The sequence below is a fragment of the Haliotis rubra genome, unplaced genomic scaffold (assembly GCF_003918875.1).
Source record: "Haliotis rubra isolate DU_JTF1 unplaced genomic scaffold, ASM391887v1 Scf1315, whole genome shotgun sequence".
In the NCBI taxonomy this organism is placed as follows: domain Eukaryota; kingdom Metazoa; phylum Mollusca; class Gastropoda; order Lepetellida; family Haliotidae; genus Haliotis; species Haliotis rubra.
In genome coordinates this window covers 1-221,279 of record NW_025765243.1, presented here as the reverse complement: position 1 = coordinate 221,279, position 221,279 = coordinate 1, and the positions used below count along the sequence as shown (strand labels likewise).

The following is a 221,279-nucleotide window of genomic DNA, read 5'->3' as shown; positions in this document are numbered from 1 at the left end:
CCTTACTAGAACTACAAACGTATATTACCTGCGTCGCAGTCTCCAATGCATCGCCGTCAGTGACGCTGTACAGCGACGGGACCAGAGTGTCCACCAGCCCAGCAGCAGTAGAGGGACACACTGGCTGGACAGCCACCATCAACTACCAGCTGACAGGCAAGAGGAGGAACTCCCTGTACTATTGTCAGACTTCCAGCACACAGTCTACAGTCAATTCTACTTATTCCTTTCCTGACAGTAAGTAATCTGTATTGATACATCTGTATTACTATAATCATAATATCGGTACTGCCGTGAAATGGTATCATGATTTCTTTGTAGTGATCTGTAATCATATTCTTGGAAAATAACTGTTAATTAAATCACATTCATTTCTGCTCGCACATAAGACTGCTCCCCGAACAGATTTGGGGAAAACCTTGTATTTCAACTTGGGAATCGACTCATAACATGGGTTGCACAACGCCCCGAGTTAAAGAGACACTAGCCGAGGCTTGCAATAGGGTCAGGTCTTGACCCCATCGCGGCTCTTGTCTAAAGAGACAGGAGTTAGGTATCGTGAGTAGAGCTTCTAATAGGCGCGTTCAAAAACTACGATCGTCGGTTGACGTCTAATTCACGATTACCTGTCCATGTTTGCCAGCACGTGTGATTCATCAGAATGGTAAACGTCAAAACTTGCATAGTTCCAGGCTAGCAAGCTGACATGGCGTCATATAACTTAATTCATTTCTTAAAGTCTTTTCATTCGCATTACACTAAACCTGCTTTCATATGACTAACATTTGAGTCAGCTATATTTAGAAACCAGTTAGAAGCGAGTGATATGCAGGCAGACTTACATATTACTTCCGTGTTGATGCACCCGGTTACACACGGGGACTGCAGTGACGGTTTATACCTGACAACCACAAGACTCAGTCAGTATGTACAAAGTATATATTTGTCTTGTTTGCATTGTATTGTCTATGTTTGATTTTTTTTTTTCAGATTCATTTTTATTCAGTATTTCGGGCCTAAAGGCCTATAGTACAAATACACTTGCTACAATTATATGCACGTGTTGGTTGTGGTGGCATTTCTTGCATTAAAGACATGTTTTAAATAAATTGCAATAGATTTGATAATATCAATACTTTTAGAACTTAACAGACTGGACAATGTTTGTTCATCTCTAACAGGTGTTTGTACAAATGATAAATACTTAGTTCCTAAATCTAAATATTTGGTACACACAAATAATACATGAAATTCACTTTCAATATTACCTGTATTACAAGTTTTACAGATGGATTCATTTACATCATAGAAAGCTCTATTGGGTTTGCGTAAATAGTGAATTCTAAAATCATGAAAGCCAATTCTAAATTTACACAACGCCCTTATTAACGATTTGTCTTGTAGGTTCATAATATATAACTCCGGTTCTAACAGAGATTTATGAGAAGAATAGTGTTCTAAGAAACTTGAATTATTTATAAACATAGACCATTCTTGGAAGAAAATGTCCTGAAGACGTTGCTTAAAAACATATAAAAAATTACATTCATTTCCAACCATTTGTGAAATCCACACGTGACAAAATCCAGTCGAAAAAAGTAAATGTCTAACCTCTGATGCCCAATTAAGCTTGCCAATATCATCTTGTAGCTTTAGGAACATATAACTTTGCCTTGGGTACCTATAAGAATCCATTTTTAATAACTTCACCCAAAATTTTATTACTCGTAATCTGGTGAGTACAAATATATTGCAACGCCCAGTTTCCCCTAATACAGCCTTATTTGAAGCATTCTTTCCCAAATTTAGGAAGCATTTAAAATATGATGCATGAACCTTTTCTATACAATGAAAGTATTTAGTTCCCCAGATTTCGGACCCATATAAAAGAATTGGTAAAATCTTACAATCAAAGATGGTACAGGCCGTTTTGAAAGAAATAACAGAATTCTTTTTGAATAACTGATATACAGATTGCATAGCCTTTGATGCTTGAACAGATACATGTTTACAGGCTGTGGACCAATTTAGTCTGGATGAGAATATTAAACCCAAATATTTATAATACGAAACACATTTCAGCCTTGTATTACCATAATACCATACCTCATCCTTTTTTAGCACACCTCCATTTCTAAACACAATAATATTAGTTTTCTCAGTATTAACACTCAAACCCCAAGTAATACAAAATTTATGCAAAACATTAAGTTGTTGCTGTAAACCATTAACTGTATAGGAAAACATATTTACATCATCAGCAAAAAGTAACATCATAATCATCAATGTCTTGAGATATAAACACACCATGTTTACAGGATTTATATATTTCTGCAACAAGTTCATTTATAAAAAAAAAGATGAAAAGAATTGGGCTTAAAATGCAACCTTGACGTACTCCAGAACTTGTTGAGAACATATCAGTTTTACAATTACCAGTCTTTACACAAGATTTTACAGATGAATACATATTATGAAGAAGATTGTATAATTTACCATGGTAACCTGACTTAAGTAACAAATATAGAAGTTTGGCTCTATCAACATAGTCGAAGGCCTTTTAAAATCTATAAAAGTACAGAAGAATCGCCCCTTAGGCTTAGAAATATGTTTGGAACATAAAGTCTGAAGGGTAAATATATTATCTGTATAGTAGCATATCCGGGCCTGTAACCAGCTTGTGCTTCTGTTAAAATATCATTCAAGTCTATCCACAGACGGAGGCGTTTATCTAGTATTGATGTAAATATTTTCCCTGAAACATTTAGGAGTGATATACCCCTGTAGTTGTTTGGGTCGGTTGCACAACCTGACTTAAATAGAGGTATGGTTAGTGCAGAGTTCCAGGCTTGCAGATAAATAAAAACTCCAAGGATAATTTACGGTTGCAGTGCTGGTTTTAACCCTTCCAAATGCTTTAAGACCTTCTTCCTCACTGTATCAGACGTTGCATTTGACGATGAGGTATTGCGTTCCATTCTTCAAGGGGCCTTGTTCCAATACATCAAGATTTTATACTGGATGTTCGCTCTGGCGTATTTTAGGATGTCAGTTTTGTACTCTTGTCCATTCAGATTGTGTCTAATCGTCTTAAGGTTTACAGTCACGTGAGAAGCACCCCCGCACCATCGGTAAACTCCCTCCAAACATTCTGTTGCAGTGCCACACACGAGGACGACCTTTTCCCATGGGAGATTCTGACTATTAGTCTGAATGCCCTTGAAAGCTGATCAGTCCAGTTCTGAAACGTAGCAAGCTGCTGACCTGTTGCAGGTGGTATATATTACGAGCCTTGTACTTATTTGTAACATGCAATGTTAGCCATGCTGCAACAGATTAAATATCAGTTTAGGTTGCACTGGATTATGACGTGTGTTTTGTTTCACCATAATGGACACACCACCTTCCCATTGTTTGATGATTAGCTATGTTAAGTATTATGTGAAAAAGAGTGAGACATCGGACAAAGGTTCTGAACGTTCATGATAGTGCGATGTGGAAGATGGTATTCAGCAATTTAGTAGCGCCAGCTATTTTGTCTTTACGGTTTGCCATAAGAAGGTCTTTTAATCATCATGAAGTGCCAGTAAACTGCTCGATAACTTGGAAAATCAATTGATTTCGTTGTTGATAAGCAAATACCGGACCTCCTCAGTAGACAACCGCTAAAGAATGGCAATGGTATGTCATTGAGGGCTACTGTAGTGAGTGAGTGAGTTTAGTTTTACGCCGCACTCAGCAATATTCCAGCTATATGGCGGCGGTATGTAAATAATCGAGTCTGGACCAGACAATCCAGTGATCAACAGCATGAGCATCGATCTGCGCAATTGGGAACCGATGACATGTGTCAACCAAGTCAGCGAAGCAGACCACCCGATCCCGTTAGTCGCCTCTTACGACAAGATATGGCAAGCACATGGGTTGCTGAAGACCTATTCTACCCCGGATCTTCACGGGTCGAGGGCTACTGTAAGAGATGTTGGTTGTCATTCATCGACTATCAGACGATTGACCAGGAAACATAAACAAAATAATTACTTTAAGTAGTGTCGACGTCAGAGTTCAGACTGACCACGAATGACAACTTCTACTGAAGATACAGCACTTCTCAGAATCAGAAAACTTCATACATGCATTTCATATGGCATGATAAATGCGGAGTGGCTTCCACATTGTCATTTGTTAAACAGAACGGTTTGAGCCACTCGTATTTGACATCATTGAAAAGGATCCACTGGTCGCACGCAAGTCATTTTGTTAGTTCCTGACTCATGGCCGAGTTCGCGTTTGGGTCACAGACACTGAAGTCAAGGCCACCGTCACCTGCCAAAAAGCTGCCCGAAATCTTCGTGGACGAAAATGCTAGATCACATCGTGCACGTGCCTTTGGACACTTCTTCCGTCAAGAGGCGGTAGCAAATCTACCTTGGCCAGCGTGTAGTCCAGATCCAGATCTTAAGCCATAGATAAATGCTTGGGACATTATGGGTCGTGGTTTACGCCACAGAGATCCTCCAGTACAAGGAATAAACATATTGGAACAAGTCCTCCATCAAGAATAGAACACACAACACCGCATCTTCTGATAGTCACTGCTTGGAACTATTGCAATTTTAAGGAGTTGACGGAGGTTACACCAGATATTGACATAGTGGTCGGTTTGTGATTCTTGAGGATTGCACGCCAGAATCTTGAAAATGACCCACGGTTATCAGCACTACTATTTGATTCAATTTTTCACCAGGTTTGGTTTTTGAATAAACTGCAGTGTTTTCGTTCTTTAAGATTTATCCTCCATGGTCAATTTATTCAGATTCTATAGAAATTTGAGGTTTGGATGAGTTCCCTTTGCTATAGTTAATAGTTGCATGTTGATATTATAACAAATAGAGGGTCTTTCGACACTGTTTTCCGTGTGTACATGAACTGAACAAACTATTTCTTATTTTTTTCCAGGTTAAACCGGTAAATAAATGTGAAACGAAATTGTCATCTTGTAATAAATGTGCTATATAAAATGTGGCTTCATGTGGTGTGTATACAGATAGGTGTTGTTCCGGTTAAGATGAAATACGTTCCTACATCAACTGTGCAAACGCTAAAGCAAGACATGCACCTGGCACCCAAGTGTAACCAAATGGTTGCTAGCGTCCTCTCGTCACACTGAAGACCCGGGTTCGATTCCCCACGGGTACAATGTGTGAAGACGGTTTCTGGTGTTCCCCGCCTTGATGTTGCTGAAATGTTGCTAAAAGCGGCGTAAAACGATACTTGTTCACTCTTAGAAATTGGTATGATGAAAGGGAACGAGTATATTCGTGTCTGCACGTTGAATTTATTGCAATATGGAAGTTGTCAATCCATAAAACGTGTCCCTCTTCAAATACAGTCATTTGGCAATTCACAACTGGTTTTCAGTATGTTTCTGGTACGGATCAGTTGTTTTGTAATTAACAAGATATGTGAGTAAATGTATGTTGTTCGTTTATATCGCCATAGTTACGGTATAGCACACCATAACAAACCAACAAGTCATGGCGTCGTGAGATACCTGAGTAGATTGAGGGCATCGTATAAGTGACTGACAAAGACGCATTTTGCACCAATGTCATGTAACACAAAACTTCGTACGCCCTGGTATTACCCTGCTACGTGTTTACAGTTGATAAGACTGACTGACTGAGTTTGTTTTAACGCCGCTTTTAGCATTATTCCAGCAACATCAGAGAGAGACACCAGAAATGGGCTTCACACATTTTACCCATGTGGGGATTCGAACCCGGGTCTTCGGAGTGACGAGTCAACGCTTTAACCACTAGGCTACCCCACCGCCCCACAGTTGATAAGATATTGAGCATGTGTCCAGATCATATATATCACATGTATCCGGATCAGGTAAAGTGTCTCCTTAGTGTTTTCCTTAATCATATTATACATGCTGAGTTCGATTCCCCATATGGGTACGATATATGAAGCCAATTTTTGGTGCCCCCTCCAAGATATTGCTAGAATATTGCTCAAAGCGGCTTAAAACCATACTCACTCACTCACTCACAATACGGTTCAACGTTGGCACAGAATCGAGGCGGCTACAGTAGGTAGCTGAGATTGGGTAGGTACTTGTGCGTGTTCTCTTTAATAATGTGTGTAGACGACCTGGATACCGATGTTCCCTGGAAACACAGGATCGAGACAGCTACAGGACGTAAGACAATGAAAAAATGGAGAATGTGTGTTGCATATAAGCGGTCTATATACCATGGCTACGCAAGCGAGCTTATACGTGTGTGCGTTTGCATTTGTGAGGGCGTTTCTGTATGTGTGAGTTTCTAATACAGTACCAAGACGCTTTACGAACCGTGGTTCATTGTAGGCTCGGAAAGGCTACAATAGGGAACAGAATTTGTAGAAATTCGTTCGATTGTATATATGTGTGTTTGTCTCTGCTTGTTGTGCATGCTTTTCAATATGTTATGAGCGAATATGTTATGTTCCACGACAGACTGTCGTAGAAGGCAAAATCAGGCTACAGTACGTAACACTGACTGGGTGGTTATATGCGCGTCTTTGTATCCGTGTGCGTGCGTGCGTGCGTGCGTGCGTGCGTGGTTTACTATTTCATGAAGACGAACTATACACTTCACTGTGAGTACGGGCTTGAAAAAAGCTTCAGTACTGCCTTTGTGTACATCGAAAGGGATATCATGAGTGAGTGAGTGAGTATAGCTTAACACCACTCTGAACAATTTCACTTATTTCATCATGTTGTAGGAAAGGCAAACATGACATAGCGGCGAATAAAATGCCAAATCAAAAAAGACCGAAAAATAATTGAACACACGATTAAAAGTTTCCACTCAGCGAGACAAATTTATGTTGGGTTGGGTTTAAATTTATGACAGCAATATAAGGCCATTTGTAAGGCCGTTTGTTTATGCTGAATGTCAAGTCCAAAGTCCATTATTACTCCTCGTGAGTTTACAACTCAAACTGAATTTAATGTAGTCGTTCATTCTACCTGGTATTTATCAGCTGTTGGTTGTGAAGTCGTATTTGGAACAACTTCACTTCCCAAAAAGAGCCACCACATGTATGTGCTTCAGTGTAGGGCAGGATCTAAGCAGGCCTCAATACATTCGGGAACCAAGTTGCCGAACACCCATCCAAGGACTCCCTGCGACTAACGTCACATACCTTCACCTGATACGTGGCCTAAATTTTAATGTCGTCTTGAACAATATTTCATGTTTTCACAATCTGTCTGCTTTATGTTGGAGGAAGGCACAAAGTGATGTGTATAGTGCTAGGATTCGAACCCAGGTTCAGAGTTTTCTTATGTATCACAGAGTCGCAGCTCTGCACAGCGAATTGCGCCGTCTAAAATGGCAAGTCCATCATCCGCATCGCCTTGGAAGTTGTAGGAGACCGTCTATTGAATACGACACCAACAAACACACATGAACAAACTTGTCGACCAGCAACCCTCAGTGCCATTGCTACGCAAAAAATATGTTTAGAACTAATGGAGGTAACAAAAGACCACAAGAGGTTTAAAGAGAGGATAGCTATTCCCGAGCATGCGTAGATTCACTTACTACATGTGCGCAATACTAGTAATAGTAATAGTAATATTCCGTTTATATGGTGCTCCTATCCAGGCACATTGCCTGTTTACGGTGTTATGTACATTAGTATCATAGGACACTATCGTACTTTCCGATACTTTTTTCAACTCCCTGGGGATCATACAGCCATGCTGCCTGTTATGTGCAGCGAACTATACACTCACATTGCCAGCACATCTTCATGGGTACCCAATTTACAGCTGTGTGAACTGAGACAATGTGGATCTAGATATCTTGTCCAAGGTTTAGAGGCAACTGTGCCCACCTCGGGACCCAAACCTAGGTGCCTCCACCGGGGATCGAACCTTGGCATTCAGCGTGATAGGCAGACGACTTACCACTGCACTATTAAAAGACAACGATGCGACAGTGTCCCTTCAAGGATTCTCTAATTTAGCACTTTACGGTCGGATTCTCATTTCGATTTTTGTAGAAACCATGTTATTTGAGCTATGTGTGGACGCTGGTAAGTTGACTGCCTGCTTTGTACACTATATAGTATTTCGATCACTTCAAAAGTGTAATCCAGTAATACGTGTCAGTCAATTACCATATACTAAGTTTTTGAGCGTTTATTTTTATGACGTTACTTTTGCCATTGCCTACCAAAGAGCAGCAAACCTCGTGATACAGTAGGGGCGGTGGGGTAGCCTAGTGGTTAAGCATTGGCTCGAAGACCCGGGTGCGATTCCCCACATGGGCACAATGTGTTAAGCCCATTTCTGGTGTCCCCGCCGTGATATTGCTGGAATATTGCTAAAATCGGCGTAAAACTAAACTCTGTCAGTCAGTCGTGATACAGTGATATTAACGCGTAGAAGCTGACAAACACCCTTCACCATGCGGTACAAAGGGCGGGGTAGAGCACGGGTCAAGTATAACATATCATTAATGTCATTTCAATGTGATATGGTGCGTTGGTTCACACTGAAATCATATCAGGGTCATTTGTGCAAGCTGCATTCAGCCTACCACATAGGTGGGTCTTCTCACAATAACCCAGCTGACAAAGACAGTAATCGCCCTGTCGATAGATATCAGTTATCTCCCTTTTAATGCAAAACGCAGAGCATGTTCAGCTTATTTCTCACCCGTATGTTATTCATGCATTCACAACCCGGAAGAAAATGAACGCGTTGTCAGAAGTCCACAAACAAGGAAGAAATATCAAACTTGTTGCCGAACTCTTACCCAAGAAAAGGGTGTGCAAGCACAACATGAATGTTATTGACACCTCGGCATGGAAGTCTGGTTACATCTGCCAAATTCTGAACCACAATTCTGATAGCCTTACGACAGCTTGTTGTATATCTACAGAGGCGCCTGTATATTGTTAGCTGTGTTTTGGCTAAAAGCGGCGTAAAACCAAAACTCAGTCAGTCAGTAGCTATGTTTTGGTATCTCTACTGACACAGTTGTTGTGTGACGCCATAGTCAGGTGAACAACAATGTGTGCCAGAAGTAGAACAAACAATTACTTCCTCCAACGTAAAGTACTGAAGGATCATACAAGACCTTTATAATTTATGGTTAGGGGGCTGATGATGATTTTCATGGAGAAGTATGTACAATGTGAATGACAACCACCTTCACCCCTGAAATATATGTACAAAGTAAATAACACCACCTGCCTGTCACGTTGAAGATTCCTAAACTTCCCCTGGTACATATGTGCAAAATTGATGAAATGATGAGCGATATTCCTGTAGATAACAATTTCATACATGTGTCGCTTTCATGCTCATTAGTTGAGCGCGATTAGAAAATTGTAAATTGAATAAAAAGAAGCATCTGGTGAAAAATAATTACAGATAATTATAGATATGTTATTCATTCATTCAGTTGCCATCATCTATTTACAGGGGCGGCACCCATGAAAGGCCACCTCCTCGTGGTGGGTGCTGGGTCACGCTAAGCGCCTTTCAACCCCCCGTTGTGGACCCGGGGGCATATTTGGTCCACCAACCTGTTGGCCGTGGGTTGCGCCCCTGTGTCGGTGGAGAAAGGGATTCTGGTGGTTGAGGGCACTGGTTCCAGGAACAGTGTTCCTTTGCCCAACACACCACTTTGGCCCTGACTTCACCTAGACGGGTGGTTGAATGGGCCCGGTTCAACCAATCGGCTGGTCATGCCAAGCCCTGTGCATGTATAGTGTGCTGCACAAATTTCGGAAACTATTTAAAAACGTATCATATGTTTTGGCTGCATGGTTATATGTATTTAAATTCCAAATGAGTCACTTCTATTTTGTAAGCTGCCTAGAGTCTTATGCGCAGAAGGCGGTGGCTCATGGGCCAATCCGGTGGAAAAAATATTATTTTAGTTTTTCTGCTTGAGTATATCATCCGAGTATCCTTGGTGCTGCAAGTTGGAGGTTTTTAGCATTGTCCTTTGTGATACTCCGTGGTGGGTGGGGAGCTCGGATGATGAAATTTCAAAACTAAAACATGGCTTATGAAACCCCAACAAAGAAAACCAAACGTCCTCTTGACACTGATCCTATTGACCATGACTTTTGGCCACGTTTTGTAGTGATTGAAACTGTTGACAAGACACCGTTAAAGTTGAACCCTTTCGCCATATCTAAGGGTATTCAGGGTATAGCCGGAGATGTTAAGAACATTAAAAAGTTACGCTCAGGTGCGCTGCTCGTTGAATGTGTTAAACGACATCAATCAGCCAACCTGATGAGCACCGAATCGTTCGTCGGCGTTCCCGTTACTGTCTCTGCTTACAAAACATTAAATACAAGCAAAGGTATCGTCAGAGACCGTGATCGCCTATTTGCTGACATGTCAGAACTTGATATCGTGACTGAAATGAAAGACCAAGGTGTGCTGTACGTCAAACGCTTTTCAACCCGTAAAAACAATGAAACTATTCCAACCAACACTTATCTATTTTCCTTTTCTAATCCGACAGCTCCCAAATCACTGAAGGCAGGTTACTGCAACATCCAGGTTGGCTTGTATATTCCCAATCCGCTCAGATGTTTTAAGTGCCAGAAGTTTGGCCATGGTGTAAAGACTTGTACATTGTCCGTTGTGTGTGCTCACTGTGGTGAGAAGACACACACAACTGAAGATTGTACAAGTACCTTTAAAAAATGCACCAACTGTTCAGGAGAACATTCATCTTTCTCAAAAGAGTGTCCGATTTGGAAAGAACAAATGCAGATCAACAAGATCAAATTCACCCAGAACATCAGTTTTTCTGATGCCAAAAAACTTGTAAAGAGCTCTGAACTTACAGAAAGTTATGCTTCAATAACCACAACACCAACTGAATCAAGCCCTAAAGTATCTACATCATCCACAAGCTGTCAAACAAACTTGACTTTGGTCAAAAGTGACAGTCCACAGTGTTTATATCCTGCTATATCATCTCAAACCACGGAATCACTTACTAGTACATCTGAAAGGCAGGCAGAGTCATCTTCAGATCACAAGTCACTCACTCAGTCACGTTCACAATCTCAATCGTCATCTGATACTCAGCAAACTGCTAAAAGCAAACATAAACAGAAGCTTGATGCTTTCAAAAAACAAAGTGGCAGAGCCCCAAAAGGGTCGGAAAATAGAATTCAGTTATATAACAAATACGGATCACTTGAGGACATGGACGTGTCCGAAAACGTCCATTCTAGGGCACATAGCTTGTCGCCCTCGAAAACAGTGCGGGGTAGATCCCGAATTAATCCGCCTAAAAGATTTATCTACCAATATCGTGCAGTGGAACTGTAGGGGACTCCGGACAAATTTTAATGAAATACAGCTAATTGTCCAAGATTAACACCATCAGCGTTCTGTCTGCAAGAGACATATCTGAAACAAACAGATCATTTTAACTTACGCCAGTTTGAAGACTATAATTGTTTTTCCCCTCCAGGTGATAGAGCTACTGGAGGTTCTACTATCCTTATACGACAGAATGTTATTCACAGCCCTATTACTCTTAACACTAATCTCCAAGCTGTTGCAGTGCGACTTACTCTTGGTGTAGCATTTACGTTGTGCTCTCTGTATGTTCCACCTTCATCGACACTTCAGCTGACTGATCTTCAATCACTCTATGATCAACTCCCGAAACCATGTGTTCTCATGGGTGACCTAAACGGTCACAACCCACTCTGGGGCAGTTCTACCATTAATACTAAAGGTAAAATAATTGAAGACTTCATTTCCAATAATGACCTGTGCATATTTAATGATGATTCAAGCACCTATCTGCATCCCGCAACTGGCACTTATTCTTCTTTGGATTTATCTGTTGCAGATTCTAACCTCTTGAATGAATTTGATTGGTCTGTTCATAATGACCTGTGTGGAAGTGACCACTTCCCAACTATCCTTTCAGAAATAACTCCATCTGATTCTCCATCGTACACAAGATGGAACTTTTCGAAGGCTAACTGGTCTTCATTTCAATATAATTGTAAATCGAAATTGCGACCCGATTTTTTCAGTGATATAACTGATCCCATTCAAACTTTTTCTGACGTTTTAAATGAAATAGCTGATGAGTGTATACCAAAGTCCTCTACGACACCACATGTACGAAAACCATGGTTTAATACTGATTGTAGACAAGCCAGAAAAGCGAGGAAAAAGGCCGAGGGTTATTTCCGACATCATCCAACTGTCCATAACTTAGATAAATTTAAAATACTCAATGCAAAGGCGCGTCGTACCTTGAAACAAAACAAACGACAATCTTGGAGAAATTATGTCTCAAAAATAAATTCGCGCACGCCAATGTCTAAGGTTTGGAACATGGTTCAGCGAATAAAAGGCAAAGGTTCAAAATCAGCTGTACACCATCTTAAAGATGGTGATAACTTGATAACTGATAAATCTGACATTGCAAATAGAATTGGCGAAACCCTTGCCAAAAATTCATCATCGGCAAATTATGTCCCTGAGTTTCAGAGATATCAGAAACAACAGGAAAAGACAAAACTTAATTTCGAATCAAATAACGGTGAAGATTATAATGAAGTGTTTTCATTACATGAGCTACATACTGCTCTTGAGCAAGCTCATGACACTGCAGCGGGTGATGACAATATACATTACCAGCTACTGAAACACTTACCTGAACCATGTCTGATGACACTTTTAGATATATTTGACAAAATATGGACGTCTGGAGAATTTCCTCCTTCATGGCGTAATGCCATTGTAGTCCCAATACCAAAACCTGGCAAGGATCATACAGATCCGTCTAATTACAGACCAATATCTCTAACTAGCTGTGTCTGTAAAACTATGGAACGTATGGTGAATAATAGATTAACTTGGTATCTTGAAACCAACAACCTTATAACCAATATTCAATGTGGTTTTAGGAAAAATCGAAGTACCATTGATCATTTGGTACGATTAGAATCCTTTGTTAAAAATGCAATCGTAAATAAACAACATGCCGTATCGATATTCTTTGATCTCGAGAAAGCTTATGATACGACCTGGAAGCATGGCATTTTGAGGGATTTACATGACTTTGGTTTGAGAGGCAGTTTGCCTCTTTTTATATCACGGTTTTTGAAAGACAGACAATTTCAAGTCCGAGTGGGTTCAACCCTGTCTGATCAGTACAATCAGGATCAGGGTGTCCCTCAAGGCAGTATTTTGTCTGTCACTTTATTTAGTATCAAGACAAACAGTTTATCCAAGGTTTTAAACGATTCCATTGATGGATCACTTTTTGTGGATGATTTTAACATTTCTTGTCGTGGTAAAAATATGCATACTATTGAACGGCAATTGCAGTTGTGTTTAAATAAAATAAATAAATGCTGTCTTGAAAACGGTTTTAAATTTTCCAAATCCAAAACTAATTGTCTACACTTTTGTAGAAAATATAAACCGCATAAAGATCCAGAACTATCTTTAAATGGCACTCCCATCGAAGTTGTGAAGGAGGCCAAATTCTTGGGTCTAATCTTCGACTCCCATTTAACTTTTTTGCCACATATTAAATCACTGAAAGCCAAATGCCTTAAGGCACTCGATTTGTTGAAAGTTGTTTCAAACTCAAAGTGGGAAGGGGATCAAGCTACGCTCCTCCACCTCTATCGATCATTGGTCCGCTCGAAACTCGATTATGGCTCCATCGTATATGGTGGAGCCTGCAAAAGCAACCTAAAACTACTGGATTCTGTCCATCACCAAGGCCTAAGACTTTGTCTTGGGTCTTTTAGAACCTCTCCTGTTGACAGTCTTTACGTCGAGGCAGATGAACCTTCTCTTAACCAACGCCGTATAAAATTATCTTTACAATATATTACGAAATTATATTCTAACGAGACTAATCCTGCATTTCATTGTGTCTTTCATCCCCGTTATGAGGATTTGTATAACAAAAAAACCTTCTCTTGTTCCGCCTCTTGGGCTCAGAATTAAGCCATTTATTGCTGCTTCCGGCATTGAGCTCGAAAATATAGCTCCTTCCCGTCTTCTTTCTTCTCCTCCTTGGCAATTGGTTAGGCCACAAGTTGACCTAACATTAACAGCATTTAAAAAAGCAGAAACTAATGAATTACAATATAAACAAGAATATCATCAATTAAAAAGTAAATATAATACATATAAATCCTTATTTACAGATGGATCCAAGGATGGTGGCGCGGTGGCATGTGCCACTGTCATTGGATCCAGAACCATCTCTTCTCGTTTACCAGATAACAGCTCTATTTTACAGCAGAAGCAAACGCCATATTAACAGCCTTAAAATATATTAAAACACACCCTAAATATCAACAATATATCATCTTTTCTGACTCACTTTCTTGCCTTCAGGCTATTAAAAATATTTCTTGTAAACATCCACTTTTATTAGAAATTATTGAATTGTATAATGAGCTTGCAACAGGCCAATGCGACATCGTCTTTTGTTGGTTACCCAGCCACGTTGGCATTTCTGGGAATACAATAGCCGATCTTGCTGCTAAGGCAGCACTCAACAACTCTGTGACACCACTTCTTATTCCTTACTCTGATTACAAAGCCAGCATTAGAACATACATCCGCGATCTAATGCAGAAGAAGTGGGACACCCAAGTAGGTATTAATAAATTACATGCAATAAAACCCTACATTGGTTACACCTACTTGGGTTGTCAGTCCAGATTTGAAGAGGTCATTATGCGACGATGTCGCATTGGCCATACCAGATATACTCATGAATATTTATTGAAAGGCGAAGATCCTCCGTTTTGTATCCCTTGTGATGAAAGGATCACAGTCAAGCATGTCTTGCTTGACTGCATCGAATATTCCATCACAAGGGATATCTATTTCACATCCAAAACACTGAAGGATCTTTTAAATAATGTCACTTCTCGTTTAATTCTTGCATTTTAAAAAAAACTACATTTGTTGACTGATTTGTAAATAGGTATATATTTTATTATTGGTAGTTTAGATTAGAAACTGAGATTGTTAGTGGCTGTACCCTCAAAGGGGGTTGACGTAGCGTAAAATTATTGTCCTCCTGAGGGGGTACGTAAGTCCCAAAACTTTCAAAGTCAATTTAAGTGTACCTGCTTTTTAATCGTAGAATAAGTGTGTTTTTAATTTATGGCTAGATTTCTCTTCTGTCGCCAATGGCTGAAGGGATGGTGTAAATCCAACTAGGGTCAATGCAGGTAGCAAAGGCACTGTAAGTCCCCATGGTCTTTGGTATGGTGATCTACCTTCAGTTGTTGGCGATCTATAGCCCATTTTTGCATTGTGTTGTCTTCTTTGATTGGTTGATTGGAATGTTTTAGCTTTTTTCGCTAGTTTTATATTGATAGCTGTGATTGTCTAGTGTTTTTATTGTCCGTCGTCGGCAGGTTTTTTATAATATACATATATTTCATTCTAATATCGCATGTTCTCGTCACGATGTGGCTGAAATATTGCCGATGTGACGTTAAATATTAACTCACTCACTCACTATTTACAGGGGCAGGAAGCGTGGAAGAAATGAAGTAACAATGTTTTGTATTTTTCTCACTCAGACCTCAAACTCTCAAAGATCAGCTTCACAAAGAATAAACACCCAAGTAGCGTGCGAATGTCTTAACTCCTGAGCTATCTAATAGCTCCCTCGCTGACTATTCATGCCCTGTGATCTCCCGGTTTTTCTTGGATTATTGTATATGTATACATCATACCTAGTCAAATTGACCTGACAAGTTGTTTCAGTTGGTTAAAATATTGTAAACAATCTGTTTCAGGAAATGTTTAAAGAAATATAAGTGCTGCCCCGAAAAAAAATCAATCTTCAAAGAAATCACTAGGACCCTATGAATAAAACTACAGATGAGGGTAAAAATACACGTTACGTGATTATAGATCCTCATAATAGTCACAATCAGTCGTTTGAATTTCATGTCGACATGGAGTGGTGGGGTAGCCTGGTGGTTAAAGCGTTTGCTCGTGACACGGGTTCGATTCAGCACATAGGTACCATGTAGGGACTCCCTTTTTTTTCCTCGCCGTGATATTTCTGGAATATTGTTAACAGCAGCGTTAAAACTTAGACCACTGCCATGACTAACCGTATCTGTTGACATGAGTCTCCCTCTGCATCTCTGTTGACGACACAAACAGGGAGGTGGTCTTTGACAATGTGCGTACATGGTGTCCACGAGTGGGGAACCTAAGGGAGAGGAAACATGTACCTGTTCGCCAAACCCTGGAATCTTCACTATGTGATACTGATTCATAAACACATGCTCATGATCTAGTTCATATGTTCATGCTCATGAGTGGTTCATATGAATATGGAAATCTAAAATTCATGGTCTGATAAAGACTAATAGATCAATATATTTGGTAAATGTTTGTATATAAACGTTGTAAGTCTGTCGAGATCTTTTCGTATATAATTTGTATCAAGATACTATTTTGCAGTTCATATTATGACATGATGAATCATCCAAAGCCAATCTTCTAAGTCCAATCTGCTGTGTTGAATTGGTCGCAATGAATACGTTCACGGTAGATACGCTACGCATAGTATCTTTGATACTGAGTCATTCTTGAACTTGGTGTTAATGAGACCATACAGTAAAATATTACTTTGTTCTTTTCTCTTTCGGGTGACATGTCCATTCTTATAGACACCACTCTAAACTCCGGAGTCCAAGTGCACTTGAGTATCACGCTACACCCCTCAACTGATCACAGCTGTTCGTGGCATGTTGCATGTACTTCTGTTGCTTTGATTATCTGGATTAGGATTTTCATGAAACCTTAAATAACCTTAAGATGTTTATGACAGACCGGACCGACGGATGGAATCTAACATTATTACACGGTACTGAGATACATATAATTCTATTCTTTAGATCAAAACACGTGTTGAGATGACAAAGGGTTTCACTTTGAACGTGTTTGCTTTACATACAATGGACAATGACATTGTAACAGTTTGTTTATTTGTTGTTTAACGCCTCACTCACCAATCTTCCAGCGATATGGCGGCGGTCTGTAAATAACCGAGTGTAAACCAAGCAATCCAGTGTTCACCGCCATGAGCATTGGTCTACGCAACTGCGATACAATGACATATGTCAACCAAGTCAGCGAACCTGACTTCCGACCTCGTTTCCGCACAAGCATGGGTTGCTGAAGACCAAATCTTACCCGCATCTTTACTTGCAAATCACGACCTTAAAGCGGAGGAGGTAATTTCATGAATGTGTAAAAAGTTATACAGCATTCAATTTCGGAATAAATATTTGTTACTAAACTTTATATGAGGCACAGTTATATTTTTTGTTAGTGTATTATTTGTATAATACAGGACTCAAATAAATAAAACTATCTACTTCATCATACTTCCATTTAGTGAACGTGTATTGAGAATGATTGATTTACAACCTTTTTAAAGCGACGTTTCGGCATCGATTCTAATGTCGTTTTCAGGCAAGTGATGTGATTCTAAAATGCCCATCTTAGATGTTATACGTGTATTGTCAATTATTTCTGAATCATAGTGTCTAGAAATCAAAATGATTACTGTATTCAACAATGTTACAATTATCCGCCTATAATGATATTACTGGCTGTGTACAGATCTATTTGCTGGTGGTTAAGTCTCTAAACTGACATAAAGGTTGACAAAGCTACTCTAAGAGTGACTTAGTCAAGATTTCATTAAACTTGTTTGAAAAGTAGAACTCATATCCAATCCAATCTCCAAAATAAAACAGAAAGATTCGATTACAATAGTCTTTTTTATGATTAAAACGATAGATATGAAGCTCCTTTTCTCTCTGAACAGGTTGGCCTTGCTTGAAAAAAGTATCATAAGAGTCATTAATTGGCACGTATCTATACATGAATGGACTACGATTTGTTATTATCTCACGACCGCTGCAGGTGTATATATGTTTGAGACGGAAGCGATATACTGAACTATATTTAGACACAGCCGAACTAGTTTGACATGGGCGATGTACATGTACACAGGTACTCTACTTCCGTGTTACGTTACCCAGTCAGACAGGACAATAATACCCTGGACACGTCGAAGTCTCAGCTGGTATGTACAAAATATCTATTGTGAACCGTAACACCTTATTGGTTTGAGTGGTCCATATTCTTATATCAGTATGCTGAAATACAACCGTGTCTGTTTGAAACTTGTCTGCATAATATAACAGAACACTGATGGATCGAAACCCCTTAATTACATAACTCTGTAGCTATACATAAGTGTCAATAGCATAATGCATTGCTGACATAGCGTTAATTAAATGCAATATCTTAACGAGTTATGTACAGTTTGTGTACAGTTCGTGTACAACAAAGTCTGTTTACGATTCGTGTGTGAGGCAGCCGCTAAGTAGAGTAGCGTCCCTTGGTCCATACACCGTTTTGTATGAGCTTTGTTGTAAATATGCACATTTCGAACTAGTTATATGAACACAGGACATCTTTGGACTTCTCGTCAGTATGAAATAGGCAATAAAACCCAGTACCATTTGAATAACAATAAACATAAGTCATATACATTTCGCTGCCTAATATGGAGCAACGCACAACATTATATGATAGTTTCTGCATCATCCTGACGCTGCAAAACTGTTTGAAGATTAACAATTGGGGTTGTGTCCTTATTGTCTGAGTTCCTTTATATATGTGACACTATATACTCTGTATGCATGAATGAACGCACGCACATGCATATATACATACATGCAGTGTTAACAGGTATACATGAACCTAAATAATTGACAGTTGCCTGCTACATGTATACAAATAACTACTATACAATGTAGTCATGATAAACGATGAAACTTCTTTCCAGATCTCACTGAGGTGGCAGACAACCGGCATGGTCAAGATATTTTCGGCTGCTATTTTTTGTGTGGCTGCAGGTACGTCTTTCATATCTGTCTTATGTGTTTTTGTTTAACTTATTTATGTTCTTTGTTCGCATTTGAGACCTCATTGACCTGATACACATTGAATATCGTTTTAGTCATTCTACCTTTTTTATGCCACCCCGTAAGTTACTTCTCTATCCAGGTGTTGTATCAGGTGCACCCAGTGCCAGTCCAGTGTTGTCTGCAGTGTCTGACACAGCCAGGTTCAGCTGGGAGATTCCACAGGGAGGTCTGGGGACAGGGAGTAGTTTCTTTGCTCTCAGTCCTGCTGGTGTCGCTGTGTTCACAATGACAGCTTCTGGGATATTCCTCGGCTTTGGCAACTACGGAGATAGACTGGAATACCGGGGGAACATAACAGCCAGGAATGTCACCTTCACCCTCAGCAACATCCAGACATCAGATGCAGGGACATACACGTGTGGGGCTGGAGGGTCTGCTATTGTGATACAGAACTGTGGACAGAAACTTATTGTGCTGGGTGAGTGGCTGCTTTATTAACTGTTGTTTAGTGTAGGATGAACATGGTTCATTCCTGTGTATTAGGGCTTCCATGGGTACTCGAGTACTCGAGGACGAGTCGGGTTTAGCTGGACTCGAGTCCATTTGCTGGGACTCAAGGTCTCGAAAAGGGGAGATAACTCGAATTATTGGGTTACGTTGAGAGATAACCTGTCTGCCATATGCAAAGCATGAGCGGCCGTTAACGTTTGATATTAGATAAGATATAACTGTATTATCCCGAAGGAAATCTTATACATCCAAACTGTCTCAAAATGAATATGTACACAAGTCACAAAAATATACACAATAATTACATGCACAGAACGAAAGCTATTTACACGATTAAACTGACATGACATAATTCAATTAACCATAAAGGTAAAGAGGCTGAATGATTCTAGTTGTAATCACATAATGACAATTCAAAATATTTGTTGCATTCACGAATACTTGATTGTATGAAAGACTGTCGAGCTCTGTTCTGAGGGAAGGTAATCGACAGCAGCGTCCAGAAAGAAGTAGTTCAAAATGCTGAGATAAAATGTGTTAACTATCAAATCTAATTTTAGTTGCGTTTTGACAATCTGGGGCTCATATATAAAGGGAATATACTCGAAAGACACTCAAGCAATTTTGCTGGCAGTATTAACAATTTTGAAAAAAAAAATTGTTGCGATCAGACAGACCCCCATACCAACATAGAAAATTGTAACTCAACACATTTTGAATAAAGATTTGATAATCTATAAACGGTTTTGCCAATGCCTTGACGATAATAATGTTCAGAATGGGAAATTAGGCCAGTGACAGTGGCGTCATCTGCGAATTTCACAGTAAACAAGTCATTCATTGACAAGTAACAATCATTGGTATACAAAACGAAACGTACGGATGAAGGAACACAGCCCTGTGGAGCTCCAGTAGACGTTGAGAGAAAAGTAGATTGATAGCAATTGACACTGACATACTGAGTTCTATGTACCCTGAATTCTTTAACCCAAATGATAATGTTTTTATTAACGCCTAGATTAAATAGTTTACCCCTCATAAGGTGTGGCTGTATGGTATTAGTTGTTACAAGTCTGCAGATGAGAGTAAATATTATGCATCGTGTGAGATTTCACTTCTTAAAATGATTAGGTAACTATCTTAATAGACATGGAGAACGTACGATACAAAATCAAATGTATGGGCGTATCTTGATCTGGACAGTGAAAAGAGAAAAATAACCAAATGCCACATGTGCGGTATATCACTGCGTTATTCAGGCAGTACAACCAGTACGATGAAAAACAACAACATTTGGCACGTAAACATACAAATACTGATTCTGACCAACGGGAAATTTTAGTCACACGACGATATAGTCGGAATGATGTAAGTGTTCACTTTGTGACCGGAACACGTGATGCCGGTTGCGTTATTGTTTGCTTGAAAGGTATGAATTTCGAGTACTCGGGTCCGAGTCGAGTCTCTCCCCTCGAGTACTCGAGACCAAGAAAATTGACTCGTTGAAGCCCTACTTTCCAAGGCGTTCCGACTAGCACCTTTACCTGGCAGGTAGATGGAATTTACCTGTCAGTATCCCGCACCTGGGATGGTGCATCGTTACCTGGACTACGGTATACCCCTGACGATAAGGGATGTGCGAAAGGTACAGTGTCAGTACCCGGGGGCCCTTGGAACTTTACCGTAGTCCATCCAGCAAACACAAGACGATGATCTTCGTTCAATAGTTTTTATTAACACTGTGTAGTTGGTCAACCTACTCTATGGTCACTCTATTAGACTTCAGCCGCAAAGCTTCAGTCTTAAGCCAAATGCTGGTGCTTCAAGATAATTTCTGAGACGATTCCTAGTGACCAACAGCAAGAGAAGGCCCGCACCTGACTCCCGTCTCTGAGCTTTGCTTCCGCTTAAACCTGGGTTCCTACGTCACAACCAACACCCTTTTCCATTTATTCTATTGGTCAATAACCCACAACCTGACCATCTATCACTCTCCCCCACCTCTATTTCGTACCCCTACTACCATATTTGTACGACCGTGAGGTGGATTCCAGGAATCTCAGAGTCTCTCTCCCCTAGCCATATATGGCTCGTAGAGTACCAAGAACTGGCAGCCAGGTCCCCGGCCACGTCGCTCCATCTTGATAATATAGTAGTTTTTACCTATCTAACTATGAGTCACCTCACCCTGCCCTCATCAGCTCCAACGACACCTACTTTCATCTTCATTACCTACGTTACTGACTTCTGCCTTACAACGTTATTAATCACTTCATATCTTGAATATATTATTAAATCCTCTCATAATTTGTATCTTCTCCCCTCTTAATCACCTGTTATTAATAATATTAATGGTATATCTCTTATTGTGGCAAATACCATAATCTCATGCCTATAATACGCCCCCTCTAACGAAGAGTGTGTCCCCACACTCTATAGGACTGTGACGTCGAGACCCAAGCTGCTTGTTTTTGATATCCTTTAAATTTCGTATTCTTCCTTGTTCTTGTTGTGACCATTGGGTTGATTAACTGCAGCCATACAAATACAGATATAGGGTACAACATTGAGCATAAACTATTATTATTATTTTTTTTAACAATGTCACTACAATTGGTACAATGGTGAGTAAATATATATATAAATATGGTTAATACATTCAATACGGTTTAATACAACTCTTCTATATCTAACAATAACAATGTAAAGGAACTGGACGGAGTACATGTGGATGGCTAAAAAGTCAATAATAATATTATAACGTTATGCCTTTTGACTTCCCTTGACGACGCGGTTGGGTAGGTTGTTTTGTTGTTTGTTTGTTTTTTTTGGGGGGGGGGGTTGTTTGTTGGCCCAGCATCCCCACTTGACTCACCCCTGGGTGTCAAAGTTCCTACCCAAGGTCTATCTGTACTCGAATCATCTGCCCCCAGTGATGACCTGTCACCAAGGTCAAGTGTCTTCAAACCCTCTGTCACCCCGATGACCTGTCACCAAAGTCAACTGTACTCCAACCCTCTGTCCCCAGTGATGACCTGTCACCAAGGTCAACTGAACTCCAACCCTCTGTCCCCAGTGATGACCTGTCACCAAAGTCAACTGTACTCCAACCCTCTGTCCCCCCTGATGAACTGTCACCAAGGTCACCTGTACTCCAACCCTCTGTCCCCAGTGATGACCTGTCACCAAGGTCAACTGTACTCCAACCCTCTGTCCCCAGTGATGACCTGTCACCAAGGTCAACTGTACTCCAACCCTCTGTCCCCAGAAATGACCTGTCACCAAGGTCAACTGTACTCCAACCCTCTGTCCCCAGTGATGACCTGTCACCAAGGTCAACTGTACTCCAACCCTCTGTCCCCAGTGATGACCTGTCACCAAGGTCAACTGTACTCCAACCATCTGTCCCCCCTGATGACCTGTCACCAAGCTCAACTGTACTCCAACCATCTGTCCCCAGTGATGACCTGTTACCAAGGACAACTGTACTCCAACCCTCTGTCCCCCCTGATGACCTGTCACCAAGGTCAACTGTACTCCAACCCTCTGTCCCCAGTGATGACCTGTCACCAAGGTTAACTGTACTCCAACCATCTGTCCCCAGTGATGACCTGTCACCAAGGTCAACTGTACTCAACAATCTGTCCCCAGTGATAACCTGTCACCAAGGTCAACTGTACTCAACAATCTGTCCCCAGTGATAACCTGTCACCAAGGTCACATGTACTCCAACGTTCTGTCCCCAGTGATGACCTGTCACCAAGGTCATCTGTACTCCAACCCTCTGTCACCCCTGATGACCTGTCACCAAAGTCAACTGTACTCCAACCCTCTGTCCCCAGTGATGACCTGTCACCAAGGTCATCTGTACTCCAACCCTCTGTCACCCCTGATGACCTGTCACCAAAGTCAACTGTACTCCAACCATCTGTCCCCAGTGATGACCTGTCACCAAGGTCAAGTGTCTTCAAACCCTCTGTCACCCCTGATGACCTGTCATCAAAGTCAACTGTACTCCAACCCTCTGTCCCCAGTGATGACCTGTCACCAAGGTTAACTGTACTCCAACCCTCTGTCCCCAGTGATGACCTGTCACCAAGGTCAACTGTACTCCAACCATCTGTCCCCAGTGATAACCTGTCACCAAGGTCAACTGTACTCCAACCATCTGTCCCCCCTGATGACCTGTCACCAAGATCAACTGTACTCCAACCCTCTGTCCCCAGCGATGACCTGTTACCAAGGACAACTGTACTCCAACCCTCTGTCACCCCTGATGACCTGTCACCAAAGTCAACTGTACTCCAACCCTCTGTCCCCAGTGATGACCTGTCACCAAGGTTAACTGTACTCCAACCCTCTGTCCCCAGTGATGACCTGTCACCAAGGTCAACTGTACTCCAACCCTCTGTCCCCAGTGATGACCTGTCACCAAGGTCAACTGTACTCCAACCCTCTGTCCCCAGCGATGACCTGTTACCAAGGTCAACTGTACTCCAACCATCTGTCCCCAGTGATGACCTGTCACCAAGGTCAACTGTACTCCAACCCTCTGTCCCCAGTGATGACCTGTCACCAAGGTCAACTGTACTCCAACCCTCTGTCCCCAGCGATGACCTCTTACCAAGGTCAACTGTACTCCAACCCTCTGTCCCCAGTGATGACCTGTCACCAAGGTCAACTGTACTCCAACCCTCTGTCCCCAGTGATGACATGTCACCAAGGTCAACTGTACTCCAACCCTCTGCCCCCAGTGATGACCTGTTACCAAGGTCAAGTGTCTTCAAACCCTCTGTCACCCCGGATGACCTGTCTCAAAGGTCAACTGTACTCCAACCCTCTGTCTCCCCGGATGACCTGTCACCAAGGTCAACTGTACTCCAACCATCTGTCCCCAGTGATCACCTGTCACCAAGTCTCATTATATTCAAGCCTGCTGTCACCCATGATGTGATGTCACCAAGGTCAGATGTCCTCAAGCCGTATGTCCCCAGTGATGGTACGCCACCGTGGTCAAATGTACTGAAGCCCTCTGTCACTCCCGAGGGCCTGTCCCCAAGACCAGACGTCACCAAGTCTCCTGTCCCCAAGGACGCCCTGTCACCGCCGGTGTCACCTGCCCCCGGACATCACCCCTCAACACTGGATCGGCTACTACAAGAGGACCTGGCTACACGGGATGGCTATCGTCGCCGGGCTGCAGACTTAGCCATCGATTTAACTCAAGCTAACCTCACGTCCACGGAACAGGACGCACTTGTGTTACTGCTTGGCTGCCATAGGGATGTGTTCGCAAAGGACATCACAGAGCTTGGACGTACTCACCTCTTTGAATGTTTTATTGACACTGGATCACACAAGCCGCTGCGTCAACGGCCCTACCCTGTCGACCCTAATCAAGGTGAAGAACTTAGTAAACATTTACAACAAATGTTGGACAAAGATATCATTGAACCATCCTTCTCTCCGTGGGCTGCCCCAGTGCTACTTGTCAAGAATCGTGACCTTACTACACGCTTTTGCGTGGACTTCCACCGTTTGAATAAGATTTCGACCCTCGAACATTGGCCTCTCGTGAATATTGACCAGTCGTTGATGTCCCTAGGCACCAGTCAAGCATGTTATTACACCAGCCTGGATCTTATTTCTGGATATCACCAAGTTCCCATGGCCGAGGGCAGCAAGGAAAAGACAGCCTTCATCGTCCAGGGTGAAGGAGCATACCAATTTAAGGTCATGCCCTTTGGCCTTGTCAACGCTCACGCTGTTTCTCCTTCATCATATCCTCATTGTTCTCCTCCATGTCCTGGAGATCTGTCCTTAGCTATTTGGATGACCTCCTCATTTACTCAAAAACGTTTGAAGACCACTTGACCCATCTAGAGGCAGTCTTTGCCAAACTCCGCATGGCAAATTTGCGACTGAAACCCTCAAAGTGCCATTTTACCCTTTCCAAGGCGTTCCGACTAGCACCTTTACCTGGCAGGTAGATGGAATTTACCTGTCAGTATCCCGCACCTGGGATGGTGTGTCGTTACCTGGACTACGGTATACCCCCGTACTTCGGTCCTGACGATAACGGATGTGCGAGAGGTACAGTGTCAGTACCCGGGGGCCCTTGGAACTTTACCGTAGTCCATCCAGCAAACACAAGACGATGATCTTCGTTCAATAGTTTTTATTAACACTGTGTAGTTGGTCAACCTACTCTATGGTCACTCTATTAGACTTCAGCCGCAAAGCTTCAGTCTTAAGCCAAATGCTGGTGCTTCAAGATAATTTCTGAGACGATTCCTAGTGACCAACAGCAAGAGAAGGCCCGCACCTGACTCCCGTCTCTGAGCTTTGCTTCCGCTTAAACCTGGGTTCCTACGTCACAACCAACACCCTTTTCCATTTTTTCTATTGGTCAATAACCCACAACCTGACCATCTATCACTCTCCCCCACCTCTATTTCGTACCCCCACTTCCTTCTCCCCTCTCAATCACCTGTTATTAATAATATTAATGGTTTATCTCTTATTGTGGCAAATACCATAATCTCATGCCTATAATACAACTGTGTATATTCCACATACATACTCCCGTGAAAATAGTATTATGTCTCAGCTATGTGTTGTGCATCATTATCACACCTATCAAAGTTTCAAAAAAGTTCATTAAACAGCGAGTGTAATAGGACGTCTGTTGATTTCATTGATTATCTAATCTGTATTGTCCGTATCGCCACTTGTCCATGTTTTAAGATATCCATTAACATGAACGTCTACACTGGCGACAAGGTACATGTGCGAGAGCAAAATAGGTTAGTTTCGTTGAACAGTTTACATTTGCGACCAAATAACATGGGTACTGCATAGAAAATTCCTAAATCCTCTTTTAAATATAAATACAATTATAGCAACCTTACACCACGTGACATTATGCAAAAGCCTGTCCTGATCATGAAAGCATGAACTTCATGTAAAAAAATAACGGTATACTTCCTCTCCTGTGATATGAACCGTTATGAACGTTTGTAACGCGCGTGTGGAAGGCACCAGTGCTTTAACTGATATGGTATTGTTACAACTAGAATATTACGAATTTCGTAATCACAGACGGTACAGAACCCCTGAAATAGAGAAATGGTCACACATCGTTAAGACCAAACAGTAGAGCACCCGATCTCCAACACAGGCTCTCCCGTTGATGGAAACAGATTGTAGTGAGGGAGAGAACACTATAAAGGCGGGGGGAAATGTCAAGGGTTTTACCTTTTAATTGAAAGTCACGAGGACATTGGTGAAGTGCTAACAAACACATAATCCGAATGAGTGAGTGAGTGAGTGAGTATGGTTTTACGCCGCTTTGTGCAATATTCCAACAGTATCACTGCGGGTGACAGACGAAATGGGCTTCACACATAGCACCCATGTGGGAAATCGAACCCGGGTCTTGGGCGTGACGTAATCCTAATGAAGGTTGATCTAACTGCTGCGACTGGACCACCCCTGCCCCATTGAATCTAGTGATTCAGGGGTGATGTGTTATGTTAGGAAACATTGTCTTTCTTGGCAATCTTGTGATTAAAAGGACCTAGTTACTGGACGAAGCCAACGCCAAGTAAAATAATGCTAATCGGTGTGCCATGGAAAAAAATACAGAGAGAAACATACAACAGAATGAATTGAATGTGTCTGTTACTTATGAAGACCATATCAAATACCGTCTCAATATCGTTGTTTTATTTTAATATATAAGCTCATGTCTTATCATCAGTTATCTACTGACAATGTTCCTGTGTGCTGCAGTGTACGATCTACATCATTCCAGCCCTGCTGTTTCGCTTATGACTTTATGAAACCTCCATCTCTTTAAGAACACAGCGCCAACATAGAAAAGAATCAACAGACGCAGTCCTGTCTCATTTTATCATCCTGTACAGTCATCATTTAACCATTATGCATTCTTTAGTGAAATATAATGTGTTTTCAAGAACGCAATAACTCTAGGGAAACAAACAATGCAACGCAAGCCCAAGTTGTCTGGCATGTATTATTTAATAAAAGGTTGAAAATGTGACCAAGGTTTGGCATATAAGACTACAAGAGTGGTCTCCCTTTGACCATTTTACAATTAAAGTCAATGTACTAAGCTTAGAGGGGGTTGTTCCCCTTACATTGCATCAGGCAGTAAGTCTCAGCAACCTGACAATGACTCTCAAACACTTTGCTGGTGACAGGTGAGTGAATGAAGGCAAAATAGCGGGTACTGCTAATTTCCTGGGGATTACATGAGATTACATCAAACAGAAATTAGACTAAAATTATGATGCTGTAAGTTTTGATTATTTTTTTTCTTGTGAGGTTACCGTTTGGCGATCAGAACACGACGGGCGTAGTGTAAAAAAACAACAGACACTCTGTACGTCGCCATCTAGATACGTCACAATTCTTAGCATAAGTTACTCTTGGGATTACGCTTCCTTAGTAAAGTACAGAGAGTACCGATTCTAGTTTTTGTTGGGATTCGTACTCACGCTCCAAGAGTGAGGCCCCGAATCGCCAGCACACTATATCAGCGATAACACCCACTCGTGGTTTAAACAAAAGTCAGAGGAGTACGAGAATTATAGTATTCCCAGAAATTATTGAGAAAGTCGTTTTGGGATATATATGTAATACATTTATATACACTATAGAAGTTTTCCTTAAAGAAATATGTTGAGATATGATTCTCTTATAGTCTAAGTGTCTTTCAGTACTTGGTGAGACATCCTTGTCGTGCAATACACGACTGAATGCGTCTAGGTACACTACCGATCAAAGTTTGTAAGAAATCGAGGGACAGCCTATACCAATATTCGACCCTATTCTTTCCTGATGTATTTAAGTCTTCTTTGGTGTATTCCGTCCGTCATTAGTCCCCACACATTCTCAATAGGGTTAAGATTTGGGCTGTAGCTGGGCCAGTCTTAAACTTGGACATTTTCGTCCGACAACCACTGTCATGTGCCGCCTGCAGTGTGTTTTGGGTCGTCATCATCGTGAAAAATCCAATTATCTTCATATAGTGTTCAGGCCGTTGGAAGGTTATCATTTAAGATGTCAACTTATCGTTTCTTCGTGAAATTTCCAGTGAAAATACATAACGGCGTCACTCCACGTGAAATTTCGGGCTGTATTTTGGAAGTTATCACCCCGCAAATACAACATGGGACGTCAGGGTACAAACTAGCTTAGGTATCAATGACACCCCTCTAACTGTATTGACTGTAAATATACATAACATGTTTTTCAGTATGATTTGGAACCTTTATATTTATTTATATATTCGACACTGAGCATGCAAACAAGTTTCTAAACAATATTTCCGGGATTTGTTTACTACTAAAACAGATGTTTTTGCCAATTTTACTTTACGTTTACGTCAAGTAGGGAGCAGAAGATAAATGTAGTTCGCCAATTACAGACATAAGTCGCACTGAGGACAACAGTTGTCACTACTATGAAGGCTGCACTTGTCTTTCAATGGCTAAATGACTAATAATCTTTATTATGAGACAATGATCATGATCGTGGCTGTGAACTCCGATCTATTGTCACTTTGTAGCATAGCAGGTGCCCCAATGAACAGAATAATATATAACAACTGGTAAGCCACTTCTGTTGCTCGCTCTGACGTTAGAGGTCTGAGTACACAAAACTTAGTGAGATAATCCTGATAATGCATAATCCATTTGAATTGACCTTTAGACATGCATTGTATACCGATCAAGATGAAGATGTATAACACTATGGTGTGTCAGGTGGCCAAAGACATGGCTGTCGCCCCAGTGACATCCATCAACACACTGCTCTGGTCAGCCACATCTGACATGGCCAAAGCCGATAAGCCATGTAAGCCTGACTTATGGCCTAAAGCCAACTGACCACCCCAATAGGTCTTGGCTACCTGTCTGGGGATGACACCTGACATCCTAATTAATTTGAATAGCTTAGAAGTAGGGTCGCCGGTCGGACAGGGCACAGATATATAAGGGTCTGGCCGAGATACCCAAGGCAGACTGGCAGCAGATGTGCAAACGGGACTCATGGAGAGAGAGAGAGCCAAAGGAACCTAGAGTGAAGCCTGTAGCAGCTTGCCCAACCACGCCCAAGCCTGATGAACTGTCTCCTGGACCGACCCAGCCCTGCCCTGCCCTGTCTTTAGAGATGTATACTGATGATACTGCTGTAATAAACTTGACTTGTTGATCCAACCCAGCGAATTGTGTTATACAAGGACGGGAGCTTCTTGCGAATTGGTGCCGTGACCCGATCTTGATCTAAGCCCGTATAAGCAGTTCATTACAAAGTGTAAAGCTAATATTGAGCAAGTCGGCTTCAATATAAAAAGTCTGTTAAATCGTTATCACTCAGAACGACTAACGGGAATTGTGGGAATGTACATTAAACTCCATGATGAAGTTGAAAGTTTAAACACAACCCTAATTAACTTAAGTGATAGCTTTGAGGACTATGGAAGGTTGCAACCTCGACACAAACGTTCCCTTTTGCCTTTTATTGGAAGTGCGCTAAGTTTTCTCTTTGGCACAGTATCTGAAGGTGACCTTCGCTCCATAAGACAAAACATACGTAGTCTAGCCTCGAACCAAGCCGGGTTGATGCATGTAGTGAAGGAAAGTTTATCTCTACTTAATACGTCTCGAGTGCAAATATCTGAAAATAGGCACACGATTAATGGTATTTTAGATGTACTTGATGAAGTAGAACACAAAATAGCCAATGTTACCTCTAGCATTACCAACAGAATAATAAGGCTAGAGTGGTCCACTAAAGTTTATCTTCAGATTAGTTTAGTAATAGAAGAAATCAGGGGCATGCTACAAACATTACTGTCATACATAGAACACCTTCAGTTACAGCTGAATATGTTAGCCCTGGGACGACTATCGCCCAGTACAATCACCCCTCCAAATCTATTTATGCTACTAAAGGAGATTAAGAATCACTTACCCCCGAAGTTTCAATTAGCGGGAGATCCAGACAGAGATCTATGGAAATTCTATAAAACCCTTACCTGTAACACTGTTGTAGAAGGAGGAAAAATCTTAATAATTGTACCTATTCCACTTCTGGATAGTGGGGGGAAAATTAGAAATCTACCGGGCTCATAATTTACCATTACCCATGACATCCAAGCACCAAAATCTCGATGATAAGCAGATCCATGATATAGTTGCAAAATATCAATTGGAAACTGACGTGATAGCGGTAGATGTAGCACGAACTAAATATGCACTATTGAAAATCTCTGAACTCCAGGCTTGTACTCACCCTCTGACAAGTTATTGTCATATTCAAAGTCCTATTTACCCTATCAATTTAAGTCAACTGTGTGTAATTGCTTTGTTTATGAAAGACCCAGCTAAAGTAGAAAGACTGTGTAAGGCCGAAGTGGAACCTGAGTTTATCTTACCGGTGGCCGAATATTTAACCTCAGGACAGTGGGTAGTCACAACTAACCGCCGCCTAGAGTTCACGGTCGTGTGTGAACATGCGTCAGTACGCCCGCCCACAGTAATAGTATCCCCCTCCATTTGACGTGTTAAGACTAAATACATCCTGTTCAGCATCAAATGATTATCTCGTCCTATCGCCCTACTATCATAATGAGAGTCACCCTAAGTTTAACGATAATTTTGTTCAAATAACAAACACTCCAAATGTATCTAGGATGTTACTATGGAAACCATTATATCGTGTAATTGGGGGATTCAACACTACTAAATTACCAACCAAGCTAAAAGGGTTGAAAAGTATACCAATGCATCATTTGATTTCGGAACTGAACGATATGAAAACCATAGAAGTAGAGTCAAAAGGATTTAACTGGAAATATTTGGTAGGGACAATTCTACTGCTGACATGTTTAGTATTAGGGATAATAATATATGCCAAGATTGCCAAACCCTGGTTGGCCCATCGCAGGAGACATATGAGGAATATCATGGTTCATCACCCTGAGTTTGAACTGGTGACGGTAGATACCGAAGGCGAAGTTTCCGCTGACCGAGCTATTCCCTCGGCACCACTGACGACTCCACGTCCAGATCCAGCCCAAGAGGACCCTGCACCCCTGATTAGGAGAATATATCCTACAATCAAGCCGACGAGTGATGACTAGACGGGATCAAGGATGCAGTAGGCGCCTGGACTGACGGCCATGTGATGTGATAGTACAACGACTTGTCGACGACTTGTGTGTTGTGTTAGGTACCCTGGAAGTGCACACCAGGATACCTGGAACTGATAACAGCCCAGACGGACTGTAAACATGAATGAAAACTGTCCCTGAAGTAAACGGTAGATTCAACCGTTGCAACCACAGCTAATTGCATCAGGGCAGCTAAAGACCATCAGTGTAAAATATGTGACCTGTATATCAACTATATATTGTGAATAATGTCATTACTATGTGAATGGAAGTATACGATGTATAATATGAATGTTTATATTATGTAATTCTATGAAGAAGGGTTGGGCACCCACAAAGAAATTTTCAGATGAACATTTCTGTTCAACAGAGGGGCGAATATAACGCTATGGTGTGTCAGGTGGCCAAAGACATGGCTGTCGCCCCAGTGACATCCATCAACACACTGCTCTGGTCAGCCACATCTGACATGGCCAAAGCCGATAAGCCATGTAAGCCTGACTTATGGCCTAAAGCCAACTGACCACCCCAATAGGTCTTGGCTACCTGTCTGGGGATGACACCTGACATCCTAATTAATTTGAATAGCTTAATAAGGGTCTGGCCGAGATACCCAAGGCAGACTGGCAGCAGATGTGCAAACGGGACTCATGGAGAGAGAGAGAGCCAAAGGAACCTAGAGTGAAGCCTGTAGCAGCTTGCCCAACCACGCCCAAGCCTGATGAACTGTCTCCAGGACCGACCCAGCCCTGCCCTGCCCTGTCTTTAGAGATGTATACTGATGATACTGCTGTAATAAACTTGACTTGTTGATCCAACCCAGCGAATTGTGTTATAGATGGTCAGCGCTTCGAGGGTGATGTTGGCGTACTTCCTGTTTACTTCCTTCTGCATCTTGTCTCTTAAATATGTGATTTTACCAAATTACTGACTTGACATATTCACTGTAACATATATAGATCTTACACAAGCAATACAAGTCCGTAGCAGCGAACTATTGATAAACACAAAACCTCTGTTGATGTATTTGAACTTACTCGTGAGACCTTTGGGAAACCGCCCTTCGAGAACTTGTCTTGTGTGCGCAGTGACAAGTAATGGTGTAATGGAAATGAAACGTTCCTCGGCTATAAGGGCCAGAAATGTGCCAGCGACACCGAAATGCAATGCGTAGCGGCAAATGTAACCTATGTAAAACGTTGTACAAGCTCCAAACCCACAACTACTGACCGTCAGTACTATAGTCTCAGTCGTCACGAACCCCATCCGGATCCGCGCCGGATCCGAGATAGTGTATGCATGAGAATTCAAATGCATTAAATACTGGTTACATTTAATACACACAAACACAACAAAACAAAGGTTTAATGAGGGGAATACCAATGACCCCTCTGAAATAAGTCCTTTTAAAACAACTTCCCTAACATATAAGAAATACGGTACACTGGTCACACAGTTTATGAATGGGAAGCTTCACCGGTAGGCGAGGCCGGTATGTTGACATTGATAGGCCGGTATGTTGACATTGTTATGGCCTGTCAGTCGCTTAGTCTATCTGCTACACACTAGCTATGAATAAACCTGCTTCGGCATATTTTTCCAATGAAACATTTTCCTCGCGTTTAAAACTTCCATGTTAAAATATGTTCTCTCTTCGAATTAAGGGTGACTGTTGTAAACATGAAACACGTTGTTCGCCTCTACATGTCTGCTCTATTGCTTCTGTCTCTTTCCCAACAAACATAGCTTCATGCTGTTACACTGCTACATGACTTCTCAGTTTTCATAATGACAAAGATATGTTTCACAGCATTTATTTTCAAAATAGCATGCTGTGAAGTAAAACTAGAACTGTATACATCATATTAGATTACATGGGTCAAAATAAAACTTTTCATCACGTTACATTTGAACGGAAAAGCTAGTATGAAATATGTCGATAGCATTTAAACATAACAACTATCCACTACTTTCATGGTGTTAGACTTGTACAGGACACGTTCTGTATGAAATTTATTTAACTACATTTTACATGACGGGACATTCCGACCCAGTGTTAACACAACCCGTCTCTATTGTGGTATGATGTACTTTCAACACACACTCTGTATTCATCAAAACAGGTTACACGATCAAGCCATCTAGCGGGCTATTTGAATATAGGGTCACGTGAGTTGTCAAGCGCGCTCAATTCAAACTGGGCTGACAGGTACTCTCTGTCTGTCTATTCAGGGCAGCACGCTATACATAGCTCTATTCATGACACTTTGCTTTTGTTATTCACGTCTTATAAAGAGTTTTCTACAAGATTGCAAGACTGCATGAAAACACCCACTTTTCATTGACCTTTCCTGACCTGTGACGTCATGCCTACATTAACATATTCATGCATTCTCATCCGGCGCGGATCCGAATGGGGTTCGTGACGACTGAGACTATACTACTACCGTCACTATTGGACAGTTCTTTATTAACCAGCCACAGATATACTTGGTACGTGGTCCTGTCGACATTATTACGTCAGTAAACCATCTGTAGCTGACATAGCCAGTTACTTCTAAAGTCACAATTGGTTGGACATTTTACTAGTATACTCTCTTTATTTCCACTTCTCTATTTCATATACAAATCCACATGTACAAGCCCCTAATTAACACATCATGTATTTTGAAAGGCAAACCCACAACACCAGGACGTCCACCAGTGTCAACAACACCTGTCTACAACCAGCCAGTGACCTTGACCTGCAGTTCCAACTCTACCACAGTCCCAGCTGACCATGGCCTGACCTTGACCTATACCTGGCAGCGTGACAACACTGACATCTCAGTTACCTCCCCTGGGTCTCCCTACACTTTCACAGTGAGTTCCCGGGACAGTCACAACTACAGATGCAGAGCGAGAGAAAGTCGGGGTCTGGAATCCGAGTGGAGCCAGGTGTACAACATGGAGCCACAGTGTGAGTACGCACAACGACTACCCGCACTTGTATGTCTAATCTAATCGTAACATGTAAATATTTCTACACAATTATACATACACAATGCGTGAAAATATGACAATTTCTAAACCGATAATGGAAGTTCTTTCAAGAAGTACTGAGGACTGTGGGCTACTGATAATAGAGTCTCAAAATATGCACGGTGTTAAGCGAGAGGTGTATTTGGGCAAAATGTCCCAAGATGAAACGGAAATATATCCTCTATTGCTATATGCCGAGACACAGCATCACGTCTCAAGCATCGTAAGTGCCGCACTTCTGAAATCGACCGAGCAAGAAACTTTGAACAGCATTAATACACTTGAAGTACACTGAGGACCGTTGTGATTGTCCAAAAATATTGGTAAATTGGAAAAGGGGGACAATTGAGCAATGTACCCAATTGCAAAGAAAGAGTTTGTCACAGAAACCACAAAAGCTAATTTCCACAAACTGATGCGTATTCGAATTGCATCAGATAAGTTGATAAATACTAGATGATCAATCACTCAGTCATTTGATGCTTCTATTTGAGTAGACTTTTTAAAATAGTTTTCAAAGTTCTTTTCACGGTCATTTTTAAATCATTAAATGAGTGTCTTTGTAAAGGTGTGGACGTATATGCAAATCTGGTGATAAATCGTACACACAGTATCAGTGCCACATTACCATTCATTCCAGACGGCCCCTACCAGATCTCCCTCACCCCCTCCACCTCCTCCTACAATGTGACAGAACACCAGGCTCTTCCATCAATCACGTGCTCCGCCCTCTGTAGACCCGGATGTAGCTACAGGTGGTTACACAATGGAACAGTCTTCAGCAGTGAAGCCGTGCTCCAGGGACAAGCTGACAGATCCAAGTCAGGCTCCTACAGATGTCAGCCTTCTAATACACACGGGAGTAGTGACAGTGTTACAGTCAGTTTTGATGTTCAGTGTAAGTATATAGCCTAAAATGGTGACAGTGTTACAGTCAGTGTTGATGTTCAGTGTAAGTATATAGCCTACACTGGTGACAGTGTTATAGTCAGTGTTGATGTTCAGTATAATGATAATAATCAGGCCTACACCTATCTTGGAATGCAAGTTCGAGACAAGCTCCACAACGCCCAGATTCAAGACAACTTTGGGCGGAGTTTAAAGCTATCTTAAAAAGAAAATATGGAGCCCAGAGCTACATGCTCGAAACAAGGTCAGAGCCACCAATACTTTTGCTGTGCCAGTTCTCTCCTGTTCCTTTGGAGTAGTTGACTGGACAAACCTCCAGAGTCTTGACCGCCTGGCCAGAAGGATCATGTCTGATAACAGAGCCCACCACCCTCATTCCTCTCTTAATCGTCTATATATGCCAATCAGTTTGGGAGGTCAGGGTTTGATTAATGTGGAGGTTCTTTATGATAGAATTTTATTGTGTACTTTTGCACTTATACATTTATCGGATGATCCTCTGGTGAAGCATGTGAAGACTCATGATGAAGGCAAAGAATTCCACAGCTATTTTAATCGCCCCAAAGTCGTGGACAGAATCTGAAATTTGAGGTTGATTTTGTTGATGGCGATGTACTGCTGGACGGTACAGTGATGGGAGTAAACCAGGTGAAGTCCTTCACCAAGTCTGCCCAGAGTCGGTCTTTTGTGGAGAAGCTTTCTGAGAAGCCATTGCATCGTGTGTACATGCAGTGTGTTGAACAGAATAGCAATCCCACCGACTCCTTCGCCTGGTTGAAGTCGGCTGGTCTTAAATGTGAAACTAAGGGCTTCCTTTTTGCTGCTTAGGACCAGTCACTCCCCACTCGCAATCGCCTAAATGTGATTCTTAAAGAAAATATCAATATGAAATGTCGACTTTGCAATGAATTCACAGAGACTGTCCAACACCTTGTCAGTGGAAGCCCTTCCTTGGCACAAACAGCATATCTTAAACGACATGATTGCATGGCTCGCTGCTTTTACTACCGTCTCCGACATGCCTGTGGCTTTGACTCCGAGGTCCATCCATGGTACGACCCTGAACTTGTCCAGGGCGTCATGGAAACTATGCTTTCAAACAGGCCGATATACAGCCTCAGAAGAATTCCTGCCAAAAACCCTGATCTTGTCCTTTTTGATAAAGCCAAAGAATATATTTATATCATTGAATTTTCTGTCCCTTTTGACACCAATGTCATTGGCAAGATTCAGGAAAAGCATGATAAATATGCGGACCTCGCCTTTGAAATGTCTCGCTTGCATCCCAAGTACACTGTCGTCAGGCTCACCATTGTTGTCGGTGCCCTTGGTTTGGTACCTCCTGATCTCTTGGCGCAGATCAGGAGAGTGCCTGGGTTCTCCACCGGGAGTACAGCCCTTCTGACACTGTGGGTAATGCAGAAGGCTGCAGTGTTGTGGAGCCTTCATATTCTCCGGAGTTCTCGGTGGGTTCGACTAGGCAGCGTTTCCTGGGAGAAGTCCCATTCGCTGTCTGGGCTGCGTGTAGAGAGGGCAAGGGTCCTGAGCTGATGATGAGCCTTACCAGCCTGACTGTGCCAGGATCACCCGAACCCTCTCTGCTGCATACTATCTTTAATCTGTAAAACATAATAATAATAATAATTTTTGCGCCTAGGACCCAACGCGATGCTGCTCACTGGCGATACATTATTACCCTGACGGAATTGAACTTTTAAAGCCGCTGGTAAGCGCTTCGCGCGACCGTATAGATCCGTACATCTCAGATACCCCCATTTTAAACAGCTGGGTGGACTGAGTGCAATGTGGACACAACACAGTATGAGACCCAGGTCACAAATTTTGGTGTCACCCCCGGGATTCGAACCGGTGCTCCAGTCTACACTGGTGACAGTGTTACAATCAGTGTTGATGTTCAGTGAGAGTGTATAATGTGTACACTGACGACATAATTATGTTATAACTACAGAACTGCTAGCCTCTTTCAACTAATGTTGAATTCATTTTACGGTCAATATAAATCAATGATGCAATGGTTCATATTTTCAGACCCAGCCGACATAAGCATATTTAACGGCAACTCTCACAGTGGCTCAGTGACAGTTAACGAGTCATATTCAGTGACTTTGAGATGCCAAATTGACAGTAACCCAAGGTCAGTCATCAGGTTACTAAATGGAACTGAGGAGTTGACAAGGGCAGATAACTCCCTGACAGCAACATACAGACTGGAGTCAGCAGACTGTAGACAAAGGGGGAACTACTCTTGTACTGCCACTAACAACATCGGGGCACCTGTCACTCGGAGGGTGGAGCTGCTGGTTCAATGTAATACATGTATCTTGATATAATGTACGCATCGATGTCTTGTAATGGTTGTCATTATTCATTTTTGACATGATTTTTATCAGTGAATTGAGCAAAGAACATGCTTCAGGTACCAGTCTTTATTTGATCTGGTTTATGGCCTGTTGATCATGTGAACGTAGAAGTATTGTCACCTGTCTAGCAAATGACTAAAACGACCTCATATAACAACTTCTGAAGAACGATTTCATTGTTATTGTTTTTGTATACTATTCTCTGCATGTAACCAGGTTCTCCACGACTTGACGACTCTAAACAACTCAAGTTCGCCACTACACTGGGTGGTGACGTGACTGTGTCTGTGTCAGTCCTGGCCTATCCCCCTCCTACATTCACCTGGAGTAGAGTCATCAGTATCAGCCAGGACCTCACTGGTTCCTCCAGCCCGGCCTCAGACATCTCAATCACTGCCAGTGTACACCTTACTAACCTCCAACAGCAGGACTTCGGGGACTACAGTCTGACAGTGGGCAATGGCGTGGGGAGTCCAGTCACATACACAGTCAGCGTAGTGCCTGTAGGTGTGTTATGCTTTCAGCTTGCCATTGAAGCTTACCAGATTCAACCTTTTTCAATTTTATCTTTCATTTACCTTCATTTAGACTTGTTTGATTGGCATTCTAGAAGTTGCAGAGATGAAGTATGACGACATTTTTTTGTGGATATACAACTTCTTTATACTGTATAGGTGACGTTTCGATCGACATAGATTTTAATGTCGTTGTCAAGCAAGAATAAGTTGTATATCCATAACAATTGTCCTCAGTTTTCATTTGAACTTTTCAACCAATGGAATTACATTACAATAATTACGTTTATATATGTTTATGTCTTGTAAGGGCCACCTCAGACACCTACACAGTTTAGAGATCTAGATAATGCAACAACGTCGTCGGTATGGCTGTCGTGGCTGCCTGGGTTCAATGGTGGACACCCTCAGATGTTTCCCATTGAGTATCGTCAGTTTGCTACACGAACGTGGACTGTGTACAAATCCTATGATGACACCGGCGAGATGATGGTTGTGGAAGTGACTGGGCTTATATCTGGAGGGATTTACATTATCCGACTACACGCTAAAAATCACTACGGGAATTCTGATGGATATGTATTGGTAGAATCTGTGACTGCGGGGGGTAAGTGTGTCTTGATGAGCATCACTCACTGGTTGCACTATGTATCTCATGGACAACTTGTTAACTGCATCTGAAGGACATATATGGATATGTATTGGTAGAATCTGTGACTGTTGGTGGTAAGTATGTCTTGATGAGAATCACTCACTGGTTACACTATGTATCTTATGGAAAACGTGTTTTGTAAATATGTGGGTACCTTTCATGTACAATTTCTTATTTGGGTATATATTCAGAGAAAAGAAAAATAGTAATTTCTGAGTCCTTGTAGGCTGATGCAATTTTTGTTTCACAAAGGGGAGGTAAATGGTCGTATAGCTGAATAAATATACTTATGTAGACTAAGTATAGTTAATATACAAGTGTGACACGTTTTCGTGTGAAGATATCAATTCATCATTAGATATTAGGGCTTAAATATGAATAAGCACCATCAACGTTGAACACCTTGGGGAACTGGGGAAGGACTGGTCCTCATTGACCCATGCTTGTTGTAAAAGGTGACTAGCTGGTTCTTGTGGTCAGACTCTGTTCATGTATGTTATCAAGTCAATGCATGGTCTGATCGAATGTCTACAGACCGACGTCCATGTCACTAAGATATTGCAACAAACGTCCAAGCTGCAAATGAGCTTTGTACGTTGTACTCGTCTTTGGAATTTAACAGGTGCCATTTATATTACGACCCATCGCTTGCCAGGGTAGCATCTACAGATAAATAGTGAAGACCGAATCCCAAAGTTAATTTTATCCTAAGGGTTTTACAGAAAACTCTGTCGTGACACCAAGTTGTAAAAAGCGTTGTTATCATACTTGTGAAGAGCCCAATTCATAACGTTTCCTCAACGTCAGTTTGCAACAGTGTTATTACGTTGTGACACAAGGTTGCACCCTCAGGTGATAATAACGTTGTCAGAAAGAATGGAAATGACGTCTCTTTGACTTTAGCATGTTAATGGGATGGAAATCCCAAAGTGGAATAAAAGAGGCACTGTACGTCGCACCACCGTTTAAGAAACGATGAATCATAACAGTGTGTAACAGTCGATACACGACGTTTTGACAACGTATGTATGTAATGGTACTGTAACGGTGTGAAATAACGTTATAAAATGACGTCATACTAATGTTGCGACAACGTTGTATCGTGACGTTACCAATGTACAAACGGAAACGCCGAGGAAACGTTGTGTGTTAGCTTGGCACACACACTAATGACTTGTGCGGGGCTTGTGCTTGTCACTAGAATATTGCACAGGGCTCAGTTGAACCATAAATGCACACAATTCACAGTCATATTTTATGGTGTTTTGATTACATTATAGATCCACCAGACCAGCAAAAGCTCGAAGCTTCATGTATCAGTACAGGGGTATTAGCAGGAGCTACAGTGGGAACCTTTCTTCTTACCCTGCTCATTGGAGGGACTGTTCTAATTGTGCTGTACCGAAAGGGGTACAGAGTTACAAACATTCTGAAAGGTACATAGTATAAGTACAACGTATGTATTTTTATAGTTTCCATCCACAGTAATTCACAGAAAAGGCATTTGTCTCTCTCCATTTCGTTTATGATGTGACACGTTGATATTTGTGAAGTGTGTTTCACACTCTATGACATATTTACTATTCCTGTTTTCCAGGAGCTGCACAAAAAAGGTAATCCATATGTCAATATAGTTCGATGCAACATCGCATGTAAAACTACGAAATTAGGTAGTAATTCCCCTATAACTTGCAACAGGTTCACTAAAAAATATATTACTTTTTATATTATGATGTTTATCTCCCGATTGTTTTATTTCAAACCTGACCTGATGCTGTTTTGTCGCTCCAGACATCCTGAACCTGTGGACATGGACAACAGAGGATATTCATCTCTAGGTATGTACTTGGTGTTGGATGTTCCCCTCTAGTTGATATTACAACCATCTCTAGGTATGTACTGGTTGCTGGATGTTTCCCTCTAGTTGATAGTACAACCAAATCTGGATCTGTTACTACTAAACCAGTGCAATGTGTTTCAGATCACATCACGGTTCCAGCGCAGTATTCAAATGTGGAGGAGGAATCAGAAAAACAACAGTACACACAGTTGAAGATTTATGAGAACACAAAAGGTAGGGGCATTTTGCTTCATATTGTTTAATCTTATGTTTTCACATGGATGTATTGTCAGCTTGTGGAAGAGCCAGTACAAAGAATTGAGGTGTAATTTGTATTTGGAGATACATTATGCAATTAATCTTATCTTCAGCGGAAGCTGCAGCAGACACAAGTACCTATGAAGGCGTGACAGAGGCTCCCCCTGTGACCTATGAGTCCATCAGCGCATCGCCATACCAGAACACTGGGGCACATCCTCCAGGTAACCAAACCATAAAACACTCTTGATGATTCTAATCGCATTACATCGTCATCGATCAACTGTGTTCTTAAATGTCTCAACAGTAGTAACCCAAAGCATATGCTTTACCTTCTGTTCGAGTTTAATACGTTTACTTTATGTGATATGTTCAGTTGATGTGATATTTGTATGTTTAATTACCTTGACTTCTGTACATTTCAGGCCCTCACGAATGAAATACGCACAAAGTCAACATCATGCCATGAGTTTCAGCTGCGGACACACAAACACGACGTTCAGGACAGAGCATTACTTTGCTGTGAGACAGGGCGTCCTTGTTATTTGCTTTATATTCACATTACTTCACAAGATAAAGTTCCACATGCACATTTACTGTTAGAATTACAAATCATGTTAGTTACGCTTATGTCATCGATGTCGAATATATATTTAATAGTGAATATTTCGCAAAGCAAATAAGCAATATATTTTCACAATGAACACAAAAATCCATTTGGTGATTACGTGGACAGATGTACATAAACAGAGACAGAACAGTATAACTCCGATCTACCAAGTATGTCATAATATAGTATTGTAGCAACATAGGGGGATCAGTCATGATTTAGGGAGGTGTCATCTCCAGTCCGTAACATCTGGGTGTGCTGTGACTTGAACGAAAACGAACGATTTCATCGTGCCACGGTCGGTAATACCTACTCAGAGCAGGATACCATTGTCCCATGGAGTGGCCTGTGCTGTCATCAGACATCAGCTCTACTCAACACATGTGGAATACTGCCCTGTCCATCCAACGAATTTACAAGAACTCGTCAAAGTTCTCACTGACTTGTGGAACAATCATCCTTCGGGAGGCCAAAGACGGTGATGATAGGCTGTGGGGGGTATATATTTTTCAGTTTCTGTCAAAACTTTTACTTTTGAAAGTGATCTGACTCATAATTGTTTACATGTTCTTTGTTTTTGTTCGTTTTTTGTATTTTTTGTATCCTTAACCTATCTCACGAGGGATTGTCCTTTGCTGTTCGGTAGATGCACAGAATATGATACCCGTGAAGGTCCGGGTTAGAATAATGATCTTCAGTAACCCATTCTTGTCGTAAGAGGTGACTAACAGGATCGGGTGATCAGACTCGCTGACTTGGTTGACACATGTCATCATATCCCAATTGCGCAGATCGATGCTCATACTGTTGATCACTGAATTGTCTGTTACAGACCGCCGCCATATAGTTGAATATTGCTGAGTGCGGGGTAAAACTAAACTCACTTACTCACAGAATATGACTGGCTGAATCTGTGAATCTCAACAAACTGTGAGTAGTATAATATATGCAAGTGATTTCAGCTGAATTAATTTGAACAGACAGTGTGTGTAATTTCCAACAGTTGTACGACTGCCACAAAGCAAAACTTGATTTCACGGACGGATATCGGTTTAACCAATTATTTTCTTCAGAGTTGGACGGGGCTCCGACCGGTACGACACAACGGCTATGCAAACCTGTCCTTCAGTTTAGGAGAATCTTCGAGACTATATTTAGCACAACACTGACATCATCCTAGACACCTAGGGGAATCGAGGAAAAGTCAATACGTTGAAGTAGTAAATTAGTTACCGCCAAAGGGTAAATAACAACCCAAGAACATTAAATATTTCACTCTTTAAGCCTTAAGTATGCCAATAGCCGGTCCTTCAACCGGAATCAGCGTTTACTGTAGGGTGTATAATACCAGACAACAACCAGGAAAACTCAGCCTGTGAAACAACCCGCGTAACCAACACAACCGGAAGTTTATCATTCATAACAAATTGGTGTATATTTTTCTTATACAAAAAGCTACTAGCAATTATCAGGACAAAACAAATATATCAATTAACTTTGTAAACACCTGCCAGGAAAGAAGTGAGGAGGTCAGGGTGAGTGTTCAGACCAGATTATCATATAACTGACTTTGATTGTGACCAAAACAGGATTCCGTACATGTCATTGTGTAAAATGAAAGAAGGATGAGGTTACGGTGATCTTTGTGTTACCTGAAGTCACTTGGTGATGATGTGACATACCTCGACTCGTACTTACTGTGGTGTGAATTGGTGTTCCGCACGTCCACCAGAATATTGCAGACTGGCAGCATATTGGCTGACGTCAATTACCCGAAGTTGTTTGTGACATAAACCAGATTTGTGACATAATCTGCCGCCACACCATCGTGGTTCCACATCTGTGAATGACGAGGAGCTGTTTATCTCTACCAGTGTGAATATTGAGTATATATTATTGAATATATATCATATATAATGAGTGTACATCAAATATAGGTTAATATGGTTTGGAGGTTATATTATATATTTTTGCCAAGATGGATATTGAATATATGCCGAGTATTGATTATACCTGTCAATACTGACTCCAAGCAATATTCGTTTTGTTTTCATCGTGTTTGAATAAACGGTAATGTTCATGGTTCTGTGTGTTTCTCTGCCGACTGCAGGTTACACCGAACGACCATGGATCTGTGCGCATGTTGTCAGGAGAGACATCAGACTGAGATCGCCATCTCGGTATTCGTTCCAGGCTGCAAAGATACGCCTCTGGCTCTGTGTAGCTTACCTCATCAGGCGGGAAATCAGAACACCGTTCCGCACTAGTCTGGTCTGAAGGTTCACCAAGTCGGCTTCTGACTTCAAAACTTCGGCCAGCTGGTATATACCAAGCTTGGGAGAGTTGGTCTTCGTCTTCAGTCGCAAGTGTCATCCTGGAATATAATGATACCATTGTTTCATTAGTTTAATGTACCAAATGTATAAAACATTTAACTTTTTGTATAGATATTCCTTTTTCTATCAATTGTAATAAAAAAAATAAGAATACACTATTACCTTCAACATGATTATTTGTGCGGATGGTCACCTTGAAGACTGGATACGACTTTGGAGTGAACATGTCATGTTGGATCCACTGGCGGTCAACGTAGTCTACGAACTTCTTAAGTTTGGTGTTGCATTCAGCTTTGTCGCACAACTTGTAGACTGACTGACTGACTGAGTTTAGTTTTACGCCGCTTTTAGCAATATTCCAGCAATATCACGGCGGGGGACACCAGAAATGAGCTTAACACATTGTGCCCGTGTGGGGAATCGCACCCGGGTCTTCGGCGTGACGAGCCAACGCTTTAACCACTAGGCTACCCCACCGTCCCACACAACTTGTAGAAGATACGTCCAATGTCTGTGGCGGGGAACCCTGCAGTGAATATCCAGGTATTATGCTATGTCTACACAGACACATTTATACATTCAACAAAGCTCTTCTGTCATCTAACACCACAATCTGCATTCTACTTCTCTGAATACCCGTCTGAATGGCACACATCAAGCTGTACATATCCAGCCAGCATATCAACACAACAGGAAGTATAATTACATACACTGTTCACCAGTGCTAGTATCTATTTCTTGTGTCACTAGTATTGCACACCACCAACATGTCCATGCTGTCTCTCCGTCTTATCTTCACAGTTGGGACTCTACTGGTGGACATTCCTCACAAACAACGGGGTAGGTACACGTATGTCTAAAACATGTTTAAGTTGTAAATGCATTAAGGGTAGCGCAACGAATCTCACGCCTCAGGTCCCACACACACAGTCACCCAAAATAGAACGAGGAAGTATATTGTACGTATATGTAAACGGGTAGAGCAGGTCTGCAGCTATATATCTGTACCGTTGATAACATACAAAGTGGCCTACACAGAGAGTGTAATAGTTACCTGTACCGTTGATAACAGACAGAGTGGCCTACGCAGAGAGCGTAATAGTTACCTGTACCGTTGATAACAGACAGAGTGGCCTACACAGAGAGAGTAAAAGTTACCTGTACCGTTGATAACAGACAGAGCGACCTACACAGAGAGCGTAATAGTTACCTGTACCGTTGATAACAGACAGAGCGGCCTAACCAGAGAGCGTAATAGTTACCCGGCCGTTAGTAGCAGACAGAGCGGCCTACACAGAGAGTGTAATAGTTACCTGTGCCGTTGATAGCAGACACAGTGGCCTACACAGAGAGTGTAATAGCTACCTGTACCGTTGATAACAGACAGAGCGGCCTAAACAGAGAGTGTAATAGTTACCTGTACCGTTAATAGCAGACAGAGCGGCCTACACAGGGAGTGTAATAGTTACCTGTGCCGTTGATAGCAGACAGAGTGGTCTACACAGAGAGCGTAATAGTTACCTGCACCGTTGATAACAGACAGAGTGGCTTAACAGAGAGAGTAATAGCTAGGAACATAATGCAAAATCGAAGAAATAATGAAAATAATGTGATACCTTCAGACAAACCGAGGTAAGATTCAGACTCAACTTTCGAATGAGTTAAACACCTGCTTCCTAAGATTTAGGATAACAAGAATAATGCTTAAGTAGATGAGTGGGGTTGGTTTAACGCTGGTTTAAACAGTAAGTGAGTCACGGCTTGGTGTGTCATGTTGATGAAGTTGGAATGACAGGATGTATGCACAGCGTGGACATTTAGCTTGGTTAAACACAGGTTTGGTGCTGACATACCAAGACACATAATGCAGTAAACCGCTGGCGTTTGAACCCCCAGGAATGTTTCCAGCACACCAAAAAGGGACGCAACTCCGCAAAGCGAATTCTGGTGTCGTGGATGACTGGGACACATGTCCCTCTGCATCGTGAAACAATATGACACAAGAAATGACGTCAGTGAAAACAACAGTGCTGAATTAGTTGGATAAGTTGTTTACCGGAGAGAGAAGATTTTGTCTATATAGTCATGTGTTGTTATTCTGATGCTGAAGTCTTTTATTTCCGTAAAGATTATGTCCATGCAGTTGTCATCGTTCTGTGAACTTTCAGTTTCTGCCCAGAACTATCAGCTGACGTCATCATGTGGAGGTTCTGTACAGGCAGGAGGGAACTGTACCTTGATGTGTTACACAGGAGAAGCTTCACATACAACTATAGTGTGGCAGAATGGAACTTTATTATACAGAGTAAACCAGGGTAGCTGCAGCTCCACCTCCCTCCAGCTCCCAGCTGACTACACCACCTCCTGCCCCAGCTCCACCAACTACAACCTCACCATCAACAACGTCGTGTACGGCAGGGATAGACTCAGATGGAGCTGTGACTATCAGTTTGGAGGCAGACCGAGTAACCAGATACAGATGGATGTTCTTGGTAAGTTTGTCATGCTGACATTTTGTTAAATTTTTCTGTGTGAGGTGGATGTCAAATCACCCGTGTTTTCAAATCTCAACACTCAATTGCTCAAACCTGTAGTTTCATACTGCAGCTGTGCTATTATTGTAACTTCCTCTGACCAACGTTACCATGTCCAGAACTACTGCATCTATCGCCTGTAAAGCTGTTTAGTTCTGTTTTCTGACCAGTAATACCATCACTTGAAACTATTTCATCTATCACCTGTATCTTTCGACTACCACTAATCTACACGGTGACAGCATACTTCATAATGCGGTGTTATTATTTCAGTTCCTCTGAACAGTGTTACCCTTACTAGAACTACTACATCTATCTCCTGCGTCGCTGTCTCCAATCCACCGCCGTCCATCACGTTGTACAGAGACGGGGCTAGTGTGGCCATCAGCCCAGCAGCAGTAGAGGGATACACTGGCTGGACAGCCAACATCAACTACCAGCTGACAGGTAACAGTAGGAACTCCCTGTACTACTGCCAGGCTTCCAGCACACAGTCTACAGTCAACTCCACATCATCCTATCCTGGCAGTAAGTAATCTGTATTGCTGTATATATAAAAGTGTGATACCCAACAGCAGGAACTTCCTGTACTACTGCCAGGCATCAAACACAGAGACGAGTGTGAACTCGTCATATTCCTTTCCAGACAGTAAGTAATATGAATGTCTGTTTAGATAGCAGGTTGATTTCCTACAGTACGATGTTTCTATACTATTGCCAGGCAACCAACACAGTCTAACGTCAACTCTACCTATTGTTTTCATGACAGTAAGCATATGTTTTGATATACCCTGAAATGTCATGCGTACTGTTGAGATACCTTTAGTATCCCTTCGGTATTGACGGGTATGACCGGTATCTAGGATATTACCTTTCCTTGTTCCATTTCTATCCAGTTGCTGTCAACAGGGTGTCACTAACAAACATCACGTCAACCAATCAGGAAGTGGGAGCTGCTGAGGGTCAACCCTTGGCCTTGACCTGTGTGACCTCTGCCAGTTACCCTGCTGCCACAATCACGTGGTACAAGAACAGTGTTCTGGTGAAAAGTGGGATATCTGTTGATCACACACCCCAATCAGGTGTTGTCCAGACTACAAGTACAATGACTTTCAACCCTGTCAGAGGTGACCTTGGTCATACAGTCTACTGTCGCGCCACCAACATCCACAATCCCTCCCCAGTGCGGTCTGACAGCGCCCGGATAGGAGTGTGGTGTGAGTTGTATATTAGGTAGTAATTTAGTTCTCATGTCAGCCAATCAATACTGAGTGAATAGAGTTGTCCATATGTATAAAATGACACCGTTGATAAATTAAGAAGACCAAATATAGTTTGGCTATACATTATGAGAGTAATTGCGGTAGATATTTACCTTATGTTGACGTGCATGTATACACATAACAGACTGTCAATACTAATGCAGTAACAGGACCTTCACCGCCGCCACAGATTATTGTGCTGTATTACAGTCGGTCCAGAACAGGTTGATGTGACAAAACCAGACAACTCAGTAGCTGTAGAGAACACAAACCTGACCTTGACTTGTACTGCCTCCGCTTACCCCAACGTGACCTTCACCTGGGACTACAGTGAAGGAACACTTGTAGATGGCAGCACGGGGTCAGTGACAGGATCTTCTACCTGGTGGTACCAGACTCTCACCTTCAGGCCAAACAAAGACAAGACAACCGTGAGATGTCAGGTCAGAAACACCAGGACTTTGACAACTAAGACTGGTTCTGTGTCACTGGATGTCAAATGTGAGTAATCTTAGGTATTCTCAGTGTTCCCTTTGTATATTCTCATTCTGTTGATGTGCATCGAAAGACCTCCTGGAATTTTCAGAGAAATATAAACAGGGTTGCCTAGGAGTGTTATGCAGAGGAGTTATCACTCTTGGATACATTGTGCATCCTACCGGATGAAGGGATTTCTTTGGGTGTGGAAATACCGAGCTAATTGTATTGAGATCAGTTTGGTCATGGGCTCTGCTGTTACATCTGTACTTTTATTGGTTGATAGTTGCTTACTTGGTTGTTCATGTTTCAGATCCCCCGCCTGTCCCTCCTTCCATCACACAGTTTCCGGATGTGATGTTTGAAGGAGACACACAGACAATCAGCTGCTCGGTGACAGGAGGAAATCCTCTAGCTACGATCACATGGTCCTGTCCTGGCACTGGATCAGCATCGGTCAGTGACAGTGGTCAGACCAGGACATCTACTCTCTCCTTTACTGTCAGCAGGAGTCAGAATGGTCAACAGTGTCAGTGTCTGGGGGCGTGGCAGTATGGAGGATACAACTTCTCTGATGTCAGGACATTCAACGTCAGCTGTGAGTACCGTTAACTGTTTCTTGAGGCACAAGTCTATAATTTTCCAAATACCGACACGTATCTAGAATAAGACTTCCATGGGATGGATCCCTGACGTTCGTGGCCATGCCATGAAAAGCCAGGAATACCATGAATCTTAAAGGGAAATGTGTTTTTCATTTCTTGTGTACCGATCCTTTGTCGCCCAGTTTCTAAAACTGATCTGACATGTATTAGACACTAAATTGAAGGGTAGATCATTGGTTTCGAAGATATAGGTGTACGATCTCCTGCCTGATATTATGCCGAGGATATAGTAATATGTAATCAGCCTTTCAAACCGCGAACTATCCTGTGTCTGTAAAGTAAATATTGCAGTTCCCATCTACAGATGAATACGTGTATGTGTGATACTATTTGTATGACATTTTGGACGATGTGGAGTTTAGATGTAGAGGGAATCGTTATAAAGCACATGGCACAGAAAGAACAAACAGCTTCAAATGCAAGTCAACTCTTTCTTTACGAAACAAGATATACGTCACGTCTTTATCATTTTATGCTGCAGGTCCCTCAAACCCGGAACCGCTCAAAGCCGACTGTAACATGACAGGTGTAATAGTAGGCGCCACAATAGGAACCCTACTTGTTACTTTGCTGATTGAAGGATTAGTTCTAACGGTTCTCTACAGGAAGGGGTTTAGGTTTGGAAACATTTTCAAAGGTAAATTTCAGTAGCATTTGAAGTAGAATAGTGTTGTGGAGATAATTACAGAAGGGATGTTTCAATTCACACTGTTATTGATAAAGATGAGTGACATTCGTGAACTAACAAGTTCACATTGAGCTCATCCTGTAGCTTGAATCTATACACAATCAATAATGACAGGAACCGTTTTTCACCAATGACTACTTAGATGGAGGGTGTTGTTTATTAAATTGTTATCCTTTCATATGTCTCATTCTTCCTTTCCAACAATTCCTAAATGCCAAATTCGTCATTTGTGATGTTTGTATTTCGGCGTACTAAATAGGTATTCTCTCCTTTCAGGATCTGCTTTACCAAAAAGGTAGGCTAAGCATGTAAATAAAACGTTTTGAAATCATCTGCTTTGAGATAACGTACGAAGCCATTTATAGTCAGATATAAACATCAACTATTTAACTCGTTCCTTTCCATGGTATGTTCAGTAATCGACCTTACCTGCCTTTGTAGCACCAGAAATCCTGAAACTGATGAAATGGAAAACACAGCAGGATATTCATCCCTTGGTAGGTTCAACATTTCTAGTCAGACATATCGAGATGGCCACTGACAGGGAGATGTGCTGATACCGTTAATATATGTTCATGTTTATTTGTTACAGATCACATCAACAGTTCAGCTCAGTCCTCAAGCATGGATACAGGGGGTTCAGAAAGACAACATTACACACAGCTGAAGGTTTATGAGAATACTAACGGTAGATGGACACAGTTTCTTACATTACTATAGCATTCAGTCATAAGTGTAGTGAAGGTATGCCGTATTTCAGGAATTATATCTATCGTTGTGTTTACGTTTGGAAGGGTATACAATATATGAAAGGTTCTTGGGAAATGTCGTGGTTTTCAGTTGAGGCCAAAGCAGAGGCAAGTACCTACGAAGACATGACAGAGACGCCTCCTACACCATACGAGTCCATCAGTGCATCTCCATACCAGAACAGCGGCTCTCAACCTTGAGGTAACCAATATTTTGGTTATCAATAATCATGAATAAAGAAAGCTACAATAATGAACTGTACACAAGAATCAATGATTATTTTCCGACAGACACCTAAGTTTCTGTTTTCTAATATAGAATGCATTATTTTCATTTTGACATGGCACATTCTGTGCGATAATAAGGTGACACATTTCACTGGTTTTTTTTCAGATCCTCACTTTTGGGAATGTGTGGGAAAAAAACATCTGACACTTGGATGAATATGACTGCTTAAACTACCTTTTGTCCACAGTGAAAGACACCTTATAATGTGTTTTGATCTATACCAGATGAATTTACGGGAGGACATGTAACTATGAAGGATTGACCCAACATCCAATCCCAATGCGAGTGATCTTAACTTACTTTAATCCAATAGATTGCAGATTTAAAACACAAAACATAGCAATATCTTATGTCACATGACATTGGAATCTGACTGGTTGACACTAACTTTCTTGCACAACCTTGTGTTCATATTGAGGTGATACCTTATAATGTTTATTACGTGTGTTAAATCCGTAACATATGAGTTCATGTGAGGAGATGTCACAATGAAGAATCTCATCCAGCAAGACATATTGACCCAATATCGCATTTGCTTCAGCATGTTAAACATCTAAATGTAAGTACATTTACCTTACCGAGGCTCGTGAAGTTCTAACACCCACTGTGTATGGCCTATCTTGTAGGAAATCCTGTCACACAGCTAGCATAGCCCACTCAAAGGAACATAGCATAGTATAGCATAGGAACAAGTCAATCACACCACGCAGCCATCTGACGTGAACCGCTCTCACTGTAAGGAAACATACACACGGCTTTATGTTGTACATACTCAACCGCATTTGAGGAACGTATGCTGGACATAAATAGCTATGTTGATATGTCGTCTGTTTGTATCACAATTTTCTCGCAATGAATATTGTGTTGATAGAAAATAAAGTTTGTTTTCATGCTGAATATATATCGCATTATTTGTGCCAACTTCACTTTTGTCGATCCGTAAAGATCCGGATGAGAGCTGATCTTAAGTAACCAATGCTTGTCGTAATACTAACGGGATCGGGTGTCGTGGTTGACATATATAGCTGAAGTGTTGCTGAGTTGAGTGAGGTGTAAAACTAAACTCACTCACTCACGTTTGTCGGTATTTAGACAACATTTTCTAAAATATGCATTTTATAAGTTTCACTGTTTCATTGAACTAGAAAGTTTACTCCGATATCCACTGCACCAAATACACACGTATCCATCCCTACTGGGACATTGCCTGCTATGCTAACAATTCTACAAAAACATATTATCAGTAGTATCTTACACTAAGTAATATATAAACACGTGTTTAAAATCGTTGTTTCACCATAGAAAGTATAATTTATATATCTGCAGATATATGTAAACACCATACAACATATCTGTTTACAACTTCAAAAACACTTCCGTAAACTGCTACACAGACCCGATAGGTTTGAAATCACTATGTCATAATCGGTCGTTTGAATATCATGTCAACAGATATCGTGAGACTTTTTGTCACTCTTGGAATACTTCTGAACAAAAGACAGTCAGTCGTCTATATGTGCGTATTGTAAGCCGAGGTTGGTTATACGGATCCACATTATTCGTGTTTTGTATAGGTCTTTGCAGCAGAACAGAACGTTGAACGTGAGTGCAGTGAACTTTCCGAATTAGTTACATTCTTATTGCAAAGAAATCGTTCAGAACTCGTCTACCAAACATGAACATACACCAGATAGTCCCCTGTGAGGGAGTCTAAAGTAACACATGTTATTAACAAATGCAACAGACGTGCTGAGTATTCAGTGATGCAAAGGGTCGAGTGGTGGATAGTGTAAGACTTCATTACACACTTTGTGGTGAATTGTCAGAGTTGCTTTGTTACTAAAGTGCCAAGTACAGGCTATTACCAGATCTATTGAGGAACTGCGGAGGATGACTCTTGATTTCTTATTTGACTACCATGTTCCCATTGTGGTGATAGTTTGACACGGCAACATTAAAAAAATGACACGACAACGCATCACAGATGATCAACAGGATTAGATGTCATCAAACAACATGGTGACTAGATAAACACTGTGGTGGCTGGTTGATAACATCTTGATCTGAGGCCCAGTGCACAGTTTGTCCATCCGCACATCTATATCATAGTAGGAAGAAAACAATATTTTTGTTGATATAATATGACAACATAAACGAAATATTGTCGTCTATAAGACAGCATGGGCTACTTATAAATATAATCTTATGTACGTATAATATATTAACCAGGTATTAATTGAGTGAATTGTTCGTTTAACACAATGACGGCAGACAGGAGAACAAATAAAGTTAATAAATAGATATTTTAAAGCTTGTTTTGACCGGTCGGTGATAAACAAGCATCTCGATAATGCATTTATCAAATTGTGTTTCCAGTTTATATTATTTCTTTGGTGACGTAGAGGGAAATTGTAAGAAATGATACATATATGTATGTTCAGAACCATCAACATCGACAATATATGTTTAGTTTAATCATACATGTTATCATGTTTTAGACTGTTGCCACTTGACAAATAAATGGAAGCATGTAGGAGTGAAATGAATTTCTGGACCTGTGTACTACTGCTCTCGTCGGTTATGCCATGTTGTTGTAGACTGAATCACAGATTCACCCAGGTATTGTTCCTCAGCCTTAAATCCGTGTACATACGTTTCTGAGGACAACAGAACATGGGACTTTCCTTAAGCTGACATTCTGCGTTCACGCTCAAAACCCAGATATTACGTGTTTGTCCTAGAACGACACAACTGTTCCATCAGACAAATGAACTTTCAAATGTTTCTTCTCTCATATCGCCTGTTAAAATGTTGTTATAAACTGCTCTACTGCAGGACACTCATCAAATTATTTCAGCAATGTAAGGGTTAAGTCGTTGAAGAAAAGTTGATACTGAAGACTTAATGTCTATTGGCAGTGAACCTGATACTTCTGACAACAAGCTGACACATTTACGTTGTCACCTCATAGTGGATCAAGGCCTCAGTAAAACACTGTAAATGTGTGGATCTCCAAACATAATACATGTACAATGAATCAGAGACTGAATATGTACACATACCTATACACCGTAGCCTGTCTATCAGCTACCCGGAAGTAAATTGGTGTTGTCAGCTCTACAAACATCGCCTCTTCCTGTGCATGACGGTGGGCTGCAAGCTTTAGTCAGCGAAATGTGTCGACGTGTTTTTCTGGAGTTGATTCCACTACTTATTCTGCTGGATACAGCCCGGATACGTCCTTGTGGTAGGTACACATTGTCACTTATACTGAATGTTGTCTGTGTATAACAAATGTTCTCTAACCTGTGTGGACCTGTGCACCTCTTGACTGCATTGACAGGACACATAACTTCCATGCAAACCTTGTGTTGGAGATTATCTACTTTGACAGGTGGTTTTCTCTCTAGCAGATCCGACTTGGCAGATAATACCATGAATCTGGTCATATTTCTTGTCATATGGCTTTTGATACGCAAGTATCAACACACAAGCCTCAACACTCTGCCCTGAAGAGAAACGGGGCTTTCGTTGTTTAGAGTTACCTCCCTTAGTACACTGCTCAAAGAGTTCCCCCGATAAGGACTCCCAGATCTGCACAGTGCCTCTTCTGAAGCAGGGCGATTGCCAATAATGTGACTGGGAAGATATTCAATGCGGTATTAAATCCAACTCATCCTCAAGTGATAATCTTAATGGTGTGAAAAAAGATCAATATTTGCAGAAATATACATTAAGCTTAGGAAATATATTTGATTATTTAAAACCAAAAGAGAATAAGACGCCGACAGCCTCTCTGCCATACTAGGTCTTTTAAGTGAAATCATATCAAACTTAAAGAACAGACGTTATTGAAATAATATATGTTCTATACAAGCACAAGGTATCGTTTCTGATGGAACTTTGAAATTGAGAAATCAATAACTGAACTACATCGAGTGTACATATAACAACATATTAGAGGCACCAGCGACGTTGTGCTGTTCCTTATAAAAACATAAACATATATAACACCTGCATTACTGTCCCCAATATCAAATTGACACATCCAAACGGCACACTGTTCAAAACAGTGTTATAACATAACAAGGTCATTATCAACATGTAAAACATACAGTCTACGGGCCACACTGTTTCAGAGTCAGCTCCGGTTCTTGCCACCAACAGACGTATTCCTGTGGAGGGTGTCAGTTTCAGCATCACCTGTACACTAGAAGCAGCTATCAGTGGAACTACTCGCTTCTTCAAGGGTCCTACTTCTACCAAGGGAGGCTGCTCATCATCAGGCAGGTGTGGGACAGCTGTGTCAGGATACAATGTGAGTCTGGACAGTACATCAAGGATCCTGACTCTAGACATCGCATCAGCAGATTCCACCAGAGACAGTGGGACATGGACATGTAGTGATGGGGCTACAGCATCTAACAGCATAACACTGTCACAGTTTGCAGGTTGGTTTTAAGTGTATTAACAACGTGTTGATAAATGCCAGCCAGTTAACTGTGAATGAGGTTAGAAATTGTGTTTAATTTGCTACGTCCAGGCATCACACATCTCTCCAGACGATACGGTGTTAAACATACACACACATCTCTCCAGACGATACGGTGTTAAACATACACACACATCTCTCTAGACGATACGGTGTTAAACATACACACACATCTTACCTGACGGTGTTAAACATACACACACATCACGTAGTCCTGGCTAATGGAACGAGATAACTAAATATCAAGGCTTCATTCTTCACATTTGATATGTTTGTGGTTTATAATACCATTGTTAACGTACTGTAAAGGCACCTAAAGCTGAAGGAATGTTGATGAAATGTCGCGTTGTCGCATTGAGGCGTGTCGCGCTTTGTTAAAATATTGACTATAGTATGTATTATAACGTATTGACTAAAACGCGACGACGCGTTGTCGCATTGTCACGTGTCGCGTTTTAGTGTCGCGCTTTGTTAAAAACAATTTTTAATTTTTTTATTATCACTTTATAATGGGTACATAATTTACGCGTTTGTGGTACATGCAAATATTATATAACAAGGACGTGGGTGGTAGATAATCCGCCGTAGGCTATAAGAATACATTTGTTGTTGCAATTTGTGTGAAGAGGTTATGGCAAGATGACCAAAATGTAAAGAATTTACCATAGTTGCAGTGCGAAAAGGCAGCACTTTTGTCAATTTCATACAAGGTGTGTAGATCATTTTTAATCCAATTATCTGTGGATGCGAATTGGAACATCTCTTTGTATACATATAGTATTTTGTTGCGATGATAATAAGGTTTAGTACATCGTTTCTTTTTTCTTTATATCCAAAGATGATATGTTTTCCATCCAGAGTTAATTTTGTGCCTGTTTCTTGTTCAGTCCAGGCTTTTAGTTGCTGCCACAACGTTTTCACATGTACACATTCACAATATACGTGGATAATTGATTCCATTTTAACCTTACAGAATGTACAAGAAGCGGATTGTGTCAGTTTATAGTTAAACAAATCCTTGTTTGTTGTAATGATTCTTTGGACAATTTTATATTGAAGCCATCTGAATTATGTATCACAAGTTGTTCTGAAAGGTACATAGTTAAAACTTTCCAGAGTTGTTCTGATATATCTACGTTGATATCCCTTTCTCATTTAAGTTGAGTATTTAGCTTTTCTTTTAATGTATGTTTCCTTAGCAGGACAGAGTAGAAAATCTTGCACCCTTTACGTTCTTTATAGAGCATATGTATATTATTAGGAATAAATGGCTCCTCTACTTTACACAGGGTTAGTTCTTTCGAAAATAAGTAGGATTTTATGGAGTTAATGATACCCCTATATTCTAAAAGAAATTGTCTTAATATTATATAGGGAAATAAACTCTTCATAGGAAAGAAAATTACTATCTTTTTTCAGTAGATCATTAATGAATTTAACATTTCCCTTCAAGCAATGTTTATAAATAATAGGTTTTTGACGTACGGTAATATTGTCGTTTGCCCATATATACTGTTGTGAAGTTTCCGTATCAACCCATCATTTATTTGTAAAGATTGCATATTTGCCCACGCTTACGTGATCATAGTATTACTGGATATGTAAAATCACATGACTATGATAAAAATAAAACTGAATGTACCCCATTACCCATCCCACTCCAACTCCAGATACAGCTACAGCTGTTTTATGTCATTGGAAGACGGACACATTATGGAATATAGATAGACGGAATCAGATAAACTGTTGATAGAACAACACCATGATAGTTGTAGGTTGTTAAATAATCATGGTTTAAAAAGGAGATTAAATATCTTTACATTTCCCACATCTTGTGTTAACCACACATATTCAAATCCAAGTCTAAACAGAATATTTTTAATATGAGTAGCCCATGTGGTACAGCCAGAGTCATCCATTAGGTAGCATTGGCAGTCTGCGTTCATCCAAATACAGAAGCCTGCACCAATATTTAATAGCCCTTATGGTGTTGAGAGGGGCTGTGCCACATTCCAATACCATTGCCCCAAACCATACCATTGGTTTGAGAAACCATTTACACATTTTATACTGAACGTCTTCCATAGCTCAATAATAATGAGGTGCCATATACTTCTGCACCATAATACACTATAGGAACAATCATAGCACCATTTCACGGCTCTGGGAGAGATATCGCCGGCAGAATGCGGTAGCAGATGCCCCTCGTAGTAACGGTCATGTAGCAGATCTATTCTAATATCACCAGGGTTAGCATGCTCAAAATGATCAATATAGATGTATACCAAATGTATACTCTGATACTTGCTTCAAGCCATAACAACTACAGTACTCAGGACAAGTTTCATTGGTAAAAGTCACAAATAGTAGAATGTACATCTGTCTTAAAGTTCATCTTCAAATATAATTATGTACTTTTAAGGCAATGTATGTATTTTTATGGCAGTGTATTAGCATGCTGATCATACTGTGTATTTTTATATATTCATTTTAGTAAAATAGTGTGTCAAATTCATTGTATTCAGCAGTATAATTGTGTGTATTTTTATGTACAGATCATTTGATTCCCCATGTTTATTTTAATCATAAATATTTCTGAATAATATTGGTAAAACCTTTTCATTTTGTTTTGCAAACCGATTCAGACAACATTCTTCGAAAAAAAGTGTGTACATGGATGGATCTGTTTACAACTTACAACTTATATGTACCAAAGATACGGAATATATTTTTCTGTATTATGCTACTGAGAGCCGACAATTTCACAAGCACACCCGCAGTTCAAAAACAATGGTTTGAATTTTATCAATTATATCCTCATAATACACTATAAAAGAATCAGATAATAAATGTTTTTTTCAGTGTCGAAGCGTTAGCGCAGCAGACCCTGGGAACCAGGCTGAGCCGTTTTCTGTTTCCGAGTCATTAAAAATCCACGGAAACTGTCGATGTTTATCGAAGAGAGGCCCAACAGTGATTCGAACCCCTGTGGTTACAATACATTCTATAGTCAATATTTTAACAAAACGCAACACGCGACAATGCGACAACGCAACATTTCATAAAAGTGTCGCGTTGTCGCATTGTCGCGTGTCCCGTTTTAGTCAATACGTTATAACACATACTATACTCAATATTTTAACAAAGCGCGACGCGCGGATATGCGACAACGCGACATTTCATCAAAATAGCATTGTCGCGTGTCACGTTTTATTAGTTACGGCGGATTTAAAAACTATTATAAGCATGATTATTTTTCTATGTTTTTAAAGGGCTGAGTTATCCAGGGATCGAACAGAACAATAATAAATGAACGTCCATGTGGCCGTGAAGTCTGTGGGTTAAGAGTCCTTGGTTAATGGAATGGATGTATTCAAACTGGCCATTTTGCTGGAAATTATTATGATTTAGTAGGTGTGTGTTTGAAACGATACAAGTACATGTGTATCGCTGGGTAAAGTATCGTATGAGAAAATTATCGATATACACTAACGTCCAAAAGAAACGATACAAACAATATTTGGACTATAACATAAAGAAACAACGCATAATGTTTGAAAAGACACTTGGAGACCTCTTGGAGAGCCTGAGCAAGCTGCTGTCTGTTTCTTGGAAGCACAGGTCGTGCACGCACTTGTCGACCCAAATGGTTCCAGATATGCTCAATGGGTGACATGTCAGGTGGCCGAGCAGGCCAAGGCAACACGTTGACGTTATTTCTTTGGAGGAAATCTGTGGTAACACGAGCTGTATGTGGAGGGGCGTTGTCCTGTTGAAATATGATGCGGTTTTGGTGTTGTTGCAAGAAGCGCAGGACAACTGGGCGCAGTATCTGGTCGATGTACCCTCGAGCGTTCAAATTACCAGTCACCACAATGAGATCTGTCTTCACATCACCACAGATCCCACCCCAAACCATGACACCGCCTCCGCCAAATGGAATCACCTCCTGGACGCAGTTACGTTGGTAACGTTCGCCTCGTCTTCGATGGACTCGAGCCCTACCATCATTATGGATTATGAGGAACTTGCTCTCGTCAGATAACATGACCCTTTGCCAATGCCTGTTCTGCCATCGTCGAACGGTGCGTGCCCACTGCAGACGTCGACGTCGATGTTGATGCGTTAAAACGACGCCACGTGATTCACGCTGCACGCGGGAGCAATTTTCATGCTTTAAGACAGTTAGCACGAAAACGTTGCGCCCAAACCCAACTATTTTCATGATTCTTGACTGTTGAATTGAGGCGATTGTTTCCATGTCATATCTAATCAAAAATATACATTTTTATTCAGAATATTTATGCTTTTAATTTTGTATCGTTTCTGTTGGACGATAGTGTATTGTGAATCATGGCATGTGCATGATTAATACTATAGGATTCAAATATAAAAACAGACATCACAACAAATTATTGTAATGAAATACCTTGCTAATTTACCAAGCTCCCTAAACCTTGAGTGAGTGAGTGGAGTGGAGTGGAGGGGAGAGGAGCGGAGAGGAGAGGAGCGGTGCGGTGCGGCGCGGAGCGGAGCGGAGTGGAATGGGGCGGAGTTGAGCTGAGTGAAGTGGAGGGGAGCGGAGTGAAAGGAGGGAGGGAGGGAGGGTTGGTTTCTGGCACTCCAAGAGTACGCAACTGTGCCAAGCGATTTCATCGTTTCTAATATCATAATGATAACAGTCCATTTGTATGACGCTTTCCCAAGAAGAATAGCACTTTCAAAGCCGACCTAAACTGTCTTTGAGGTGCTGGATGGTTAAGTGATATTACCATCTCATTCTACCTGGTATCCATCCACTGCTGGCTGAACAGAGGCAGATCTTCGACAGGACTGCGTCGGACAGGACTGTACCAAGAAACTCTGTCAGGAGCCACACTGTCGAACATAGTGACCCATTCGAGGATTTCACCTGATGTTTATGCCGATGTGGCCTGAATTTTAACAATATTTAGTTTTTCACAACCTGCCAGCTTGATATCGGTGAAATGTCCAAAGTGATGAATGTGTATGGTGCTGGGATTGGAACCTATATGATCATAGTTATCTGGTTTGACTAAGAGACACAACTCTGCACAGCAAATTGCCCCGCCTTGAATGACAGGGCCACCGTGTGCCGTGATTACAATGAATAGTAGCGCTAATAATTTGTCTTGCTGCTCAAACACACTTGATTGGCTAAATACAATTACAGTACATAAAATAATAAAGCAACAATGAAAGATGTGCATTAAGTTCAAGAAAAGCAGCCCCAATTGCCATTACGAGCACTACTTCATTTTCAAAACCATCGGAGGTAACAAAAGACCAGTGAAGTCTAAAATAGAGAATAACATTTTCTGCGCATGCTTAAACTAATTGACATTTTTACACATGCGCACCAATAATCGAAAAGGGCGACAACGCGACAATGCGACATATATTTTGTCGCATTGTTGCGTGTCGCGTTTTAGTCAATATGTTATAACACATACTGTACTCAATATTTGAATAAAGCGCAACACGCGACAATGCGACAATGCGACATGTCATCGCATTGTCACGCTTTTGCCTCATTTTGTTTGTATTTGAGAGGGCGACAACGTGACAATGCGACAACGCGACAATGTCTCTTCTAGGATTCCATAGTTTACATAGGAAACATTATCAGTGCATCAAGCTCACAGTAGTCACGTCATCCTGCACAGATGAATTGAGGGACTGTTAAAAGTGAACGTTTCCGTGTTGCAGTTTAGTCAATACACTGAAAACATGACACGGGTTATTCATAAAACTGTACTAGTCAATCGTGAATCGGGACGTTGGTTACCAAGGGCACGCACGTTTCATTACGAGGGTAGACTCGAATGGACTCATATGGGCGTCCATTCCTTTGCGACGTCATTTAAAAGTGTACTTTATCGCCGATATGTCAGCGCCAATACTCTTTTAGCGAAGTATCTAAGAAAGACCTTTAAATATCTACACCAAATTATATTTATATGTTTCTTATCAGCTGTACTGGACTGGAGCTCTGTCACTTTCTCTCCACAACTGACTTCTCTCCCGTCCTCCGTGACACCGCAGAACACCATCTCCGTCACTGTCGTCACTCCGTGTGCTGCCCCTGCCGCCGTCATCACATGGAGATACCAACAGGTAAGACTCTTCCTACAAGTACATTCCTCCCAGCAGTACACCTTCCACCCAAGGATCATGTCCATCAGGTCAGGTCCAGACAACCAACACTCAGTCTCTACCAGGGAACACAGTCAGTCTAGTATCTAACTACTGTTTGGTGTTTACAGGGTGTGAGTGGCGTTCCTACCAGCAGTACATCTTCCACCCAAGGATCATGTCAATCAGGTCAGGTCCAGCCAACCAACTCTCTGTCTCAACCAGGGAACACAGTCAGACTATCTAAATACAGTTTTGTGTTTACAGGGTGTGAGTGGCGTCCCTCCCAGCAGTACACCTTCCACCCAGGGATCACGTCCATCAGGTCAGGTCAAGACAACCAACACTCTGTCTCTACCAGGGAACAGTCAGACTATGTAACTACTGTTTTGTGTTTACAGGGTGTGAGTGGTGTCCCTCCCAGCAGTACATCTTCCACCCAGGGATCAGGTCCATCAGGTCAGATTCAGACAACCAACACCCTGTCTCTACCAGGGAACACGATCAGTCTATCTAACTACTGTTTTGTGCTTACAGGGTGTGAGTGGCGTCCCTCCCAGCAGTACATCTTCCACCCAAGGATCATGTCCATCAGGTCAGGTCCAGCCAACCAACTCTCTGTCTGTACCAGGGAACAGTCAGACTATCTAACTACTATTTTGTGTTTACAGGGCGTGAGTGGCGTCCCGTCCCTCCCAGCAGTACACCTTCCACCAAGGGATCAAGTCTATCAGGTCAGGTCAAGACAATCAACGCCCTGTCTCTACCAGGGAACACAGTCAGTCTACCTAACTACTGTTTTGTGTTTACAGGGTGTGAGTGGCGTCACTCCCAGCAGTACATCTTCCACCCAAGGATCATGTCCATCAGGTCAGGTCCAGCCAACCAACTCTCTGTCTCTACCAGGGAACACAGTCAGTCTATCTAACTACTGTTTTGCGTTTAGAGGGTGTGGGTGGTGTCCCTCCCAGCAGTGCATCTTCGACCCAGGGATCATGTCAATCAGGTCAGGTTAAGACAACCAACACCCTGTCTCTACCAGGGAACACAGTCAGACTATCTAAATACAGTTTTGTGTTTACAGGGTGTGAGTGGCGTCCCTCCCAGCAGTACACCTTCCACCCAGGGATCACGTCCATCAGGTCAGGTCAAGACAACCAACACTCTGTCTCTACCAGGGAACAGTCAGACTATGTAACTACTGTTTTGTGTTTACAGGGTGTGAGTGGTGTCCCTCCCAGCAGTACATCTTCCACCAAGGGATCAGGTCCATCAGGTCAGATTCAGACAACCAACACCCTGTCTCTACCAGGGAACACGATCAGTCTATCTAATTAATGTTTTGTGTTTACAGGGTGTGAGTGGCGTCCCTCCCAGCAGTACATCTTCCACCCAAGGATCATGTCCATCAGGTCAGGTCCAGCCAACTAACTCTCTGTCTGTACCAGGGAACAGTCAGACTATCTAACTACTGTTTTGTGTTTACAGGGCGTGAGTGGCGTCCCGTCCCTCCCAGCAGTACACCTTCCACCCAGGAATTATGTCCATCAGGTCAGGTCCAGACAACCAGCACCCTGTCTCTACCGGGAACACAGTCAGTCTATCTAACTACTGTTTTGTGTTTACAGGGTGTGGGTTTCGTCCCTCCCAGAAGTACATCTTCCACCCAGGGATCATGTGCATCAGGTCAGGTCCAGACAACCAACGCTCTGTCTCTACCAGGGAACACAGTCAGTCTGTACAACAGGCAGGTGTCTCTAACTGTCAGTGTGGAACATGACTCCTTTGATCCCCCGACGTATACAAAGTCTGTCACTTCAAACACCATACAGTTCCCTGGTGAGTAGAACACTGGTTTAAAATTATACCATCAATTACCTGGTTGGTGGTTAATCCTGATGCGACCCTTTGAGGTGTTGATATTAATTTCACTAAATGATTATGGATATGTTCGCTTAATCTTTGTGTAATGTGGTCTAATGTATGTTAATGCATGTATGGACGATGATAGACGGAGACAAGTATTTGCCTTGAAGTAGTGATAAGTAACGAAACAGTTCTAATCTATAAAATATGCAAAACAAAATATTCACTCCCGACTCCGGCTTACGTTGAGCCTACGTTGTTTAGAAATGACGTTTCCTCGTTATATGATAATTCTTTCTGTACCAATAATTCAATTGTTGACTGCATGTATATTGAGTCTCAAGGGAAAAGCATTGAAAAAGTGTCTATTCTCTTGTTTGTTGATCAAGCAACACTTTTTCATAGAAATATATATGTTTGAAATGGAATCCACCTCATGACATATTCTTCATTAGACCATAGCATTGCAAATCAAACATGCTACCGATGTGACAGTACATTGCTGTTAAAGTCAGTTGTTATTACAGTTCAACTTGCTATTCCAGTCCCAGTTACCTCAGTGACACTGACAAACATCAGTTCTGATAATGAGAAGATAGGACTAGTGGCAGGTCAATCCCTGACCTTGACCTGTGTGACGTCAGCCAGTTTCCCCACTTCTACTGTGAGCTGGGTGACCTTGCCATCAGGAACGGCACCTACAACCAGCACAGAGACGACATCTGGTGTCCTGGTGAAGACAACAAGCTCCGTCACATTCACTGTCAGTAGGAGTGACCAGGGGAGGAGCATTCGCTGTCAAGCTGAAAACATCAACGGTCAGACATCCCCACAGTCTAACATAGCCACACTGGAGGTTTGGTGTAAGTAGACACAGTCTAACAGAGCCACACTGGGGATCTGGTGTGAGTAGACACAGTGTAACAGAGCCACAGTGGAGGTTTCGTATAAGTAGACATAATCTAACAACAGAGCAACACTGGGAGTTTGGAGTAAGTAGACTCAGTGTAACAGAACCACACTGGAGGTTTGGAGTAAGTAGACACAGTGTAACAGAACCATACTGGAGGTTTGGAGTAAGTAGACACAGTGTAACAGAACCACACTGGGGGTTTGGTGTAAGTAGACACAGTGTAACAGAACCATACTGGAGGTTTGGAGTAAGTAGACACAGTGTAACAGAACCACACTGGGGGTTTGGTGTAAGTAGACACAGTGTAACAGAACCATACTGGAGGTTTGGAGTAAGTAGACACAGTGTAACAGAACCACACTGGGGATCTGGTGTAAGTAGACACAGTGTAACAGAACCACACTGGAGGCTTGGTGTAAGTAGACACAGTGTAACAGAGCCACACTGGAGAATTGGTGTAAGTAGACACAGTGTAACAGGGACACACTGAAGGGTTGATGTAAGTAGACGCAGTCTTACAGAACCACAAAGGGGATTTGGTGTGAGTAGACACAGCCTTACAGAGCCACACTGGAGGTTTGGTGTAAGTAGACACAGTCTAACAGTGACAAACTGAAGTCAGTAGACGCAGTGTAACAGAGCCTCATAGGGAGTTTTGTGTGAGTAGACACAGTCTAACAGAGCCACAGTGGAGGTTTGGTCTAAGTAGACACAGTGTAACAGGGCCACAAGTGAGGTTTGGTCAAATTAGACACAGTCTAACAGGGCCACAGTGGAGGTTTAGTGTAAATAGACATAGTCTAACAGAGCCACAGTGGAGGTTTGGTGTAAGTAGACACAGTCAAACAGGGCCACAAGTGAGGTTTGGTCTTAGTAGACACAGTCTAACAGGGCCACAGTGGAGGTTTGGTGTAAGTAGACATAGTCTAACAGAGCCACAGTGGAGGTTTGGTGTAAGTAGACACAGTCTAACAGGGCCAAACTGAAGTAAGTAGACGCAGTGTAACAGAGCCTCACAGGGAATTTTGTGTGAGTAGACACAGCTTAACAGAGCCACAGTGGAGGTTTGGTCTAAGTAGACACAGTCTAACAGAGCCACACTGGAGGTTTGGTGTAAGTAGACACAGTCTAACAGGGACAAACTGAAGTAAGTAGACGCAGTGTAACAGAGCCTCACAGGGAGTTTTGTGTGAGTAAACACAGCTTAACAGAGCCACAGTGGAGGTTTGGTCTAAGTAGACACAGTGTAACAGGGCCACAAGTGAAGTTTAGTCTAAGTAGACACAGTCTAACAGGGCCACAGTGGAGGTTAAGTGTAAGTAGACATAGTCTAACAGAGCCACAGTGGAGGTTTGGTGTAAGTAGACACAGTCTAACAGGGACACAAGTGAGGTTTGGTCTTAGTAGACACAGTCTAACAGAGCCACAGTGGAGGTTTGGTGTAAGTAGACATAGTCTAACAGAGCCACACTGGAAGTTTGGTGTAAGTAGACACAGTCTAACAGGGCCAAACTGAAGTAAGTAGACGCAGTGTAACAGAGCCTCACAGGGAGTTTTGTGTGAGTAGACACAGCTTAACAGAGCCACAGTGGAGGTTTGGTCTAAGTAGACACAGTCTAACAGGGCCACAAGTGAGGTTTGGTCTAAGTAGACACAGTCTAACAGGGCCACAGTGGAGGTTTAGTGTAAGTAGACATAGTCTAACAGAGACACAGTGGAGGTTTGGTGTAAGTAGACACAGTCTAACAGAGCCACACTGGAGGTTTGGTGTAAGTAGACACAGTTTAACAGGGCCAAACTGAAGTAAGTAGACGCAGTGTAACAGAGCCTCACAGGGAGTTTTGTGTGAGTAGACACAGCTTAACAGAGCCACAGTGGAGGTTTGGTCTAAGTAGACACAGTCTAACAGAGCCACACTGGAGGTTTGGTGTAAGTAGACACAGTCTAACAGGGCCAAACTGAAGTAAGTAGACGCAGTGTAACAGAGCCTCACAGGGAGTTTTGTGTGAGTAAACACAGCTTAACAGAGCCACAGTGGAGGTTTGGTCTAAGTAGACACAGTCTAACAGGGCCACAAGTGAGGTTTGGTCTTAGTAGACACAGTCTAACAGAGCCACAGTGGAGGTTTGGTGTAAGTAGGCATAGTCTAACAGAGCCACACTGGAAGTTTGGTGTAAGTAGACACAGTCTAACAGGGCCAAACTGAAGTAAGTAGACGCAGTGTAACAGAGCCTCACAGGGAGTTTTGTGTGAGTAGACACAGCTTAACAGAGCCACAGTGGAGGTTTGGTGTAAGTAGACACAGTCTAACAGGGCCACAAGTGAGGTTTGGTCTAAGTAGACACAGTCTAACAGAACCACACTGGAGGTTTGGTGTAAGTAGACACAGTCTAACAGAACCACACTTAAGGTTTGGTGTAAGTAGACACAGTCTAACAGGGCCACACTGGAGGTCTGGTGTAAGTAGACACAGTCTAACAGAGCCACACGAACGGATTGGTGAAAGTAGACACAGTCTAACAGAGCCACACTTAAGGTTTGGTGTAAGTAGATACAGCATAACAGGATCACACGGGAGCTCTGGTGTAAGTAGACAAAGTTTAACAAAGCCATAGTTGAGGTTAGATGTAAGTAGACACAGTCCAACAGAGCCACATTGGGCCTTTAGTGTAAGTAGATAGAGTCTAACAGGGCCACGTTTGAGGTTTGGTGTAAGTAAACACAGTCTAACAGCGCCACACTGGAGGTTTGGTGTATATAAGTAGACGCAGTCTAACAGAGCCACAGTGGCGGTTTGGGTTAAGTAAACCACAGTAAGGGCCACAGTGGGTATTTAGTGTAATAGACACAATATAACAGAGCCACACTGGAGGTGTGGTACAAGTAAACACAGTCTACCAGGACGACACTGGAAATTTGGTGTCAGGAGACATAGCGTGACTCAATGCTGCTGAGCTATACTGGAAGTTTGTTGAATGAAGACAGTCTAACAGGTCCCAACTAAAGATGCTCCGTGAGTTGAGACAGTCTCACAAAGCTCTGAGGAAATCTGCCAACATTGAGGATTTGTTCCATGTTTGTACACGTTTTGAGAGCAAAGTCAAATTTAACGCAAGACATCAGCTTTAACTGACGTTGTTTTAAGATATAGCATATGGGTATAGAGTATGTTTACAACGATGAATGATAACTAGAGAAAATAGTGAAGTAAATATCTACAAATAGAGATCAAAGCAAGGTGCATTCCACTGAACTGATTGTTAACCCTGAGACCAACAGTTATTCGTCATGAGCGAGCTAACTGTAAACTTTGTATACTGTGTATCAGACGGACCAGACACAGACCAGGTGAGAGCTACAAAACCAGCAAGCACTGTGGTAGCAGAGGACCGTGACCTGACCTTGACATGTGAGACCTTGACCACCGTGTCTCCCGGAGTGACCTTCACCTGGGACTACAGTGACGGGTCGGACATTGCAGGAGGAAGTACAGGATCTGTGACAGGATCAGTGAGTACCACGTGGTCACAGACTCGGACATTCCGTCCTGTCAGGAGCAAGCCAGATGTCCGATGCAGCGTGAGAAACACCAGGACAGCAATGGTCGTCAGCAAGACTCTGTCACTCGGGGATGTCAAGTGTAAGTTGATTTCGCGTGTTTGAATGGACCTATGTACATATACCCTTACACCTCTGTGATGTACGTATAAACTTACATTATACTCATCTTTGGATCCTTCAGACCCACCTCCAGACCGCCCTACAGTCCATGAGTTGACCTCTGTGATGTACATATAAACTACATCATACTCATGTGTTGATCCTTCAGACCCACCTCCAGGTCGTCCTACAGTCCAGGATTTCACCTCTGTGATGTATGCTGGAGTCCAAAAGACCATTAGGTGCACAGTGACGGGGGGCAATCCTCTGGCCAACATCACGTGGTCCTGTTACAACACCAGCAACACCGGCAGTGTGTCCAGCAACGAGGGAAACAAGACATCCTCACTCACCTTCCTGGTAGCTAAACACCAGAACTCCAGACAGTGTCAGTGTCAAGTTACGTGGATGTATGGAGGATACGATGAGACTGTGACACAGACATTTACTGTGTATTGTGAGTATTGGGGCAGATGTACAGATACATAAGATACATACGATGAGACTGTGATATAGACATTTGCTGTGTATTGTGAATATTTATGTATACAAATACTGGGCTGTTTTGTTTGAAGATCTCTTCACGGTGGAGAGAAGAAGGATTCGTCTCTGGGGTTGAATGGTGTACCACACAATCACCCTGCAAACTCCAGCCTTGGTACTTCGTGTAAATGAGGCTTTTTTCCCACCCTGTTCTTCGTCCCCAGACCTCGTCAATGTATCACACTGTATATATGTATTACAGATCCACCCGACAAACCCACCACAACCAACCCTGGTACTCTGTGTCTACATCACTGACCTCGGCAATGTATCACACTGTATATATGTATTACAGATCCACCCGACAAACCCACCACAACCAACCCTGGTACTCTGTGTCTACAACACTGACCTCGGCAATTTATCACACTGTATATATGTATAACAGATCCACCCGACAAACCCACCACAACCAGCCCTGGTACTCTGTGTCTACATCACTGAACCTCGGCAATGTATCACACTGTATATATGTATAACAGATCCACCCGACAAACCCACCACAACCAGCCCTGGTACTCTGTGTCTACAACACTGACCTCGGTAATGTATCACACTGTAGATATGTATGTATTACAGATCCACCCGACAAACCCACCACAACCAGCCCTGGTACTCTGTGTCTACAACACTGACCTCGGCAATGTATCACACTGTATATATGTATAACAGATCCACCCGACAAACCCACCACAACCAGCCCTGGTACTCTGTGTCTACATCACTGACCTCGGCAATGTATCACACTGTATATATGTATTACAGATCCACCCGACAAACCCACCACAACCAGCCCTGGTACTCTGTGTCTACAACACTGACCTCGGCAATGTATCACACTGTATATATGTATTACAGATCCACCCAACAAACCCACCACAACCAACCCTGGTACTCTGTGTGAAGGAAAGTCTACATCACTGACCTCGGCAATGTATCACACTGTATATATGTGTTACAGATCCACCCGACAAACCCACCACAACCAACCCTGGTACTCTGTGTCAGGGAAAGTCTACATCACTGACCTGCTCCTCATCCCCTGACCTCGGCAATGTATCACACACTATATATGTATTACAGATCCACCCGACAAACCCACCACAACTAACCCTGGTACTCTGTGTGAAGGAAGGTCTACATCACTGACCTGCTCCTCATCCCCTGACCACGGCAACCCTCCGGCCACTTTCTACTGGACAAAGAACAACACAGCAGTCCACGCAGGCAGCTCCTACACTTTCTCTCCAGTGAAGGCCGACAACGGAGCTGACATCAGATGTGCTGCTGGTAACACCTACACCGACAGAGCCGGGTCCTCACGTCCACAGTCAGATGCCAGGCAGCTCAGTGTATATTGTAAGAGTCATAACTCATTCAGGCACAGGGATAAGATTTTCTGGTCGTCACATGTCAGTGTGCGAATGTACTTCATGAAGCCCAGAAAACTAAGAGAAGCAGCATATTACGTGGTAAAGTGCATTATTTTGAATATTGTTTTTCTTCCATGTTAACCAAACTGAATGCAAATACTACTTAAACCCCACTCAGACCTGTGAATAACCCGAAACGCTTCTGGTAATCTGTCAGATGTGGGAGCACCATCAATAACTCCGGCTGCTACACAGACCAGGAAGGAAGGAGAGAGACTGTCTCTCACATGTTCAGTTGATGGTAATCCTGACAACGCTGTCATCTCCTGGACATTCAATGGTTCCCCTATACCAGGAAGTAGTGTGATGAAAGCCGACTTGAACAGATCTGATGATGGGGAGTACAGCTGTACGGGGAGGGTCAACACAGGCAGTGTGTGTCCTGGTGGTGGACTCCAGGGGAGGTCAACTGTCAAGGTCATTGTCAACTGTGAGTACAGATAGTGTCTGTATATATCACTTTAGCTAACGCAGCAGAGACGTCTAACATGGAGGTTTTCTGTCAAGGTCATTCTCAACTGTAAGCATGAATAGTGTCTGTGTGTATCACTTTAGCTATAACAACACGGATGTCTGCAAGGTAGGTAATTGTTAACTGTGAGTACAGATAGTGTCTGTATATATCACTTTAGCTAAAGCAGCAGAGACGTCCAACATGTAATCATGAATAGTGTCTGTGTGTATCACTTTAGCTATAACAACACGGATGTCTGCAAGGGAGGTAATTGTTAACTGTGAGTACAGATAGTGTCTGTATATATCACTTTAGCTAAAGCAGCAGAGACGTCCAACATGTAATCCTGAATAGTGTCTGTGTGTATCACTTTAGCTATAACAACACGGATATCTGCAAGGTAGGTAATTGTCAACTGTGAGTACTTAGTTAAAACAGCATAAATACAAAATGCGTGTTTGTTATGTTTTCTGCAATTTTGATTAGCTGACGTGGAACCAACATTTATGGCCAGTTTTCGATAACTGCAAGAAAACTGAGAACGGTGTTGTATTGAGAGGTTCACCTTGTGAAGCAAGGTACAGAAACAGAATATACAGATATAACACCATACAGGCACTCCTGACCCGTACAGGATTTACAGGACTTGGATGAATCAAGCAGATAGTGTTGACACCCTGAAGTGTTTTAAATTCAGTATCAATTTCGTCCGAAATTCTTTGAATTCTGGTCAGATGGTGGCCAGAAACAGTCTGACAGAATGAAAGTCAATGAATGGCAAGTGTTCAAACACAAACATTCATGAGGACAACATTTTAGTTTCGTTCAGTATACGGTGTAGCATTTTGGGATATATTTTCAGATCCTGCAAGTATAAGTATGATGACTGCCAACTCCCGCAGTGGGTCAGTGACAGTCAATGAGTCTGACCCAGTGACCTTCGGATGTGAGTTGGATGATGCTGGCAATCCAAGGTCAGTCATCAGGTTACTGAATAGATCTGACGAGTTGACAAGGGTAGATAACTCCCTGACAGCAACATACAAACTGGAGTCTGCAGACTGTAGACAAAGAGGGAACTACTCCTGTACTGCCACTAACAACGTCGGTGCACCTGTCAGTCAGATGGTGGGGCTGCTGGTCAAATGTGAGATATTTCTGAGCAAATCATCTGTGTGCAGTACAAATACTACAACTGATATTTTGAGTGGTAGAAAAAGTAGCAGTGGTGGTAGTAATAACAGTGGGTTGACACGAATCATGGGTAGTAGTAGCAGTAGTAGTAGTAGTAGTAGTACTAGTAGCAGTAGTGGTAGTAGTAGTAGTAGTAGTAGCTGCTTAGCAGTTTTAAAAATATTCTTTTTGCGTCATAAAATTGGCAACACACCGTTACTTCTAGCAACATGTACAACCGATATAGACTTTAAAAATGAGTCCCAGTCACTTTTCAAGATCTTGCTGAAAACACACTTCTTCAAGATTGATTTTGAATAGAACTCTTTCTGCACTTTCTGTGTTTTTAACGATGTATGCAGAGTCTTTGAGCATCTCTTATGGAAACTATCCAATTATTATTATCATTATTAAATGTATGTTCCTTATTTGTATATTAAGAATGCGCTATCAAATGCTGGACATGACAGTTACCACATGGATATTTATCTTCCCTTTAGTCATTAAGAAATACTTTCTGTAAGGTTCTCCACGTGTTGCTGGGACAGTTTTTCTCCCACTCAAGTACGCAACAAGACTAGGTGGTGACGTGATTGTGTCTGTGTCGGTCCTGGCCTACCCCCCTTCCTACATTCACCTGGAATAGATCCATCAGCACCAGCCAGGACCTCACTGGTTCCTCCAGCCTTGTCTCAGACATCTCAGTCACTATCAGACTACACCTTACTAACCTCCAGGAACAGGACTTCGGGGACTACAGTCTGACAGTGGACAATGGTGTGGGCGGGTCAGTGACATACACTGTCAGCATAGTACCTTCAGGTGAGTTGCCGATCTCCGATTTCTCATTGATCATTCAAGCTTTCAGGATTTTCAGATAACTAGATATAACTGTCGTTTGATGTTTTACGTTCACGTTAGTTCCACAACTACTAAACTGCAACATTCTAACATGAAACGAATCATTTTCTGATTAATTTGTTGCAAGGACCACCAAGCACACCTACACAGTTTCGAGATCTGGATAATGCAACATCGTCGTCGGTATGGCTGTCGTGGCTGCCTGGATTCAATGGTGGACAACCTCAGACGTTTCTGATTGAGTATCGTCGGTTTGCTACACGAACGTGGACTGTGTATAAATATTATGATGACAGAGGCGAGGCGATGGTTGTAGAAGTGACCGCTCTTACACCAGGAGAGATTTATGCATTTCGACTACAAGCTAGAAATGACTATGGGGATTCTGACAGATATGTCTTTGTAGAAACTACGACTGCAGGAGGTAGGATTCACTCTAAATATATCATGGAAAACTCGTCAGCTGCAAATGATGAAAACGTATGAATCCATTCTAAGAACAACTTCCTATTTCATAATTAGATAAATGAAATCCGTCAAGATGTTGGCAATTCTTCAAGTGTTAAGTGTAATGACTGAACAAATATGAGTATTAAGTAAAATAGGTAAAAATATTGGTAACATATTATCACAGTATCACTTATCTCGTGGTAAATATGATTTTGAACAATTAACGAAGATTAGAACGAATAGTTTTGCAAATATTTGATGAAGTAATCACATGGTCTTTGCAATCACAGTAGGCATGTAATTATGGGTTTAGTTGGCAAGTGTGGGCATGAAAGACGCCAGGAATGAGCTCCCTGGAGAACTTGGGAAGAATTGCCTTCATGAATCTATGTTTATTGTACACGACGATTAGCTGGTTCTGGTGGTGAGGGTATCGTGCCACTGCTTGCCTGGTCGAATATTTACAGACGGACGTCATGTCACCGGTACAGTGACGTACGATTAGCAGGATATGTCGACTAACTGTTCCTGGCGGTCAGACGCGCTGATGTGGTTGATGCCAGTTATCATGTCCACATTAAACATATAGATGGCAATGAAGTCAGTCCTTGACGGTTTGAACATTTACAGACCGAAGTCATGTCACTACAATATTGCACAGGGCTTAGTTGAACCACAAATGCATACAATTCACAGTCATATTTTATGGTGTTTTGATTACATTATAGATCCACCAGAACAGCAAAACCTCGACTCTTCATGTATCAGTACAGGGGTATTAGCAGGAGCTACAGTGGGAACCTTTCTTCTTACCCTGCTCATTGGAGGATCTGTTCTAATGGTGCTGTACCGAAAGGGGTACAGAGTTCGAAACGTTCTGAAAGGTACACAGTTAATTTCGTGTTGATATATGATTGAACACAGTTTGCATGCAGTAGGTCGTCTCCATGAGGTATGCTCCATGACAAAGCCTACACTATGTGAATCACTGGTTGTCACGATTGTACATGGTGTCTATAAAGGGGATTTGTACTACCAATGTCTGGAATGCATCTATGGTTATATCTCCATCTACAGTAATTCACATTCAGAGAGAGAACTTTATCATTCTCTCTTCCGGTTACGTTTACGACTGATGTCGCATGGTTTTGTTTGTGTTTCACATCCATTTGTGCTTTTATTGTTTTCCAGGAACTTCACGAAAAAGGTAATCTAAATGTCCAAGTTCAATGACAGAATGCATCGATCAGGTAAAACTACGGAATAAGGTATACTTACAATATGCAAATTCAAACCATATTTTACATTCTTAGGCGTATGATCCAATTCCTTTGTTTAGTTTTCCAATTATTGCAAACTTACCTGTTGATTTTGCAGCTCCAGTCATCCTGAACCTGTGGAAATGGACAACAGAGGATATTCATCTCTAGGTATGTACTGGCTGCTGGGTGTTTCCCTCTAGTTGATATTACAACCATCTCTGGATCTGTTAGCACGTAACCATTAGACTGTGTTTCAGATCAGATCACTGCTCCAGCGCAGTATTCAAATGTGGAGGACGAATCAGAGAAACAACCGTACACACAGTTGAAGATTTATGAGAACACGAAAGGTAGATGCTTCATGCTCAATACCATTGAATCTGAAGTTTTTACGTTGGGGTGCTAGTGAAAGAAGGAAGCTAAGCAATTGATTTGTTGTTGAAATATGTTATGAATCTCATCTTCAGGGGATGCTGTAGCAGATACAAGTACCTATGAAGGCGTGACAGAGACTCCTCCTGTGACCTATGAGTCCATCAAGGCATCGCCATACCAGAACACTGGGGCACATTCTCAAGGTAACCATGCAACACTCTTTGTGATGGAAATCTTCATCATGAATACACAGTGCCATTTAGAAAGTGATCAAATATTACATATGTTGTACTTGGGATTACACTTTCTCCTTAAGTACAGATTCTAGAGTTTTTGCTTGGTATAGACCCATCCAGGGTTGGCACCCTCAACAGCAGTAACTCAGAATATGCCTCTCACCTGGTTCAGAATGATTCGTTTGTGTTATGCTATATATTCAGTTGTTATCATACGTTCCATTGCTTTTGTTCTGTGCTTTTCAGCTCCTCAGCATGGACATGACTAACGAAGCCGACGGGTATACACCATGACATCAGTTTCCAGTTGCGGATAAAGAAACACGTTCATGACACTGCATTACTTTGCTTTGTGACGAGACAGAACGTCGTAATTTTTCAGTTTTTCCATTACTTTGTGTTTGCTGGATAATGACGTATCGACTGTGAAAAATCAAAACATCTATCTTGACCAGCCAGTGAAATGTTGGTTAACTCTTATGTCATATTTGATCTACAAGCTATAATATAAGTCATGATTTGGGGAAATATGAGTAGAGCAGGAATAACAAGAACTCCAGTCCTACAGCAGTCAAAATGATAGACAAGAGCCAGGGGAGTGTCATTCTGGGTGTGTATGTGAGACCTCATTGAGCCTGGATCGTTGATACTTGCCAAAAACAGGAGACCATGATCCCATGGTGTGGCCAGTCCAGTAATTAGACATCAGCTCCAGTCCAAGGATGTGGACCGCCCTGCAGTGTGACCCCCTCCCGAAACTACGGACACTAACCACAAAAAAGGTCCAAGTAGGTATTTAGTCACCGGCCAAAAATTATATTGTACAGTCGTCAGCCATAGAAATACAATCGGGAATCTTCAGTCGTGATCTCCCCTTACAATCACTTTTGCGGTTACCTATGATCTAAGTATGTTTGATTTAGAAAACTCATACCGTTATGTTACCATGTTGACGTTAAGCTTCAGAGCATCACTAATAAACACAACATGTCAAAAGAGCTTCGCAGCATTCATCATCGTATACGACCTTGAACTTGAAGGAGATTATCCAGCCATGGATCAAGTGGGTGTTGGTAAATAATGCCAATTAACCGATGCAATCTCATGTCATGAACGTGCAGCTGATTCATTGCAGATCGTAAGAAACTACACAAGACTCGACGACTCCATCGTTGACTCTTTCATGTATGTGTGCACTGTGCATATTGAGTGTGAAGCCAGATTTGTGATACAATAGTATAATAATCATCATCTCATTGCTTCTTCCAATTGTCGTCGCAGAAAGATGCGCACTTGGGATCTCAGTCTTTGGTCGAATTTCTAATGATATATCCATGCAACTCCCTTGTACCAGCAGCGTCCTTTATAGTGCTCGATATCAATTATATGCAATCTCTAAGTGAGTAATGCAGACAGTACTGCACTCGTCCTTGTTAGATACAGCCTGTATGTCACCGCGTGAATATAAATTGAAATATTGTCGCCAATAAAAGTTAATATCAACCGGGAACTCGTTCATTAGTAATCGTTATTACACATGATCCGCCACAGCGGTAATATGACTGTAAGTGCCAAGTGTACAGGCCAGGAGGCAGAGAGTGACCAATAAATTGTGGACCTGTTGAGTCCATTAAATAAATGAGCAAACAATTTGAAGCATTCATTTTACAAAATATAAAACAAATTTGCAGTTCTTTACATAAATGTTTTCCCTACACGTCTGGTTCCATGTGCTCATTTTTAATTGATCATGTTCATAAACAAACCATATATCTGTGTTTTCAGTTCCGGTTATGAGCTGCATTGCACTTTTGTATGCATATATACTGAGTCAAAAAAGAAACTTCGCATTCTTTCTTCAGGGCACTATAAAAGAACAAGAGATGGTAAGATGGTTAAATTGTTATTATTTCATTGCTGAGATCTGTGTGATGTACTCGATACACTGACAGTGCCATAATCAGTTCCATTAGCCTACACCGCCGTTCTAAAACATGGGTATACAGAATGTCAAGTCACAAGAATAAAAATGCGAAATTTCTCAGTTCAATATCGTGTATGGCCTCCCCGCGCATTCACCACTGCCAAACACCGTCTCCTCATCGACTGCCTGATGCTTGTGAACATATGGTTGGGGATTCTGCGCCATTGCTCTTGCAAGCAGCGCCAAGTTCCTGCAAATTCTGAGGTTGGTTCCTAAGACCACAAGACCTTCTCCCAAGTGCATCCCAAACGTGCTCTATTGGATTAAGGTCAGGGGACCTCGATGGCCAGTCCATGACGTTGATTCCAGCGTTTTGAAGGACATTTCGTGTCAACATCGCGGTATGCGGCCGAGCATTATCATGCTGGAACTGTAGACCTGGCCATGAGCCGCCATGAAAGGAACGAGTTCAGGGGTGAGCACTTGGTCGCGGTAAGCAGCAGCTGTGAGGTTTCCACGGATGACCAGAAGTCGGGAACGGTTGTTCCCACAGAAAGCACCCCACACCATGCAACTTCCGCCCCCGAATCTGCCGACTTCCTGTACACAACATTGGGCATACCGTTCACAACGTCGTCTAAAGACTCTATGCCTGCCGTCCGCGAATCTGAGGGTAAACCTGGATTCATAGCTAAAGACGACTCGATTCCAGTCTCTCTGGGTCCATCGGAGTTGACGTTGGGCCCACAGCAGACGTTGACGTTGATGAAACGGCGTCAATATTGGCCCTCGATATGGACGTCGAGAATGGAGATTGGCAGCCCGCAACCGATTTTGAGTGGTCTGTGAGGACAGTCGACCTCTAAACATCTCAGCCCTTGTTCGTGTAGCCAGCAGAAATCTGTCACGTAGGTGACGTAGGACGATTTGACGGTCACACGTGGACGACCCGACCTTCGGCGATCAGAACTGGTGCCAGTTTGTTGTAGACGACCTCGCAAGTCATACACAGTACGACGGCTGCATCCCATTGCTCTTGCGACGTCAATAACTGATGTTCACGTTGCACATTTGACAATCGTGGCATTCCAAGTACAGTTAGAACTGTGGTTTAAAAGTGTTTTTTTTTCAATTCTTGAGGCCAATGCAAACACGTGCATATGAAGAAAACTTCGATTCGAAGATCACGTGATCGACTGCACGTGCAAAACCTGATTTAGCATTAACATCATTTGCACGACGAATGGATGGGTTTGAGTGGGTTTTGCTAACGTTTTTCTAGAGTAGAAGATTACATTTTGTGAAGTTTCTTTTTTGACTCAGTATAGAATCCGGATAAACGGATCAAACTGTTCCCATTATGATCTTCTCACACTCTGTGTGTTTTGTGTTCGTTTCAAACTCCTCCCTACGTATAAACATTGGAGGTTTTTTGGACACATGTAAAACATTGCATGTATGCCTAGCTTTTCTCGTTGTACAGAACATAAGCGAATATAGGGTATTCAGCTCGTATCGTGTCATTCGGTTTCACAATGATAACATGATGGTATTTACGCTGTTGTATAACACATATCAAAAGCATGGGCCACTGCATTACACGCCATATGAACACTGACAGATGTTTTACCCTTTGTGTAAGGATACCCTATGAACGTGCACTGATAACACACAAAGCCCATATATAATGTGTAGCTGAAGGCCACGGGTGTCATTTGCTGGCTGTGAAGATGTGCGGGAAAGGGTAATCTAGTGATGCTGATTTAAGAGATTTGAATAAAATTGACGAATGGTTTGCGAATGTTAGATACTTTGATGTTAGTTGTGTGATGCACTTCTCGAGATCATTCAGTCGGCCATAAGTATGAATATATTTTTATGTCTCTAAATGATCGACGGTACCTTTGTTGTTTGAAAAACGACAAGTGGCCTGAGCGAAAACAAAACTCAACAGGGCATACAACAAACACACTATTCGATAACCGCGGCAAGGTTTCTTAGTGAATGTTAAAGGAGACACTTGAGATTTGTGAGCGACTGTTGAAGGGGCACAAGGGGTGTACCATTGTACGCAACTCTCCAGTCAAGAACAAACAAGCATGTTGAGCAAACTGGGTCGCCTTGTGCAGCCTGAATCATATAACATGCTATCGTCAGAGTGCATTGAAAGCATCTGAAGCGTTGAGGCGAGATTTTCACTCCCGGAGTCCTGAAGGGACGCATTATTTGCATTTAAGAGCGTGTAAAGAAATGACACGTGACTTTTTACTTATTTGACTGCGGCCTTCTAGTTAGAAAAGAAAAAACATGATTGTAGGAACATGCCTCCTTACTGACATGTACATTGCTTTATTACCCACGTGGTCAACGTATGGGTAGTTGCATACTAATCTCGTACGTCACACGAGTGTCGTATCGCGTTGACCTGTGTCGTAACGACTTGACCTGAGATTCTAACGATTTGATTGGATAACCGATGACCTCTCAGTTAGGTCACATTGTGACGGAACTACTTGTTCATTCATAACAAACACGTGAATTCATTCATTCTACAACTTAAATGCATTGTGGGAATGTAAACATTGCGAACGTTGCCGTGTCGCTGTTTAGTTGTGAGTCAAACTGAGACATTATATCTGTCTAAAAACATAAACGCAATGTTTCCACCAGTGATGTTAGCCGAATGAAGCAACTGGAAACCAAGAAACGGGGTGCAACGGAGTAGTTTACTGTAGGAGGCTGTACGAGGCGATGACAACTGACATGCATCGTGACGTCGGTTACCATGGCAGTGACGTCATTAGTGTGACGTCATGCAAATATTGTACTACAGTACAAAACTCTTCCGCAACCTCTTTATGAAACCGGTTTCGGTTTGAAACCCAAAACATAACAAAAATACGCTATTTTGTCAATTTAAATGCATGTAAGACAAGGGTAATAAATAAAATACCACACTCGGTCTCATTACATACGAATTATACGAAACTCGTGACCTTCCTATGTTATCTGACCTCGCTTTCGCTCGGTCAGATACCATAGGAAGGACACTCGTTTCGTATAATTCGTATGTAATGAGACCTCGTGTAGTATTCTCTATATATCTGGGAGATTGTTATCCGTATGGAGATATCAACATGCTGCTAATGTGTCTATAGGAATCATGCATTGTAACCTTCTTACATTTTATGCCTGCTTCAACTGTGAGTTTCTGACGGAGGACTAAGGTCCCAGAGTTCCACCATCATCTCAGTAAAAACTTCAGTTGTACCGACTCGAATACACAAGAAACATTGGGGCCAATGCATTAAATCCGTGTTGCAAAATGACCTTGTTATTTCACTTTTTGCCTTCATTTATAAGCAACTGCACATCTGCACGTGCAAAAAGTGCCAACAAGACAAGTAACAAACTAATAATTGAATGTAATTGTGTGTAGATAAGCTTTGGTGGGGACTTTCAGTAAAGGGCAGAACAGCCATTCCTCATCAGGCAACAAAACAGTCACATGGTTCTTCTTGATTCAATAGCGTGGGTGACGGGCACTACAGCTACTGTTACACACTCACTCACCCTAGACACGGTTGGGCTATATTTGACTATATTTAGAAACAACTGAACTACATAGTTGGACTCTACATATTCCTTCCGTGTTGAGCTACCCCGTTTGACATTGTATTTACACACTCACTCACCCGACACACGGTGGAGCTATATTTGACTATATTTAGAAACTACTGAACTAAATATCATATTCCTACCGGGTTGAGCTACCCCGTTTGACATTGTATTTACACACTCACTCACCCGCACACGGTGGAGCTATATTTGACTATATTTAGAAACTATTGACCTACATAGTTGGACTCTACATATCATATTCCTTCCGGATTGAGCTACCCCCGTTTGACAGGACGACACACGGAAGTCTCGGCAGGTATGTAGAATGTATATACTACTATACTTCGTCACAACACATCTAATGTGTCAATGTTTACTTCTTTTACCATGTTGAACATGTCAATTGTGAACCCTCATTCTACATGCCAGTGTTTAGGAATAACCCACAATGTCTTCCTCTATACTCGTATACATTGACCCTGTTTCTGCTGTTACTTGGCTTCCACTGATACATATATATGTATTCTTCTACTTTGACGCACCAGTACACGTGCATATGTCACCGGTGTACAAATTATCTGGACGTGATGGATTAATTAAACACATACCATCCCGGTCATTGTTACTAGCTGAAACTGGTGGGACTGGGATTGTTCATTGGTGTAACAGCAATGCAGAGTTGTGTCCCTTGGTCCACACAAGTCGCCAGGAACATAGAACAGAAATAACCGAGATCATTCCATTTCATTTGGCGCTTAAAAGCAGGAGGTTTTACACACGCACACACGCACTTACTTACTTACTTACATACATGCTTATACTCATACGTACGTACGTACGTACGTACGTACGTACATACATACATACATACATACATACATACATACATACATACATACATACATACATACATACATACATACATACATACATACATACATACATACATACATACATACATACATACATACATACATACATACATACATACATACATACATACATACATACATACATACATACATACATACATACGTATGCTGTGGTAAGTAAATAGACACTTGGTTTACGACAGATCAAGCAGACATGCTGTAATGCGTACTGTGTGACGCAATATTCCACCACCAATATACTGTCGGGTGGTTTAACGGAAAGGTAATTCGCATATGTTCATCTGAATCGTCAAATAGCGTTTTGTTTCTACTCTTCTGTATTGCGTTTGAGACATTAACTGCGATCCCACACACTGTCATTCTGGCATTGTAAAGAAAGACAGCTGGAAAGACAGATATGTCATCCTTTACTCATATGTTATATGTCATTGCTACTCAAAACGGTGTTTTTTCAGATCTCACCGAGGTGCCGGACAACAGGAACGATGAAGATAATATGTGTTGTATAGTTATACCTTACAGCAGGTACCTATCACACATATCTTTAATGGCGCTTTCTTCTGAATACTGTAATTGCTACCTTAAATACTTGCGATAAATATAATTATATAATGCCAAATAGTGCTTTTCTCTTCTGGGAGTAACGGATGGTTCTGCATCTTGAACGATAATTCAAATAACCAAGTATTTTGGTTCCACAGGTGCGGTATCAGGTGCACCCAGTGCCAGTCCAGTGTTGTCTGCAGTGTCTTACACAGCCATGTTCAGCTGGGAGATTCCACAGGGAGGTCTGGGGACTGCATTCTTTACTGTCAGTCCTACTGGTACTGCTGTGTTCACAGTGTTTGCTGATGAGAAATTCGAGATAACCACCAGCTACAGAGACAGACTGGTGTACCAGGGGAACAGAGCAGCCAGGAATGTCACCTTCACCCTCAGCAACATCCAGACATCAGATGCAGGAACATACACGTGTGGGGATGGAGGGACCAATACTGTGATACAGAACTGTGGACAGAAACTTGTTGTGCTGGGTGAGTGGGTACTTAATTAGTTGTTGTTTATGGATGTATGGATTGATCATTATATATTCCATATGCATATTGGGATAAAACTATGTCATCGATATATTCATAATCTAACCACCATGTATTAGAATTCGATAAGACCTTTCACTCCTGGTCTAATCGATCATCACATGTATACTTTGCTCCAAACTTCACATATCCATGTCCACGCAATGCATGGACCAAAGCGCAGAATGTACTATAGATTAATTATTTCAGCAGTTGATGCATTCATTATTATTGTTGATGTTGATTATTTTGCCTAAATGTGGATCTTTGGTACAATGGTGCTGCAATTAATATATAGATGATTACACAGTTTACATATGCAACATACGACTGTAAACAATGCCGCTATATTACTGATTGGCTACATGGGAGGTAAAAAGTAGAATTCAGAATTTGATGCATCTGAGTGAAGTGCTGTCTTATATTCATGAGATGCAAAGGAACACAACAAGGCAAGTAGTTTGGAAAATACAGAAGCTCTCTAAATCTAAATACCACACCGTTCCCTATCGGACTACCCTAACAACATATTTTGACGGTAGAAGTATTTTATCAGATAGATAAATACAAACAGAATGCCTTTTTCTCCAACATGTTTAGTTCTTTAGGGAGATTGTAGCAGTTACAGTATGACATCATTACAAATATATTGTGACGTCACAATGAAGACAACATTCTAGAGCGACAAGGTCAAAGCTTGCAATGGTTTAACATTGGTTTAAACTTATCTATGAAGTAGTGGTCTTTTTAAAATTCGTTTAACTTTGTCCGAATTTTGAATTTGATAAAAGGAAATATTGTAAATTTAATATCGTTTCCTTTCGCACAGACATCTAGATGTTCACTCAGTGGGATACATCGGGTTTCAGGACACTTTATTTGTTATTTGTGGACACTAACCCGGGCTCTTAAATTTTCTGATTGGCCAGTATGCTGTTCAGTACAGCCTGTGTCCATGTTATGACATATATCACATTTTGGAAGAACAGTCAAAATTCGGTTCTATATAGATTCTCTGTGTCTCGTGAAAGTTACAGAGTGTCCTTCAACAATATGTCGACACGTTCCACAGTTACTTCTGTTACATCTGGATACAGTAGGATGGCCAGTCCATGACGTTGATTCCAGCGTTTTGAAGGACATTTCGTGTCAACATCGCGGTATGCGGCCGAGCATTATCATGCTTGAACTGTAGACCTGGCCATGAGCCGCCATGAAAGGAACGAGTTCAGGGGTGAGCACTTGGTCGCGGTAAGCAGCAGCTGTGAGGTTTCCACGGATGACCAGAAGTCGGGAACGGTTGTTCCCACAGAAAGCACCCCACACCATGCAACTTCCGCCCCCGAATCTGCCGACTTCCTGTACACAACATTGGGCATACCGTTCACAACGTCGTCTAAAGACTCTATGCCTGCCGTCCGCGAATCTGAGGGTAAACCTGGATTCATAGCTAAAGACGACTCGATTCCAGTCTCTCTGGGTCCATCGGAGTTGACGTTGGGCCCACAGCAGACGTTGACGTTGATGAAACGGCGTCAATATTGGCCCTCGATATGGACGTCGAGAATGGAGATTGGCAGCCCGCAACCGATTTTGAGTGGTCTGTGAGGACAGTCGACCTCTAAACATCTCAGCCCTTGTTCGTGTAGCCAGCAGAAATCTGTCACGTAGGTGACGTAGGACGATTTGACGGTCACACGTGGACGACCCGACCTTCGGCGATCAGAACTGGTGCCAGTTTGTTGTAGACGACCTCGCAAGTCATACACAGTACGACGGCTGCATCCCATTGCTCTTGCGACGTCAATAACTGATGTTCACGTTGCACATTTGACAATCGTGGCATTCCAAGTACAGTTAGAACTGTGGTTTAAAAGTGTTTTTTTTCAATTCTTGAGGCCAATGCAAACACGTGCATATGAAGAAAACTTCGATTCGAAGATCACGTGATCGACTGCACGTGCAAAACCTGATTTAGCATTAACATCATTTGCACGACGAATGGATGGGTTTGAGTGGGTTTTGCTAACGTTTTTCTAGAGTAGAAGATTACATTTTGTGAAGTTTCTTTTTTGACTCAGTATAGAATCCGGATAAACGGATCAAACTGTTCCCATTATGATCTTCTCACACTCTGTGTGTTTTGTGTTCGTTTCAAACTCCTCCCTACGTATAAACATTGGAGGTTTTTTGGACACATGTAAAACATTGCATGTATGCCTAGCTTTTCTCGTTGTACAGAACATAAGCGAATATAGGGTATTCAGCTCGTATCGTGTCATTCGGTTTCACAATGATAACATGATGGTATTTACGCTGTTGTATAACACATATCAAAAGCATGGGCCACTGCATTACACGCCATATGAACACTGACAGATGTTTTACCCCTTGTGTAAGGATACCCTATGAACGTGCACTGATAACACACAAAGCCCATATATAATGTGTAGCTGAAGGCCACGGGTGTCATTTGCTGGCTGTGAAGATGTGCGGGAAAGGGTAATCTAGTGATGCTGATTTAAGAGATTTGAATAAAATTGACGAATGGTTTGCGAATGTTAGATACTTTGATGTTAGTTGTGTGATGCACTTCTCGAGATCATTCAGTCGGCCATAAGTATGAATATATTTTTATGTCTCTAAATGATCGACGGTACCTTTGTTGTTTGAAAAACGACAAGTGGCCTGAGCGAAAACAAAACTCAACAGGGCATACAACAAACACACTATTCGATAACCGCGGCAAGGTTTCTTAGTGAATGTTAAAGGAGACACTTGAGATTTGTGAGCGACTGTTGAAGGGGCACAAGGGGTGTACCATTGTACGCAACTCTCCAGTCAAGAACAAACAAGCATGTTGAGCAAACTGGGTCGCCTTGTGCAGCCTGAATCATATAACATGCTATCGTCAGAGTGCATTGAAAGCATCTGAAGCGTTGAGGCGAGATTTTCACTCCCGGAGTCCTGAAGGGACGCATTATTTGCATTTAAGAGCGTGTAAAGAAATGACACGTGACTTTTACTTATTTGACTGCGGCCTTCTAGTTAGAAAAGAAAAACATGATTGTAGGAACATGCCTCCTTACTGACATGTACATTGCTTTATTACCCACGTGGTCAACGTATGGGTAGTTGCATACTAATCTCGTACGTCACACGAGTGTCGTATCGCGTTGACCTGTGTCGTAACGACTTGACCTGAGATTCTAACGATTTGATTGGATAACCGATGACCTCTCAGTTAGGTCACGTTGTGACGGAACTACTTGTTCATTCATAACAAACACGTGAATTCATTCATTCTACAACTTAAATGCATTGTGGGAATGTAAACATTGCGAACGTTGCCGTGTCGCTGTTTAGTTGTGAGTCAAACTGAGACATTATATCTGTCTAAAAACATAAACGCAATGTTTCCACCAGTGATGTTAGCCGAATGAAGCAACTGGAAACCAAGAAACGGGGTGCAACGGAGTAGTTTACTGTAGGAGGCTGTACGAGGCGATGACAACTGACATGCATCGTGACGTCGGTTACCATGGCAGTGACGTCATTAGTGTGACGTCATGCAAATATTGTACTACAGTACAAAACTCTTCCGCAACCTCTTTATGAAACCGGTTTCGGTTTGAAACCCAAAACATAACAAAAATACGCTATTTTGTCAATTTAAATGCATGTAAGACAAGGGTAATAAATAAAATACCACACTCGGTCTCATTACATACGAATTATACGAAACTCGTGACCTTCCTATGTTATCTGACCTCGCTTTCGCTCGGTCAGATACCATAGGAAGGACACTCGTTCGTATAATTCGTATGTAATCGAGACCTCGTAGTATTCTCTATATATCTGGGAGATTGTTATCCGTATGGAGATATCAACATGCTGCTAATGTGTCTATAGGAATCATGCATTGTAATCTTCTTACATTTTATGCCTGCTTCAACTGTGAGTTTCTGACGGAGGACTAAGGTCCCAGAGTTCCACCATCATCTCAGTAAACACTTCAGTTGTACCGACTCGAATACACAAGAAACATTGGGGCCAATGCATTAAATCCGTGTTGCAAAATGACCTTGTTATTTCACTTTTTGCCTTCATTTATAAGCAACTGCACATCTGCACGTGCAAAAAGTGCCAACAAGACAAGTAACAAACTAATAATTGAATGTAATTGTGTGTAGATAAGCTTTGGTGGGGACTTTCAGTAAAGGGCAGAACAGCCATTCCTCGTCAGGCAACAAAACAGTCACATGGTTCTTCTTGATTCAATAGCGTGGGTGACGGGCACTACAGCTACTGTTACACACTCACTCACCCTAGACACGGTTGGGCTATATTTGACTATATTTAGAAACAACTGAACTACATAGTTGGACTCTACATATTCCTTCCGTGTTGAGCTACCCCGTTTGACATTGTATTTACACACTCACTCACCCGACACACGGTGGAGCTATATTTGACTATATTTAGAAACTACTGAACTAAATATCATATTCCTACCGGGTTGAGCTACCCCGTTTGACATTGTATTTACACACTCACTCACCCGGCACACGGTGGAGCTATATTTGACTATATTTAGAAACTATTGACCTACATAGTTGGACTCTACATATCATATTCCTTCCGGATTGAGCTACCCCGTTTGACAGGACGACACACGGAAGTCTCGGCAGGTATGTAGAATGTATATACTACTATACTTCGTCACAACACATCTAATGTGTCAATGTTTACTTCTTTTACCATGTTGAACATGTCAATTGTGAACCCTCATTCTACATGCCAGTGTTTAGGAATAACCCACAATGTCTTCCTCTATACTCGTATACATTGACCCTGTTTCTGCTGTTACTTGGCTTCCACTGATACATATATATGTATTCTTCTACTTTGACGCACCAGTACACGTGCATATGTCACCGGTGTACAAATTATCTGGACGTGATGGATTAATTAAACACATACCATCCCGGTCATTGTTACTAGCTGAAACTGGTGGGACTGGGATTGTTCATTGGTGTAACAGCAATGCAGAGTTGTGTCCCTTGGTCCACACAAGTCGCCAGGAACATAGAACAGAAATAACCGAGATCATTCCATTTCATTTGGCGCTTAAAAGCAGGAGGTTTTACACACGCACACACGCACTTACTTACTTACTTACATACATGCTTATACATACGTACGTACGTACGTACGTACGTACGTACGTACGTACATACATACATACATACATACATACATACATACATACATACATACATACATACATACATACATACATACATACATACATACATACATACATACATACATACATACGTATGCTGTGGTAAGTAAATAGACACTTGGTTTACGACAGATCAAGCAGACATGCTGTAATGCGTACTGTGTGACGCAATATTCCACCACCAATATACTGTCGGGTGGTTTAACGGAAAGGTAATTCGCATATGTTCATCTGAATCGTCAAATAGCGTTTTGTTTCTACTCTTCTGTATTGCGTTTGAGACATTAACTGCGATCCCACACACTGTCATTCTGGCATTGTAAAGAAAGACAGCTGGAAAGACAGATATGTCATCCTTTACTCATATGTTATATGTCATTGCTACTCAAAACGGTGTTTTTTCAGATCTCACCGAGGTGCCGAACAACAGGAACGATGAAGATAATATGTGTTGTATTGTTATACCTTACAGCAGGTACCTATCACACATATCTTTAATGGCGCTTTCTTCTGAATACTGTAATTGCTACCTTAAATACTTGCGATAAATATAATTATATAATGCCAAATAGTGCTTTTCTCTTCTGGGAGTAACGGATGGTTCTGCATCTTGAACGATAATTCAAATAACCAAGTATTTTGGTTCCACAGGTGCGGTATCAGGTGCACCCAGTGCCAGTCCAGTGTTGTCTGCAGTGTCTTACACAGCCATGTTCAGCTGGGAGATTCCACAGGGAGGTCTGGGGACTGCATTCTTTACTGTCAGTCCTACTGGTACTGCTGTGTTCACAGTGTTTGCTGATGAGAAATTCGAGATAACCACCAGCTACAGAGACAGACTGGTGTACCAGGGGAACAGAGCAGCCAGGAATGTCACCTTCACCCTCAGCAACATCCAGACATCAGATGCAGGAACATACACGTGTGGGGATGGAGGGACCAATACTGTGATACAGAACTGTGGACAGAAACTTGTTGTGCTGGGTGAGTGGGTACTTAATTAGTTGTTGTTTATGGATGTATGGATTGATCATTATATATTCCATATGCATATTGGGATAAAACTATGTCATCGATATATTCATAATCTAACCACCATGTATTAGAATTCGATAAGACCTTTCACTCCTGGTCTAATCGATCATCACATGTATACTTTGCTCCAAACTTCACATATCCATGTCCACGCAATGCATGGACCAAAGCGCAGAATGTACTATAGATTAATTATTTCAGCAGTTGATGCATTCATTATTATTGTTGATGTTGATTATTTTGCCTAAATGTGGATCTTTGGTACAATGGTGCTGCAATTAATATATAGATGATTACACAGTTTACATATGCAACATACGACTGTAAACAATGCCGCTATATTACTGATTGGCTACATGGGAGGTAAAAAAGTAGAATTCAGAATTTGATGCATCTGAGTGAAGTGCTGTCTTATATTCATGAGATGCAAAGGAACACAACAAGGCAAGTAGTTTGGAAAATACAGAAGCTCTCTAAATCTAAATACCACACCGTTCCCTATCGGTATACCCTAACAACATATTTTGACGGTAGAAGTATTTTATCAGATAGATAAATACAAACAGAATGCCTTTTTCTCCAACATGTTTAGTTCTTTAGGGAGATTGTAGCAGTTACAGTATGACATCATTACAAATATATTGTGACGTCACAATGAAGACAACATTCTAGAGCGACAAGGTCAAAGCTTGCAATGGTTTAACATTGGTTTAAACTTATCTATGAAGTAGTGGTCTTTTAAAATTCGTTTAACTTTGTCCGAATTTTGAATTTGATAAAAAAGGAAATATTGTAAATTTAATATCGTTTCCTTTCGCACAGACATCTAGATGTTCACTCAGTGGGATACATCGGGTTTCAGGACACTTTATTTGTTATTTGTGGACACTAACCCGGGCTCTTAAATTTTCTGATTGGCCAGTATGCTGTTCAGTACAGCCTGTGTCCATGTTATGACATATATCACATTTTGGAAGAACAGTCAAAATTCGGTTCTATATAGATTCTCTGTGTCTCGTGAAAGTTACAGAGTGTCCTTCAACAATATGTCGACACGTTCCACAGTTACTTCTGTTACATCTGGATACAGTAGGATTTGATACATTCTGTTTTCTTAAATAAATTTGTATTTTGTTAGGACCTTTCTACGGAAGCGCCCTAGTGCCACAGTCAGATTTTTTTTATCTCCTAATTAGGTGATACTATCTCCTAATTAGAACTTAATATCTACTAATTAGGACTTAGCTATCTCCTACACTTGGACGCTTCCGTATTTTTCTAAGATTCTGATTTTGTCTTTTGCTATATTTACTATTTTCTAGATTTCAGCATTGATTTCAGTTTTCATCTTGTTCTCAGATGTACATATTTGTTTTAATGTTCTGGAACACATTTGGGTTCAACGGATTTTAAGTAGATACAAAAGCAATTACTTTTTCCTAATTGGTTTGTTTCATCGTTCCTGCCAAAAGATCTTGTCTATTAAGCTGTAACGCTTTATTGATTCCGTCTTCAACAAGAGATTTTGGATATTCCCGTAATAGTAAAACATCCTAAGTTCATTCAGTCTTTGATTACTGGTGTCCTGGTTTGAAACTATTGTACATATTCTTCGTGTCAGGTTATATGTAAGACTTCTTTTCGTGTGGCTTGGATTTGAAGTTTAAATATTGTTTCGTATCAGTAAGTCCGTAAAAGATATCTGTGTCCAATTCCGCCCCAATTAGATGATTATTGTGTCCAAGAAAGCTGTTTTCATTTCATCTGCCTCAATAGTGAAAACAAGATTTTCGTCCATGATATTTAAAAGTTCCTAAAATGCATTTGTTTATCCAAATAAATGGCCAAACTATGAAGCAGTCCACTAGATTTTTTTTCCAGTTATCCATGAAATAATGGGCAACATCCTCCCCAAGAATTTGACTGATTTTGTTTGAACTTTTCCTCCAGATATCGTAAGTATATAATTATATATATCGACTCTGCTTTTAGCAAATATGTTTTGTGGATGTAGAACGGGTACCGTCGCTTCCATTTACTAATGAACCACACATACCTACTTCACTAACGAAAAGTATAATATTATTGTACTTTGTCCTTGTATCTTTCCCGGAAACTGCATATTGTTTCATGCATGGCATCAGGGACTCGAATTTAATGTTGCTTAACGTCTCCAAATGTACAAGTTACAGAGTTACGTCTCGAAATAACTGAAGAAACATATTGAAAAATCAAGACAAATCGGATAAAAGTTCAATCGGACATATTTCAGTTTGACATGCAAATGTATTTTCTCATTGAGTATATTTACAGTCGTTGTAATGTGAGGGTTGTTTGGAATTCTTAGTACATAGGGGATCTGCACTTGTAAACAGGGTTATGTTGACCGTCCCCACATAGACTGGAGACGTTAAACTCAAAGACATTTATCGCTGTAAAAGGTAAACCCACAACACCTGGTCGTCCAGTGTCAACGACACCTGTCTACAACCAGCAAGTGACCTTGACCTGCAACTCCACCTCTACCTCTGTCCCAGCTGACCATGGTCTGGTCTTGACTTACACTTGGCAGCGTGACAACGATAGCATCACAGTTAATACCATTGGTCCAACCTATACATTCACCGTGAGTTCCCGGGACAGTCACAACTACAGATGTAGAGCGAGAGAAAGTCAGGGCCTGGAGTCAGATTGGAGCCAGATGTACAACATGGAGCCTCAGTGTGAGTACTGGAAGCACAAGTCTCATTCCTACCATACTCATCTAAATCTCCAGTCAGTTTGAACGGACGCGTATGTAACCGTTGAAAAGAATGTATATATCAGATGGGAAATCAGTACCAAATAATGATGACTTGACATGTCACCATGATGTGAAGTACCTAGTTTGAATTTTTTCCTTTTACTGGTTTAATCTTTGATGGAGGATAATTCTCGGATATGATCAGTAGTATCTATTTAACGATCTGTACAAAGCAGAATAGTGCAAATCGGATGCTAACTGTAAATGACGTGTGGACAAAACGAATGAATTTATTTATTTCTATTTTCGAATCTTCGTTGAAATTATTTATGTTTGACAAATCACCGTCTGGCAGGATAGCTTGACACCTTCACTCTACTACATTGTAGGTCACAGAGGAGAAAGCCCCTGAAAGTAACTGAATCTAACCTTTATTATAACGTCTTATCTTCTGTTAATCTACTTTATCAACCAAACACAGATCATGAGTGCCACATTACCCTTTATTCCAGACGGTCCCTACCAGATCTCCCTGACCCCCTCCACCTCCTCCTACACTGTGACAGAACACCAGGCTCTTCCATCAATCAGGTGCTCCGCCCTTTGTAGACCCGGATGTAGCTACAAGTGGTTACACATTGGAACAGCCTTCAGCAGTGGGGCCGTGCTCCAGGGACAAGCTGACAGATCCAAGACAGGCTCCTACAGATGTCAGCCTTCTAATACACACGGGAGAAGTGACAGTGTTACAGTCAGTGTTGATGTTCAGTGTAAGTATATAGTCTACACTGGTGACAGTGTTACAGTCAGTGTTGATGTTCAGTGTAAGCATATAGTCTACGCTTGTGACAGTGTCGCAGTCAGTGTTGATGTTCAGTGTAAGTATATAGCCTACACTGGTTACAGTGTTACAGTCGGTGTTGATGTTTAGTGCAAGTATAAAGTCTACACTGGTGACAGTGTTGATGCTCTTTGAGTATATAATGTGTACATTGATGACATAATTGTGTCATCGTATGACTTATAGCTACGGAGCCGCTGGCCTCTTCCTGCTAATGTTGGATTCAATGTAAACCAATACAATGTCAATGATGCAGTGGTTCATATTTTCAGACCCAGCCGACATAACAACATTTACCGCCAACACTCACAGTGGCTCAGTGGCAGTTAACGAGTCAGATTCAGTTACCTTGAGATGCCATATTGACAGTCATCCAAGGCCAGTAGTCACGCTAGTGAATGGAACTGAGGCGTTGACAAGGGCAGATACCTCTCTGACAGTAACATATAGACTGGAGTCAGCAGATTGTAGACAAAGAGGGAACTACACCTGTACTGCCTCTAACAACATCTGGGAACCTGTCAGTCAGGTGGTGGAGTTGCTGGTTCAATGTAATTTCTGTTTCTTATGTTGTGATGATTGTCAGATATGGTGTTTGATGGAATAAAGCCTTGTCAATAACTGTTGAGTATAGGTCATCCAACAATGATATGATTGTAGGCAATATAAAACCATCGCAGCAATGTTATAAAAAGGACACAATGAGTAAACCAAAGCAGCAGCTCCTGACAAACAATGCAACAGAAAATCAGTTCCCTACCAGCTGTCTGTTTGGTCTTCATCTTGCTCTTCCTTGTTTGACCACGATAATGGGTTTTCTTTCAAGCCAATATGAATGTTGTCCTCCAGACTTAATCAGATTCTCAACTTGTGTCGCTCGGTTATTATCTGTTCCCGAACTATTACGTGATGTCTCCTCTACATGTAACCAGGTTCTCCTCGACTTGATGACTTAGTGTCACAGCAACTCAAGTTCTCTTCTACACTGGGTGGTGACGTGGCAGTGTCTGTGACAGTCCTGGCCTACCCCCTTCCTACATTCACCTGGAGTAGATCCATCAGCACCAGCCAGGACCTCACTGGTTCCTTCACCCCTGTCTCAGACATCTCAGTAACTGCCAGACTACACCTTACTAACCTCCAACAGCAGGACTTCGGGGACTACAATCTTACAGTGGACAATGGTGTTGGCGGTTCAGTGGCATACACAGTCAACGTGGTGCCTGTAGGTGTGTTATGGTTTCAGATTTACCATTGAAGCTTACCAGATTAAACGTTTTTTTTTCTTTTTGTCTCTCATTTAACCTTTTTTTGAACTTTTCAACAAATGGACAGTAATTACCTTTCTATATATGTATTTGTTGTAAGGCCCACCACAGACACCTTCACAGTTTCGTGATCTGGATAATGCAACATCGTCGTCGGTATGGTTGTCGTGGCTGCCTGGGTTCAATGGTGGACACCCTCAGACGTTCATAATGGAGTATCTTCAGTTTGCTGCAAGAACGTGGACCGTGTATAATTCGTATGATGACAGAGGCAGGGGGATGGTAGTCGAAGTGACCGGGCTTATATCAGGAGAGATTTACATATTCAGATTACGTGCTAGAAATGACTACGGAGATTCTGATGGAAATGTGTTGGTAGAAGCTGTGACTGCAGGAGGTAAGCTTATCTTGGTAAGAATCACCCACTACTCTAAGTATGTTATCGAAAACTTGTTAATAGCATCTGTCGGAAATACATGGATACCTTTCGTGAACAATTATGTGGGTATATAATAAGAGAAAGAGTAATCTCTGAGTCATTGTAGGGTAATGCACTTCGTGTTTCACAAAGGGAACGTAAATGACCATATATGTGAATAAATATAATACTATAGAACAGATGATGTTAAAGAGTCAAACGTTTTCGTGTGAAGATATCCTTTCATCATCGGATCTAATGAGGCTTGGTGTGAACAACACTGGGAATGGACCCCTTGGAGAGTGTGTCAGTGGGTATACTTTTACGCTGTTTTCAGCAATATTCCAGCAACATAAAGAGTCAAACGTTTTCGTGTGAAGATATCCTTTCATCATCGGATCTAATGAGGCTTGGTGTGAACAACACTGGGAATGGACCCCTTGGAGAGTGTGTCAGTGGGTATACTTTTACGCTGTTTTCAGCAATATTCCAGCAACATCACGGTGAGGGACAGAAATAGGCTTCACACAGTGTACCCATGTGGGGAATCGAACCCTGGTCTTTGGTGTGACGAGCCAACGCTTTAATCACTACCCCACCGTCCCAAACCCTTTAGGGAACTGGGGCAGGTCTTGTCTTCATTAATCCTGCTAGATGTTAACGGCGACTACCAGGTTCTGTGCATGTTATCGTGTCACTGCATGGACTGGTCGGATATTGACATGTCTCTGGTATATTGCAGACAGCAAGCTGAAATTGAGTTTTATAGTTTGTACTTACCTTCAGCCTGCGCCGTCTGTACTATAACCCGCCTCTTGTAAGAGTAGCATGTGCAGCTGAATAGTGAATTTCGAGTGAGCAGGTTTGTTCTTAGGGGTTTACAGAAACTCTATCGTGACACCAAGTCGTAAGAAACGTTGTTATCGTAAAGTAGAGAGGAGCCCAATGCACATCGTTCCTCAACGTAAATGTATCAAGGTGTTATTACGTTGTGACAAAACGTTGCCGTGATATTAAAAGTTGTCAGAAAGAAGTTACGTTTCTGTGTCTTCAGTATATTTATGGGATGGAAATCTCGATGTTTTATAGGTAAATAATGCACTACAGACTTGTCTTCTGCAGAAATTACAAATAATTCGATGTACGCTCTTGTTCTTGCGATTTTCGGGAACGAATTTACGTCGCATCACCGTTTCAGAAACGATGAAGCATAACGGTGTGTGATAGTCGATACCAGACGTTTTGACAACGTGTGTATGTAATGTTAGTGTAACGGTGTGAAAAATAGTTATACAATGACGTCATATTAATGTTGTGGCAACGTTGTATCATGACGTTACCAATTATTTTAGTACAACCTTCCGACAGCGTTGAGAAAACGTTGTGCGTCTTCCGGGAACACTCACTAATGATTTGTGTGGGGCAGCGCAAAACTGGACAGGGAAACTTTAATTGAGGGCATCAGTGTACAATCAGTAGTCGTCTGTTATATTCTTTTGATTACATTGTAATCCCACCAAACATGACGTTTTGACGTTGTGCATTAGCTGGGCATCCTAATGACTTGTGCGGGGCAGCACAAAATTGGACAGCAGCAGCCGTCTATTTGACCTTTTTAATTACATTTTAGACCCAACAGACCAGCAAGGGCTTGGGGATTCTTGTACGTGTACTGGGATAACAGCAGGAGCGACAGTAGGAGGCATTCTTCTTACCCTGCTCATTGGAGGGACTGTTCTAACAGTGCTGTACAGAAAGGGGTACATAGTTGGAAACATTCTGAAAGGTACATACTTAACTTCCTTTTGTTATTTGATTGAACACTATTTGCCGGCAGTAGGTGTTTTTCCAGATTAATGTTCCCCTTGACACTGCCAAAGATATTAGAATCAGAAGTTGTCAAGATTTCGTATGGGGATTGACGGAAACACATTTACACGATTAATGTGATTTAATATTATGTATGGTTATAGTTTCCATCCACAGTAATTTACAGAAAACATGCATCTGGTCTCGTGATCCCTCCATTAAAGTTTACATGTACCTTTGACATTGTTATCGTACTTATCAACTGGGATATTTTGACAATGCACATTTTCTTTATGTGGCTAGTATATATATATATATGGTTATAGTATCCATCCACAGTATTTTACAGACAAAATGTGTTTGTCTCTCTCTCTCCATTTCGTGTATGACTGCTGTGACCTGATGATATTTGTGAAGAGTGTTTCACACTCCCTGATATAATTACTATTCGTGTTTTCTAGGAGCTGCACAAAAAAAGGTAATCCATATGTCAATATAGTTCAATGAAACATTGCATGAATCAGGTAAAACTACGAAATTAACTTACAATAGGTTAACTAAAATAATTTAATATATTTCATATTCTGAGGTTTATCGCTTGATTGTTTAATTTTAAGTGTTCGAAGCTGACCTGAGGCTGTTTCGTCCACTCACTAGAAACTTACATTGTAGCTCCAGCCATCTTGAACCTGTGGAAATGGACAACAGAGGATATTCATCTCTAGGTACGTACTGGCTGCTGGGTGTTTCGCTCTAGTTGATATTACAACCATATCTGGATCTGTTAGCACTAAACCAGTACGATGTGTTTCAGATCAGATCACTCCTTCAGGACAGTATTCAAATGTGGAGGAGGAATCAGAAAAACAACAGTACACACAGTTGAAGATTTATGAGAACACGAAAGGTAGATGCCTGTCATTCATTAAAGTCGAGTCTCGGGTTCTCACGTGGATGTAGTGTCGGATTATGTGGTTTCTGGGAAGAAAGATGGAGTTGTAATTCGATGTTTTGTTATCTTCAGCGGATGCTGCAGCTGACACAAGTACCTTTGAAGGCGTGACAGAGACTCCCCCTGTGACCTATGAATCCATCAGGGCATCACCATACGAGAACACTGGGGCACATCCTCAAGGTAACCAAACCAGGAAACACTCCTGGTGACTGAAATCTTCGTCCACAAATCCCTGAGCATCATTACTCATCACCATATGCGTTCACTTCTGTTTCAGTACAATACCTTTGTATTATATTAAGCTTTCAGTTGGTATTGTTTTCTGTAGGTTTAATTACCTTTAGCTCTGTACTTTGTTATTTGCAGGTCCTGACCATGGGAATAACTAACGAACCCTCGAGTATACATCATGACATCAGTTTCAGTTATGGGTAAAGTACTCGTTCAGTCCAAAGCGTTAATAGTACTGCTTTGAGGCAAACGTCTTTCGTATTTCCTTTATCGTAAGGCAGGTCCAATACATGGCAGTTGTGCTCATGTCATCTTTGTCAATTATTTGTGATTGGCCACTTCACATGCATGTGGTGATCATGTAGAAAGGTATATACATAAATGGATCCAGAAAACTAGAAATCTAATTAGTCAGTTATGGCCGATACTGATGGGGCTCAGTCATGATTCGGGGAGGAGCAGAACAGCTGGTAGAACCGTTATCTCGGGGAAATACAAGGGACAGTCTTCAATCGGAATATCGTCAAACATCGGCTTTCATATCAGTTAACTGTGGGAGTACTATACCAAGCTGGCAACCTGGAAACTCCACAAATAACAGCCAGCGTAATCAACACAACTCGGAAGTGAATTGCAAATGACAACCTCCACAACAACTTGATGTATATCACCCAATAAAGCTATTGACAGTTATCAGTTTCAAGCTATGTGTTCAGTATATTGCTAAACACCTGCCAGGGAAGAACAGAGGTGAACGAGGTGTGTGACACTTGAATCATAGCACCGAATTCGATAGTCTTTGTAAATGTTAGAGGAGATTTATGGCCCATGACTGACTGTGTAATCCCCCTGTACACACATAGGAATGCAGGGTAAATGGGCCACTGGGCCTCGTTTCACAAATTGTAGCACAACGACTGTCGTAAGTTTATGTTACAGTAAAGGAGGTACGATGGTCGTAGCGCTACGACTGTCGTAAGTTTATGTTACAGTATAGGAGGTATGACGGTCGTAGCGCTACGACAGCTCTGTGTCCTGCGTCGCACTGTACAGACACTGACAGTATCCATATCCATATGCATATGTAAATGTGAGAGATTGTAATGTCGACATCAACATATTATCAAAGTGTATGAAACATGTCTCAATGATACGATAGTTATTGTGTGATTGACTATCCTCAGACATATGATGCCTATTTCAACTGTTACCTATATATTTACCCTACAAACCTCACCTCACTGAAGTTACTGTTAGTTTCACACAATGTCAGACAATACCAGCAGTGACACAAGGAATGACACAACCACGTGACAGTAAAATTCAGGTTTTAATGGTTGAAGCATTTTGGCGCGAGAAAAGACAACGATGTGAAAAGCCAAATTAGGTACCACAAACAGGGGCTAAATCATATCACGGCATGTCATGCAATATAGCATCATGGCCTAGTGAGTCAAACAAGGACATTGATTTCGTGAATGGTATGCTCAGCATTACCTTACAAGACTTTATATATGTTCAGTTCATGGAGTGTTCCGGTATTTACATCTGATACATAACTCATATCTGCCATGGCTGATCGCTCATTGACTGCAATCTCTTATCAAGTTGACATTTTGTTTATACACTCCCTCTCCCCCCCCCTCTCTCTCACACACACACACACATATACACACATATACACACATTCCTTGCTTACTCACTCACACACTCACACTAAACCTGCATTCACATGGCTGACATTTGAATCAGCTATATTTAGAAGCTACTGAACTAGTTAGAAACTGGTGATTTACATGTAGACCCGCATATAACTTCCGTGTTGAGCTACCCGGTTACACGCGACGGCGTAGTCACGGTACCTGACACACTGAAGTCTCAGCAGTTATGTACAAAGTATACTTGATGATCTTACCATGGGCCAACTGATTTCTTGTGTCACCGTCTTGTCTCTTCTAGTTGTGAACGCATCGTCTGTATGAAATACTGTATTGACATGCATCATCTTTATACAGCCGTGACGTTTGACCTGACCGCTATATGTGCATATGTGTCGCTGAAGTATAGGCAAACGTGAAGCTTTATTAAAGCACAGGTAATGTTCAGCAACTGAACACAGACTGAATACAACTTGCGTAAGATCACCGCTGTGTTCCACATGTTCATCTGAGTTGTTTCCCTTTGTCACATGCACCCGTTTACACAGATATGAAACTATATGCAACACAGGGCAGGTTATTGATCATCAGAGGAACACTTATCCCTGTTTATATTTCCTACATGTGGCCTGGGTGGGGGTATTTTAACCAGTTACGTCAATATTTCTCTTGGCTAGATTCGACATTGTTATTATTCGTTTTCTTTCGTAGCACGTGTGGTAATGTTGGCGCCCTGACCACATAGTACCTATAAAAACAGAGATGAACAAATATGTTATCGATACATTCGTACATGGCGTCATGTGCAGGCCATATGGTGAGTTACGATATGGCTGAAATATTGCTGATGTCACGATAAATATTAAGTGACTCACTAACTCAACCTCGTGAAACTGATATTTGTACTTTAGATAATCGAATCTCAAATATACTGTCTATTTGATGTCCATTCTACTCTATTTGTTCAATGCATAAACGGTAGCAATTATCATGACACAGTAAACTGGATGTGGATATTAGCCAGCAAGACAGATACGTGAACCTACACTCATACATAAACTCATATCCAAAAGAAACGATACCAAATATTGTTTTCAATATTTTTAAATGAATGATACTTTTTGGAGAAAAAACATATTTCTGTGTATCCCACTTTCCTAACCAAACGTATTCGATAGAAAAAAACGGTAACATTTATTCACTTAAGAAGCAATCGCACGAATACTCAAAATGACGTTAAGTCGTGTAGCACGAAATGCACGTGCAGATGAACTGTATAAAACCGCTGGTCCGACACGTTGTGCCCACAGCAGTCAAAAGCACACAAAAGAAATGGCACGTTTGACAGCGATCGAGAGAGAAAAAGCCGTTGGAATGGTCCGACATTGAGCATCACACGCCGCTGTAGCAAGAACGTTTGAATGCGCGCGCATAACCGTTACCAGGTTAATGCGACGGTTGCGTCAAACAGGCCGAACAACAGACAGGCCGAGAAGCGGGAGACCCCGGGTGACCACGCCTTTTCAAGACAATCACATCCGGTTACTTCACCTACGTAACCGCTTCGTTCCTGCGACGTTAACGGCGGCGACGGGACTGGGACACCGGATTAGTCGACAAACCGTCTACAGGAGACTGCAGGCACATGGTATCCGTGCACGTCGCCCCTACCGCGGAGTCTACCTGACACGTCAAAACAGAGTCAACCGATTGATATGGGCCAGGCGTGTTCGGCGGTGGCAACGTCGAAACTGGGCACGTGTCTTGTTTTCGGACGAAAGCCGGTTTTGCCTTTACAAGAACGATGGTCGGCAGCGAGTATACCGAAGAGTTCGTGAACGTTTGGCACCGAACTGCATCCAGCAAGTCATGCATTTGGAGGCGAAGGTGTAATGATGTGGGGAAGTATCTGCGGTGATGTGAAAACGAGGCTCGTCATTATTCGGGGGAACCTGAATGCACAGCGTTACCAGGATGAGGTTTTACGACCAGTCGTGCAGCCATTCGCCCCACAGCATCCAGGAGGAATCGTGTTCCAGCACGATAACGCTAGGCCTCATACGGCAAGATTGACCCAGAACTTCCTTGCCAACGCCAACATACAGGTACTGCCATGGCCAGCGTGTTCACCGGATTTGAATCCAATTGAGCACATATGGGTTCACCTCAATCGGAAAATCAGAAAACGCCCTGCGCCCCCAGCCAACCTCCAACAATTGGAACATTGTCTACAGGATGAGTGGCAGCGAATCGCCCCTAACGTCATCCGACGTTTGACGTCATCAGCTCGGAGGCGTGTCATAGCATGTATCGCAGTTGCTGGTGGACATACCCGGTACTAAAGTGGCGTTAAGACTGTTTTCAGAGACTACCCTCACTAGCCTCCTCCACTGTGCTAAAATGAATTTTCAATTTTGGGCACCACACTTCGTTTAAAGCCCTGTGTTAATGATTGTAAATCTTTGGTTGCCATGACTTTTTGTAGACATGCCGTTAAATCATTTATCTAATGAAAGATATCAATTTGAAATGTCTATGTTGTTTTGTTTTCATTTAGTGATCTTTGAAACACGTGGTATCGTTTCTTTTGGACACTAGTTTATATCTCACAGATGTGTAGTACAGGATCGATAAGACTGATAGACGATGAACCTTCATTCCAGATTTCACCGAGGTGCCAGACAACAGGAATGATGCAGATGGTTGTTACTGCTGTAGTGTGTGTGTTTGCGGGTACGTCTTTCATATTCTTCATATGTGTAGAGCCTGTACACTTTACCTCATTGTGTCTTCAGTTATGTGGGTAATACTTGAATATATAAACACATAATATCTTACTGTCTAGTTATTAGAAGACGTAAAACAGAACATGACTGTACTGTTTGTTAGTGTCCGTTCTTTTCTTCATGTGTGAGGTCCTAAATTATACATGTATCTGATTGTTGGCATTTATCAGAAATGCGTTTATTGACTGCACATTTTTCTGAAAATAAAATAAACTTGATACTTTAACTGCTTGAGGTATACAGTTTCTACTGTATGATTCTACTTGGAGTAACGTATGGTGCCGCTTCATGAACGACAAGTCAGATAACCAAATATTTTGGATCCACAGGTGTTGTATCAGGTGCACCCAGTGCCAGTCCAGTGTTGTCTGCAGTGTCTGACACAGCCAGGTTCAGTTGGGAGATTCCACAGGGAAGTCTGGGGGAGAGTGCCAGTTTCTATGCTGTCAGTCCTGCTGGTGACTCTGTGTTCCTAGTGTTCAGTGATGGGGCATTCAACCCAATCCCCAGTTACAAAGATAGACTGGTGTACGAGGGGAACAGAGCAGCCAGGAATGTCACCTTCACCCTCAGCAACATCCAGACATCAGATGCAGGGACATACACTTGTGGGAATGGAGCACCTACTACTGTGATACAGAACTGTGGACAGAAGCTTGTTGTCCTGGGTGAGTGGTTACTTAATAAGAGTTTGTTTAGGATACGATAGGAATGTTTATTCATGTTATATTCCACGTACACCTTCAGATGCAAAACATATAAGTATACCTCAACAAGACTTTCTTCCATAGCCGAGGACTCTGGACTAATTCAGATGCATTGACATACACATATGGGACTGGAGGGGGCTACTGTGATACACAACTGTGGATGGAACAGGTTTTCCTGGATGAGTGCTATACTATCCAACAAAAATAGGGGATATTCCATTTCACATGCACTGGTCTAGAAATGCAAATGATCATCAAGCACAATATTATTTATCCTTTGAGAGTAATAATTTTCCGTTAAGATTAGCGCCCAAACACAGCACTGACATGCCAACAATATGCATGTGATAACTGTGATGACCATATAGGTTGAACCTGACATTTGCATGATGTTGGTTGTGACGTTTTTCGTCTTTAACAGAGCAAATTGGAATGTGCAAACATTAATTTGGTTGTTTTAGATCTCTGTTAACAACTTTCAGACATGCGCAGACATTTTCGAGATACAATATTACGTGCCCTTGGCATGCTACAGGTCGGCACAACAGAGACCCTTGTGGCACGACGTTTGAACGGAGATTATCAGTAGATAATGGTCCAGATACCGTGACACACATTCTGTCAATGACAGACAACGCTCAGGTAGACCAAGGGCGACAGCCGCGTCTCACGATAGAGTATCCGTTCTACAGCCTTAAGAAATCATCTCATAACAGCCAATCAGATTAGAATTGCAAGCAGGTGCTGGTGCTAGAGTGAGTGACCAGATCATCAGATATAGACTGCACAGTGGTCAGTTACACGTGCAGCGTCCTCGTGTCATCCCCTGCTTGAGAGATGGTCACATTAAGGCAATATTTCTTTGGTGTTTAGAACGCCAACGCTCGGATTATCGTCGTTGGAACAATATAACGTTGTCTGATTAATACAGATTCGTGTTAGACTTCGTTGATAGACGTAACAGGGTTCGGCGTTGACGTAGCGAAAGTTTCCACGATGTCAACGTCATTAGCCATGATCGTTTTGGAGGGGGGGGGTCTGTAATGGTGTGGGGTGCCATCACTGCGGTTGAAAAAACGGACATACATGATGTTGCTGGATGTGTCACAGGTCAGTACTACCGTGACAACATCCTGGCATCTCACGTTGTGCCATTTGCTCGACGCAATGGCCGCCGTTTTATCTTCCAAGATGACAACTCCAGATGTCACAGGGCAAGGATTGTCACTGAATGCCTCCAACAACAGAATATCACCAGATTACCATCGCCAGCCTTAGGTCCAGACCTTTCGCCAATCGAGCATGTCTGGGACATGCTTGGACAGCGCTTACGGCGACGTCAACAACGACCCACTACTCTCCAAGAACTTGCCGCTGCATTGCTAGAAGAGTGGCATAATCTTAATCAAAATTACTTATGCCACGTCGAATCCGTGCCTGTTTGGCCAACAGAGAGGGGGGGGGGGGGGATTTACCCATTATTGACTTGGTTTTTTACCGTAAGGTAAATTTGCAGATTGCCCTTGTTGTAGTTTGACCAATGCCACAGAATGTCCTTGTTTCTTTTGCATTATCAAATGTATGGAATAAAATTAAATATGGACCCGTAACAGTTCTTCATTATGTGTTCCGTTCTCGTTTTCACACGTTGCCTCGCATCAACCATCAAAGTCCGATATCCCCTACTTTTTGGATAGTATATTTAACTAGTCCTTGGTTAGTAGCCAACTGACATAGTCTATACCTGCATTGTCCCACATGAATGTGTATATGTTATCCTAACATCCATCAAAGAGGAAACCAATATAACTGACTGTCGTTGCATCTGACTTACCTTTGACCTCCTATTCCTACTGATAATGAAAGGTTATATATTAACGGTATCCAGGAAAGAATGCGATCATGGATCAAATATAATATCTGACTATCTATACCAACCAAATGTTGGCATGCATGATCAGATCACAGGTAAGAGTTATAACCTCGCTACAATGGAACACTAAACAGAAATCATTCTCAAAATGTATCTGAAATCTCAATTATTGAAATCAACCATCTTATGTCTCGCTAGCAGTCTTCTTCATCTTGTTCATACATACTGTTCTTGTAACCACCACCTTCCTGATATTGATGGAAATGTACTAAACGTTTCGCAAATGACACTCAATCATTCACCCTTTACATCTCTTCATATCTGTTTTATACATAAAGAAGCATGTACAAACCCTCAGTTTATACATTACGTACTTCCAAAGGCAAACCCACAACACCTGGTCGTCCAGTGTCAACAACACCTGTCTTCAACCAGCAAGTGACCTTGACCTGCAGCTCCACCTCTACCACTGTCCCACCTGTCCATGGTCTGACCTTGACCTATACATGGCAGCGGGACAACACTAACATCGCAGTTACCTCCCCTGGTTCATCCTACACCTTCACAGTGAGTTCCCGGGACAGTCACAGCTACAGATGTAGAGCGAGAGAAAGTCGGGGTCTGGAGTCAGAGTGGAGCCAGGTGTACAACATGGAGCCTCAGTGTGAGTACAGCATACACATTACTGATAAATTTAACACTCAGTCATAAAACCAAAGTGTAAAACTGCCCACCTGGACGGGTGTGTCATACACTGACATCAGCTACTGATATGTCGCCTTATTGCTCTCATGTCAACGATGATTAATGAGTTTACTGAAGGACCAACATTTGCAAACTGTCCGAGACGGGCTGTCATCAATGGTCATTCGAAAGGGTCGAAATGGTTAAATAACAATACTGATGTTTAATATCCAAAGCAAACTATGTTTCATTGTTCAGACGTCAGTCTCATCACTTTAACGGCTTTTGTCGCGAACGTTGAACATAGTGATCAATTTCGCTATATTCGTGATAGTCATTTGTGTTATTAAACCATAATTAGCATAATTATCATATATCCAATGAGTGGGTCATCTCTCGGGCTCTACAACAACAATTGAACCAAGTGTAATTTAGTGTTGGGATACTGTTTCGTTATTGTTAATAATGTAGCGTTCTCTTCCAAATGAATGTTTTATTAGAAAACGTGTATAACCGCTATATCAAAGCTACCAAAGCTATTTTTACAGAATAAGCCATTTCCATGGCCACACGAGGCTAAAATAAAAATAGTTTTAAAATACTACATCATGATGAATTTGAGAGGTTTCATTGGTTCATTTCGTGTCACAGTTCATAGTCATGAACACAAATAAACGCTGGAATCATGCATGAAGTATGAAGATCATATCTTAAATCACTTACTACGACACAGCTGACTTCACATCACGTTATAATACAAGCTGTTAGTCATATAGTTTTCAATGGGCTCTGTCCAAACGTTTTCCATACACCATCATCACATTGTTGGCGTATATGTTTGTCTTGTTTTAAATAGTGCCACATTACCATCTATTCCGGACGGTCCCTGCCAGATCTCCCTCACCCCCTCCATTTAAAAATAAAATATTGGATAAGATTGCTTAAAATGCCCAGCACAAGATTCCAAAAAAATGGTATAACATGATGATGCTTTAGGATGATAGAGGTAACAATAACTGGACCTCTGGTGTCAGAAAGATACTAAAGTTTTGTGGATATGATTATATCTGGAGAGAACAAAATGTAACAGCGCCAGAGCATTTTATATATGATTTAACACAAAGGCTAAAATATATGTATTTTCAAAAGTGTCATTTTTCACTACGTTTACACATTAAGTTAAACCATTATTCCTGTTTTAAAGTATTCATTCGTACAGAAAAATATCTTCTAGACATTAATGTTAAGAAATTCAGAACAGCATTAGCACGTTTCAGATGTAGTTCCCATGATCTTCTAATAGAAAACATAGGCATTTAGGGATACCACGGGAAAAACGATTGTGTAAATATTGTACTTATCACGAGGTAGAAGATGAATATCATTTCTTTCTTGTTTGTCCATTGTATGCAAATATCAGAAAAGAATACATAAAGAAATATTTCTACTTGAACCCCCGAAAAATTTTATACCCTCATGGCATCCCAAAATCAGCCACAAAATATCTCGCAATGTATATATACCATGCCATGAATATGAGATCCTCTGCATTACAGATGTGATATTATTTACTATATATTCTTTTACATTGCACCCTCTGCTACTGTATGTATATAAAATGTACTATAGGCCTACGGCCTCTTCAGTACTGTAAATAAAGATTGATTGACAATGGGCTCTGTCCAAACGTTTCCATACACCATCATCGCATTGTTGGCGTATATGTATGTCTTGTTTTAAATCGTGCCACATTATCATATATTCCAGACGGTCCCTACCAGATCTCCCTCACCTCGTCGACCTCCTCCTACAACGTGCCAGAACACCAGGCTCTTCCATCAATCACGTGCTCCGCCCTCTGTAGACCCAGATGTAGCTACAGGTGGTTACACAATGGAGCAGTCTTCAGGAGTGGAGCCGTGCTCCAGGGACAAGCTGACAGATCCAAGACAGGCTCCTACAGATGCCAGCCTTATAATGCACACGGGAGTAGTGACAGTGTTACAATCAGTGTTGATGTTCAGTGTAAGTATATGGACAGTGTTACAGTCAGTGTTGATGTTCAGTGTAAGTATATAGTCTACACTGGTGACAGTGTTACAGTCAGTGTTGATGTTCAGTGTAAGTATATAGTCTACACTGGTGACAGTGATACAGTCAGTGTTGATGTTCAGTGTAAGTATAGTCTACACTGGTGACAGTGTTACAGTCAGTGTTGATGTTCAGTGTATGTATATAGTCTACACTGGTGACAGTGATACAGTCAGTGTTGACGTTCAGTGTAAGTATATAGTCTACACTGGTGACAGTGATACAGTCAGTGTTGATGTTCATTGTAAGTATAGTCTACACTGGTGACAGTGTTGATGTTCAGTGTAAGTATATCGTCTACACTGGTGACAGTGTTACAGTCATTGTAGATGTTCAGTGTAAGTGTATAGTCTACACTAGTGACAGTGGTACAGTCAGATTGATGTTCAGTGTAAGTATATAGTCTACACTGGTGGCAGTGTTACAGTCAGTGTCAATGTTCATTGTAAGTATATAGTCTACACTGGTGGCAGTGTTACAGTCATTGTTGATGTTCAGTGTAAGTATATAGTCTACACTAGTGACAGTGTTACAGTCAGATTGATGTTCAGTGTAAGTATATAGTCTACACTGGTGGCAGTGTTACAGTCAGTGTCAATGTTCATTGTAAGTATATAATCTACACTGGTGGCAGTGTTAGTGTCAGTGTCGATATTCATTGTAAGTATACAGACAGTGTTGCAGTCAGTGTTGATGCTCAATGAGAGTATAATGTGTCCACTGATGACATAAATGTGTTATCTTCTAACATATAACTACAGAAATGTTTGCCTCTTTCAGCTAATGTTGAATTCCATGTACAGCCAATACAATGGCAATGATGCAGTGGTTCTCATTTTCAGACCCAGCCGACATAAGTACGTTTACTGCCAACGCTCACAGTGGCTCAGTGACAGTAAACGAGTCTGATATAGTGACATTGAGATGCCATATTGACAGTAATCCAAGGTCAGTAATCACGCTCCTGAATGGCACTGAAGTGCTGACAAGGACAGATAACTCGCTGTCAGCAACATATAGACTGGAGTCAGCAGACTGTAGACAAAGAGGGAACTACTCGTGTACTGCCACTAACAACATCGGGGCACCTGTCACCCAGACGGTGGAGCTGCTGGTTAAATGTAATATCAGTTTCGCACTGTTGTCATGTATCGTGTTTGATAGTATAAAGCTTTGTCAATAACTGTTGAGTATCCGACAAGGATATGATTGTATGCAATATAAAACCATCGCATTAATGTCATAAGAGGAACACAATAAGTAAAGAAAAGCAACAGCTCATGAAAAACGATTCAACAGAAAATTAGTTACACTTCCAGCTGTCCGTTTGGTCTTCGTTTTGCTCTTCTTTGTTTGACCAAGATCATGTTTTTTTGTGTCATGCCAATATGGATGTTTTCCTCAACATTTAACCAGGTTCTTAACCTGTGTCACTCGGTTATTATCGGTTCCCGAACCATTACGTATGTTCTCCCTACATTCAACCAGATTCCCCACGGCTTGATGTCTCAGTGTCCCCACAACTCAAGTTTGCCGCTATTCTCGGTGGTGATGTGACTGTGTCTGTGTCAGTCCTGGCCTACCCCCCTTCCTACATTCACCTGGAGTAGATCCATCAGCACCAGCCAGGACCTCACTGGTTCCTCCAGCCCTGTCTCAGACATCTCAGTCACTGCCAGACTACACCTTACTAACTTCCAGCAGCAGGACTTCGGGGACTACAGTCTGACAGTGGGCAATGGTGTAGGCGGGTCAGTGACAAACACAGTCAGCATAGAGCCTGCAGGTGTGTTAGGATTTGTTTCACATTTACCATTGAAGCTTACCGAATTCATCTGTGCAGATCGTTTTTCAGTTTATTTATTATTGTGTTGTTTGTTTTTAGGATTCGTTTTTGGTTTTTTGTTATCTGTTGTTTTTCACTTGACCTTTATTTGAGTGTTGCAAGCAGTGTTCCTATGATGTCAATCATCTCATTATTTTCATATTTGTCTGTTGTAAGGACCACCACAGACACCTACACAGTTTCGAGATCTGCATAATGCAACAACCTCGTCAGTATGGTTGTCGTGGCTGCCTGGGTTCAATGGTGGACACCCTCAGACGTTTCTGATTGAGTATCGTCAGTTTGCTACAAGAATGTGGACTGTTTATAAGTCCTATGAAGACATGGACGAGATGATGGTGGTGGAAGTGACTGGGCTTACTCGCGGACAGATTTACCCATTTCGACTACATGCAAGAAATGACTATGGGGATTCTAACAGATATGTCTTTGCGGAAGCTGTGACTGCGGGTGGTAGGTGTCATCTGACGAAAATCTGATTTATCAAAGTATTTCATGAAAAATGTTTAGCTGCAACTGAATGAAACATGGATCACACATATGAACACTTTCCCTGTTTTTGTTAGATCTATGTCCTTGCCTTTGCATTTAGTGTTTCAGGGAACTTAAATCCCCATATGTCAGTTATACTTTATATGTGCAACAACATTGTGTGCAAATATTACCACAACATCAGTTAGTACGATGTCAATATGAGTTTGCATTCAACAAAGAATGAAATAGTTGAATCCGATGAACTTATCGACTTTTCTTTAGATTCAAAGTAAATATGTATATCTGGGTTTGGTGGGGTGAGTCTGTGTATGTACAAAACCAGGAATGAGCCTTTTATTCGGAAGAATCGGTCGTCACGAACCCATACTTGAGTTCTGTGGTCAGACTCAACCACTTCCTTGAAGCATGCTATCCATATCACTGCCTGGTCTAATTATCGCATACAGTTACCATGTCACTGGCATATTGCAGACAGCAAACATCCAAACTAATAATGAGTTTATTCAAACAATCTCTAATGATGTTGTGGGGCAGCTCAGAAACGGACACGAATATATCTTACTTGAATGCAGCGACGGACGATTAGCAGGCGTCTGTTATCATCTTTTCATTACATTGCAGATCCACTAGACCAGCAAAGGCTTGAGGCTTCACGTACTTGTACAGGGGTCACAGCAGGAGCGACAGTAGGAGGCATTCTTCTTACCCTGCTCATTGGAGGGGCTGTTCTAATGGTGCTGTACCGAAACGGGTACAGAGTTGGACACGTTCTAAAAGGTATATTGTTCATTTCCTGTTGTTTGACTGAACATTATTTTCAGGCAGTGGGTGTTTTCTCAGATGTAAGTTCACACTGCCGAAGATATTTGAATCAGAGGTCAAGATTTCGCATTTTGAATGATAGAAATACATTTACACTATTAATGTGATTTAATGTATGCATGGTTATAGTTTCCATCCACAGTAATTTACAGAATACGTTATCAGTCTCTCTCTCCATTTCGTTAATGACTGATGTGACATGTTGATATTTGTGAAGAGTGTTTCACACTCCATGACATTTTTACTATTCCTGTTTTCCAGGAGCTGCACGAAAAAGGTAATCTATATGTCAATATATTTCAATGAAACATTGCATGGTGGTAGGTGTCATCTGACGAAAATCTGATTTATCAAAGTATTTCATGAAAAATGTTTAGCTGCAACTGAATGAAACATGGATCACACATATGAACACTTTCCCTGTTTTTGTTAGATCTATGTCCTTGCCTTTGCATTTAGTGTTTCAGGAACTTAAATCCCCATATGTCAGTTATACTTTATATGTGCAACAACATTGTGTGCAAATATTACCACAACATCAGTTAGTACGATGTCAATATGAGTTTGCATTCAACAAAGAATGAAATAGTTGAATCCGATGAACTTATCGACTTTTCTTTAGATTCAAAGTAAATATGTATATCTGGGTTTGGTGGGGTGAGTCTGTGTATGTACAAAACCAGGAATGAGCCTTTTATTCGGAAGAATCGGTCGTCACGAACCCATACTTGAGTTCTGTGGTCAGACTCAACCACTTCCTTGAAGCATGCTATCCATATCACTGCCTGGTCTAATTATCGCATACAGTTACCATGTCACTGGCATATTGCAGACAGCAAACATCCAAACTAATAATGAGTTTATTCAAACAATCTCTAATGATGTTGTGGGGCAGCTCAGAAACGGACACGAATATATCTTACTTGAATGCAGCGACGGACGATTAGCAGGCGTCTGTTATCATCTTTTCATTACATTGCAGATCCACTAGACCAGCAAAGGCTTGAGGCTTCACGTACTTGTACAGGGGTCACAGCAGGAGCGACAGTAGGAGGCATTCTTCTTACCCTGCTCATTGGAGGGGCTGTTCTAATGGTGCTGTACCGAAACGGGTACAGAGTTGGACACGTTCTAAAAGGTATATTGTTCATTTCCTGTTGTTTGACTGAACATTATTTTCAGGCAGTGGGTGTTTTCTCAGATGTAAGTTCACACTGCCGAAGATATTTGAATCAGAGGTCAAGATTTCGCATTTTGAATGATAGAAATACATTTACACTATTAATGTGATTTAATGTATGCATGGTTATAGTTTCCATCCACAGTAATTTACAGAATACGTTATCAGTCTCTCTCTCCATTTCGTTAATGACTGATGTGACATGTTGATATTTGTGAAGAGTGTTTCACACTCCATGACATTTTTACTATTCCTGTTTTCCAGGAGCTGCACGAAAAAGGTAATCTATATGTCAATATATTTCAATGAAACATTGCATGGTGGTAGGTGTCATCTGACGAAAATCTGATTTATCAAAGTATTTCATGAAAAATGTTTAGCTGCAACTGAATGAAACATGGATCACACATATGAACACTTTCCCTGTTTTTGTTAGATCTATGTCCTTGCCTTTGCATTTAGTGTTTCAGGGAACTTAAATCCCCATATGTCAGTTATACTTTATATGTGCAACAACATTGTGTGCAAATATTACCACAACATCAGTTAGTACGATGTCAATATGAGTTTGCATTCAACAAAGAATGAAATAGTTGAATCCGATGAACTTATCGACTTTTCTTTAGATTCAAAGTAAATATGTATATCTGGGTTTGGTGGGGTGAGTCTGTGTATGTACAAAACCAGGAATGAGCCTTTTATTCGGAAGAATCGGTCGTCACGAACCCATACTTGAGTTCTGTGGTCAGACTCAACCACTTCCTTGAAGCATGCTATCCATATCACTGCCTGGTCTAATTATCGCATACAGTTACCATGTCACTGGCATATTGCAGACAGCAAACATCCAAACTAATAATGAGTTTATTCAAACAATCTCTAATGATGTTGTGGGGCAGCTCAGAAACGGACACGAATATATCTTACTTGAATGCAGCGACGGACGATTAGCAGGCGTCTGTTATCATCTTTTCATTACATTGCAGATCCACTAGACCAGCAAAGGCTTGAGGCTTCACGTACTTGTACAGGGGTCACAGCAGGAGCGACAGTAGGAGGCATTCTTCTTACCCTGCTCATTGGAGGGGCTGTTCTAATGGTGCTGTACCGAAACGGGTACAGAGTTGGACACGTTCTAAAAGGTATATTGTTCATTTCCTGTTGTTTGACTGAACATTATTTTCAGGCAGTGGGTGTTTTCTCAGATGTAAGTTCACACTGCCGAAGATATTTGAATCAGAGGTCAAGATTTCGCATTTTGAATGATAGAAATACATTTACACTATTAATGTGATTTAATGTATGCATGGTTATAGTTTCCATCCACAGTAATTTACAGAATACGTTATCAGTCTCTCTCTCCATTTCGTTAATGACTGATGTGACATGTTGATATTTGTGAAGAGTGTTTCACACTCCATGACATTTTTACTATTCCTGTTTTCCAGGAGCTGCACGAAAAGGGTAATCTATATGTCAATATATTTCAATGAAACATTGCATGGTGGTAGGTGTCATCTGACGAAAATCTGATTTATCAAAGTATTTCATGAAAATGTTTAGCTGCAACTGAATGAAACATGGATCACACATATGAACACTTTCCCTGTTTTTGTTAGATCTATGTCCTTGCCTTTGCATTTAGTGTTTCAGGAACTTAAATCCCCATATGTCAGTTATACTTTATATGTGCAACAACATTGTGTGCAAATATTACCACAACATCAGTTAGTACGATGTCAATATGAGTTTGCATTCAACAAAGAATGAAATAGTTGAATCCGATGAACTTATCGACTTTTCTTTAGATTCAAAGTAAATATGTATATCTGGGTTTGGTGGGGGTGAGTCTGTGTATGTACAAAACCAGGAATGAGCCTTTTATTCGGAAGAATCGGTCGTCACGAACCCATACTTGAGTTCTGTGGTCAGACTCAACCACTTCCTTGAAGCATGCTATCCATATCACTGCCTGGTCTAATTATCGCATACAGTTACCATGTCACTGGCATATTGCAGACAGCAAACATCCAAACTAATAATGAGTTTATTCAAACAATCTCTAATGATGTTGTGGGGCAGCTCAGAAACGGACACGAATATATCTTACTTGAATGCAGCGACGGACGATTAGCAGGCGTCTGTTATCATCTTTTCATTACATTGCAGATCCACTAGACCAGCAAAGGCTTGAGGCTTCACGTACTTGTACAGGGGTCACAGCAGGAGCGACAGTAGGAGGCATTCTTCTTACCCTGCTCATTGGAGGGCTGTTCTAATGGTGCTGTACCGAAACGGGTACAGAGTTGGACACGTTCTAAAAAGGTATATTGTTCATTTCCTGTTGTTTGACTGAACATTATTTTCAGGCAGTGGGTGTTTTCTCAGATGTAAGTTCACACTGCCGAAGATATTTGAATCAGAGGTCAAGATTTCGCATTTTGAATGATAGAAATACATTTACACTATTAATGTGATTTAATGTATGCATGGTTATAGTTTCCATCCACAGTAATTTACAGAATACGTTATCAGTCTCTCTCCATTTCGTTAATGACTGATGTGACATGTTGATATTTGTGAAGAGTGTTTCACACTCCATGACATTTTTACTATTCCTGTTTTCCAGGAGCTGCACGAAAAAGGTAATCTATATGTCAATATATTTCAATGAAACATTGCATGGTGGTAGGTGTCATCTGACGAAAATCTGATTTATCAAAGTATTTCATGAAAAATGTTTAGCTGCAACTGAATGAAACATGGATCACACATATGAACACTTTCCCTGTTTTGTTAGATCTATGTCCTTGCCTTTGCATTTAGTGTTTCAGGGAACTTAAATCCCCATATGTCAGTTATACTTTATATGTGCAACAACATTGTGTGCAAATATTACCACAACATCAGTTAGTACGATGTCAATATGAGTTTGCATTCAACAAAGAATGAAATAGTTGAATCCGATGAACTTATCGACTTTTCTTTAGATTCAAAGTAAATATGTATATCTGGGTTTGGTGGGGTGAGTCTGTGTATGTACAAAACCAGGAATGAGCCTTTTATTCGGAAGAATCGGTCGTCACGAACCCATACTTGAGTTCTGTGGTCAGACTCAACCACTTCCTTGAAGCATGCTATCCATATCACTGCCTGGTCTAATTATCGCATACAGTTACCATGTCACTGGCATATTGCAGACAGCAAACATCCAAACTAATAATGAGTTTATTCAAACAATCTCTAATGATGTTGTGGGGCAGCTCAGAAACGGACACGAATATATCTTACTTGAATGCAGCGACGGACGATTAGCAGGCGTCTGTTATCATCTTTTCATTACATTGCAGATCCACTAGACCAGCAAAGGCTTGAGGCTTCACGTACTTGTACAGGGGTCACAGCAGGAGCGACAGTAGGAGGCATTCTTCTTACCCTGCTCATTGGAGGGCTGTTCTAATGGTGCTGTACCGAAACGGGTACAGAGTTGGACACGTTCTAAAAGGTATATTGTTCATTTCCTGTTGTTTGACTGAACATTATTTTCAGGCAGTGGGTGTTTTCTCAGATGTAAGTTCACACTGCCGAAGATATTTGAATCAGAGGTCAAGATTTCGCATTTTGAATGATAGAAATACATTTACACTATTAATGTGATTTAATGTATGCATGGTTATAGTTTCCATCCACAGTAATTTACAGAATACGTTATCAGTCTCTCTCTCCATTTCGTTAATGACTGATGTGACATGTTGATATTTGTGAAGAGTGTTTCACACTCCATGACATTTTTACTATTCCTGTTTTCCAGGAGCTGCACGAAAAAGGTAATCTATATGTCAATATATTTCAATGAAACATTGCATGGATCAAGTAAAACTACGACATTACACTAACTGAAATAATTTACTACATTTTATTAGGTTTATCACTGGATTGTTTGATTTCAATTATTCGAAACTGACCTGATGCTGTGTTGTAGCTCCACTCACCCTGAACCTGTGGAAATGGACAACAGAGGATATTCATCATTAGGTATGTACTGATTATTGAATATTTTCCTCTTTTGTGATATCTCAATTATCTCTGGATCTGTTCAGCACTAAACCAGTACAATGTGTTTCAGATCAGATCACTGCTCCAACGCAGTATTCAAATGTGGAGGAGGAATCAGAAAAACAACAGTACACACAGTTGAAGATTTATGAGAATACAAAAGGTAGATGCCTGTCATTCAATGAAGACGTTTTACGGGATTTGCTGTCCGATTAATCTAATTCAAATCTGTTCATGATAAATGTGTTCTATCTTTAGAAAATGCTGCAGGAGACACAAGTACCTATGAAGGCGTGACAGAGACTCCCCCTGTGACCTATGAGTCCATCAGTACATCGCCATACCAGAACACTGGGGCACATTCTCAAGGTAAACAAACCATGAACTACACCTGGTAATTGACGTCTTTCGTCACCATCGTCATGCATCCACTGTTTCCATAAATCTCTTAACATTGTTACAGTTAATAAATGTGCCGTGACAATGGGTTTAAGAGTCCCCTTTGAACCAGCAAAACAGAACACAGACAAATATTCAATAATATATTGAGCATACAATGAGCAAGCTACAATGAATGACAATACAAATATCTAGTACAATGCATTTGAGTCACAAATCTAAAATATTGGGTCACAAATATAAATTATTAACTCACCAGAGTCTTGACATTCATGGTGAGAACAGATATACTGAGTGAAGGTTGTTTTGTAGTTCTGTACTTTGCAGGTCCTGACCACGGAAATACCTTAGAAGCACAAGGGTATACATCATGACTTCAGTGTCAGTTATGGATAAAATACAGTAACCGACAAAAGAAACGTTACCCTCCTTCCATAATGACGGAGGTACCTACCTTGAGCTGGCGTTGTGATACGTGGACGTCCACTTCTTGGTCTGTGTACGGGGACCCCAGTCTCTCTGACGCCCTGAATAAGTATTATAACCGTGATATGATGGCATCCGAGGACGTTGGCAACCGCACTGTATGTTGACCCTATCTGCACCATTACAATGGCTCTTTCTCTCTCTTCAGCTGTTAATCGTGGCATATTTATCGCGCTTATGTATCATACCATGCATTCTTGGCTCTATTTATACCCTATAGAATCATTCTACATGTGAAATGGATGCAACTACTGCTTGAATTTTGCTGCGTTTTGGCGATTGATATTGCTATGTGTAAACAGAAAGTGGAAAATTGTATGTTTCTGTTGGCATTTAGTGTACTCATAAAGGACAGTGCATTACTTCTTTGAGGCATGGTGGTGATGTTCATGTTATTTTCGTCGATCATTTATCATTGGATATTTCGCATAGCATGTGGTGATCTTTTAAAAAGACATATACATAAATCGAGCCAGAAAACAAGAATTATAGTTTGCCAGTTATGACGTGTCCGATGCTGGTGGGACCCAGCCATGATTCGGAGAGGGAGCAGAACAGCTGGTAGAACTGATGTCCAGTCATACCGGGGTTAACAGTGAAACAGAGCAGACATTGTGGGTATGTACGTGAGACCTCCTCGCGGTGGGGTTGTGTGTAATGCCCGACAAAACACCCTCCAATGGCGCCCTGACAACTATAGAAGAACTCGGCAATGCTCACACTGAGTGGCAATGTCATCCTTATAGGACACTTACTGGAAGCCTTAAACAACGAGGCAAGGTTGTTGGGGTATCAGATGGATCACATTCCCGCAACTGACAGTTCGTGGTTTTGGACAAGGAATTTGTTACTGTGACTTTCTTTCGTGAGTTTCTATCTTTTCTAACTTTGTGAGAAAGTTTCATTGTGACGGTTCACTATCGTTTGCTATTTTAACATATGTTTGGACGTCCACATGTGTTATGTCTATTCAATAAAGGCCTGAGTAGGTGTTTAGTTACCACCTAAAGGGGGATTGAAGCCCAAGGGCATGACACGTTTAACATTCACAAGGCATGATAGAAATACAATGAGGAACCTTCCGTCTGAACCTTGTCACACATCGGCTTTCATATCAGTTTACTGTGGGAGTACTTTACCACGCTGGCAACCAGGAAAACTCCACAAATAATCAACACAACTCGGAAGTGAATTACACACGAAATATCCACAAAAGCTTGATGTATATCGCAATATAAAGCTATTGACAATTATCAGTGTCAAACTATGCATTCAGTAATTAGGCAAACACCAGGCAAGAACAGAGGTGGTCGAGGTCATTTGAATCATAACACCACATCATACGCTCTTTGCAATACCCCTGAACACTCACTCGCCATGCACGAGCACATACAAATGCGGAGTACATGGGTCACTTGGTCGTATTTTGTAGACAGAAGCATGTAACGTGTCATTGTCGAACACATGCATTTACACCAAATGAAGAGTCATGTCTTTATCACGGGCTCTCGTGAGCACAAAAGAACAAATACTTTGTTCACAAGTTGCTATTGTAATTTTTTGGCCGTTTCGTTTTGCAACAATAAACAGTATTCATATACATATGCATATGTGTGAGATTGTTATCTTTATGTAGATGTTAACATAATATTAATATATTTATGTACGAAGTGGAAATGTGGTTTGGTTTCCTCTGATACGAATCCAGGCTGAAAAGTAATCTCCACACAACTGTTTGTATAAGTAAGTAAGTAAGTTCCAGGAGTGTTCATTCTGTAGCTCTCTGTGTCAGACTGTGAGGGATATCCCGGATCCGCTAGCCCATTCCAGACCTGTCTTACTCCCAGTCTAATATAGCTACCAGCACATCACAGCCTACCCCTGGATCTTAGTGGAAACAACGTACTACACTTGAGACACTGATCAACAATCAACAACACAACAACATAACAGTAACATGCAAGGTTCACTGGATGACACGTTTTGGAAACTAGAAAGACAACAAAGTAAACAACAAACAAACGTGGCACCTCATGCGAAAAGACTAAGTCAATTCACTGCATGATATACAATATAGCACCCTGACAGAGTGAGTCAAACAAGCACATATATTTAATGACTGCAGCCCTTCATATATGTTTTGCCCATGGGGTGTTTGTTATCAGATCAACATCAGCCAAATCTGCCATGGTGAAAACCCACTGTCTGCAGTCACGATCTCTTTACTGACCGACAGAATAACGGGATATAAGTGGGGTACTGTAGTGCTCCTGCCGTATGGCTGCAGCCAGCAGGCTGCTGCAGGTCAATGTGTATGGTGGCGTTGTAGCTGATTTCTCGGTCTGTAAGCACAGCAACCATGCTTGTAGAGTACACCGACGTGGAAAACGTGATATTCCGGATTTCAAAGAGCGGTGGTAATTGTGATTGTCTGATTGACCACCCGACCTACCCATAAACTCACTTGCTGACTCACTTGCTGACTGACTGACTGACTCTCCGTTACCTAACTCACTCACTCACTCACATTAAACCTTCTTACACATGACTGACAGTCCACTCATCCATATTTAAATATTACAGAACCGGTTAGAAACGATTGCTACGCATGCGGAGCTACACATTGCTTCCGTGTAGATCTACCTGGCGACAGCCGACCACTGCAGTGACGGTTCCTGACAAAATTGGGTCTTAGTGTCAGTCGGTATGTAAAGTATTTTTTATCATCTTACAATGTGTCAACTGATTCGTTCATGTTTACTCATATCGCCGTTTTGTGCCTTCTAGGTGTGAAAATAACGTATATTACCAGAATTACCAACAACCTCTCAATACATCCATGTAGTTCCACCTATTTGTGCATTTACTGGGGTGTATGCGAACGTAAAGTGTTTATTGAACACAGGTAATGTCTATTGATTGAATATAGACGGAATACACCTTGAGTTTTACCATCATGACACAATAAACTATATGTAGACATTAGTCAGCCAGCAACAGACGTTAGCTGAGCGGGTTAGGCGGCTGACTTTGTGTGCTGGCGATTAGGTACCTGACTCTGACCCTTAGGATGTGGGTTCGAATTCCGGATGGGACTCAACCCACAAAGAACTAGAATGTGTACTTTACTAGAAAGTGTAATCCCAAACATAACATATGTTACATTTGACCACTTTCTAAATGGCATCGTGTAATCACAGCAAGACATACATGTGAACCTGTTCTCATGTACGTATCTCAGAGATACTCAAGTTCCATATGGCTGATACAAGGTGGACCTTCATTCTAGATATCAACGAGGTGCCAGACAACAGGAATGATGCAGATAGCTGTTGCTGCTGTAATGTGTGTATTTGCAGGTACGTCTTTCATATCAGTCACTTGTGAAGTCACTGTATACTTTACTTAGCTGTCTTTATATCTATCTGGGTAATAATTGCATTGATTAAAAAACTGTAATATAATGTTTAATCATTAGTAAAACAGAACACGGTTATACTGTGTGTTTGTGTAGAGTCTTCCATCGTGTATGAGATTCTATATAATAATATCTTCTTTCTACAGGTGTTGTATCAGGTGCCAGTCCAGTGTTGTCTGCAGTGTCTGACACAGCCAGGTTCAGCTGGGAGATTCCACAGGGAGGTCTGGGGACAGGGAGAAGTTTATTTGCTGTTAGTCCTGGTGATGCAATTGTGTTTGTAGTGTTTAGTGATGGGGACGTCCTGAAAGGCCCCAACTACACAGATACACTGGTGTACCAGGGGAACATAACAGCCAGGAATGTCACCTTCACCCTCAGCAATATCCAGACATCAGATGCAGGGACATACACGTGTGGGAATGGAGCGACCACTGATGTGATACAGAACTGTGGACAGAAACTTGTTGTCCTTGGTTAGTGGTTTTAGTACACAACGAACACATTTTAATAAGTTTTACATTCCACATACATTTTCAAAGATATGCTGCGTGACATCGTCAAGCCCATCAAAGACTCTACGAAATTAGCATGTAGGTGTAACTGAATTAAGTTAAACCTCTCACTCCTTGTCGGGACGAGTGGTTATACCAGGAAAAATATCATGGATCAATGTAATCGTTTGTCAAAACCTTAAAATATCTTCTTGAGACTTCACATGTCCTTTGTCGAGGAAGTTCATTAAATAATTTTCTCGATAGAGTCCAGATGTGACGTGAAGACTAAAGTGTAGAACGTACATTCTTCTCTCGAATGCAAATCTAAAAGAAAGGATGAGTTTCTACATTTTTAACATGTGATGTTCCGTGAAACTGGTATCCACGATATGGCCACTAAACAATATATCACGTCGATATTTTCCTGTAAAATATGTCACGAGCATTTGTATTACCCTTTGGTCGTTATAAGTGGAATAATCAAATACATAACAATACAGAACATATATACCACGCCTTTCCAGGCTTCATACCCTGCTCAAAGCGCACAATCTGATATTTTCACCCCGGATAACAAAACTACCTGTTAGGCGCTAGAAGGTTAATATTCACATGACTTATCCCACCCATCGAAGGACTCTGTGCTCAACGTTGCTTAACTTCAACTGATTTATGACCAGAGCTCTATGCTCAATTGCGTTGCAATTACACAAACCCCATTGGTTTATCCATTCACTGAAACTATAATCTTGGTATCTTTATCATATACATATAGTTCTGTGTACAATTGATCCATGAAATATATTAAAGGCAAACCCACAACACCTGGCTATCCATTGTCAACAACAACTGTCTACAACCAGTCAGTGACCTTGACCTGCAACTCCACCTCCACCTCTGTCCCAGCTGACCATCGTTTGACCTTGACCTATACCTGGCAGCGTGACAACACTGACATCATAGTTACCTCCCCTGGTTCTCCCTACACCTTCACAGTGAGTTCCCGGGACAGTCACAGCTACAGATGTAGAGCGAGAGAAAGTCAAGGTCTGGAGTCCGAATGGAGCCAAGTGTACAACATGGAGCCTCAGTGTGAGTACCGCATGACACTCTGACAGCAATGAAACTCTGACAGCAATTACAGATGTGTTGTTTTTTGGCATGCCCTTCATACCTAGAAGACATACTAAATGTACTTCTTGCAGACAGAATACCTCATAAGTTGCAATAAGGCCCCTGTAGGTGTGGTCTCGTTCATTAGCTGCCCATCTGAATAACGACTGTCCACAGGCATCCCGCGTTGTATGAGCTCCATATGTACATAAAGAAATGAAGATATTTCCTACCTGGTGATGTTTGTCGTTAGTCTACAATGAACCAGTTTTCAAAACATTTCTGATCTTTTCTTGCAATCGATTTCGGCAAAAACTCCGCTTTTTATCAATGAGATGGACCTATGAAAGTAGTCTTTAACACAAATATCTGTTATATTCATGTGTCGGGATAATTCTTCTGAGCATTTTACACTTTCAAAGGCTGCATATAGGCTGGCTAGCTTGGTTGACACATGTCATCGGTGGCGCAGATCGATGCTCATGCTGTTGATCACTTAATTGTCTGGTCCAGACTCGATTGTTTGCAGACTGCCGCCATATAGCTGGAATATTGCTGAGTGGGGCGTAAAATTAAACTCACTCACTCACTTAATCGTATATCCAATCGAAATCGTATACCCTCGTTCGAGTAATTACTAATAACTTTTATGACAGACTGCTACATGTTGGCTCCAATACAATCTCATCACATGACTGTTTATCAGTCGACATAGTCACGGTCTACCCTCGCCTACACTGCAACGAATGAATGTGATATTGTGTGTGTGGCTGTTCCTTTTAATGCAGATCGATACATAATCTTAATTTCCTTGTTGTGTTGACTTTCACATTGTTGTAGTTTGCAGTAATATGACACGGAATGTATGATACAACATTCAAAGCCTGAGAGAGAGAGGGAGAGAGAGAGAGAGAGAGAGAGAGAGAGAGAGAGAGTGAGTGAGTGAGTGAGTGAGAGAGAGGTAGAGTGAGAGAGAGAGAGAGTGAGAGAGAGTGAGTGAGTGAGTGAGTGAGTGAGTGAGTGAGTGAGTGAGTGAGTGAGTGAGAGAGAGTGAGTGAGAGAGTGAGAGAGAGAGAGAGAGAGAGAGAGAGAGAGAGAGAGAGAGAGAGAGAGAGAGAGAGAGAGAGAGAGAGATGTTTATTTCGGTAATAGGGCCACCGGCACATTATACAAGTACATGCAAACTTATTATACTGGCGTGGAGCGCCAAGGTTGTTGCATGTTAAGTTTTTAGAAATCGAACACGCTTTTTCATGCCAAAAATTACAAATGGTACAAGACTGTTGATGGCATCGATATGTGTAGATGATAATAAGTGGATAAACTTATCAAATGATGGAAACTACTGTAATATACTGATAAAATGGAGTTTCTCAGAGTATCATAAAATGGACAAACCATACAAGAGTGGTATTCGGATTCTACATAAGGAATGATACATAATGGACATAATCGTTCGTGACGAGGAATGTTACATGTGACCAAAACAGTTTATCATTCTTATTCATTAATGCATCCTGCAATGAAAGTGTCTGTGCTGTCCTATCTGAGGACTGTTTACTTTGACACAGGTGTTTATACTCCTCCCATGCCTCAGTGTAGCGAAGTCGAACGAAGTTTCTCCCGGCAGTTGTGCGTGTGCTGAGCTGCACTCCATGTCGAACCAGATCTGTCTGGTATGACCACGTGACATTTTCAACTGGGTCTTGAAATCGCGTGCACACGACAATGATACATTGTAGCATGAGTGATAAGCTTCATTAATATGGCCATTGTCTTAGAGCGATCTAAGGATATCTGAAAATCTGTGGTAACGCTGGTCCACTGGTTTGTGTAGTCACTAGCACGCTCGCTGTTCCAGGCGTATCTTACTCTAGGTTTTAAAACGTGTGACAAGGTATCAGATGCTGATGGTTCAAATATTGTCAGAGAGTACTGGCAGGCTCGCTGTTCCAGGCGTGTCTTACTCTAGGTTTTAAAACCTGTGACAAGGTATCAGATGCTGATGGTTCAAATATTGTCAGAGAGTACTGGCAGGCTCGCTGTTCCAGGCGTGTCTTACTCTAGGTTTTAAAACCTGTGACAAGGTATCAGATGCTGATGGTTCAAATGTTGTCAGAGAGTACTGGCACGCTCGCTGTTCCAGGCGTGTCTTACTCTAGGTTTTAAAACCTGTGACAAGGTATCAGATGCTGATGGTTCAAATATTGTCAGAGAGTACTGGCACGTTCGCTGTTCCAGGCGTATCTTACTCTAGGTTTTATAACGTGTGACGAGGTATCATATGCTGATGGTTCAAATATTGTCAGAGAGTACGATACAGGCAGATGTGTGGATTCTATTTCATCGCGCACTTAGAAATTATTAAATATAGAGAGAGCGTTATCAGAACACAGAACGTAATCAACGGTGCTTTGTCCGTCATTGGCAAAACATGTTATCATGATCATTGAACAACCGACCATTACATATCCGTATTCCATCCCTTTTGCAGAAGTCTAAACCGCGTTTGTTCACCACGTGATTCTGAGACATGTTCTGGGCAATTTTGTCGTCGCTAATGTATCTAAGATCATCCTCGATAGGCAGGTGTGTCGGGTCGTCGTTCAGGATATAATCAGGCAAGGAGGCAGTTCGGGCGTTGAGATCCCCCTATATGATGAAGTGACAGTCTGTATACACGGTTCTGAACTTCCTCGTGGCCCTAAGTTATCAAAAAGCGGTTCCCGAACGTGCTCAGTGGATCGACGCAGCGAACAGTATACCAATCCAAAGATTACACACATGTGTGGTGTTGAACCTGTTATTTTGAGCCACGTGATGCTCACAGAACTACTGTTCAATACTGTCGTATATGGAGATAATCTTGACTTTACTTGTACGAAAGGTCCACCAGAATTACGTATAGCAGTCGCCTTTTTCGCTCTCACCTGATGAAACTGTTCATATCCATGGAAGGTAAATCCGTTGCCCTCCTCTGCCCACGTTTCCATGAAACCAAAAATATCAAATAATGAACTAAAGTCTCTCACAGGTTTATTTGACTGTCTGTTCAGTCTTGTCAATCGCAGTTCCATAAACAAATGGTCCAATTACACTGCTCCTTAGAATGGCTTTGACCAAACACACAGGTAGTGGCGTTTTGGGTTCTGAATGATTTCAAAGTTTTTACCAAATCTAATTTGTTGTCACTAGTTTCGAGCCTTACAGTTTGTTGTCGCTCTGTATCATGTCGTGACGTAACACAGAGAACATGTCTTCACTCCTTGCTTTATCCAACGTGTAGATCTCACACACTCGCTGTAATCCTGAGAAACACTGACGTTTCGTTTCTTCAATCGTTTCGCCACTTTCAACACCTTCAACTTCACCACCGTGAATGATCCGAACGTGACACACACAGGTCGTGGTCCAAGTGTCTTAGTAGTCTCCTTACCTCGTCCAGATCCACAGTCTGACCACAGTCTGTCCAGTCGTCAATCAGATCTCTCACCTTTGATTCCATTCCAGTCTGTGTTTCGGTAGATTTCTCTTCGACGTCGAACAGAATTAAGTTTTCCTTCCTTGAATGGCTCTCTAGATTGTTAACCTGTTCGTTAGATTCACCACAGCAACTTCTGTTCACTGTTTTCCTTCCTTAGTGAGCCCAGATCTTTCTCCACATTTTCGATTTTTAAGTTCAGTTTTTCAAAGTTCTCGTTCATTTCCTGTGGCATTTCTCTAATTTCCTTAACCAGTTCGGAGACACAAAAGTCACCTTCAATAGCGGTCTGTTTCTTTGGCGGACCGGGGTCCACGTCATTGCTGGTTACGAGAAGGAGAGCCAGAAATAAACACAATCTCAGTCCTGTCCGGCAACACGCCGTCACGTGCAGCACAGGGTAAAACATGGCTGCCTGGCTACGAGCTGGTCTCAACATGAAGTCAATAAAATCTGACTGGAAACGGCCTATACGTTGTTGGAACACACATATATCGAACCCTATTGTTATCCCGGGTAACTTACGAAGTTTTTTGGGTCGACAAATATGGGTTAAACGTCTTCAAAACTGTCAATTTGCATTTTTTGACCGGAGCTCAAGTTCTTGTGTGTTGGCGACTTCACCGCTAGATGGCCTTAGTAAAAGCTTAATTTTCAAAACGTTATTTGTTAGGCATGTGGAGGACATTTGCAATTTGATGCATCAGTGATAAAATATAGTCCGTTGCAATTCCTTATTTTGGCTTGTGCCATACGTTCCCGAATTTGTCATGTGACACTTGACTGGACTTTGCATATTGTCATGACAGGTGCCACCGGTGGGGCAGGATACGCTCACCTTGTTTTTATCACTATTGATAACGATTCCAAAACACATGCGGTCATCGTATCGCATGGTGTCAACAAACGTGTTTACAAACCACATCGAAATGACAATGACATTGTCAGAATTTAGCAGAGATTTCTTATGGATGTGGAAAAGGATCTGTTGCTTCTATTCTGTTTGTAAGTAACTGCAATGTGACATCGTTATCTTAGAAGGCTAGTAAGTAAGTCTGTTTCTACATTTTCATTGTTTTACATATAATAAGCATTATACTTACCCATAAAGCTAAGTTACAAAAGTGATTACATTATACTTACTCATAAAGCTAAGTTACAAAAGTGATTACATCATACTTACACATAAAGCTAAGTTACAAACGTGATTACATTATATTTACCCATAAAGCTAAGTTACAAAAGTGATTACATTATACTTACCCATAAAGCTAAGTTACAAAAGTGATTACATTATACTTACCCATAAAGCTTAGTTACAAACGTGATTACATTATACTTACCCATAAAGCTAAGTTACAAAAGTGATAACATTATACTTACCTATACAGCTAAGTTACAAACGTGATTACGTTATACTTACCCATAAAGCTAAGTTACAAACGTGATTACATTATACTTACCCATAAAGCTAAGTTACAAAAGTGATTACATTATACTTACTCATAAAGCTAAGTTACAAACTTGATTACGTTATACTTACCCATAAAGCTAAGTTACAAAATTGATTACATTATACTTACCCATTAAGCTTAGTAACAAACGTGATTACATTATACTTACCCATAAAGCTAAGTTACAAAAGTGATTAGATATTACTTACACATAAAGCTAAGTTACAAAATTGATTACATTACACTTACCCATAAAGCTAGGTTACAAACGTGATTACATTATACTTACCCATAAAGCTAAGTAACAAAAGTGAGTACATTATACTTACCCATAAAGCTACGTTACAAAAGTGATTACATTATACTTACTCATAAAGCTTAGTTACAAAAGTGATTACATTATACTTACTCATAAAGCTAAGTTACAAAAGTGATTACATTATACTTACCCATAAAGCTAAGTTACAAAATTGATTACATTATACTTACCCATAAAGCTAAGTTACAAACGTGATTACATTATACTTACCCATAAAGCTAAGTTACAAAAGTGATTACATTATACTTACCCATAAAGCTAAGTTACAAAATTTATTACATTATATTTACCCATAAAGCTTAGTTACAAACGTGATTACATTATACTTACCCATAAAGCTAAGTTACAAAAGCGTGATTACATTATACTTACCCATAAAGCTAAGTTACAAAATTGATAACATTATACTTACCCATAAAGCTTAGTTACAAACGTGATTACATTATACTTACCCATAAAGCTAAGTTACAAAATTGATTACATTATACTTACCCATAAAGCTAAGTTACAAACGTGATTACATTATACTTACCCATAAAGCTTAGTTACAAAAGTGATTACATTATACTTACCCATAAAGCCAAGTTACAAAAGTGATTACATTATACTTACCCATAAAGCTAAGTTACAAATTGATTACATTATACTTACCCATAAAGCTAAGTTACACATGTTATTACATTATATTTACCCATAAAGTTAAGTTACAAAATTGATTACATTATACTTACCCATATAGCTAAGTTACAAAAGTGATTACATTATACTTACCCATAAAGCTAAGTTACAAAAGTGATTACATTATACTTACCCATAAAGCTAAATTACAAACGTGATTACATTATACTTACCCATAAAGCCAAGTTACAAACGTGATCTGGGTTTCTTTCAATGGTTAGCAACTATTGCCTATACACCGAACGTGATCGTTTGGGGTCTTCTCTTGAATGAAGCTCTTATGATCAAATACACTCGTTTGCTCTTGTACCCAACCGCCCATGTTTTGTCTGTCGGAAACACAATACTTGGTAGAGTGGTAATCATTGTTAAGTTCTTTTTTTATTTACTCCTGACAGCATGTAGAAATTAAATCAGGCCAATCTCTGGTTGCTGTGGAAGAATGCATTAGAACAAACTTTAAATCTTGTCACAGTAATAACGTTGGTTAATTTCCAGTATTTCGTATTCCTTAGCTGACAGTTTACACATTGCCTTGCAAGCATGTAATGAAGAAGGCGATATTACCAATATACGAACAGCTGACATTGTATTGTAATTCATTTTGACTAAAATACTCACACATTAAATGCATAAATCAATGCGATACCCCATGCACTCCTTTGGGATAAATGTCAATATTGACATTTTACAGTGACGCTAAAAGCATCACACGTTATGAAGTAAACATTCCCGTGTTTCGTATAGCCAGTGTTCTGTAATAACCGTTTCGTTGATATGCAAAGTTTATGTGTAGTAAAAACATTATCTCACAAGGATCTGATAGCATCGTTGTTACAACCCGCTCTGCTTCGTTAGACATACATTGGACATTAGCTGCGAAAACGACAATCATCAGTGTAATCTGAGGAACAGGAACTCCTGTAGTGGCCTGTGTGACAGTTCTACTGGGCGTATATTTATGTCTTGATGTAAATCGTACACACTATACGTGCACATCACCCTCTATTCTAGACGGTCCCTACCAAATCTCCCTCACCCCCTCCACCTCCTCCTACACTGTGACAGAACACCAGGCTCTTCCATCAATCACGTGCACCACCCTCTGTAGACCCGGATGTAGCTACAGGTGGTTACACAATGGAGCAGCCTTCAGCAGTGGAGCCGTGCTCCAGGGACAAGCTGACAGATCCAAGACAGGCTCCTACAGATGTCAGCCTTATAATACACACGGGAGTAGTGATGGTGTTGCAGTCAGTGTTGATGTTCAGTGTAAGTATATAGTCTACACTGGTGACAGTGTTACAGTCAGTGTTGATGTTCAGTGTAAGTATATAGTCTACACTGGTGACAGTGTTACAGTCAGTGTTGATGTTCAGTGTAAGTATATAGTCTACACTGGTGACAGTGTTACAGTCAGTGTTGATGTTCAGTGTAAGTATATAGTCTACACTGGTGACAGTGTTACAGTCAGTGTTGATGTTCAGTGTAAGTATACGTGCTGAGATGATATTCTGTCATTTTCAACCTTTACGTCATTAAATCTTTGAACTATTTCAAGACCATAAATGTTAATCCATGTGCACTTTCAAACAGAAATATGTTGTCGCATGATACGTAACTATAGGGCTGTTGATCAGCTTTCAACTAGCCCCATGTTGAATCTATTGTACAGCCAACACCGTATCAGTGATGCAATGGTTCTTATTGTCAGACCCAGCCAACATAAGTATGTTCACCGCCAACTCTCACAGTGGTTCAGTGACAGTTAACGAGTCTGATACAGTGACCTTGAGATGCCACATTGACAGTAACCCATGGTCAGTCATCAGGCTACTGAATGGAACTGAAGAGTTGACAAGGACAGATAACTCCCTGACAGCGGCATATGGACAGGAGTCAGCCGACTGTATACAAAGAGGGAACTACTCCTGTACTGCCACCAACAACATCGGGGAACCTGTCACCCAGAGGGTGGAATTGCTGGTCAAATGTGGGTAATATAGTTTTCATCAACTCCAGGAATGTTACTGACATGACATCATCATCAGCCCATACACTTTCTTTGCCAACATTCGAGATGTTGTAATTGACTAACTATTCATTGCGTTGTGGGCAACAATTAATAATACAATTATAAACCAATGCATAATATTTGTGATTTGTAATACATATATACATAACTCATAATTGAAGTTACTTTGAAATCTTCGGAAAACACGAACTTCTTTAAGATCAAATCAATCATATGAAAATTAAATGTTTGAGTTTCTTTCAAGACCAGTGCTACAAAGCATTGCATATTAGTGTTATTTCTTATCAATATCGACTCCACTGTTATGTTTCATGAATTAAGGAATTGATTACCTGCTATTTTCATGTAGCAAGTATTTGAAATTACTAGAGGCATTTTGAAGCGAGGAAAGCGAGTTACATATATATTGAGATAACTCGTTGTAAGATAAATGATACCAGACAGAAACGAGGCTAGTGGTGTGTTCATTATACACACATAAATCGCTCCACTTTAGGATCGCATTGATGCATATTGCATATTTTCACAGCGTAACGGAACACAATGCTCAGGAATGAGTGGCGTCACTTGAGTGAGTGAGTGGCTGAGTTTTACCCCGCACTCAGCAATATTCCAGCTATATGGCGGCGGCCTGTAAATAATCCAGTCTGGAACAGACAATTCAGTGATGGACAACAGCGTGAGCATCGATCTACGCAATTGGCATACGATGACATGTGTCAACCAAGTCAGCGAACCTGACTACCCGGTACTGTTACTCGCCTCTTACGACAAACATGGGTTGCTGAAGACCGATTCTAACACGGATCTTCACGGATGGCGTCACTTGAAAGGAACGTAGTTAGAATTGCTTCCCTCTTCTTTAACGAGGATGGCGGCAAAAGCACATACAATGTCACAAAGTTTCTGCTGGTGGTGTGGATTCTCTAAGACCTGTGACACCAGTTGCTCTCATGAACCCCTGCAAAGTTTGCCTTTGTATTCTGTGTTACACTGTGCGTTTTGGTTCTGACTGTCAGGAGTGAATTTGTCAATATGTGAATGATCAGGTAGTTGTTGAGGGGATGGGAATAGATCTCTATATATTCATTGGTGAACAAGTCACTATTCATCTGTGCAAATCACACACATATCATCATGAGTAGACTCTGACTGTGTCAGGTACTTTGACACGACTATACCAACTCTCCACTACAAGTGCTAGTGGAGCCCCATTGGAGACAAGAGACACTCTGTCTTTACGCTATCTTTGCGCAACCGTTTACACAGGCATTGCTTATTGTTGAATCCATTCTAAATTCAGGACAAGGCATACACTACAGGTACTGTAGCAGATTATAAGCGGAATTGGAACAAAATAGATAAATGTAGCTCTGTATTTAAGTTTGTTTTATTGCATCAAAACCCTTAAGGAAACGAGCCCGAAAATAACAGGCAGGTAAAAAGTAAGTATCAATGCGTTTCTCGTGAGTAACAGGCCAGAAATTCTAGTTATCCCATGTTGGTTCCTCACCCACAGGTGTGTAAGAAAATAATATCTTGTTAAATTTACATATGTGTATAGACACATTACCTAAACACAATGTCATTATGCCCGTTAGACTGGACCGAAGAGACGAATCAGTTAACTAAATGATTACTAAGATGGGGGTGATGAAAACGTGTTGGTCTGAAATTGTTCGGGACGAAAATATCATCTCTGTCTCTGTTGATGGAACACTGAACTCCTTCAGAATAACTGCATTGGCATGGGTGAATTGGCTACTCGGTGTTGCTGGTATGCCAAAGTGACAGTGTTGGATAAATTTACGACCATCTGGTCGTGACAGTATGTGCATACGGAGACTAGGTTAATGATGTTACATTTGATTTCACTCACTGACAGGTTAGTCACGGTTTCATTTATCTTCACTGGTGAGACAGTAATAACTTGCAATTGTGGGTAAAGAATCTTGATGCACGATCTTGTTCGCTTTGGATGTTGTCAAGAGGAACGACACACGTTAGGGTCATTCAGCCTGCCCAGGCCTGTGAAGGTTTTGAACCACCTAACTGAGCTCAGAACGCGAAAACGCATTTACACCTGTGTCTAGATTTCCTTTTCGCTCTCGCAGGTACTCCTCGACTAGATGAGACAGTTTCCAAGCAACTCAAGTACCCTGCTAGATTGGGTGGTGACGTGACTGTGTCTGTGTCAGTCCTGGCCTACCCCCTTCCTACATTCACCTGGAGTAGATCCATCAGCACCAGCCAGGACCTCACTGGTTCCTCCAGCCCCATCTCAGACATCTCAGTCACTGCCAGACTACACCTTACTAACCTCCAACAGCAGGACTTCGGGGACTACTATCTTACAGTGGACAATGGTGTAGGCCGTTCAGTGACATACCAGCCAGGCGTTGTGTTTCAAGGTATAACCCCAAACTGCAAGATCCACGTCTTACCATTGAAACTAGAAGGTTAAATAAGAATAGCAGAGCAAAAGTCACCTGTACTAGTGTTTAAATAATAGCAGCCTCCATTCATGATTAGATCCATCATTGTGTATTCAAAACTGGGAAATATACAAAACGCGGATAAATATCAAAATTATGAACAATGCAGATTCATAATATTATGTAAAGATTAGACTCATTGTGATTTAAGGTTTTTTTACACATCTCTTCACGGAGAGATACATCGTGTCCTTGTTTTCTGTGATGAAGGCCACAACATAATAACCAACACTTTGAGAGGCTGCTTACCCATTCATATCAGTCAGCTATTTGATTACGTCCATTTAGTCAATAATGATAATATCTATATTTGACCATATGTCCCCAAGTGTATGGCTATTGTTAAACATTTCTGTACATAGAATTGCATGCATGAAAAAGTATTCAACCTGTAGTGGCAATCCGTCTTCTGTTTCCAGGACCGCCAAGTGCCCCAACAAATGTCAGTGTCTCCCCAGAAGGCCCCTTCTCTCTACATGTTTCCTGGAAGGAGGGGTTCAATGGTGGAGCTACTCAGACATTCACTGTAGAGTACAGCACAGACGAGAAGGACTGGAAGACAGCAGGGAGTCATACGGAGACAGGAAGTGGGAATTATATGACATCAGTCATCAATGATCTCAAGTGTGACACCCTGTACTATGTGAGGGTTGTCGCCAGGAACCAGTTTGGAAACAGCAACTACACTGAACATATGACTGGAGAGACGGAGAAGAACGTTACACGTATGTCTCGTTTTAAAAATTCAAGACACATCATCTCAGTATAAGTATACAATGCTGTTTTGTATCTGTTTCTTTGCGTTTCTTTGATCTCATTTAATGCCACTCCATGTATGAAATCCATATCTGAGGTTATGATTTCTTGCTTGTCTTTGGTGTGTGTTTTTTCAACGTGAGATATTTCTGCTTAAGCTCCTGCATCCTCTCCACAAGCTGGATTAATAGCAGGAGTGACAGTCGGTGTGGTGTTGGTCGTCGGCATTGTGGCTGCCGTTGTCGTCATGACCAGGAAAGGATACAGATGTATATTGCAGAAACCAGGTAGGTGTACTGTATGCAGAGACAACCACCTTTCCCCTATAACTCGGAAAATGTATTCCGTCATTTGATACAGCAATGTTGTCTCGCCACGAGATTGACAACAGTAACATACTATATGTAATAAAGTAACGGGACTTGATAACACACATGCGAACACTAAAGATATAAACTTACAATGACAAGTTTGAAATGACGACATTTTCGTTACCTCTACAGACACAGCAGCCATGCAAAATACGTAAGTGTCCATTTATAGTACTTCTTGTCTGTGGTAACGACATATCTTCTGATCGTAATTATTTCTCTTTTTCTCCTGTGCGTGGTTGTGTCCGGTGTATGTGTGTGCGTTCGTTCGTGCGTGCGTACGCGCGTGTGTGTGTGGTTTTGTGCTTGTGTTAGTGTTTGTATGTGTGGATTTTATGCCCTTCTGATAGTTCCGTTTTTTCTGCCGCAGGTCAGGGATCCAAGAAAATCGAAGCGAACAGTCGCATTTTCAAGGTACATCAGTATGTATAGTATAGCATGTACAATAGGGAGAAAGGAGTGCGATAATTGGCATCAGCAATGTTAAATAATACATAATTGATGTCTTTACTTGTCTGTTTTTTCTGCAATATAGATTTTAACCCGTACTCTGGTCTGCAAGATGAAGGTGATGACAAACAGACGTACACAGAACTGAAGAATTACTCAAATACAGGCTTCCTTCCTTCCGGAGGTATCCCTCCCAACTATTATGCATCCCTAGCTATCCAAGCCTTAGAACAGACTGTGTACCACTAGAATGATTGAAGAAAGAATAAATAATACTATAAATTGTACATAAGCAGCGCTTTGTGTTTCAAACAAATACACGGTTCCTGTCCTGTTCTTATTTATAATGCGTTATTTACAGTGCTATAGGTTAACTTGGCACATTCTGTACTATAAAAATACCGGCATGGTGTTCCAGTCGTTCAATATATGCCATGTATTTTGAGATCCTGACTATGGGCATGTTTAAAGGAACACCATGTGATGGACACATTCACTGTCACAGGACAGTAATACACAGCGTGTGAACTGATACTAGCGTTTTCTCGGACATGCAGCGTCTTCTTAAAGACATCACGTGACTGTTGTCTCACAGTAGTTACCTGGGATATCTTTCTGGTATATAAACACATAGAATAACAAACTTTTACGTCACATGACACTTGCATTGAATTATATTGTCTGATGTTGGCGTTCATGCACTACCGTTTATTCACATCGAGGGGATACGTTATAATGGTCATTATGTGTTTCGATCTGGAACAGATGTGTTCATGTGAGGAGATAAAAACTTTGAAATACCATGTGGCAAGGTTGGTTAACTAGCCTGTATTGTGTGAACCCCTGTCATTTGGGTGGTGTAGAACACGTCAAATTCACACATTGTAAAGATTAGACTCATTCACATGTAAAAATACGCTGCCATATATACTGCCATATGTGTCATACGGCGTTGAATCCATCCGCGCTTTGCTCTTATTGTGAAAGTATTAACATGATATATCTGTAAGATTTTTCATAATATCGAATCACAATTTTGTTCTGCCATGCGACATAAATGCACATGTTCGTTAGTATCAATTTCCGTCACAGAGTATATTCCTTTCAAATAATTTACGTTTTAGATAATTTACAGTCAAACTGAAAAAAGAAATTAATGTAACTGAAATACGTCCTTGAACTAAAACGCCAAATTCATGTATTTTGCCGTACCAGGAAATTACTGGCTATTTTAACACTTTGACATAAACATATGTTCGACATAGTTTACTCAATGCAATGTAAAAGTATGTATTTAAATTGAAACCACCATCATTTATACATTGTTATATAAACAATATTTATATATTTCATATTGTTTAGAGAAACCATAACATTTTGTTTGATGTGTAACATATTATTTGATGATTTGTGGATACATGTCTTCTGCATTGCGAGATGTTGTTTGATTGGAAATAAAATGTACCACATGCCTGTCTGTTATGTAATCAGCACTCACTCCAGCGGACGTCATTTGATATATGTATGTATCTGGAAACACCATGCAAAATATTCAGTTGACCGGTAATATAATCTGCCATAACATGGCGCAAAGACTTTACACTTCTGATTGATAATAGCAATCAGTGGTTTTGTTTTTCATACAATATTTCTGAACAGGGGGGTGTCACCTGTATTGTCTACATAATGTAAGAAGAATGCGGTGACCAGGATCTACATAGACTGCCTCTTCTGTGTGTCTTTACAGTATAACAAATGGTAAACAAAGCATTGAATTTAAGTTAATAGTGACACGGGAAGAATTTATTCTGGATTGTGAACAGGGGAGATGAACTCATATAGATCAAGGTACGTTTCACGGAACAACGTTAATCACGTTTTGTATTAGTCTTGGTACATCCACTCACATGTCACTCACAACCCTAACCCATTGGTGGTTTGTGTTCCACCTCATACTGGGTTGTGAACAGAGATGGTATTCCTTTAGCTGCCTTCTCAGGTGGAAAGTATGGTGGCTGAATATTGCCGTCTGTACTACGCAACTTCTCATACAGAAGCCATGTTTGTATTACGTATGAAGGGCAATATTTGGGATATTAGTACGACACATTGCAAGGGAGTATAAAGAAGCTACGAATATGTCAATACGGACAACCTGAAATGTTTTTGACAAACATGGTGGCCAGATGATAATCTAGTGGTTTGCCACAGGGAATTTCGTCCCTGATCTGAGATATATCACACATCCATGGAAGTCACAGCCACAATACCCAGAACATATATGGTGTCTTTTCTGATTTGTGCAAAGACATTCACAATGTCGGCCACAACTGTACATAGCTGTACAAGTTCAGTTCTCTAAGAGTTTTACGTCTGATTAATACCACTGTGATCGACCTGAACGATGATGGTCCTCAGCGTTATTTGCTGAGTGATGTTTTCTGGCCAACATTCCAAATATAGTCCGTTTGGCTCAAAATCGGACCGATGAATTGCAACCTAACTCGAAAACTACTAAACATATAATACTCGATGAAACACTGATCATAATCAAAACATCAGACCAACTCTGTGATTGTTTTGCAGAATTTATGTCCTAAAAATAAAACAAGTTGTTTAACAAACTATCATTAAGATCTGACACAGTTCCACTATTTGTTACGAGGGAGGGGTGCAAAGACAGGAACAGACAGGTGGGCAAAAAAGGATGATGTACACTCTCTAGGTAGTGACTCACTTACATTTACCTTCTTTCACATAACTTGTATTTTTCACTCAGCTATATTTAGAAGCTGTTGAACTAGTTAGAAGGGAGTGTTATGCATGCAGACATTATTTATTGAGCTAGCCGGTTACACCCGACCACTGTAGTGACGGAACCTGACAAGCTGAAATCTCAGCAGGTATGTACAAAGTATGCTTGATGGTCTTATCACGTGATAGCTGATTTATTTATATGTTTGTAACACCGCTTTGTGATTTCTAGTTGTGCAGCTGAAGTATGAGTGAACGGAAAATGTGTATTTAACACAGGTAATATCTAGTAACTGAACATGAGCTGAGTACGATTTGATTGAGATCACCTTTGTGATCGACAGGTTTATCTGAGTTGTGCCCCTTTGTCGTGTGTGCACCCGTATGTAAATATACATGTATGTAACGCAGAGCTGTACATCCCAGGTAGATGTATCCCTGTTTATATATTTCCAACATCTGGTCTCGTTGAGAATACATATTCCCCAGCAGCGCGTGTGGTAAGGGTATAACTGGCTCTCTCACTGACTCGCTTACTGACTGACTGAATCACTCTCTAGGTACGGACACACTTACATTAAACGTTCTTTCACATAACTTGTATATTTCACTCACCTATATTAAGAAGCTGTTGAACTAGTTCAAAGCGAGTGTTATACATGTAGACATTATTGATTGTTGAGCTAGCCGGTTACACGACCACTGAAGTGACGGAACCTGACAAACTGAAATGTCAGCAGATATGTACAAAATATGCTTGATGTAACACCGCTTTGTGACTTCTGGTTGTGAACGGATCTTCGTTATGAAATAATGCATCGATTGAACAACTCCATGTACTCGTTCGCTTTGTCCAGGTCGCTATTTAAGCGTATATACAGCTGAAGTATAAGTGAACGGGAAATGTTAATTGAACACAGGTAATGTCTGGTAACTAAACACAAGCTGAATACGATTTGATTGAGGTCACCTTTGTGATCCTCAGGTTCATCTGAGTTTCCTGTATGAGATGATCGATATACGTTTATATACATTAATCTAAAATGGTAGACTTAAATCCCAAAACAGGCACACAATCTCCTGTTTCACTGTTTCAGTCACTGTTAGAGTCTACAGTCATTCGTTTCATTCACTGTTAGAGTCTACAGTTTCCTTCACTATTAGAGTCTACAGTCATTCGTTTCATTCACTATTAGAGTCTACTGTTTCCTTCACTATTAGAGTCTACAGTCATTCGTTTCATTCACTATTAGAGTCTACTGTTTCCTTCACTATTAGAGTCTACAGTCATTCGTTTCATTCACTATTAGAGTCTACTGTTTCCTTCACTATTAGAGTCTACAGTCATTCGTTTCATTCACTATTAGAGTCTACTGTTTCCTTCACTATTAGAGTCTACAGTCATTCGTTTCATTCACTATTAGAGTCTACTATCATGTGTTTCATTTACTATTAGTGTCTACTGTTTCATTCACTATTAGAGTCTACAGTCATTTGTTTCATTCACTATTGGAGTCTACAGTCATTCGTTTCATTCACTATTAGAGTCTACTGTTTCCTTCACTATTAATGTCTACAGTCATTCGTTTCACTCACTATTAGAGTCTACTATCATGTGTTTCATTTCCTATTAGAGTCTACTGTTTCCTTCACTATTAATGTCTACAGTCATTCGTTTCATTTACTATTAGAGTCTTTTGTTTCCTTCACTATTAGAGTCTACAGTCATTCGTTTCATTTACTATTAGTGTCTACTGTTTCCTTAACTATTAGAGTCTACAGTCATTCGTTTCATTTACTATTACAGTCTACTACTATGCGTTTCATTCACTATTAGACTCTACTGTTTCCTTCACTATTAATGACTACTATCATTTGTTTCATTCACTATTAGAGTCTACTGTTTCCTTCACTATTAATGTCTACAGTCATTCGTTTCATTTACTATTAGAGTCTACTGTTTCCTTCACTTTTAGAGTCTACAGTCATTCGTTTCATTTACTATTAGAGTATACTGTTTCCTTCACTATTAGAGTCTACAGTCATTCGTTTCATTCACTATTAGAGTCTACTATCATGTGTTTCCTTTACTATTAGCGTCTACTGTTTACTTCACTAATAGAGTCTACAGTCATTCGTTTCATTCACTATTAGAGTCTACTATCATGTGTTTCATTTACTATTAGTGTCTACTGTTTCATTCACTATTAGAGTCTACAGTCATTTGTTTCATTCACTATTGGAGTCTACAGTCATTCGTTTCATTCACTATTAGAGTCTACTGTTTCCTTCACTATTAATGTCTACAGTCATTCGTTTCACTCACTATTAGAGTCTACTATCATGTGTTTCATTTCCTATTAGAGTCTACTGTTTCCTTCACTATTAATGTCTACAGTCATTCGTTTCATTTGCTATTGGAGTCTACTGTTTCCTTCATTATTAATGACTACAATCATTCGTTTCATTTACTATTAGAGTCTTTTGTTTCCTTCACTATTAGAGTCTACAGTCATTCGTTTCATTTACTATTAGTGTCTACTGTTTCCTTAACTATTAGAGTCTACAGTCATTCGTTTCATTTACTATTACAGTCTACTACTATGCGTTTCATTCACTATTAGACTCTACTGTTTCCTTCACTATTAATGACTACTATCATTTGTTTCATTCACTATTAGAGTCTACTGTTTCCTTCACTATTAATGTCTACAGTCATTCGTTTCATTTACTATTAGAGTCTACTGTTTCCTTCACTTTTAGAGTCTACAGTCATTCGTTTCATTTACTATTAGAGTATACTGTTTCCTTCACTATTAATGTCTACGGTTATTCGTTTCATTTCCTATTAGAGTCTACTGTTTCCTTCACTATTAATGTCTACAGTCATTCGTTTCATTTACTATTAGAGTCTACTGTTTCCTTCACTATTAGAGTCTACAGTCATTCGTTTCATTCACTATTAGAGTCTACTATCATGTGTTTCCTTTACTATTAGCGTCTACTGTTTACTTCACGGAACAACGTTAATCACGTTTTGTATTAGTCTTGGTACATCCACTCACATGTCACTCACAACCCTAACCCATTGGTGGTTTGTGTTCCACCTCATACTGGGTTGTGAACAGAGATGGTATTCCTTTAGCTGCCTTCTCAGGTGGAAAGTATGGTGGCTGAATATTGCCGTCTGTACTACGCAACTTCTCATACAGAAGCCATGTTTGTATTACGTATGAAGGGCAATATTTGGGATATTAGTACGACACATTGCAAGGGAGTATAAAGAAGCTACGAATATGTCAATACGGACAACCTGAAATGTTTTTGACAAACATGGTGGCCAGATGATAATCTAGTGGTTTGCCACAGGGAATTTCGTCCCTGATCTGAGATATATCACACATCCATGGAAGTCACAGCCACAATACCCAGAACATATATGGTGTCTTTTCTGATTTGTGCAAAGACATTCACAATGTCGGCCACAACTGTACATAGCTGTACAAGTTCAGTTCTCTAAGAGTTTTACGTCTGATTAATACCACGGCCAAATATCACTGTCCCTAGAACACTGTGATCGACCTGAACGATGATGGTCCTCAGCGTTATTTGCTGAGTGATGTTTTCTGGCCAACATTCCAAATATAGTCCGTTTGGCTCAAAATCGGACCGATGAATTGCAACCTAACTCGAAAACTACTAAACATATAATACTCGATGAAACACTGATCATAATCAAAACATCAGACCAACTCTGTGATTGTTTTGCAGAATTTATGTCCTAAAAATAAAACAAGTTGTTTAACAAACTATCATTAAGATCTGACACAGTTCCACTATTTGTTACGAGGGAGGGGTGCAAAGACAGGAACAGACAGGTGGGCAAAAAAGGATGATGTACACTCTCTAGGTAGTGACTCACTTACATTTACCTTCTTTCACATAACTTGTATTTTCACTCAGCTATATTTAGAAGCTGTTGAACTAGTTAGAAGGAGTGTTATGCATGCAGACATTATTTATTGAGCTAGCCGGTTACACCCGACCACTGTAGTGACGGAACCTGACAAGCTGAAATCTCAGCAGGTATGTACAAAGTATGCTTGATGGTCTTATCACGTGATAGCTGATTTATTTATATGTTTGTAACACCGCTTTGTGATTTCTAGTTGTGCAGCTGAAGTATGAGTGAACGGAAAATGTGTATTTAACACAGGTAATATCTAGTAACTGAACATGAGCTGAGCACGATTTGATTGAGATCACCTTTGTGATCGACAGGTTTATCTGAGTTGTGCCCCTTTGTCGTGTGTGCACCCGTATGTAAATATACATGTATGTAACGCAGAGCTGTACATCCCAGGTAGATGTATCCCTGTTTATATATTTCCAACATCTGGTCTCGTTGAGAATACATATTCCCCAGCAGCGCGTGTGGTAAGGGTATAACTGGCTCTCTCACTGACTCGCTTACTGACTGACTGAATCACTCTCTAGGTACGGACACACTTACATTAAACGTTCTTTCACATAACTTGTATATTTCACTCACCTATATTAAGAAGCTGTTGAACTAGTTCAAAGCGAGTGTTATACATGTAGACATTATTGATTGTTGAGCTAGCCGGTTACACACGACCACTGAAGTGACGGAACCTGACAAACTGAAATGTCAGCAGATATGTACAAAATATGCTTGATGTAACACCGCTTTGTGACTTCTGGTTGTGAACGGATCTTCGTTATGAAATAATGCATCGATTGAACAACTCCATGTACTCGTTCGCTTTGTCCAGGTCGCTATTTAAGCGTATATACAGCTGAAGTATAAGTGAACGGGAAATGTTAATTGAACACAGGTAATGTCTGGTAACTAAACACAAGCTGAATACGATTTGATTGAGGTCACCTTTGTGATCCTCAGGTTCATCTGAGTTTCCTGTATGAGATGATCGATATACATTTATATACATTAATCTAAAATGGTAGACTTAAATCCCAAAACAGGCACACAATCTCCTGTTTCACTGTTTCAGTCACTGTTAGAGTCTACAGTCATTCGTTTCATTCACTGTTAGAGTCTACAGTTTCCTTCACTATTAGAGTCTACAGTCATTCGTTTCATTCACTATTAGAGTCTACTGTTTCCTTCACTATTAGAGTCTACAGTCATTCGTTTCATTCACTATTAGAGTCTACTGTTTCCTTCACTATTAGAGTCTACAGTCATTCGTTTCATTCACTATTAGAGTCTACTGTTTCCTTCACTATTAGAGTCTACAGTCATTCGTTTCATTCACTATTAGAGTCTACTGTTTCCGTCACTATTAGAGTCTACAGTCATTCGTTTCATTCACTATTAGAGTCTACTATCATGTGTTTCATTTACTATTAGTGTCTACTGTTTCATTCACTATTAGAGTCTACAGTCATTTGTTTCATTCACTATTGGAGTCTACAGTCATTCGTTTCATTCACTATTAGAGTCTACTGTTTCCTTCACTATTAATGTCTACAGTCATTCGTTTCACTCACTATTAGAGTCTACTATCATGTGTTTCATTTCCTATTAGAGTCTACTGTTTCCTTCACTATTAATGTCTACAGTCATTCGTTTCATTTACTATTAGAGTCTTTTGTTTCCTTCACTATTAGAGTCTACAGTCATTCGTTTCATTTACTATTAGTGTCTACTGTTTCCTTAACTATTAGAGTCTACAGTCATTCGTTTCATTTACTATTACAGTCTACTACTATGCGTTTCATTCACTATTAGACTCTACTGTTTCCTTCACTATTAATGACTACTATCATTTGTTTCATTTACTATTAGAGTCTACTGTTTCCTTCACTATTAATGTCTACAGTCATTCGTTTCATTTACTATTAGAGTCTACTGTTTCCTTCACTTTTAGAGTCTACAGTCATTCGTTTCATTTACTATTAGAGTGTACTGTTTCCTTCACTATTAGAGTCTACAGTCATTCGTTTCATTCACTATTAGAGTCTACTATCATGTGTTTCCTTTACTATTAGCGTCTACTGTTTACTTCACTAATAGAGTCTACAGTCATTCGTTTCATTCACTATTAGAGTCTACTATCATGTGTTTCATTTACTATTAGTGTCTACTGTTTCATTCACTATTAGAGTCTACAGTCATTTGTTTCATTCACTATTGGAGTCTACAGTCATTCGTTTCATTCACTATTAGAGTCTACTGTTTCCTTCACTATTAATGTCTACAGTCATTCGTTTCACTCACTATTAGAGTCTACTATCATGTGTTTCATTTCCTATTAGAGTCTACTGTTTCCTTCACTATTAATGTCTACAGTCATTCGTTTCATTTGCTATTGGAGTCTACTGTTTCCTTCATTATTAATGACTACAATCATTCGTTTCATTTACTATTAGAGTCTTTTGTTTCCTTCACTATTAGAGTCTACAGTCATTCGTTTCATTTACTATTAGTGTCTACTGTTTCCTTAACTATTAGAGTCTACAGTCATTCGTTTCATTTTACTATTACAGTCTACTACTATGCGTTTCATTCACTATTAGACTCTACTGTTTCCTTCACTATTAATGACTACTATCATTTGTTTCATTCACTATTAGAGTCTACTGTTTCCTTCACTATTAATGTCTACAGTCATTCGTTTCATTTACTATTAGAGTATACTGTTTCCTTCACTTTTAGAGTCTACAGTCATTCGTTTCATTTACTATTAGAGTATACTGTTTCCTTCACTATTAATGTCTACGGTTATTCGTTTCATTTCCTATTAGAGTCTACTGTTTCTTTCACTATTAATGTCTACAGTCATTCGTTTCATTTACTATTAGAGTCTACTGTTTCCTTCACTATTAGAGTCTACAGTCATTCGTTTCATTCACTATTAGAGTCTACTATCATGTGTTTCCTTTATTATTAGCGTCTACTGTTTACTTCACTAATAGAGTCTACAGTCATTCGTTTCATTCACTATTGGAGTCTACAGTCATTCGTTTCATTCACTATTAGGGTCTACTGTTTCCTTCACTATTAATTTCTACAGTCATTCGTTTCATTTACTATTATAGTATACTGTTTCCTTCACTATTAGAGTCTACAGTCATTCGTTTCATTCACTATTAGAGTCTAATATCATGTGTTTCATTCACTATTATAATCTACTGTTTCCTTCACTATTAATGTCTACAGTCATTCGTTTCATTCACTATTGGAGTCTACAGTCATTCGTTCCATTCACTATAAGAGTCTACTATCATGTGTTTCATTTACTATTAGAGTCTACTGTTTTCTTCACTATTAATGTCTACAGTCATTCGTTTCATTTACTATTAGAGTCGACTGTTTCCTTCACTATAAGAGTCTACAGTCATTCGTTTCATTTACTATTAGAGTATACTGTTTCCTTCACTATTAATGACTACAATCATTCGTTTCATTTACTATTAGAGTCTACTGTCATGTGTTTTTCATTTACTATTAGAGTCTACTGTTTCCTTCACTATTAGAGTCTACAGTCGTTCGTTCCTTTCACTATTAAAGTTTACTACCATGCATTTCATTTCCTATTAGAGTCTACTCTTTCCTTCACTATTAATGTCTACAATCATTCGTTTCATTTACTATTAGAGTCTTTTGTTTCCTTCACTATTAGAGTCTACAGTCATTCGTTTCTTTTACTATTAGAGTCTACTACTATGCGTTTCATTCACTATTAGAGTCTACTGTTTCCTTTACTATTAATGACTACTATCATTCGTTTCATTCACTATTAGAGTCTACTGTTTCCTTCACTATTAATGTCTACAGTCATTCGTTTCATTTACTATTAGAGTCTACTGTTTCCTTCACTTTTAGAGTCTACAGTCATTCGTTTCATTTACTATTAGAGTATACTGTTTCCTTCACCATCAATGTCTACGGTTATTCGTTTCATTTACTATTAGTGTCTACTGTTTCCTTCACTATTAGAGTCTACAGTCATTCGTTTCTTTTACTATTAGAGTCTACTACTATGCGTTTCATTCACTATTAGAGTCTACTGTTTCCTTCACTATTAATGACTACTATCATTCGTTTCATTCACTATTAGAGTCTACTGTTTCCTTCACTATGAATGTCTACAGTCATTCGTTTCATTTACTATTAGAGTCTACTGTTTCCTTCACTTTTAGAGTCTACAGTCATTCGTTTCATTTACTATTAGAGTATACTGTTTCCTTCACTATTAATGTCTACGGTTATTCGTTTCATTTCCTATTAGAGTCTACTGTTTCCTTCACTATTAATGTCTACAGTCATTCGTTTCATTTACTATTAGAGTCTACTGTTTCCTTCACTATTAGAGTCTACAGTCATTCGTTTCAGTAACTATTAGAGTCTACTATCATGTGTTTCCTTTACTATTAGCGTCTACTGTTTACTTCAATAATAGAGTCTACAGTCATTCGTTTCATTCACTATTGGAGTCTACTGTCATTCGTTTCATTCACTATTAGGGTCTACTGTTTCCTTCACTATTAATTTCTACAGTCATTCGTTTCATTTACTATTATAGTATACTGTTTCCTTCACTATTAGAGTCTACAGTCATTCGTTTCATTCACTATTAGAGTCTAATATCATGTGTTTCATTCACTATTATAATCTACTGTTTCCTTCACTATTAATGTCTACAGTCATTCGTTTCATTCACTATTGGAGTCTACAGTCATTCGTTCCATTCACTATAAGAGTCTACTATCATGTGTTTCATTTACTATTAGAGTCTACTGTTTTCTTCACTATTAATGTCTACAGTCATTCGTTTCATTTACTATTAGAGTCTACTGTTTCCTTCACTATAAGAGTCTACAGTCATTCGTTTCATCTACTATTAGAGTATACTGTTTCCTTCACTATTAATGTCTACAGTCATTCGTTTCATTTACTATTAGAGTCTACTGTCATGTGTTTTTCATTTACTATTAGAGTCTACTGTTTCCTTCACTATTAGAGTCTACAGTCGTTCGTTCCTTTCACTATTAAAGTTTACTACCATGCGTTTCATTTCCTATTAGAGTCTACTCTTTCCTTCACTATTAATGTCTACAGTCATTCGTTTCATTTACTATTATAGTCTACTGTTTCCTTCACTATTAGAGTCTACAGTCATTCGTTTCTTTCACTATTAGAGTCTTCTACCATGCGTTTCCTTCACTATTAGAGTCTTTTGTTTCCTTCACTATTAGAGTCTACAGTCATCCGTTTCATTTACTATTAGAGTCTACTGTTTCCTTCACTATTAATGTATACAGTCAGTCGTTTCATTTACTATTAGAGTCTACTGTTTCCTTCACTATCAATGTCTACAGTCATTCGTCTCATTTACTATTAGAGTCTACTCTTTCCTTCACTATTAATGTGTACAGTCATTCGTTTCATTTCCTATTAGAGTCTACTGTTTCCTTCATTATTAATGTCTACAGTCATTCGTTTCTTTCACTATTAGAGTCTACAGTTAAAGGTCACATGCAACGTTAAACACAACTTTGCAGATTCTGATACCTTTCGGTATGGACTTACAGAAACAAAGCGTCAAAAATGCAAATTCAACTTATAAATTGAAAAATAACGAGATGAAAAAAAACGCGCGAAATCGGAGTTCAAACGTTTCACTAATTTTCCCCAGACTTTTCTGGGGAATACGGGTTTCAACAGCTGGGCTGCGCTCATAGCACGTGCGCAGTGAAATAGGTTCGCGCAACTTGGAAGCGGGCTGTCTGGTGAATACTCGGTGAAGGCTTTGGTGTGAGCTATTTTCATAATGTTTTGTTGATATCTCACAGGCGCGAGCTTTTTATATGTTATGACAGTAAATAAACTGTTTATATAATTTCATTTGTCTATTTCACCACACGTTCTTCTTACCGAGTCACTTTCTCTGTTCGATACTTAAAAGCAATGTCATTATTTAGCGTTGACACAATTTCTAACTGTGATATAGATATGTCGCTGTCACAGACAAAACTCAATGTCTTGTTTTATTGACACCTGTGTGTCTGCCTGCCTGTCTGCTAATGACAATATTCAATACACAACTGCGATCACTGACCACATGCAATTTGAACTTAACACCAATCAGGCTATACACCATAAACAAAACGCATTGATTTATGGCCCGAGTTCGGTCTCTGTCACATTATGTAATTACACAGACAGGCAGGTGTGATACTTGAACACATGACATGTTATGATGTCTGTTGATTGCAAAATGTTATACACAAAAAATGAGCATGTATTTACAAAACCCAACATCTCTATATATACACACACAATGAGCCGTGAAGGCGGCATCTGCTAATGAACCAGCCGTTACACTTGAGTGCACATCCACCCGCTCTGACTGGGTTCGGTATCCCGGCTGCTTCGTTTCGAGGGCGGTAAACCCAAGTACAAAATATTGCACTTTTGATTTGCGATTATACGCTTATAATTTTGTTTATTTGTTTTTTCATAATCAGCAATGCATATTATATGTCATGAAGAAGTGATAATTGTGTTTTAATTATGTTTGATTTTTTGGTTGCATGTGACCTTTAAGTGTTTCATTTACTATTAGAGTCTACTGCTTCCTTCACTATTAGAGTCTACAGTCATTTGTTTCATTTCCTGTTAGAGTCTACTGTTTCCTTCACTATTAAATTCTACAGTCATTCGTTTCTTTCACTATTAGAGTATACAGTTATGTGTTTCATTTCCTATTAGAGTATACTGTCTCCTTCACTATTAGAGTCTTCAGTCATTCGTTTCATTTACTATTAGAGTCTACGGTTTCCTTCACTATTAGAGTCTACTGTTTCCTTCACTATTAATTTCTACAGTCATTCGTTTCTTTCACTATTAGAGTATACAGTTATGTGTTTCATTTGCTATTAGAATCTACTGTTTCCTTCACTATTAGAGTCTACAGTTATTCGTTTCATTTCCTATTAGAGTCGACTGTTTCCTTCACTATTAATGTCTACAGTCATTCGTTTCGTTCACTATTAGAGTCTACTACCATGTGTTTCTTTCACTATTAGAGTGTACAGTCATTCGTTTCATTTACTATTAGAGTCGACTGTTTCCTTCACTATTAATGTCTACAGTTATTCGTTTAATTTCCTATTAGAGTCTACTGTTTCCTTCACTATTTGAGTCTACAATCATTCGTTTCATTTACTATTAGAGTCCACTGTTTCCTTCACTATTAGAGTCTACTGTTTCCTTCACTATTAATGTCTACAGTCATTCGTTTCTTTCACTATTAGAGTATACAGTTATGTGTTTCTTTCACTATTAGAGTCTACTGTTTCCTTCACTGTTAGAGTTATGTGTTCAACTAATTGTTGCACATTACTGTGTTTGACCGACTGTTGTACTTAACTGCCTTGCGTTCAGTTTGCTTTACTATTACGCGTTGCAGTTAGTTCACTGTTATATGTTGCACTTTGTTACACTTTACTATTATGCGTTGGATATTTCAGAGGTCGTTGCACATGAGTCATAATTTGCGCGTAAGGACGTGTCTTAGGTTATCGGTGGCAATCTATGCGTAGGTATCCCCTTATAATTATACAAATAACTATAATGACAATTCTTTGCCTTTTTGAATTTCGTATGGTTTTAGCCGCACTCAACACTTTTTTTCACCCCAGTCAAGTCAACCTGTAAACAATTACGAAAAAAACGAGCCGCAAGCGAGCGTTGCATCCGATCAAACCTAGTCCCATCTGAAGACAAGCAACAACTTGCGGAAGTCGTGTTATAACCCGAGTTTCATATCAAAACCTCACCCCAACCACCCCACCCACCTCTCAGTGTGTGTGTGTGTGTGTGTGTGTGTGTGTGTGAGAGAATATATGTATGTATAGTAGATTAAACATAACCATACCCAAACCTCCATAGCTGCAATTAGAACAGGGTCCACTTCACCTTAAAGTAATACATACATTGTGTAGTAACAATGCGTTTGTGTTATGAATATTCACTGACTCACATTTCTACTATCTCACGTCCTGCATAGCCAAACATTTCTCAACTTAATAACCATACTTCATAATCCGAACCTTATAACGGATATATTAAGTACTACGTAGGAGATAGTATGCCCTACGTAGGAGATAGTTAGTCCTACGTAGGTGATACTAAGTCCTATGTAGGAGATACTAAGTCCTACGTAGGAGATGGTATGTCCTACGTCGGAGATAATATGTCCTACGTAGGATTTCAGAACTCCTACGTAGGAGATAGTGACACACAAAAGGAAATTACACCGTGGCCCTACTACGCTTCCGTAGTGATCAGAGGCTATTTGTGTGATGTACTTATCGAGACCCGTAAGCAATCTAACACTGTAAGTCGGCCATGTGTATGAATATACTTTATGACTAAAAAAGTCAGTATGGAGTCAGACAACCCTACTGGACTTACAATGAATACACTATTCCACAACAACGTAAAGGGATTTTAGTCACTGTTAAAGGAGACACTTGTGATTCCTTGGCGACGGCCGAAAGTGTCAAACTCATGTACACCCACGAGGCAAGGACGAACGAACATGCGAGGTAAACTGGGTCGCATTGCGGGGTAAACTGGGTCGCATTGCGGGGTAAACTGGGTCGCATTGTGCAGACGGTATCATATAACGTGTTATCGTCAATTGTGTGCACTGAAACCATCTGAAGCGTTGAGGCGAAAGTTTAACTACTGACACCTATACGGGACAAAAGATACATGCGTATTTGTGTGCAAGAGCGTGTGAAGCAATGACACGTGTTATCTGTTATTTTTCGTGAATGAGATCCTCTAGTCAGAAAAGAAATATCAGGGTTTTATGTTAAAATGGGTAATCACTGACGTTATTCCAATGCCTGTCGTCAGTCATAAATTCATGGACTGAAGTGTACATAGATGTATGTGAGAGACTGTAATCCGTATGAAGACGTCAACATACTGCTAAGGTGTAGGAATCATTCATTGTAATCTTCTTACATTTTATGGCTGCTTGAACTGGGAGTTTCTGACGGGGAACTGAGGTCCCTGAGTTCCACCATCATATCAGTAGCATCATCAGTTGTACCAAGTGAAATACATGAGAAACATTTGGGCTAGGACATTGCATCTATGTTGTAAAATGATCTTTGTTGTGTCTTTAGTTATAAGCAACTGCGCATCTGCACTTGTAATAATTCCAAATAACAAGAAGACAACAACAATATAAGGGAATAAATAATAATGCAATTAGAAAATGTGTGTGTAAATACGCTTTTGTGTGGAGTCACCCATCCACTCATCACTCACTCACTCACTCACTCACACTCACTATACAATTATAACTTGCTTTTAGTCACGATATGGCTGAAAATATTGTCCATGTGACTTTAAATCTTAATTTACTCACTCACTCATACTAAACATGGCTGAGGTATATTTAACTCGGTTATTTTTAGAAACTACTGAACTACTTGGAAGTTTATAGACCTGCTCGTTACTTCCGTGTTGAGCTGCCTGGGTACACACAATGACTGGTTAATAACTCAGGTCTCAGCAGGTATGTACAATGTATATACTTCTATCACAAAACATATAATGTGTCTATGTTTACTACTTTCACCATGTTGAACATGTCAACTGTGAACGTATATTTTACATGACATTGTATAGGAATAACCCACAATGTCTCGATATACTCGTATACTTTGCGTATACGTTCTGCAGTTACAGATATACATTCTTCTACGTTGACCCGTCTTCTACTGGCACATGTGTTGCTTATGGACGAATTATCTGTACGTGATTGGTCAGTTAAAACACCTATCATCACAGGTATTGTCACTGAACAGACACTGTTGGGACTGGAGTTGTTTTTAACCTAACGACCATGCAGAGTTATGTCCCTTGGCCCACACTACCACAGTTCCCAGCTTGTGTCCACTCTACGTAGGACATCAGAATAACACTGCTTAAGTAGCTGATGTTGATATATGTCCACATCTTGTCTCATTGGAAATGTTGTACATAGCAATAGGCGAGAAATTCCGTTTCATTTGGCGTCTTAAACGCCGAAGGATTCGGTGAAGATATTGAAATATGTCCTGTTGATGATGTTTTTGTGTCAGTGTTTAGTACACAACTGTTTATATTGTCAGGTTGATTGTCGTATTTACAGTCATTGGACTACCTCTGCTACCTTACACATCAATCCAATGGTCGTGGTTGTGTAGACCAGATACTACCGTTACTATTCTTGTTTTCTTGAACACCATGCTCGGTGGTAAATGTATAAAAACTAAGTGTTCCGTGACAGATCAAGCTGACTGATGTGTATAGTGTGAAGCAGTCACCCATCATCAATATACTATCATGTGGTTTAAAGGATAGGCTACACAACTTTCAATCCTTCTCCGTTAATACGCATATGTTCATCTGAATCATCCATACGATGTGATCACGTCTCTACTGTTATACATAATGTAACACACTGACAACTGTGATCACACACCCACTATCATCCTGGCGTAGTAAAGATTGAGAGATATGTGATCCTTTACATATAAGCATCTCTCCTTGTCACTTCAAACATTATCCATGATAATTGTTAAACCTGTATTCCAGAATTCACCGAAGTACCAGACGACAGGAATGATGAAGATAATTTGTGCTGCAGTATTATATCTGAGTGCAGGTACCTTTTTGTTTCTTTTGGATACTATTCTTGCTACCTTAAATACTTGCGATAAATACATGTCAAACAGAGTGTTTCTCTACTTTGAATGACGTACGGTCCTGCTTCAAGAAAGACCCTCTAAATAAGTAAATATTTTCTTTCTTCAGGTTTTGTATCAGGTGCACCCAGTGCCAGTCCAGTGTTGTCTGCAGTGTCTGACACAGCCAAGTTCAGCTGGGAGATTCCACAGGGGGAGGTCTGGGGATAGGGAGTTCTTTCTTTGCTGTCAGTCCTGCCGGTACTGCTGTGTTCACAGTGTTTGATGATGGGTCATTCGAGATACCCCCCATCTACAGAGATAGACTGTTGTACCAGGGGAACAGAGCAGACAGGAATGTCACCTTCACCCTCAGCAACATCCAGACATCAGATGCAGGGACATACACGTGTGGGAATGGAGGGACAACGAGTGTGATACAGAACTGTGGACAGAAGCTTGTTGTCCTGGGTGAGTTGTTATTATTATTCCTGTTATACACATTCAGATGAAAAATACATAAGTATTCCTCAGCCATAGTTTCTTCGATAGCAGGTAACTCTGGACTAATGCAGATGCAGGGACATACACCTGTGGCAACTGATACACAACACAGCAATTTGTTGTCCTTCATGAGGATCTATAACTAGGTCTTGTTTAGTAGCCGATGGACATAGTCTGTACCTGTCTTGCCCCTCATACATATCCAAATAGAAAATATAAGTATGTTAGTAAGACGTGTTGGGTGTCATCGTAACTTCTATCAAAGAAACTGAGGAAACACATATAACTGACTCCCGTTGCATCTAACTTAACTTTAAGCATTTATTCTTAATTACGCTGATCGATAATGCCAGGGTATATATCATATCCAGTCCGGACTGCGGTCGTGGTTCAAAGGAAATATATTAATATCTATGCGAACAAAGATAATTTGATACGTTTTTTGGCATGCGTGATCATATGACGGGTAAGAGTTTTAATCAAATTACACTGTGCTACTGACCAGAAATGCCTTTATCAAAATCTTTCTGAGATCTCAATTATTGAAACATCCATCTTATGTCTCGTCAACAGTCTTGTTCACCTTGTTCACATGCCACTAAAGGTGAAGTGTAATAACATATTTGCAAACCTATAACATACCACCGACAAACAATAAAGTAATACCATGTGTTAATAAAAGAAAGGAGTTGCGAGTGCATCACGGACGAGAGGCGTCCCTTGACGTTTCACAAGGTACCTGAGCAATTCCATTCAGAAAATGAACCTCCAGCAAGGATCTGTCTAATAAGTTCACGTCACCATCGTAGAGACACCCTGCAGGACTGTATATAAAAATAGAGTTAGAATATACATGTATCAGTAATAATGTCGAATATATATGCATATGCATCTATGTATAAAACGACTGATAATGTTGACTTGATAGCTGTCAATATACTCACAACAGCCATCATCGTCGACGTCACAGAACAAATTGTTTTGTCACGACTCTCATTGTGAAAAGCCTATCCGTATTACCACCACCATCTTGATGTTGGAGGAATATTTCTGCACGTTTCGCAAATAATACTCAGGAATTCGTCCTTTATATCCCTACTTCTTAGTTTTATAACAAGAGCCTCTTGTACACGCCCCAAATTTACATATGAAGTATTTGGAAAGGCAAACCCACAACACCAGGTCGTCCACCTGTGTCAACAACACCTGTCTACAACCAGCAAGTGACCTTGACCTGCAGCTCAACCTCTACCACTGTCCCAGCTGATCATGGTCTGACCTTGACCTACACCTGGCAGCGTGACAACACTGACATCACAGTTACCTCCCCTGGTTCCCCCTACACCTTCGCAGTGAGTTCCCGGGACAGTCACAGGTACAGATGTAGAGCGAGAGAAAGTCAGGGTCTGGAGTCAGAGTGGAGCCAGGTGTACAACATGGAGCCCCAGTGTGAGTACAACATGGACAATACTGATAACTTTAACACTCAGTCAAAAAGCAAAAGTGTAAAACTGCCCGCCTGTATGGGTATGCCAGACACTGACATAAGGAATGATACATGAAGTATTAAGATCACATCTTACAACGGACTTTGAAAGGACATGTAAACAATCACTCGGTCACATCACGTTTCAATCTGCTCTATCCAGACGATTCCATACACCATCAAACGATTGTAATTATGACATATATGTATGTCTTGTTTTAAATCGTCCCACATTACCCTTTATTCCAGACGGCCCCTACCAGATCTCCCTCACCCCCTCCACCTCCTCCTACACTGTGACAGAACACCAGGCTCTTCCATCAATCACATGCTCCGCCCTCTGTAGACCCGGATGTAGCTACAGGTGGTTACACAATGGAACAGCCTTCAGCAGTGGAGCCGTGCTCCAGGGACAAGCTGACAGATCCAAGACAGGCTTCTACAGATGTCAGCCTTCTAATACACACGGGAGTAGTGACAGTGTTACAGTCCGTGTTGATGTTCAATGTAAGTATATAGTCTACACTGGTGACAGTGTTACAGTCAGTGTTGATGTTGAGTGTAAGTATATAGTCTACACTGGTGACAGTGTTACAGTCAGTGTTGATGTTCAGTGTAAGTATATAGTCTACACTGGTGACAGTGTTATAGTCAGTGTTGATGTTCAGTGTAAGTGTATAGTCTACACTGGTGACAGTTTTGATGTTCAGTGTAAGTATATAGTCTACACTGGTGACGGTTTTACAGTCAGTGTTGATGTTCAGTGTAAGTATATAGTCTACACTGGTGACAGTTTTGATGTTCAGTGTAAGTATATAGTCTACACTTGTGGCAGTGTTACAGTAAGTGTTGATGTTCAGTGTAAGTATATAGTCTACACTGGTGACAGTGTTACAGTCAGTGTTGATGTTCAGTGTAAGTATATAGTCTACACTGGTGTCGGTTTTACAGTCAGTGTTGATGTTCAGTGTTAGCATATAGTCTACACTGGTGACAGTGTTGATGTTCAGTGTAAGTATAGAATCTACACTGGTGACGGTTTTACAGTCAGTGTTGATGTTCAGTGTAAGTATATAGTCTACACTGGTGACAGTTTTGATGTTCAGTGTAAGTATATAGTCTACACTTGTGGCAGTGTTACAGTAAGTGTTGATGTTCAGTGTAAGTATATAGTCTACACTGGTGACAGTGTTACAGTCAGTGTTGATGTTCAGTGTAAGTATATAGTCTACACTGGTGTCGGTTTTACAGTCAGTGTTGATGTTCAGTGTTAGCATATAGTCTACACTGGTGACAGTGTTGATGTTCAGTGTAAGTATAGAATCTACACTGGTGACAGTGTTATATTCAGTGTTGATGTTCAGTGTAAGTATATAGTCTACACTGGTGACAGTTTTGATGTTCAGTGTAAGTATATAGTCTACACTTGTGGCAGTGTTACAGTAAGTGTTGATGTTCAGTGTAAGTATATAGTCTACACTGGTGACAGTGTTACAGTCAGTGTTGATGTTCAGTGTAAGTATATAGTCTACACTGGTGTCGGTTTTACAGTCAGTGTTGATGTTCAGTGTTAGCATATAGTCTACACTGGTGACAGTGTTGATGTTCAGTGTAAGTATATAATCTACACTGGTGACAGTGTTATATTCAGTGTTGATGTTCAGTGTAAGTATATAGTCTACACTGGTGACAGTGTTACAGTCAGTGTTGATGTTCAGTGTAAGTGTATAGTGTATATAGTCCTTGTGTGGGGACATCTGTAGTGAGATCTGACTCTGTGGAGGTGACAGTGGCTCTACAGTGTAAGTATTATTGTTAGAATACTGGACACATCTGTGTACAGCTACCAACCCCCTCAGTCCTTGTGTGGGGACATCTGTAGTGAGATCTGACTCTGTGGAGGTGACAGTGGATGTACCATGTAAGTATCCTTGTTAAAGATTAGAACTTCGATCAAGTTTATTTCATTATAGAAGTGCATTATTATTGGGAGTTAAATATATTTTCGAACAGAATTATATAATTTTATAACAGATTTACACATTATTCCGACTAGTCGTTTGTTTCGGGGTACAGTTATATATAGTTCAGGTTGTAGAAGAGATTTCACACTTTAACATAATGCACTAAAAAAACAAACGCCTCAAAACTGTGATAACATGTTTGGAGATGTCTCTTACACGTCTTCAAAATGCCGACAGAAGCATGTTCTTATCACCAACATCTTGGTATACCCATAAAAATGCAAAAGCGATATCGAATAACATTTGTCTCACTTACGATGTCCAAGTGACCTTACCATTCTCATCTAATACTTTGTGCAGATCAGAAGTTATGAGGAATTATCGACTTCCATCCGCAAACCCTCAAGGGGGGTTGAAGTACTGTAAAATTATTGTCCTCCTGAGAGGGTACGTAAGTCCCAAAACTCTCAAAGTAAATTGCAAACTTACCAGGATTTTGAGCGCAGCATTTTTGTGATTCTAATTATGGCTAAATTGTGACTACAATCGTTGGCTCCTGAAGGGATGATGTAAATCCAACTAGGGTTCATGTATCCCATGGTCCCTTGTATGGTGATCAGCCTTCAGTTGTTTACGATCTGTAGCCCGTGTTTTAAACTGTATTGTCTTCTTTAATTGGAATGTTTAAGTTTTTCTCACCAGTTTTATATTTATATATGTGATTCCCTCGTATTTTACTGTCCATCGTCGACAGGTTTTACTCCTCAAAATGTTTTCACTTGTTATTGTATAAATTGTTTTCGTCACGATATGGCTGAGATTTTGCCGATGTGACGTTAAATACTAACTCACTTACTCCATCCGCAAAAGTTTAGTCCAATAGAAAAAAGATATAAAGATGTATTAATGAACAAATAAATGAAAAAGTAAAAAGTAAAAATCTTTGCAAGAGGTTTACATGCTTTACATCAAGTGTATAATAAGTTACCGTCTATCATCACGTGATCCAGTGTCCATGAATCATGCTGTGCTACTTTTCTTCCATTTCTAAATACAATATTATTTGTTTATCAAGGTTTACACACAACCCCCATTTCGTCCAACATGTACTAGTATTTGAAACATCTAGCTGTCCTTGCTAGGTCAACCTTGACGTAAAGCTTATCGGCAAATAAGAGTGAGATCAGATCTTCAGTAATTTGGGTAACAAATACACCATGATAACAAGCACTATACATTTCTAGGGCAAACACATTAATACAGGACATAAAGAGGGCATGGATCAAGACGCACGTTGCCTTACCCCACCAGAGGTACTAAAACCCATATCTAGAGCAACCAACCTTTACACCTGCTTTCACTGATCCAAACATACTTTTCAACAGTCTGTACATTTTACCATAACATCCTTTTCCTAAAAGTAAAGATAGCAGTTTTTTCCTGTCAACATAATCAAAAACCTTTCTGAAATCATTGAATGCACAATAGAATTTGCCTTCTGGCTTACAGAGATATTTTGAACATAATGCCTGTAACATATATATATGGTCAGTGGTAGAGTGTGGGTACATCTGTAGTGAGACCTAAGATCTTACTCCGTGAAGATGTCATTCACGATAGGGTATTTTAATTGATGATATTTAAAAAGGATACAATGGAAGGACACTCTTTAAAAAAGTATTTCAACTATTTATTGAAAAATCAGAAAACTTTCTCTTGCCCCAAAAAGAAAATGTTTTCACATAACAATATATTTATTTCCAGATGTTGATCTTGATAACATTGACGCAATTTCAGATCCTGCCAGTATAAGTATATTCACGGCCAACTCGCTCAGTGGCTCAGTGACAGTTAACGAGTCTGACCCAGCTACCTTGAGCTGCCAGGTTGACAGTAATCCAAGGTCAGTCATCAGGTTACTGAATGGAACAGAGGAGTTGACAAGGGCAGATAACTCTCTGACAGCAACATACAGACTGGAGTCAGCAGACTGTAGACAAAGAGGGAACTACTCCTGTACTGCCACCAACAACATCGGGGCACCTGTCACCCAGACGGTGGAGCTGCTGGTCAAATGTAAGTATTTCATTTTCAGCAACTGTAGGTGATATGTGTCAAGGCAAAATGTGATTGTCAAGATAACATAATCATAGAGCAATTAAAAGTTTGTATCTATTTAGGTATTATGTGGGGCGATGGGAACAACATCAACAATTTACGACAAGACTGGAGTCGGAAAAACAACATACTTTTGATGCGTTTAAAGCAAGTATATGCTGCTCATATAAGTTCAAATTAGCTTCGAATCTTTACTATTTGTGGTAAACGAGCGTGAGGGAGGGAGCGTCGGCCAAATGTTTGGCCAGCCTAAAGTGAAACATGGCTTGAACATTTAACGCACTTCTCAAAGGCATGAGGTTCAAACCTAGAATCATAATAGTGATGATCCCAGAATTCCAGAACGTTCCTAGAATTGGAGCGCCAAAACTTCCAGAGTAATGCGAATGCTGTTTGAATAGTCTATCAATTCCAATTATTCAAAGTGAGTGAGTGAGTGAGTTAATATTTAACGTCATATCGGCAATATCTCAGCCATATCGTGACGAAAGCAATTTATAAAATAAATAATGAATACGTTTTAGAGAGTATATCCTGTCGCCGATGGATTTAAAAAATACTAGAATATAACATATAGGAACATAAAACTAGCATGTGAAGCTAAAAGACTTTATTTAAAGAAGACAATACAATATAAAACACGGGCTATAGATCGCCAACAACTGAAGAGAGATCACCATCCTAGGAACCATGGGAACTTACATTATTTTGCTACCTGCATGGACCCCAGCTGGATCCAACTATTCAAAGAAATATGTTAAATGGAATCATATCCTAAACGATATCATATCAGACCATTTATACGTCTCTGTCTGAAATTGTCATTTGAGTCACTTTGTGCTCTATGATTCTAAGGTGACAATATCGGTTTTACCAGAAGTTGAGATATTTTATACGAATATGATAATATATAATACAGAAACTAAACGACATTTTCAACTGGAACTTAAACATGTGAAACAAACTTAATGTAGGCCACCATGACTTAATATTATGCTTTTAGATAACTCATTAATGAGTTTACCAGAAAAACCAGTCAGAACGTGGTTATTTTATATTTGTTTTAGAGAAAGACGACACAATTAGGGCTTATCCAGCTAAAGCTGTTGGGGTTGTGATAATATCTTATACTCTTTCGTCTGGTCAGGTTCTCCACGACTTGACGACTCAGTGTCCCAGCAACTCAAGTTCGCCACTACACTGGGTGGTGACGTGACTGTGTCTGTGTCAGTCCTGGCCTACCCTCTTCCTACATTCACCTGGAGTAAACCCAACAGCACCAGCCAGGACCTCACTGGTTCCTCCAGCCCTGTCTCAGACATCTCAGTCACTGCCAGACTACACCTTACTAACCTCCAGCAACAGGACTTCGGTGACTACAGTCTGACAGTGGACAATGGACTTGGGGGGTTAGTGACATACACACTCGACATTTTGTCTGAAGGTGAGAGTCTCTTGCTAACCTCCAACTGTAGGACTCACGGTAGACATCGGTGAAGGTGAAACAGTCAGAACAGGGTCTGAAGCTGAGTGTTGAATGGCCTCATCAGACTAATCCGGATTACTGTTCATGGATAACAGATAATCCAACTACTGACCCATAGTACATTCCTCAATGTCTTCATTATCATGACTCAGAAAGAGGAAATCAAATGGCACGGTATCCTGAATATCCGCCTTGGAGTTAAACATTCAAATACGGCAGGATAACACGGCGCCTCTTAGTCATATCTTGGTCTTGCCATGATTGCAAACGCTACAAGACAGTAAAGATTCCTAGCATTCTCCCAAAATGCTTACAACACAAAGATAAATTGTCACTTCCATTATGTGCATGTGCAAAATTTGAAAAACACACACGTGAAAATATGCAATTACAAATATTATTTAAACATATGAACCTCTTTGTTTTATGATTATATGGCACAGTCTGTTCATACTCATCTTTTGACTGGAAGACACTTTATCTAGTTGTAACCTGTCATGCGATCACAACATATCTGACTTCTGTATGTAACATAGTATATTTAGCTGGGAAAACTCATACACTTACATAGTGTATTCGATATCTATGCATTACCATTTTGTGTATCATATATGTGTTTAGCACTGTATACGTAATAGCGATGTAAACATGCACTACTAATGACGCAGAACACGGACGGGTTGTAAATGAAGGTCATTTCAGTTCAGATTAAATACTTTTCGAATATTCTAAACTCCCAGTACTCCCAACTTCTCATATTAGAAGGAATGACCCACACAACCCTCTGAAAACTAACATAATAATTTGATAATTATTTCAGATATTCCCGCAGGAATGATGCCTAATGTCATTCAGACATTAACCCATCAAACTCATATCAATATTAACTGGTTTCCATTCCATTTATTTAGGTTCATTTTCATTCATCATTGACAACTCGCTATTTTTTCACCGTCAAATATGTAATACATCACGGCATCGATTGACTTTCATATTTGATATTTCTACTAGAAGCCATGTGTGATGCGTGAAACCATTCAATGTATGCATATCGTCACATAGTTCGCCCATCCCTCCATTTGATCTCTGGCAGATAAGATTGCAACATTTCAAATAACTTAGTACATAAGATTCATTCATTGTTGAGAAGGTCACAACAAATGAATAGATAAGTTTGACTTAACTTAACGTTTAATGTTAATGTTGTCATGTTTATTTACAATAAATTGTCAGTTGACATGTTTTCAATGAAACCTTATTGTTCTTCGTTACCGGTTCATTAATTACTTTAACACAACTGCATGCATACAAAAGTGTAGTGTCAGTACATTTTCTGTTTCCAGGACCACCAAGCACCCCAACAAACATCAGTGTCTCGCCGGAAGGTCCCTTCACTCTACATGTTTCCTGGAAGGAGGAGTTCAATGGCGGAGCTACTCAGACATTTACTGTAGAGTACAGCACAGATGAGGAGACCTGGAAGACAGCAGGGAGTCATACGGAGACAGGAAGTGGGAATTACTTAACATCAGCCATCAATGATCTCAACTCTGACACCCTGTACTATGTGAGGGTTGTCGCCAGGAACGAGTTTGGAAGCAGCAGCTACACTGAACATGTGACTGGACTCACGGAGAAGACAGTTATACGTACGTCTCATTTTACATTCAAGCAATAATCTCGGTACACGTAGGTAAAGCTGTTTGTTGCCTCTGTTTCATACATGGTACTTACTCAAGAGGTAATCAATTTTCTTAATGTACTGAAAGAGACTTTATTTGTTAATATTCACTATCGGTGTAATGTTAAAAGCTACACCTATTTGCATGCAGTCCATACTTGGTTGTCTTAGCGACCAGTTTATGTGGCTTGAACGATTCAGTTATGAAGCCCTAATGCTGTCAAAAACTTTGCTTCTTACTGTCCCTTTCAGCCCGTGTAGCGATTTACGTATTGTTTCGGACACCACGACGTTTCTATATAACGTATTTTAATTTTGATATTTCAACATGAAACCTCAAGAACACATGTTGTGTGAGGAGACTAAATTTAAAAGTTTCAATATATCGACATGCTGCAAAGGTATAACTGGAATATTGCAGAGTGTAAATAAAACGAATGATTCACTCACTTGCCTTAACTTATATTTCTTTCATCTAATGATGTGATGATTATACGGATAAATATGAAAGTATGAAAGGCAATGTAAGTACTACTTCAAGTCACTTGAAAGAGACATGGTGTCTCCATTTTCTGTATACTTGTTATTGTTTACAAAATAGCCAGACATACAGACAGTGTAAATCAGTCTTAAACAAGGGTGACGCTGAAACATTTCCAATTTTGTGAAACCTTTGAGAGAACATTTAGCGAGAACACCGGTGATACCAGTTTCGATATCCTTGGTAGCTCTGTGTGCAATAATAGTTCCAAAGAAACCGCTTTGATTTCGCAGCTATTTTTTCAGTCCTCTTGAATTCACAACCGATGTCAGCAATTGACTCTCCCCCGTTATTTGTTTTCTATTATTCGTTATTATCCCGCATAACAATCTCCATCTCAGTTTGTCATTTGGAAGCTACTGCTAATGTGTGACTGCTAAATCCAGACCAACCGGTTAACAATTGTCAAAGATACAAGACCACCCTCTGTAATCTGTCTCTGAATGTTTCCAGTAACAGTAATCGACATTTATGATAGATGTATACAACACATTATAACAAGACTGAAAGCAACCATATTCGACACATTCATTCTATAAGTGGCGGGTGCTACGTGGAGAGCAGAACATACCTACTTTGTCACGAACACCTGGTGTTATCACCGATATTCCCTGCTCCTTCCTTTCCTTTTTGACTACTATTTTTAACGTCCCATGGAATCTGTTTTGGATAAATGGATCTGTTTATCACATGTCCGTATTATGTAGCAATGTAGTATGGCATTGTTTATACGTGGGGTATTTCTGTTTAAGCTCCTGCATCCTCTTTACCATCTGGATTAATAGCAGGAATGACAGTCAGTGTGGTATTGGTCGTCGTCATCGTGGTCGTTGTTGTCGTCATGACCAGGAAAGGATACAGATGCATATTCATATTGCAGAAGACAGGTAGGTCTGCTGTGTTCAGAAAACAATGGCAACACAGGTTTGCATGACACCTCCAAACATATATTATTAAATGTATGAATGAAGACATGTTGCCTAATCACAAATTTGACAACAATAACGTACTAAGGTATAGTATAATGCAGCAACTCACTGGGACACATGTTTACTTTCTCCTTGATACAGAAAATACCTAAATTCCACTGACAAGTTTGTCATGACAACATCTTTGTTATCTCCACAGGCTCAACAGACGCACAGAATGCGTGAGTACAGTTGTACTTGTGAATGTCAACATCTGTAATAGCCTTCCCAATCAATTAGATCTCTTCCTCTTTACACATATCCCCAAACACCTGGGTTCGATTCCAAACATGGTTATGTACGTGTATGCATGTGTAAATTCCATGCCCCTCTAACAGTGTTGTCGTTTCTACTGCAGGTCACAGATCCCCGAAAATAGAGGAGACCAAGTGCATTTCCAAGGTATGACAATATTCAAAGTACGTGCATGTATGATAAAAGAAAAAGGGTTCGATTATTTGCATCGCTGTTGTCAAATAATGCCAAGTTCATCTCCACACGTGTCTGTTTTTCTTCAATATAGATGTTAACCCGTACTCTGGCCTGCAAGATAGAGCGGATGACAAGCAGACGTACACAGAACTGAAGAATTATGAAAATACAGGATTCCGACCTTCTACAGGTATCCAACCTAACTTGTATACATCCCTGGATCCCTAAACTGCATGTGGACTGTTTTGATTTTGACTATACCACCAGATTCTAAAGTGCCAATCAAGCAGTTCATCCATAAAGTAGCATTCCTTTCTTGTCATACCATCGAAGTCTTTAAATTTGCACTGATGGATTCTCAGCAGTCAGGTAGTTACTATAAGCAAGTGGTAATTATTTTCAGACACTGTCAACACCTATGAAGATATCAACCAGACATCAAGACATGGTTATGAACACGACAAGCCTGCCCTGTATGTGAATGCTGATATCAAAGGCAAAGGTATGACTGATGTGGAAACAATCGTTAACGAGAGCAACATAATACAATGCATAGCATGAACATCTCCAAGTAGAACTCCAGGAAACAATAGGCCCCCTCCATCCCCAGCTTCACGTTTGATGAAGTGGTTACAATACATTGTTAGCCATCACAACTTGACAAAGACCTGTCTGTCACTCGATTGTCTGACTCATAACTTAAACATTCCTCTACATAATTATTTGTGCACTGGATATTACCAAACTGGGTCAAGTGCTGTGTATGAATATTGTAATGTTTCTATATAATTATTTGTGCACTGGATATTACCATACTGGAGCAAGAGCTGTGAATGACTATTGTAATGCTTCTGTTTCAGATTCGCCCTATGTGAACACCTGAAACAAATGACTGAAACATCAATATCTCTGACATTATAATCGATGACTCATTCCTCCGTTAATCATACCGTCACTAGAATATTGACAAGGATGGTTGCCCACATACGTTTAGTGGCTTAGGATTACGTGTATATTTTGGTCTCTGTCTCTGTTGTGTTGGTGAAGGTTACATAATAACTCATTTGTGTCTAAGCCACTGGAACCTTTACCGACAAGCTGGAACGTGCTGGTGTGCTGAAACCGAAGCTGCCCAGAAACGTTGTGTGTAGACATCAGTTGAAACGCCAATAAACAGCTAAATGTTTTATATTAAGAAACGCAAAATGACATTTGGAATGTTCACATTCACCAATAAATTCAACATTACACATTCCAGGGCCATACATGATTACATGTACAGACGTGGTTTTGTATGAAAATCAGGTTTTTTTAAAATTAGCACCTATCATCATAAAATCAACATGGATTCCGATCACTGTGTCATTTTTAATGAGTCCAGGGGTCATATGAGTCAGAAAAACTCATGTTGTTCCATCATGGTCACCACGAGAAGTTTTATGTCGTGTTGGAAACTTATCACCGCAAAAATACAGGGGATGCTTAATAAGTTATTTGTGTATAGTTACTCTATGTCAGGTCCATCTGACTGATCCAACTTTAAACGAGTGCCTAGCACTATAACCTAACCACCCTTAAATGAACGCCATATTCATTCTCAACGTCCCTCGTTTACTTTTATGTATGAACAACAGGTATGACCAACGTCATTGACTATATTTATGGCCATCACGAGAACGAAAATGTCAATATGTGCATTGTCAATATATTCAAAGTTAGACTGTATTTATATATTAGTGAATATAATGTAAATATGAGCTACGTTCGTGCCAGAGGTCTAAACATTGACTTAAGTTAGATGCTTAAAAAATGTTGACATGATTTGTTTGATGACCTCAATGTGCGCCTACATTTGTATATTACAGCTAGTAGGCCCTGTCACAAACTGTGTTACTGCACTTTCACGTTCTTTGTCGTACGAGTTCAGTATCAGCTTCAGGCACAACTGACACGTCAAGGTGAATCTTGGTCATTTATGAGTTACATATGTATTAGCTTGAGCACACCGGGAGCGTATCAATAACTGAGTTGAGAGTGGCCGTGCTTTAGACATATTAATAAACTGCAAAGATGTACCGTACCATTAAACACACGTAGGTGATGTTCAGTATTGTAAGATGGTTGGCTAAAAGATCAAAGACGCTGACAATACTTTATCAGGCGATAAAGTGCGCTTTTTTTGGATGACGTCACATTGTATTGACGTCACTACGCCATTCTCGTCTGCCCCCTCGTTACCAAACGTATTCTTGGTAACCTACGCCAGGATGCATGTCAGTTGCAACCCCTCGTAAGCCTTCTACACGGCTGACATCACTGGTGGAAACATTACGTTTCTGATTTTCGACAGATAAAATGTTTCATTTCGACTCATAATTTAACAGCGACACGACAACGTTCGCAATGTTTACCGTGGAATGTGGATAGTCAGCTTCATCTGGATGTACTGATCTAAACTCACGTTGGCCGTAGAAATGCGACGTTCATATTGTCCCATATTGTCCAACATTGGCCCATATGGGTTACGTTAATCAGAGATGTAATAATAAAGACAAGATATTCAACCCGCAATTAAAACGTCATCATATTGCTTATCATGTGTTCTTTTTTTTGGTAAAGTAGAGGACAGACTCGTTAATAGTACAGCGCACCGTAGTTTATTTATTTATTTATTTGGCTATTTATTTATTTATTATTTTGTCTTTATTTTCTGCCTTCGATTATTCGTTGGAAAGTATCAAATTTGGCATCTTAGAAAATAAATACGTTTTTCTCTACCACCATGTATAGTATCATAAAGCACACTTTTGCCCTGAACTATTATAACGTTACAGCATTCGGACGCAAGCGTCCCCGTATTTTAACTGTAATAGTACGTGTGCAAAGGTGTGCTTTATGACACTGTACACGGTGGTACAGCGAACCGTAATTCCTAAATAAGGGTTTCACAACTATTGCCATTGTATGTTCTTAATGGGATGAATAGTTTAGTAATGTGCCCTATTGTGAACGTCATTTATCATGTGAAATCAAACTCATTAATGTCGCATCAATACACCTCAAATCTGAAGACAATCCTAGCCAAACGTCCACAGTCAACGTGGTTCATTCGTTTCCATTCTACGTGTGCGGCAGAGCCCAGTTTGTTGTGTGGTCGGTGGTTGTTGACGATGGAGTACGCTCCGTTGCGGTGGCTGAGCGGGTTAGGCGGCTGACTTTGGGAGGGTGTGCATTCGAATCCCGGATGGGACCCAACCCATAAAGGCACTAGAATGTGTACTTCACTAAGAAAGTGTAATCTCGAATATGAGGTATGCTACATTTGACCACTTTCTAAATGGCATTGTGTAATCGTTGTCTCATTATCTTGGAAAGTAATAGCAGTAGAAATATAATGGGCGATGACGTCTTCCTTGATAGTTACTGTTAATTGTAGGGTTGTGAGGATCTATGTCCAGAGACCCAGTTGTTACTGAAATAGATGAATATTCCACTCTTAGTATTACCCTGCGGCCTAGCTTATCTCTGGCCTGGTTTTAGGCAGTCAATTAAAAAGTTCAATATAATTTTATGGATTAAACTTCTCTTTTAATTTCTCTCACGACGTTTCGAGACTATTCCAGACTTCATCAGGTGAACTGGCAGTTAGGACTATAATGTACAACTTCTAAATGCCACTGAAAGACAATTAAAAAGTTCTTCATATATCTGCTATAAACGACCTCTTCGTATAATTATCATGGAGTATTTACTTAGAGTACATTTTCCAGAACACAATTTGTATGCAAGTATGCATATGTTACCCATGGCTTAAAACATGTAATGGCACATATTTCATTACACAGTATTCACATAATGTACTAACGACGAAAAAAAAGAACTGTGCATAGATACAATTGCATAAAATAAAACTTATTTGAAATGTTAACTCTATAAATGACCCTAAATAAACATGTAGCAAAGCTCTTTACAAGAAATTTGATGTCACGCATCGCGCGTGGCACATGCATATTGTACACAATGAACTTACACATTTTTGCGTGCGTTTTGACAACTGAAGTTGACACATCTGATATTGAAAAGTGAAGAACAGTTAATTATTTTCCAACCTTCGAATGTTGCGGAAAACTCGTTGATTTCAACCTAAACTACGCCAACGTCATGCCACGGCTTACAGAAAACCAGCGTCCTGCGTCGTGGGTATGCTGGAGATTGAAATCATCCAAAATGAAGTGATCAGACATTTTATTGCCCATCGGAACACGATCTCACGATATGGAGACGATTTTAACATAATGAAAACACGAGAGATTTGCCTAGGACCGCCCGTCTACGCGTGACCTCACGTCAACGAGACAACAACTTCTGGCTGAAACAAGCCTGTACAGACTCGACTGAGGGAGCACAACATCGGGCCCGAAAGGCCTGCAGTACGTCCAGTTTTGCTCTAACGTCACCGACTTGGGTGACTTGCCTGGTACATACAGCGTCCACGGTACAGGAGACAATATTGGGATGGCAACTAAGATGGCAGTGCAAGGATGTATAGACGGTGAGGTGAACGGTATGCTGACGCGTGCATTGTTCAACGTCGACAGTTTGTTGGTGTTAGCGTTATGGTATACGAGCCATCAGATCTCATGGTCGGACACAATGAATCTGTACGGACAATGGAATTTAGTGTTGTAATAAAGGCACCTAAATTATATACATTCGTTGACATGATAAGAAGCGGATTTGGAGGTAATTTTGTGTTCTGCTCTTTTTAAATGATCGAAGGGAAAATATTATATTTTCTTAAAGTGACGAACTGTTCTCTTAAAGTGACGAACTGTCTTTCATGTCAAAATATCACAGAGAAACAAACCTATAAATATACAACGGCAACGCCTGACCAATTCCGAAAGAGATGGGTTTGATGCAGAAAAAAGTAAGTGTTGGTCACTGAAAATCTGTGCTAACACCAGATGTTTGCAAAACAATATATGTAGTTTAACTGTTCAAAATCAAAGACGTTGAAACATTAAAATATAACAGTACAGCAGTTACAAGGAGATAAAACTCATCCGTTGATGTCCTTTTCGATTATTGTAAGTAAACTGATATACGTCTTTTCACACTCCAGTCGTCTTTAGTCAGTTCCAGTGGTGGAGCTGTAAGGTTGTTTATTCTCAAAATAAAAACAAATTTTTCATCGTTACTTTAGAAATAGTGCTATACATATATTGTTTGCTGAGATCATTTTCTTGTAAAACATCAAGAAAGAATGTGATTGCATTCCAGCCTCCGACAGCCATTCCAGTCGATGACTGAACCAGTTGTTAAGACTGAACCAGTTGTTAAGACTGAACCAGTTGTTAAGACTGAACCAGTTGTTAAGACAGTTCGCTGTGCAGGGCACCAGAAAACTGTCATCTGAAGTTCGGATCTCAGCACCTTACACATGAATCATTCACGGCTTTACTCCCATGTCAAACCAACGGGCTGTGAAATAACAGAAATATTGTTCAAAGGGACATTAAACGAAACTGGCCCATGCACTCATATCTGTGAATTTGCTCTGCTCTGGGTAGTGTCCCATAGAGTTCAACTTTACAGTATGTAGGCAATATTGCAGATATGCCGCCATGAAGAATAGTAATGCTTTATAAACTATATTTACCTATGTCTAACAGTTAGCTATAGTGGTGGCGGGGAAGCACAGCGGTTAAAACGTTCGCTAGTCACGCTGACAATATTGCTGGAATATTGTCAGCGTGCAAACCTAAACTCACTCACTCATTCAGTTAGATATCAGAACATACCAAACTAGATTAAACACCACTTAATTATGCTAATTAGTTACTTTTATATTTTTCCGGTGTCCACGTCATGCACACCCCCTGGGAAGTAACTGAAATATTGTTGCGTTTTAATAAAATAATGAAAACATAATCACCCACTATCAAACTTTCAGGAAAGTCGGAAATCTGTGATCGTGGGTTTCCAGTCCCTTCTCATCCTGATTGTTGCTTGTCTTGCTGGGGTCCTACCGTATATCCTAGATAAATCGCTCAGGAGTATATTTCTTTACCTTAGTGTTTAGGTACCAAGATAATAATGAGGGAGAACTCCGTGCATTAGAATCAACACGGCGTTCTATGTTCAATCGATCGTGTCGTTCATTTAGATAGTTGTGGTACATCACTATCGCCCCTCACCAATATGAGAGCTAAACTACTGTTCGGAGCAGTGTTCAACATTACTCGTTCACTCAAGATATACATTTAGAAGCTTAGACAGCTTGATGGATTAAGGACGGATGTCAAATAAGGTTTTGCCCTGTCTATAATTGAATCGTTCATACACAGAACATTAAACATCAGATATCCCCGATCGTTTAATTCGCAGACTTAGTGTTTATGCATCTGTAAATGTTCTTCCTAATTTCGATCCATGTGTGCTATATTCCTGAATCTAACAATATCTTTTGTTTCAAATAAATACACACAATTTAACAACTACACAACGAGCGGAATACAAGTCTGTAATCTAACCCACTCAGCCAGCGCGGCATCAATTTCTTGGGTAGATGGCTTTGTGTGCTGCCTGACACTGGGGGTGTGGGTTCGAATCAACAAAAGTACTAGAATTTGCAATTTACTGAGAAAGTGTAATCCCAAACATTACCTATCTTACATTTGGCCTCTCACTAAATGACATTGAGTATTCAATTTGACATATGGGCAGTGGGGTAGCCTAGTGGTTAAAGTGTTCGCTCGTCACGCCGAAGACTCGGGTTCGATTCCCCTCATGGGTACAATGTGTGAAGCCCATACCTGGTGTCCTCCGCCGTGATATTGTTGGAATATTGACAAAAGCAGTGTAAAAGCCAACTCACTCAGTCAATTCTCAGCAGGTATGTACAATGTATATATTTCTTACTACATCACACAGCAGGTATGTACAATGTATATATACTGAACATCATTGAAAACGCACTAATCTAAAATTGTCCATATTTTCATCCAGTTGGATTTCAGCATGACAATGATCAATGAATATAACTAACATGAAGTCGAAGGGCATGTCCAGTTGAAAAAATGCTTTAGAAACAAATTTCTTTCCACAGTATGACTCTCAATTCCAAAATGCATCAACATGCAGCCACGCCATGAAACAAGCGCGAATGTAACTCTGAAATCATACCGACTGTGACATTAAAAGCAGGTGTATGAGAACCGAATATCATTGCTTCACTAACGGTTGTGAAACGAGGACAGAGGTGCCGAGGTTAACACCTCACGAAAGAGAACGTGCACTAGGCATGATTCAGGTTGGCACCAGCAGCAGGGATATTGCTCGACAACTTGGACTTGGCAAATCCACCATCGTTAGGCTTCACAGACGACATCAATAGACAGGCAGCACCCGTGACCTACAATGACCTTGGCAACAACGTGTTACGACGCTCCATCAGGATCGCCATATTGACCATGTCCATATCAGTGATTGCACACTGCCGACTGCCAGGACTGCTGCACCCGTTCAAGGTTGGCGTGGGGGTCATCAGCGCTGACTCCATGCGACGCCGTCGGGCTCTATGCTCGACGTCCTTATGTTGGACCAATTCTGACTGACATACACCGTAATGAGCGTATACAATGGGCTAGCAGGCATTTTCAGTAAAGGTTACAACAATGGCATGGTGTGGTAGTCACTGACGAATCACGTCTTCATCTACGTAATGCTGACGGCCGATTACATTTTTGGCGTAGACGTGGTGAACGTTATGCTGATAAGTGTGTCGTTCAGACGGACCTTTGGGTGGTGGGAGTGTCATGGTCTGGGATGAAATAAATTACAATCACAGCACTGCCTTCATGTCTGTCAAGGGAGAGTTAATGCCCTTTTATTACCGTGAGCAGATACTTCAGAATCACATCGTATCTGTCTTCAATCACCCCCAAGATGTCCATATTTTTCAACAGGACAACGCACGGGCACACACAACAAGACTTTCCATGCAGTATCTGGCCCAGCAACACATCCAGGTTATTCATTGGCCAGCACAGTCTCCAGATGTATCCCCCATGGAGCACTTGTGGGACGAAATTGGTCAAAGTCTTTCGCGGCAACAACAGATGCGAAACATCCGGGAACTTGAGGCTGCACTACTGCAGAAGTGGAATGCCATCCTCAAGAACTCTATTCGGACGCTTATTGACTCAATGAGGAGACGTTGAACTGCATGTGTCAATGCAAATGGCGGTCACACGCGATATTGACTTTTCAATTTGACCCCACGTGTGTTTGATCCTTTCTGACTGTGGAACATTTCAATGAATGAGCGTCTTTTCTATGTTGTTGTTTTTGTCAGTCGTCCATCTGTTATTATCCATTCTATTTCTTACACGTGCTTTTAATAATCTGAACTTATATAAGCGGTGCGTTTTCAATGATGTTCAGTATATTTCTAACTGCATCACACAGCAGGTATGTACAATGTATATATTTCCAACTGCATCACACAGCAGGTATGTACAATGTATATATGTCTAACTGTATCACACAGCAGGTATGTACAATGTATATATGTCTAACTGTATCACACAGCAGGTATGTACAATGTATATATTTCCAACTGCATCACACAGCAGGTATGTACAATGTATATATGTCTAACTGTATCACACAGCAGGTATGTACAATGTATATATTTCCAACTGCATCACACAGCAGGTATGTACAATGTATACATGTCTAACTGTATCACACAGCAGGTATGTACAATGTATATATGTCTAACTGTATCACACAGCAGGTATGTACAATGTATATATGTCTAACTGCATCACACAGCAGGTATGTACAATGTATATATTTCCAACTGCATCACACAGCAGGTATGTACAATGTGTATATGTCTAACTGTATCACACAGCAGGTATGTACAATGTATATATGTCTAACTGTATCACACAGCAAGTATGTACAATGTATATATGTCTAACTGTATCACACAGCAGGTATGTACAATGTATATATTTCAAACTGCATCACACAGCAGGTATGTACAATGTATATATGTCTAACTGTATCACACAGCAGGTATGTACAATGTATATATGTCTAACTGCATCACACAGCAGGTATGTACAATGTATATATTTCTAACTGTATCACACAGCAGGTATGTACAATGTATATATGTCTAACTGTATCACACAGCAGGTATGTACAATGTATATATGTCTAACTGTATCACACAGCAAGTATGTACAATGTATATATTTCCAACTGCATCACACAGCAGATATGTACAATGTATATATTTCTAACTGCATCACAACACATCTACATGACAACTGTGAACGCTATTTCTGCATGCCAGTGTATATGAATATCACACTTAAATGTGTCGATACATTTGTTTACTTCGATTTAATATTTATTGACTGATCACATGCTGTAATCCCGGGGAAATGCAGAGTTGTCTCCCTTAGTTGACAATATGTTCACATTAGTATTACGCGTGTCATATAAACCTGGGACATACGGATTTATAGTGACATCAAAATTAGAGAGTTTTAGCGGTTCAGTTGTATATGTTCAAATCTGGTCTTAGTTTATAAAATGTAAATAGTCATAGACAAGAGATTTCCCTTTGCATTTGTAAAATAGAAAGTGTCGATAAATAAAGACAAAACTAGTATCCCTCAGCTGATTTTGTACCAGTGGGTATTATGCATGGAGTCATCACAGATATCATGACATCCTTACATAGTCAGCTTGTCCTCGGGGTTAACCTCTTTGGTCATGTGGACAAGGCGTCCGACTTTAGATTATATCTCTGCCATTCGTTGATTGCCTTCCCAACAGTCTCTGCACTGCTCTGTCTTCACCACACAGTAAAACATACAGCTACTAGACAGAGATACATTAGCATATCTCATTCATACTAAATACAGTGATAATTCTATCCAAATGAACCTATATTCCAGATCTTACCGAGATGCCACGCATATCCCCTGCTGTTATATTCTATGTCATTACAGGTACGTCTTTAATATGGGCCATGTCTGTACAGTATACGTACCTGAATTGTATACATATTACCATATTTGTGATAAATATAACGTGTAAAACAGACGCGGCTTGGGACGACGTACTATCCGTCATTCTTAATACCCAAATACCTTTTACAGGTATTGTATTAAGAGCACCCAGTGCCAGTCCAGTGTTGTCTCCAGTGTCTGACACAGCCAGGTTTAGCTGGGAGATTCCACAGGGAGGTCTGGGGACAGGGAATATTTTCTTTGCTGTCAGCCCTGTTGGTGTCGCTGTGTTCACAGTGACAGCTTCTGGGATATTCGTCAGCTTTGGCAACTACGGAGATAGACTGGAATACCAGGGGAACATAACAGCCAGGAATGTCACCTTCACCCTCAGCAATATCCAGACATCAGATGCAGGGACATACACATGTGGGGCTGGAGGGGCTGCTACTGTGATACTGAACTGTGGACAGAAACTGGTTGTCCTGAGTAAGTTGCTAGAGAATTAAGTTGGTTCCTCTTGAGCATAGGTTGGATTATTCCTATGTATAGTTCCATATATATATTCTGACAAATATAATTGTCTCAACTATGTGTTGGGTGCCACTATCATGTCATCATCAAAGCAGCTAAGAGGTAAATATAACCCTTGTGTATTTGATTTAGCTTAAACCTCTCATTCCTAATAAGGGCAACGGAAACTGCATACGTTATCTAACGGTTAATGATGATATCCCCTGATCTTACACATGTACTGTTAATGCTAGAATGTCGAATGCACAGCACATGCATTTGAAACAAACAATCAAAACAAGATATCTTTTCTCAAAACTATGTGGCCAATTATCTATAAAACATCAACGGAATATTATACAGAAGTCATAACAAAGGAAACTCTCACAACTGAATGATATTATTTAGCTTAGAACATTCAACGCTATTAAAATGGGACACACACACCCTTTACCCCTTTTGTGAAATCGATGAGGGTATTTGTGAAAGCCTTGCAAACAAATAGTCATAACGAGACTATGAGACCGAACGAACGGTGATATTGTCTGGCTTGCTAGAATGATGGAAGTCAGTGAACTGAGGCGAATGAGACGACTGGTCATCACGTGACCACTTGAACCTAGAGGTTCAGGGGTGATGTGTAATATATTGATTAAAACATTGACATTGATATATTGACACAAACGTGGTATTTCTTGGTCGTCCTGTGGTTGAACTAACGAGGCTAGAACCAAGCAAATAATGCTAATCGTTGTGTCAAAGAAACTATAAAAATATCAAAGAACTTGTAAACAAACACGTAACGCTTAAAGACAGATCTCCCTCTTACCATGAGCCAGTGTAGTACTTCAATATCGGCTTAATGCTCACATACGTATGTGTGCGTGTTATGAGTCTGGCAGCTGTGTCGTAAACAAATATCTAACTTGTCCAGGTACTGCTGCCGTATTGTAAACTGTTGCAGTAGTTCAAACGTAATGAAAGCAGTTTGCAGATGTTGCTGACGTGATTCTCGACGCTCATTGTTGAGTCAAAGATGACTCCTGGCTTTCCAGCATAGCTTTCTGGCTGGCCATGACCGTGTCTCATGGGACCTCGAACTCGATCAGTTCAGTTCTCTTGAACAGTGAACAGGACTGAGAAAATTGTTGAGAAATGTGGCAAACCTTAATTCTCTACTCTCCAACGTCAAACATACAATGATACACGACTGTTTGCGTAACATGAGATATCGTGGAAACCAAGATAAAGCTTAACCAATAACTACAAGATGTGCTGTTATCAAGAGCATTGAGAAGTATTGATGTTGTTTCAGCTGAATCGCTACAACATGCTGCATCAGTTTGGGGCGATAGTTCTTAAACAAGCATTTGATTCCATCTTCTTGGTCAATACAGATCTATGACTGGGTATCATAGATTTTACCGACGTGAAGCGTTTTGAACGCAGTCACTGAGAATAAAACCGAGATTGAATGAATTAGTATCCCGGAATAAGGTGTGTTTCAAGTAGCGATGTCCTATGAATTGCAGAAAATATCCTTGCAGCAGCGTCGCCAGTGATAGTGATGTGTCCACACAACAGAGACTTTCGCTTGTATGACTGTACATACAAAATTATCGAAATTACATAAGACAGAAAATATGTCGAATGCATGTCAAGCACACGAAGGAAATGTCCATGATTACTAAACTTTACAAATCATCTTGTGTATCTTATCTGTTGGGTGGGTCACCTACCTCAACATTGAAGTAGGGGATTTGAAAAATTGCCAAGAGTTGAAACATACCGTTAATGTCTTATTTAGGGATTAGGTAGATTTGAACTGTGTACCAGTTCTCAAACAGGGCATCAGCTTCATGTGGGTAGCATTATATGTATAGCATCCTGACGTATTGCTGATCTCATTACATCGGTAAAACCCAAGAGCTCCATGTTGGTGTTACCTACATTAGAACATGTCACACAGAGATATAGAATGGGTATAGATGTTGGGTGTAAATTTGGGATTAGGGAGTCTCGGAGAGTCAGCCTCAAGTGAGTGATACCTTGCTTGTCAACCTAATAATACACATGGGGTAGGTGACAGTACTACAGTCAGTGTTGATGTTCAGTGTAAGTTTATAATCTACACTCGTGACAGTGTTACAGGCAGTGTTTATGTTCAGTGTAAGTATATAATCTACAGTCGTGACAGTGTTACAGTCAGTGTTGATGTTCAGTGTAAGTATATAGTCTACGCTGGTGACAGTGTTACAGTCAGTGTTGATGTTCAGTGTAAGTATATAATCTACACTGGTGACAGTGTTACAGTCAGTGTTGATGTTCAGTGTAAGTATATGGTCTACACTGGTGTCAGTGTTACAGTCAGTGTTGATGTTCAGTGTAAGTATATAATCTACACTGGTGACAGTGTAACAGCCAGTGTTGATGTTCAGTGTAAGTATATAGTCTACACTGGTGACAGTGTTACAGTCAGTTTCCTATCCCAGACGGTCCACCTGTGTCTGTTCACGCCTCCACTCAGACTGTGACAGAGGGACAGACACTGACTGCGACCCGCTCTATGGACTCCAAACCTGCAGCAGCTGTGACATGGACAAGGAAAGATGGTGGTAGTTTTACTCCTCAGACTGGATCTACTCTGACCATCAGCAACGTACAGAGATCACAGGCAGGGACATATGTGTGTACAGCTACCAACACCCTCAGTCCTTGTGTGGGGACATCTGCAGTGAGATCTGACTCTGTGGAGGTGACAGCGGATGTACAGTGTAAGTTTCATTGTTAGAATACTGGACATATGTGTGTACAGCAAGCAACACCCTCAGTCCTTGTGTGGGGACATCTGTAGTGAGATCTGACACTGTGGAGGTAACAGTGAATGTACAGTGTAAGTATCATTGTCAGAATACCTGTCAGAATATGTGTGTACAGCTACCAACACCCTCATGCGACAAAGTTCTGTTCAAATGGCCTGGATGACTTCCTGTCTGTTAGTAAGAGTATGTGGGTACTGTCATCACATGTCAGATGTGTTCCATGGGCGAACAGACCACGGAAACGCGTTGAAGCTGGCTGCTGTCAAGGAAGTGTTGTACAATGGGGTTTTCTTTTACATCTGGCGTTTGATATTAGGCACCGCGTGTTGTACTCTTGTACAAAACTCGGCTTGCCACTGTCTGTCTGTTTGCCCAATCGCATTTGTCTCCTATTGCGTCCTGTTTGTGATCCCGAATCATTTTCCGAGAAGCAAAATGCAAGATGCACAAGTACCGGTCTTCATCAGACATTGTTATTCAAAGTCTTTGTGTAACGTTGCATCATTTTAGTTGATGAATGCCACTGAATGTTCCAACCATGTGGCTACCATCACGTTGTTTGGGGGGAGGGTCGTGGCATTCCCGCGCTATTATGAGTGTGAGTCTTTCACATCCGTATAATATATACACTGTTTTGCACGTGTCTTTTCACCATTAGCATGTTCACCGCCAACTCTCGAAGCGGTTCAGTGACAGTTAACGAGTCTGATGCAGTGATATTGAGTTGCCATATTGACATTAATCTAAGGTCAGTCATCAGGTTACTGAATGGATCTGAGGAGTTGACAAGGGCAGATAACTTCCTGACAGCAACATATAGACTGGAGTCAGCAGATTGTAGACAAAGAGGGAACTACTCTTGTACTGCCACCAACAACATCGGGGCACCTGTCATCCAGACGGTCGAGCTGCTGGTCAAATGTACGGATATCCACGAAGGTTCTTATTACATACTTTCCTCCGTCTTCCTCCAACTGTTTTTGCCATGGCACGTAATTAGTTGAAGTAAAGCCATTATATATTAGCAGCAAAAAAACGTCAGCTGAGAATTTTCCTTCGCAGAAACGGATAACTGTAAACTCATTTGATGTTTTGATTACATATTTTTGACAACATCTCCAACTGTACCTGAGCAAAGACATTCCTTCCCAAACCCAGGAAATGGTCTCAAAAACGCAACCTGATATCGGAGATAGTACGGAGTTCTTCATGCAACTCATGCTGCACGTGCTGTTCACAAGGACCAACCGTATAAACTGCTCCCCAAACCTGGTTGAAACATTCACAGTGTACAACGCCAGCAGGATGCCGCGAGTCAAAACAGCTAAGAGGAACCAGGCACTAGGATGAGACTTGAAGCTGGACACACTGTACAAGCCGTTGCCAATCACTTCCAGGTCAACGTTCGGACCATCTATGGGCTGCAGCAACGTTCGCGGGCCACCAACACCACAAATGATCTCCCCCGTACTGGCAGACGAAGAGTGACTTCAAGATGACAAGACCGCCATGTTGTGCGACAGCATGTACAGAATCCCCTTACGCAGGCATCCGAAATAGTCCGCAAGACAGTGGGAACACACGGAAGACTAATCAGTACTAATACAGTACGCCGACGTCAGGAACCTCCATTGCGGTAGACATAACCGCAGACCTATCCACACCCCTCGTCATCGGCGTGAACGCCTACAGTTTGCCCTACAACACCAAAACTGGCGATAAAGTGAGTGAGTGAGTGTGTGAGTTAATATTTAACGTCACATCGGCAATATCTCAGCCATATCGTGACGAAAACAATTTATACAATAAAAAGTGAAAATAGTTTGAAGATTAAAACCTGTTGTCGATGGACAGGAACAATACTAGATAGTCACAGATATAATATAAAACTAGCGAACACAGCTAAAACATTTCAATTAAAGAGACAATACAATATAAAACACGGGCTATAGATTGCCAACAACTGAAGTTACATCACCATACTAGGAACCATGAGGACTTACATTACTTTTGCTACATGCATGGGCCCTAGCCTGATTTATACCATCCCTTCAGCCGCTGGCGATTGTAGGATAATTTAGCCGAAATTTAAAAGAACAAAAATACTACATTTAAAAACTTGGTACGTGAAAAGTATACTTTGAAAGTTTTACACTCTCAGGAGGACAATAGTTTTAGGCTACTTCAAACCCCTTTGGGGATACAGCCACTAACAATGTAAGTTGATAATCTGAACTACCAATTATAAAACTCTATTTACAAAACATATATCAAAATTCATTTAACAAATCTATCTCTTTTTAAAAATCAATGATTAAATGATAATAAACTTTATTAAAAAGACCCTTTACTGTTTTTATGTTGAAATATTTATCCCTTATGATGGGGAATTTAACACAGTCAAGCAGGACATGCTTGACCGTGGTTCTCTCATCACAAGGGATACAAAACGGAGGATCCTCTCTTTTCAGTAGGTATGCATGAGTATATCTTGTGTGACCAATACGACATCGTCGTATGATGACCTCCTCAAATCTGGACTGACAACCCAAGTAAGTGTAACCGAAACAGGGTTTTGTTGCATGTATTTTATTGATAAGTACTTGGGTGTCCCACTTCTTTTGCATCAGATCACGGATGTAGGTTGTAATGCTAGCTTTGTAATCAGAGTATGTGATAAGAAGTGGCGTCAGAGATTTATTGAGTGCTGCCTTGTCTGCAAGATCAGCCTTTGTATTCCCAGAAATGCCATCGTGGCTGGGTAACCAACAAAAGACGATGTCGCAGTGGCCAGTTGCAAGCTCATTATACAATTCAATAATTTCTAATAAAAGTGGATGTATACAAGAACAATTTTTAATAGCCTGAAGACACGAAAGAGAATCGGAAAAGATTATCTATTGTTTATATTTATGGTGTTTATTAATATACTTAATAGCTGTTAATGTGGCGTTAGCTTCTGCTGTGAAAATAGAGCTGTTGTTTGGTAGTCGAGAAGATATTATTCAGGATCCAGTGACAGTGGCACATGCCACAGCGCCACCATCCGTGGACCTATCTGTTAATAAGGATTTGAATGTATTATATTTATTTTTTAATTGATAATATTCTTGTTTATATTGTAATTCATTAGTTTCAGGTTACTGAAACTTTGTCAGAGTTAGGTACCTTCAGGCCTGACCAGTTTCCAAGGAGGAGAAGAAAGAAGACGGGAAGGAAATGTATTTTCCAGCTCAATGCCGGCTGCAGAAATGAATGGTTTAATTCTTAACTCGTTAGAATAAAGTTTTGTTATATACTGCAGGGAAAATTTTATACGGCGTTGTGTAAGAGATGGCTCATCAGCCTCGACGTAGAGACTGTCAACAAGAGAGGTTCTAAAGGACCCAAGACAAAGTCTTAGACCTTGGTGGTGGACACAATCAAGTAATTTTAGGTTGCTTTTGCAGGCTCCACCATATACGATGGAACCATAATCAAGTTTTGATCGCACCTATGATCTACATAAGTGAAGGAGGGTAATTTGATCCCTTCCCCACTTTGAATTAGAAACAACCTTTAACAAATCAAGTTCCTTCAGACATTTAGCTTTAAGTGATTTGATATGTGGCAAGATGGTGAAATGAGAATCGAAAATTAGACCCAAGAATTTGGCTTCCTTTACAACTTTGATGGGAGTGCCATTTAAAAATACTTCTGGGTCCTTATGCGGCTTATATTTTCTACAAAAGTGTAGACAATTAGTTTTTGATTTAAAAAATTTAAATCCATTTTCAAGACACCATTTATTTATTTTATTTAAACGTAACTGCAATTGCCGTTCAATAGCATGCATATTCTTACCACGACAAGAAATATTCAAATCATCCACCAAAAGAGATCCATCTCTGGAATCGTTTAAAACCTCGGATAAAGTGTTGATCTTGATACTAAATACTCAGTTTTTGTAGTTAATATAGTATCACCGTCCTTCAGATGATGAACAGTAGATTTAGAACCTTTGCCCTTTATTTTTTGGATAATGTTCCACACCTTTGACACAGATGTACGTGAATTTATTTTGGAAACATTGTTCCTCCAAGACTGACGCTTATTTTGTTTAAATGCGCGTCGAGCCTTGGCATTAAACACTTTTACTTTGTCTAAATTATGGACGGAAGGATGTTTGCGAAAATATTTTGTTCTGCTTTCTTCCTGCACTTTCTGTCCTGTTTACATTCATTATTAAACCGTAGTTTACGAATGTGTGGAGTTGCAGAGGACTGTGGAATTGTTCTGTCAGCAATGTCATTTAAAATATCTGAAAAAGACTGTACAGGATCTTCACTGTTCCTGAAAAGGTAAAGTCTCATATAATGACCAATCAGCCCTGGCGAATTCCTTCTCGATACAATCTGTTTGATTGGCATTTAGAAGTTGGTGACTAATAAGAAAGTAAGAAAGTTTATGGATAACAACTTCTTTATTATATATGATGCGACGTTTCGGTATGGATTCTTATATCGTTGTCAAGCATGAGTGAAGTACTACAGAACAGACTTATATACATGAACAGGGATTAAGTAATAACAACATGTAGGACTGAATCAGGGGGATTAACAATAAGAACAAGGCACGGTGGCAATAATGTAGTGACAATAGGAAGCCAATGGTGGTGGAGGTAAAAACAAAATATACATGCTGATGAGATTAATTAGCAATGATGGCTGAGGTGCTCTAATCTGTTGATTTTATCAGATCATTGTATGCAGAAGGGATGAGATATCCCTGGTCTCTGTTGATTGAGGGCTTGTGTCTCCGGATTTGAACTGCTTCTGCAAGTTTCCTTTTGGTGAAGTCCTGGTGGTTTTTGGATAATATCTCCACATTCTCCCAAATTATGTTGCGATTGGTGCAGTTACTTTCTTACTTCTCGATAAGGTGGATCATCACCAGGGTTGATTGTTTTAAGATTGGTTGGGAAGTGATCACTCCCACATAGGCCATCATGAATCATCCATTCAAATTCATTATACAAGATGGAGTCATCGAGTGACAAATCCAGGGAAGAATATGTTCCCGTAGCTGGATGTAGATAAGTGGCTGAATCATCATTGAAAATACATAAATTATTATCGGAAATGAATTCCTAAAGAATTTTGCCTTTATTATTAGTGTGGACACTCCCCCCAAAGCGGGTTGTGTCCGTTGAGGTTGTCCATAATGAGACACGACACGGCTTTGGAAGCTGATCATAGAGATGTTGAAGATCCCATTGTCGAATGTCCGAAGAGCAATATGCAGGGTCAGACGAACAGCTACGGTTTGAAGATTGGTATCAAGAGATACAGGCCTATGAATTATACCCTAGCGCACAAGAAAAATGGTAGCACCCCCAGTTTCCATATCTCCCGGAGGAGAAACGGAGTGATGATCGGTATACTGCCGCAGTTATCAGTATTTTTTAGATACGTTTCTTGAAGACATAATGCTGACGGTTTACAATCTTGCATCAATAAGTGGATCTCACTGAGGGTTTTTTTCAATCCTCTGCAATTCCACTGCATTAAAGTCGACAATTGAGTCATGGTGCCTCAATTGGCGATCGTTCTCGTGAATGTGAGGAGGAGCTATTCCTCCTTCTGTCTTGTAAACAGGGTAACGTCCACATCTAGAGGCCCAAAAGAGTTTTGTATAGGAACCTCTGGAGATAAAGGAATGATAGCGATTGGTTTTCTCTTTATTTTTTCCCCTTTCTGTTTGACTGATTGACTGTCAGGCTGTTTGTGAGACATTTCTGATTTTGGCTCAGGTTGTTTCTCGGTTTGACATCCAGATGTAGACTGAATTACTGGGGAAGTCGCTGATACAACTGAACCTGAATTAATGGATTAATGGACCCATGTCAGGTTAGTCTGACAGGCTACAGAGGATTTCGCTACAGAGCGAGTTACTGCAGCAGAGTATGTTTTATTTGATGAAGTTATGTTCTGAGTTATGAATAGCTTTTTTGCGTCAAGATATGATATATTCCTTTCGCATTTCAGTTTCAATATTTTTACTCTTTTTGCCAAACAGGACAGGATTTGGATGTAGCAGCATGTGGTCCAGAACAGTTTGCACATTTAAAATCATTGTCACATTCTGTATTTTCGTAGCAGTCACCACAACGATGACATGCAACAGAGCCACGACAAGAGTTGGACCCATGACCGAACTACTGACACTTAAAGCAACGAAGTGGACTGGGGCCATACACGTCCACTTCAATATTGAAATAACCCTCTTTAATGGATGGTAGTATGGGTGCACGGGCAAACGGCAAGAGCTAGGTGTTGGCTTTCACAATAGTACCCTCTCTCTTGATGGTGAAACGTTTTACAGCAGTTACACCCTAGTTAGCGTTACCCAGCACCCACCACGAGGAGGTGGCTCTTCACGTGTGCCACTGGCGATACAGGCAATGGAGAACTGTTCTCTTCATAGATGAGAGTCGGTACTGTGTATCAACTGCAGATGGCAGAAGAAGAATATGGCCACGACGTGGCCAGCGTTACTCAGACCAATGTGTTATGGAAAGAGACTCATGGGGAGGTGTAAGCATCATGGTATGGCGTGGAATAGGTCTGAACCAGAGAGCAAGTCCTCTGGTGTTCCAGAACCTAGGTCCAGGGAGAGAAGGCGGCATCACAGCGGTGCGCTACACCAACCTAGCTCTCTGACCCCACGTCATACTACATTTCGCACGTCACCAGAACATTTTCCAGCATGATAACACCCGGGCCCGTAATGCCAGAGCTAGAGAGGACTTCCTACAGCAGAACGGTGTCAACATTATGCAGCGACCAGCCCTTAGTCCTGATTTAAACCCAGTAGAACATCTTTTGGATGAAATTCAGAGGAGACTGAATAATGTCATACCAAGTCCGAACATAGCCGATTTATTGCGCCAGGCCTTTCTCAGGGTGTGGTTCAAGGTGCTAATTGCCTTCATCAATCGATTGGTACACTCCATGCATAGACGCTGTGCTTCAGTTATTGCCGCTCGTGGTGGTCACACTAGATACTGAAGTCAAGGGTCTGAATGTACTGCAAACGTTCACGTAATAGCTTGGAATTGTGCTGAGTTATTCATTGGCGTGTCAAGATATTGTACCCAAAAAATATTTTTGATCCGCATATTATGTCCATTTCTGTACTGATTTGATTACAGTGTCTATCTAATTTTGAATTCGTACTGACGTGTTTTTTTTTATGCTGAGTATATAATACTGAAAAGTTTTAGTACATCTGTTAATTGAACATATGTCCTGATCAATCAGATGAGATATTCACAATTGGTAAATCAGTGATATGTATTTGTGAAACAAATGCGTGGGTGTGTTTCTTTGATTCGTGGGGAAATGTTGTGCATCAGGTTCACCGCGACTCGAAGGGACAGTTTCACAGCAACTCAAGTACGCTGCTACACTGGGTGTTGACGTGACTGTGTCTGTGTCAGTCCTGACCTACCCCCTTCCTACATTCACCTGGACTAGATCCATCAGCACCAGCCAGGACCTCACTGGTTCCTCCAGCCCTGTCTCAGACATCTCAGTCACTGCCAGACTACACCTTACTAACCTCCAACAGCAGAACTTCGGGGACTACAGTCTGACAGTGGACAATGGTGTGGGGAGTCCAGTCACATACACAGTCAGCATAGTACCTGCAGGTGAGTGGTTGATTTTTAATAACTCATTTTCTGCTTTTAAGAGGCATTGGTGAATAGTTGTATGGATAGGTTTATGGATGGGAGGATGAATGGATGAGTGGATGGGTTTAGGGGTTGATGGGTTGATGTAGAACATTTTTTATGGATAACAACTTCTTTATTTCGTGAGTGCGACGTTTAGATACAGATTATTGTACCGTTGTCAAGCAGGACTGCTCTCTGAATCTCTGACAGCCACATATAGACTTGAGTCAGTCGATTGTAGACAACGGTACAAGAATCTGTATCGAAACGTCGCACTCACGAAATAAAGAAGTTGTTATCCATAAAAAAATTGTTCTATATTGTACGTCTCTAGTTCGAAAATGCCACTCAAACAAGTTATTGGTTGTTGGATGGTTGATATATATGTAGTCCATGGCGAACGCTTTGACGAACGCTTCATCTGATGTTCCTCATTCATCAAGCTCGCCTTTATATATGTGCACGTATCAATTTCAACCTGTTTCTTTCTACTGGTCTTCTTAGACCTATAAAATTGCTTTTTACCTTATGAGCTAAACTTCATAGCCTATGAGAGCGTGCTTTAGTATTCTATAATTTCCCAAATGCCAACACCATGGTTGAACGTCGATTGATAACAGGCTAGGACGGCGAGGAAGTGAGCACTATTCTTTCAATATTCAGGAAGTCAATAACTTGAAGCATTTAAAGATCGAAGCTTTCATAAAGTGAAGGGCACTTGAGGCAAAGGTATGTTTTACAAATCCAATATGTTGAAAAGGTAAGGTCTAAATCTTGCATTCACTATTTTAAACACCTAAACCATATATTGACTGAAAAATCAGATCTGATGGTAAACTTAAAACAATATCAAAATCAGCAATTATTGAACACCATAAATTCCAATTCCGATTGTTGGGAGGATTACATTTATACATACATTATAACTGCTTGAGAACCTTTCTCTCGAACACGAATTTTTGTGATTGTTTATGACAATATTGATCCTTCACACAACTGACCAATAAAAGTTGAGTTTGCAAAATAATTGAATCCTTGAAAAATAATCGAGCTTGCAAACTAGTAACATAATAACAAATATACGATGTTATATCTATGAAAACACTTGTACCATCAATAATTTAGAATCTTGAATGACACATCAGCGTAATACTGTAAGATGTGACATCACAGATCTTAAGGACAGAGACATAGCTTTAAAAAAAACAGACATTGAGTTTTGTCTGTGACAACGAAATATCTATATGACAGTAAGAAATTCTGTCAACGCTAAATAATGACGTTGCTTTTAAGTATCGAACTGAGAAAGTGACTCGGTAAGAAGAACGTGTGGTGAAATAGACAAATGAAATTGGTAATCTACTGTCATAACATATAAAAAGCTCGCGCCTGTGAAATATCAACAAAACATTAGAAAAATAGCTGACACCAAAGCCTTCATCGAGTATTCACCGGACAACCAGCTTCCAAGCTGCGCATGTACTATGAGCGCAGCCCAGCTGTTGAAACCACTTTTCCCCTAAGCGCTGGGGGAAAATTAGTGAATCGTTTGAACTCCGATTTCGCGCGGGTTTTTTCATCGCGTTAATTTTCAACTTTATAAGTTGAATTTGCATTTTTGATGATTTGTTTCGGTACGTCCATACCGAAAGGTATCAGAATCTGCAAAGTTGTGTTTTACGTTGCATGTGACCTTTAACTGTTACTGTCTAGATCAGGACTGGGGTAGCCTAATGATTAAAACGTTCGCTCGTCGCGCCGAACGTCTGGGCTGGATTCCCTACATGAATGCAATATGGGAAGTTCATTTTAGGTTTCTCCTGCTATGATATTGCTGAAATATTGCTAAAAGCGTAAAACCATACTCACTCACTGCGAGTTGTTTTAGTCACGACGAGGCTGAATTACAGTCGACATAGAGACAAATGCATAAACCCTGTCATGAAAACATCCCCAGTTCACAACTATTTTTGTTTGATGATTGATCATTACTTCCATTTTTATGGCACTTGAACATTCCAACATAACAACGTTCGTATTAATTTGTTGCAAGGACCACCACAGATACCGTCACAGTTTCGAGATCTGGATAATGCAACAACGTCGTCGGTATGGCTGTCGTGGCTGCCTGGGTTCAATGGTGGACGCCCTCAGACGTTTCTGATTGAGTATCTTCAATCTGGTACAAGAAAGTGGACTGTGCACAATTCGAATGATGATAAAGGCGAGAGGATGGTGGTGGACGTAACAGGCCTTATATCTGGAGAGATTTACACATTCCGACTACTTGCTAAAAATGACTATGGGGATATGTCTTTGTAGCATCTGAAACTGCTGGGGGTATGTGTCACTCAAGGAGAACCATACATTGTTTCAAGTGTCAGTTAAATCATATTGCTAACTCATCATCCCCACTACCAAACATTTCTTTAATGAATTTATTTTAACTTTTTAATAGCACTATTGGGATGTCTTATTTCTATTAAATCTGCAGCGGCAATGGATTTTAATGAACAGGTAACTGCTCTTGTGTCTGCGTAAGTACTACCACAGTATCGCACATCATGTTGTGTGAAAGAATACTGCATTCTGAGTGTAAACTTGTGTATCTGGGTTAGCAATATCAGTCTGAATAGAACTAGAAGTCAGCGTTCCACGTTTTATACATATTTTCTGTGTGATTGGACACAAGTCTACTGATCACTGTCACCCTTTCACCTGATACGGTGACATGCGATAAGTAATCGTCTGTTATGATTTTTCTGTTAAACTGTAGATCCACAAACAAAAACTCGAAACTCCATCTACTAGTACTGGAGTAACAGCAGGAGCGGTGGTAGGCGGGATACTCATCACCTTGCTCATTGTGGGAATTGTACTCACGGTACTCTACAGAAACGGATACAGGTGCAGAAATATTAAAGGTATGTGGTTACATTTCCGTTGTATAAGGATGCAAGCTATTCAAGGTCAACCGATATAGTCTCCAATTGTTGTTCCATACTTTTTTGAGGATATGCTTGAAAGAAATATCATATCATTAGGATTTCTATTTTACGATACATTTGCAATTGGTATTCACAAAACAGGATTTAGTTTCACTAACCAAAATACATGTTAAATGTTGCGATTATTACGTACCTATATTCATTTTGTGGCATACTTTTGCATTTATCTATCTTTGGGGATTTCATTTTCGATCAATGCGACTTGTTTCCATGAAGGGTGTGTGTTATAAACTAAATACCATCCCATCTGGCTATTTTTTGTTTTCCAGGAAGTGGATCGGCAATGTTGAATACTTGCATAGCAATGTAACGAAATTATGAAATATGGTAAAGAGATAACAAATACACATACTCCCTGATAAATCGTCTTAGGAACTTACAACTATAATGTTCTGCCAGAGTCGATCTTTGTAATATTGTTGCAGCAGGCATTGTTTTTGTGTGTTTAACAGGATAACCCCTAACCTGTGGAAATGGACAACAGAGGATATTCATCATTAGGTATGTACTGGTGTCGGGTTGTTCATTGTGTTGATATTATCATTATCCCTGGGTCTGTTTCAGTAGCAAAATAATTACTATCTTGTCATATGTATTTGCTTCAGATCAAATTAACGGTCCAGCTCAGTATTCCAATTTGGAGGAGGAATCAGAAAAGCGACACTACTCTCAGTTGAAGATTTATCAGAATACAAAAGTTAGGTGCAGATGTTGGTCTTTTCTGTACTAAGTTGAATTCATGGGAAAGGTTAGATTATTGAACTGCTGGTAAGAAGGGCGTTACAATTTGAGTTTATTGATGAAATATGTAATGGATCTCATCTTCAGAGAATGCTGCAGGAGATACAAGTACCTATGAAGGCGTGACCGAGACTCCTCCTGTGACCTATGAGTCCATCAGTTCCCCGCCATACCAGAACACTGGGGCACATTCTCAAGGTAACCAACACAAGGAACAATCTTGCTGACTGGAATCTTGTGTCATCGTCATGGATCAACAGTGTTCATGAATAGTCATCTGCGTAATCATAAACATATGCTCAGCCTCCTGTTAAAATGTAACGTGCTTTATGATATCTATGATATTGAGTTCATATCACATATGTGTGTGATTACCTTTAGTTCTGTACTTTTCAGGTCCCGAGCACGGACACAACTAACGAAGCACCAGCATATACATCATGATATTAGAGCCAGGTGCTGATCACGAAACACGTTCAACGTACTGCATTCCTTTGCTTTGCAGCAACACATCTTCTTTGGTTTTCTCAACTTTTCATTATTTTGTGTTTGCAAGATCAGTATCATTGATACATGCACATTTACTTTGAGAAAAAACAAAACAACAATCAAGTGAACGTCAAATCATTTGTATAATACTCTATTTGTATTTGTTTATTTTGTATCATGCCTTTTAGATCTCTTCTTTGTAGAATATTTAACGTTAAATGTATCACATTGTAAATAAAAATATTTTCACACATCCGTTTGGTGATTATGTGGAAACATGGTTCCATAAATAGAACTACCACAATAGAAATCCGATCTGTCAATAATGCCACAACCGCTAAGGACGGGACTCCGTCGTGATTTGGAGAGGGATCAGTAGAGGTCACAGAAGCGATCTCCTGTTCTACATGATGACAGGTGAGCCCCATAGTGACGACATTCTCTGTGTGCACTGATGCAATATAATCAGACTTCAACTATTGGGAAATATCGAACAGCCTCATTCTGTTGTCATGAGACCTTAGTCTTATTGAACGCAGATGAAATGTGCTGCAGATCACCCACTCATTATGGTCCCATTGAAGTGTGGAACAATCATCTTTCAGACACCAATTGGGAGCAAAAGGCGACGATGCGGGTATCATGTGTCGTGTCACCTTTTTTCAGACAACGAGTTTGTTTCCGTCACTGTTACGTGTGTCCTTTGCTATTTAAACGGATGAACACATGCACTTTGCAGTATAACCCTTTATAAGTAGCTATACATAGCTGTCAGGATCAGACTATATGAAGGTTACTAGATTTATCAGTTGTCCAACTGCTACAAAGCAATACTGACAGACATCAGCTGGAATCACCTCTTGCATAACCAGCTTCAGAGTTGTACAGCATCTCCGACCTATCATCTAGCGTCATGGACACGCGTTTTGTCGCTCATGTAGTATTTCTGCACACAGGTGAGTCTGTGGCCTGTGTGTGCGTATTGCACGATAAGGTCGGTGACAGGGATCCACAATATTTGCGCCTTGTATAGGTCTTTACTGCAACAAAGACATAGAAGAAAGAGTACTGAAGAAACTTATGAGCAAAGTAATACCAAATCTATTAAGGCTGATATAACTACTGATTTGCCATCAGGCTTCCATATTTCCACTGTTGTGATATTGTGACAGGGTGATATCTTGGAATAACACAACTAATCAACAAGATGAAATGTCCAGATGACAAGATGGTGCACAATTGTCACGACCAAATCTATACCGCGGTTGGAAGAAAGAAATATTTATGCTTCTCTTCCATCCGAAAAATGATCATGTGCACTAATCATTCATTGTAATGACACGTGATAAGATTTTGTAAGGATATTAAACACGGGCTATGGACAACCAGCAACGAAAGCTGGGCCACTTTACAGGGGGTCATGGGGGACGTCAGCTTCCGGCGTGAATCCTGAATGAAGGAGACCCCTTATTCATATGCAAACAGTTGAGAAGACCAATTCAATGTGCTCTGCAACTTGAAATTGTTCTCTGATCTATGCCTTAATATTTAGCTAAGTCCCTTAACGGGGTGAACAATGTCTCTGGCATTGTTCCTGTGTCCAAATATATCGTCGGTTATTCCGTGTTAGTGTTTGTTAACACCTGTCACGTGCTCAAACGTATATAATATTTAGTTGAAGTGCGAACTGTTGCCATGAATTCCCAAATGTGAATCTTGGTGACACAAATCAAGGACTCCACACAGATAACACTCATTTCATGTCGTAATTCGTTAACCCAGAAATCGGTGCCAGTGTAGAATAGTAAGTAAGAGATTCGCTCCTGTTCTGGGATGCAATTTCGCACCTGTTCTGGGATGCAATGTTTAATAGCGGTTTCCAACCACTTTTTTAAAAACAGCTTAAAATTAAATTGCTTGTATGCAATATATCTTTGTTTGTTCTTTTAACGTATACTGTAAGCTTATGCGTATAGTCCGTTAGCATCTGAATCATTTAAGCAATCTAGTATTGCCTCGCTATTTCGTAAATAATATCAGGGTACCTGCAACAACTTTTTAAAATTTACCAGCGGTACTACCTGACAGGTCTGCGGGTCGTCTGTGACACTTAACAAAGCCAATCAGATCGCACACATAAGAGAAATCATAAGATCCCCTTAGGTCATTGAAGATGTTGTCATTTCGATCTTTTACGAGAGCATCAAGGTTGTACAACACTAAATCAGAATCACATGCTTCCTGAGCGAGTAGCGTGCGTAAACATGTGTGTTTGTATTGTAGTTTAAAGGCCAGACTGTACCCTTGTGAACATGGAAAGACTGTATACAGCTGGATGAATTTTAAACCAAAATATAACGTTACTTTAGAGGTTTATGGGATAACATTTAGTGCAGTGTAACCTCAACACATAACAGTGTTCTTATAACAATTTGAATTATGTCCCTTTATTATGGCGTGATCTTTCTGATAAGCCACATCGACCCTGGAAGGTTGTGTGAGTTGTTTAGATACGTATAAAGAGTCCATTTCCTGTATATAATGGATAAGAGATGTGCATTCTTGAGTGCAGTGACTGTCATGCTGGCCGCTGTATGTTTAAAAGGCTCCGTTTGTCAAGGTAAGTCCGTAAACAGTTTGATATGCCCTGCTAACACTGACTAACCTTAAGCCTAGTTTGTCTGTTGGCCGGTCCACGTGTAATATCATGAATGGGGGTAGTTTGGCAAAAGTACTTATAGTCGAGATGCTGAAATCGTGGCAAATGTGCATTTAACGGCTTACTGTAGCGCTGGTAATAACTGGCTCCGACTGATGACTTGATCTCACTTCACAGATCTCTTTCATGTCCAGGGTTAGTTGTGTTTAGGTTTGAGAAAGTAACATTCAACCCTGTCCTTGGCCCGTGGATCCCCTTTCCGATCAAATACCCGTTTACGATCCCCACGGTCATGCACCAGTACTTGCCAGCCAAACACACCTGAAGGATCCTAATGATTAGGCACCTGTTCCTGATAAACATCCTGTGAATATCCCTACGGTTATTGGCACATCCTAACGACACGTAGGGCTCGTTGTCAGGTAGGATATATGTCTAATAATGAATGCATTCCGAGCAATCTGTTTAAACTCAGTACATTGTTCCAACGTTTAGAGCTTCCTTGATAACGTGTTGATTACGCATGCGCCGAAAGGAAACCATACAGCTGCTGATGACTTTGGAAATGAGCACTAATCGTGACAGCGGTTTTTGTCCCATGGTGGGATGTTCGTTACGTAGTCAAGCTCATCTTGAAGCTGACAAAATCAGTGATCCAGATTAAAAATCCGGATGTCTCTATGGTATTTGGTTATGTTGCATGGAAGTAAGGGGGTGAGTTTAATCTTACTTTTAGATTTGACAAAAATGACATTCCTCTTCTGTCCCAGCTATGCAGTTGAATAAAACTATATAAATACCGGAACATCATGAACACAGAATCATTTCATTACTTTAGATTCCGAAGGGACTTTTCACTTTTTTGATAGCACAGGCGCACTCTGAAAATTAGGTTAGTATATATAGCTATATAAGCCGAGTATATGGATCGAAACTTTTTGTTTATTGTTTATCAGAACGATTCTGGGCTACTTCTTGCCCCTTCTTCAGGTGATTTAAGACAGATGTAGAAAACAAGCTATATATACCAGATTTACAGGAAGCCAGATATGTACATGTATATACAATCAATCACAAAGGGCCGATCAAAAGCAGTTATAAAAACAATGGTAACTGGGATAAGGTAAAGCCAGTTGACACAAACAATGAGAATATAGAGATGTGGATACATCAGAGTGATATACAGCTAATTAAGTGACAATTAGATTTACAGGAAGCCAGAGATGTACATGTATATACAATCATATTAATGAGGCCAGATGAAAAGAAGTTATAAATACAATGATAATGAGATAAGATAAAGCCAGTTGACACAAAGAATGAGTATAAGGAGATGTGAACACAGCAGTGTGATATACAGCTAATTAAGTGACAATAGCGATGGGTGTGGATCGACTTTAGAGATGTTCGCGGCACTAGGGAGGTATACGCCTTGATCTTTATTAATCTCTGGGGTTAATCTCCATCGCCAATCAGGATCAACATACTCGTCTTGTATATTCACCAACTTCTAAATGCCTCTCATGAATCTTATATATAACTATATGTTTAGACCACGTAATTTCGTTTTGTACAGAAATGTTTAAAGTCTATTATCGACTTATTAGTATCTTATCTTATCTTATTTATTATCGACTTATTAGTATCTTATCTTATCTTATTTATTATCGACTTATGAGTCTCTTAACCTATTTATTACCGTCTTAATAGTCTCTTATCTTATCTTATTAATTATCGACTTATGAGTCTCTTATCTTATTTATGACCATCTTAATAGTCTCTTATCTTACTTCATATCCAGGGCAGTGTTGTATACAACAGGGATGGATCCCAACACCACCCTGTGAATCACTTGCTTGATAACGGTGCTAGAATCGACAAAGAAACGTCGCTCTTCATTGTAAATAAAGAAGTAGTTAGTATATTTATCTTACCCATTCTAACACACCCTGGATACACCCATTTGTTGGCGTAAAGTGCCTTGGCAGATCAATATACGTACGTATTACTGTCCCTGTACGTGGATATTAACGGATTCATTCGTCGAATTAGGCAACTGCCTGAAATTGTGCTATGTTACTTCATATAATAGTACGGCTGTGATAATTTATTATAGTTGTAGTTTATTTTTTCCATGTGTTGTAGCATTGAACAGAACCATTCTACTTCATTTATTTTGTCGTTTAAAAGTTCTCCGATGCGAGACAGATCACAAGCCGTTTGAAATGCCTACATATGTTATACATTTTACACACGGGCCTGAAATACGTCCACCTTTTTAACGGGTTCTCTTTTTAAGAAGTTCCAAGTTGCTTAAAACATCACTTTATACATGTTAGCCTATGATTAGGACTTATATGGAATAAATGTCCACTGACTTCCTTTTTTACACATGACGTGATTGAAAGGCAGTGTTCTGGTGAAATCCTTAGTTTGTTTTCCAAGTGTAAATAGTGGTAACGAAATCGGTCGAGATTTCTTGAACACCATCGGGTAATGCATGACGGAAACCATGCACAGATGTACATGTACATCTTACTCTACAACGTGGTATGATATTTGGTGAATGTTGTTTATTGTAATAGTTCATGTGTTGCATTGGCTGCCAGTAGGAGATCGGACGAACTAGTGATGTGTTACATTAAATATGATCACTTCTACCTGTCGTCGGCTCGATGGGGCTGGCCTACTGGCTCAGCAGGCCCAAGCACGAATTCCACATGGATACAATACGTGAAGCCCATTTTGGCTTCCTCCACCGTGATATTGCTGGAATATTGCTAGAAGTGGAGTAAAGGCTCACTCACCCAGTCAATCCTGAATCCAGGTTAGAAATGGTCGTCAGCAAGCCTTTGCTTGCCGTAAGAGGCGACGGGATCTTGCTGACACAAGACACCATGTGGCAGCTGTTGCAGAAGAACTAGGACAACTGGAATGTGGTCATCCATAGATATACAAAAAATGTATATTTATGACAACGTATCCAGCCTCATACGACAATATCTTGATCTTCCATCACAACTCAAAGCCCGGCAGCGCTTCAAAATAAATTAAGTAACAGAGGCAGGCCAAAGAGATTGAGTAACCAAAACAAAACAATGATCGATAGGGCGGAAGCTGGTGTGTTTCAGGTGTTTTGTTAAGATGGAAACTATTTAGACAGTGTTTCACCTCAGAAATAGAAAAAGGAGTGTTCAATCCATTTCTTCATTGTTATTATTCTGCTTTTCCCCTGTGCACTTTCACACAAAACGACAATCACGTAACTTAGCACATTTTTGCGCCAAATAGATATTGCAGTCAATATTCAGGATAAAATATATTGATGAAAAAGAGGCAGAATTATCATCATCCCTACTCTTCATCGGGTATCTGCTCGTCATTGTTTCAGTGTACAGCTGGAGTGTTCCTGCCCCACTCAACATCAGTGTGTGTAGCAACAGCCTGAGTTACCCACTGACATTGGATTGGACTTACACTCCCTCAACTCCAGATCCATTGATTATAGAATGGTCAAAACAAGGAACAAACAGAATACTTGATAACATTGCAACAAATATTAGTGGTACATTCATACCAAGTGCTGCATACACTGGAAGAGTCACAAGAACAGGAAGTACAGCAGAGATTGCAATACAAGGTCCACTGACAGCTGCAGATGCAGGAATATATCAGGTTTCTGTGACAGACAGTGGTGGACACAATTTACCTGGTTTTGCAAATGTGATCTTTCCAGGTAAGTAAGTATTGAATTACAAACACTGTTTGGAGTGTATTCATCATTAGACTAGACTTGAAGTAGAAATGTAGGGTATACGTCCGTCTATTCTAATTATTCTGGCAACTATCTGGGATTACTAGGTGCAAGATTCCAAAGCACAATAGTTAAGATATTGTCGAACACCCTGTCATTGGGGTGGAAATTTTGCTTAATTATATACTGAAAGTGGTAGAAACACACTCTGTTTTCTCAGTCCTTGTTTTCGGGGATATGAACAGCAGGACTGGCATTTCGCCTGACTATATGGAAGATTCAATTATCCAACATGTTGAGGGTAAAGATTTTGTAAGTGAATTTTTCACAGAATTTGAGATGGTAAGATATTCATGTGACAAGACTGTGAACAGTTTTGGGCAAACATTACTGAATTTGTGCACAATACTGAATATACATATCGTAAACGGGAGATGTGGAAGTGATTCCGGCATTGGTGATTTTACCTTCTTAGGTCATCTAGGATGTAGTGTGATTGATTATATTCTTGCGTCCACGGATATGTTCCCTTTAATCGCCAACTTTCACATCGTGTCACGGTCTGAATCCCAGCATCTTCCCATACAGCTAGAGGTCAATATACCCGGTAGCTCTTTGCCGAACCCGACCTCTACCCATATAGATCAGTGCAGGTACATATGGAAGGAGTCGTGTAAACTCAACTTTCTTCATCATATGGAATCCTCGGAGACTTTAGCATTACTCGAACAAGTAGCCATGTGTTCATTGACTAATGTAGCAGAAGCAGTCTCGATATTCACGGACGCCATCCTTTCAGCTGCCTCCATGTTTAGACGACCAGAAAGTCACAAAAGCAGCACTTCACCATGGTACGATAGTGAATGCCTCTCTAAAAGCATGAACGATGTCAGTTTCTAAATGCTTTTAGAAAATCAAAGACAAATCTTTCTTGTTGAAATATAAGAAAACATGCAGTGAATACAAGTCCTTATGTCGAACAAAGAAAGAAGAATATATTCAACGTCAGAGAGATGATTTGGAGACCTCGACAACTGACTCGAAACGTTTTTGGGGTACAATAAAACGTTTATCAGGTCGTAAACTGCGCCCAAACCCCATAGATATTGGAGACTGGGTGGATTATTTCTCTACCCTCTGCGACAGTCCAGATAATTTAGAATGTATAAATGACGATATACATGATATAGAAGATCCCCCAGATTCTATAAGAGTAATCACTGAAGATATTCTGGATTCCCCCTTAACAAGATTGGAGATCATTCGCAGTCTCGAGGCGCTAAAGAACAACAAATCTCCAGGACTTGATGACATATTGAGTGAATATCTTAAACATTCCTCCCATGTAATCGTTCCATACCTCGAGATAATATTCTATAGTATGTACCAAAAGGGTAAATTCCCAGAGACCTGGTCTACAGGAATAATTATTCCTTTTCATAAGAAAGGTGACACTTCTATCCCTGACAACTACAGAGCAATAAGCCTCCTGAGTATCCTCAGCAAAGTCTTCACGTACATCCTGAATCAGCGGTTAGTGTGCTGGGCTGATGTGTTGAGTAAAATTTCTGAGTGTCAATCAGGTTTTCGAAAAGGTTATTCAGTGGTTGACAATTGTTTTGTTCTGAATTCTATTATCGAGCGTTATCGTTCCCGGAAAGGTGGTAAATTCTACGTAGCTTTTGTTGATTTCTCGAAAGCTTTCGATTCTGTTCAAAGACATTTTCTTTGGAAGTTATTATATAAACACGGTCTGAGTCGTAAAATGGGTAAAATGTTAGAGTCTATTTATAATAGTGTAAAATCTTGTGTTCGCTCAAATAGTAGTTTATCTCGTGTATTTGATTGCCCAATGGGAGTCAGACAAGGGTGTATGCTCAGCCCCTTTTTGTTTCAGTTTTATATAAATGAACTAGTTAATGTAATTGAAACTGAATGTCGGTTTGGTGTCCAGCTACATCCAGATGTTACTCATATTTTCCTTCTTTTATTTGCGGATGACCTTATTTTGTTCGGGAACAGCGTGAGAAGTCTGCAGTTTAAACTAAATGTTCTTAATAGGTACTGTTCAGAATGGAAATTGTCAGTCAACATGCATAAAACTAAAATTGTTGTTTTTAAGAAAGGAGGTGGTTTATCTCGGTATGAAAAATGGTTTTATAATGGTAGTGTTGTTGAAGTTGTTTCAGGATATTGTTATCTCGGATTGTATTTTAGTAATAGGTTACAGTGGTCAAAAGCGTTTGACAATATTTCTATTCAAGCCAGAAAAATGTTGTCATTACTTCTTAGTAGTATACATTGTTTGAAACCACACTCGCCTCATCTGTACTTCAAATTATTCGATACAAAGATAACACCAATTCTCCTCTATGGGGCTGAAATTTGGGGGCTTAATAATATTGAAGAACTAGAAAAAGTACATTTATATGCCTGCAAACGTTTTCTAAACGTTAAGTTATCAACGTCCAATAATGGAGTATTAGCCGAGTGTGGTAGATATCCTGTCCAACTATCTGCTGTTTTAAAATGTATTAAATATTGGTTAAATCTTATTAACATGCCTGGATGCCGTTTGCCTCGAAAATGTTACAATATGATGCGTATGTATGAAGAGCAAGGCTATGAGAACTGGGTTACCAAGGTTAGAAATATCATATTTAAATTAGGTTTTGGTGATGTTTGGGTATCACACACTTACGGAAATAAAAACGTTTTTGTTAAAATGTTTTTTCAACGACTGAAAGATAATTTTCGGCAAGTTTGCCATAGTGATTTATCTGAGAGCCCCAAAATGTTTACGTATTGTAATTTTAAATTAACGATTTCTTGTGAAACATACTTAACTCATATTACTGTATCCAAATATAGATCTTGTTTATCACGATTTAGGTTAAGTTCCCATAGTTTAAAAATTGAAAGAGGACGTTACTATAACATCTCCCGGGAACAAAGAACATGCAAAATGTGTAACTTAAACGTAATTGAAAATGAATATCACTTCTTACTTATCTGTCCAGCCTACATTGAATTAAGACGTAAATATCTTTTGTCGCAATTCTATGTTTTCCCCAGTATACTAAAATTCAACTCGTTGTTATCATCCAAAAATAACGACATTTCCTTGAATACTGCTAAATATCTGTTTTATGCATTCGAAAAAAGGAAATCAATCGTGTCATATTAAGATTGTATATATTATACATGCTTTCATTGTTAACATTTTATTTCAAGTCTGCACCGATGAGGTGTTTTTGTACTCATAGGCCCGTGGCCTCATAGTATCAGAAATAAAGATTTGAAGTATTTGAAGTATTGGATGCCCTTCCTTGGCACAAACAGCATATTTTAAACGACATGATGGCATGGCTCGTTTGTTTTACTACCGTCTGTGCCTGTCTGTGACTTTGACTGTGAGGTCTATTCATGAGAAAACGATGGTTTCAAACCTTTTTGGAATAGGCCCACAACAGCCTCAGAAGAAGTCCTGCCAACAAACCTGATCTTGTTCTTTTTGATAAGGGCAATGGATTCATTTATATCATTGGATTTTCCTGTCCATTTTGACAGCAATGTGATAGGCAAGATTCAGGAAAAGCATGATCAATATGCGGACCTCGCCTTTGAAATATCTAGCTTGCATCCAATTACACTGGTTACGTCAGGTTCCCCATTGTTCTCGATGCCCTTGGTTTGGAACCTCCTGATCTCTTGGCGATGATCAGGAGAGTACCCGGGTTCTCCACCGGGAGCACAGCCCTTCTAACACTCTGGGTAATGCAGAAGTCTGCAGTGTCGGGGAGTCTACATATTCTGCGGAAAGGATTTTGAGAGGGATCGACTAGGCAGCGACCCTTTCGCTGCCTGGGCTACGTGTGGGGTCCTTGGCCCCGTTTCACAAAGCTCTCGTAAGCCTAAGATCTCGTAACTTTCCTCGGAGCATTCGTACCTCCTATACTGTAACATAGGAGGTACGACGCTACGAGAAAAGTTACGAGAACTTAGGCTTACGAGAGCTTCGTGAAACGGGGCCCTGAGCTGATGATGAGCCTTACCAGTCTGACTGTGTCAGGGTCACCTGAAACCTCTCTGCTGCATTTTAATCTTAATCTGTAAAACATAATTAACAACTATTGTCTGATGTTTCCCCATACGGTAACATGTTTTGAAAATAAAATCATTGGGTTTAAGAGTTAGCTTTTCCCCACTATTTACTTATGCAGAGAGGCAACCATGAAGGGCCACCTCCTCGTGGTGGGTGCTGGGTAACGTTAGGCGCCCTTCGACCCCCCGTTGTGGACCCGGGGGGATATTTGGTCCACCAACCCGTTTGCCGTGGGTTGCGCCCCTGTGTCGGTGGAGGACGGGATTCTGGTGGTTGAGGGCATTGGTTCCAGGAACAGTGTTCCTTTGCCCAACACACCACTTCGGCCCTTACTTCACCTAGACGGGTGGTTGAATTGGCCCGGTTCAACCAATCGGCTGGTCATGTCGAGCCCTGTGCATTCTTTGTATTTGCACAAAATTCTATTTTGAACTGTATTACTTGACTTTAGGTCTCGGCTCTTTCTGTCTATACATTACTTGATTTTGACATATGACCTATTTCATTTGCCTAGAGTCTTATGCCCAGAAGGCGGTGGCTCATGGGCCAATCTGGTGGGATTTATCTTTTCTAGATATTTTCTGCTTGAGTATACCCTCCTAGTATCCTTGGTGCCGTCTGCTGGAGACCCACAGACATAAGGCATCGTCCTTGTTGACACTCCATGGTGGGTCGGGAGCTAGGAGGGTGAATCATATATATATCTACCATGGCACCCCCACTTAAAAAACGATCACACGAATCTGAAGATTCGTTTTCTTCTGAGGATGAGACTCCTGCAGTCCTCACAAACCCGGATAACTGGCCTCGTCAGCACCGGATGGTGGAGCTCTTAAGCCGAATCCTTTCGCTGTAGCAAACGGTATCGAGGGTTTAGCAGGTGATGTCAAGGAAATTAAAAAACTAAGATCTGGTTCACTGCTCATCGAGTGCCGGAAACTGATCCAATCTCAGATTCTGCAATCATCTAAATTTTTGGCGAATGTTCCTGTGGAGGTGTCCCCTCTCAGGACATTGAATAACAGCAAAGGTATCGTCCGTGATGTTGAACGTTGTCTTGCAGACATGAATGAACATGAGATTGTGACAGAATTGCATGCTCAAGGCGTCACTGATGTCAAACGCTTCACTGCAAGAAAGAACAACGAGACCTTCAAAAAAAACACCTATTTGTTCACGTTTTGTCTGCCTAAACACCCACACTCACTAAAAGCGGGATACTGCAATTTGAAGGTCGACACAAAGGTCGAAGGTCAAAGTCTTGCCACAATCCGGCTGCATGTCACAGATGTGCCGGAAAGTGTGAAGACGGTAATCTTGGTGACAAAAAATCCTGCTTGTGTCAACTGTTCTGGCAACCATCCATCTTCTTCCAAGGATTGTCCTACTTGGAAGCTTCAATCCAAAATTTCACAACTTAAGCATCAGCAGAACATAACGTTTTCAGAGGCGAAGAAAATTGTTCTTTCACAAGAACAATCAGGTCCAACTTATTCAAACGCACTTACTGCATCTCCTCAGACATCCAAGCCAAAACATATTCCTTGTAATTCTGTAGGTTGCCAGACAGACTACAGATGGGCAAGGACGTCTGCTCCAACCTTGCTGTCTGCTGAAGTCCAGTCACGGCCTTCACAAGTGACCTGCAGTTCACAAACCTCAGACTCATCCAAAAGTATACTTCAATCGACGACATCACTTGAGATAGATACATCTCAGAAACAGTCAACTAACCCTGAACCAACTGTTAAACCAGCTGCAAAACACAAGTCAAAACAGAACCGTGAAACTTTCAAACAGAATCAAAGTGAAAGAGCCCCAAAATGGGCGCATAACCATGACCAGATTTTTAATAAAATTTGGATCCCTTGATGACATGGATGTGTCCGAGCAAAGCCATGGTAGGACTCATCGCTTGTCGCCATCTAGGAAGGTGAGGGGTAGATCTCCTGTTTATCCTCCGAAGAAATAATGTCCTCACCTATCATACAATGGAATTGTAGAGGACTTCGGAATAAGTTAAATGATTTACAATTATTAATCCAGGATGTTAGACCGTCAGCTCTCTCCATACAAGAAACATATCTGAAACAAACTGATAATTTTGAGTTACGTCAGTTCAATGCCTATCACTGTTTTTCTCCCTCGGGAGACAGAGCTATTGGTGGATCATCAATCCTGGTAAGGCAGAGTGTTGTTCATAGCCCAGTTATGCTCACAACCAATCTCCAGGCCGTTGCAGTGCGACCTACGTTGCACGCTGCATTCACTTTGTGCTCTTTATACCTTCCGCCTTCATCAACTGTTCAACTAACCGATCTGCAAGCTCTTTATGATCAACTACCTAAACCTTGTATAATCATGGGTGATTTAAATGGCCACAACCCACTATGGGGTGGCACTAATACACACACCAAAGGTAAATTACTGGAGGATTTTATTTCAAACAACGATTTACGCATTTATAATGACGGTTCAAATACGTATCTTCATCCTGGCACAGGAACATATACAGCTCTTGATTTGTCAGTTACTGACTCCAACCTATTGTGTGAATTTGAATGGTCAGTCCACGACGACCTCTGTGGAAGTGACCATTTCCCAACATTGCTAAAACCTGTGAATCCATCTGACGTTCCTCCATCATCAAGATGGAATTTTAAAAAGGCTAACTGGCCTTTATTTGAAACTCTCTGTCGTGACAAACTTAGGCCTGAACTTTTTAATGATATTCCTGATGCCATAAAATGTTTTTCAGATGAACTAAATAATATAGCTGACGAGTGTATTCCAAAGTCCTCTGCAATTCCACATGTACGAAAACCATGGTTTACCAATGATTGCAAACAGGCTAGGAAGGCACGGAAGAAAGCCGAGCACTATTTCCGTCGCCATCCTATGGTGCACAATTTGGACAAATATAAAATTTTAAACGCCAAAGCACGACGTACTTTCAAGCAAAGTAAACGCCCATCTTGGCGAAACTATATATCAAAAATTAATTCTCGCACACCTATATCCAAGGTGTGGAATATGATCCAGAAAATCAAGGGTAAGGGCTCTAAGTCTAGCATTCACCATCTCAAAGATGGGAACGAATTACTTACTAATAAATCTGATATTGCTAATAATCTTGGTGAGACGTTGGCAAAACATTCTTCCTCATCTAATTATGTACCTGAATTCCAAAAATATCAAAAACAGCAAGAAAAGAAATCTCTTAATTTCAATTCAGATAATGGGGAAGACTACAATGAAACCTTTTCGATACATGAGCTACATACTGCTCTTGATCAGGCTCATGATACTGCTTCAGGGGCTGATAACATACATTATCAACTCCTGAAGCACTTACCTGAATCATGTTTAGAGACGCTCTTACACATTTTTGAGGACATTTGGACATCTGGAAATTTTCCTTCGTCGTGGCGGGATGCTATTATTGTTCCCATCCAATTATAGACCAATTTAACTAACGAGCTGCGTTTGCAAGACCATGGAACGCATGATAAATAATCGACTTGTTTGGTACCTGGAAACCAATAACTTAATAACAGATATACAATGTGGTTTCCGCAAAAAACAGAAGTACTATCGATCATTTAGTGCGTTTAGAATCTTTTGTTAAGAAGGCCGTAATTAATAAACAAACAAAAAAGCATACGACACGACATGGAAACATGGGATTTTAAAAGATTTACATGACTTTGGATTGCCTCAATTTATATCCAACTTTTTAAATGACAGGCAATTTCAAGTCCGAGTGGGTTCAACACTGTCTGACCATTACAATCAGGATCAGGGTGTCCCGCAAGGCAGTATTTTGTCTGTCACATTGTTTAGTATCAAGATAAACAGTTTATCAAAGGTTTTAGACGATTCAATTGATGGATCACTTTTTGTGGATGATTTTAATATTTCTTGTCGTTGTAAAAATATGCATACTATTGAACGGCAATTGCAGTTGTGTTTAAATAAAATAAATAAATGGTGTCTTGAAAACGGCTTTAAATTTTCCACGTCCAAAACTAATTGTCTACACTTTTGTAGAACATATAAGCCGCATAAAGATCCAGAACTATCTTTAAATGGTACTCCCATCAAAGTTGTTAAGGAGGCCAAATTCTTGGGTCTAATTTTCGACTCCCATTTAACTCATTAAATCACTTAAAGCCAAATGCCTGAAGGCACTCGACTTGTTGAAAGTTGTTTCCAACTCAAAGTGGGGAGGGGATCAAGCTACCCTCCTCCACCTATATCGATCATTGGTCCGCTCGAAACTTGATTATGGCTCCATTGTATATGGTGGAGCCTGTAAAAGCAACCTAAAACTACTTGATTCTGTCCACCACCAAGGCCTAAGACTTTGTCTTGGCTCCTTTAGAACCTCTCCTATTGATAGTCTATATGTTGAAGCAGATGAGCCTTCTCTTCCACAACGTCGTATAAAATTATCATACAATACATTACTAAACTATATTCTAGCGAGTCTAACCCTGCATTTAACTGTGTTTTCAATCCCCTCTATGAGGATTTATACAACAAAAAACCTTCTCTTGTTCCGCCTCTTGGGCACAGAATTAAGCCCTTCATTTCTGCTGCCGGCATTGAGCTGGAAAATATAGCTCCTTCCCGTCTTCTTTCTTCTCCTCCTTGGCAGTTGGTTAGGCCCCAAGTTGACCTAACTTTGACCACATTTAAAAAATCAGAAATTGATGAATTACAGTATAAACAAGAATTTAGTCAGTTAAGAAATAAATATACTACATATAAATCCTTATTTACAGATGGATCCAAGGATGGTGGCGCTGTAGCTTGTGCCACTGTCATTGGGTCCAGAACAATATAATCTCGATTGCCTGATAACAGCTCTATTTTCACGGCGGAAGCTAACGCCATATTAACAGCTTTAAAATACATTTACTCACACCGTAAATATAAACAATATATAATCTTTTCTGACTCTCTTTCTTGCCTTCAGGCGATTAGAAATCCTTCGTGCAAACATCCACTTTTATTAGAAATTCTTGCATTGTACAATGAACTTGCTACTGGCCAATGCGACATCGTCTTTCGTTGGTTACGCAGCCACGTTGGCATTTCTGGGAACACACTGGCTGATATTGCTGCTAAGGCAGCACTCAACAAATCTGTGACCCCACTTCTTATCCCATACTCTGATTATAAAGCCAGCATTAGAACATACATCCGCGATCTAATGCAGAAGAAGTGGGACACCCAAGTAGGTATTAATAAATTACATGCAATAAAACCCTACATTGGTTACACCTTCTTGGGTTGTCAGTCCAGATTTGAAGAGGTCATTATGTGGCGATGTCGCATTGGCCATACCAGATATACCAATGAATATTTGCTTAAAGGCGAAGATCCTCCGTTTTGCATCCCTTGTGATGAAAAAATCACAGTCAAGCATGTCTCGCTTGACTGCATCGAATATTCCATCACAAAGTAAACACTATGAAGGATCTTTTTAATAATGTTAGTTCTCATTTAATTATTGCATTTTTAAAAGAATTAGATTTGTTAAGTGATTTGTAAATAGATAAATATTTTATTATTGGTAATTTAAATTAGTAACTCAGATTGTTAGCGGCTGTACCCTCAAAGGGGGTTGAAGTAGCGTAAAATTATTGTCCTCTTGAGGGGGTACGTAAGTCCCAAAACTTTCAAAGTAAAGTATAAATTATCACATTTTAAACGTAGTACATGTATTTTTGTTATTTTAACTGTTGGCTAAATTTTCCTATACTCGCCAGCGTTTGAAGGGATGGTGTAAATCCAGCTAGGATCCATGCAGGTAGCAAAAGTAATGTAAGTCCCCATGGCTCCTAGTATGGTGATCTACCTTCAGTTGGTGGCGATCTATAGCCCATTTTTATATTGTGTTGTCCCCTATAGTTAAAATGTTTTAGATTCAATTACTAGTTTTTCATATATATCTGTGATACTCTAGTTGCTTTACTGTCCTTTGTCGGCAGGTTTTATGATCTTTATATATATATTATTTCAATGTCAAGTGTTCTCGTCATGATATGGCTGAAATATTGCCAATGTGACGTTAAATAATACCTTACTCACTCACTCACTTATGCAGAGAAAACATTAAACTGATCGCATTAACTTTGGTTACATGTGTACTATTTTCAGCAACGAAAGTGGGCTAAGACAACACAATAGAACATACATCACATAGTACCTAAAACGAAAATCTTAAATTCGTGCTCAAATTACATGTATTAATTTATCTAAGTAGTTAGCAATGTGTTAGGAGGATGGAAGGTAGTAGTACAAATAACACTAATACCTAAGCTCACAATTGAGCATGATATGTTCATTAGCACAGCTATAATATCTCGCGTTGAATCTGCCCACATGATACAACTGGGTGGGAGGGCGTTGATATAATGGAGCATGGCAAAAGGCTATCACGTTGTTGTAAAGCTGCCATGCACTCTATGTAGAAAGGAACGTTACTCCCACAACTGTTTTACAAGTACTAAAACTCTAGCATGACATAATGGAAAGAAACGTCAATTTAAATAATTATCATGAATACTTCACTTTAACACTTGATTGCTTTATATCGTGCTTCTGATCCACAGGTTTAGTCAAATATGAAAATAGCAAAATCCATCGTTTTGTGCTGTCCTTGTTCTCAGCGGTATTCCCAAGCACTATCCGTAGGAGTTATCTCCCCTGACGTAAGTGTTTCCTGTGGCAGACATGAAGGCATTGTGTTTCCTTGTTCTCTGATCAAATTTGTAAAGTTTCCTGTTTTGGCTTGTCCTATATGACATTAATAGGGGTAAGTCAAAGGGCATGAGCTATATCTCGACCTTCCCTTCAGGTTTTGAATAATATTCAAAATATATGTGTCCACAAGATAGCTATGGCGATTGCTTGGAATGTGTTGTTACGCCATGTTCCCTGGGATCTCGATGTGACCTCTGCCAACATCTTTTGTGGACAGCTTTTGAGACGTATGCGCTGGTAATGAAAAAAGGCCACGCGAAGAAATTAGAAGACAAGGCGATTCCATGATCACAACAGAGCTGTGTATCTACACATGATGATTCATCCATACTCCAGACCGTTCAGGATATCAGGGGTTGTGTGGCTATCCACAATTATAATAGCTCCGGTACTGGCGTATCTTCATCTACAACGCTTGAGAATTCATGGTTATCTGGACTATTTCCTGTCTCGAAATACCAACGTACACAGCTCTTTAGACGACTCACTGTGTCTGCCTTCAGAACATCCTCGGTGGCCTACGCTTCTCAGACAACTGCGTCATACACTCAAATCATGATGCCGTTGCCAGTTGTCATCTCCTGTAGCATTACGAATTTCACGACTGCATGCCTTGGATATACAACCGGTTGTATATTTGAAAGATCTATCCAGAGTTACAGTAAGAACGTTATCTTTGACTCGAATCAAAAGTCACACACTCAGATTTGTAGAGGACATGGTGTATCGAACAGATCATGTCAACTTGCGAGTCGGCATCATCAAAAACACACACGCCTTTAAACTGAGGGATAAGACCCAATAATCATTATCATTATTGGTAATATTTCAATATTATGTTCTCGTATTATACTTGCACCAGATGTCAAGAGCATTTGGAGCAAGACAGTGTTTATACTTTGTTTTGCTCTAATCAGAAAGCAAAGCTGTTTGGATTGCTTAAATCAAGTATGAGCTTTATTATCCCCAAACCATTCCTGGTTCTCTGTTTTACTATTGTCTATTCTACTGCAGTTGTAAATGAACCTATCAAGGGATCCTGTGTGGAGACTGCCCCTGATAGCTACACTGTGACCTGCTCAGGAGATGTGTCACCGCCTGTCACACTGCAGTTAAAGGCAAGCTTAACGACCAAAATAATCAACTTGACCATTATTATATGTTCCATATTTAATGATTATTTTCACAACAGGCATCATAAATGCGATCTAAGGTCATTATTGCTCCCTTAGTTTTCTCAAAATGTAATGATTCAGGCATGTGTTTTTCAGTTATCAGTTTTACGTCCACTGCTTGTCTTGTAAACGGACTTATGTTTTCTTGTCTCTTCTCATTCATCTCCGATATTATCTCTTTCTTCTGATGCAGAAGTGAGATGGTCTTGTTTGTTATAAAATGCTTCTACTGTGTTTGGTATAGAATGGTCTGCTGAAGTTCCAGGACACAAAACATATCCACATTACAGTGTTTGGTACTCGCACATCTTTCTCTCTTTCAGTGACTCCATCAGATAATGGGAACAAAATTCGTCTATGCAAATTTTGATGCCGAACATAAAGACCGTTCAATATTTATTCACCAAACGAGGCACCCGTATATGTCTGGTGATGAACTGGTGCCTTTTGGTACTTTTAGATTTGTGAATAAATTATTCCTTGCGTTTCCATGGCAACAAGTTTGACTTCCACTGAAATTGTTGTTGGTGCTCTCTTCCGGTACATAACTTTAAAACCGTTCAATGTTTGTTATTTCAACAAATTTGATAGTTTTGGATTTCTGAACAAAATATTTTTTTTGCGCATTTCCATGGAAACAATATACTTTTACGTTGACTGAAATTGGTGGCAGTCCTCCATTCCGTAGCAGAACTTAAAAAGCTTTCAGTACTCTCCTATCACTTTGTAGGTAATCATGGATCATGAAACATTATGTAGTGAGTGAGTTAATATTTAACGTCACATCGGCAATATATCAGCCATATCGTGAGAAACATTATGTTAATGATGAACGTTGTCAATAGTAAAACCTAGTCCAGAAAAGAAAAGTACCCTAATCTGATAATCCAATATAGGTATTAAAAGTGCAGATATATTGAAGTCACAAAAGTGGAGTATATTTAGGAAATGCATCATACTATTCCTCTTGCATCTATCAACTAAGCTTCTGATGTACCTGGCAGCACTGTCATTAATACATATTCTTACATTACGCTTGCATGTCCTATTTTACAGAAGGGAAGTGATTTCGTTGACTCAGCTTCTTCCGATAGTGAGTTGAGCCAGACAGTGAGCAGTGCTGGCACCTACCAGTGTTCTGTGACTGGACAGGGATCAGAGTGTGTGACACCAAACTCCGAGGAAGTAATCTGTACCTCTGGTAAGATGTTGTTGTGTATGTCTCATCCTACAAATTTGAGATTACCTATGTTCTACAGGTTTTAGCAAATCTACTAGCTGACAGTATTCTCAAAGTCTTCTCACAACTGAATAAATGATTTGGATGGGGAGGGTCGTGTGTGTAGGTGGGGTTGATCATTTCCACTAGGGTAATATGTTCATAGCAATGAAATATTCTTTTGTTTTGTTTTTATTCAATTTCAAAAGTAATAAACATATAATCTCATTAAGAAAGTACAGTATTTGTGTACCGAGTCACTGTGACAGATAGTAAAGGTTTACAAGTAACTGCTCAAGTTACCATAAACGTTTTGAGTTGAACCTGGTAGTAAATTACAGCTGATCAGGAAAAAGGAACATAAGTGTTGCTGACCACGGCATTATCGTTAGAATGTTTGATATGACTGACTGACTGACTGACTGTGTTTAGTTTTACGCCGCTTTTAGCAATATTCCAGCAATATCACGGCGGGGGACACCAGAAATGGGCTTCACACATGTGCCCACGTGGGGCACCCCTGCACCATCAGTAAACTCCCTCCAAACATTCTGTTGCAGCGCCAACCACGAGGATGACCTCAACTCTCTGAACCGACTGAAGACTGACTGAGTTTAGTTTTACGCCGCTTTTAGCAATATTCCAGCAATATCACGGCGGGGGACACCAGAAATGGGCTTAACACATTGTGCCCATGTGGGGCTCGAGTGTCGAGCTTGTCATCTGATACACCGGAGACATATTTCTGACAGGAGCTTATCATCTGACACACCGGAGACATATTTCTGACAGGAGCTCATCATCTCATACACCGGAGACATATTTCTGACAGGAGCTTATCAGCTGATACACCGGAGAGATATTTCCGACAGGCGCTTATCATCTGATACACCGGAAAAATATTTCTGAGAAAAGCTTATCATTTGACACGCCAGAATGCTTGCATTATAGATTAAAGTAATATTGCTTTACGCCTCATCAGCAATGTTCCAGCTGTTTGCCAAGTGAGCCTGTTACTAATTTCAACGTGTGCACATAATATAAACACCCATAAAAGTATGATACCCAAGACCATATACATATCAGTAATGCAGCACATTCAAGTTAAAAAGCTGATTATTTTGGTTAAAATCTGTATCATAGATTTGATCATAAAAATCAAGTTCATTAAAAACCTGCGAATCCTATGACTAAGCACTTGAGTAAAACATTGCTTTACATTACTTAAGCAGTTTTTCAGCCAAACTGTGACGTAGTAATCTACATTTATACGATAACTTGTTATCAAAGGACATAAACTACCAACATATGACAGATTGGTTCAAAACTAGTCACAGAACTATTTAACTATTCCGCAAAATTGCGATAAAATGATAGGGATGTAGATTGCCAGAAACAGATAGCCTCTCCATTCCAGGGAACGTGGGGTCTACGGTAGCCATATTTCCTTCATTGGTTCTCCAGCTGAATTTGTCTTCGTAGAATGTCTTTGTCGTATCAATGCAGTAACAACAATTATGTCAATGAATGTCCTGTGGCATGATGTTGGGATATATATTTGCCTCATATGAATGGCTTGCACTTAGTATAAGGTGTTTTGGTGTGTGCTACTATTTGTTCAGGAGCGGTTATTGCTGTTGTATCATCTGTATTGCTTATCTTTATGCCAACATCGCTTGGAAGACAATACGGATGATATCATCCTTTTGATACTTTCGTCCCTTCTTTAGAGCCATAAGTATGCATTAACATGGACAAGTATTAGCAACACCCGGTATTTTCACTGTATCAAACCCATGAAGATCCGAGTTATAATTGGTCTTCAGCAACCCATCCCAGTCGTAAAAGGCGACTAACGGGATTGGGTGGTCAGGTTAGCTGACTTTGTTGACACATGTCATCGTATCCCAATAGATGAATGCTCATGTTTTTGATCACTGGATTGTCTGGTCTACACATTAAACAGCAAACCATCCAGACAAATTATTTGATCAATATTTCGCTATTAACCATGGCAACGGAACTTATCCATGACTTTAGCTTGTAGATAAATAAAAACTCCAAGGATAATTAACTGTTGCAGTGCTGGTTTTAACCCTTCCAAATGCTTTAAGACCTTCTTCCTCACTGTATCAGACGTTGCATTTGACGATGAGGTATTGCGGTCCATTCTTCAAGGGGCCTTGTTCCAATACATCAAGATTTTATACTGGATGTTCGCTCTGGCGTATTTTAGGATGTCAGTTTTGTACTCTTGTCCATTCAGATTGTGTCTAATCGTCTTAAGGTTTACAGTCACGTGAGAAGCACCCCCGCACCATCAGTAAACTCCCTCCAAACATTCTGTTGCAGCGCGACACACGAGGCCGACCTTCCCCCCATCGTCTTCTGACGATTAGTCTGAATGCCCTTGAAAGCTGATCAATCCAATTCTGAAACGTAGCAAGCTGCTGACCTGTTGCAGGTGGTTTATATTACGAGCCAGGGCCCCTATCGAAAGGATCCTAGCGCTAGGATATCCTAACTTTTATCCTAGAGTCTGGGATAGGTGTCCTACCTTATTCTCTAAACGTATCCTAGCGCTAGGATATCCTGACTTAGGACAAATACTAGGATAGGGTCTGACTTGTCCTAAATAAATCCTAGACGAAAACAATATGGCGTCGTACTTGTTTGTTCATGCAATGTTTGGGGGAAAGAATGACTGTAAGAAGAATGCCGAAAGGATATATCGTAACCGGACTGCGCCCCTCGATTTATTCGACGATGCGGAGTTGGGTAATCGATACCGCCTGTCAAGGCGAGCGATTCAAGAGGTGATAGAGCTGTGTCGACCCGAGCTAGAGAGAGCCACACAGCATTCAAGAGCCCTAAACCCCGATCTTCAAGTACTAATAACCCTTAGATACCTGGGGAAGGGTGGTTTCCAGTCGGAATTGGTTGATTTGCACGGGGTTTCACACCCTACTGTCTCCCGTGCAATTGGTACCACTGTAGACATCTTGTCTAGGAAACTAGACCGTATACGTTTTCCTAAAGATGCAACCTCACAGCGGGAAGTCAAATAGGTGTTTCACGCACTTTCTGGCTTTCCCAATGTGCTTGGCTGCATCGACGGTACTCTAATTGCAATCGTCCGTCCACAAGCATGCGAGGAGGCAGCGTATGTTTGCCGGAAGGGATTTCACGCTGTAAACATCCAAGCCATATGCGACGGAGATCTAAGGTCAGTATGAAAGCACTCATAACTTTCTAAATCATACCTGCATACGTAAAACTGGATGGATACAACTCTACTGTACAATATTTACAGAGAACACAGTAATATTTTGATGCAAGCCAAATGCGGAAGTGATTACTTCACAATCTATAACCTTGACATTGAGTGATTAATTTGAATATCTATTTTTAGAATTTAAAGCCTGAGAGGCCCGTTTGAGGTGTCGCAGTTATTTTATTCTAATGAAAACGTCTAAAAAAATTAAAACTGGAATTGTACACTGTAATGTCATTGACCGAGTGCAAAGGATGTAAATGACATGTTCATGCATTATTGTTAACATAAAGAAATTAGTACACAATTAGAGATAGAGGTGTACTATTCCTTACATGTATGGATTATAAATTATATATTGGAAAGGAAATTTAAACTATGATACATATTGCATATACCCTGGAAATATATATTTTTAGCATTAGCATCACATAAATTGTTTTGTACTCCGGCAACACGATTTTCTCTTCTTGGTATGTTGGTAGAAATGTATGTTGTGTTATTACAGGTTCACCAATGTTGTATGCAGATGGCCAGGTGCAACACATGATAGCTACATCTTTAATAATAGTACAATTGTAAGCTACCTTTAAGAGTCTGGAGGTAGAAATGGATGGTTGCTTGGAGATTCAGGGTAAATTTGATTATCATTTTGTAATAAAATAGCTTAAAATGAGTGAAGTTTCATAAATAAAATATATGTACTTGATTATTCCATTTACTAAGAGTAAGAATACATCCAGTTTGAATTTGTGTTGTATTTACTAACATTGTCTTCATATTTCTCTTATAAATCATTTGCGTGTATATCTACAAAATCCTTCAGACATGCCTGCAGACCATAGATGGTCACCCCCCTGAGCAACCCCCAGACACAGGGAGAGGAGAGATTTAACCGAGCGCTCTGTAAAAAAAGGAACACAGTGGAAAGAGCTTTTGGCCTAATGAAGTCTCGGTTTCGGTTAGTTCGATTATCATAATGAAATTAATATTTCAGAATAAGCAAAATAAATAATTAAAAATATATAATCTCAAGGTGTTAAACACAAAAATTAAAAGTTCATTTATATCAAAACTGAAGGCATGAATCTGTCATTTACTTACAAAGAATTAAACCATTTTGCAAAATGAAGTTTAAGATAAAGTATGAAAATATTGTAAAAATTATCCATATAGTTATTGTCTGATAGAGTAAGGAGACTATCTCTTTACAGACATAGCTCCAAAACCTATAAATGGAACTTTCAATCACTGAGGTATCGATAAATTGATATAGCTTTAACATGAATGTAGTAGGTTCTCTTTAATAATTAGATGCCTACACAAGTCAACGGGCTGCCTGCCTTTCAAACCAGACAAGTGTCATCGGCTCGTGTATGGTGTGTGCCAGCTACACAACCTGTGTATCAACCATCGCCTTCCACCCATGCCAGCCCTACCTGCAGAGGATGGCAATGACCAGCCATATGACGGTCCACTTAGAGATGGACACCAGACAAGGAAACGCTTGATAGAAAGCCCTTTCAACTAACATATATGGTAAGTTTTTACAACAGTTCATTTGTTTTCCTTGTATATGTCAGTATGAAGAGAAATAAATAACCATCTTTTCGATAAAAATATAATCTGTTAATGCATTTAACTATGGAAAATACACTAAGTACATACATCTTATGTTATGAATGTACACTGGTATTTTGATAAGGACTTGTTGTATTTGTAAATAGGAACATTGCAAAGCATCATTAAATTGGTTCATTTTTTCAAATTTCTGCGTTATCCAAAGGCACCAACTTCAACTTCATATGTACATCAAATGAATGTGTAAATTTCATAACCAATTTCATCCAAAAAAAAGTATTTCTTAAGTCAATTTAGTATCATTAAAATGTCAATATATATATATTTTTCAATCTTCTAAATAATTAATTTCAAGGATATATTTCAGAATATGATAAGAGAATTCAATGCCATAACAATTTCACCATATGAATAATCAAAATACATTTTTACCTCACATACATTGCAAGTTTGTCAATTGCCAATATCCTGAATCATTGGAGCAATGTAAACTTAAATCTAGTAATCAATCATAACATTATTCTGCAGATGAGGAAAATAGGTCTTAGGTGATAAATTTCATCAAAAGACACCACTGAACCATCTATGGAATGTTTCAGTAAAATATTCAGTAAAATAACAGTTGATGTTTGAGATATGCATGGCATAAACAATGGGACGGATTGAGTGAAAAACAATGTTAGGGACATGTATATCAACTCCTGTGCAAGTGGTGGTACGATAAATAGATTCATTTTCACAAAACCATTATATCAGCAGACACATGGAAGTTTTATTCAGTATTTTAGCCGATATGACCTATTACAGTACACTTGTAGATGTTTTACACTGTACAGTATAGTTAAAATAGAAATATACATACGTAAATGAACTTATATTTGCAAAAATAATATTAGATTGATATTTCTTGAGTTTAATCAGTTTTCCATTAGTTGATATCTTTGTACAAAGTTGTGAACATAGGGAGGTATCTGTTTAAGAAAATTAAAACTTTTACAAATGAAAAGTTCATGACACTCATCCTTGACATTGCTTTCATGACAATAATGACATAAACTGAACTATTATTGTTATCATGTACATTTCTCTTTCTAAGTTTTAAAAAAACATGAAATTTTGGTAATGATATTTGTAATGTAACATATGTTTTATTTGGGATTACTCTTTCTTAGTGTATTAATGATATTTGTAAGGCTCAGAGAGCTCCTAAAGTCCTAGCTTGCAGTTAAGGTACATACCTTTCTGTAACAACAAATGATTTCATACAAATTATTAACAACAAATGGTACTTGATAATTTAACAGGACAACTCGAACAAGCTTGAACTACTCACAACCCCAACATATGACAAAATGGATTTATTTCACTTCATTGTTAGAATGTCTTAATAGCAAAGTATTGTATATACATTCAGAATTCAAATGTGATGATGGGTGAGATGCATATGGGAGTTACAGTCTGATCTGCCTGTTTTCTCATCAACCGCAATTCATTGAGTATTGGCTCTCTGCAGGCGCTCTCTGTCGATCTGCAAGCGTTCCCGCATGATGGCCACCTTCTCCCTCTCAAGCTGGACCACTTCAGCTGCCTGGGCTGCACTGTCTTCTAAAAAACAAACGACAATCATGTCATATCCACAATAAATTTCAACAATTTCAGATACAAACATTGTTTTGTTTTTCCTTTTGTATTTTTTTTTACTATTAAGGAACTTACTTGCAATCATCATTGATTGCATTGTACCTTGTAAAGTTGAACTGGTATATCACATTGTTAATATATGAGACAATTTCATCTTTGAAAAACTTTTCATACAATCATTACGAAATATTACTCATTGACAGTACAAAGGTTAATAATTACCATGAGTATGAACTTTTGTCTTTTGTTTCTTACTCCCAGGTCTCGAAACTACAAAGAAAATTCACAATATAATTGTTTTCAAGGATATATTGCAGAATTTGAATGTAATAACATTAAATTATTTTTTTGACTGCATCATATTATAAATGCAGTACGTATACATAATTCTTCCATTACTATAAGAAAATAGTATTGAACTGGAACTTGGAAATCTGGAAGTTAAATCTTGGAATTTATTAAAATCTTAAGTATTTATAGACTAATAAACATTGTATTTGTCAAGAATGGACATATTTTCTATTTATTTTCATTTTAATATCACTGATCTCTCATTGCGTGACGTAGTAAGTGATATCACACTGAAAACACCAAATATTCTCTATATATTAGGCTGAGGTATATTGTCATACTTTGCACACCAAATCTAAACGAGATAAATCTATAATTATCATGATTTGCGATGTGATATTATTACCTATATCTGGTGACAATTGGAACGATGCTGGTGGATCATGCGGTGTTGGTGGTGCTGCTTGTCGTGGTGGAGTGCAGGGCGAAAGGAGGATAGGTGATGTCCGGGCAGAGTCCACATTCAAATTGTTGCTGCTAGTTGAAGTCGAGGGAACAGCTGCATCAAACAACACACTTCCCAATGCTGAGAAGGCTGGAAATTAATGTTTTATATGTCAGAATACCTTTGCAAGTATATTCTTTAACAAAAATGTATAAGTTTATTTGGAATATTAAAAAAGTACATGACACTTAAACAAAGAGGTAAGTTACTGGTTTGCAAATATTTTAGGGCACAACTTATCATTATGCAATTAATGCTATAGGCCCCCATACTGTCACTTATACAAAACATTAATTCCACACATTACTTGGTGATCACTTGTATATCATAAGTGTTTTATGATAACGGATGAATACCTGACAAGTCTTCACTATCCATCCCCCCTGTGCAACCATTGATTTGTGCGGATGGAATGAGGGACACCACCTGTAAAAATATAAATGAACTTTTCAGTAATTAAACAAAAGCATAAATTTGATTATACATAGACACATTGTTACAGGTGTGACAATGCAAAAATTTAACTTGAGACATGTGCAGGTATACAGTACAAAAAAGTGACTGTACCATGATACTGAAAATATCATTGATTTATACATTCTCATATCAACAACATCCAGTAATAAACAAGTTTTTAAATTCATAATTTTATAATTTCATTACTTACGTTTCTTCATACAAATATAGATTTATGCAATATACCTTATACTCAAAGTCACTCAGTGGAGATGGTGATGGCCCTCCCCGGAATATAGCCTTCTTTAGGCTAGTGGCTTTCCTCCTTGTGTCACTCCTGTTACAGATTAAGGTACATTATATCAAATTATTTCCATCTTTAAGATTATTTACATTCATATAACACTGACCTTGATAAAGTCATTTCTTTGAAGAAAATTATCAGCCTGAAATTGAATTATTGTAAAACCAAATATGTACATTTTAAATTTTAGTAGATTTTAATGTTCTCAAAAAGATGTTATTTTAATAAATACAATTATTCTTTTGGAAGTTAGTTCTTTGTTTCAGCTTGTTTGTCAAAGTTAAAGCCGCAGTATTGAAGGCATCCTTATAATATGTTAGATAGGTTTACTGTTCTTGTTTAGTACATGAATATTATATTTTATGTAGTCTAACTTTAGAGTGGTCCATTTGTTTTTTGACATCCTCTGATGAGCGGATAGAGGACCCGCAAGCACTGACTCTGAGAAAAAAATTCAATAGGATTTGTGTACTTCACTGCAGACATTCTAATCTTTTCTTAGCAGTTATGAAAACTTTAGTAGCATGTAATATACTGTTAAACAGTATAATTCATTATCAAAAGAATAGATTGAATAAAGTCACATCAGTACTCAGAGCTCATGATAAAATATCTAATGTCTTTCTGAAATTCACTCATCAAAATATTGTGATCAATAACATTAGCCATTTCTGTGGGATTGCTAAAAATATAATCAGATAAAGTTATTTTGAATTATTTTTCGAGAGGAGAAATTGCAATTAGTACTTGCCTGTGAAAACAATAATTTTGACTAAAATGACCAACAGAGCCAATGAGTCCTACTTTGACATTGCATTGTTTACATTTATGAGAGCTGATCGCATCAATAAATTGAATAATTAGATTCACCTGTTTGATATGTCCTTCCAAATCTGTTGCTTCTGCTGTTGGTAACAAGGGATGAAAAATGAGCTAAATAGAATAGACTTATGCTTCTCCACCTCATCAACTAAACAATCCATCTCGTTCCGAGTCCAGTTGACGTTTCTCGCTTTTCATGTCGCCATCTCGCTGAGCTTGACATTTTGATCACGCCTGCTCGGGGATTTCCCAAAAGCTGTGACGTCATATGGGAATCCCTTCGCTTTTCTATCTCACCGACTGAAGAGCTCGCTGTCCTAGCTAGGATCGAAACTCAAGTTAGGACAGGGATAGGATCGTTTCGAGAATGGGTCTTATCTTAAAGTTAGGATGTCCTAACTTCTGTCCTAACTAGTTAGGATCTGTCTTAGCTGGGACACTTTCGAGAATAGGGGCCTGGTACTTATTTGTAATCGCAATGTTAGCCATGCTGCAACAGATTAAATATCAGTTTAGGTTGCACGGGATTATGACGTGTGTTTTGTTGCACCATTATGGACACACCACCTTCCCAGTGTTTGATGATTAGCTATGTTAAGTATTATGTGAAAAAGAGTGAGACATCGGACAAAGGTTCTGAACGCTCATGATGTGCGATGTGAGATGGTATTCAGCAATTTATTAGCGCCAGCTATCTTGTCTTTACGGTTTTCCATAAGAAGGTCAAATCCGCCATTTTCTTTTTATGACGTTACATAGGTGTGACCTTTGTGTGACCTAATCGATTGTTGAACCCCACCCTCCTTCGAGTCCGCCAAGGTGTGTGTGTCACCTTCAGGTTCACCTTAGTGGTCCGTGTGATTATTATTCAATTATCTTATGAGTGGGTATGAGTTTGCCGACTCGAGTGTTCACACGAAACATGTGTTCCTTCTGTAACCCTAGTGACTACAGTCGTTGGGTGTAATACCATTCTTGGTTTAGACACTGTACTGTGCGGACGTATTACCACTGCTCTGGGATATCATGGATGTGTGTGACATTACCAATCGATTAAGACACTCGATTGCTGTGCAATCAGTACTGCATGGGCTTCATTCCAGAAAAGATTTGATTCGTTTTAAGGACTGGTCAGTGCAGATGAAACCGAGTCCTAGTCGCATGGCCCAGGCAGGATTTGTGTACTTAATCAGAGGGACACTTGCAAGTGTTTTCAATGTGAGCTCGTTCTCAAGAACTGGGAAGTAGATGGCGCATCCCTGGGTCGAACATGAAAAATGGTCTCCAGACTGTCCGTGATTTGGCCCTGGTGGGAGTACCTCAGAAACATATGGCCTGCTGGGGTAGTAGTCATGTGGATTTGCAACCAAGAGAGTGATGTAAAATGTGTGAATATTAGAAATAAATCAATGTTAAGAGTATATCTATGCATTGGTTGTCTATGTATAGTCTTTTGTTGATGTATAAATAGAGGTTTACTCAAATACTAATCTCATTGATATCCCAATCACGATAAGAGCTTGTTTGCAAGAAATTATTATGGCTAGTACGTGTTGAAACATTACGAATTTTTAAGGTTCATGTTAATGTTTCAAGACATTGAGGAGATTCGACAAGACATCTTAGAAATGAACAGCAAACAGATTCTTGCCGCCAATGGTATTATCAAAAGGTTATTAAAGGGAAGGTTACCAGTGACTCGATATGAAAGGCGCTGTGTCCTGTGGAAAAATGATAGAAATAACTATCTAGCTGTGTTACGAAGATTAGTTCACCCCTTGGACGACAGACAGACAGTATGTGGAAGAGTCTTTGCCAGTAACATGCCTATCGTAGCATTTGTTTTGAAACCACAGTTTGTCAATGCACTTTAGAGATGAGGCCATTCAAAATGCCTGGTTGTTTGATAGAGCATTGGCTTAGTACATCTGGTACACCTGTCTTAGGTTTGTCAATCCGAAAAGAGCATGTATGACCATCCTGGCAGCGATGTTGAAAGCTACACCAAGCCCAAGGTCAATGAAGATATCTAAATAACAGAGCCACAAGGGCTATCTAACTTCATTTAGCCGTGGACAGTGGACACGATTTTACATGCTCAGGGCTGAAGGGAAAGGAGATCCTTATCATTCTATAATGCGTTGAGGAGAAAATCTCCCATAATGTCTGTCGATCGACATTTGGAACTGTATGATCCAGAGTGGAAGAAAGATAAACCAAAAAGAAACCCTCAGTACAACCTAAGATTAATTTCTGTTACCCCTACTCAACAAGTGGTCGAACAAACCAAGGCTCTTATTCAGATGCAGAAGAAAGGGGATCTAAAGTTGGAAGTTCCTATCAGATTCCCATGAAGAAATGGAAGACTACTTTTTAGATAAAAGCAGTCAGTAGACATGGTTCCCTGCCATTTAGACTCGGACCACCATGCAGTCAACAACGTGTCCTGTGCTACCAGACTTTTTCCAGGACAGACAATATGTTGAGACATAGAAGACAGAAACATAACAACTCCCTCCTCCTCCTCCTCCTCCACAACCACATCAACAACTCTCCTCCTCCTCAACCACCATCACCACCACCACCACAAGCATCACCTCCACCTCATGGACCTCCTCTTTCATTAATGCAAACTTGGCAACATCATCATCAGCATCAGCAACTACAGCAGCAGCAACCAGTGCAACCACATTCACCAGAAAGTACTACCCAGTCATTGAAGAATCAAGGCTGCAACGTCCATTCACCATGATCGTCTCAGGGCTCCACCTCCTGTGGGAAAACCTACTTAGTGAAACAGCTTCTAGAAAGAATGAACATTAAACCTTATCCTGAACGTATTATATGGCTCTACAAACGATGGCAGCCATTATAATGCCATTCAAACCCATGTTTATCCCTATGTGAAATTTCATCAAGGCATTCCTTCTGATCTCGAAAAGGATGCATTTCTGGACCCCAGTGTTGTGAACGTGGTTATCCTCGATGACTTAATGTCTACTGCCAGCAAAGATCCACGCATTACAGATTTTTTTTACCGAAGGAAGTCATCATCGTAATCTCTCAGTGATATCCTTGAACCAGAATTTCTATTACAGTAAGGATCCCACACAACGAAGAAAAACTGTCATTATCTGCTTCTGTTCAACAACCCTATTGACCAACAACCCATCATGACTTTGGCGAGGCAAATGTTTCCAGGTAACACAGACCACTTCATGGAGCTCATTTCAAAGGGCCACCCAGAAGCCTTATGGCTACTTGTTGGTAGATCAAAAACCCCAAACACCTCCCCATTTGCGACTTTGTCCCAACGTATTTAATTTAAAAGGAGGCCTCCAAGCTAGGACAATTCAGTCCGAGTTAGACGTTCAGAGTGAGCAGATGTGTGAAGAAAACCTCCCCCAACAATGCCATCTTGTGATGACTGTGGACTCGTGTTTCAAGACGTGCAGTATGATTTGCAAAAACACAGAAGAAACTGGTGTCCTGAAAAGTCTTCAGTGGGTCCACCTGGAATACCCTAAGTGAAAAGGAAGTGGGAGGAAGACGACAACTTCTCTGTGAAGAGACCATGTCCTCTGTCAGATTGACTATTGTGGTCACTTGTTTAGCAATAACCACAACTATACAAAGACATTTACACGATAAACAATGTCCTGAAATGGAAACTGATGAGGATGATGAATCGTTAAAAGATGTCACACATGGCAACAGGAAAAATAACATAGTTGATCTCGAGGAGCAAGGTATAAAACGAATGTATTCACGGACGTGTGAGGTAAATAAAGACTTTTCGGATGAGAAACGACAGCTGTACATGAAAAGAAGTATAAACAAAGACATGATTCAAGCCAAACTGAAGAAATTCATCTGGAGCACGTTTAAAGAGACGTATGCCCGATTTATTACTTATCTGTACCATATGTAGTATGGACCAAAGACACAAGGAATACTGAAACGAGTAAAAAAGATACAAATGATATGTATCATGACGGTTTTCCAAACTGTACCAATATAAATCTTGGGTAGAAGACTTAATTGATGATGATTATGAAGACATGACATCTGATGTAGAGAGTGAAGGGCCGGACGTTGAGGAAGGGCAATAATACAATTAGCACAACAGGTAAAGTAGACATTTGGGTGAGCTCCTATCCTAAAGCCTACTCATTTGAAACTGAGCTAATAAACAATGAAATCTGTATATCTTTCTTGTTTTTAAATGTATTGTACCCATGAAGGTCTAGGGCTACTCTTCAGTAACCCATGCTTGTCGTAAAAGGCGACTAACGGCATGTGAGTAACCTATGTCACATGATGTCAAATAAGTGTCATAAACATGGACATAAGATGGGTGTTTTTCATGTTTGCAATTTGAGAGTAAAAGTTTTAAAATGTTGAGTAAAAGTGAAAGTTTTACAGGAGAACACATATTTCTTTATTCAGTATTATATATGACAAATGCTAAATCATTTCATCGCTGTACAACCAAACTACTTGAGATATTCAGTGACCATTCTGTCCTGAACTGCTTACTGATTACTGCTCAATAATTCCGGTCAGACACTTGTCTCCTTACATAATGGAAGCGACCACTTGTCAGCATACATTCAACATCACATTGAAAATTATCCATGCCATGTACTCCATGATTACAGTCTGACCTTTAAACAGCTGAAGCTGACCGTTTGTGACCACGCTGAAAATAATCAACAACCATGCACACATGATTACAGTCTGACCTTTTAACTTACAATAAAACAATTTCTGGTCAACTTGAACCGGATAACTTTGCGAGCACAGGAAGCTAACACATCAACCCTCCCAGGTCCGCACCAACTGTCACCTACTTGAACATAATTTGTACACATAATTGATACAAATGACAGCATTAAATACTTAAAATGGTGGTCAGTTTTAATGACTGGATGCTGGAAAGCTTTTAACAAACATAACACCTTACACTTTTTTTTCATCCAATCACAGCTGTCACATGTCTCTTCAGAGACGGCTCAGTGAGTAAGCGATTCTGCTATGCAAAATAGCATAGTGTTATGTATTAATGCCTATAGACAGGGCCCCATTCACGCATATACAGGTTCACGTGAAATTTAAAAGCTACAACCGTTTATTGTTGACAGATATGTAAAATACTTTGTTCCTTGTTTGACAGCTTATTTTAAACTGGCTAGTGATTTAACAAAATGCGCTGTGATATTTTGACCTTTATAAATAGCAGCTAAATTCCCCTCATTGTGTGATATTAATTCTACTTTGAATACCTATGCTTATTCTGTCTCACTGTCCCTGAACCACATTATTTTCCTCCTCCACATGCCCTCTCTGCAGTGCTAAAAACCTAAATAAAACAAGTCCAGATTTCCTCAGGTTCTGGAATCTCTGGGGTCCTTAGGGATCCTTTTCAATTTAAACGGGCTTGTTGGTTATTATCAAAATTATATATAATTCTCAGAGACTAAGCATTAGTTTGTCCTGTGAACACTCGAGTCGCAAACTCATACCACTATAAGATAATTGAATAGAAATCACGGACCACTAAGGTGGAACCACCCCAACCCCCACCCCCATACAACAGCTAGATCACATCGTGCACGTGCCTTTGGACACTTCTTCCCACAAGAGGCTGTAGCAAATCTACCTTGGCCTTCGTGTAGTCCAGATCTCAAGACATAGATAAATGCTTGGGAT

At 40.3% G+C, this 221,279-nt stretch overlaps 7 protein-coding genes and 7 long non-coding RNA genes across 24 annotated transcripts; 10 read left to right on the top strand and 4 right to left on the bottom strand.

Annotated features, from left to right (window-relative positions):
• The first annotated feature begins 18,041 nt into the window (after positions 1–18,041).
• LOC124267483 (protein turtle homolog B-like) lies at positions 18,042–42,676 on the top strand. Its single transcript, XM_046702398.1, has 14 exons — positions 18,042–18,167; positions 18,936–19,005; positions 19,157–19,495; positions 34,404–34,688; positions 35,391–35,648; positions 37,709–37,987; positions 38,257–38,547; positions 38,866–39,162; positions 40,488–40,643; positions 40,805–40,820; positions 40,999–41,045; positions 41,189–41,281; positions 41,419–41,529; positions 41,731–42,676. Exons 1-14 carry the CDS (start codon positions 18,072–18,074, stop codon positions 41,742–41,744), a joined length of 2,352 nt encoding a protein of 783 aa, XP_046558354.1. The 5' UTR covers positions 18,042–18,071; the 3' UTR covers positions 41,745–42,676.
• A 1,213-nt stretch (positions 42,677–43,889) lies between these two features.
• Positions 43,890–44,633, bottom strand: LOC124267495. Its single transcript, XR_006896048.1, has 2 exons — positions 44,414–44,633; positions 43,890–44,289 (listed from the first exon to the last, which is right to left on the bottom strand). It is a non-coding gene; the product is annotated as an uncharacterized LOC124267495 (long non-coding RNA).
• Positions 44,634–44,693: 60 nt separating this feature from the next.
• On the top strand, positions 44,694–51,812 carry LOC124267484 (MAM domain-containing glycosylphosphatidylinositol anchor protein 2-like). 5 transcript variants are annotated; one of them, XM_046702401.1, is made up of 13 exons: positions 44,694–44,794; positions 45,053–45,091; positions 46,420–46,743; positions 47,059–47,313; positions 47,682–48,002; positions 48,258–48,548; positions 48,838–49,122; positions 49,671–49,826; positions 50,154–50,172; positions 50,319–50,374; positions 50,470–50,565; positions 50,718–50,828; positions 51,021–51,812. In XM_046702401.1, exons 3-12 carry the CDS (start codon positions 46,491–46,493, stop codon positions 50,825–50,827), a joined length of 1,842 nt encoding a protein of 613 aa, XP_046558357.1. In that variant the 5' UTR covers positions 44,694–44,794; positions 45,053–45,091; positions 46,420–46,490; the 3' UTR covers position 50,828; positions 51,021–51,812. The 5 variants fall into 5 exon arrangements, with proteins under 5 accessions (XP_046558357.1, XP_046558359.1, XP_046558356.1 ...); XM_046702399.1 differs by lacking the exon at positions 44,694–44,794 and having other exon boundaries at positions 44,830–45,091; XM_046702403.1 differs by lacking the exons at positions 44,694–44,794; positions 48,258–48,548 and having other exon boundaries at positions 44,827–45,091.
• Positions 51,813–53,959: 2,147 nt separating this feature from the next.
• On the top strand, positions 53,960–62,761 carry LOC124267496. The gene is made up of 6 exons (XM_046702410.1): positions 53,960–54,162; positions 55,055–55,366; positions 61,403–61,545; positions 61,965–62,022; positions 62,101–62,297; positions 62,648–62,761. Exons 1-6 carry the CDS (start codon positions 54,090–54,092, stop codon positions 62,759–62,761), a joined length of 897 nt encoding a protein of 298 aa, XP_046558366.1. The 5' UTR covers positions 53,960–54,089.
• Positions 62,762–62,845: 84 nt separating this feature from the next.
• LOC124267482 (synaptogenesis protein syg-2-like) lies at positions 62,846–163,010 on the top strand. Its single transcript, XM_046702397.1, has 16 exons — positions 62,846–62,975; positions 63,250–63,402; positions 63,975–64,292; positions 67,671–67,982; positions 68,172–68,459; positions 69,629–69,904; positions 70,136–70,408; positions 71,295–71,579; positions 157,720–158,016; positions 159,402–159,707; positions 161,033–161,167; positions 161,409–161,430; positions 161,607–161,650; positions 161,772–161,870; positions 162,084–162,182; positions 162,541–163,010. Exons 4-16 carry the CDS (start codon positions 67,943–67,945, stop codon positions 162,561–162,563), a joined length of 2,187 nt encoding a protein of 728 aa, XP_046558353.1. The 5' UTR covers positions 62,846–62,975; positions 63,250–63,402; positions 63,975–64,292; positions 67,671–67,942; the 3' UTR covers positions 162,564–163,010.
• On the top strand, positions 80,606–82,216 carry LOC124267491. Its single transcript, XR_006896045.1, has 3 exons — positions 80,606–80,650; positions 81,683–81,752; positions 81,929–82,216. It is a non-coding gene; the product is annotated as an uncharacterized LOC124267491 (long non-coding RNA).
• On the top strand, positions 114,324–117,545 carry LOC124267488. Of its 2 annotated transcripts, none has more exons than XM_046702409.1 (6): positions 114,324–114,501; positions 114,811–114,823; positions 114,979–115,031; positions 115,123–115,215; positions 115,311–115,421; positions 115,779–117,545. In XM_046702409.1, exons 1-6 carry the CDS (start codon positions 114,456–114,458, stop codon positions 115,823–115,825), a joined length of 363 nt encoding a protein of 120 aa, XP_046558365.1. In that variant the 5' UTR covers positions 114,324–114,455; the 3' UTR covers positions 115,826–117,545. The 2 variants fall into 2 exon arrangements, with proteins under 2 accessions (XP_046558365.1, XP_046558364.1); XM_046702408.1 differs by having other exon boundaries at positions 114,808–114,823.
• Positions 135,750–150,770, top strand: LOC124267489. Of its 5 annotated transcripts, none has more exons than XR_006896042.1 (4): positions 135,893–135,907; positions 149,247–149,347; positions 150,412–150,481; positions 150,631–150,770. It is a non-coding gene; the product is annotated as an uncharacterized LOC124267489 (long non-coding RNA). The 5 variants fall into 5 exon arrangements; XR_006896041.1 differs by lacking the exon at positions 135,893–135,907 and adding an exon at positions 139,772–139,844; XR_006896039.1 differs by lacking the exon at positions 149,247–149,347 and having other exon boundaries at positions 135,750–135,907.
• On the top strand, positions 154,328–187,262 carry LOC124267486 (nephrin-like). 2 transcript variants are annotated; one of them, XM_046702404.1, is made up of 6 exons: positions 154,328–154,404; positions 161,295–161,307; positions 175,701–175,973; positions 182,449–182,745; positions 184,823–185,109; positions 185,546–186,058. In XM_046702404.1, exons 3-5 carry the CDS (start codon positions 175,712–175,714, stop codon positions 185,089–185,091), a joined length of 828 nt encoding a protein of 275 aa, XP_046558360.1. In that variant the 5' UTR covers positions 154,328–154,404; positions 161,295–161,307; positions 175,701–175,711; the 3' UTR covers positions 185,092–185,109; positions 185,546–186,058. The 2 variants fall into 2 exon arrangements, with proteins under 2 accessions (XP_046558360.1, XP_046558361.1); XM_046702405.1 differs by lacking the exons at positions 154,328–154,404; positions 161,295–161,307; positions 175,701–175,973; positions 182,449–182,745; positions 184,823–185,109 and adding exons at positions 185,116–185,286; positions 186,383–186,475; positions 186,606–186,717; positions 186,917–187,262 and having other exon boundaries at positions 185,546–185,693.
• LOC124267492 lies at positions 174,877–195,181 on the bottom strand. The gene is made up of 3 exons (XR_006896046.1): positions 195,169–195,181; positions 179,051–179,057; positions 174,877–174,959 (listed from the first exon to the last, which is right to left on the bottom strand). It is a non-coding gene; the product is annotated as an uncharacterized LOC124267492 (long non-coding RNA).
• On the top strand, positions 189,469–207,674 carry LOC124267487. Its single transcript, XM_046702407.1, has 5 exons — positions 189,469–189,627; positions 193,058–193,402; positions 205,314–205,417; positions 206,531–206,675; positions 207,254–207,674. Exons 1-5 carry the CDS (start codon positions 189,549–189,551, stop codon positions 207,283–207,285), a joined length of 705 nt encoding a protein of 234 aa, XP_046558363.1. The 5' UTR covers positions 189,469–189,548; the 3' UTR covers positions 207,286–207,674.
• Positions 207,675–209,682: 2,008 nt separating this feature from the next.
• On the top strand, positions 209,683–213,225 carry LOC124267490. The gene is made up of 5 exons (XR_006896044.1): positions 209,683–209,919; positions 210,476–210,601; positions 210,794–210,928; positions 211,282–211,506; positions 213,062–213,225. It is a non-coding gene; the product is annotated as an uncharacterized LOC124267490 (long non-coding RNA).
• Positions 213,061–214,066, bottom strand: LOC124267494. The gene is made up of 3 exons (XR_006896047.1): positions 213,887–214,066; positions 213,412–213,459; positions 213,061–213,153 (listed from the first exon to the last, which is right to left on the bottom strand). It is a non-coding gene; the product is annotated as an uncharacterized LOC124267494 (long non-coding RNA).
• A 658-nt stretch (positions 214,067–214,724) lies between these two features.
• Positions 214,725–215,649, bottom strand: LOC124267497. Its single transcript, XR_006896049.1, has 3 exons — positions 215,616–215,649; positions 215,120–215,186; positions 214,725–214,778 (listed from the first exon to the last, which is right to left on the bottom strand). It is a non-coding gene; the product is annotated as an uncharacterized LOC124267497 (long non-coding RNA).
• Positions 215,650–221,279: the final 5,630 nt, after the last annotated feature.

Bases quoted from the DNA above. Each gene is read 5' to 3' on its own strand.
- LOC124267483 (XM_046702398.1), top strand. From the start codon at position 18,072: ATGGGCGATGTACATGTACACAGGTACTCTACTTCCGTGTTACGTTAC. The intron at 19,006-19,156 runs GTACGTCTTTCA...TTCTCTATCCAG, and splicing joins TATTTTTTGTGTGGCTGCAG to GTGTTGTATCAGGTGCACCC. The intron at 41,282-41,418 runs GTAGGGGCATTT...TCTTATCTTCAG, and splicing joins GATTTATGAGAACACAAAAG to CGGAAGCTGCAGCAGACACA.
- LOC124267484 (XM_046702399.1), top strand. From the start codon at position 45,019: ATGTCCATGCTGTCTCTCCGTCTTATCTTCACAGTTGGGACTCTACTG. The intron at 46,744-47,058 runs GTAAGTTTGTCA...TTATTATTTCAG, and splicing joins GATACAGATGGATGTTCTTG to TTCCTCTGAACAGTGTTACC. The intron at 48,003-48,257 runs GTGAGTTGTATA...GCTGTATTACAG, and splicing joins CGCCCGGATAGGAGTGTGGT to TCGGTCCAGAACAGGTTGAT.
- LOC124267496 (XM_046702410.1), top strand. From the start codon at position 54,090: ATGTGTCGACGTGTTTTTCTGGAGTTGATTCCACTACTTATTCTGCTG. The intron at 55,367-61,402 runs GTTGGTTTTAAG...GTTTCTTATCAG, and splicing joins AACACTGTCACAGTTTGCAG to CTGTACTGGACTGGAGCTCT. The intron at 61,546-61,964 runs GTAAGACTCTTC...TTGTGTTTACAG, and splicing joins TCACATGGAGATACCAACAG to GGTGTGAGTGGTGTCCCTCC.
- LOC124267482 (XM_046702397.1), top strand. From the start codon at position 67,943: ATGGTCGTCAGCAAGACTCTGTCACTCGGGGATGTCAAGT. The intron at 68,460-69,628 runs GTGAGTATTGGG...TATGTATTACAG, and splicing joins ACAGACATTTACTGTGTATT to ATCCACCCGACAAACCCACC. The intron at 69,905-70,135 runs GTAAGAGTCATA...GTAATCTGTCAG, and splicing joins CAGGCAGCTCAGTGTATATT to ATGTGGGAGCACCATCAATA.
- LOC124267488 (XM_046702408.1), top strand. From the start codon at position 114,456: ATGGTGCTGTACCGAAACGGGTACAGAGTTGGACACGTTCTAAAAG. The intron at 115,216-115,310 runs GTAGATGCCTGT...TTCTATCTTTAG, and splicing joins GATTTATGAGAATACAAAAG to AAAATGCTGCAGGAGACACA. The intron at 115,422-115,778 runs GTAAACAAACCA...TGTACTTTGCAG, and splicing joins CACTGGGGCACATTCTCAAG to GTCCTGACCACGGAAATACC.
- LOC124267486 (XM_046702404.1), top strand. From the start codon at position 175,712: ATGTTCACCGCCAACTCTCGAAGCGGTTCAGTGACAGTTAACGAGTCT. The intron at 175,974-182,448 runs GTACGGATATCC...GTTGTGCATCAG, and splicing joins GGTCGAGCTGCTGGTCAAAT to GTTCACCGCGACTCGAAGGG. The intron at 182,746-184,822 runs GTGAGTGGTTGA...ATTTGTTGCAAG, and splicing joins AGTCAGCATAGTACCTGCAG to GACCACCACAGATACCGTCA.
- LOC124267487 (XM_046702407.1), top strand. From the start codon at position 189,549: ATGGATAAGAGATGTGCATTCTTGAGTGCAGTGACTGTCATGCTGGCC. The intron at 189,628-193,057 runs GTAAGTCCGTAA...TCATTGTTTCAG, and splicing joins AAAAGGCTCCGTTTGTCAAG to TGTACAGCTGGAGTGTTCCT. The intron at 193,403-205,313 runs GTAAGTAAGTAT...ATTCTACTGCAG, and splicing joins TGCAAATGTGATCTTTCCAG to TTGTAAATGAACCTATCAAG.